This window comes from Pelmatolapia mariae, linkage group LG14 (genome assembly GCF_036321145.2).
Source record: "Pelmatolapia mariae isolate MD_Pm_ZW linkage group LG14, Pm_UMD_F_2, whole genome shotgun sequence".
Taxonomy (NCBI): Eukaryota; Metazoa; Chordata; class Actinopteri; order Cichliformes; family Cichlidae; genus Pelmatolapia; species Pelmatolapia mariae.
In genome coordinates this window covers 7,319,768-7,608,125 of record NC_086239.1, presented here as the reverse complement: position 1 = coordinate 7,608,125, position 288,358 = coordinate 7,319,768, and the positions used below count along the sequence as shown (strand labels likewise).

Here is a 288,358-nt window from a genome sequence, read left to right as displayed (position 1 = left end):
AGAACCAGACGGGGGTTTGCATCTGGGGGTTTAACTGGCACTGTACTCACGTAAAATATGAACAATTACTTTTGGCATCTAGTTTCTCTCTTGTCAATGAGGACAGTCAGCTGTTTCACATACAAACTGCTTTATCAGTACCAAAGTGGTAGCTGTGTCCAATAAATCAGTGTTGAATAAATGAAACTAAGCCTTGAACTGTGTAAGCTTAACCTTCGCTTTATTACCTTGTGGGCAAGTGCTAATTTATGCGCATAAATTATGATGCTCAAGTTATTTAAGAAAAAAAAGTCTGGCCAAGGGTTAACCAACAAGAGAGCAGTACGTAGCATCTGATATGCCAAAATTAATTAAGACCCTGCGTTAGGACCCTCTGGTACCGTGACAACGTGCTGGTGTGTTGGCTCAGAAGAAAGTTAACACCCCAGAGCGCCTCTCTTCGTTCTTGGAAAGTGCCTTGGAGCTCTGCTGGGCTCTGTCAGGCTCAATGGGAGTCAGCCGCTGATAAATTTTTCTCATTAATATGCCAGAGGCATCAGGCCCGCAGACTGATCACAGACCAGTGGCTATTGATCCGCTCTTGCTGCCTGAGGTGGAGCAACCTGCTTGTTAATTAACACCGCTTCTAGAGCTGAGGGGCCAGTGATAGGGGGATCTAATGACTCTCACAGGCACTCTGTGGTTATATTAGAAGCACACTTCGATAATAAAGGGAGCTTTAATCCAATGTCTGTATTTTCTTTTCTTTAATAGAGCTGTTTCTTTGCAAAGTTTTGGTAACAGAATGAAAACAAAAGACTGTCAACTCTCACCTTGATCCTCCATCGTTTTCTTTTTCTTTGTTTGAATATTTCCTGACGCTGATGACTCTTTCTGCATCCCTGTTGCCCCCGGTGTCCGATAACGTCTTGGCAAATTTCTTCATCTCACATTCCGCTTATAAAACCAACTCATGTGGTCCAAACGGGCGTCCGTCAGAAGTGGTGTGGAAGAGTTGGTTGGTCCTGCAGTAGTGATGGGGATGGGACTTCGATCCGCATGGGGAGATGGATGGGAGAATCCGAACTGCGTGTTTATCGAAGGTGTAGCAGGGTGGGATTTTTTTTTTGACTATGTTTTTTTTGTTTTTGTTTTTGTTTTTTTGGGAAGACAGGGGAGTGGGAAGGCTCCTCTGGAAGATCAAAGACATTCTCAGAAATGTCCTGAGGGCAACATAATACAGCGTTCTGGGAGAAAAAAACAGGCCAGAACAGAGCAAAAAACAAAAAAACCCAACACAAATAGCTCCTTAAAATAAACCCTCCCTGCACAGCCATCTTGACCCCCCCCCCCAAGAATCCAACCCCCAGCCTGTCAGAGATACACTGTTTATATCTGACGGCTAGGATTGTCCATTTTTTCTGGAAGATATCAAACAGTTCCAGCTGAGAGAGAGAACAATGGTGGCCGGGGCAGCCTCTGAGTCCCACAGAAACAATTCATGTACAATAAACACAGTCACAGAAAATCAAAAAAAAATGCTCTGTGGATTATTCCAGAGAGAAAGTTCCAGAAATAACACTCTCTGCAAAAGGAGGAAGAAAAGGTACGATCCCCCTCCCCCGCTTTTCATTCCAGACCATTAAAGGCACTCCAGATTGGCCTCTCGGAAGCACTTTTCCAGCCGTCCCCTCCATCTATCCATAAATGCTGCAGATAGAAGTGTCCCATTCTCCAAAAACAACTAAAAGGGCAAGGTAAAGGTATGATTTTTGAAAAAAAGGTGCCATTTGCAACACTTTTTCTCTTCTTCATCAATGTCTTCTTTTCTTTTAGATCCAATTTAAAGTGCATGGATGAGGTAAACTATTTCTTCATAGTTGATTTGTCTCTTTTTTTAATATTTAATCTTTTTTGTTATTTGTTTTTTTTTTCATAAGAAACAAAGTCGTTTTGCTTCCTTTTTTCTTTGTTTTAATCTTCTCAGACGGGAACCATTCTGCCTTGCATCTGTTGCATTTGGGATAGCATTCCCTGGACGCTGGTCAGGATCTTGTTCTGGTGCGCTGCGGAGGAGATGCCTATGCGCGCCATGTCCCTGAAAAGGATTGGGAGAAGAGGCCTTTTAGGACCGAGGACAACAATAACATGCACATGGAGGCCTGATCCATATGATGAATTTTACAGCCTACCAGTGGAAACTGGTCTGACAGTTTAACTGCTGTATAAGGAATTTCACTTGCCAACACGGCAACTCTAATCGTGTAATCTTAGCAGAAGAAAAATGTGGATATAATAAAGAAGTGACAAATTTAACTCATGTTTTCCTTTCTAAATGTGTCACAGAATACCTTAATAAGGGGATAACAGAAACTGTGTGCTAAAAATGAAGCAGAGACACCGGGGGAACCGCTTAACTTGACTAAAAACTTAAGCAGAGGGAAACAGCCAAAACCATGCTCCAATTACTTGAGGTAACTAGCTTAGCATAGCTTAGCTTATCCTTAACATCTGAAGCAAAGTTAAGTCGCTAGCAGTGTGCTCAAATTATTTGAGGTGACTGGATTAGATTAATTTAGTTTATTTTAGTTCATATATAACTGAAGCAGAGGTAACATAGTAGCTAAATTCCTTGAATTATTTTCGAAAACTAGCTTAGCTTATTTTAGCGTAAATTATAAAAGCACAGTTTGCCAGAATTATTTCAGGGAATTAGCTTATTTTTGCCTGACGTAAAACCGAGTGTTTGCGTATGAACACAACATGTTTCTAAGCTGTTACATTTGGAAACAGCAGGTTGGCTGTTTTCATGTCTTATGCTCAGCTTAGCTTTATATTTATGAAGGTGTTTTAATCGGTCTCTCTTTGAAAAGGTTTAATGAGAAAATGTGATTTCACCGTTTTGTCATAAAATAATAGATAAACACAGTTGTTACTAATCATGTCTCCTAAGATCTCTAGTAATGTCTAAATAGGATCCAAGTGACACCACTTGCCCCAGCCAGTTGGCAACTGTGTTCCCAAACAGCTTTGTAATGCTGCCCTAAAACCTCTTCACAGTTGTTTTGGTTGCGAGGATATTCCTGCGGTCACAGGTAGTTTGCGTGGAAATCACTGACTTGCCTGCAAACTCTCACCAACTACTTGCAAACTGGACGGCAAACTGAAAGGGGAGACCATTCATCTTAAAAGTAGATGTTTCATCTTTTGAAACAACTTTAACTTACTCTGTTTCCGGTTTGTGCCACACTTTTGCAGGTTTTTCTTCTGCTCTGTGGTAGATAAGTGGGTGTTTGCAAACAAGTCACCGTCTGCCATGGAAACTAAGAGCGACCTGTCGACCCACTAGTAACCAAAACAATCACAAGGAGGTGGTGCAGCACGCTCTTTGTAAACTGTTTGTAATGGTTTGTGTGAGCTATTAGAAAATTAATTATAGCGTAACAAGTTAAAAAAAATTCATAAAATTGCCTACTTTTACAAAAACTTTCCTATTTCACTGTGATTCTTGGCATTTCCTTTAGTTTTCTGTTTCATTCTTCTCATCCTTCAAAATCACTTGGAGCATGGTGAAAGTATGATTGTGGGCAAAGTGCTTACTCTTGCGTCATGTGGACCACGGCCTCTGGAGTTGTGTAGCCGGCGGCTGTGAAGTTGTCGCAGTATCTCTCCATGCCGATGGCCTGCAGCCAGTCCTCCACTGTGCCCACAGCCGCGGACACCTCGGGACTCCCTGGCTCAAGCAGGGTGGTAGTGGGCCTGTAATAGATGGAGAAAAGTGACGAGGTTATTTCACAAAATCAAACTTCTCGTTGTGTTTAAAGCTATTGCACTGTATGCAGCTGTTTGCATGTAGATGATAAAAGCCAGTTGTTTAAGTGCTTTTTACTTGAAGCATAATCATCTCCATCTTTGATTACCTCCGATTCACCTCAACTGCAGCAACGGCCACATTGCGGGAATTATTCCATAATTCTTAACTATGCTTCTGTGCTGTAGTGTCAAAAATGTGTGACAATTACAAGCTGTAAAAAGCACCGAGCTACACTTCTCCCTAGCTTGTCCTCCCTGATTGAAACAGCAAATGTGTCAGCTTAGCAATTTTGTATTTTTTTGTGTCTGTATTTTGTAGGCTGCACCCAAAAACTGAGCCAAGTCAAACACAGCTCCTCCTCTGGTGTCACCGATACAGTTAGTTAATCCTTATTTCACGGAAAACACACAACCTGGGCACACTTCGGTGAATTTTACAGTGTGCTTGGAGTCCCTCTTCACATTCAGATATTCATCAGCATATTTTTCCTCCCTCTTTTTTCCCTGCCTTTCTCCCTTTCTGTGGCAGCAGCCGTGAAACATTTACACGAGGCCGGTGAGTCTGAGTCACACTTGTCCCGCTTGGGTGAGTCTTGCGCTCTCGGCCTCTTTATCGTCTCTCCTTTTTAAAAAGGATGTCGAGTAGAGCTGTGAGAACTGGATGTCAGGCTCTTTATTAAGTCGTCACTTCTAAGTAGGTGGAAAAGATTATGCGCAGGGATACCTTCCCACACACACACATACTCTTCTTTCCTTTTTGTAACCATAGAGCTGCAGTTATAGGATTCAGCTCTGCTAATTACTCTACACAGACTCCACGCTTGGTCTCGCTGTATCCTATTAGGAGTGCGCGTCTGTGTGCGATCGCGCAACCCGCTCGCGTGCGCTCGCACACTCGTTAAACTCAAACAGACTCCCGTCGGCCTGCGTCGAGTCTGTAAACACACAAAGGTCATCCTTAACACGTTTGGCTGCTCGAGAGTAATGGTGTCGGAGATGTAGGGTCGTGTTTGTTTTTAACTCGGTGTAACGTTGTAATTCCTCCCCCTGTTAGAGCGCCTGGATTCCTGTGTGTAAAGCACCATTAAAGCTAGTTTGCAGAGAAAGCCATTATGGAGGTTGTTTGCGTTGTAAAGAGCCACACGGTGCTGGCAGATAATGTTTAATGGTGAATGTAAATAGCGGTGACAGAGTGGGACGCTGTGTGTGTGCGTGTCAGTACGTTGGTGTGGCTTCTCAAATACTATGTGTTATGGAAATTTTGATGCTCTCATACAGAACTGTATGTAGACGAGAAGCAGATGATGAAGAGTATAAAATACAGATGCATTAATTATGAATGTCAACGTGATATCGAGGTTGACAGGTGAACGCACGTGTTGCAGCAGGCAGTCACCTCACTCTCAGACTCTGCTCTCACACAGAGCATCCTAACTTGTCTCAGGCCCACTCTCAAAATACGTCTCTCATTTTCCTGCAGCTGGCCGGTCCTCGAGAACCATCATAGAGCCCAAACAGAAAATAACCCATTGAACGAATCCAAACAGTATTTGTATTACTTTTATACAATTTGCTGTACTTTGCAAATGTGGCAGTGAATGTGTGACTAGCACATTTCCAGGCTGTTTAATTAAACTAAATGGGAAATTCCTACAACACAATTGCCAATTTATTTTAAATTAAGTGTAATAAACCTATATAATTGTCATATTCCCTGATAATGTTAATTAGCTCATTCAGTGGATTCCAGAGCGATCTTACCTTAACAGCCACGAGGCAGCAAGCTGATTATTAGTAATGAATTCCTATTACGCAATCAGAGCAATCTTAGAAGTCTGACAAAGAAAACTGTTTTAAGATGTTGCTTATTATTTTATTTTATTTTCACTCTCCTGCTTTTATGCATATGGACTGATACTGTTTAAGCCAGAGACTGTGTGATCAATATTGGGACTGCTCATTGCTAAGATTAAAATATCCTCTGAAAACACACTCAACACTAACTCAACCATCACCTTATGATATTTCCTGTCATCGTTCATTTTCCAAAGCACAAACGGAACTGAAACCTCTTCCTCTTTTCAGCCCCTTGCGTCATTCTCCTCCCTCTCACCTGACGGTGGTCTCTCCCCCGGTCCTCTTCAGGGTGTTGGGGTTGCGGATCAGTTTGTCCAACATGTTGACTATTTGCCCAAACTTTGGCCGGTCGGCCCTCTCTCTCTGCCAGCAGTCTAGCATGAGTTGGTGGAGTGCCACAGGGCAGTCCATGGGCGGGGGCAGTCGATAGCCCTCATCAATGGCCTTGATCACCTGGATAGCAGATAAATGTGGCTGTAAGACTTTATGACTGAGCAGAAATGTTATAAAAACTTCAGGCAGTTTGATTACTTTGTCATTTTTATAACTTTTTTCTTAATTACTGTACTTTACACACCTACACAATACATTATCTTTTTTTTTTCCTTTTTCATAATTAGTGGAACCACATATGTGAGCTCACTGTGCAATAAGGAAGAGGAACGCTCTGCTGGTGTTTCATCAAAGCTGCAGGTAATTGTATAACTATGTTAAAATGATGAAGCATTCTTATAAAGTTGTTTGACATTACCCAGCCTTAATATCTCACAGTAATTCACCCTGTGCATTATTCATGACTATCTGCATATGATTATGTTGCTTCTGACTTACATCTTGGTTGCTCATGTCCCAGTATGGCCGCTCGCCGTATGACATCACCTCCCACATGACGATGCCGTAGCTCCACACGTCACTGGCCGAGGTGAACTTCCTATAAGCGATGGCCTCCGGGGCCGTCCAGCGGATGGGGATCTTTCCTCCCTGTAATTGAAAGCTGGGCTGATTAATGAAAGCCGACAAGTGAGGGTACAGACAGCCCGCTGACTCAGTCAGACAGATGCTCGCCAACACACAAACACGCTTGCACTCACCCTGGTAGTGTATGCGGCCTCGGGGTCGTCCTCCAGGACTCGGGACATGCCGAAGTCGGACACCTTGCACACCAGGTTGCTGTTAACCAGGATGTTGCGAGCGGCCAGGTCACGGTGGACGTAGCTCATGTCTGACAGGTACTTCATGCCGGAAGCGATGCCACGCAGAATGCCGACCAGCTGGATGACAGTGAACCGACCGTCGTTCTTCTGCGGGGAAAAAAGAGAAACGCTCATCCTTATTACTGTTAAATGTCCACACTGTGACAAACACGTCTGCTAAGTAAATACAGGGGACTTGTGAAGGGTCACTCCTAATAGCTCATTGATAAGTAATAGTCTTAAGGTTTAACTTTATTGCGTAAAGATCCGCAAGATTAGAAAAGACCTATAAAAAGTCCACTCTATTCCACATCTCCCTTTAACTAGCACTGTGCAACTGGTTAAGATGTATAGTGGACCTGTAGTGCTGTGAACCTGAGAAACAGCACTAAAGTTTCACCTGTTCCAACCTCATTGTCAGGAGAAAAGCGAGACGATAAATGGGAAGGACAAAGTGCGAATGTTTGTGAACCGACACTTGTAAATTTGGTGGATGACATTACAGAGATAAGATGGGATAAGCGTCGATGCACATACACGCATGAACACATGTGTGTGTGTGGAGACAGAAACGCATGACTGACCCTCAGGAACGCATCCAGGGATCCATTTTCCATGTACTCTGTGATAATCATCACCGGTTTACCTAGAAAGAGAGAGAGAGAGTGGGAATAAGAACGAGAAGGAAAGGCAGATGATTATAGAGGTAAACGACGCACATCACAGCTCAACGCAGCAGGAGGGGGTTCTCCAGGGAAAATGCATGTGTGTGTGTGTCTGTGAGGCCATCCATCTCCGTCCCATAGTGATTTAATTAGCTGTGTGTTACCGTTGCCCTGACGTCCCCCGTCTTTCCCTGAACGTGCAAAGGCATCTCCACTGAAACAAAACACCACACACACACACACACCATCTTGTGTTTATGCAAATATGATCTGACTCTGGGCGTATTATCCAAAGTCTCATCACAGTCACCCACCCAGAATCCCCCTAACTCGCTATTTCTGTCACTCACTGTCCCTTTGCCCTCTTTCTCCTCTGCCAACTTTCGACGCATCTGTCACTCTCCTGCTAGCTCATCTCTGTTGCTCTCTTTTTTCCCCCCACTCCTCCCTCGCTCATTCCCTCTCCTCGTTTTTATCCTCCGTGAACCCTGCCAATCCTCTCTGGCCTTTTTTCACCCCATCCCTCTCTGTCTCTCTTGGGGGAGCGTCTGCGTCTTTATCTGAGCCGGGGCAGGCGGCGGGGAGGGTGGACATTCCCTGATGGGTCTCTGTCTGTCTGTCTTTGTCTCTTAGGACGGAGGGAGGGAGGGGCATATCAGAGGAGAAGAGATAAAAAAGGGAAAGGAAGGGCGACCCGCTTGTTTTTGTCCCAAAACTGCAGCAAGCTGGTGCCTAACCAGCCACGGCAACAACACATGCTGAAAAGTGCTGCCACACATTCGCCTCCTAGAACAGCGTCGCTCTTTGTGTTCCATTTCGAGTGGCACAGTTAAGGTGGACTTAAAAGCTTACAGCCTTATAGAAAACTGCTGACTTAAAGCCTCCGCCTTAAGGGGAGCTTGTATGAAGCCTCTCGAGGGCTCCAGCAGAATGCCGAGAGCTGCCGGAGCCCGCTGAGAAGGTGAAGTTCCTCTGCTCTGCTGCGGGTCTCTGGCCGTGCCAAGAGGCCGTCAGTCACTGCCTTACCCGCTGCGTGATTGGCACTCCATTAATTACGGGGCACTCCGGCAATGCCCTAAAAAGAGGAAGTTCGGCTAAAGTTGTGTGAGAGCAGAGGGGGCCGTCTTTGTCAGCCATCTTTGTTCCCTTTGTTGCGTGCCTCTGCCCCAGGGCCGCCGGTGATTGACAGCTCCGCAATCAAGTCTGAGGAGAGTCTGACCTGCGACCTTAAACTCTCGCCTTCCCAGCCCCGCCCTCTTCCTTCCAGTCCATTTGCATGCTAATTCCTTGTTTACTGAATACGCCCTGCCGCCTTTGGCAATGAACTCTGGGCGAGGAACCCACCAGTGGGCCGATTATCACCTGCCAACAAAACAGGGAGATGGCAGAGGGGGAAAAAAACGCGTCGGGGGGACAATATTGGGGGAACATTGGGCAAATGTCCTCCGGAGGCCCTGGCGTTTGCAGCAAACAAAGATCTGGGTTTTAAAAGCGGACCTTTTTTTAAAAAAATCAGCACGCTCTTACTTCATGTAAATGCCCATTAAGCACATCACGTCTGATTTCAAGCTTTAATGGATGCTCGATTTTTAATTACACACCAACGCGATAGAAACATTAAATATAGCCTTCAAGATGGTGGACCACAGCCAGCAAGTCTTCAGCGAGAGATTTTTGCACATTTATGTATTTTAGTCCCTATTTGGAGTTCCTCCATAATTAATAAGCCTTAATTGGCTCTGTTGGACATGCCAGCAAACTGAGGCCAGATTGAGAATTCCTTTTAACTTGATTGTAATGGAGAGTGGGGCGCAATTCAAATAATGGATTTTTAATAGATTCCACTGACACACTCAAGTGTGAAGGACTAATTTGCCCAAACCTCGTGTCAAGCTCTCAAAAGTAAGAGTGGAAGGAGGTGGAGTGGGAGTTTTCGGACACCCTTTTGCATTTGGTTCGCCGTCCTTTCACGCCAGCTCTCTTGTCACCGCTGCGTCGCTCATTCCTCCCCCCGTCTTTTTGTTTTCAGCCTCCGGTTGAGTAGCTCGAGCACCCTCTGCTTTCCCTCTCTCTGCGTCGCCCTGTCTTTCCTCTCATCCATCAGCTCCTAACTGTCCGGCATCTCTATTTGCACCTTCCCTGGCAGCAGCTCGTCTCTGGTTTCTCTTCCTTCCTCCATCTGTCCGCCTTTTTTCTCTGTCGTTCTCGCGCCGCCGCTGCGAGGTCTGAGAGGTCATTCCCCGCCATGTGAGGTGTGATAGGTGATAAGCAATTCTGCCTGTGCTGCTGTTCACTTTCAGCTCCGGCTGGGCTGCATGTTTGTGTGTGGGTATATCTATACATATATATATGTGTGTGTGTGTGTGTGTGTGTGTGTAAAAGCGGTGTACACTACAGTTAGAATGGCAGTTTTATCTAGCACAGATAGAGCTGAGCAGTATCACGACACATTAAGGCACATGTAGCCGAGGCTACATGGTAACACTCAGGCACACATGCATGCAATCAAAGGTACCGGATGTTGGCATGTGCTGACAAGACACCCACACACACAGCGCACACCCACACCCGCACACACACATACCTATAGCCGAACAAATAACATCAGGGGAAGGTGTAAAAGAGGGGAAGAAACGGAGAGAGCGCTGAGGGCAGGAGGAGGGAGATTTGGCCAGTGTTTTGTGGCCATGCAGCAGCAGATAGAGGAGGGATAGGGTATCACTCCCTAACCCCAAACACATTTACAGCTGACACCATGATTAATGAGTCTGGTGCTGTGCTACAGGGCCTGTTCCTGGGCCCATTAGACTCCCACACCCACCCCTCTCCCAACTGCCCAGCTACCTCTACAACCACCTCCCCCTCCACAGCAATGCTGGACCCCTTCCATCTGGACAGAAACCCACCTGGGGATAAGCCAGGATGGGACGTCCGTTTGATGCTCAAAAATACGCATTTATTTGAGAATATTGTGAAAGCTTTGTAAAATGTCCGCACAGAAGCATTAGGATACACACTAGTGCGCAGGCGTGTGTGTAAAAACAGGCTTGTCCCTACGCTCACCTTTCTCCAAAGTCACCCAGAACTGCACTTTGTGATGATTTATTGTTACATTTTTCAAGGGAGACAGCAGAAATGACTGCCTTTTAGAATATAATAGTAATTGTATGTGTGTGAGCTAAGCATTATTGCAATTTCCAGAAGCAATTTCACCTGCGCAAAACACTTTCCTCCCCTCATTTGAAACACATTCTGTAAAAATGAATCCTTGACATACATTTGGTGACCACGCCCTCCAGGTGAATGATGTTGGGGTGGTCGAACTGGCCCATGATGCTGGCCTCGGACAGGAAGTCCCTCCTCTGCTTGTCCGTATAGCCGGCCTTCAGAGTCTTTATGGCCACGCAGATCTCCCTCTTGCCGGGCATCTTCAGGCGTCCACTGCAGACCTCTCCAAATTCCCCTGAAACAACAGCAACAACAGCAAAAAAAAACCCCACAGATGAAAATGTGAAGCGGTGATACATGAGCACTCTGATCCACAGACTATAAATCAAATCAAAAAGAGTGTGTGCCTACACATCTGTTTGTGTGTGTGTGTCTGTAGGTTAGAAAGGTTCCACTTTAAACATTGATCAGGGTCTCTAATCCTTTACTCCCCCTCCTCCCTTCACCCACTGGAGCAGAGAGAGGGGGAGATGGATATTGATTCTTTCTCTTTATTATTTTGTCATTGGATGACTTTTCTCTGGCCCAAGGAATAGCATGGACAACATATTTAGCCACTGTTGATTTTTTTTTTAACTTGTTGACCTCTCTAGAGCCAGAAGCCACATGTTAAAGTCTGGGAAACAATGGATTTTAATCTCAAAGAGGCCACAAAAAGTCCACATATCACAGAGAAAGGTGTGTTTGTATGAAACAAATACAAAATATGATCTTTTTCCAATATGTATTCATGCATGTAATGTAGGAAAAAAAATTCTCCTCACCAATACCAATCACTTTCTCAATCTTGATACAGGAGGCATCGATCTCTTTGGCGAACTCACGGACGGCCTGGTTGGGGTCCTCATAGGTAAAGGGGTCAACATATATTCTCACTCCTGGGGAAAGAAGTTTGCAAAAAAAGGAGGCAAAGAAAGAAGGAAGTTTAAAAAAAGCGAAGGTTAATTTATTCCGACTACTACTCTCCATCTGTTCTTTATTTCCATCGTGCTGCAGGCTACGCTGCCTTCCTCTATGGATCCTCTCCTCCTCCTCCTCCTTTCTTCTCTCCATACCTCGCTTCACACACTGACTCCAGCGCTTTTCATGTCACTATGGCTGACTCCGATGAAGATGGAGCTCATTAACTTGATATTTTTGTGGCACACAAATAACAATGCTGATGACTTGATAATGAGGTGTTTGGAGCATGTTGGGTTGCAAGTACATTAACTTCAAAACAGTTTGTTTTTCCTCCCATTTTATGGGCTTCATTTGTGGTTTAGAGCCCATGCACACGAGCATACCTGACAGCAATAATGTTTTACAATTATAAGGTCTGTAGGCGGAGTGTTAACTATGAGTTACCTTGATGTAAGTGCTTCTCTTCATCAGAGTCCTGCTTGGCTTTGCTGTATTTACTCCTTCTAGGGGGCAAAGAAAAGCAGAATGGTCACTCATGGCAGGGAATCAAGCTTCAAATCTCAGGAAGTTAGAACACAATTATATCTTATATATATAAGATGAGATATGGATATTCCTTTTTTAATATAATTAAACAATGCTCATCACAAAGATTTTAATTGTAGGTTCTCAATCATCCAGTTCATGTGTCTTTTTCCCCAAGTCCACTTGCCTTCTTTTTTCAAGCTCTCAAGAAAGATGATTTAAAATATCATGTTACGATAAAACCTTTAGAAATAGTTAAAACCTTTTGCAAGCTCATTTTCTTGTTTATGTGTGGCACATGTATGTCTGTAAAGTAAATATTTTGCCCCCAGTTGGCTGGAAAAAGGGGCGTGTGTGTGTTTTTGATTGGCTGCCCCTCACCAGGCTTCCTCAAACAAAAGACGTTACTTCTTAGCTCTTCCTCCATATTTCAGGGAAATTCATCTATAGCTCTCAGAATAAATCTATGGAGCCAACATGAACCTGTGTCCCCATTAAAGGAAGGGTTTCAGGTGACTAGTTACTAAAGAAATCCTCGTGAGGTGACAAAAACAATGCTGGAAACCAAACCCTAATCTTTATGTTCATATTGCACATGTGGACTACTTTTTCCATTTTCTGACCGTGTTACCTGAGATTTTGACCATGCTTAAAGATGATAATCCACAATTGTAGAAGTAAATATAGCAAAAATATGTACCGATACTCTTAATTAGTCTTAAATACAAAAGATAATTACAGCTCTGAGTTGTTATTATGCAAAAACTAAATGATTACTTCATACAATACATATCAGTGCAACAATAATAGTAATAATCCAAATAAATAATATAAGTGTCTTTGGTTTAGATGTTTGTTGATAACAGTTTTACTTCGATATATTTTTTGCATCAAGGTCAAGTGAGAAATCTTCCAACATTGAAGCTTTCTGAAGGGCACTGAGCATATAACAACAACATGGAGCAGAGAAGCTGGACGAATATAAAAGCTATAAATCAATTCTAGAGAAGATGCACTTAAATCCCTGCGAATCCCTCAGGCTGCCTGACACCTGTGCTTATATTGACGTGTTAAGGTCAGTGGTGGAAATGACCAGATGTGCGAGACATTGTCCTCTTCTACGGCTGTGTAATGATGGTAAACGGCTACGTGATTACAGTCCCTCCCCACAATCACAGGATGAACGCGGCAGCACAATGACAGTGGCCGTCACATGCATATAAAAAAGCCTGAGACAACCACCTGCTTGGCTGCAGAGAGAGGCAATCACATGGAAAAGAGAGCACACACACACACACACACAATCAACAGCCCCCTTCACTCCCTATCATTCACAGCACCAATACACACATGCAAATAGTGATTTGGTCAATTCAAGAATCAACACACAAGCCATTGACACCCCACTCCCCCCACTGCCACACCACACGCACACAAAACGTTATTTTTTTTCCACAGGATGTATTCACTCACACCCCTAACACATATGGAAGCACACACAAACACACACACATGCAGAGAGTGCGTGTGGTTTTACACCCTTAGGTGAGGCAGCCCCATCTGCATGTAATCCCATCTGTGTGACGGTGCTTTGTCCTGCTCGCTGGTTAACACCCTGAGATTGGGTCACTGCAAATCCACCTGATGCCTCTCTGCCTCGTCCTCGCTCTATTCTATCTCCCACTTTTTCCCGCTTATCTCATTGTCCACCCTCCCGTCGCTCTCCCTCTCGCTCTCTCATTCTCGTCGCGGCGGTCAGCAAGGTGCAGCAGGAGAAAATAACTAGCGGGCAGGATTACAGCCACTAGCTGAGAGATAGTGGGAGAGGGACGGGGTGGAGTGGAGGCGGGTGGGACTATGCGAAGGGAGCGGGCTGGATGCAGAGGACAGGGAGCGAGGGGTCGCTGATTGCATCTCCTCAGCTGTCGGAGCTGTCAATCACATCTCCGGTGTGGCGAGTCATCACTCATCCAATGTGAGCGAGTTGCACTAGCTGTCTGGGGGTGTTAGTGTGTGTGTATGTGTGTGCTCTTTTGAGTGACTTCCATTTCCTGACAGCTACTTTTCCCGGCACTAAGTAAGACATCCCTCATCTGTGTGCCGAGAAAGACAGAAAGCAGAAGGGACAGAGTTCGATGGAAGGGCGGGGGTGGGTAGTGAAGCTCACCGTCGGCTGATGACGAAAGCACTGATGAGGATGATGAGCAGAACCACGCTGCCCACCACTGACACCAGCAACACCGTGGAGTTGGCCCCGTCGCCGATAATGGGAGCTGGGACTATCGGAGAGAGGAGAGAAAAAAGGTTGGAGAGAAACAACAAAAAAAGAGCAAAGTCAAAGTAACTCGATACCCCTCATCCCTCCGCCTCCTCCTGTCCCCACGCAGTGTTTGCTCGCTCTCCCTCCATTTTACTATTCTGATCATAAAGTCCACTGTTTCGCATGCTTCATTGGGAGACAATGACAGCCCATTAGGATGTGTGCTTGACCGTGTCATTATCATGCGCTGCTGTCTCTATCTGCATTACAAAAGGGACACCTGGGCTTCTAGTGGATCTCTCTAGCCCTCTGTGTCATCAGTAACGGGAAACATTATGTGGAAATATATTCACTGGACTAAAAGCTGAATGCTAAGAAAATACAGAAAGCTGAGATTAGATTTAATAGGCCACATATTATTATTGGAGTGATGGTGCTGTTTACCACTACTTACAAGCTACTCGGGTGCATAACAACTGTTTTGTGTGTCACCCGTTGGGCACACAGACCATCATCTTAGAGGCCAAGTCCAGCATAAACAGAAGCTCTAGCAGGTGGACGGCTGGTTTATGTACCGTGCTGTTAGACTGGAGAGATTACTACTCAGTTATTTATCGTCACAAAGTATGTACGATATGTATTGTTATAGACGTGCCCAACTCGTGCCCCTTTCACCACCACAAATGCAGTCTGATGCCAAATTTTTGCTTCAGTGAGAAATCTGTGTCGTAACTTTAATCGGAGACCCTTTTTAACCCTGCACCAAAACCTTCAACGCCAATGAGAGTCGTTGCAGGCGGGTTGCGTGTAGTTACATTTCTCTGGAGGTGCATGTCAGGTTACGTAGAAGGTTGTGGCCTCAGGGTTACGAGGGGTTCCTGGTTATGCAGATTTCAAGTTGAAGCACAAGTCAGGCATTAGTCAGTAGTAAAATTCTTCCTGAAAAAACAGACTTTCATTTACATCTTGCACAGTTTTCCTCGTTCATTTCCCCTCAAAGGAGTTTTATAAGGTCATGTTATTCCACTCTGTCTTATAGCATTTGATTTATTTTGTAACAGATTTTTCCAAGTTTTGTTTTTGTCGCTACTCAGTATCAAATGGAAATCTTTGGAAACTGTGGGATCTCCACTAGAATTTCAAATAAACTTCTCGGGGTCTGAACAAGTTTTGGCTGCACTCTATATCACTGTAGTAAGTAACCCACTAGTGGGTTAGTGAGGTTTGAGAGACTAATCTGAAATTGTGATCAGAGTCCACCTACACAGGCGCTGTTGCTCCAGTTATCACAGGGTTTGTGTGCCTTAGACTCTGGCAGAGAAATGAATACATTTATTTTGGTTTGAAACTGATTCAATTAAAGAGTTCTGGCGAGCAGTGAGAAGTATCTAGCAGCAGCTTCTGACTGAAAACGCCACAAATGGTGCCATTCTTCAAAGCTTCATACAGTTTAAACATCAGCTGGCACGTCTACTGAGGCTGATACTCAGACGTGAATAATGGAAGATATTCAAGTTGCCAGTCAGGTGTCGGAGGACAATATCATTTATCTTTTATAGACAACAGCAATTTTGATTAATGACTCTCCAATGAAAGAGACAAACTCGTAAGAGATGCTATCATTGTAGGAATTTTTCAGACACTGCCATGGCGGAGCTGGAAGACAAAGATGAACAGGCAGTGTGACTTAACTCACCCGAGTTGGTCATGAACTCAAACGGGCCGCTGAATTCTCCGTAGCCGGCCGCTGTGCGAGCCCGCACATGGAAAACATAGGAGGTGAGGGGGGTGAGGCCCTTGATGTCGGTGCTCCTTGATGAGGTTTTTATGATGCGGTAGCTTCTTTCATTCTGGTCCTACAGCGGGACAGGGAAAAAAAAGAACACAATACAACTTATTCAGAGGCTGCTTTTGCTTTGACGGTTCAGCAGAAACGAAATATCTCACACTGTCCCTCACCTTCTCGTAGTACTTGACCTCATACTCCAGGATGACCCCGTTGGCTTTTTCCGGTGGCTGCCAGGCCAGGGAAATGGTGTGTCTCGTGATATCCTTGGCTTGGATGGAAGTCACTGGAGAGGGAGCTGGTGAGACGATCAAAGAAAGAGGAAACAGAAGAGAAAAAAATGTTTAGCTGTTGTTTTCACCCTTGGAGACATTGAGTCTGTTCTGTCCCACACTTTCTCCTGCTCCTGCTGAGAAAGTCAAACAAGCCACGAGGCAATCGCTTCCACTTCTCTTTGAACTTGGCTCTCATTCAGAATCAGGGGTCTTGCGAAACCGTGCGGCCACACAGCTGATTTGACAGAAGGAGCGTGAACTAAATGTTGGCGTCTATAAAACCGATACAAGCTCTCCCGTGACATGAGCATCTCAGGCACTTTTCTCAACCGCAAAGTATATGAATGAAATCAAATGGGCTCGACACCTTTGCATTTTTTTTGTCTTTAAGAGAGCAAATCAATTGGTTTTCATTAAAGCTCCAGAGAGCGATCTTATCTCGAGCCTTTTCTGCGGCAGCTGATAATGAGGCCATATTTCAAGCAGCCGTGTGTTCAGACGCCTTTAACACGTGAAGGTTAAAGCACAGATAATGGCTTACGCTCGCCCCCTCCCTCCAAGTGCGTCGCCGCTGCACAAATCAAACCTCTATCTCCGGGGAGTGTGACAACACGTAAATTGGGTCATACACGCTCGCGACTTTACGAAGAGAAAATCCATAGGTGTAGGAGAGACAGAGTTGTAAACAGAGGAACAACTCGTGTAAGGACTGAGTTTTGGGAGATATGGCAGTGCAGCCACGAGCTGATAGAATAAAGCTCCATAGATAAACACAGACAAAAAGACCAAAATAAAACCATGATGGATTTATAATCAGCAAAGTTCCTGTAACGCAGAGGGAAAAAATGCAAATACTTTGTGATACTTGTGTCAGTTAAAATGCTTGATTTTGGTTTTGGCCCCTGATTGCAAAAACCAAACGTCACATATTCTAATAGCACGGCGTTAAGGTTAGGACTCAGGGCACCGAGACCACAGAGGGTTAAATAATACTCCCAACAACCTCGCCCACAGAGCCAGAACAAAGCACCACATAGACAAACATTCCCACTAACGCCCAGGTAATACAGTTTTTTTTTATGGCATCTGCTCTTACGTCTCCAAACGGAGCAGATCTTTGACCTCTGCCCCTCGCTGATTACTGTAACCTTACTCGTTCCAGACCATCTGCCTTTTAAAAAATTACAGTGGGGATGATTAATGAGGGGTTCACAGTCCACCGATTATGATTGGATTATCTATGACATTATATACATTCTCATCACTTTGACCGGGGGCTCCAGGGAGCCTAGCCCACAAGCTAATGCTAACAAAACCCCGCTTTTAGCTGGGGGATTGAGTTCAAACGGGCCTGGAATTCAAGCACCAGCCAAGGGATTGAGTTTCATTGGGGTGAAGAAGCGACAGGGGGAGATGGGGGAGGGGAGGGGGAGGCAGAGGGCTTGCGACTGGTGGGGGTCGACTGTGATGGAGAGGGATGGGATTGCAGACATCTCTTAGTAAATAGATTAACCCAAGGTTGTGTCATCCTGTTGGCCTAATGTGTTGCGTCTCCCTTAAACAATTACATGGCGGCCATTTGTAGCCCTCCGATCAATCTTAGCCGGCAGCAAGAGCCAATTTGAAGGCCCTCCTGGGGCCGACTGAGGATGCTCCAACTCCGAAAGGAAAACCCCCGAGGAGGTCACGGGCCTTCATTCCCTGGAGGTAATCCACACATCCATCTTCCCCTCCGAAGATGACAGATATGGCGATTTAATCGTGTTCTGCTGCTCCTGTTGCGTTTTTATTTTCCTCTCGACTAATGTGAGGATAAAGATGACAGATTTTCTGAGTGTTCCCTTCTAATGGACACGACCAGGCAGCTCGGCTCACACACAGAAGAAGAGATCCATTAAGGTCTCTTTAAAAAAAACTACAAAAAAAACCCTGGTAAAATAAAAAACAAAACAAAACTGTGCACAAATGCATACAGACAAATCGTGCACAGCTAAACTTGAGATCCTAAAATTGAAACATTCACCTGAGGCACAGCGTGCTAGACTTGCTGGCACCTCTGTAGATGAATTTAAATATGTGGGACAGATCTGTAATTTCTTACCGCCCCCCTATGAACGCGTGGGCTAAACACGCCGGTGGAATAATAAGTGTTAGACGCAATGAATATTCAGATCTTATTTCAGAATTGTGCTCTCTCTCAAAAAAAAAAATGCTTTGCAACACACACAGACACACACACACAGACATACACATCCCGGCAACACAAAGGAACTCATTATACAAACAGAAAGATAGAAATTCACATAGAAAAACACACACCTAGCCCCATTATCTCACACAGCTCAGACAGCAAAAAAAAAAAACTCAATCACTGCGCACATACATAAATTATAATCGGTAAAAACCTGGCAGAGGCACACAGAGTTCAGGGTTTGGTTGAAAAATAACCTTCCCAGCAGAATAGCGGATTTTTATTTTTTATTTTCTTCTTTCTCCTTTTCCAGCTCGTTGAGCGAGCGTGCTCATCACGGAGTATTTGTGCAGCGAGGAGCATCTGCGGTGGAGCATTTGCGCGAATACGCGGCCGATTACAGTTTGACATTAAAACAGACAGGGGCTGCACATGTGGTTGCCAGATTGGAGCCTGGTTGCCAGATTTGAGTCACTCTTTTTTTCTTTTCTTTTTTTTCTTTGCCTTCGCCGCCAAGGAGAAATAGTCGAGGAGGGAGCCATTTTTCAGGGTGTTGGGAGAAAATGGCTCCTGCTTACAAGATTCCCTCCTCGCCCCCTCCACCTATCTAGAGTCAGCCTCCACCTCCCGAGAACACATTTCCACATGTATGCCGGCCCATTTGTTGCCAGAGCGATGGAAACTCACACACACGCACTGATGGAAGTGCTCACACACACGCACGCACACAATCCTTATGCATGAATTCACTTTTAGCCACCTGAAGTATTTTGTATCAGGACATAAATGCCCCCCCACCCCCTCCCTCTCTCACACACAAACACACATAGACATATAGAGCGCTTGATCTTATAAAAGGGGAAGAAAACATCCATTTACAGCCAGGGGTCAGTTCAAAGCTTGGACATCTCACCCTCCCCATCCCCGTTTCCCCTCGCTTTCCTCCTGTAGCCCGGGTGAAAGGGTTACACCCCGCCTGATTTACGACAGTGGAATTGTTCGTGGCGACACATGGAATCTGACCTTCTTGTACGCGCATAAATACATGCCTGAGCCACAGACACTCACACGCACATTAAGCGGCACTGCTCATTTTTATCTGACGGCATTCATTTTTCTCCACTGCACCTTTCTACACTTTCCTCTCGTGCCGAAAAAAAAAAAAAATCCAGATCCTTTCCAATCTGCCTACCTCACTTCTTCCTCCCTAGCCGAAATTTGAACTTTAATGGGGCGGGGAGGTGGCGGGGGTGTCTTTTCCACAGCACTTATAAATCCTAATAAATCTATCATAATAAATGTGTAATCCTCGGTGTCTGGATGAGGGGAGGCGATACAGAGAGAGGGACAGCCACAGATGACTGGCTGGATTACCAGCGGCTGAAACCAGAGCTTCTAAAGCCCCTACCGAGCATTAGCAGGAAGAAATCCAATCAGTCTGGAGCTATTCTCTTTTAACACACACACACACACAAATTATAAGAGAGACACGCACACACATGGATACACGCACAGACACACAGAGGACATTGTTTAAGAAGCAAATGTAGATCATCTGCATTCATGCAAGCATCTCTGCAAAACATTTTTTTACTTCTCACCATGCATGCAGTCAGTGTTGCATATGTGTAAGTACACACACACACACACACACTATAGTAGAGCTTCCAGCTGCAGCTTCATATAACTAATCCTGGCGAACATTTGTGAAACATGCACCAGTGACGAGCCAAAGGCAACATCATCTGTATCTTACAACTTCAAGTCAGCACATTAGCCTCCAGCAACCTTAGGGGGCTCTGTGTGTGTGTGTGTGTGTGTGTGTGTGTATGTACGCGTGTGTGTGTTTAGGACTGCATCTCTATAAGAAAAAAAAAATCTGCATTTTTTTGTGCAACTGTGCATCAGCATGGTCACGCTGACATGCTATTATGAGCCTTCAGCCCGGACTCCAGGGTGTGCTGCATTACAGCTCCCACATAGGCCTTTCTGGCAGTACTCGCAGCTCTCCCACAGGCAGTACATCCATTCATCTCTATCTTCCTGACCCCGGCTGATAAATCAAGCCACTGTGTCCTTAAATTGCCAGTCCAAGCCCTATTGAAGATATTCGCTTTTCCCAGGGATGGAAATTAGCGATAAAAGAAGACACAAAAAGGCACTTAGCTTGCCACCCAAGAGCAGAGCAGTAAAGCAGACCAAGGTAATGATCGTCTATAAGCGGAGGATAGACGGGAGGGATGAAGAGAAAAGACCCGGGTCGTAAAATCCATTTGCACAACAACTGGTCACAAAATGGCTAAATGACGAAACAACGGGAGGCTTTGAATACAGCATGGAAGCTGGAGGGCTCTTCTCCTGTTCAGAAGGGGAGCCTGTGGTTGTATTCTATGACAATAATTACACACACAGGCACCCAGGCACATGTAATCCAACAGAATTTGTAATGAATCCTCCCCAGATCAATACCACTCATCTAATTCATTAGTTTGGGTGCTAAATATAGCACGGTGCCCCCATCGTCAGCCCTGGCTTCTTATGCCTAATTATGCAAAACTCCAGTGAAATATTGCATAAAATCATTTCCCTCTGCTGAAAATCCATCATCATCCTCCTCAGTAATCACCCAACCTTCCCCCCAATTATTCACAACTTTAATAAACATGTTTTTGACATGCCCCCCAAAAAGTACTTTCAAGCATTCAGTCAAATGAACCCGTGCTCTGTATCATACATGAGCCAGCACACTCTCTGGTAACATAAACTCTCACACAGTGTGAGAGTGTATGTTTTGTGATCTCCTGCAAAACCATAAGACCCCCCTGAACTCACTAAAGTAAGCAAGCGTAAGGAGGGTTTGGAATATATGTTAATAAGTGATTAAACAGAAGTTTGATGATTATGGGGTCACAGGAAACCATGTTAGGATCAGCTGAATCAGCTCCCATCGTCTTACCGGCCTGGTTGGTGGTGACGGTCACTGACGTGGCCTGCTCAGGCCCTGGGCTCTGAGGTGAGACTCCATTCACCGCCCACACCTCAAAGGTGTAGTTGGTGTGGGCCTGTAGCTCGTTGATGGACACCCTGGTTCCCTTCAGGCTCAGCTGCTGTGGGCTGAAGTGGATTCCATTTCCGCAGGGTTGACAGCGCCGGCCATCAGAACCGCAGCGCTTACACACTACGTTGTATGTCAAGTCCTGGCGACCCCCAGAGCTCCGGGGTGGGCTCCACTCCAGGTTTACAGAGGTTTCGTTCACATTGGAGATGAGATGCACAGGCGCCGACGGAGGGCCTGCAGAGGGAGGGAGGAGAGCTGGCGTTGTAAAAAGCAGCATGCCAAATGCTAAAAAAGCACACAGATGCAATAACATTGACTTGTGGTTACTAAAATTGAGAAGAAATCCATAATACAAGCAGCCACGTTTTCACAATTCTGTCTTATCACTTTTACAGTAACTGAGCTGCTAAGCTGTTAGCTACTCATGTGTTAGCGGTGCTTTGTGGTGAAATATGCAGTTTAATTGAGCCTGAGTTTAGCCAGCTTTTATTTACAACATATTTTTGTAATGATTTAAACAGCAATCTGTAGGTTTAAGAAGCAGCTTCAGTAATGTGTGTAAGTAATTATAAGCTAATTAGCCGTGTGCTCATGTTGCTTATGCTAATAAGCTATCTAAAGTGGCGGTGGTTAGCGTATGGTTTAAAGCAGCAGGGTTTCTGCCAATTTATTGCAAGATGGACACAATTTCAAACCCAACCCCCACCCCCACTACTGACTCTTTTTAAAGACTGTTAAATGAGCTAAACGTAGCACATTCAGCTAGTGTTCCTGTTAACCATTTTTTGTTTTTACACATATAAACAGGCCTGTTCAGCCAGTGTTGCCAACTCCTCAGTAAGTAAAATCGCTATTGGCTGTCCTAAAAGTCGCTAGAAGTCACTAAATGATGTCATCGCCCAATTTACATAATTGGTCATGCCTATATAATTGTAACAGACCCTGTAGGAGAGAGAAATAACATTGTGGAAGAGACATAGTGAGTAAAAAAACACCCTAAAAGCATTTAGAATATATTTAGAACTAGAAATTAAATTTCTTTTAGCAATTATTGTTTTTTAATGTCACAATTCCAACCCTCCTCCTTTATCTGGACTTGGGACCGGCAAAAGTGACGTGAAATAGGCACTCTGGCAGAATTAGCTTGTGTGTGTGTGTCTTTTTAAGTCGTTTTAAACCTTGTGATCCATAAAAAGTAACAGTAAAAGAAGAACATTTTTAACCATTAACAATCAAAATGGACATAGCAAGCCTCACCAGACAGCTTCATTCAAAATTGGATGTACAAGATGGACTTAAGGCTCTGCAAGGACATTTCAAAGTTTGGGGGGTTCGCTTCGCTTATGCATTCGATTCATTTGCAGTTTGTACGCGTAGGGGTGAATATCTCCTGCTCTGACATCAGCTAGGGGATACTGCTGCGTGAGGACTACCTGCCGCCTGTGAGTGCTTTGGCATGGGCAAGGTGCTTGTTGAGAGTAAGAGCGATACGTGCTTTCACGTCAAAAAGTTGTCATAAGTCTCCAATAACACCAGAAAAAAGTAGCCAGATTTGTTGCTAGCCGCTTTTTAGAAAAAAAGTCGTTAAGGGGTTCTGAAAACTTGCTAAATATAGCGACAAAGTCACTAAGTTGGCAACACTGTGTTCAGCATCCATCTACTGATGTTCACGACACTAAAAAAAAGAATTCTTGGAACAACTTAATTATGCTATGTAATAATTATGTCAACTGGTAAAACATGATGAATTAACTTGAGTTAATAAGTCAGACTAAGCCTACAGATTTAAGCTACACACAATGCACAATAGGTGAAACTTAACTTGCAATGTTTTACTTCAGTAAAAATAACACATTAAAGGAACAGGCTGTCATCATATTCACCCCACCGCAAAAAAACATCAAGGTCTGAAATTAACTGCTGATCTGGACAGTTGTCACAATCCCCATGAATACCTGTGGCAATTAATCCTTTCTATACATAAGTTGTGAATTTGTAATTGACTGGGTTCTCCGTTTATTGGGAGCTGAGGCTTCTTGAGTTACCTTTTAATGTCCTGTCCATTACAGAATGGGAGGATCCAGTTTCACCTCAGTTAATTCAGAATGCTAACAGAAATCCAATAGGCCAACAGACTTTCTTTCAGATTCCTGTCGAATCAGCTGGAAAGTGGTGGGATGCCTGAGCCCACTGCTAACAGTGGGACATTAAGGCAGCCAGTGAATAACTTTAAACAAAGTTTGCTTTGGAGCCTGTTATTTAGTCCCTGCTTTGATATAAAAAGCCACACGCTGTAGTTTTATATGGAAGCAGCTCTGCAGCTATGTGACAAACTTCCTGGCACATCAATCCCAATTTACATGTCAGCTCCGTCGTAATTAATGTGTTTTTTGCGTTGCTTTCAAACATAAGCAGCGGTAATTGACTTAACTCTCACTTTCTCTCTCCCCATGTCTCTGTTTTCCCTGTCTCACTGCTCTCCACTCTCTCTCTCCCTCTGACTAATGAAGCGCACGCGAGCTGGCTGGGGGGATCGATGCAGGGTGAAATATGAAAGCTAGTCAGTCCGCAGACGAATCATTTCACAACGGAAATTAATTATCAGTGTTATTTTTGGAGGAGAATGGCAATGAATGATTTCACAGAGACACCAAGAGCAGCGGAGGGAGGACCGCGTGTGGGGCTGTGCACGCACGGTCGCCCGAGGAGGAAGAAGCGCGCTCTGAGTGTCAGCGTATTAATGGAGACGAGTAACTGTGCGCTAGGAAGGCGCTTGGCTGTGCGTGTATGGACACGACTCCAGCGTTATTCTGGCAGATAGCGGTAAACTCGCAAATGCTGAGGGGAGGCAGAGGCTGAGAGGACGGAGATGGAGAAGACAAACACCGTCTGTTCACCCAGAAAGCAAAAGAAAAAAAAACTGATTAGTATGTAAGGAGCAGGTCTGGAGGGTTGGATACAAGGAGGGAGGGCAAATAATGAGCGTGGCTGGTGAGGAGAGGTATCTGTTTAACTGCACAGTACACGAGCGTTGAGATGAAAGGATGCAGAATGGACTGTGCTAATAGCACCACCGCTCAGCCTCCCCTTACCAAGTGTAGCCCTCCATGAAAATCTATTAATACATTCCCATTAAAAATCATGATAAAGGACTCATCCACCATCCTTTGCCCCTGCCTTTTCATCTCCTCGCCCACTTTTCCTCATTTGCTTTTTCACCTTATTCCCCACGTCTGCGGCCCAGACAATGGGAACAAGTTACAGATGGGATTTCTAATTTAAGGTGCCCACCCAAAGGGTTATCACAATAGCGGCTTTGTCAGTGAGCTAGGTTTAACTCACACCTACTACCTTTACACCAATTCTTGACACACTATCTGAGATACTGGGCTCTTATCTGGACTTCAGGTGTCATAAACATAACAGGACAAAGGTGGCTGATCATTTGCACAGCAGTGCTACGCTGTTAAACTAATAATTGAAATGTTACGGAAACACAGACGCAGTTCCATTACCTCAAAACTCAAAACTATAAAACTAGACATCCTTATGTTAGCTGAGTTTTCTTTAGCTTTTAATATAAGAGTCAGCTAAAAAAAAAAACTCACAAGGAAAAAAAATTCCCTTGTGAACATATTGAACAATTACATATATTGTGCTGATGAAAGGGTGTTAGACAGAACTAATCCATCAAACATGATTCAAACCCCAAAATCATCTCCCTGGTAAAAATGTACAAACTGAGAAATATAGATCATATTATTATCCAAACTCATTTGTATTTGCTTTGCTTTTTTAAACAAATTTGTGGCATTTATTTTTTTCTAACCAAGCTGGATTTTTGAGATTTTTGAATGAAACAAACAGATCTGACCAATCAGACCACTGCATTTAGGAACAAGCGCACTCGCAGCATTGAATATCCAAATATTAAAATAATCCGGTTTACTTCAGACACACAATTAGACGCTGTTCCAGGTCAATCGACTCTCTGAAATGATTACTCTGTCTCCTCAGATGTGGTCCCAACTCTGCCAGCAAGAGCTCAAACTGTCCAACTGACATCCTGATATGTGTACAAAAGCAGTCGGGATACAGTTTCAACTCCTGGATCAAACAATAAAATTCTCCCTGCTGCTGCTTGCGTGGGAGAATTGGATGAATCCAGAATCTCTGTTTCTTCCTTTTCTTGTGTAGAAACATCAGTACCAGCTCATCATTGCTTGACGTCAACTCAATTTTTTTCGTAGTGCATTTTCATAGGACAAATTTTTCGAACAAATTCAGTTATCTTGGTGTGTACGTTATAAAACAAGCTTGCATCCAAAAAGTTTGGAATTTCAATTTTTCGAAAAGTAGCGATTTTTCACAGTGAGCTTGGTGTGTAAAGGTCTTTAGGGGGCAGGATGTCCATTGACAGGAGAATGTGTATAATCATCCCAGAAAGAATTTTTTGTTCTGCTAATACAAACCTAACAACTGCACTATGTAGCTTTGCTTTTATAAACAAATAAAAATAAAATCTAAATCTTAAATACCATATCAGTATTCTTCCTTGCATTCTACACAAAAACACACACACACACGCAAACTACATTTGCCTGTACCTGTCGCTCTCCCAGAAGGCACCATTGGGAACAAGGGAGCGTGGGAGAGCCGTCGGCTGTGACTGACACCCGGTAATTAATCCTGGGAGAAAGAACGGCAGGGGGAGACGGGAGCTCAACGCTCGCACAACCTTCATACAACGTTAGCTCAACATGGCCTCAAAATTCACACTCCTTATGGGAGGAATCCAGGGGGACACTTGGAAAGTTTCTCCTAAAGAAAGTTGGTGATTTCTTTTCCCTCCCTTTCTGTTCGTTTATGGCCTAGCAATTTGCTCAGAGCATTACTTCTTTATTTCCTGCTGCTCCTTCACTTCCATACTCCCCCCCTCCCCACCTTAATCTGTCTTTCTCATTTTTACTCCACTCCCATTCTCCATCTTTCCCCACAGCAAGCTCCCACCCTCTCCACCCCTATCTCTGTCTGTCTCTTTCTATCAGTAATTGTTAGCCTAGTGTAGCGCAGGACCGAGTTAAAGAGCCGGGCTAAATTGGCCAGAGCAACGACCCCGCTATTACCATCCGGCTGGGATTCATTCAATGCCCCCCTTGAGTCCTCCACAGTCTGCGTTCATTCCTTACTCCGTCCCTCCTTCTTCCTCCACAAAACCACCGCTAAGAAAACTGGGGAAAAATCTGAAAAACACATCAAGGGCCAACAGAAACCCCAAAATGGAGAACAACCCCTCCTTATAACCTGAACACAAGCAGAGCAAGGAGCTCCCACGGGTGTCTGTCGCTGGTCCTCATTACTGCTTTGTGTGTGGGTGTATTTATACCCACTCACATGGGTATTTTACCTAGTTTTAATATTGTAATCTAAATTGTGTTCGGTGATATCTTCTACCTGATTACTTTATTAAAAAAAATAATGAAGTGTATGCGTGTATGGATCTCAGTGCTCCAGCTGCAGAGCAAGATCATTTCTATAGAGGTGGCCAGGCTGAGACTATTAGACCCTATTACATAGACTGGGTGGTGCAGAAACTGAGGTCCAAATAACCAATTTTTTGGTCACTTTGATCTCTTTTATCATTTATTTATGAAGGTATGAGTGCTACATATCTCTATATATTATTATATAATATAATGCAATTAAATAATTATTCTTGTTTAAGGCTGTAAAGCCTGAAGCAAGAAATAATTGCCAGAAAATTCTGCTTGTTTGAAGCTGGAGTTGTTTTTTTTAATAAATAAACAAATTAAATAAATCAATTTGCATATATCAGTTTTAATTTGTATCACTTTTGCCAACATCTGGCATTTTTGTGCAATTAATTTAGGTTGTATCGCCCCCCCAAAATCTCACTAATGACATAGAGGTTGCAAAAGCTCACAAAAACCAATGTATCAAACATGATAAACTTGGCATTGCAGTGTTCTACTGCTGGCCACTACTATGGCCATTAGGGTGGCCAGTGCCCCCCCCCCCCCCCCCCCCCCGGCAAAACCTTGGTTGCACCCCTGCTGAGAACATAAAAATCTTTCCAAAAATAAAAATTAAAACAAAAGCACAGCTAAAACCTGTATCACAAACTATGAAAAAGACTAGAGCTGAAGGTTAATGGAACAAAAAAAGAAAGAAAAATGAAACCCCAGAATTCTCAAAAAAAATTGTTACATCACATAAAATCTCCTAAGATGACTATCTGACTAGTAACCAACGTTTCCATTCACATGCAGCATGCATTAATGGCTGGCCAAAAGAACAGCCCAATGAAAAAGGTGCGGGCACTGAGAGCTAGAATACAGCTGGAGTCGTGCAAATGATGAAACTATAACATCCAGTTTTAATCATGATGTTGCTTTGCTAGACTGCAAACTAAGAGAGAGGAAAAGTGTTTTCAATAACCCATACACGCACGCGCACACACACACACACACACACACACACACACACACACACACACACACACACACACAAAGACATGCTCCCCAATTACCAGAGATGCTGGCTCGTTCCCAGCCTGACCTTCAGCAAAGCAAACTAGGAAATGAATTTAAGAGGCTTTTTTTCTTCATCTGCTCTGTTCGTGACTCTGAGTGGGTTTTTAGAGAAACAGAGAGAGGGAGAGAGTGAAAACAAAATGTGGATGAGTAGGGATGTATGAGTGACAGCTGTAATTACAGAGTTCTAACATGTGGGTGAGATGTGCAAAAAACAAAAAAAAAATGTACGGGGAAGGAAAACAGCAGTCGACAGACAGGGTGAGAGTTCAAAGATCAAATGTTGACCGGCTGACGAGGCAGGGCAAAGGTTGCTGAGAGAGTCGGGCTAATGTTCAGTTCCTAACCGCCAAGTTAGGAATGTAGCTGGAATGACAAAGCAGGGTCCTATAAAATCAGTCGAGTAATGAGCTTCGACAGCTGTTACTTGCAGCAGCCATTGTGAAATGCCGTACTGACTAACGAGACAATGGGGATGACCTCCCTGCTCGTCCATTAAAAGACGGCTAGTAATGCAGTTTATATGAGATGTTGCTGAACAGTGAGGCAGGAGGGTGGATTAGCAGTCTGTTATTTTCATTTATGAATACTTGGGGATTTATCAATATTTGCACTGCAATTGAAAAAGAATTCAAATCAGGTGTAAGTGTATTAAAGAATAAACAGCAGGGAATCCTTTTTTTTTTTTTTTTAAATATGTTTTGCAGCACATATTCTTTGTTTTTGAACTATCTTGTTTTTTTTCAATGATTCATAATCAGCAGCACTGCACTTGTTTTTCTTCTTCTTGTTTTCAACTTTAATTTCTATTACAGGAAGCTGAACGCCCAGGTGGAGATTGTTTGCTGAAAACATTACATGTCCTCCTGCAGCATGAAAAGCATCCAAGCAGAATTCCTGGTAGAATATCAAGCTCTCAAACAGCCTAAAAAAAGCCTACAGCATAAGATTTTAAAAAATTATTTATTTTTCCAAAGGCCTTTATGCGTCAAGCTCATTGCCAAAAAAATGAAACAAAATTCAGATTTTTTTTATGCCAATTTGTCATGTAACGTATATACACACTGCAGGTGTTATGTTTTTTGCGAGTAATTTATCCTCACTACGAAAAAAATTAAGTCGACATGCGACAACAAGCTGGTACTGATGTTTTTGCCCAAGAAAAGGAAGTGGGGGAAAAAACCCGGAAAAATCGAGCTTGATCTGAAAAAAAAAAAAAAAAAAAGCTGCAAATTCGTCCAGCAGAATTACACAGTTGTGGATGACGTCAGTAACAGTAGATGAGTCCAAAAAATATTTTTACCGCATGAAATATTTCCACAGATTTTACATGTCCAGTAGACATTTAGACTTTACTAGAACAGCCTTGTATCATTCACAGTTCAAAATAACCATCATTTCTCTTATACTGGGGGCTTGGTGCACTTCATTCTCTATTTGAAACAAGCTGTTGCAAATGCTTGTAACTCCATATGTGTGTACTGCACGTCAGAATTTGCACACCTATCCTTAATGTGTGTATTAAGATGTCTTTCTTCTGATTGGCTGCTTCTCAGAATCAAAAATTAGCACGACAGGTGGGCGGAGCTTCTGTGCTGACAGCCATATTAGGGATATCTGCTCATGTGACATCATACAGAGCCCAGAGTAGAAACGGACCCTTTTGGAGCAGTTGAAGTCTGAGGTTTGGCTCAAGGGATTTATGTGTTTACAACGGCGAGCCGATTATTTGAAACCTCGGTCATGTTTAATGAGCATCCACCATTATAACAGTACGTGTACTTCAGAAAAAGAGGAAAGGCATAATAGGTCCCCTTTAATGGACTTTTTTGTTAAAGCTCTACATTGTTGTCTGTCCTTCAAATAAAATACCCATTTCACTCCTTTCTATTGCCACTTTATGTGACACATCCAGCCACTGCATAAAAGCTTTTGTACTCGCTGCTCTGAGTAAATACTTTCCTGCTTTCATGTTTAATGACAGTTGGAAAATACGTGTAAACTCTGTAGCACTTTCCAGCAAAGTCGAACATTTCCAATTTTACAAATTGCTCACAGTGGTGTATTGCTTTGGATCCTGTATAGATACTATGCTAGAGGGAAATAATTAGTTTGGGGATGGGGGGGTACTTCATCCACTCTGATTCAGTGAGCTGATTTGCTGAGTGATGACTCCTCAGGAACTTGACAGAAAGGCGAGCCAACTATGAGCTAAGCACCTTAACAGATGTTTTCGTTGTTAAAATTACTTGATGACACTAAAATTACTCATTCATAACACAAACGGCTCTCAAACGAACGTATCAATCTTATTATTTTCCCGTAAGATGGGAGTGCAGGGATTCGGGTGTTATGTGGCTTTTCCAGTTCTCTCCGTGTTTGTGTGCATTTCTGCCACTATGAACTCCCAGTTCTGTGACTCAGAGAGGGAACAAGGTCTAAAAAAAGGCAAGAGGTATCATTAGGCAGCAGGATTGTTGGCAATATTTGTTATCACAGACGTGGTGAGTCAGTGGGGTAGGCTTGGAAGGACCAGATTCACTAGCAGTTCACTCATACAACCGGAAGGAGGAAAGTGAAGACACACACAGATGAATTTACCACTGAACACCTTCCTCTAGCTTGATTCATTGCTGTCTTCTAGCTTTCTTCCCTTTATCCCCCTGGTCCCCATTGCTTTATTTTACATACGTCTTGCCCTTGTTTTCCTTTTTCATCACCTCCCCCAAACAGTTTCATTCCTGTTCACCGTCTGGAAGACTGAATCTGGGATGCAACGGTTTTTACCCTCATTAGTTCTATGTCACTGTGACCGATGACTAAGTACCACCTGAGATCAAAAGACGCCTATTACCAACAGGCGCCTTCTTTATGTTTGCACGATTTGCATGATTATCTGTCAGTGTGTGTATACGTGTACGTGTACATGTGTGTGTGGGTGTGAGGGCCTGGCAATGCATGTTTTAGAATCAATGCCCGTGTTTCAGTGGAGGCGGTCTCTCTCAGTGTGTGTGTCGGGGTTCCTTTCCAAAACAGTGTTCGGTTACAGCTATCTTTGGCTGTTTAGAAAATCACTGCAAACCACAGCCTGTCACGGCCTACTGGTAACATAACTGCGTGCTGTGTATCGTTATGCTACATGTGGGTGTACTTACGGGTGCAGGGCATGGATGCCGGGTCCGTTTCGGAGCGGAAGTATCCCTTGTCGCAGGCACAGGAGGTGGAGCCTTCTCTGACAGAGTAACTGTGAAGAGGACACTTGGAACAGGCGCCATCGGTGGCCAGAGCACGGTAGTAACCAATCTTACAAGCTGAAGATAGCAAAAACACAGAGAGGAAGTCGGGTTAGGGTTGCAAATCTGGACAATATGAAATACATGTTTATGACTCAAATGCTTTTGTACTAGAGGGGAAAGTTCTGGAAGAAGCTGGAAGGCTGTAGTTCCAAAGCAGCCCACTAATAAATTAGTGGTGGTTTTAGCTGTATGCTTCTGTCCTTGCACACAGAAATTGCAGCTAAAACTCATTGGAATGTCATTGGAGGGTTTTTGCTCACAAATCAAAGTATGGAACAAAAATTTAGATCTGATTACATAGATTAAGATTAAAAGTCAGCGAAACACCAAAGTTATTACAACAGTCCACAAAATCTTACCCACTGTATGGACTGCAATGGACCAAATACACTGCAGCAAATGCTATGGCAAGACATCCAATAGTTACTGAGATATTTTAGTCCAAACCAAAGAGGGTGAACACAGCAGAAACACCCACAGTTAATATATGCAGTTGCCTGGGGTTTGTACTCTCTGTAAACTGGAAACAAATGTGGAGAATCTGAAGGCAGTGGTCACGATTTTTAGAACTGGAAGGTTTCTGGTTGTGTAGCTACTTTGTAGTTTTTGATCACACTTGAAAAGGCTTTGGATACATGCAAGTAAACAGTCTGCACTCTGCCCAAAATGCTGACTTTAACTAATTTAATTACGTGCCACTTTTCCATGTAATTTTGTTACATAAGTACAGTGTAAAATTTTAACTGTAACATCTAATGGAATCTAGTCAAATGAAATGTACTTGATTGAAGCACATCTTCCTTAGTGATTAATTATTTGATTTTAGATATTAGTTGGAATTTACTCAAAATTATTGCATCACATTTATTGAGGCTGAAGAATCTTTTTTTTAGTGTGTGTGCCAAAAAGGAATTGAATTTGCTGAAATGCAATCTTGAAAACATCAGCAACATCTCTCTGTGTAGCTTTTTTAAAATTATGTCAGATTTATCTATATATTCATAAACGATGAATGGACTATTAGATATCACTTGGATACATTTAAAGCCCATAGAAATCGCCTCTTGTTCCCAAAGGCTAAATCAGTAGACTCGCCAGCGGGTCCCTCAACACAAGTTTCAGTGATAAGGATTATTACCTACTCACTGAACTTGAAATTTACCTGTATTTTATCCCTCTGAAGAGAAGAAGAGAGCAGTGTGGGCTTGACCAATTCCCCCCAATTAGCAACAGAGAACAACATGTTGCAGAGAGGCCCCTGTTCCTTTCACCAGTCCCCCCCTCCTCTCTCTCTTTGTCTTCGTTTTTCTACTTCAGCGCTTTCTCCCTTTTCACCTTTCTCACAAACCTGCGTTCCATTACCAGAAACAACAGAACTGGAGGAAAGGGTGCTATTTCCTCTGACCAAAAAAAAAAAAGGAGAAGATCAAATAACTACCTCTTGTCTCTCTCACAAATTTAGGCTATGCTCTGCTGGCAAGATGTGGAGCTGCAATGAAACCAGAGCCGATGGCATTTCAGACCATTTAACAAACAAATGCCACCACACTTGGCACACCGGGAGCTCTGTCACTCTCACAAGGCTGTGAGCCCGGGCCTAACACAGACACACAGACACACACACACCTCACAGCCTGGAATGGTAACCTAAGTGACACTTTTCCTACTTTTGGCGACATTGCTCGCCTTTCCTTTGAGTGACAGTTTGATTGGAGGGCTCGTCTTTCAAGGAGTTTCTCCTTCCTCTATCCATTTCTGTAATGGTCGGAGAAACCTAGCAGGGTTACGTTTCAGCCCCTGAGCGCTGAACCAGAAAGACGAGAACAATAGAACAATTCTCCGAGAGGTGCGGCGCAGACAGTCGCAACACCGATTGGACCGAATAACCTGTCAGTCAGTGAGGCAGCCGTGTGCTTGGCAGTGGGTCAACAAATGGTATGGAGGCCAGAGGGCTGTGGTTTGGGTTTTGTTAGAATGAAATACTTGAGTGTCTGTCTATATTGTTATGGTGTTAAAAAAAAGAACCCCAATGAAGACAGATGGGTAAACTCATACCCAATATAAGTCAGATAATTACACACTCACAGTCTGCAGGGGTAAAGCAATCTCCCCTTTTCTTCAAAAGCTCACGCACAACCCGGATCTCAAAGTACGTTTTGAAAGGCATATGGATTTCAACACCACAGTCATAAATACATCAAGGAAACCTGCATATAGTCGAATAAACAAACTTTTGCATGAGTTACCCACACCAGAAATCAAATCAGAGCCTGTCCACGTTCACCGCACCAAGAGGGAAGCCGGGTCTTCCAACGAAAACACATATTCCGCCACCCGGCCGACACACTCACACACACAAACAGCAGAGGAAATCCACAAACCCTCTAAAATACTGGGAAATCCCTGTCTTGGAGGCGCAATAAAGTCAGGCTATTTAGCCTGCAGACTCTCCTCCCTAGCTGCTGGATTAGCATAGCGTGGCGTTAACAGAGCCAAAGCTAGCTGCTACCTGCTGAGCCATTCTTTGCCCAGTCCCATTCCCTCAATCAGCTCTAAATCCCTGTCACTTTGCTCGCTAGCACTAAGCTAAGGGCCTCATTGACTGTAGCCCGCAGGGGTGCGTGAAGCCTCCATTTCTTTTTCTTCACAGTAGCAAAAAAAAAAAAAAAAAAAAGTGAGGAGATTAGTAGGGGGGTACTTTGTCTTATCTCCCTGTCTCTAAAGGAATCCTTCAGCGCCCGGTGTCATCATTAGAAACAGGAGGACACTAGGGTTTGTGGGTTTTGTTCGAGAGGTTGTGACCGCTTCAGGCGACAAAACACAAAGTCAGGGTTTGTACATGTGCGCTGACCAGGAAAGTGTCCGGAGCTGAGAGCGGGGTCAAGCAGCTGTTTGAGAAGGTGCCCCCCACCCAACCCCCGAATGCTAAAAGCTGGTGGGAGAGTTAATTGAGTCCCATGCTTCACAGCCTTTGGGTCTGAGCCTCTTAAAAGTCTAAAGACAGTCTAAGAGCAGCCTACCTCAAACTGTGCACGGTTGATGAGGTTTTTTTTTTTTTGCCCGTCAATTATTAAGCTGTCCCAAGCTGACCCTCACAGGCTGTCCCAGAATTCTTTGCAGAACTCCAAATCCCCCCGTTTTGCTGTAGACAGGCTCTGGCATCTTCATCTGTGGTTTGAAACTCAGGATTTCAGAACTTGTGTTTGAAAATGCGATGTCAACATATCAGGGCTTGTTTATAGCAGTGACTGCCCTGCAAAGGGAATGACTGGAAGAAAAGAGAGGTTGATATCCAAGTAAAGCTGGGGGAATTTGCTTCTTATTAGGAGCCTTCATGTGTGTGTGTGTGTGTGTGTGTGTGTGTGAGGAAAGAGACCACAATAGTGGGTGGTCCAAGAGACCGTGGCTTCAGAGAGGAATCTCCCTTAAGACTTGCTGGATTTATCACTGTCCGGACCAGCCGTGGCAAACCTATACAGACGCAAATAGAGGCGCACAGGAACACATGTGTATTGAGTTTTAATGGGATCTGAGCTGAGACGCCCTCGTCATATCCTCTCATGCAGCCCTCAAAAGTCTAACCCAATTTTTTCCCCCCACACCATCTTTTTTATATGTCTCTTTTTTCGCTCCCGATGCTCTCTAACTCTTTTTTCCCTTAATTTTTTTTTTACTCTTTCTGTCTCCTGCTCTCAGAGGATTTCTCTCAGCAAGCCTCCTTTCAGAGACAGAGAGGGGTTTGTCAGGTGCCAAATCCCTGAGCTGAGAGATCAAAGACAGACAAAGAGACTGGTGACTTACTGTTCTATTCTAGAAAGGCAAAAAATGGAATCCCTCATAGACTGGGGACATCACATTCTTCCCCTTTTCTACCCCAGCAGCTCTTTCACTCATTCAATCCTCCTCTCTAGCTTTAGTCTTTTTCCCCCTTTGTCACTCTTTCCCCTGCCCCATCCCTGTTGTCTCTGAGCTAAAGCACGTTTGGAGAAAAGGAGACTGGAGTGAGTTGCAAGAGTTAATGAGTAGTTTTGTCTGTGCAGTCGGGGACTCTGCTGGCTGATTTAGTTTAATGGAGAGGGGGGGAAATGGGACCATCGATGCGTCCATCTGTAAAAAATAGGAGCACAGAAAAAGCTAACGATACAATGATAGCTACCCACAGGCGAGCCAACTACAAAAAAACCCAGCTAAGTTTTCCTCCGAGTGGCAGCAACCCACACACCAGGCTTTGAACAGCGATAGATGCCGCCAAATAAATCCACATCTACCCACACACCCACCTACTGCAGCCCACCTTGAGTGACCCGCATGCTAAGCCTGATAGGCAAGCTATTCTGCAGCCTACACAACAAAGTAACCAATACACTAGGGAATGAAAGCATGAGAGCGAACTTGCACTACAATAAGCATCCGAAAACCCCGGGAATGTAACACCCAGCGCACGGCGCACAATAACCAGGCCTGCCCAGGCAGAACAATTGCCTCTCTTGTAATCAAAAAAAGGGAGAATTAAGTTCAAACTGCTGCCTTTCCCCCCGCTTTCAAAGCCGTGCTTTATCTTCTATGGGTGATGAAAACTCGGTCACTCTTTTTTAGTCATAACAGACAGTGAGTGCTCTTCAGAGGAGCGGTCGGAGGCATCCTCACAAAGCCGCTCTTTCAAAAAACCAAGCGATCGGCTTTCAGGACCTGAGGGCAAGGAGAGTCTCGCCTTCTCCTGCACCTTGAGGAGCCAACGATCTCTATTCAGACTGCCTTTCTGCCTTATCCCCCTGGCTTTGTGTGTTTTCAATCTCTTTTTTTTACCCTCTCTGTGGAAGGCAAGTTGCTCAGGTGAGACTCCTGCTAAAATGATTACGATTCCAATAATGTTTCTCTTTAGGCCCCTAGCTATGGAATATACACTCACAAGCTGAACGTATATTCCCCACACGAACATGAATGTATAGAACAAAATAGCCTCCATATCGGCACACCTGAGCCAGTGGCATATTATCAGGGCTAACTAGCTGCTGACCGTTAGCGTCTGTCACTGGAACAGCAGGAGAGTGGAGCAGGTTAACTCATTAATTCTGTCACTCCGGGTTATTAATTACCTCCAGCCCTGACAGCGACGCAGAGCCACACGGCCAGCGAAACACATCAGCGTGATGGATGAGGGACACACGGCCACCGAAACTGATCACCATGATTGATGACATACACTCGACACACATCTTGACCTTGACCTGGCAGGGGGAAAAAGGTCCTATATTAGCTGTAGCATCCTTTAAGATGCAAAAGTGAAAAAGTCTGGGAGCGACATCTGGGCCGACATCCTCACTGGTGTTAATGAAGGCTTCAAACAAAAGCCATCGAGGCTAACAACGTTAATAAGACTCGAGCCAACCTTGCTGACAATCACCGCCGCTTCGCTACCGGCGGCCGGTGCCAGCAAGCGCGAGGGTTGCCAGCAGTTTGTCTGTCAAAGGCCAGATGATTTATAACTGTATTTTCAGCCACACCAATCCATCACCCGAGAACCACCCAAGACGCTGCCCTAATTAAAATGTCTGTACCTGACATATAGGAGCACCGGCCAATGAACCAGATGAGCAAAGCGTGTTGTAAAAAAGGAGAATTATAACAAAAGAAGGCCCCGAGAACCGAGGTTACGCCCGTAAAACAAACTGTTCCCTCGTGCTGATGCCTTGGCCTTTCATCCAAATTCAACATCAGATCTGAAATGTTCTAACCTGCAGTGTTTCCACAAGTCAGTACTGAATTTTTGCAGACACTGTAAAAGACCTTTGACAGCACTGTTCACCCAAATATAGACTATACCGCAGACTGGATATGAAATATGGACGCAGCCACAGTGACGCCACCTATTGGTTTTGGACTCCGCAAAACCAGTGAAGCCTTGGTGAGTTTGGTTTTTTTGGAGCCAAAAGTGATGAAATTTGGAGCACATGGAGTGCTAAGTTACCAATTTCTGCTAGCTTTTGTCTGCTAATGAGTGCTAAATAACAGACTAATAAAATACGATTAAGTTTATCACTCACCAGAACTGAAGCACAAACTACTTGGACGGTCCTGTACCACACTGTACCACACTGTACCACACAGGTTAGGCCTAGCAACCAACAACAGCTCACTGTGTGCATATGTCAGACAGGAAGGGTTTTCATAGTATTTAACTGAATGAGGTATCCATCAGTTAACCCGATGTATAGTGGATATGAACGAAGAAACTAAACCAGTTGTGAACACAGGTACTTTCACTTTTGAAGCCAAGCTCAAGTGGTGACATGTTGTCTTCATTTTTCATCCCAAGGGGTTGCTGCTCAAATAGTACAAGAGACTAACAAACAGTTTCCTGCTTCATTATGAAGCCGTTTTTGCTAAGAGCGCAGTGTGGTGCCATATTGTAAAAAGAAATTGCAATATTGTTCTGAGGACTTCCTGTAGACCAAGGTCTCAGCGTTCTTATTGACACGTAGGCCCCAACTTCCTCCCTAATTCCTCTAAGTTCACCTTAAGAAGGAATATTAGTACAATGGTCATATCACAGAAATCTAAAGTATTCCACCCAGCCAACTTCACAACATACAATACAATTGCTTAAAGAATGAAAGTCCTGAAAGTAAATGTAAGGAAAAGAATGAGGCACTTCAAAACAAAAAAAAAACCTCAAGAGGGGAGGGTAGAGAGCAGAAATTGTTAGGACTTTGAAACGAATGGAGAAGAGCTACAGCTACAGGATGGAAAGATGAGGAAGAGGTGCAGGCAAACAGATCCATCTTTGTCTGGTGAAACACTATTTGACTTGGCTGCGTTAGGTGGGAGCCACTCAGATTCCACATTTGTGCCCATGCCAGGTCAGCAAGGGTGGCACCACCCAAAGCCGGGCGTCGTGCCAACTGACTAAGGACCTTTTGTGACCTGAGATTCACACAGCAGGTGGGTAATAGGCTATAATTCAAGGCAAACAAGACAAGTGAAACATACACAAACAGAGGCGTGCAAATTTCTGTGCACCTGCAGACCCTCAGGTATGAACACAAAAGCCCTTCAAACGCCCTCTGGACTATGCAGATTCACTTTGCAGAGCCATGCATGCATGCAAATACACACAAAGATGCACATATCAGCTGAACAGGCTTTGTGTAAGCAGGTTAAGCACGGTACGGCAGCACAGCAGGGACCAGGGGAGGTAAACAAACACAATCATGGCATTGTCTTGGTCCAATTTCCTCAGGTTCTTAGTGTCTCATGTTGGATATGTGTGTGTCTGCATGTGTGTGTGTTTAGCACACTTTCCTGACACTGTTTACAATGAAAAGAGCCGCATTTCAATTCAGTTATGACAAAAAAAATAAATAATAGGTAGATAGGTGGGAGGTGGGGTGGTATGCTAATGTTGTTGTGTGAGGGGACACTCGCAGGGGCGCACACGCTGCTAACAATTGGGGGAGTTTAACTATTCTGCTCGCGGTGAGTCAAGGAGAATGAGGCAGGAAAGGGGAGTATGTGTGAGGAGAACACACACTAAGAATAGGTGAAGAGGAAGAGGAAGCGATAGGGAAGCGGTCTCAATGGGGCCTCATAGCCAATTCTGTAAACAAGTGTAAACCACTTGTGACATTGCAGTACAAATACACAACAAATCACTGCACAGCCTCAAGGTGACACATGCTCAATGCACAGCTTGTTCACTCGCATATCCATTTTTTCTTGCACAGTGCACAATACGTCACACATACGTTCTGAAACTGGGAAATACATCAACATCACGAGCTTTCTGCGCAAAATGGGAGAAAATATCACGACAGCTAAACAAAGGACAATCTAGCTACGCATCAGCTAAATATATACATCACACACTAAGAAGCGAACTTGGTAAGATTAATGCAAGTAACAAACAAAAAATGTGCCTTTGTGATTAATGCACATGTATGATGATGTTGCTTTTTCTCTTGCAGGGTAACACTGACTGCTTGCTGCTGATTACCACTGAGGCTGGGAAGCAGGATTAACAAAAGCTAAACTAAAAACTAAAACTAGACGTGAAAAAATCTTTTTCAGTAGTTAGCTGGTTATTTAAAATAATAATAAAAAATTAGACTTTCACCAAAACAGGAAAACTAACTGAAACAATTGAATTAAAAAAAAAAATTAAAATAAAATGAAAGCATAGATAAAATATCCTTATTTCTAGTGTTTGTGAATAAATCCACAGACATATTAAAAGCTGGATGCTGAGGCTTTTATGGTCGTGTTTATTGAGACTTTGGATTACTATAAGACTGTGATCCGCTATTTTCAAAAGGTTCAGTGTTTTTATTCTAATACCTGGAATCATTTTCCTAAATCTTACCTCTGACACATGCCCTCCATACATTATTAATTAATAAAGACTAAAGCTAAGACTGAAACTAATAAAAACTAAACTAAAACTAAACATTTTCAAACAATAAACACTAAACTCAAACCAAAAAAAAAAATACTCTGCTAACTCACTGAAACTAGCCTAAATTAAAAGCAAAAAGTCAAAACGAAACAACCAAAAACTAATTACAAAATACAAAACTATAACAACTGCTGGGTAGTAGGGTGGCCCTGACACATAAGAAAACACCAACATATAGAAAAAAGGTTGCAAAAGCACAAAAAAAATTAATAAACAAAAGAAAAAAAAACAGAAGTGTTTCTGGGGACACATTAATGTGACAGACCAGCTGTGACAGAAGCGACAGAAACCAAAACATGTGACGAACTGCTGGAGGATTCACCGGCGCTGTGAGGGAGATGTAAGGTAATGTGTTTTTTAATTGCATCATTCATCTAATACTGTAGTTACATGTTTGCTATTAACCTTATCCTGTTAGCTTCTTACATTCCGTGGCTGGTTTGTCACCCTAAAAACACTTTTGTTGTGTTGGGTCAACTTTTGTGTGTTTTTTCTATTTCTGTTGTTCTGTTGCAGAAAGAACAGGTATTCACGAGAGTCTCAGTAATTATGAAAAGTGCTTCAAGATCTAGATATGAGTAGTTTTTCACTAACATAATAATGCCCTAGTTTTTGATCATTTTGCATCTCTAAATGTTCCTTCTATCTGCTAACTTGGTGTGGAACCAGCTGCAAAAGAAACTAACTCTAAGCAGCTGGTCTCAATAAATGAATTTAAGGTGATGTGGATTTGGATGAGCACTGTTTATTTTATGTATGTGTGTAAGACTAATATGTCTTCTTGTGGGTGTTGTTCTGGAACCACTGTTCACTCTCATGTCCATGGCACTTTTGCTGGGAAACTCAAACATCTTATGTCCAGGTTAAACAAAGCTTAAATTAAATTAATTAAAGTTTTTTTCAAAAAAAGCCCATAAATCCCCCCTCTCTGGCCTGGTTGCCACAGGTGTGTGACCTCAGGTGGAAACATTGCAGCTGGAAAATTGTTCAAATATGATGTAATTGCCACATTTCTGCAGATAGCTCAAAGCAAAAATAAACCTTAACCTCCATCACATGTATTGTGATATCCAGATAAACATGAAAGCAGAATGGCTAAACCACTGCCTGTAGCTGGGGATTTTCAACATTAATTTCAGTTGTCTTTTCAAACGGAACACATGGTTTATTTAATCTTTAGTTACAGCGGAAGAAAAAGGGCTCCGACTTACACTCGATCATTAAAAACGACTCCATAGTGACAAATTCACCACGTAAAATATTTACACCGAGCTTACATGTAAGTTTAGATGACTCCACCACGACCCCGTCGTAAATCAAACACGCTCCACCACACGCACACGGGACGTACAGTTTGTCAAATGAAAGTGCGCGCACATCTGTCAGCGCTTAAGCTCGCACATGCAAAAACTTAAATTGCTTCGTTGTCTGCGGTCTCGGGGGCGAGTTTAACATCAACCTTGACGGTTTCTCAGAAGCAGCTCGGTGCAGAGGTTGCAAAGGGTCGACTTATGGGTGAAAAAGGGAGGTATTTTTAGGCTGTTTGTTTAGGTAATCTACTTGTAGCTCCCAGACGACAGGCTGTCTGGGGCCTCAAAACACCTTCTATTGTGCATGTGTGTGCACATGAGGTGTGTGTGTGTGTATCGCTGGGAATGCTGCGCTGCCATTGTGTCTCTGCACTGGGGGACACGTTTTCGATGCGATTTTATGCTCTGGATGTGTGTGTATTTGTGAGTGCACACATACACACACACACACACGCACAGGTTACATAAAAACTGTCCCGGGTCACTGGCTCTTCAACAGCTCATGTCAGCCCAGTGACGGCCTGCTGGTCTCCACCGCGACTGTCCCTGCCCTGCCCTTTGACCTCGCCTGGTGTCACTCAGGCCTCACCCGCTCCAGACCACTTTCCCCCTCTCTCTGTCTCTCTCTCCTCTCGAAACAGAAACGAGGTCACTGCCATCATAGAAATGACACCTCCCATCCTGAGCCTCCCCCCAGTTTGAAACTGTGTCGACTCCTGTTCATGCTGCATGCCTTGACATGATGTGTGTACACTCTTAAGCTGGCAGCGTATATGTGTGTCCAAAAGCTGGATGCTACGCTACCTTGCCTAACCCCAGACTAGTTAAACCTAGCCTTGTGGGCAGAGTGGAGAGGGTGTGTGTGGGGTGAAGGGTGTGCAGGGTTTGTAACAGGAGCCTCGGGTTAATGGCTGCTGCTCTGACAAGGTTACTCTGCTAATGTGTTTTAGCCTTTAGCTTTGATGTGACAGCAGACACACATGCACAATGATGATATTGGGGGGGGGGGGAGCAAACAAAGGGATATGAGGTAAAATGCACAGCGTGCTTTGAAGTAAGTGTGTGGGCACCACCGCGGTCGAGTTTCTGTGTCGTGTTTTTCGCATTCCTCTAACTCTTTACATTCTTCCAACACAAGCATATCTACAGCTCTCTCTGCCTTTCCTTATCTCTTCTTATCGTTGCGATTTATCACCTCTTAAGTTGACGTTCCGCACTTATCAGCTTTGCTGACTGTGAAAGCAAAGAAAAGCGCTCATAACCTCCTTTATTCTCCCGCTTAATGTTGTCAATAATCAAGCTCCAACCTCCAGGACTGAAAATTAAAGCCAAGAAGAGTACGCGCCAAAACCTGCAATTCCTAATGCGGCCACTTGAGGCTGGTCCTGAAACTGAACCAATCCCCATAGGTGCCAATGGAAGAATGCTCTAAAAGAAAATCCCAACATGGTGGCAGCCGAAATGCTTAAGCTGAGGTTTCAAAAAGCAGAATCCAAAAATGAAGAAATGCCTTGGTGGCTTGATCTGTCTGTTACTATATACAGTCTATGATTTCAGCACACTAAAACCCAATACTAATGTAAAAACAACATATCAGGACATATAGCTTTGGTTTGAATTTTTCTTTCTTTTTTTTTTAAAAAAACACGGCAGAAGCTGGTTTTCTTTAACGAGGAGATTAGCTCTGGTGTCTTTCCATCTCAATGCACTCTTTAAAGGGTCAGTTCACTCATGCTCCCTGTAGGCCCAATGAAAACGGTTCAAGATCAGGTGAATCAGCTCTACAATACACACAGCTGATATTGACTGTAATATCTACCACAGCTGCCAGAGGTCATGACATGACTACACTACGCTTGTTCAAAGAGGGATCACCACCCATATCCCCTCCCCACTTCACCTTTCACATCTCCAGCCATTTATCAGGCCACTAGACAGGAATCAATTCATCTTGCTTTTTCTTTTGTTGTCTTAGACACACACACATTCCTGTCAAACAAAGTCACTTTTTTGGTGCCCTTGTTTGATTTCAATCGCTGTCTTTTCTCTTAAGCTTGATCCTATCTGTCCGTCTCGCTTTCTCTCCCTTCCTCTTTCTTTCTTCCTCACCCATACCCCAGCGATACCAGTCTTCAAGGGAACACGTTACTCTTTTTTTTTCTTTCCCCTTCTAGCAGTATTTGAAAACTCACTACATATCAGGAAGGATCAAGGTTTCTAATCCCAGAGATGTGCCCTGCCACGGACATACCTCCGCCTCTGGCTGGAGATCAGCAACTTTGGGTCCACCGGCGCAGCGAGAGCTCCACATCCCCAAATTACATTTCAGCTCTCCTGCACAGAGGTTACACCTCAGAGGCAACCCCACGGTGTGTTTGATACACATGTACGTTGCCATTTTTGTGTGCATACCCATCTCAGCAATGTGTCAGCCACCTGTTCTCAAAATTCTGAGGTGAAATCAAAACTCTAGACGGCAATAAACGTGTTAACAAAGGTAAGAAAGAAAGCTTTGCTTTTCTGGGAGAAATTGGTGTCACACATTGAATAGAAATATAAAGCTACAGCTAACAGACAGTAAGCTTTGCAGACCTTGAGGACACAGCACATGGGCTAATGTAGTTGTAGGCTGTTTTTTCACCAGAAGCATCAACTGTACAAAAATAACGGACATAGACATGACCGACTGGTTTGTGGACTAACAATCTGAAAGTTTTGTATTTGGTCAATGGTCTATATTTGGCCTATATTGTAAGGTAAAGACCTACAGAGAAATACAGAGAAAACCCCAACAAGATGGCAGACAGACACAGATACCTGCTAACAGAAACATATAAATTCCAAATTTTCTCACATTAACGAAAAAAAACCAAACAAACAAAAAAAACAGACTTCATTGACAGCCTGTTTACACAAATAACCACATAGTTTTTGGTTATTATCCCATATCCCATCTAATAACTATTACAACCCATGCACCAAAAAGCACCAACAGCACAAAAATTCTGTTCCGTTATTCAAACTAGTGAACGTGAGGTCAAGCAGAGAGCTCACAGCCACTTATGTCACCACCATTAATCTGGCATAACTTTGAGCATTCTTGTTTTTGTACCGAGTTGAAAACACGTTCATTTGCGGTGTAAAGATGGGTATTCTAACATGGGAAGCTTCCAACAATGACTTGCATTTTTAGCCAGCGTTGAGTGCCATTACAAGCATTTGACACTTGTGTATTTCTTCATTTTTCAGCCGGAGACCTTGCAGGGACTGACTGCAGTGTAAAGGCAAAGAGAATACTTGTTCATCATCTACAGTACAGATGTAGCTACGGTCCATTGGTGTGGCAATGTGGATAGCTCTAAATATGGCACTACATATGAGCTTTAACCATTATTAGAACAGAGGCGGTACTCGTTAGAGCAGTTTTACGTTTACTTCATGGTTCCAACAGGCAGGAAAACAACATGCTAGAGCTGAATTCTGTTAGAAGTGTCAATTTAAGCAGTCAAACATATGTTTTAAGTTTTAAAAAAATAAACTTTACTACTTATTGTTGGCCCTACATGTCTTAATTTCTGCACTTAAGCCTGTGTTGTAAATGCAACCTGTAAGTTGTAATCAGCTTCTCTGTTTAAGCTTTCTCTTTATCAAAAAACAAGCCATAACCTAATGCACCGACTCCTCCACTGACGCACCGATTCACACGCAGGCGAGCGTAATGTCAGTTTAGGCTTTTGAAGATCTCCAAACTCATCTTCCATTGTCTAAGATGAAGGAGGCTTTGGATGCCCAGAATACTTCCTCCCACTTCACATCTTTAATCTGTTTTCCTTGCAACAATCTGCATGTAGTCTTTTATTCTAATCACACATTCTAAGTGTGTGTGTGTGTTTTTCCAGGGAGAATGAAGCACTGTGCCACTTCCTCCTACGCTGTGATTAGAAAAGGGGGATCTCGGCTCATTAGAATGGGCACTGCATCCAGTCTCAGGGCCCATCAGATTACACAGCCGCCCTTTATTGCAAGGCTTTTTGTCATAACCCCTAACTGATTGCTACGGAGCTGCCTTTGATTTGGCCACTGAACTCTTTGCCCTCTGAGGGAAAAAAAGGATGATGACGAAAGAGAAGAAAAAGACCACCTAGATACTATTGGATGGTGCTGGATTGTGTGTGTGGGGGGAAGAGGGGGGATCTTAAGTTGGAAATCAGCAGGAGAAAGAGAGAGGGAGAGATAAAACATTTCAAGGTGTTTGCAATCAGCCTCCCATTGTCAGATACTGAAGGAGAGCCGGCCGTTCATCTGAGGGGCTGCTGAGCTGCTTTGTCTGCAGGCAGAGATCGCGCGCTGCGATTTGGGATGTTAATAGAAGTTTCTGATACAGCATGTGATACGGCCGCTGAGACAGATGCACTGAATAAACACGGGCCAGATAACGATTCAGACACACACACATTTACTCCGCGTCCGTCTGCGCTGGTGATCACTAACACACTGCCCCAGATCAAAGGGATTTCCGTGCGATGGTGAACCGACAGATGAAGTGCAAAAAAAAAAAAGAAAGGCAAGGTTGCCAGACTGGAACTAAATCTCTTTCCACTTCACTCCCTCCCATGTTTTTTGCCTCCTTTTCTCCCTCCCTGTCTCCTCATCTCGGATCTCCTCTGCCGTTCTTGGTGAGTGAGGTCTGCTCTGCCTCTCTTTCAGCACAAAGAAGGTGGCAGAGGCCCTCGTTCTCTTTCATAACCACTCTCTCTCTCTCCATCTCCAAAACAGTTCACCCATGCCCACTTGATGGCTGTCCACTTCTCCCTCTCCGTCGGCCTTTCTCTGCCTATACATCCATCCATCTCCCTCCACAAATGCCACCTCTTCTCTCCCTCTGCCTGCCAGCTCGGGGAGAAAACAGGGCTTTTTTTTAGGGGGGGTGGTAAGGAAAATCTGAAAAGTGAGCGAAGGAGAAAGAAAAGGGCAAAGGAGCAAGAGGGAGAGTGTGCAGGAAAAAAGGAGGGAGAAGAAGGGGAACAGCCTGAGGAATGGGGGAATGGCAGAGATGCATGGGGGGTGGAGGGGTGGGGGTGAAAGGACTGCAGGGTTGTGTTGGTAGAGAGCTGGGGTATTGATTCAGGGCCTTTTGACATGCTAATTTGCTTGCTGACTGCTTTAATCGCTCCCTCTTCCCATCGCGGGCTTCAAAGAGAGGATGCTTTTCAAAGAGGAGAGGAGAGGAGAGGAGAGGAGAGGAGAGGAGAGGAGAGGAGAGGAGAAATGTTATCATCCTCATGGCCCATATGTTGTTAATGCCAGCTGACAACCATGTAAGCTGCGCTGTTATAAACATAGTGTACTTAAGAAAAGTAGTGTGTCTTCACAATATCGAGTGTATTTCAATTAAATTTAAATGAGCTGAAGGCTTAAATGCTCCGTTATAGGTTGAAAAAGCAGATCATTACAAAAAAAGGATTATTCAAAAGTTTAAAGCAGGTCCAAGTTCATCAACAGTTGCTGTACAGTGTTAGAGATTTGTGGCCTTAATAGGGAAGCAACGGTATATTCTGTACTCTGTGGATCATTCGTTGCCACTGTGTACCACAGTGTCCAACCAAAAACAGAAGTCTCCAACTTTCCCTAACTAATTTAGCTAAAACAACACCTGTCATTTTTTCCAGTATGGCTAAACTACCTAATGAAAAACCTCAACAAAGCATCAAATGGAGCTGATTTGACACTTGGTGCTTTTTCAGTCAGACCAACTGTAATCAAAGAAAGATTTCCATCTGCAGTAACTTGTCTTTGGCAGGAGTGCTCTGTCATGGGAGAGCGGCAGCAAGACAAAAAGCACAGAACAGAGTGAGCCCTGACGATAACAGATATGACACTGATTGAAGCAGCATGACAGGAGGAAGTGGATTGTGAATCTGCTTGCAGATGTGCAGCAGGAGGCTAAAGCAGGATAAAGAGTGGGCTCGTAGAGAGTCTGGCCAAAGATATGTGTAGAATGTATTGAGCAATCAGCTGATGTGGGTTAGCACTGAGATCAGCAGATCTGCCCCCCTGGTAGCTACTTTCCTTTTGATAAAGCTTATAGTTGGGGCTGGATCAGGTGACCCTGAATCCTCCCTTAGTAATAGACTCCTGAGGGCTTCCCATAATGCAAATGAGTGTTTCTTCTTCTCTCAACTTTTTTCACCTTAGTGTAATATACACCGCTCTGTCCTCTCATACACTTTGACAGTTATTATGATCATTAGTTATTATTAATCTCTGGCTCTCTTCCACAGTGTGTCTTTGTCCTGTCTCCCTCCCCTCACGCTCACGTGGTCACAGCAGAAGTCCACCACTTTCCGGGAGATTTCTTGGTGACAGTGGGAAGGGAGTTTTTCCTTCCCACTGCCACCAAGTGCTTGCTCAAAGGGACTCAAGTGATTGTTGGGGTTTTCTCTGTATAATTGTAGGGTCTTTACTTACAGTATAAAGCCCTTGAGGTAAGTGTTGTTTTGATTTGGTACTATATAAATAAAACTGAATGGAGTTTGAATTGCTTGACCTAGTGCTGCGCTCGATTTAAATCTATTCAAAACACTTATATCAATCTGATTCCAATGACAACAATATTTAGTGCGCCTTTAAATAATTTTTTCAGAAAACAGTCTTGGTGATTTATTGAATCCTTTAGCTCATTTTAAATATAGTTACTAGATCTCTCTTTCAGCCGGTGTTAGAAACAGAAATGAGGCCCAACTGTAAATTGTGACAGAGGAGCTTAAGTTGCATAGAAAAAGAAAAAAAAGAAAGAAGGAAAAACATGGATAAACATGGATACTTGTAGCAGCATAGTCATACACCCTGAGGTGTAGCTGGCACTGTGGGAGTACTGCAGCTATCAACCCGGGTCATGCTCGATGACCGGTGGCTTCCCGCCTTAAACAGGGCACGACGAGAAGAAACAGAGAAGGGTGATGAGTGTCGAGCCATGAAGGGAACAAACACAGAGGCAGGACGGCCGCCTGAGCAGGAAAAGCATTTCAGCACCTCGACTAATGATGGCTGTATTACCACCAGCATCCCCTCCCCACCTCCCTCCTCTCCTTCCCATTCAAGTCGAGGGAAGATTTGTGTGAGCTGAGAGGACTGCTTCTTTTTTTTCTTTTTCTTTTTAATCAGAAGAAAACAACAGCAGAATATTTAAAAATCCCTTAAGCAATTATTTTAGCAGGAACGAGGAAGGAGGGAGGAGGAGGTGAAGGATTCCTCGTGAGACATTTTGTCCTCTCTTTCTGTATCTGTTGTTCTTTGCTGCTCTCCGTTGGTAATAGCCTCCGTTCCTCGTCTCTATTCAGCGGCACAAAATGAGCCTCTCTGGTGGCAGCGAGAGTGATGAGTACATTCACCTCCATTCTGCTGCGGGTCTGTGTGCGCACGAAAACAAAACTAAAGATTGTGAGTGCGCGTGTGCATGCGTCTCACTGCTTCGTCTATTTCCTTGCATTTGCCTGGATATATAGAGTTTGTTTGGACGAGCATACGTGTGGCAAATGTTTATACCAAGATGTAGATGACTGGGGTTTGTGCGCACGCTCTCGGGTGTCACTCGAGCATGTGTGTTCGCTGGGAGAGTGACGGGTGATGATGTTTGGTGTGCCGCCTCCCTCCCCACAGCGAAGGTAATCTCATTATTCAGCCCACTTCCTGCTGCTGCCACCAGAGACAGGCTGACAAACACTAACCACCTCGACGGCCGGAGCAGAGAGAAGAAAAGGGGGGGTAAAAGAAGAAGAGAAAAGGAGGAAAAAAAGACAGCGTGAATGGGTGAAAATTGCTTACAGAAACTCGGCAATAAAAATGGAGGGCTATGAAAGGAGAAAGAGACATATGAAAAGAGGAGGAACGCCTGTGAATAGTCGCTGAAGCAACAGGAAATCTGAAGAGACAGAAGACATGGAACAGAAAAAAAAAAAAAAGACAACCAAAAGGAAGATGCAAATGCTTAATTTGTGTATATGTAGAAGAGAAGGAAGAAAGGGAGCAAAACAGGGGTTGGAGGAGTGGTGGTGGGGGGAGAGAACAAGGGACTGAGTTTGTGGATTTAAAGTCATCGGGGACCGGCGGGCTAAATAGAATTACGTGGTGAATTTAGAATGATGCTCCCAAGCGCATATTTAACACTGTCAACAGAGGGAGGGATAGAATGGGAGACCTAGATACACACACACACACACACATATAATGAACGGAGCACAGGAGAGAAACTTCATCCGTAAAACCTCTTAATCCAATACCAATGAGAGTTTCCAGCTCAGCAAAGACTGCTGAGGCAAAAATGCTCCGATCGCACACTGGCATCACATTCAGGTCCTGAACACACACACGTGCACAAGCAGGATTTAAAGAGGACACAAATGCACAGATGGAATTTAAAGTGGACTTTACCATGCATTTGCTTATTTTCTGTCTTTTATATACTGTTACATTAGTGGATGCTCATAGTAAACATGGGACAAGTTTCGATTATTCAATTTGATCCAATTCAATTTGATTTACATAGCGCCAAATCACCACAGCAATCGCCCCAAGTTGCTTTATGTCGTATGGTAAAGACCCCATAATAATACTAAATGATGTGATCAGTGTTTCAGACAGTTTTTCCTACTTTTGGCTCTGTGTGATGTCACATGCAAGATGCGTCCAAGCAGGGTTTTGGGGTGATATTAAATTTTTGTATTTAAACCTAAATACAAAAAAATAAGGGGTTAGGGTCTTTGGAAAGTAGTGATTATGGTCAGAGTAAGCCTCAGTTCATATAATGTCCTCTCATACACTTTGACAGTTTAAAACATGCAAGGCAGGGCCTTCTGTCTGATCTGTGGGACAGACCAAACAGCTGATGAATCGGAATCACGTTAAAACTGGGTTTACAACAGAATTAGACTAAAGGTTGAACATTTAGTTTTGATAGTTAGGATTAGGATAAGGCTCTAGGGAAAGCTCACAAAGAAGTAGAAACTTGTTTGTGTTGTGATGAGAGGCGGTTATGGGTGACCGCTTCACAGCTCAACTATGTGCACGCATTCTGCAGTGTCAGAAGCATCTGTCAACTTCACACCTCAAACAAGCTACTCATCCCCAACAGACACACATGACAACAGAAGCAGCTTCGAGGGAAACAACTTAAAATGTGATTGTCATGAAAAAATAAGTCATGAAAAAACAACTGCCAAAAACTTTATTTCAATCAATCTTCTAATCAAGAAAAAAGCGGGCAATTATCATTTCTCCATGATGATATACATGATGGGCCAAAGTGCCCACCAATCTCTTCTTTGCATTACCTCAGAGACACTCCCGCACCTCCAACAGCAGGGACCCCCTCACCAGATGAGGAGTGAGACAACAAGCTGACCCCCGCGCCCTCCCCACAGAGTAGGCGAGATGGTTAACAGGGAACGAGATCCCAAACACAAACAGACAGTCCCCTCTCCTTAGATCAGGGGGCCCCTTGGCCCACAGTGCCCCGGTTGTCCCTCTTGCCTTGGCCCTGGCTATACACCCTAGTCACCCTAGGTCCACCTAAGGCACAGACACCCATACACACTCCCCCTACCACAGCTGTCAAAACCCTGACATCTTAATCAATCCTGGATCCCCAACCCTGTCATACACTGCAGTAAGATGGATGCGGAAGGGGATGACCCCTGACCTCTGCCAGGGGTAGAGAATACAAGTCCTACATCCCTGTCAGCTCCCCCTCTAAATCCTTCTCCCCCTCAAACATCACCAGTCTCAGACGGCTCCGCTGCTGCCCCAAACAATGATGGAGGGGAGCCCATTCATCCTGGGCTGGGAACCAGGGGCCAGGGTGCCCTTGTAACCCTGCACGTACACAGGACAAGCACACACACACACACACACACACACCACTCACACAACTGCACCAAAGAAAACCTTTTAAACAAAAACAGTTTGAACTTTATCAAACCACCTCATAGGCTGACACTCTCATACACATTTTCAAAACAGCAAAACAATACTGAAAAAAAAAATCACACCTAAACTCATGTTTCCTTTAATTTCACCCTCACCACAAAGAAACCCCAAACCTCTGCGTAAGTCTGTTTGTCAACACGGGCATAGAAAAGCGGAGGCCCTCCCCCCCCCAGAGCCTGTCACATGGGGAAATATTAACCAGCTCATCTGTGCACTTGAGGACCAGCACCTTTTAACCCACAAGTCCCTGACCCACAATCAAAATAAAGCCAACACATGTTATCCAGCTGAAAGTGAAATTTAGAAAGAGAGTAGAACTGTAGCTAAAAGTGAATAGAGTGGGCGTACTGGCACTGTAAACTTAAACAAGCTCAAGCAGATGCAGTGATATGGGGACTAAATGGATATATTGGCTTGAGCAACAGTGCTGGTGCCAAGCTGGCAAACACTACAATACTGCATTAGTCACATAAAATCAAAGCTTCCAAGTCCTTTATTGCCTTCTATGATGACTATAACAGCTATTTATCACAACGAGAATTAAAGGGAAGAGATAAGAAGTCATTTCCAATGATGCAACAAAATGGAAGTTATGGTATACAATATGAGATCAGGGTTCTCATACTGAGTCATAAGAGGTTGTTGTGGTAAACTGATTGCAGATTTCTCTCTCTCGGCTTCTCTAAAACTGACTGGATATAGAAACCTGGCTGGAGCCATCTGAACCCAGAGGAGGTGGCAACACTCCAGGAGAATTCTTACTGATCATACAGTGCGCTCAACAAATAAACTCTGAACTATACACACAAACCTCCATCTGTGACTACTTGAACCCCTTTGCCTTTCCCCCACCCCCGAGCAGCCAGTGGTAGCCCTAAATCACCAGACCTGTTTGTCATGCAATTAGTCCTCCGAGATAAAGGCTGCCTCGTAAATTAGGAGAGGTGTAGTAGTCCGTCCCCCTGTTAATCACCCGTGCCCAGCCTCTGACCCCTCACTGCTGCGGCCCACTGCTTTCTGTGCGATGTTGGTGGGTGGTGACGACCGGGGTTTACCAATAAACTTTCATGGCAGAACTGGCATCCGTTCATCTGGCCAGCTTACAAGTGTGCCCCCAGCTTGGCAAAAGACTGATCAACAAAACAGCTGCTGAATCCTACTAGATGTTATTAACATCACAGTACTGTATACCATAAGCCACAGACCACTGGGTGCAATGAAACAAGGGAGTTAAAGTGGGTCAGAGGCAATCAAAAATGCCATTTATGAAGAGCTTGGAAACTGACAGAAATTTGAAAGGATCTATTGGTGGGTTTTTGATTGGCATTCCTAGGATCATTTTAAATTCACCAACAGGCTTCAAGCTCTATCATGATTGTGATTTTAAAAAGTCTGAAGGGGGGAGCACTCTGCGCTGACCTTAAAACCTCATCAAACTGCCTGGTATAGGATCATGGCAAGCCAAGAGTAGAATAATTGTCCACAAAGGGCTATTCCTCTCCTACCAAATAGAACTATTTCAGCCCCATCTCCCAGCTGTGTATTTTTACTCCTCTCATACCTGCTTGGAATTATAAACCCTTTTCTCTCTCCTTCTCTTCCTCTAAAGCTGTCTATCTCTTTTCCACAGCTTGGGGCTCTATTGGGAATAAGAGTAAGAACAGTTGGGGGGGGGGGGGGTGAAAGACACAGCGTTAGTGCAAACCAGTTGGGGCACTAGTCTCCTCTCTCCGTGTCACCAATTCTCCTGGGATGCATCCCACTGCACAACACCTCCCAGTGGGCCCACTAATTACTCCATTTACAGTCATCTCCGCTTCTATCACCCAACTAAACACTGGAGAGAAGACTGTAGAGAGCTAGGGAGCAAGGAGATAAAAACATCCAACGGAGAGGGAAGAACAAAGAGAACAAAACACACGAGATAAAGACAAAGAGACAGAGACAGGATATTGTAAGGGTGGGATGGACTGGAGGAGAGGGGGGACGGTGGTCTATAAATCGAGAAAGGAGCCAAAAAAATGCCATAGACAAATATCAGTTCCTTACCTTGACATTCTGAATTGCGCTCCTCGTATCCAGGGTTGCAGAGACAGTTCCCAATGGGCACCAACCACTCGCCGTCTGCCCCGCAGTACATCTTGGGCACCTCCTTCTCCTCTGAGTTATCCACGCATGAACCACGAACTTCCACAAGCGAAGAAGTATCAGCTCCAGTGATGGTATCTGGAAACTGGGCCAAATTACGCACGGCTAAAGGACATTTCTTATAGAAGACCCTGACAGAAACAAGTGCAATGCAAGCCCCAACATCCTGGAAAGCCAAATAGAAACCCTTGCGGGTCAGGGCTCCCACATCCCGGACTTCTGTATTCAACTTCATGATACGATCGCCAATGTCCACCTGAGTGAAGCTCTCATCTGCGGCGATGGTATCGATCTTGCCAAACTGGTTCTCTCGAATGTAGCGTTCTTTGTCGTTGTTGGACTCATAGTAGTAAAGGTTGAAGGTTTCCTTGCAGGTTCCCATGACACCTGGGAGACTATTGCAGTCTCGGAGAGTGAACTTAATCTCAATGTAGACTCGCTGGGCACCTCCTCTGGGGATCCAGTCAGTGCGGAGCCAGTTGTTTTGATTGGGTTCCATGACATTGCACACCTGGTACGTCCGAATGGGGATGTTCTTTTCATCCATAATACTCACTTCCTCCCACTGGGGAAAGGAAACAAATAATAAAATGTTAAAATCAGAATCAGAGAGACTTTATTAATCCCAGAGGGAAATTCTTAAACTTTATTCATCGCCATCAGGTCACCAGTGACTGGTTTGGGGTTAGTTTCAAATCTACCCCTTTATATGGAATTTTCCTGTATGTAGCTTTCCCAAATGAAAAGTGTTCAACAGAGGACCAAATGCATAGAAGAGCTAATTGGAAAAGTTATATCTTCCAGTTTAAACTGTGCTTGTTCAGCAACCTAACCCTAAGTGGTTCCCTGATGACTGGGTGGATGTCGAGAGTTTAAACTTTAAATCTGCTTGTGAAAATGGTATTTTCCAAACAGCAGCTAAAAGGAACCTGTAAAGAAAATTTGTCCAACATTAAGAACATCTAGAAAATGCCAGACATAAAAGCTCTCCTAACTGCCAATGTGTAATATGTACCTAATTAAGCACCAAGTACATATTACACGGTGCCAGTTTGTGCCAAGCAATACAGCGCGAAAGAGCATTTTGTTATTTTAGCCAAGCAGCAGTTCATCGATGGCTTAAATTAATGCATATTTTATGAATGACACCTAATAGAGTTGTGCAAAGATATTAATATTTATTGCTTCTCCTCCACTATGAAGGAAATATGTGATTAGGTCTCTGGCTCAGCAATGCCTACAGTTCAATTACTTGGTGAGCTGTATACAAAATCTTCATCTCACACACACAAACACACACCTAGGCATTAGAAGATTGCTAATGATCTAATGTGCGCTTGCTTTACATCTGCATACATGATTGGCACTGATGTCAGTATGAGCTTGCGCACGGTGTGCACAGATTACCCGGTGTGGTCTGGCTTATTTTTTACCCAGGGAGAATGTTTGTTCAACTCGTAATAAAGTTCCTCTCTCTACACGGCACCGTTGAGGAAACGCAAGTATTTCTCGAGAGCCTCGGAGCAGCTCGCTGCCTCTGATTTTTTTTTTTACCGTGTGTTTTAAATAGAGCCTTTGACTGAGCTGGGCTGTAAACAAGAGCAGACAAGCTTTTGGCCGCTGTCGTTTCAGCCATTTAGAAAACTGCACAAAAAAGAAAAAAACATAACAGTCAAAGTGAAACATGTGAGTCAGGCTGCCAGATTTTACTTGATGCCTTATCATAAACAATCTGGATTAAAGCCTTATTTCCCCAAAGCAGAGTGGTGGGATAATGCTAAACATAGCTGTGGCTGTAGGATTTAGAAAAATGTCTATCATTTCCCTCCTGCTCTCTGGCTTCAGCCCCCCTTTTGTTGTGGAAATCAAGCACCGCTGAGATAACGCCGCACCTTTCCCCCCGCCGATAGCAAGAAAGAGGGAGAATAAGGCCAATTGGTCATAATGAGAGGGTGAATGCAGGCTTTGCGCGGCTGCCGGGACCCTGTCAATCACTTGTTTGTGATAAAATGGCTGAGGGGAGGACCGGAGCGCAGCACCGATCAAGTTCATTTAGAGAGGCCGACAACAGAGCCCGCAACAGATGCACAAGATGAGATCCTGCTCCCCTGGGTTCATATTCATTAGCTGACATGGCGGTTGCTAATTTGTATTCATTTTCATAAAACATTAAAAGGCTTAATTGTGGTTTTCATCACATTTGTGCAAGCAGGACAACTGGAAGAAGTGACTTCTGGCTGACGATCATTAACCCTCTGTCGTTTGAGTGACCCTGACCTCTAAGCTTTGACGATTTGTGATTTTAAAAATGTATTTATTTATTGGCCTTTGAAAATTGTTTTTTTTTCCAAGTTTGGACAATCAGAGGACAAAAAATGAATATTTTATCTAAAACATCAAAACCTACTTTTTTATTTATGAAAGGCTAGTTAGGGTGAGGGTTAGTTCCCAGCATGCATCTGAATACATATTTACCTGTTTCTATACAGTCACATTTAGGCTAGGTTAAGGCATTGCATGTGCCTTACGTTTAACTAAAATCTAACACTTGTGGCCATCGTGGGGCCCTCTGCGGCCCCTGTTCTTTCTCGTACCAGAGCCACTGTAGCCCAATTAGAACCACCAGAGATCACACATTTTGTCGATCCTATTCCCCGTTGCTTTGTAGCTGGTCATACTGCAGGCAAGAGCTGAACCCCACTGCACTTTCCCCCCTCATTCATCCATTCCAGAGGACCCTCTCTCAGCTGCCAAGTTCCTCTCCCTCTCCCTCTCGCTTTCGCTTCGACTCAATGGTGGAAAGGGATATAAAGTTTCTCCACAAAGGCCGATTCAATCCACGGTCTATTCAGGAAACCCGACGCCCGCTGGAGTATCGGTCCCCGCATCTGACCATTACAGAGTGGTTGGAGAGGAGGGGAGCAAAGCAGAAAGAGGAACAGGGCTTGTGAGGTTACTGGGGTGCTTACACACCCCATGGTTCTCAAAGCAGCTTCCTGAACCCGATGTGGGTCTTGAGGTGGGTTACAGGTGGCCTCTATATAAGATAAAAATGTGAATTTATTCATTTGTTTGTGAAATGATCTAATCCTGAGCCCAGATGCACACACACACACACACACACAATACAACAACAAAGATATTCCCATAAAATGCTCTCCAGGACAGAATCTTATCAAAGGGGGCTGTGTATCTATTTGGTGGATCACTCTATAGCTCCTGCCAACAATGGATATCATCTCTCTATTTTTTCCCAATAGGGGACCATGCGTCCTAACAAGGGGACACTTCTTTGCAGCACTTACCCCTCCTTCTGTCGGGTTGGAGACCCATCCCAGCTCCCCCTGTACAGCTCTGGAGTCCAATAACGTGACTGGAAAACAAGAATGAGAGAAGTGAGCATGCACTCTCAGACCGTCCACACAACATCAGCACTGGCATATAATCCAATTAGGCCTTACACTCTGAGGAAGAGAAATGGCTTCCTATTTTTTTTTAATGATTAAAGCAAACACACACGCGCGCGCGCACACACACACACAAAAAGCTTTAAAGCGATTTATGTAGTCGAGGAAATCTTCTCATGATGATGGTTCAGGAGTAAAAACTGTGGGCCAGCAAGTGTTACAAAAGATGTACATGTGAAGGCTTTGTTCTGCGTAATTCCCTGCTGTGCCTAAGGGACGTGGTTTGATTGATTTTCGTTAAGCAAAGGGATCTTCTATCAACGACAAACGCGTTTCCCCCGGAGCCTTTCACATCGTTCACATCGTGATTTTATCGGTTGCTCACCGTCGGCTTTACGCGTTTGACTGAATCCTCATGCGTAAACTTAAAATAAAAATAAAAAAAGAAAAGAAAAGCATTTTATAAAAGGGGAAAAAACACAGTGACAGACAGAAAACCGAACACAATATTTTCTCCAAAAAAGTAGAACATCACGCACAAGAAAAATTCACGCATATATTTATAATTTAAAAAGAGATCAAATTTACTTTATATTTGCGGTTCTTTTAAATTTTCTTTTAAATTCTCACTGAGAGGAAAAGGCTTAATCAGCTGCATGTGTTGTAAATAAATAAATAATTCAATAAAAAACCGAGCACGTAAGCACATGAAATACATGATCGTGCACACTGAAGACTGATTTTAAATTTGAATCTTTTGAGTCCCAACTAAACGGCGCTCGGGGTTTCCAACTGTGGACTTCTTTTGCCGGACAGCTTTGCTGTGCCGAGCAGAACAAACGCATACCAAACAGCCCGACAGAGAACAGACGTGCAACTAATGGGCTCGTCTTTAATAAAATAAAGTATTGATTTTAATAGTGTTTACAGTAGAAAGTGGGTTAGAGCCTCATCTGTAGCGGACCTAACACGCTGCGCTCCGGGACCCGAGCAGGCGACTGCAGCCCCGAAAACCTCCGAGCGCATGTTTTGGATGAGATACACCACACTTCATTTAAATAGTTCTCATTTTAACACTCGATCCTTTTTAAGTAAACGTGTATCTGACACATCATCGGCAAAAAATCTTGAATGAATCGACGACAAATGTTTTGTTGTGTCGGCGTCAATATAATGCGCCAGGCAGGAAAGCTAAACTTTTAGAATTTATTCGGATTTTTTCCCCCTAAATGACGAAGTGACAGCAGGAGACATCGCTGCGGATGCTTCTGAAAATTATGGATTAAGAGCTGCTTTGTCAGTCGGATGTGTGGTTTGCGAGTCTCCAAACTGACTCGTATATTCATTTCGTTTCTCTTTTTCGACACACGTTTGTGCGAAGTGCTTTTTTTAAATTGTATTTTTTTGGGGGGGGGCGGGGGGCAGATGTCTCCTTCACTGTCCTACAGAAAACAGCACGTATTGGTGGAGGGGAGAGGGGGCAAAAGTATCAGTACTCCCAGGCTTTCCGCAGCTGGCACGATCCAAGTCCGACTCCAAAACAACGGATGCGCGCTCGGTCAGGCACTTCTCACTCCAGTTTCGCTCGCATAAAAGCTCCGCAGAAGCCGCTGAGTGCGTAAAGGTGACCCAACTCGTCGGACTCCACGAGACTCGCAACTACTGGGGCTCGGCGAAGTGAGCCTCCGCGGCGCAAAAGCCGCACAGACGCGGGGGAGCGGGGATGAAGTCCCGCCGCAGTTCATTTTCCTCCCAGCGACCTTACCTTCATTTGGGGGATATATCCGTGAAGAAGAAACAGATGTAGAAATCCCAGAAATAAGAAAAGTGGCCGTGAACAAAATCCCTGCCATGAGTGCCATTTGTGTCGGTGCTGCGTTTTTTCCCCTCTCCTCTTTTTCTTTCGGTGCTCTTCTCTCAGGTCCTGCTGTCTCTCTCTCTCTCTCTCTCTCTCTCTCACACACACACTCTCACTCACTCCCTCGCTCTCTCTCCCAGTGGAATATGGGTCTGAAGCGGACAGAGGGGGAAGAGAAACGCACCGAGCGCTCCACAACCAGGAGGCGGGTCCACTCCGTGCGCTCTGACGCGGACTCCGTCAATCCATATAGGAAACGAGAAGAACTGGGGGTGGGGAGAGAAGAGAGGGGGGGAAATAATCATTAACTACCCCCCAACACACACACACACACTCACACACTCACACACACACGCATACACCTCTGCACACACCAAACAGTGGTCACTACAGTTCAGACGCATGAGACTGGGGATCATAGCGCACATTTGTCCAACTCACAGTGACTCTGAGCTACAAGATACAATCTGCCTGGTGTGTGTGTGTTTGGGGTTTAGAAAAAGCAACACCTTAACTAACTGCAGAAAGCGCTCCTGAACTCTCCAGCATGGGAGTGAAATGCACTGCGTCAGTCTCAGTCCTGCGCGCTCGCAGCACTCTCACTGTGCTGATCCTGCTTGTAGTTCGGCTCCAGGCAAGTCCGAGGTGAGCGAGCCGCACCGGACCAAGGTCGCCACCTAGCGGACAACTCGACGCCTGTTCTCCAAAAGAATAAAAGGGGGAAAAAATTGGATTAAAGAACAAGTATGAGCATGACCTCCCCTAACATTACACAGAATTGCACTTTGTGAAATTGACAATGCGCGTTTCAGGATGGGTGGCAAGCTTGTATTGGATTATTGTCACTTGCTGTTATTCTGATATTATCAGGGCTTTATGGGTATTTATGATGAAACCTATAGGCACAGTGCAGCGTGAGAGAGGCAGACCTGGTTGTCTGTTGAGCTCCTGCTGCTGCTGCAAAAAAGCAAAAAGCAAATGGTTGTTACCCCTGCAGTTTTTCTTCAAACAAAGGCGGCATTGTTCACATCTGAGAAAAGCCAGCTGTGTCCAGGTTTAAGATTTTGCCCAGGGTGCTCTCACTCATCTTTGTCCTCCTACACAGGTCTTTCTACTGCTCCCGTGAGATGCACCCGTTGCTGTGGCTGACAGGCGGCCTCTGAATGATCTGCAGAGGAGACTGTCACTGTGTGGGCAGATTAGGGCTTTCTGCATCACCACACACTGCGGCCGGTGACTGCAGCCAGGCTCCCGCAAACCACGACCGGCACCCTTTGAATGTTATGTCTCCTTTGGAGTGAAATGTGGCCTTTTCACAGATTACGAAGGCAGTGATTCAGCTGGGAAATATGCCCTCTGCCTTCATTGTCCTTGGGCTTGTCATTGTAACCCTATCAGTATGGCTGCCTGTTCTTTCTGGGGGTTGGAAAGTCAAAACAGAATTTTTCACGCAGATCAGAAAAGTATTCCAGCGCTGTGTGCAAACTGCTGTTTTAAAAATCCAAAACGCACCTGCACGCATTTTGGATTTAGGCTGCTTCATTCACAGCCCAGGTTGCAAAGGCGAGCCAGCAAGGGCAAGAGCCATAAGAAACTTTCCTCACTCTCAGCAGGTGTCTGAATGCCTTTTTTTCTGGTTGTTTGTTTTTTCTCGTTTCATACATATATGAATGTGTCTGTGTGGATATATTGCCAAGCGCACCAGCTCTTGTGTGCTTTTGTAGCTGTCACACCAAACTGAAGCTTCCAAACTGTGGCTATGACATGTTTATATGTGCCCATACAAGGAAACATCCAGGAGTTCCCTCACAGTGGTGATCTCATGGCAAATAGACTTGCCTTTGTCTTGAGTGATTCAACAGACATACTGTGGCTTTGTTTTCCCTCTTATAGATGCCAATAAAAAAAAAGAAAGATATATAGAGTGTTTTTGTGTCTCACATGCTCTGAAAGGGCAGCTCTTGAGTCCTGATCTTGGATTGCAAAAAATGAGGCTGATTTAAGAAAAAGATGGAGAGATGAGTGTGTGGGTTTATGTTGTTCTCGTCGGCCCTGGACACTCTGTCTCATTGTGGCTTTATGGTCTCCCTAGTTTGTCCAGTGTAATGATGCAGACAAAGCATCTGGTGTCCACTGAAATTGGTCAAACAACCCAAAATATAGATTATACCTCTTGTTCGTCAGTCAGATGTGGAGCCTGATCGGTGACTGGAGTGGTGCTTTTGATCTTCGTAGACCAACGGTGGCAAAAGTTTGAAGCAGTGACGAGGGGCAGCAGTGGTGGTCGGGACAGGCTGCTAGTGGGCGGGTGGTGTCTCTTGTCTCCCTTTATTTGAGCGGCTGTGTTTTTGATTGATTACACTCCCATCGTTTCCTTTATGCTCCTGTCAGACTGGTGGCTTTTCTTTTCTGGAGTTGAGGGAGGGTGGGTGGTGGTGGTGGTGAAAGGGGGGGGTAACTCCCCCCCCCCACACACACACACACTACCACCACCACCCCTCTTTTTTCCCTCCACCAGCCCACTCCGCTTTCTCCAGATGGCATCTGCTGCCCACACATCTGCATTGTGTGCCAATCATGCACACCAACTCCAAATCCTTTGCTTGAGTTTGCACACACACACACACACACACACACACACTGATATGCTACAAAGTCCAGCTTTAACATTGTGTAAGTTTTGATTTTTAAGTTAAGGTGTACAGAATTTATAGCATACAACAGTAATTAAATTAAGTGAACATCATACCTCATGCAGTAACTAAAAACCACCTGACAGACAATATTTCATGATTTAGTCCACAGGACTTACAGCTCGAGGACAATGAAGCTATCTTCCAGTAGTGGCTATATCATATCTCATCTCTATCTATACCTCATCCTGATGTGACACATACTGCAGCTTTGTCAGATGCCTGTGTGTCTCTCCATTATACACGATATGTCTATCGTCACCTAGAGGTCCACCATATGGGCCACAGAGAGTTAACAGTCCTACAAACTCTGTGTAAGGGTAGTGAGTACTAGAAAGACTGGCAGTAAAATGAGTTGTGTTTTGAACCCTCAAAGTTAGCGTTCTGGACACCACTAGTGAGACTTTTTATGAAGTCAGAAGTGGTCATATTTGGTTTAATGGGTAAAGTGCTGAGCTGTTAGCTAATGCTAGCAAGGTTGATTAGCAAGCTACATCCACCATCCATAAACTGCACTGCAATGCAATAGACGCAAATATGTGATAATGAGTGATATGTAACAGACGTATAAAACACTGGAACCTCACTGAACAAAACTGAAGTCCAAACACAGCTCAGAGGTCCAATTCAGTGATTCCAGCAGAGATGAGGCCTAGCAGACCGCTATCAGCTACAGCTGTCAGAACACCTGTCAGTCCAAGCAGCCACACTCATACCTTTAAGTCTCAACATCATCCAGATGGAGGAATTGGGTTTTTTGTTTGTTTGTTTGTTTGTTTTAATCCAAACCAGGTCTTTGTAGTAGGTTGTAAACCTGCTTTTTAATGCTGTTTAATTCCACAAGCTGAGCCTATGGTATATACTGTTTACTCCTGTTTGGAAGCAGCCTCAAGTGGCCACTCCGGGAACTGCAGCTTTTGTCACTTTGCTTTTAGCCTCATTTTTCAGCCTTAAAGCTTTACCTGCCTTTGTGCAAGATATCAAACCTGTGTATTGCTCACAAAGCATCACATGTGTGTTTGCGTGTGCCAATGGATAAATGCACCTTGTAGTTTTTTGATTGGTAGAAAAAAAATATAAAACCACTGTATAACTGCAGTCCATTTGACATTTCTGTTTTTATGAAATGTAAAATGATATCAGAGGATGCTAAAGTCTTGAAGCCTTGAAAACCAGAGACAAAAGTGAACTGAACTGTGCTGTAGATTACTGAATCTTCATTTCGCTGCCCGGTGTTTGGATGTTTCTCACCAAGTCCACTAATTTCAGATTAGGGAGGCATATATTTCATAACATAGCACATGATGGCAAAGACATTATGTTTTAGTCTTGAGTTCATTATAGCAGGAAAATGTTAAATAAAAATTACCAAAGCTAACCTTCAGAAAGTCTCCAAACAAACCCATCACACACTGAGCCAACAAACTTGCCCAATCTTCCACCTTTATAGGAGGTTTACCACATATTTATTGGCCCCCATTCCCCTTCCTTTTGTCCTCTTCTCCCACTCTCCCTACTACAGTTTGGTTCATTGTTCCATCTAAAGTCCCTCCTGCTGGCCTGCGACCCCCCCTCAGGCTAAAGGTGCAGCCCACCGCCTTCGGATCCCCAGCTTCATGCCGTGTTCCTCGAGACCACAGTCAGGAAGACAGTCCCCGGAGGTCAGAGCGAGTGGGAGTCGGAGAAGACAAGAAGAGAAAAAGGGGAGAGGAGATCAAAGAAGCAGCGGGAGAGAAGCTCTGAACCAGAATGTCAAAGATGAGATAAAATCCACTGGACTGGAAACATTGCTCACACAAACACATGGATACACTCTTACAAGCTCTATACTCTCTAAGCACATTTGTTTTGGGTTCAGTTCAACACATCTTTGCCTGTGATCATCCACATGTCCTAAGGCAATTACTCTGAAAACTCCATTAATTCTAAGCTTATGTCGCTATGATTTACTGGGCTCCACATTAAGACATTCCTTATATTAACCATTTTTATCATCCAGCATTTCTTTTCACTATCCCCATCAAGCGCTTGCTCTTAAAACATATTGTATGCCCCACTTCATGTCCATGTTTATCTTCCAAACAGATGCTCAAACAGTCATTTTCCTAGTTGTTTTACTTACATTTGAAGATGCTGTTACCTGAAGCAACTTGCAGACCTGTTCTAAATGGCAACATCTTTAGACGATTTTAACAGCTCATACAAATTTTAAGGGAGGGGCTTAAAAAGTAACCTGCGCCAAGTGGGATACTAGCTGTCTGCCAAGCTTTTCTCACATTTTTGTACTGGTTTATAAGTGTTTTACTTTTATATAATATTTATATTTTTATGCATTCTGCCTTACTTTTACAAGAGGAACATGTAAAGTAAACACAACCCTGACACAGTGGTCAAGTTTAGCTAGACTAGCTTCAAATTTGTCTCCCTCATTACAAGAAATGAAAGTTACTTTTTGCTGTGCAAAGTTACACCAGATAACTCTGCATGTAAAAAAAAAACTTTCATTATATGTGATCCCAATATGGCTATAAATATTAATATACTGATGAAATTTTATGTTTCTAATGACACCTGTAATCCCGACCTGAAAACAGTCTCTCAGTTAACAGCAGACCCTTGCCTTTGAAAAATACTGCTTTACTACTGTAGGCAACAGGATATGCTAACAGTTGTAGCATTAGCATGTGTGTCAGTTCAACCTTCTGACAAATTTACAAAAAATATATCTATTAATTTGAATATAGGCGCTTTAGTTAGTATCACAATTGCACCAAACATTTTTTGTTGTTTGTTTATTGCTTAAAAATGTATTGTAAATGTAGAAGACTCAAAACCTTCTATATTACATACAAAACCTGTATGTTTATGATACACTAGGTGTTAAAGGGTTAAGGTTTTACATGTGTAGTCCATACTGGTAAAGTCCTGCTAGTGTCACAACTGGGTGAACAGTTCACAGAGAAAGCCACACTTCTGCCTTGCCATGTTAACTCTGAACACCCTCCACAAGCACTCCACCATGCAGCATCCATCCGTGTGCTCCACGAAATGTTGACTGGCTGTTCTCTGACCTATTCACGCCCCTGCCACCCAGCTCTTTACCCCCCGACGGCAGTGTGTCAATCAATAAGCATCACGGCAGGTTTGGCAGTCGAGCCCAGCAGGCGCGAGCTCTCTCTGCTGTTGTGGAAAAGCAAGCGACCAGTTAGAGATCCTTTGTGTCGTTTCAGATTTACCTGGGGGTTTTCAGAGCTGGGCCGTTATTGTGTCTACCCTGTTGTTTACCACCCTTCATGTTGCAGTCCTGAGTTGTTGTTGTGGGAAATGCCACTGGTTTGAGAGTGAACAGCAGGCGGTATGTGCTCACACAGAGCGTTTCTCCACGCTCTGATATAACCTCTCTGATCAAGACATATCGAAGTCGCATGGCATTTTCTGGAAAGTCTGATATAAATACATACAAAGTATAACAGAATCTTTTATGGATACTTTTATTCTGAAGCTGTGACTAAAATGTGTGATTTACAAGTTGCTGTGTCTTGTTTTATGAGGCGTTAAGCCTGCGAAGTCATATCAAAGTCACAAATTATTCTTTGTAACCCCATGAAAACCTACTATGCTACTTTTTTGTTGTAGAGGCATCATTTTTGGTTGTTAGGGGGCTGGGTAACGATCCAGCGCATACTCAACTGGCTGCCAGATTAAACCGCTGCCGTTAGATACATTTAGATGTCTGTGGCAGTGCAATCGCTCAGTGCTTAAAGCGTCAACACAAGCTACAAATCACCTCCGATTCTAGGCAGCTTTCGAATTTGTATGTGAAAGATTACACGCGAAATACATTTGGCAGCCGCAAAAGGGAATAAGCACTGAAGGGGAGATGATTTAAGGTGTCTCTAAGTTATTTTATGGCATGGTGTCAGCTGCTCTGGAGCCTCAAAGACAAGGAGGTGGATTGGTGAGTTTATGCATGTGGAAGATAAGCTGTACAAATGCACACGTATAGCTCTTCACATGGATTTCTTTTCAGGCGCACATGTGTCAGTCACATTGCATCCATAAAAGCCATGTACAGACTTTCTCTCCCTCAGTCTGATCCATTGTTTTAATTGCGTAGTTAACAATTCGCAGATGCACACGTGCAGACACCATCGTCACAGTAACAAATGAACTGACACTTGGCTGACCGTCGGAGCTGGTGGCGTGATTTGGTGATGGAGTTCACGTTCCATCTCGCGTCGTCTCCCAACTTAGTGAGAATCAAGAAGCGGCACAGAAGGCGGTGGGAGTTTACGAGCGCACAATGAGCATTTGGCCCTTCAGCTGTTACTCTCAGACAAACTGGGACAAATGAAAGGTGCTATGTGAAGAACTGTGGTGCCTTCATAACAAGTCAGTTGACAGCCTTTATGGTGTGCTCTTGGCGTTACTGATGTTACAAGAAGGGGTTTACAAAATTGACACCGTATTTTCCAGTGGTTCCCCAGCCACAGTGATTGTTGCTAACCAAGCAAAGCCTCAGATCATCATGTGGTGTAAGGACAGCCCCTTCTTCCTGTTTCCAGCCATAAAACAATCACATTTTACTGCCAAATCCACCTCAGCCTCAAGACGAGCAAGCTGCAAAACCAGCAGAACAGGGCAGCAAATGAATAAGTGATTTACTAATGTTAAATGGTGACACATACTTCACTGCATTTAATTGACTGAATTCATAAATCTGCATATTCATTACATGGATTGGCATCGCTGATGGCATAAAAAATAAATCACGTATTTATGATGACAGACATGTGAGCAGTAGTCTGGCCTCGTCAGTTACAGTAAATGCTATCTATAAATATGATTTTAACAGGAAGTCCAGCTGAAATCAAAATCTCTAGAAGAGCCAAGATTGCAGAAGTACTGACTAACCCACTACCTGGGTCTGGGTGCAGTTTCCCCCTCCAGGGGCAAGGGTACCTAGACCTGGGGTATAGAGTACGCTTGGGGAGTGTGATTGTGTGTACAGTGTCTCTCTATGTCTGTCACCACGTTGGGTGAGTGCTGAGTAATTGCATATGAGAGCATGAGGGTGGGAATGGATGTTTGTATCTGTGTGTGCCTGTTTGTCTGTGTCTATATGTCAGGTCAGGTATCAGACGCCACCTCTCTAGGGACATCTCATGCCCTCCAAGGTATGGAGGTCTATCTCCCTCCACCACTCCCCCTGCCAGTGGCAGACGCCCTCAGACATCAGTGCATTGGTGGTTCTTTGTGTCTGGGGATGGGCGTCCAGGTACGCACCGGCTCACTCCTGGTGGCTGCTTGTCAGGGCCTGGAGCCTGGGGCTCGCTCGGGCCACTTCGGGGGTGGGGTGCCCTCGGCCTCTTGGCCTGGGGCTCAGTCACTCTGGCACAGCTGGCTGCCGGCGGAGCTCACGGGCATGTCACTGCATGTCCCCTATACGCAAGCAGTTAGCGACAGTGGGAAGGAAGAACTCGTGTTCAACAGGAAGAAACCTTCAGCTGAACCAGGCTCAGGGAGGGGCAGCAGGGGATGGAGAGAAAAAGGAGAGAAAAGCATTTAAAAACACAAGATATGTGTGTGTTTAAGATAATGAAGATGTTTTCGCCAGATCTGTCAGAACTGAAGGTACATTGGAAGCCAACTGTATTATTTCTGTATTGAAACTTTTATTTTTACTTCTTTTAACATGTTTATTTGTGATTTGCAGACACAAATAAGCCAATCTGTTTATCTATTTATGTCATTGAACAGAAATGGTCACGTCAGTAACAGAAATCTATTAAAAAATTATTTTAATAGGAAGCATATTTTGTGTCAGAGGAACATATTTTATCCAGACAAAGCATCACCATGGAAACCAGTAATATAAGGCCTTTAGAGTATTTTAAACCAATCCATGTCATTTTCTTAACCCAACTCAGTAGTTTGTAATGCCAAACCTTAACCAAGCTAATACAATACATCTGACCAAATATCATATTTACAATCAATTATGTATATTAAAAAAAACTATCCAAATGCTCTGTAAAAATATGTGCTGTAACCCTAGTGGGTTTTTTTTTTGCTTTTTTTTTAAAGGTTATGTCTATCTCACAGTGTGTTGTGAGACGACATTGGCTACTGTGTTGAGGAACTCTGAAAGTTTCTGTCGTCTTCTTCAGAATGTTTTAATTGCAGCTGCTTGTGTACCCGGCAGTGTTTTGTGTTACAGCAAACCAGTAACAGGATCAAAAATAGGTGAGGTGTTTTACTAGAGAACACAAACCTCCTTGGGTTTTGCAGTAAGATAAGTACATCATCCTGTCTTGTTTGACAGTAAAGAAAAGGGCTGGCGCATTTTACAGATATTGAATTTCACACCATGTCTGTATTGCAGCACAGCAAATTAAAGCTTAAGTCAAGTCATATCACATCGTACTAGGTGGGGTAATTCTTGGAAGAATTTTGCACACATCGAGAGAAATTTTCAGGTAATACCTTTAAAATAAGCCGACTTTAATCTTTAACTAAAATGTACATTGTCTACTTTAAGTAATGATTGACTTCTTATTGTTTTTATCACTTTGGTTCAAGGGTTCTATGCCTTGAACCATTTCAGCAGCCTGGCATCACAGAATAGTGTATGAATAACACAACAAGTCATTTGTGCATTACCACTAAGCATTTTGTGCTTTTTTTGCTGATAAAGTTTGCAGAACTGTGTATATTTTCCCCATTCCCAGGTAGTCCAAAGTCCACAGTCCAAAGACAGGTTAGGCATGATAGTTTAGCATGTTTTCTCTAATTATAAATGTGAGTGTGAATGGTTGTCTCTCTCAATATTCTAACTAAACTAAAATAAACTCACTCAACTAACTAAAATAAAAATCAAATCTAGACTTCCTAAAAACAACAAAACTCACTGAAATGAGTTTGTGAAGTTGGAAAAATAACTAAAATATGCAAAGTATAGCGCAAATACCCTTAGTCTTAGTCCCTGTTCATTTAATAAAATTTCTTACCACAACTTGCCCAATTAGGCTTTTTTATTGTATTAGCTGGACTAAGTTTCACTGACATACACCCTCCATCCAATAATAGTAAAGAAAACTAAAACCCACACTGAAGCAAATAAAAACTCAACTAAAAAGCACAAACCCACCAAACTCAATTAAAAACATGAAGTAAAAACAAAGGACTAACTAGAAAATACAAAAATACCCCCTATGATGACTGGTATAACCTCCAGTGTAACCCACCCAAGCTCAGTGGAAGAAAATGGATGGATCTGGTGTGCTGCTGAGCAACCATATATATTATTTTACAGAATACACCTCAGATCTTTGCATTAGGCTTTTGCAGCAAAGGATTGTTAGTAGCCTAATTACTGTCAGTTTTTGATCTTATCATCACAGCTGGTGAGAATGACAAAAAACAAATATCTTGATAAGCTAATTTTGTACAAATGCGGAGGTGAAATATTTTGTTTAGACCAGCAATTCTTTTCCTTTCCTGCCCAACCTCCTCCTCCTCCTCTCTTCCTTCTCCTCCTGGGGGTGGGATGTATTTGCACCATGGGTGTTGATGGAGGTGGATGAGGTTGGGCTGAGCATGGTAATCACCTAAAGGTGGGCTGGTTGCTATGGCGTCCCGCCACTGCACAGTGACAGCAGCATATTGAGTTGCACAGAGGAGGGGAGAAGTGTTGAGCTGTCGAGAGCACTGAGGATTACACACACAACACAGTTTGGCTTGCTATACCTGTGAAGTCCCTGTATTAGTATCATTAATCCTCCGACACAACTTTAGACTCTAAATAGAGCCTAAAACTAATCTTGCACTACCACTGAATTATTTCCTCTGAGAAAAAAAAAGGGTGCATGTTTTCCTGCAAAAAAAAACCTGCGAGTGTGCAAATGTAAAAGGTTCTCGTAAGGATGGAACACACATATGCACGCACAGACACACACACTCGGCAAAACAGACACATGCGGCTCACAGTCCCATCTTGCAACCATATCCTAACACAAAAACAAACTCATTCAAAACACACAGAAGCGCAGTCGTCCAGAGCAACTGACAGCTGCCCACATATTTGCTTGAAAAAAGCATGTTCAGACACACACACACACACACACACACACACACACACACACACACACACACACACACACACACACACACACACAAAGTAAAGCGAGGGAGGGCAGCAGTGAGATCCACTCACACCAACCATCTAAAACACACAGCAGCACACTTGCAGAATGGGACAATATGTGCTGATAACACATGCACCAGCCCAACACTAAATATCAAGCGGAGAAGCTGTGTAGCTGTGGGCTACAGAGGCAGCCTGCTGTTTCCCACTGGACCCAAACTAACACAAACAGTCATCTAGACATGTGCTGCAAATGAAAAAAAGAGAGAAGAAGAGGAAGAGGAAGAGCTTTATTCTGTCAGAAGCCGAGCATGCAAATATAGACACACACACAAATCCCTTACAAATTCACTACTCTTACTTTGATTCTTATTCAGATGCTGCTTCCTTACACCCACACACACACACACACAGAGTCATGCTTAAGCGCACACACAGGTAGCACCTCCATGCCAAAATAGCAATTACCCATCCTGTGCTGTGAGATAGGAGCCTCTGGCCCCCGGAGCAGCCGCTGTTATTACTTATGTAAATATCGCATGGCTGTGTCTCTATCCAATTTGAAAAAGAATGACAGTGTGTGAATGTGTGTGTGTGTGTGTTTGTGTGTGTCAGAATGGTTTATCTGCATAGGGATGAGGGTAGGAGCGAAGTGTGTGTTTGGGTGTTCACTGCACGCAGTTGAGAAAACAGAGATTTCAAGTCGTTGCAGTCTGGTGGGATTGGAAAAAGAGATCCACATATTTAGAATAGTGATAGCTTTGTTATTGAGTAAATAACAGAGTCTGAAACAAAAAAATCCTCACAATCACATCACAATATATAGCTTAAAAAAGAGAAAATGAAAGGAGAATTCTTTTGAAGATACATAAAAGAACCAAAACAATCTCAAACTGATCATTACTTTATGTTTTTTTTTTCAATCCTCAGATTTTCAGTGGGTACACTGAAGAAACACCACAAGAAAAAAGCTTTTTGTAGATAAAAACAAGAGACATCAAGTCAGAGGTTCTTTAGCAACAGCAACAACTATATATACTCACTCACTGGCCAAGTCATTATAGCCTCTTTTCCACAAGTACCTATTCTGGTTGGCTCAATTCAACTCGACTTTTTAGGGTTTTCCATTTTAGGGTTTGCCTGGTACCAGGTACTCTTTTTGGTACCTACTTGCCCAGGGTTCCAAGTGAGCTGAGTCAAAATGAAAACGTGACATCAACAGACTGCATGTCACTGATTGGCTAGGGAGTGATGTCACTGGATGAGTGACGTGAGCAACTCCTTCACAAGAATCAAACTCGCAATTGCTGGAAACAATCCTCCGATATTCTGATCCATATTGACATGACAGCATCACGTAGTAGCTGTCAGCTACCCTCTATGAATGAATCTCCCGTTCCACTACATCCCAAAGGTGCTTTACTGGGTTGAGATCTGGTGACTGTGGAGGCCATCTGAGTACAGCGAACTCTGTCATGTTCAAGAAACCAGTTTGAGATGAATTTGACATGATGTATTATCCTGCTGGAAGCAGCTGTCTGAAGATGTGCACACTGAGGTCATAAAGGGATGAACATGGCCATCAACAACACTCAGGTAGGCTGTGGTATTTAACTAAGGGCTACTAAGGGGCCTAAAGCGTACCAAATATCCCCCACACCATTACACCATTACAAGCAGCCTGAACCACTGGCACGAGGCAGTATGAATCCATGTTTTCACATGGACCCTACAATTTTGTAGCAAAAATCAAAACTCATCAGACCAGGCAACATTTTTCTATTTTCTGTTGTTCAATTTTGGAAAGTCTGTGTGAATCATAGCCTCAGTTTCCTGTTCTTAGCACCCAGTGTGATCTTCTGCTTCTGTAGGCCATTGTTCTGCACATTCAGAGATGCTCTTCTACAAACCTTGGTTGTCATGGGTAGTTATTTGTTTTACTGTTGCCTTCATATCAGTTGAAAGCAGTCTGGCCATTCTCCTCTGACCTCTGACATCAACAAGGCATTTTCATCCAGAGAACTGCCTGTTTTTATGACCATTTTTGGTAAGCCCTAAAGATGCTTGTGTGGGAAAATCCTATCAGATCAGCAGTGTTGTCAGCAGGTCATCTAGGCCATGTCTACATACCTAAATGTATTTAGTTATGTAAAAGTTGATGCCATGTGATTTACTGCTTAGATATTTGTATTAACAAGCGTCTGAACAGTTTTGACTAGTCAACTGAAGTGGCTGGTTCCAAATACTATATTATAAATAACTTAATTAATTAATATATTATTAATTGAAATGTATGTAAGTTTTAAGACAGGTGAAAATCTTTTTTATTTTCTTACTGGAGGCCTGTTAGCCTAGATAGATACATAATAAAAATACTTTGCAATACTGTCCCCATTGATTGCAACATCTTAGGAAGATAAAGCAGGAATTCCATGCTTTAAGCCTAAAAGGTTTCACAATCAGTTTCAAAATCCCAAATCATTTTGTAGAAATGTTTGAATTTATCAAATGTTTGCATCAACTTGTTTATTCTGCACTTTGGTCAAAAAGTACTTGGATATCTTATCGATGTGGCTTTTTGCCACAGTGGGTGTGTGGAGGGTAGAGCTGTGGACTAAGTAGAATGCAGGACACAGAGATTTAAAGCAGAGAATAAACAACAGATAACTGTCTCTGGAGCCTACCCTAAGCATGATAACATACATGTAACGCAAAAGAGACAGAAGAAACACAAGCAAACGCTGGGGAGGCTAGAATAACAAATAGAAGCCAAAATTCGGAAATCACTTTGAGAACTAAGATTCAAAATCACATAAACTAAAACTATGATTTAATGCCAAAGAAATCAAAAACCAGACAAAAAGATTTAGACCTTAGCCAGGTTTTTACTTAACCTCCTAAGTCCCGAACTCTTCCATGGCATGCATTTTTAATTTCTCTTTGATATTTGGGCTGATTGGGACCCGATGAATGTAAAAACAAAGAATTACCAGATTGTTTTTTTTTTTAACTTGATTTTTGTTTCTAAGAAAAATGAGGAAATATGAGGATATTCGTTTAAAATTTTGATAGAACAGTAGCAGTATAATGTCCTTGTAAGTGGATATCAGGCCCTTGTAGAGTAAAATTGAATATTTTGGCGTAAATAAGCCAAAATGTGATGTCCACATATGTGGACGCCAGGTCCTGGGAGGTTAAAACGAACAGAGGCGGGAAATAATGAGGTACAAATACTTCGTTACTATTCTTAAGTAAAGTTTTTAGGTATCTGCACTTTACTTGAATATTTTTTTTCTGAAAACTTTTCACTTTGACTCCCTACATGCTTACACAAATACCTGTACTTTTTACTGCTTACATTTTCAAAACAGGCTCATAAGCAGTCATTAAAGTGGGCAGCAGCGACTGCAGGTGTCTGGAAGTTGTGGCCTTGCTACTTTGTAGCATTTACTAGCTAGCTACAGAACAGCAGTGATCATGGAATAAGTTTTAAACTTTTGAAACTTTAAATGTCTAAACTTTTTTTTAACTGTCAGGGAACTACAAATTCAACGTTTCTATCAGCTCAACAACAGCAAACACACAAACTGTTTGTGTGCAGTCTGTAGCACAGTGTGTTGCTAGCTAAAGGTATACTTGTTTTTCACAGGGAGAGAAGGGTGAGAGATAACTGGAGAAAGATAAGAAAGACAGGCCAGGAGAAGAAGAAGCGAGGTTAGATTTAAAGGTAAGAACTGTTACCTGTAAGGATCTGTTTATGATGTGTTTTGATAAATTATTATTTGTGTATTATTTATTATTATTAGGATGTGGTTCCGAGATTATTATGTATAATTATGTATTATGTAAGTATCATATTGTGAAACGTAAACTAAGTATGCTAACTTTGTGTTATTCAAAAGTGGCATGAAAATACTGGGTTTGTATGGGATAAAGAGCTTAGCTTGCCATACTATGTTAAATTTATTGTCAATTTATTTATTTTGTCGATGGCTGTGGTCCTTATGGTCAGTGTAAGGTTACATGAAGTGTTGCAGAGTAATTTGCATTTAAGGTGGCATTGTTTAGATTCATTCGCTAAATTCCATCTCTATACCAGTTTTATACTGTATAGTATAATGACACTATACTGTTAGTGTAGGAAATGGAAATCAGCCAAGATGGCTCATGAAAATGCTCACATCTTCTCGAATTCAGTTTTGTAACTCCACAAAAACTGCAGGTCTGCTGATCAGAGCCTACTGGAGCTCTTAACAGAAATTATTGTGAGTTGTGATTCTTTTTCCCATGCTGAACCACTACACTACAATCTTGGGGTTATATGGCATATCTCACTGTAATCCCTGACTGTATTCATATCCTGTTTATGTGTGAAGCTAAAGTCACCACCTATAATGTAGGCAACAAAAAGGCTTACCTTTTAAATGATCTTTCACTGCTTGTGTCCTACACAGCAGATTCAAACTGAGTACATTCATTAGAATTAGAATTTAGATTTGTATTCTCACATACTACTATTATTTTATTATTATGATATTAGTGTAGGGCAAGTTTCAGTTAGCATTGCATAGAATTAGATGGTAGAATTTTCCTTCAAGGAGCTACTTTTTATTTTCTGTACTTTTACACTTATATGAGTAAAGAAGTTGAGTCAGTACTTAAGCTTTTACTTTTACTCATCTTTTACTGCACTTTTACTTAAGTACAACATGTGTGTACTTGTGCTACCTATGTTTATAACTGCCAAACTGAGAAACATGTAATCACATTGTTGTATACAATTAAGCTTCGTGACATTTTCAATTGTGAGGTGACAGGCATGTGTTTACTGTGGTAAAGATGCTGGTAATTTTACTTATGATTTTTATCCCCAACATGAATCAGCATGACATTTTCTCGGGTGCAGTTGTAGATTGAGCCATAGATGAAGCTGTACTTTCCTGAAACCTTGTTCACTCATAGAAGACGTTTTTTTTTTTTTTTCAACAATGTCAGTTGTGGTTCAGTCTCCATTCAGATAACTGCCTATTCATTTGTCCAGAAGTAACCACTAACAAGATGTTGTGAATCTCATGTGAATTTCGTATGAAGACTTGCACAATATAAGTAAAGCCTGAATAGAAATTCGGTTAGAACCGATCACACTAGCATACAAGCACAAAGGTGTAAAATGATTTTGTTACAATTCTAATTATTTATTATTAACGCCAATTACATTACTTACCGTGAAAGTGTGGCAATAAAATCTGATGAATTTGCAAGGCGTGAGTGTGACTAGTTGAATGGGCACAGTGCCTTAATTACATGAAATAATTAGATTTACTTAAAAGCTAGCAGTGTAGCGTATGTTTTTCAGGCCTGTGTAATCCTGTTGTCAGAGTTCAGCTTCACCTTTTTATCAATCACAGCACTTTACTTTCAGCAATCTTCATAGTTACTGTCAAATGATAACAAGTAACCAGTAGCTGGTTAATCACTGACATCCTGTTTGTCTTAGCTTAGACAGGGAGATGATAAAGTGTTATGACCCACCTCCTCTCTGACCAGCCTTGACCCAGCAACCTCTCTCACCTTTCTTACAACCACAAAGTTAAACACACATTTTATGCATCAACCAGCTGCTCTATTTCTACAGGAAATGTCATGTTTATTCACTGTGGTTAAAACAAAGGCAGTTCTCTTGAGATCTGAATAGTGGCTGTGATTGGTATAATTAAAGCTTATTTTATTGTCATAATTCTTTGAAAAGCTGCATGTACAGTGGTGACAGCTAACCCAATAATTAGCAGCTATAATATTATGTAAGTCAGAGATTATTGTATGTGAAAATCATAACTAATGTCACACTTTCAGCTGAAATTTAATTCAGAAAACACCATAAATGAAACACAAAAATTCAATATGGAATAGTGATACTGGTGGCATATTACAGGGGGGACAAACGTCTCAGCTTTAAAATGTTTGTGACAAGTCTGAAGAAAGCAATTTGTCCACAGTGACAGCAATTATGTACCCATCATTAAATTTACTTTGATTTATAAAATAGTCCGCTTGATTGAATACTAAATTATAAAGTTAAATAAATGAAATTTATAACATGAATAAAAAGGTACATTCTTGGTTGTTATCCTTCATCCTATGGCATAGTTACACTTTTATACACTTTTTTACATGTTGCCATCCATTTCTTCTGTTGAACACAGAAGAATCTTTAGATCTGAATGTGAAAATAGAAGAGATCACCCCACGTCTGATGGCTAGTCTGTCAGGGGAGCGTTCCATTCTTCAGATCATGAGTCTCAAATGGCAGACTAACTGATCTATTGTAAAATAAATACTCTCTGCACATGCTTCCATTATCCTCATCAGTCTAGTCTATAAGTCTAGAAATCAAAATGACCCAAGTTCTGCTCAGAAAATCTTTAAATCTGATATCGTTACTTATTTATAACAACTTTAACTTAACTCAACATATTAAGTCGACATAACATGAACTCACATGACAAAAACAAAAGTTCAGTAAATTAAACCTGTTTTCATGGAGTCCTGGCTTTAAGTGGAAACTACATCAATACGGATAATTTTCTGTTATTAGAAAAGATTTCAGTTGAATCTATGCAGTCTGGTTAAAAAAAAAAAAAAAAATTCTTAACTGTTATGGAATCGGTCTGGGAGTACTTACTGCTACCTTAGGAGTTAAGAGGTTAAGTAGCAGCCAGGTGCAGCTAATTAAATGCACTTGATTAACTAAGCCCCAGAAGTAAAAGCAGAGGTTTTGGCACTTTGGTTTGGAGCATTCAGGTGTGCCAAGTAGGAAAGATATCAACAATGATCTTAGAGAAGCAACTGCTGCTGCCCATCAATCTGGGGAGGGTTATAAGGCCAGTCTTCTCAGTAGTGAACATTCCAGCAAATTCAATGCTTGTCTGAGGTCTTCTTCTAATTGTAATGACAGTAAGATTAGAAAAACACTGACCAAGTATAATTTTGTTGAAACGAATGCCAGAACAAAGCCTCTTTCCTCTAAACAGAACATGGCAGAACAGCTTAGGTTTTTATAAAAAATATCCTCTGAACTGATGAGATTGAGAAAGAGATGTTTGGTCATGATGGACAGCACCACGCTTGGAGAAAAACAAACACAGCATATCAGCACAAACACCTCACATGAGCTGGCAAGCGCGATGGTAGAGGGGTAATGATATGAGCTTGTGTCACAGCTTTAGGACCCGGGGACTTTCCGGTCACTGAGTCGACCACAAACTCCCCTGTATATCAAAGTATTCTAGAGGCCATCTGTCCAACAGCTAAAGCTTGGTCCAAACTGGGTCATGCAACAGGACTATAATAATAATAATAATCCCAAGCACTGCAGCAAATCTATAACAGAATAGTGGAAAAAGAAAACACACAGGCATGGCCATGAGATTTATCAGCAGCACACAGAGAACAGTGGTGGTAGTGGTACATTGTTTCTACAGCTGTTAATAAAGTGTAAAGAACATTGGCGCACTATTAAAATTCTCATGGTAGGACTCTAGAAGAGCTCATCATGGTTCATATTATAAAGATGAAGTGTTTCCTCAGCTTTAAAGATTTATTCCTAAAAAAAGGGGGGCGGGGGGGTTATAATAACTAGCAACTTCTACTCCGTAATGTCTACTCATACAGTATGTTCTGACCAGTCCAGGTGTCCAGGTAGGCACACAGTATTTGGCACTTGACTCATGAGACTAGACCGTGTATTTCATTCTGTACAAAGTATGACTGTTTTTCTTGCTCCCAGCGTAAAGGAGAATCGGACCAGATCACCAACCGTTCTTGCTTTTGTTGTTATTCTCCAAAGAAAACCACAACAACTCTTTGTAGTCAAACCTGCCATTTCCTCACCTCTTAAGCCACTGTGATTAAACATGAAATATCCTGCCTCTGTAAGTTGTAATTTTGTGCATTGCTATCCATCAGTCCCGTTGCCTCTGTTCAGACATGTTCTCTGTTGATAGTGGAAATGTTACTGGTAACTTTCACGTAAAGGTGACCGTGGTGTTTATCCAAATATGAAACTGTTTTTAGCATCTTTGTGCTCATATATATACTGCTGCACAGCCCTACAAGGTGCAGCAGTAAGTAAGCCCTGCATTAAACCACTTCAACAGCACTGAATCCACTTACAGCTAAAAGCAGGTGGGCTTCCATCCATCCCACCACTATATGTACAGATATACCTTTGGAGTGGAGTCCCCTGTGTCCCTCGTAGCAACCTAACCTCCGCAATAAAACTCTCTGTCCTCCTCTCCAGTTCCCCCTCACAGGTTGCAGGTAAATGGGATAATCTCCTGGCCCATCACCCCCTCTCTCTGGATTGATGAAACTCAAGCCCCCCCCCCCCCATCATAGCATTTAGACCCCCACCCTGCCAGCTCCCAGTAAGGCCCACCTATTTCTCTCTTTCTCTGTCTTTCCCTCTCTCTCTCTCCCTCTACTCCTATCTAATCACAGTCCATTAGCCGCCCCATTAAAATTCTTTTGTCCAATTTGGGAGGAATGCTACCCTCGTGGAAAAACAGAATGAAGCCACAATAGGGCCTTTTCAAATCACGCTCGACTTTTATTACTGAGAGTCGCTGAGGAGTGCCACCCACCTCCAAGCACCACTGTGTCTTCCAGTCCACTGTTTGGTCTCCCTGTGTATGTGTGTGTGTCTCCAATGTAATACAATGTAATAATCCTGGGTTTGTCTTTTTATTCATTGGCATTACTTGAAGTGTATAAAAAGACAGTGTGTTTCATGCCGTTGATTGCAACAACTATTTGTCTAAATGTTTCTGTATAAAAGATAGTTTGTTTAAAACATAGTGATGCTAACCATTCCTATGTTTGGGATGCACAATAGTAAATCGAGGCTATGTATTGCAGGAATGTGCAAGTCATCTTTTTGCAGCTGACCGCCCCATATGTGCAATTCATGTTTACACCACTGTTGTAAATACAAACCGTGCTTTGACCACCACACCCATCATCCAAATGGACAGCTGTTTACATGCATTTGCTGGCACTGTCAAGAATTTGGAAGAGGCAGGGGTGATATTTTACTACCAGTAACAGTGTCCAAGGGTGTGATATTGTCAGGCTGCTAACATCGTCTCAAGAGATGAAAAGGATGATTTAGTTTATAATCAGAAGCAAGCAAGTAGTCAGCTTTGAAAGTGCAGCAGTGTTATTACATGTTATTTAATGAAGCTCTCGCTCCAACTAATTGAAGCAGGCTTCAGATGTAGAGAAACCAAGATCTTGTTCAGTTATTTGTTGTTATTGCTAGCCAAAAATTCATGGTTGGTGGTTTGTGATGTTGTTGATGTTGATGTAGAGTGTCTCAAACTGCTCTTGGGAGATTGTGCTTGCTGAAAGCATGTTATGTAACTAAGGGTTTTTCAAATGTCACCTCCAGACAGTGTCAGGAAAATCTGCCCTTTCATGTAGGAAACAGCATGAGCTAGTCAGCATCAATGGAAATACTCTTATTTCTGCCTGGGTATAATGTGTAGGAGGTGGGACATAGGATAGCCACTGGCTTGCTGTGAATGCTCTGGACCATTCACATGGACTTTGTACTTAAGGTGCTGACAGGTCAAACGCCACTTAATGTCGGATCTGATATTTACTTTCTCATATCGAGCATCACAAAGTTATACTGAAAAACAAATCAGGGTTGCAGAGTGCATTTGCGAAAACCGCTGTTGTGCAAGAACAGGTTATTGGGGAGTGAAAAAGATAGGCTTGTTACATATAAGGGCTACATCAAGTTTGCAGCTGTTATTAAAGGATAAAATATGCACAATGCTGCATCTCGTTCAGTATTGATCTTCTAACATTCACCAGGTCACTGATGACCCATCTACGTCTAGGTTTAGGGTTTAGGTTAAGGGTAGAGTTTCAGGCTGGTTAACGTCCACCGCCTTTTCAAAGGTTAAAGATTTAAATGTAGAAGCTGAAACCTAATGCCAAATTGTATGAGACATAACTCAGTAGTAATTCCTAGTTTTTGAAAATTTGCCTCGTTAGGATCATTGGCTCCCTGTTAAATCTAGAATCAAATTAAAAATCCTTCTCCTCACATACAAGGCCTTGAATAATCAGGCCCCATCTTATCTGTAAAGACCTTATAATACCGTATCACCCTAATAGAGCAGTTTGCTCTCAGACTGCTGGTTTACTTGTGGTTCCCAGGATATTTAAAAGTAGAATGGGAAGCAGAGTCTTCAGCTTTCAGGCCCAGGAGACAGACACCCTCTCTGCTTTTAAGATTAGGCTTAAAACTTTCGTCTTTGATTATGCTTATAGTTAGGGCAGGATCAGGTAACCCTGAATCCTCCCTTAGTTATGCTGCAACAGGCTGCTGTGGGCTTCCCATAATACAGTGTTTCTTCTTCACTCACCTTTTTCACTCTGTGTGTGTTTATACATCACTCTGCATTCATTTTTTAGTTATTATTGATCTCTGGATCCAGAAACACTTCCCTTGTGCTTTTGGAAATCTGTTTTTTCCTATTCCCGTTTTCGTTTTTCCTATTTCTGTTTTATTTTTTCCTTTTTCCTTTTTCCTATTTCCGTTGTGTTTTGTGTGCTTTTGCAGCGTTGTTCTTATTGCTGGTGTTTTCTTAAGTTGCAGTCCGTTTGGCCTCTCGGGGCCACCGTATGGACTAGCCAAACAAGAGTAAGATGAAAAAGAGTGGCCAACATAGAGAAGAAGACACATAACTAAAACAGAACGTTATCTGCTATTACGTGGTTTTAAGTCACACTTAAAAAAAAAAAACTCTAGAGACAGCTCTTCCACTTTTTATCTTCTTTTTTCAGTGAGTGAAGCTCTGGAGTTGTGGCCTCTTGAGCTCCTAAGAGCTTGTGTGTTTGAGAAAGGCCATGTTCCAAGTCAGTATCAGTGTATGACTTGTTTTCTCTAACTTCACCCTTATAACAAGTATCAGTTTAAATTGCCAGGCTTTATTTCATGCTCAGTTATGCCATTAAACGCAGCGCTAAACTGATGTTATGGTTTCGTGAGCGCCCTGTATCGCTGCTACAACTGTTTCTACAGCGTGACATCATACAGTGTGTCCTTTCGCTTGTATTCATAAGCGTGTTGTTGTGTTCATGTCCTTAGAGTAGTGTGGATGTCTATGTGGGTTAAAAAAATGTGCTGTCTCTGTGAAGTTGGCCATTTCAGTTGGGCCTAGTGGGACTAAGATTAACCCTGCAGAACGTGGGAAACTCTTAAAAGTGGGTGAGTGTGGGATGCGTGAAATGTTCGCTGACGCTAGCACGCATGCACATGCACGCACACACAAACACAGGCTTATCTTGTCAGCATTCTGGGACACAGGCTGCAGACGACAGGCAGGTATGACAGGCCAAGACATGCTGATAACAGATACGACTGGCCATTTGACAGATGGCACATATGTTTGTGTGTGTATGTGTGTGTGTGTATTTTTGATAGGCAGACTGACTAGAGGAACAATTCATGCTGTGTGTGTGTGTAACAGTGAGAATTAACAGGGGGAAAGTAGAGAACACATTTATATGTAGCTCTATATACTGATAAGTGTTTGAATGTGTGTGCTTGTCTGCATTCGTGTGTTGCTTAAGGGGTTAGGCTTCCATTACACCTTCCACACGGTAATTACTAAAATGAGGCCAGCACTTACAGAAGGGGCTTTCCATCAGGGTGCATGTGCCATGCGTGTGTGTGTGTGTGTGTGTATGCATGTATGTGAAAACCTATCATGGCTGTTCTGAATGGTGTGTTTTATGTTGCTAATGCTCAGTACTTTGGGTGTTTTGCTGGTTGTCCATTAACAACACTTGCAAACAGATTATAACAAGTAGGTATTAAGTGGGATGGGAAATAGCTTAGATGTCATAGCTTGTGCGTGCGCTTATGTGAGCATGAGTAGGTGCAGTCCCGCAGTTTCGGTAACCCCTGCATGAATGTGAGTAGGTGGGAAAGGTGAAAAGAATCAGGGTAAAGAGAGGCCAACACAGAGACAAAGTCTCAGCATCTATGTGTGCGTGTCCTAAGCCTAGATGTAATCCAGAGCAGGAAGCAGTACAGGGCATTACAGTAGGTGTTAAAGCTCCACTGCTTCCCTGAAACACTGCTGTTGACTGTTTCACTCAGTGCCTGCTAATATGGAGCCCCTATTGGGTTTCAGCATCGCAGCCCATTGAGCTCCTCCAACCATCATCGCTGCTGCCGAAACCAACCAACCGTAAATTCAAGGTCGCTCTGCGCTGAGACACGGCAAATAATACGAGCGGGCTCATTTATAAAAATGTGAGATTGTGTGCAGCATTGCAGAAAAGGCTAAATGATAGAGCAGCGTTTCTGCAAAGTGGCACAACTCTTGAAGAAATAATTTTATTGAAGCGCATGTTAGAAACAGGCACTTGAGGTTTTTTGCACCTATGCTAATTACAATATAAATCTTATCACTTCACTAACTCAAGTTATTATAACATGAAACCTCGTACAGTATATGCTTAAAGCTGGTGTTGGAGATCAGAGTTTGACTTCCATATGGTAACATTTTCCTTTGACATTTATCCCAGTTCTGTCCACTTTTGACAATTGGGAAATTACATGACATGCTATTTTCCCAACTCTGAGCCCAGTATTGCTGAATCAGTCTAAAAGAAGACAATGTGATACATCACAACATGTCAAGAACTTCCTGTAACACACTGTGGCAGCGGAAGAGATGCTCATTTGCTTCCTATAACAATGACCAGGACAGAGAGACACCCAGCTGTCTCTTCAAAGAACAAGACACGTCAACACTACTTCTCTGGCAGGCCTGTCAGACACAGTCTGGCCCATCGAGCAACTACCTGTCAACAAGACTTCAGTGCTTTATCACCCTCTCCTCCCTTTCCCAGACCACCCATCCGCTCTTCATTTGAAGATAACGACAGCAAGGGCAGTATATTCGTCGGGTGGTATGTAGGTGAGAGTGAGCCTGTTGGCCTGTTTCCTTGTCTCCTTGTGCTACACATGGACTCCCATTAGCATCTTCAAGGCCTGAACTAATTGATGGGTGCTTTCAGTTGAGTCAGGTTATTAAACTGACCTGAGAGCAGCTCTCCCTTCTCAACTTTGCCAAAACACTGAGTGATTCATCCATTTTCCAGCTAATTCTAATTCTTCTTTACTGGCTTTGAGTAATTCTGATATCATCATGGAAGGATTCACTTGATTTCCTTGAAAATTTGAACATATTCTTCCTGACTTTGTTGATACCCTGAATATTTCTGTTGCACTGCCACTCGGCTCACACTTACTGTAAAGTGTCTCCACATTTACCTGTCAACTCAGATCTTCACGGTTCACAGACACTGTGTTTTAAAGGACTTGCATGACTCTCTGATAGAGACTCTTGTGCCACTGTGAAGTTGACATTTCTGACCAGATGTGACCAACTAAATGCAATTTGGTGCATATATTGAGATTATTCTCAGGCTAATCAAAATATCTGCAGCAGATATGGTCTGCTGATGCTTTATCCACCACTAACATGCCAACATTTGCATTTATCCTGTGATCATGTTCACATTAGCTGTAAACCCAACTTTGTGTAAGAGTTTGTTTGCATATGCCAGCTGAGATGCTTGGATAATATAGTACTGCATAAACATTAGCATATTATTATTGCTATTATGAGTCATTATTATTATGCTAACAATTAGCTAATCTACATAGTGGCTCTATAGTGCATAGTGGACATATGGTACATTTGCATTGTACCGCCATTAAAAACCACAGAGGTCAGCACATTTCTATAGCTGTTTTGAAAGGTGCACATACCCTCTTTTCCACCAGTGCCTACTCGACTTGACTGGAGTCAAACTAAAAACCAGAGACCACATTGAGGTGCTACACAGTTGTAATGGAAAATGACCAAAACAGCGTTGAGCATAATCAAGTAGGTGCTAGCGGAAAAGAGGCTTTTGTAAACATTTAAACCCATAAACATGTAAATAGCAAATGGAAATATGCAAATGGTGAGCTCTGTAAACATTGTCATCACAGTTTTGTAAATTAACTCAAATGCGATTTCACCTCTAAACTTTTCCCTACCATAGACTACATTGTATATAGAAGGGAGCTGTAGCTTCTGGGTCTTAAAATTGTGAAAATTAATGCTCAACCTTAATTCTTTCTGATGACCAGCAGCAGGCAACCCTTCTGGTTTTGTAAAAGCTAAAACAACCTTTAAAAAATCACCTAAGAGGCACACAGAAGTAAAAGTATTGCTGTGTTGATGCTGGATCCAACTGCAAGTAGCCACCAGAAAATGTTTATTGGAGAGCGGATGGAGTCGGGGGTAGGTTTAGACAGAAGCTCCTGAAGATTAGCGATGACTAACGACTTGATAACAAGTCAAGGACTGGAGCTGGGGTAAAAGCAATGGTAGGGAGCACTAAGTCATTTAGGACCCAGCTGATGACAGCCTGTTTCTGTAGTAAAGTTGGCCTCATACCAGTTACCCCAAGGCAGTCCACCAGACAATAGTAAGAACAGAATCAGCACTTCTGTGGAAACACAATATGTACTCATCTTAGAATTTCACTTAATGACTGTTAAATCCAACCAAAGTGTTGTAGCAAGCATTTATTTGTTCTCTTTTCTCACACAGTATAACCTTCTCTTTCTTCTGAAATGACCCAGTTTACCCAGAGGTATCATTAAAGTTTTATCTTATCTTAACTGTTCCGAAAGTTGCTTTAAAAGCATAATATATTGCTCATTAATTTTCAAAGAAGATTCATGAGATTACATCTTTTCTGTAGAGGCTAGTGTAGGAGAGCCATTTTCCTTCAGAGTTAAGCGGATCCAGCTGACTGTTAGAGGAGACGTATGTTGGTCATTTGTGTTTCAGTTTCCACTCTGAAAATATTAGGCAGCATGACATCATAGCCATTTGTCTGTCCCCTGGAATGAGTACAGACAAATTGAGGAAATACATGAAGCAGCATGACAGCTTGACTTTTAAATTCTACTTGAGCACTACATTAAAAATTGATTTAACCCTCTGAGATCTAACTCATCTCAGGATTAGGGTTAAGTTAATAAGTACCTGGACAAAGACACAGTTCTTTGTGATTTTGCTCTCCACCACAGTGGACTTTAAATAAACCAATCAATATGTGATTGAAGTGCAGACTTTAGAGGTTAAACAAAACTATTGGATTAATTGTTTAGGAACTACATCCGTTTTTATAATGCCCCATTTTCAGAGGGTCAGAAGTAAATGGACAAACTAACATAATTTTGAATATGATGATTGTTTTATTACTTGGATGAAAATCCTTGCAGTCAATGATGGCACTTGCATCAACATTTCTTCTGACCTCATATTTAGAGGTCCAGTGAACAGCTATCAAGTTCTACACTGGGAGTCAACTGCAGATCTTTTTATTTGCTTAAACCTATGAGATACTAAAGGAATAGGCCTCACCTGGTTATGAAACTGCTTGTCGGTCAACCACTGAATTACTTTTGAGCTTCTGAAATTGGGGCACTATATCTAAAAATAATTCCTAAAAAGTTAACGCAATACGTTATTATTATTATTATTATTATTATTATTATTATTATTATTATTATTATTATTATTATTATTATTATTATTATTATTATTATTATTACTTTTGTTAAACTGCTTTAATTAAAGCAAAGAAAGTCTGGACTTTAATTACATATTGATTGTTTCATTTAAAATCCACTGTGGTATTTGTACAGAAGTAAAAGTACACAAATTATGTCATTGTCCAAAAGTGTACAGATCTAACTGTACGTCTAACCTTGAACCTACATGTTTTGGAATTTAAAGAAAAGTACTTTCGGGGAAAAAGATACAGATAGTAGTTTTTATATATAAAATAATGCAGTGGTAATAGTCACATTTGAACTAAAGAGTTCTAGACACTTCCTAAAGGTAAATGACCACTGGGAGCTCACTCAAGAATGACTGTATTTGAACTGTTACAACCACTATCTACTAGTGGAGACTATCTACTATCTAAGTAGGAGCCAAGAAAGATCCCAAAATTGTTCTATGAAGCTAGTCTCTTCAGTGTGGACTCACACAAAAAGGGACTTTCACCAAGAGTTAGAGGAATTATTAGGTTCTACAGATTGTCTGTATGAACCTCAGTTTTGAGAAGGTCCTTGTGCTGTGGACTTCCGGTGTGGTTCCAGTGCCAAAGACTGTAAATATATCATCACTCCCCCTGCAATTTATGTACACATAAAAAAAAGTCCTGGTGTATTTTAGTGTATATAGTAACCCTTTGCACATATTATAGTATTTTGTCTTTTTTATACACTATTTCTCGTATTTATTTACTTTTTTCTATTTTTATTTTTCTAATATATCTTTAATTCGTCTTTTCCTTCTGTCCCTTGTGCTGCTGTAACAAGTGAATTTCCTCACTGTGGGTTTAAATAAAGTCTATGTTTTTTAAAGTTTGTTAAATTTGTTGAGTTTGGTGTGTTTGTCAGGTCATAGAAGAGCATTTTAAAATAGTGTCCCCACTTGGTATCAATTCTACACACGTGGAACGGCTACCAGGTTTAAGGACAGGGTGGATTTCAGACACAGAACAAAGCACATAGATGCTTATAAAGCTCTGCCTCTTGCCATCATCATTTGACTCGGTGGCCTCAGTGAATCAGCAGATGCAAATGCTGAAGATATGCATGAAACATGAGCTCCCTTTGTTTGGTCTGCATCTGTGCATGACATCCTGCTTTAAATATGCAGAAATCTGTTGCAAAATAAAGACAAAACAAGGATCTAGCCAATTATTGTACACTCTTTTCTTACTGAAAGACTAAGAAGATGCTGCTTGGAATATAATATCTTAAAATACGTGATTAAAATTATTTTCACAGTATGTTTGTAGACATATGGAAAGGTAATGATTGCCACTCTCTTCTCTTTATCTTCTCTTAGTAATAATTACTGCATTAAAGTACCAAGAAACTGATTTTTCAGGATTGATTTGAACTGCTGTACACTAAGAAATCAGACTTTGAAAGTTCATCTGTTACCTTAAAAACAGCAACTGATTAAATCTCAGGACCTCAAGGGACATTTAGTAGCTATTGTGGTCATTTTAATCATTTGGGATCATCTTCAACAGCACACATATATGAAATCTTTAAAGTGCGTGAAAAAAGTCTTCCAAAAAGTAGAATTTTGAGCCCTTACAGTTCTGTAAAAGCCAAGCAAACTCCATCTGCTCTTGCAGGTTGGGTGACTGAAAGCTCCAGAGTATCATATCAAATGGACCTTGAAGTGAGTTTGTTTTGTCAACCGACTCGAAAAAGGAGTTTTGCATTTTTTCTACAATGACCTGTTACACAAATCTTTTACATAAACACACACCAAAAAAAAAGAGCTGGAGCTAGGATTATTTTCTCAATGTGTGTCTAGAAAGTTTAATTCCCCCACATTCGTCACTGACGTGCTAAAATTTTCAACAATCACTGGAAGCAGTTACAGAGTATAGGGCTCCGGCCCGTATAGCTACATATGAAGCATGAACCAGAGCCCTAGGCGGAGGATTTTCAAATCAGGCTTTGTTATTGCAAGAGGCCGGGAAGGAGAGCAGATGCGCCGCTCATTCAATCATGCATGTCACGAGGCGGTCGCTCTGCGGCTGCAGAGCTCAGCCTCTCTGTTGCCACCGCTCTGCAGCACTCCTGCTCACTTATTATGTGCTGCAGAAAAGACACATCTGGCATAAGGTGCTAGTCTAAGCCAGGTGGCGGAAGACCCCCATCACTGTTGTCATGAATGTGACAACAAACTGCCAGCAACCTCACACCCCACGCTGACCCCTCAGTGAGGAGGAAATGTGTGTGTTATCTTTTCTTCTGTGCATGTGTTGAAGTCAGGGAACCTTCTTTTCTTTTGTTAAGAAACATACCCAGAAAGAAAGAAAATTTTGGTTATTCTTGTGTTATTCGAGCGTAGCGTATAAGAGGTTTTGTGTGTATCTGTGTGTGTGTCCTTCATTTAACTATCCACAGAAGCCCACCCGTGACTTGGCACATTGGGACGATCGGGGTCCTGGTGGAGAGTGTCAGCGGGTGTCAGAGGGCTGTTTACCTACCATGACGGATGGGAGTGGGGTCGCCAGAGAGGCAAGTATTTTATCTAATGCCACCTTTGACCAGTACAGCATGCATGCACATCCACACGCGCATGCACACACACACACGCACACACACACACACACACACACACACACGTACACACACACACACACACACACACACACACACACACACACACACACACACACACACACACATATATACTGTGCCTGTTCAGTCTCTACTCAAACCATAAGCCAACTTAATTCATTTGTCATTTTCTTCCCTACTCGTTTACCCTATCTCTCTATTTAACGTATGCTTGAATGGGTTTATTATGAAGGAAAGCGTGCTTACTTTTCTCATCACTTACCTTAGTGAAGTCATTTCCAGTGATGGCTAGTGATTTTTCACCATATGGAGTTGGAAAAAGTCTGTATGGAATGACTAGAGGGCATCCATTAGGAAAGAAAACACTAAATAAACTAATTTAGTGGTTCATTTGCTAATGAACTTTAATTAAAATGCATAAAAAATACAAACTATTCACCCATTTAAAATACTTTATATTAACCATATAGTGAGTTTGCTGACTATGAATTACTCTTTGTGGCTAATTTGTGGCCCCATTAACCAAACACCCCTAATTATATTATTTAAAAAGTAGTTATATTGCTCATCCTCACATGTTTTTATATAAGATATTATTTTTACATGTGCAAAAATTGCCAAATAAATCATCATTTCCTTTCATTATTTTTACATTTGTCATAGGTTATAGAACATTTTTCATGGGCTGTCCATGTGACATAAAGCCTTTTGGTTTGTCATGTGTGGGACCTCTGATGAGGAAAGGAATATTAGGAGTAAAATGTTACATTTTTACGGTTTTCTAGAAGTAATTTATTACAGTTATTCTTATGCATCATCATCTAAATATACATTAAAGATGACAGTGTCACCTTTTCAGTTTGTTTGCTAGGCTAAACTAAACAGCCTTTTATGTATTTATACAGCCAATTGGTGTGGTGCAGCACCCATTTAATGTCATGTTTCTGTTCACCTGATGATCATAAGTTCATTCATCCTCCTTATTTGGCACAGTTTGGAGTTGGACTCAGTCGAAGTTCAGTCGAACAATTAGCTGATCAACTTTAGAAATTAGACCTTAGCCACATTGACTTGATTCAACATCATCTGTGAGCTATTACTCCAAGTAGGCTTTTTAGAAAATGGGCACATTTTACAGTTCAAAATGTGCAGGGCTCCACTCCACATATGAGAACTCACTTGTTAAGTTAAACCAGTAATGCTAATTTAACCTCCTAGGACCTGGCGTCCACATATGTGGACATCACATTTTGGGTTGTCTAGACCAAAATACTAAATTTTGCTCTACAAGGGCCTGATATCCACTTACGAGGACATTATACTGCCACTGTTCTATCGAAATTTAAAACCAATGTCCTCATTTGTGAATCTCATTTTTGTCAGGAACAAAAATCAGGTAAAAAAAAAAAAAAAAATCTGGTAATTCTTTGTTTTTACATTCGTCAGTTCCCAATATGCCCAAATATCAAAGAGAAATTAAAAATGCATGATATGGAAGAGTTTGGGTCTTAGGAGGTTAAACACAGTTATTATTCTTTAATGTCTTCAAGTCTCCTGTAGATTCTGACCATTTCTGGCTTTGATTTACTGGATGCTCTGATTTTTTGTTATTACAGTAATATATTTGAACATGAGAACACAAGATATGTGTTCTTTATAGCACAGCCACACTACACACATATGATTTAGTAGATTAGATTAAAGTACCTAACAGAGGTTTAAGGCTTCATATTACAGCCATTTTATTAGTTTTACTTGAAGTTAAATGTTTTCCTAGTGTGGTATTACTCCTGGACACTGTCAGTTAATGATAAATACTTTGATGATCACTATAGATGTATTTTGTAAAGTTAGCTTTCTTCTATAAAGTACATTATAGGTCAAATATAGGTGAATACTTGCAGAAGCTCTGCCTGGAGACAGGCAGCAGCAGTATGCTTTAATCTGGTTTAGTTTGTCTCATTGAGGAGTTAAACAGTGGAATTACTCATTAAGTTTGTTAGTGGTCAAGGGATTATGGGTATGTCATGGACTCTGCTTGACTTTCTGCAAAATTTACTAATCACCAATGATTTCTAATGTAACTCAGTGTTAGTGGTGGATTGATTAGAACTGTTACCCAAAAACATAAAGGTTCCTGGTTTGAATCCAGTGTGGAGCTTGCATGTTTTCCCTGTACCTGCATGGCTTTTCTCCAAGTGTTCTGGCTTCCTCCACTGTTCAGTGCATGTTAGGTTCATTGGTGATTATAAGTTGTGCATGTGGGGTGCTTGAAATGTACAGATTGAAGTGCTGTCTGAATGGATGAAATGTTATTTATAGTCTAAAGCACTTTGAGTTGCCAGTACGACTAGAAAAGTACTATATAAGTGTAGCTGTCTTTTACAATATGGCAGAGGTGTTAGTATTTGGTATAAAAATGGGTATTTGCCTTGGCAACACTAGATATTCCACTGAAGACTGAAAGCACAGTCTTTATATCCCTGATCACTGTGCAGGTTAGTGTTCACACACATGCAGTCGCAATAATTTAGCGCTGTCCTCTCCATCTCAGCGTATTCTATGAGAGTTATACTGAGAGGTGAAATGCTATTTCGGCATTTGGCCTTTGAGACAACAGAGTAATTAAAAGGGACCCTAAACCCTGTCACCTGCAGGGTTACAGTCACTTACAGTAGAGCCAGCATTAGTTTTCTTGTCTGGTAAGGTTAAACGCATAGGGAAGTCCTCTAAGCTACAAGGGACATATCAAAAAGGAGACAATGATTCATAAGTACAATAATTGTTTTGAAGTAAGATATTGATGATAAAATAATAAAGGAAGCTTGTTTTGTTGCAGAAATATGACAAGAATACTTTCTATGATTAAAAGAAGCAAAGACAGAAGAGAAAAGAAAGAACTTCCACATATAACCTCAGGCTCGGAGCCATTAAAGCTACTTTTGTAACTAACTAGGTACATGTCTTCATGGATTGTCTGTATAATAGCTGTAGTCACTTCAGTAGCTGTGTCACTACTGACAGAAAATTCCCCAGCCTGGAGTACTTAATTATATTATTTAAACAGAAACAATATCATACACTGCAGGTTCTTTTATTTTCTGTGTGTGTGTGTGTTTTCTTTTGAACTCCTGTGTTCCACTTCCGCTGTGACCGCCTGATCTCAGGCCCAGGGCTGGCTAACGCAAAAAGAAAACGATTCATAACTTTCTGCTCCTGATAATTTGTGAAGTGCTTATCATTTTAGGAAAGTGAACGAATGAATGAAGGAGCAATCTGAGGTGAAGCAATAGCATTAGGTTACATAACTCAGCGGCCCTCTTCCTGCTGGCGGCGGTTGTTCCTTTATCTGTGAACAAAACAGCTTCAATTCCAGTGCTGCTGCGCACACAAGTTTCTCTGCACTGGCGTCGGTAACAGTATCCAAGAAAAACAGTCCACTGTGAAACTCCCTGCAGCACAATGACTCAGTTTTGGTTGGCATGGTGGGCAGTGAATGCACAAAAAGCCCAGGCTCCCTGTCTGCAATGTCCCGGCTAACAGGGCTGCTGCGGTGGCAGCTAGCCAGGTAGGAGCGCACCGAGGCCCTGCTTGTGTCTTAGTCTGTCCCAGTTAGCTCTGATAACACAAAGTGGGCATATATTCTGTGATTGCTGGCTTCTGTTTGATGGCTGGTTGATGAAAATGTAGTTCTTAGCTTTGTTAGGTGGTTGAAAACAGCAGAAGTGCCTTCAGGTGGAGAAGGGAAAGCAAGACTTTTCTGAGCATCGGGATGACAGATTTATATTCAAACTCCCTTTGATAAAGTGTAAATGTAGAAGCCTTGTCTAATCTCACACTATTTTCTTTCCCAGAGTTTTGATTCGTTCTGTCAAAGTCAGTGGTCTCTGACATATACAGGCTATTACTCAGTAGTTATGTTAGCCGCTTCATGCTATTTGGTAAGTTTTACAACAGCAGCTTGTGTTGAAGTTTCTAAAGATCCAGGGCTTTTGTCTTAGCTTTAACTTTCAGTCCTCTCTTTGTTTTCAGATGTTCAAAGAGCAGCAGAACAGTTTACTTTTTAAGCTGTGTGGTAGATACATTTAAAAGTAAAGATGTAAAATGTCATTGGGGTGATTGTGATATTGGGAAAACTGTTCTGTTAAAAGGAAAATGTTAACTAGCAGGAAGGGGCCTTTTCTGCTTAGATCTGTGTTATGCTACTGCGCAACTTATTAAGTTACCTGGCATTCTGGCTTTGTCAGATTAGAAAGATTACATGGTTATTACACTAACTATGAGCATTGTTTATTTCATATGCCTATATTGCTGCACTCCTTTGCATTTTACAGAAACAGCCATGCCTTTTCACATTTTCACATCTGTCCATCTAGCCTTACTCAGATAAAAATAAATCAAATAGACTGAATACGCAGTAGCTTAAAAAAAAGTTACACCAAACTGTACTGGTTAGGATTATGGTGAGTTAATAGCATTCCAGTCATTTGCACTACATGCTCAAAAAAAGGACTCTCAAGACTGCTGAAGACAGTGAGGTCAGAGGTAAAACAAAGGATGTAGACAATATGTGACAAGTTTGAACTGGGACTTGTTGCACTATTGCTCTGATACGCCTAGGGACACCTTGTGTATGTATTCCAGACTGAGAATGGGCTCTCAATCTTTACACGTAATTTACATTTTATTACTTTTATGCTCGTGTGAATAACTGTACCAGAACATCACCACTACAAATCCCAAACTTGACCTTAAATAAGGACGTATTTTGTATAACCTTTATTAAATATGGTATTTTATAATACCTGCACACAGAGTACTGCTATTCCCAGTGCTGCTATTCCAGTATTCCAAGGTACTTTGCATTTTGTAATTATGATATATTGTTACTGCTATATACTCAGTTCAATTCATTTTTATATATTTAGCACCAAATCACAACAACAGTAACCTTGAGGGGCTTTATATTGTAAGGGGAAAACCCTACAATAATACAGAGAAAACCCCAACAATCAGTCAACCATGGTGTCAAGCAGTCAAAGAGGCACTTGGAAACCAAAAATTTGTTCTGTGAAGAGAAGAGTACTGAATTTAACCCAGATTTCAACCAAGATTATGTTAAAATATCTGATAAAGCAGTGAAGTCAAGGTATATGCTAAGGGAGTAGCAACACTCCATAATGTGCAGACATTGTGCACATTGTTCTTGATGTTGCAATTCAGCTTTCAAAATCGTTTTTTTTTTTTTATAGATTTTTAATATTTTACTGATCACTTTTAAAACAGCTGTGTGTGGTGTCTGCCTAAACAGCAGAAATCTTAACCCCATATGTGCTAGTAAATAGCTCTTAGCTGTTCCAGAGTCAGAGCTTAAATCTAAACGAGACCGTGCTTCTGCCATCAAGCTCAACCTGGCCGAGGAGATAAGGCTCAGTGATTTCCTGCACTCACTTCTAAAGCCAGATTTTTGTGAACTTGTTTTGATGTCATTTTATCATTTTGTTATTTTTAAACTGTTTATTTATATAGCACCTGAAAACAATACAGTTATTATTAAAAAATGCCATCCATTAGCCAGGCAAGACAAATGGCATATTTTGCAAAGATATGAATACAGGCATGCCATGAAATTTTGGCTCACCTTGTTGGTGCGTCTTGGACTTGCGAACCAGTTTACAAACCAGTACTGCACTGTGTCATGCCGGAACTCGAGCCTTTTCACTGAGCCTGACATTTCAGACATTCATAACCCCATCACTCCCAAGCTGCTGGAAATTTCATGCTTCCAAATATAAGATAAGATAAGCAATCTACACAAAAACTAGAGTTAAACAACAAAACAGTTTGCACACCAGCTGGTTTCATAACGTTGTATAAGATGTGCATTTAATGTTTGGCACTTATTGTAGGGGTCAGCATTAAGCCTGTACTGAGAAAACTTCCACCTTGAAGGACAACAATCTGAGCCTTCAGGTGGAAAGTGATTTAAAGTGTTAAAAGTGAGGAGCAGCAAAGGCGAGTGTTAAGGTGACTGGACTGGATTGCATTCTTCTCTGGCTCATTTCCCCAAAGAAAGTTCAAATTTTCCCCTTCTAATAGCCCAGGTGGTGTGACTGCTAACCCAAACCATCTACATTACATACACTATAAAGCAAACTAAACACAAATTCAACATAAAAAAATTTCAAGTTCAATATTCCATTCACCAGCATGTAAAACAAAAGCAAGAAAGAAAGAAAGTGAACTCATCTTCGTCAATTCTCTAATGTGTTCATCATAAAGAAATCATCACTTCATTTGCAGCAAGACTGTCAAATCTATCATCTGTTAATGAGAGCTTTGGAGCTGATGGCCAAACAGAGATGACAGCGTCTTTGTGTCTCTAAACTGCCTCCCAAACAAATCCGACCAACTCTCCATGAAATCTATTCATGGAGCCATTAACGCAATTGTGTCGTATGACATGTATGAAATCAACAACAATGCTGCACTGGCTTAGCCACTTTAGAAAGTGATGGACTGACAAACTGATTAGGCAACAGGACAGAGACATGGGCATGGGAGGAAAAGGAAGACAGCTGGGATGACAGAGGTTTGTGTGGAATAAAGACAGGTGGGCTAGACAAAGACAAAGGAAGGCTTTTTTAGTGCTTCTTTGATGAAGACAGGGGTTTTCTAACAATGCAAATGTGGAAAGAAATGTATTATTTTTTAACTAGACTGGCCTTAGTGGAAAATGACAGAGTCTACAGAGAGCTCTGTTTAGACCATGTTTAAAGCTGCATTTCTAAAGCTAAAATACAGATGTTTACAGGAAATAATATCCATTTTAATTTAGAGTGTTAGCTAACTGCACTAAATTTGATCATATTAGTCTATATGACAAAAGTAAAGCAAAACTATCATTACCACATCAGGAAAAAGTAAAGATCAGAACCTCTAACAATATTAGAGTTGCTTTAAAGCTGGATCTGAATACTTTTTCCATCAGTTTGATCAACAGCTGTTGAGACATCTCACTCTTAGACAGATTTGAACCTCTTGTACAACATAAAATGTTGAGAGATCTTATATAGTTAGTGCAGTTTATCCATGGTGCATGTCCAATCCATAGCTGACATATTTGAACCCATGCTTGTTCTCAAGTCATCAAATACTTTTGTTAGGTATTACAAGTATCTAACTTTGGTGTAAGTGCCTTAATGCATGGGTCAAGACAATAATCACATGTGCTTTACTCCCAGTACATAACATAAGGATCCTTGGTCAGGAACATTCAATGTTACCTTTGAATGTACTGCTTACACTTTAACATTTATTAGTGTTCAGGCTTAATTACATTTTTTCTTGTCATCAACTTTTCATTAACAAACCAAATGTTTGGTACCAAAACCTAGTGAGTGAAAAAAGGAGAAAAGAAAAAGTAAAGTGCAAAACATAGAGCTCTCAGGACAGGATACAAATTGCAGTCTCCTGCAGTGCAACATTGCTGCAGCTGGTGTGTCAAGGCACCAAAGCCAAAGGACACCTTGTTCATGTCACTATGAATACAGCAGCTTTGAAAAAATAATATATGTGATGACCCAGGAGGGAATTACAGGAATTAATAATATAGTAGCTACAATCTGAGCTACAAGGAACCATTTTCGAAAGGATTTTTATGGCATCAGACAAAGTGTATAGTTTGATGAATGTTATACAACCAGTTCATTGTTTATCTGACATCTGTGCTTTTGGTAAAGGATAGCTATCTAAAAATAGGGGTGGAATACAACCCAAGTCAACTCAAACTGACAAAGAGTCTTTGAGAAAGTGTGTGAATTTGTGTGCATGTGTGTCAGCATGTTTTCTCGGACTTGCACTCATGGACATCCTGAAACTCATGGACATACCTGGTGCATAAATCTAAGCAGCACAAAAATAAGGAAACCAGCCAGCCAAACAGCTGAGCTGCCAAACACAGCCTCTCTAAAGTAACACAAGGTCAAAACTGTAGAGAAGCGTCTCGTGTCCTTGTCACGTCTATGTCACGGGTTAGAGCTCTGACAGCAGCGCGACGGTGTTGCGCCTCTGTTAATGATAACCTAACTCTCTCCCAGGGTTAAAGTCATTTACTAGGCCAGTTCTCCTGCCTCATTCCCCAGTAACAAAACACAGCCTCCATCCCTCAATGGCACATAACCCAGAGTTGCAGAGACAGGTCATATTTATCACACAAAGCCAATAGTAAATGACTCAGGCCAGAACATACAGTACGAGCACAGTTTTTCAGTAAATAATCAGTGCAGGAATAGTGCTTGTAACATGTAAGACAGGAAATGGCTCACAGTGTATGCTGCTTTTTAAATAGAGTTTTTATTTCATCAGAGCTGTTGCAATAAATTGGCCCTGTTAAAAGCTAATTTTGCTGTTGAAATAACAACCTGCACCAGAAGTATGTCAGTGTGCTGCTTACACATCTGAAAAATGTATCATCCCACTCTAAAAAAAATATATATCTTTTTTCATTCGTGTAACTGTTTAAATTACAGACATCAATATTAGCCCTACTGTTTTTTATCTTGCTCTCTTATCTTGGGAGTGTTGTAATGTATCCCAGACTTTTGATTCATTTTTATTTGTTAAGTTAACGTTACAGTTTCATTCGCTTTGTTTCCTAGAGTTGTCACGGGTTGCCGGGGCAAGCCGTGTGTGAGTTATTAAGGACCCAAGATGCAGACTGCTTCAGAAGTGAGCGAGCTTTATTACATGAAGGGCGAACAAAACAGGAACGTGGTAGACAAAAGCAAAACCAAAGAGTAACCTAAACTGGGAAAAGCTAAGCAAAACAAACCTGAAATCTAGAGACATGAAACAGAGATGCAGGGAAACGTAGAAAACATAGGGAAACCACACAGGACGACGGAGGGAGATACGCAGACGAACCAGCAACGAAGACGAGGGAACACAGGGCTTAAATACACGCAGGGCAATCAGGGAATGGGAAACAGGAGGGAGGCACGGCTGGGAATAATATGACATAACGAGACAGGGGGAGTGAAACTAGAAACACTGACGAGAGACACGAACCTTCAAAATAAAACAGGAAACACACCGACTGAACACAACACACACAAACGTCACACAGACTGGGGGACACAGAACATAGGAACATGAAACGTGAAAAAGGAGAGTACAAAAACCCAGAATAAACAAAACCACAGAATAATAATAAACTAAAACATAAACAAGGAGTCACAGACTCCAGACCATGACAAGAGTAACATAAAATGACTTTATTTTGATAAATCAATGCATGCAGTGTATTTTATGGTGTATTGTTCAGGTAAGGGAGGGTGGGATAATTCCACAAAGACTGAAAGGGTGGGATAATTCTAAACTGAGACAACTAAAAATTAGCCCAACAATAAGAAAGGCTCTGCTTCAATTCATGTGTCATATACACATGGCAGTGAGCTATCACATTACTGGCAATGAGAGCCTTAAACTAAATGCAATGTCTAATGCATCAAAAGCTGACTTTCCTGTAACTTCAGTCTATGGTTTCCCAAGAGTAGTAAGACTGAATACTTTCTCAAACTGAATGTGCTTCAGACAAAATTTCAAGTTAGGTATCTCAAAATTTCGAGTTAATAAGCAGACATTTTCAGCAAATAAGTCAGAATTTTGAGTTATTTTCTAGAAAGAAGTTTTCAAAATTAGCAAGTTGAAATTTCATGTTAGCTCTGCCAATCAGAAGTCCCATGAACGACAGCATTGCTACCTGGAGGTAGATGGCACATACGCATGTGCACTCAAAATTGGGTAGCGATAGCAACAGTGAGTTGCCAATGTATAGCAAACGTGAGCAAACTTGTGGCAGGTTCTTCAGGTTCTTTGACTGCATTCTAGCGAATGATAACTGTATAAAAGGTATGCAATGTGTTCATGTCAAACTGTTGAACAGCTTCACAGAGCTTACTAACTGGCAGAGCCATCTCAAAAGTTCTAGTTATTTTCTCAGGATTTAGACTTATTTACTTGAAGTGCCAAATTATGGATGGCTCTTTTTTGTCAATGATGGGAACAAGCTTCCATACAATAGCTTTCTGAGTTTCCTCAACATTTGACCTCTGTTGTTAACTTTGCTAACATTTTCACATCGGGAGAAGAATTTTGGAAGTTTGAATGCTGTTGTTTAATCGGTGCCATGTTCCTATGAGTTTATAATCAACTTTTCGTAGTTCAACACAGATTTTTACATCAAACACCTTTCCTGACAAACCTCTACGCTTACTTGTGACCGCCCCACACAAGATTGGATCTGTGCATCATGCTAGTTGCAAATTGTGGTTCTTTGATGTGTCAGACAAACATGCTAACGCTTAAACTATCAAAATGCATTGAAAATTTCAAGGACATTTATGTTGTCTCTGCAGGATAAAGAATATACAAAATGAAAAAGACAAAGCTGAGAGTTAACTAAAGCATGATGTGTTTCTATAGTCAAGGGAATAATTCCTGGTTCACAATTGGTAAGAAACGCAATGCTAAACCGGTAAGGGGTCACGGGGTAGTGGATAACCCCTGCTGATCTAAAGCCTGGATAAATGAAAGGTTGCATGGTGTAAACATCTGTGCCAAATCAGATATGTGGCTCTATCTAGGTTTTTTTAAAAATACATACTACTTAAGGTAGATATTTTATTGTTAACATATCTTAAAACATAAAAATTCAAGCTGTTCTAAAAAAGTTTTTTTTTATTAGACATATTTGACAGTGGCCATTTTAATTAATTTACTAAATTCAGGTTTCATCAATGTGCTATAATTATTGGAAAAGGGAGTATGATATCATTAGCATTTTGAGTCCTGGTATCGGAGATTAGTTACAACTATTTATAATTAGCCACGCCTATTGTGGATTCTTTTTTCTTTTAAGCAATGATGCTTTGATTTTCCTGCTCCCGTCTGCTCTCATCAGCTATGTCCAATCACACTCCAGTGTAATTTCAAATGCTTTATCAGAATATTTTAAATCCACGCTGGCCTTGTTCTAATCTACAAGGGCTTCATCTCGACAAATCAGAGCCACTCTTCTAATCATCTAATCTAACGCAGATAGTGATATCTCTTAAAGCCAATCTGTTACTGTGTGTTTGCGCTCACTCGCTTTCACACACACAACAGACACATTACACCGTTTCCACAAGAACTGTCACTGACTTCCCATGAGGCTGTGTTACAGTCCTATATATCAGTGTTAACTGTGGCCATATGGCACTTCTTAGAGACTTGCCGTGGGTGTCGGATTCCAACCAGCCGTTGGGGACAGGGCCCACAGGCCACTGACAGATGACGATTACACGCCATTAAAAATCCATTGATAGAAGCAGAAAGAAAGAGACAGAGGCAATAACAGAATGATTCTTTAATTTTCAGGGGAAAACTATGGACAAATTTGTGCATTCTGTTTGCTACAAAAGTATGAAAGTGGATTCAAATTGAGTAAATACATGAAAAAGAGTGTGTCTCTGTAATTTTTTTCATAAGCATCAAGAACTTATATTTCATATATTTAAAAAATAGTTCCTCAGTGCATCAGTGTATTGATACCTCCCTGTGGTCCAGCCTTAGGCTATCAGAGAAACAAAAGCAGACGCATCTTTGTCATCAGAAGCCAAGCATTCCTTATTGACAACTTCCGCGTCTTCCTCCTTACTTGTCACCCCCTCCCCTCCCTCTTGCTCTGCATCTCCCAGCCTTATTTAACATCAGAAAGGCCCCCACGTCTTCGGTGCGTACCTTTAAATCTCAGGAGTCCTTCTCAGTCACTTACCAAACACTTAATCACGTTTTGGGATGTCGACCCTCTCCACCCGTATTACTAATCCTCCCCAAGCCACCTAGCTTTTGTCTTCAGCTAAGACTGAGACTTAAAGGGGCTTAGAGTCATCCTGAGAGGCGGAGGCCTCATCTCTTGGAGTCAGACTGAGCCTCTGTGAGGAGGAACATTTTCCCAATTACTGCACCACTATTTACTGGAGCACAGAATTGGCTTTTTTAGGACAAAACCCAGCTGTGTGTGTGTGTGTGTGTGTGTGTGTGTGTGTGTGTGTGTGTGTGTGTGTGTGTGTGTGTATTCGTATCTTTGTGGGGACCAAAAATTGGAAGTTTACTGTACTTGTGGGGACCAAAATTCTGGTCCCCACAAGTTTGAAGGCATTTTTGAGACTCAAAATGTGGTTTTAGTGACAGGGTTACAGTTGGGTTATAGTTAGGTGTAGGGTAAGGGTTAGGGATTCATTTTTCATGGTTAAGGGTAGTGAAAGGGGCTAGGGAAAGCATTATTTCAATTAGATTTCCCCACAAGATATGAATATCCGACATGTATGTGTGTGTGTGTACGGTATTGAGGGCTGTACATAAATATTCACATATCAGCACAGCCCTATAAACAGGCTCTGTGTGTGTGTGTAAGAGCAGAGCAGTGTGTAGCACCCAACATCATGGGGAAGGTAATCAGTCTTAATTGGCTCGGTCTGATTATTATTTATTATTATTTCCTCTAAAGCCTTTATTCAGCAAGCCTCTGGATACACACTCAGGAAACAGCTCCTAATTACTAATGGATGATGATTAAACACCAGGGTCAGCCAGGCTGTGTGCGCGTGTGTGTATCTGTGTGTGGGTGGGAGTACGTATGAGTGTGAGAGAGGGGAAAAAGAAACAAAGAAAGAGGGAAGAAAGTGTCTCTTTTACAATTTATCAACTAATTTCCTCCATATTATAATTTCTGCTGCATGTAAAAAAAAACAAAACACTGATCTGAAATATGTTCTGTTCAAATGTCAGAGTTAAACAAGCCAGATCTAAGAAATGAGACGCTCTGCTGCACTTCTTACCCCCGTGCTCTGACTTCTCCTGACCTAATTCCAATAAATGTAATTTTCAAACTGAGCCATTTGTGAAACCACAAAACTGCTTTTCGATGAATAAAAGAATGTGACGTTCAAGAAATATATTGACTTTGAAATCTGGGCTCTTAGATGCTGTAAACTAAAACATTAATTATTCTCAACAGGGAAGCTTCCTGTCTACAGCTGAGAAAAAAGGAATAAGAGTTTAACATGAAAAAATGACATTTAAAAATAATGCGATATACAGAAATATGAAAATGTTGAAATACTAAGTTAACACTGTAAGTTTATTTGGGCATTAATACAGTGCCCCAGTTATGCTCAGAGTTAATCTGACCTTCTTTCTATATACATGTATATAATACAACAAATAAATATAGATAGCATAATTTCATAGCTAAGAAAAGGAGTGATCTATGTTCAATGTTTAATAAAGACTTGAGAGGTCCAAAATCAAATCATAACCTTACAACTCAAAATACAACAATAAATGTGGAGGGAATTCTATAAAATATTAAAGACCTGCTTTTTGGCATAGCCAAGAACACCAATGTAGACACTTTGTTTACACTCCAAAAATGTATACCAGTGATTTGACATGGTGGAAGACAAAAACATTTTTGTCTCACTGTCTATGATTGCAATAGGTTATTTATGCCTAATTATATTGTAATAAATGCTCAAACTGAAAACAGAAGTAAGAGAAATTATTACATTAGGGAATGAAGCGTTTAGCTCCCTGCAGTGCTGCAGTGGACCCCTTAACAAAGCTCACAGCACAATTCAATCCAAGTAGGCAGAGTTACTAAAGGTTCTCTTCTTCTTTAATAAAACAGCTTTAATTAAAAAAAAAAAAAGCAGAAGTGCAGTCTGAATATATATATATAATTCATATTATTTTTTATTCATATTTTTATTCATTCTTTTTTTGTGTAAAATGCTACTCCCTGAAACAAAGACAAACCCTCATTCAGGGGGATGGTGATCTTTCACGTACACCCACGTGTGGCTTAAGGACACCCTGCCGCTCAGTCATTAAACACCCCCTACACGCTCTTTTCTCCCCAATAAAATAGGTTCCAGGCAGTTGGGCAGGCAGACCTGCTGAGGTGGGGTGTTCTAGTGGTTGAAGGATGGGGGATGATGATTGAGCATGTGTGTGGGTGTATGTTCACACCTAATTTCCCCCCTGCAGCTAGAGTACATAGTGCATACCCCCACATGCACATGTACAAAAAGTGACACTTGAAAACAGTCGAGAGCTGGTGTCTTACCCTAAAAGTATCCTGCACCCCTTTGACCAGTGGTGTTAAACTGCTCATTGATTTGTTCATGCTTCTCCTTCAATGCACACCTTAATTTTCTCTCTGTGGGTGTACGCATTCCTCTCACTGAAAGAGATAAGAGTGGCCTCCAGACACTCTTAATGCCCCCATGCCTTGCTCTTCTTTGACTCAAGCTAAAATCCATCCATCCCTTTGTTTCTGCTTCACATTCAGCTTCTTTGTCCTTTCTCTGTAGCAGCCAAAATACAATGTTGACTTCATTGGGATTTTTTTCCATTCTCAATTGTTGTGCCTCTCTTTGTTTCTTCATCAATTTACACCATATTACAGTCGCCTTGATCCTTTGGCCCTGGATAAACACCATTTATCACAGCAGACTGATGTTTGCACCTCTAATTCAAACAGGAAAGTCAGCGTCAGACTGAAAAATGGCATTCCTTATGGGAGAGAGGAGTGTGTGTGTACGCATGTGTGTGTTGGGAGACGGTTGTGGTGGTTATGTCACGATCCCATCGACCTTCTAGTGTCTCCTAGTTCTGACCTGTGACATAAAAACAATCACAAAGGAAGTCACACTTGGGTATACACCCATAATTCTGTAAAACAAATCAAAGTTTGCACTCTGTAATAGAGAAAATACACAATTTTCCCCTCACTTGTGAACTGATCCATACTCATCACACCTACGCACACAAATGTGTGAGTCCAGGTGCAGGGTCTCCCACTGATAAAAGCCCAACAGGTCAGAGGGAGTCTATAGACCTGCTGGCTCCTTCTAATGGATGTGCAAGTTAACATGGGAAGTAACATGGCTATACATCTAAACATTTACACTTGTGACCACAGAGGAGAGATTGATTGCTCCTCCTCTGTCTGCACTCTGCGCTTCTTATCACAGAGACTTAATTAGAGGCTGACAAGCTGAATGTGAGATGTGACATTGGGATAAATCTTTGGAATGGCATGGAAATGTTTCCCATAGAATAGATGAATGACATTGCAGTCAATCCAGCAAATGATGCCCTCATGGATACAAAACAGGAAACATTATATTAAAATATATTCTGACACCTTTTCATTAGATTGGAATTACAAAAATATGTTCCATGTTTGATCAGTTTATTTGGTTTTCATGATCTCTGAAGTTAAAATGTTTTATATACATATATGTGTGTGTGTGTGTGTGTGTGTGTGTGTGTGTGTGTGTGTGTGTGTGTGTGTGTGTGTGTGTGTGTGTGTGTGTGTGTGTGTGCGTGAAAGTGTTAAGTATTAGGAAAACAAAGCTTTTCATCTAGTGTAATATTTTGAACAGATCTGTTCTAATTATTATTTATTATTTATTTAATCCTAAATGATGTGGGGTGATTAGCTAACTCTGATATACACACAGTGTGCTTAAATTGAAATCAGACCGAGTTTTATTCTTGAGATCATTCTTCTTCTGCTGGTCTAACAGCACAGGTATACACGGAGGACAACAGCTAGCCTTCTCCAGCAACATTGCTCTAGTTCAACAACCAAATCTGATTGACAGTGGTAGTGCTGTGGGATACTAAACATTACATTTTGTTATTGATCCAATGCCAAGTAAATAAAGGGCTGTAATGATGATACTAATACTGATACTGATACTTTTAGCCAATAAAGGCAGCTTATGTAGGGGAGGTTTAGGAGAGATTCATAAATTCCACTCACATTCCAATCACATTTTCATGACCATTAAATCACTATGATTTTTAATTTCCACAATAATTCTTAATGAGCAGGCCAACAATGTCTTCTCCAGCATCATTGCTCTAGTTCAAGGCCCAAATCTGCATGAGATTAATGTCCTTTTTTTATCCATGTTTAAACTGAAATATCATCATGCAGTGTTATGCCTTTGGACCACTTTTCTATGAGTAATCATCATACTACAAAGATTTTATGTATGTGTGTTCCTTATTTACTCCTAGATGAGAAGACTGATCATGATGAAACTTTGCATACAGAAAATTAAATATCTCACTCACATATCAAAATATTTTATACAAATTCCACAATCATATGTGTACTTTTCACAGGTCTGCTGAGTATAGAATGGAATGGAACTGGAAATTTTCATCCTGGAGAAGCTGCGAAGGTTGGATCCAGATGCCCCCAACATTGTTAAATGGAACGGCTTTTTCCAAGACGGAGAGCGGGTTTGCTTAAATTTTGAACTCCTTTATCAATGCCTGTGGGACTACATACGTGGCCAGAATAACCAGGGTCTCCCCATAAGAGAATGCAGGCCAATATTACGTCAACTCACAAATGCTCTGTCCCACCTGGGTTCTCTGGGAATACTGCATGCTGACTCAAACCTGGAAACATCATGGTTGTGAACCGCCATGAGTCTCCCGTCAAAGTTAAACTTATTGACTTTGGCCTCGCATGTCCTGCATCTGCAGTGAATCCTAGTGACTGTGTGGGTACGGTTGGTTATAATGCACCTGAGGTTATGCTTGGCCTTCCATATAATGAAGCAATTGACATGTGGTCTCTGGGGCTGGTGGCTGTGGAGCTTGCTACAGGGGTGCCACTTTACCCTGGAAATAATGATTATGATGTATTGAAATTCATCATGCAGACTCAGGTTCAGCTCCCAGATTCTGTTCTTGACTTTAGCATCTACACTGATGACTATTTCATTGAAGACAGCTACAACCAACAGCGCTGGACATTTAAGACCGAAAGACAATTTAAATACAAGACAGAATATCAATCCCTGGAGACTTGATGTATTAAACTCAAGCGTCTTGATGACCTCGAACAGATAATGAAGGTTAGAAGAGGACCTGAAAATGGCCAACATTTATTTGTCACCCTTATTAAACAGATGATGGTCTTGGATGCAAACCAGCGGATAACACCCTTGGAGGTTCTCCAGCATCCCTTTTTCAACCCTGGCCTCTCTAAGAGGTTCCTGTGTATTGACACTGAAAGACCACACAGAAGCAATCTCCAGCATTGCTTCTTTCACCCTGGGCAAAAGTGACAAAAACACAAACTGAGGTTGGAAAAGGATATTAACAGCAAATTACACTACAAAAACTAATTAAGCTGTTCCAATAATGATCACTTTGGCTTTTGTTTTTATTTTCTCTCCCCCCACCCCAACCAGTCGCGGCAGATGGCTTCCCTTCCTGAGCCTGGTTCTGTTGAAGGTTCTTTCCTTTTAAAAGGGAGTTTTTCCTTCCCACTGTCGCTAAATGCTTGCTCATAGGGATCGTCTGATTGTTGGGATGGCCAAAACTCTAGTGGAACTAGCAATTCTTGTGAAAATTAAAAAAAAAAAACCTTAAAAAACACAATAACCAAAACAACAAAAGAATACGGTCTTGAACTTGAGCACAGTTTTGCTTAAAACCTGTGTCAAGTTCTTACCAATATTCAAAGCGGAACAGAAGATACCTTACCATCACATTAGTCCTTCAATCAGACCTAAAACACCATGTTAACGTAGATAAATTTGATACAAATTGGAAACCAATCAATAAATAAATTGAATAATAATTGTTGTTTGTAATTCTTTATAAATACAGTGCTACTGTTTAGCCTCCTAGTAGACATACCTGTGTTATAAATGTGGAACTCCTCTGATTTTCAGAAAAGTTGACCTCTGACTTTATAGTCAAGGTCACTGATATTTAAACCTAACAGAGAATTTCAGTAGATGCAACCTTGATATTGATTTGAAAATTCTACGCAATCACAAAGTGGAAAGATTAAAATGTGTTTTTTATAGTTTTTTCATAAAGATTACAACACACAAATAACAAAAATGGCAAAATTATTGTTATTTTTGACAATGCCATTTTGAGGTTATCTAATGTAGGGAAAAAAACAAGATCGAACAAACCCAGATATTAATAATTAAAATAAATAAGGTATATACTACATACTATATAAAATCTTCGTGGTCCACTATGGCGTCAATGAACAGAATGAAGGAAGCAAGTCATTTTTATATGACCAGCTACATAGCCATAGTGTGACAACATGCTTTTATGACAGCTGTGAGTCAAATGAATTTTAATGACCAGGAGAGCACAGGGAATAGGTATGGTAGTAGTAGTGCATGTGTTTGTGTGCACAGAGGGGAAAAAAAAGATTAAAAAATGTCAATCAAACATATTGTGAGAAAACTGATTATTTTGTACTGTGAAATAGTTTGGAACATTCCCGCAAAGAAATCTGCTCTACTAAAAATAAGCTTTTACTGACCATCAGTCATAACATTGGTTCAGGCAGGCTCAGCCACAATCATTGACAGCGAGCTAACCTCATTGCCTGTGCCAGCTGATACTCATCCAAATGGCAACTATTACATTGGGAAAGGCATTAATGCCGGTTTAGTCAGCCCACAGGTGCAGCAAACCTAAAAGCCACTTAGTAACCCACCTCCAGGAACTTAAGCATAATTTCCTGGTCATATCTTCTGTGCTGTGGTTTATGTGCTGCTCCTCCCACCTTAGTCTCTCCATGCATGCATGAGTGGAGAGGTCCCAGAATAGAGCCATGTCACCAAAAATATATTTTACTGCACATATATCACAAACTCAGTCCTTCTGCTATCATTGATAATCTACAGTTCAGTCAACAGTAAAGACTTATTTGAGATTAACTTCTCAAAAGAGCAGATCCTTCAGGCTGCCCCATGCCACTACAGTCCCAAACTTTTGATTTAATGTTGGAAAAGGCAAAAAAAAAAAAAAAAACAACCCAAAAACTGACAAATGCTAAATGCTTGTTCATAGGGAATTGTCTAATTGTTGGGGTGGCCAAAATTCTCGTGGAAATAGCAATTCTTGTGACCCCCCCCCCCCCAAAAAAAAAAAAAAAAAATAACAACAACAAAAACAACCAATGAATATGGTCTTGAACTTGGGCACAATTTTGCTTAAAATCCATTAAGTAATCTGTGTCAAGTTATTACTATTTTTCAAAATGGAGCCGCGGACACCTTACCATCACAGTAGTCCTTCAATCAGACCTAAAACACCATGTTAACACAGATAAATTTGATATAAATTGGAAATAAACTGGATATTAATTAAATAAACCGGCTTTAAGCATCAACTAATTGTTGTTTGTAATTCTTCATAAATACAGTGCTACCCTTCAGCCTCCTAATGTGAAAAAGCATTTGCTCCCTTTCTGATTCCCATTTTTTGTATGTTTGTCACACTTAAATGTTTCAGATCATCAAACAATTATTGTTTTTAATGTTATAAAGAAAAAACGTTTAACTGTCCAGTGTTCTCGATGTTATGATGCTTCTACCGCTGGTTTGTCATTATTAAATCAGACTCTGGTTGTCACGGTTTGCCATCGCAAACTCAAATGCTGGACTCTCGCGATGAAAGCTGCGTTTATTTACAGAGTAGTAAATAATCCACAACAATAAATCCCCCTGACTCCCGTGCCGTGTCTTCTTCCCAGTGTCCGTGCTCCATAACTCCGCTTCCAAGTGTCCGTGTACCCATGCTCGCTGCCCTCTCGTCTCCACACTCCTGCAGGGAAAACACAGAGGCAGCTGTTAGTACCTCACACTACAGGCTCACGCTCACTGACTTCTAGCTGGGAAACTGACTGGAAGTCTCACGCAACGATCCAGCATCGAGGAGAGCTCAGCCACACTGCTAAGTAGCTCCCCCGATGAGGCAGATCAGCTGCAGGTGTGCATCATCGTCCTTGGGTGTGGCCAGCAACCTGGCAGGGTACACTCACCAGGCCTGATGGTGCCTGTAAACCGGCCTACCGGATACACCAGCACACATGTGCACACACACACACACACACACACACACACACACACACACACCTGCAAGCAGGAAAACCAGGGACAGCATCACAATACACACTCATGCCATCACAAATAAATAAGTCCATAGACTGCTCATGAACCCTGGGTCCCTCAGGCCCAGGTACTTGACATTGGTTGCTGCAGCAGAAAAAAGACAAAGAGAAAATTTCATCACACAAATCAGTGGTGCAGATTTACACTTTACCTGAAACAGAGCAAAAGTGCTCTTTAAATAGCTTAATGAATATTAACTAATATAGTCTAGATATCTGAACATACTAGCTTCATCTGAGCCTTCTGAGTCATTCGTCCTATGGCTTATTGCTAGTTACCAGCCAAGGAGCTTGTGTACTTTATTATTTTAGGTTAAAGATTTTTGTTGTTATTCTGGTCACACTTGGCTTCATTATTTGTTTACAGCACAGCTACAGTTCCAGATGACTTCAAGTCAAAATGATGTTACATGTCATGGGCCAGCAGCAGCTTTTATTCTGTTTGAATATTGCTGTAAATTAATATGGATCAGTTTCTATTGGGTTGTAAATTTCGTCTCACTGTTACGTCCACAACTTTTAGAGCAGGATAACGACAAAAAGAAACAAAGGAGAGTGGATATGTAGTTATAAATCCAAAGTAGCTTCTGTTTTGCCCACACACGTTGATGATGATTTCACATCACTAAGCAGGGTTATCAAATGTGGACAGAATATTAGCAGAATCTTATCATTCTCATAAGATTCTGTTTTTGTGTCATTGAATACAATGTGTGTGTGTGTGACTGTCAGAGCAAAGAAGGAGTGAGGAGGATGTAGAAAGAAAGAGGACAGTAGATTGTAGAAAAGCAGAAAGAACCAGGTGATCAAATGTTGGCAGATAATTAAGCTCAGTGGAAAAACATGAATTATTTTTCACAAAATAAATAACATAGTGATATGAATCGTAGTATTTTATGGGATTCTAAAAATGGCTGCCATGACGGCTGCCACTACACTGATGTGACACACTACAAACTCTTTGAATTAGGGTACACAATGCTCTGTGCTGAGTCTGCATAATAAAAGAGTGTTTGTCCGAATTCAAAAACTTTAATAACAAAGCTGCTCTTTTAACAGTTTGCTTCTTGTCCAGGTATATGGAGGGGCAGTATGATGGTCCTCCATACACCTGTCTGTATGGAGTAATGCTGCTTTAAGTGCTTGATGATTTGGTCGACCGCCTCTACTGCATGTGGTTCAGGGACTGAAAAAGTGTCTGGTCAACATAGCTGCATAAATCTAAAGGTTTTGATTTAACTCCCTGTTTTAACTGAACATGGTTTTCTTCATTGTATTACTGATGATAAAGACACTTTGGTTTGGTGTCAGTCAATGCTAATGCAGAAAAGCATAATTTGCATTTCATACCATATTATGTGATATGCAACAACTAACACTGTTTCAAAGAACCAAGACAGAAGACAGTTTGGCTGCTGAATCCACACTGGAAGCAAGATTACAAGATTATCTGTTCTGAAAGAAATCTTTTGCTAGGCTGCTGCAAGGGCATTTGAAGTTAAAGGCACTATAACTTGTTTACTCATACAAGCGCTGATTTCTCATTTCTCATTGGAATTAATTCTGAGAAAGGAACAAAGAACGCTTCCATAGCAAATCCTCACTTTGCCATTGGTTTTGCCAGTTTTTATCTTACACTACTTGATAACAGCTCTTTTCTAATAACATTAAAGATGCCCTTTAACTGCTTTTCAGCAGTAGTGCCCTACTAATTTAAGACTTGTTACATATAGAGGAACTTTATTAATGTGTGTCACAAATGAACAACACAGTTGCTCTGATGACAGTAAGCTTTTCCGAAATGCCTGGCAGATCTTTATTGTAAGAAATGGGATACATGAAGGACTGCGTAAAGAAGTAAGCTGTGGCTAAGAGGAGAGGGCAGCTGTCGCTAGCTAAATCTATTTTCCCACAGCTTTATCAGTGTCAGTGTTGTGATGTGGAAGGAGAAATATCAAACCACACTCTCACCACACCTAATATCCTGAATTACCAGGAAGCATCACCTACCGGCCCAGTTGGTGTGTGTTTCATGGGAAAAAACAAGATAATGTGTGTTGTTTTGTTTCCAGCCTATGCTAGAATTGTTTTTCAAGGTTGGGACAGAGAAATATGTGAAATTCTTGCAATGACGGGCCCTTTTTTTCATTCTCCAACACTAAATCCTGAGAAACATTTCCAACTATGCGGCACTAAGTATGCTGCACTTAAACGTTCATTTAATATCATGTACACATACACACATAATGTCCCTCAAGCAGACGCTGAGAAGGAAAATAAAGAATAACATTGAGACTGTAACCTTGCCTTAAGTCATTGTAGATTTTGTGTCTTCACCCTGAGTCCATCCCCTGCCAAGCAGCACCTGTGATTCTGCGGCTGCTTGCTGATGAGGTGACAGATAAGTAAATCTTATCTTGGATCTTATCCCCTTCATCCTTACCCTATCACCTCTGCCTCCCACAGGACGCCAGCCTGCACTGACCAACTGGACAGCCCGGATTTGAGGCCAAAACGGCAATTTAATGGACCCCTGTGTGAATAAAGAGTGAAACAGAAGGAAGCATTGCTTTGGTTGTCAATAACAAAGGAGGCCTCTTTATTATCAGCCATTGATTATGTGCGAGCCATCATCTGAGACCTGAGCCAATGCTTGTTCCACTTGCATTAGCCCATTGCCCTGGATTGAATGATGAATTACAGATCAATACGAGCGGTTTGAAGAATATCCAATCAGAATGGCACAGAATGCAGATCCCCCCCCCTTAATTATTCTAATGTCATGGTAAGTATGGCTCTTTGCCCCCCCTTTCAGTCTTAGCGAAGCCGGGTATGAACCGTTAGAAAGCTAAAAACTGTAAAGCACTGCTGCTGATAAATAAATAATTACCAAAGCCCAGTAAGGCAGAAATGGTTGTAATATTTATGATGCTGGTAAAAACATGTGAAATATCACCATTTCACCATGTGCAGCAGTCAGTTCATTTGGTTAAGTGATCAGTTTGAGATGAAATATCATGGCATGGGCGTGGGAGTCAGAGCTCACCAGGCGCCGGTTTACCTACTGTTGCATTTAAGATGCCCTGTCCTTCTTTATGCTATAAACTCATGAACTAAAGGGCCAATTACAAAGATTAAAAGTCGTAAAAGCGCCCGGAACTGTCCTACCTCTCAAGGTTTAAGCAAAATTATGTTGACGGCGGTTGCAAAGGCCCTCATTAAAGCATGATAACATTAAGCTCCTGGATCCTTTCAAAACAGTTCAGGTGGCACTGCTCGTTTCCCTCCGTGCCCTCTCCTCCTCAAGGAGAGCCTCGGCCCCGAGCGTGTAAATGCAATTATCCAAATGACTGAGGTAACCTTTAACTCTTGCATAATCACGTTGTCGGTGTCCCATTTGTACAGTTTGTCGCTGTTAATTACATATTTAAATTCTGCACGCCCTTTGGATGCATAAAGCGACAGATACGGCCCTGATATCCACGTCTTTGTGTTTCAGAAGCAAACAAAAAATGGTTAAAGAGCTTCATCCAAAGCTTCTGTCCCTGCAGGCACAGTTTGAAACTGGTTCTTTCTCCTGCGGGTACACTCCAAAGAGAATAATTTCAATCTTTTATTCATGCTGTTTAATGTAACCCTTTAATCTGGGTGGAAGCCCAGGGGGCCTCTAATCCAGGGGTGCCAGCCACCATGTCTGTGTGAGTGTGTGTGCTGTATACCACTCTGAGTACATGAGCCCCTATTGTGGTGCCAATCAATCACACACTCATTACACCGGCGCTATAAATGCCAAGGCGTGCCAACAGTTATGCCCGAGGCCCCAGACAGCAGCTTTTCTTCTTCATGTTCCTGCCAGGCGTACCAGTGTGTGGGCATGATTGCCACCTTGCCAACTTGGCGATATGCTGTGTCTATATATGTCCTGAATGTGCCAATGCTGCATCATTTTGACACATGGGTGCTGTCTGATGCTGTCATACAGCAGTGCTTTTAGGCTCTAAGAGCCTGCTGGGAATCCCAGTCGATGTTCCAACCACTCGCAATTATCCTCTCTCATTCTGGTGCCAGTAAATTCCTTGCACGAAAGAAGAAATGCATAATGTCCGATGTGCATGATTGATGTTTTTATTGACAAAGGTTTGTTTCTGTAATTCAAAGGTAAAGGAAGGCCTCCAACATCAGAGGTGCCAGCACTTTTGTCTTAGCTGCACAGTTGTCACAGCTGGGATTTTCAAAGGGACATTTGCTTCATGGGCAAATTCAAAACCACTAAAACATTCTTTGCTCTTTGCAGTTTCTTCTTTATTGCAGTTGTTTTCAGATCCTCAGCAAAGTGCTAGGCACACATCACTGCAATTAACCTCCTCTGTCCTCGGTAGTACCAAGCTGCAAGCTGACCAGAGGCTGTTAGACAACAGGGTAGTGCAGGGAAGAGAGGAACAAAAGGCCAAATCACAGTAGAATTGTCTCTGTCAATGCAAAACACTCTGTTTAGTGATGACCTTTAACCTCTCCTCCTACTGTAAAGCAATCAGTGTACTGTACACAGATGATGTTAAGAAATAAGCTGGAGGGCTTTCAGGTAAAAACACATTTTTACTACCTTCCATAGGTAATTTTAAAGGGTCATTCTATGAAGTAATTTGCATTTTAGGGAGAAACAAAGAGGGATTTTTTGTTTTTTTCAAAATATTCACTAATAGATAATTGTCCTCCTCACGTGATGGTACATGTGCTTATATTATCGGCCTGGTTAGCCTTGTATTCATCCTTGTATTAATGAGGTTAACCAGACCATGAGTAAAAAAGCAAGATCAGACTGTTTAAAAATTCACTGAAAGCTGGACAAGAAACAGAGATCTTTACTTTATTTGAATGCATTTCACTGTTTAAAGAGGAAAAAAGGTTCAAAAATGAAAAGTGACATGTGATTTGGAGTATTATATTATTGGGTAATGTTAATGGGTCATTTTCTAATACTGATGGGAATTCTGGCTCTTTTTAGAGAACCGGCTCTTTCGGCTCCCAACCGGCTCTTCAGGTTGTTTTCTTGCTTTAATTAATTTATTATCAACAAACATATAAAATTATGCACAAAAAGAATTACTAATGTAAAAAAAAAAACATGGTTTTATTTATATATGTTTATACCGGTACATAAATATATACGGTGGCCCCTAGAAACAAAGCACGTACAAACTCCAAAGCATGTACAGAGCTACCTAGATCACTTAAATTACACAATTGAAAGCATATGTGTATTGTTTGTGTATTTATACACAAACACTCATATATATTCAAATAATTAAAAAAAAAAAAAAAGTTAATTTACCTGTTACTACCACGCACCAAATCAGGTCGTTGGTACTTCCTGGCTTGTGTAGCCACTAGGTAACAAGAGCTTAACACTAACCCTAGCATCCTGGAGCACTTCCGTTATGTTTTGGTAGTTTGTATGTGTTTTGGAGGTTTCACGTGCTTCGGAATTTGTATGTACTTTGGAATTTGTACGTACTTTGGAGTTTATACGTGCTTTGTCTCTGGGGGCCACCGTAAATATACTTTTATTTATTCACTCCACATAAAATGTAATAAATTAATTATAAAATACAAAAAACAACTTGCGTCGTTCACTTCAAAGAGTCGGCTCTAAGAGCCGTTTCGTTCGCAACCGACACATCACTATTTTCTAATAATATATGCAATAAATGTGAAAACATGGCACTTCTAGTAATTTATACAGAGTGTAAACTTAATGGGCAGCTGCTGTCATGCTACTGCAATAGTAAAACTGTGCCTAAAATATTCATATATGTTAATCAGGGGTCCAGCTACAGTTACAATAATCACTACCTTATTCATTACCTTAATTTTTTCAAGTTTCTGTGTAAAGCAATGTAGCGGTCACGAAGGATAGCGAAATTTCTTTAATATGTAGGAGTTACATCAGTTTAAGTGAACTGTAAAATGAATTCAGATATTTTAATTTACAGTTGACACACAGACATGTTTAAATACATGTTTAATGGAAACATCCACAGATTTTTTTTCATTTTTTCATTTATATTTTTACTCTCACATAATTTCCACCATCTTACTCAGTACCTCAACTGGTATCATTAACATGTAGCCTTTCAAAGAGAGTATCAGTAGTGTACCTTCAGAAAAGTAGATTAAATTAGTTTAATATAATTTTGCTGCTTGGCTTTGTCATTTTATACTGCTTGACCAAGCTCACTTGAACTGTTCTGTAATAAAGCAACAGCAGAGACGTTTTTCATAAGCTGCTATGCATGTAGGCTATATTGTGGCAGGTTTTAAGCTAGGTGAGCTAAAATTTAAAGCTAACATTGAAGTGGATAAATGCACTAATTAACCCATTTCTTGCTGTTTTTGACCTGTTTTATTAGCAGGGGTAGAAAGTAACAAAGTACAAATATTTCGAGACAAAAGAATGTGAGACAACTTCATTCAGAGATGAAGGGAGGTGTGGGAAGACAGAGAGGAAAGGAGAGAAAGAAGAGAGGTTAGATTCAAAGGTAAGAACTGCTCAGCGAAGCTTGATAAACTGCAAATTTATTTAAAGATTACATTCTATGTCATCATTTTATTCACATATTGCAGTACTGTGGTGAATTTACAGTAAAGCGCTGTGTTGGACTGGTGCACAGTGGTTGTGATGGTCAGTGTAGCAGAGAATTTGATTTTAAGCTGATGATGCTTTATACTGCGTAGTATAAAGATAGTACACACTATATTGTGCCAGTGCAGGCGATGGAAATTAGCCAGGAAAGCTCGTGAAACTACGTACATATGGTTGAATTCAGTGTGTAAATCAGCAAAGAGCTGATCACAGTCTGTACTCAAAGAAAACCTACTGAAGCTCAAATGCTGAATCCCACTGTAACCCTTGACTGTACTCATTTTACTGTTTAGGTGTGAATGTGTGCATGTGTCCTAGATAACAGATTCAAGCTGAGTACATTCGTTAGAGCTAAAATATAGATTTGAATCATGTTTGCATTCTTATGTACTAATATTGTTATATTAATATAGCTCAAGATTCAGTCGCCTTTGCACAAAAATGGTTAGTAGAATTATCCCATAAATAGATACGGTTAAGGAAAGATTTGTGTTTTTGTCCCCTAATGGTCATAAAAAATTATCAGTTGTATGGTTTGTGATATATGAAAATGGAATCACATTGAATTTCCTTTTAAATCTAAGTAAAAACAAAAACAGCAGCAGGTTTACTAGTGTTGAAACCATAAACCTCTCACTATATATATTGTTAAATAATTTTATCTGCTGAGGCATGAAATTGCATCACTGAACCACTCGATCTTTGTGCAATTTATCTGCCCGAACAATGTATTTCAGAAAAGGCTGCCTCAGTTTGTTTGCTGTTAATTGGACCGACACAGCTCCAAAGTAGAAAGTGGAAAGTTAGAGAATGTGCAGGTTTGTAATACATAAAGGCTTAATAGCTTTTACCTTGAATGTTCAGTTATGGCAGAGTAAATGGTGTACCTTGATGGCAGCGATTTAAATGAAATAGGAAGGAGTCCAACTGTGCATTTGGGAGATAAGATCAATGCTGGAAACAGAAAAAGACTGACAAAAACTTCCTTTAAAGCTACAATCAATACATACATTCCCATTAACACAATTTCCCTTTTTCCCCATTACAAGGTTGTGCTTCTTTCCTTTTTAGCCCCCAACCATGGAAAATGAGGTCAAGTCTGACTCATAATCTGCTATTTATTTTTTAATTTATTTTCTCTAAAGTTTATCCTCTTCCAGCTCTCCAAACCCAGCGGCAGCTGTTCAATTCCTTTTTATTTCCTTCCCTCTTCTTGTGAGCTGTAGCTTGTCACCCCCCGGAGGTGACTTTGGTCACCTCACGCACTCAGTGGTCAACTGTAAATCCCCCCCTTAGGAGTAGAAACACAATAAGCTTAAGAGGATTATTCTAACACTTTTGTCTAAAACTGTTAGTCCTTACAGCTGCTAATAGAGGCTTGATTAAAAAGTTATATCTTTTTTATGTACTGGTGAGAACAATACTCAGGCCTCAATTTCAGTGCTCTTCTTGAAGACTCAAAATAGAGACTCTATTTTGATTGTGGAACAGAATATGACCAAATGATGATTATGCATTTAGCGTATTTATGATGTCTGTGTAGAGTGCTGTCTGAGCATGTCAGTCCAAGGCTCACGAAAGGTTTCAGCTGGGATCTGGTAACTGTTAAGGACATTTATTGTTTTAATCATTTCAAAACACATCGTTTTCAAGGGAGCTGTTCTGATTTTAGACATTAAAATTTCTTCAGAGTGGTTGTGAAGTACTAGTCGACTACATATGTAAACAAAAAAAAGTTGTATGAACACTTTTGGCTTAATTAAGGTTATTTGAGTAAGCTTTGATAGAGAGTGAGGAAGTAAAAAAGAAAAAATAGTTCAAGGCAACATTGGCCTCTTCTAATGTAACTGCACTGTAGTCAAGCGGCAATATTTTTTGTAAAGAAAAAAAACTGTTTGTGGAATGAAAGATATCTTTTGTAATGAAATATTTATTCAATGTAATCTTTGCAAACATATGTGGTATAAAAACAAACTACACAAAAATTTCTGTTATTCCATTCCTGTTTGGAAAAATTGGGATGCAGTGTTAAACACATTTAACTTAAAGCTAAATGATTATTGCAGTATTTGCAATATGCTGCCTTTCAAAATAAGAGTTTGTAAAGAAAATAACTGCTTATTACAGCAAGACCATGTCAAACCACATGCAATCATTCCATAGCACAGAGGCACTGAAGTGCTCAGCAGCTTAAATCACATATCAAGCAATGATTTAAAAAAAAAAATCTTGTCACATTCAGGGGAGGGACTCAAGCGCAGAGCAGAGTTCAATACAAGGAATGACGTTTATTTGCACAATCACCAAGTGCAGATATATACAGTGGGGGAATTGCGGGGTTCCAAGGGTTCAAGGGAAAAATCCGGGAAGGGAATCTCATTCACACTCTCCTCTTCACTCATGTTCACACGGTGGGTAGGTCACGGGTCCAGGAAAACAGTACACAGGGAAAGGTCGGTTACTCAGAGGCAAAAAACACACAGGAGGGTCACAAAGCTAGAGATTCACTAGCGTGTCTCGCACAATCATCCAGCGATGAGACTATCTGCGTCCCGGCCTTAAATATCCAACACATAATTGCAGGCTGATGAGGAGCAGGTGTGTGAGCCAAGGGCGGGAGCCCGCAATGAGCTCCGCCCCGGCGGGGAGGTGAGAGGAGAGAGTAAACAGAAACACATGTGGCCTTGTGGAGCCGGCCGGGCAGACACGGGAACCATGACAAATCTTTTAAACCAGCAGTCCCCAACTTTTTCCACGGACCGGTTTAATGTCAGACAATATAAGATGTCGCAAATAAATACAACAAAATAAAATGATACGACCAAGACAAAAACTGTGGTATTTTGTAAATATTATAATACACGCGAATTCACTGTGTAATTGTGTAACTTTATTTGCAGTGTGATCCTGAAATGCCCCAACAACATTGAGCGTAACATCCTCCTCTCTGCCCCTTAATGCTCTCTGATCGCTATGGTAATGGTTAAATATTTCTTTCAAAATAACACACAAAACTACAACACAGGAAAAGACCCAGGGAAACTAAGTTAATAATAAAACCCCTGAAAACCATAAATTTCACACCCGAGCCTCAAATCTCGCTCCTCAGGCCTGGTGATGAACTAATCATTTGATTCAGGTGTGTTGACCCACGGAGATATCTAAAACCTGCAGGACACCGGCCCTTGAGGCCTGGAGCTGGACACCACTGGTGTTAGAGTGTTGCAAAACTAGCAAGTGCTGCAACACCTAAACAAGCCCATTCCCAACTATTGCATTTTAACAGTTCAACGATATAAATAGTCTACATCTTGCAAAATATTCATACATTTACATGCATGTTTATTTGTAAATTAACCTCTAACCTCTATAGAAACTAAAATTGTAACTAAGAGCAGAAAGAACAAGTGTCTTGGCATGATCAGACTTATGCACATGATCATGCCTAAAACCTGTTACAATGCAACAGTGACCACTCATGAGGTCAAGAACTTCTGACCCATAAACATTTAAAATTATTAACTGTAGAGGATTTTTCGGCATCTTTTATTGACACCTCTTTTATTAATGTACACGGACCAACCCGGGGATTATAAAGAAGACCATTTCCCTGCCTAACAGTGTCCCACTGACACCAGTGATTAGTGTATTTGTGTTGGTGACCAGCCCAGCATGGGCCTGAATGAACTACAGTGATCAGCAGAGATCAGCCAAAGAGCATGTGACTCAGCTAGCTATTAAAGCGAAGCAGCTGTTGACAAATAAAGTACTAACTAACCACAGCACAGACAGTTTAGCCTCAAAAACTCGAGGACCAGGTGATCTTCCCTGGAGTGCTTGTCATTTTGACCTTCCAACAGTCACAGAGATTGTTAGGATAAGCATGACTGCAGTGCTAAAAGGGATTCTGTAAGGCCATTTTGCTGTTGTGTTCCCCCCAGCACCCTGACACACAGGGACATTGTACAAGAATTCAATGACATTACTCTTTCCCCATTCAAGCCTTTAGGATCCTTCCTGATTGATGTTATTGTCTCTAAGAACACCAGCTGTAAGTGTTTTATCATTTCAATTTAGCTGTTTCACCTCTCGTATTGTGTTTAACTGCAGCTGGAAAAGTGTCTCGGCTTTGCCAGTGGAAAATCAGTTGAATTCCAATATTTCTATCATTCAGCACGAGACCGGCAAAACGGCTGAGGTATCAAGGGTACAGACAATGTCAGCGAAGTTGTATTGGCGGCATCCCGCACGCTTGCCAAGTCTTAGCCCAGCTTTAATGGCTTTTCGCTCAATAACAATGAAGCGACAGAGAGTACCATAAAGACAGAATCAGCCAATCCTTTCTGAATCTTAATAAGGATGGGCGCATTTTAATACAACCACGGGCCTGCTTTCCATGACGAGCTCTCACGCGCTGCCAATCAAACAAGTTGCAAGTCATTTACAGCCTGGAAAGAGTTTGGGGAAAATAGCCCAGAGGAGTTCCAGTTACAGTACGCTTTGCTGAATGAGCGAGGGAGCAGAAAGGCTTTTCTAATTACAGACGCTGAGCGGCAAAATGTAGCCCAAACAAGTCTCTGCTGTAATCAAACCCAGAGCAGCCACGCCCAGCCACACCATGCAAGAACAATCAAAACATTCATGTGATTTTTCATGCTTTAGATGACATATCAGGCCGTGGACAATCAATCACTCACTGTATATCAGTGGAAGCCGGTGTTCACAGAGGGGAGGGTGCGTGTGGCCCTTGTTACTCAAATTAAACTGTTCATACGTTATTAGAGCAGTTGAACATTAGAAACAGCTTGCGTGCAAACTTCAGCCAAAGCTTTTGCACTTTAGCGGACATGTGGCATGCGAGATACATGCGCACGTATATACATACATATATATATATAAATAGGATATGAAGAGAGTGCAGATATAGGCAAGCAGGTGCTGTGAGCAGAACAGCAGATGCCGCATTGCATGGCTCAGCCATGGGCCATTGGTATGGTATAAAATGGGTCAGTGGGTTGGAGGTTCACCCTGAAAGGAACCATATACTTTTTACACAGGCTAGCTGTTTGTATATATTTATTTATTATCTTCAGGCTCTAGAAGTTGAGTTAACTTCAACATCTAAGAGGTATTAAACATTCCCACACAACGATGGGAGGGCATTCAAGTCACAGAGCTAGAATTCAACTCTAGTTTCTGTGCTTTCCTTGGGGTAATATATAATGCTGTGGCAAAGCAACTCTTAAGAGAGGAATCAATTATCAGACACATACTGTATCCTTTTGGGAAAAGACTCATTTGTCTGGGGGTATGAATCTTTATTGAAAGTTTGCTTTGCCTGACGCATTTGTCGTTTCCAAGAGAAGAAATCACTCCTGACTCACTCTCAAATGATGCGACACTGTTTGGAAGCATCATTACAAAGAAATTATAAGCTGCAGCTTCCTATGCGTGCTTATGATTGACACAATATAAGCAGTAGGCAAAGGTTTCATTGAAAGTTTTCATGCCTACCAACATGATCAGGTTTCTGCTAAAAATGGTGCGGTGCATTGTATAGTAAACAGATAGAGTTTACCTCTGAGGATGGCTTTTCAATGCGCTCCGACTCCGGCAGTTAAGTTCCTAGTTCTCAGAAGCAGCCACACCTCCCATTCATAGCTCTGCACATCTTTGACTGCCCTGCAATCTGGTCTATAAAGATTCTGCTGTTGTGTTGATACCGCTTCTTCCTTTACAATGGACTGAGTGTATGTTGTCTAACAGTTGTTCATTTTAAGAGGGGGGAAAATGCCTGGGATTTTCAGCATTAGATTTTAATATTTAGCTGTGATGTCTGAACCAGATTAAATGTCTGTTGCCTCCAACAACAGTAATTTTGTATTTAAATTAATCTCGTCTACATGGACATGTTTGTGTCTCCCTGAACAACCTCTGTAGGATGGATGGTAGTAAATAATCTTAAAAAGACTATTAAATTAGACTAATTGGGGTGAGAATTTGATTTAAAGCATTGCTCCTGTACTCTCTTTGGTTTTAAAGCCAGCCCCCCAGCTTGTCCCTCTCAGCTGAATGCAGAGGGCAACAAATTGCGACCCATTTCCCCAGTGTTTGTGTTTCTGCAGCGAATTGCCTCATCTGTTAAAAATGGGTAGGTGATGCATCAAGAGGGATGAAACATTTATCGGAGGACGATTTTTCATTACGGCAAGGGGAATGCTTCCATCAATATTTCAATGGGCCTGCCCACAAGTGTGTGCAAGTGCTACCATGTGTGTTCCTGCACATTCTGTAGGCACAAACACCTTCACAAAGATGGGAAAAATTCTTATTTTCCTAAGAAAACCACTGCCAATAAACAAAAGCATGCGATTTTCCGAAACACACTGATATTTCCCTTTTATTTCTTCTGGGGTTGCTGATAATAGAGATGTCAGTGTCTCAGACTACCCTTTGCGGTGACTCAACCCGTGCCATGCTACTACACACTCACGTGCTCTCTTCTTCCTTATTCCTCCCTCTCTAAGATGTCTTTCGGAGTAGCAGCCCTCCCTTCATTTTGCTTCTAGATGGCTGTTGTAAGCTGTTCTCCTCCGAGCATTTTCAGCTGTCACACTTTTTCAGAGTTCACGACGCTGGTTTTAGTCCTTTGTATGAAATATTCATAGAGGAAGAGAGGCAGCTTTGCCACGTGCTTTTCTGCCCACCACCCATATGAATTACATCCCTCTCTTCAGATGCACCTTAAATCCTCTTGACTCATTTTTTTCTCTCCCTGTCCTGCTTGCCCTCTCCTGTTGTTGTCCCTGTTGATTTGATCTATGGGCACTCCTGAAAGCACAGATGTGGAAAAGAACAAAGACAAATTGCTAAATTATCCATATGTTCTACTGCAAAGTACAGAAAGTAATGCAAATACTAACTGTATGATTTTTTTTTTATCCTCGTTTGCATTATGCATTTGCCATGTTTCACTTATAGTAAAGCATTATTAACTATTTTAAGGCACATGCTGCTTCAGCACAAGCTCGAACCTATATCATTGCATTATGTTGGTATTGCAAATGTTGCAAACACCCAGCAACTACAACCCCAATTCCTTAAAAGTTGTAAAACTGTTAAATAAAAAATATATAAATTTTAAAAAAGATTTACAAATCTCATACAGCCATATATTGTTCATGACAGAACGTAGCAAACATATGCAGGGCATCCATATTTACGGCATTTCACTTGTTCCACAGTTTTTATGCATTTTTCCAAAATGGATTAAATTCATTTTTCATCTTAAATTTCGACACACAATACTCCAAAATGACAACGTGAACAAAGTTTACCTGAAATTCTTGCTAATTTATTGAAAATTGTACAAAAGTGTTCACCACCTTTTGCCACGACACTCACAACTGAGCTCAGCTGCTTCCTCTTTCCATCATCTGTCAGATGTTTCTAAGACCTGATTCAGTTGGACATGATTTGGAAAGGCACATACCTGCCTGTATAAGGTGCCATAGTTTAGAGAGTATGTTAAAGCACAGACAAAGCCGTAAAGTCCAAGAACTTGTCTGTAGACCTCTGAAACAAGATTTCATTGAGGGACAGAAACATTTCTGCAACATTGACGGTCCCAATGAGCACAGTTGCCTCCATTATTCATATAATAATAGAAGTTTGCAACCACCAATACTCTTCCTAGAGCTGCCCAGCTAATCTGAGCGAGTTTGTCATTATGGGGTGTTGTAATTTTGAAACAAAAATTAACTTTTAATTTCCATTTTGGAATAAAGCCTGTAAAATCAGTAAAATGTGAGACAAGTGAAGCGCTGCAACTCCTTTCGAGAAGCACTGTACATCTTATCTTACTACTAGGTTATTTAACATATTCCCTGTCCTGATTGCTTTTTGGTATTTAGATAAACTGAGAAAGTGCATGTTTTTCTACGGGTTAAACTGTATTGTTAAAAGTGAGGAAGGAGAAAAGACATGGAGAAGATATGTTTTAATTTAGCATGCTTCACTCCTACACTGCTGTTCTCAGATTTCAGCCTCCAGTATGATCCAGCAGTGCTGTTTTGTCCTCGCATGCATATCATGTGGCAGAGTGAGCATTTGTGCTGAACTGCTACTGTACCATAACCTACATCAGTAAAAAAAAATGAAACCAGGAACCACAAAGTGCTTCTACCTGATGTGTTAAATACATGCGAAGTTCCACCTATACTCTATACGTCTATCCTAACATGCACTATGCTGCTTTCTAGAAGGATATGTAACATTGCTCATATTGTCAGTCTGTTAAAGTGATGGTATTCTGTTGTTCACTTTTATGTGAATATTTTTCACGGCTTCATTTGAACATACCCATGACAGTGACAAGGAGAGCCACACCATATGTGCCTTATTTGCCATATGCACAAGATTGGACAGTACATTGTTAAGGTTTGCCAAGTCTCTCAGTCTCACGCTCTCATGCTGCCCAAACAAATCTCATGCCAAATAAGAGGAGGCCTCAAAGGCTCTTTATTAAAAAAAAATGTTTTATACAAGTGCAGACAGACAGAATCAAATCTGAACATTTTTTAGCATTTCACCACATTGGTTCATTAACACTGATGCAGACTATGACTTCAACATTTGACATGGTAGAAGTGTTCTCTCTGACTATGTCAAATACCTACAAAATGAGACACATTTGGTACAGCAGCAGTATAAGCTCATTATAAATCAGGCAGAATGACATTCGCCGTTCACTCCTTTCTTACAAAGTGAGTCTTCTTAACAGAGTGAAGCTAGTGAGTTAGGTCATGCAAGTGACTCAAGCTGAACTGCACTCCATACACCCATAACATGCCCCACACTCCTCACATACCATATGCCATATATCATACACCGAAGTCATTAAAGTTTTTTTATTTTCATTAAGTTTTGACTGCAGATCAGATTCACTTATACTTTCCAGACTGAGTTGTTCTCTTATTACTTTTAGAGTCATGTTTAATTGTTATTATAATGTGGTTGGTACAGTACACAGTACTGATATCTTAGTCGCAGCGATGTAGAGATCCCTGGCTCAGGAAGCATATGTGCCAAAGCATTTTGATGCTGACTGTGCTGACAAATTTGACCAAATCATGAAAAACTAAAACTAGGATGACTGATGTATATGTTTAGTCTGTTTCATTATTTTTGTAAGTATCAAATAGTTCATTTTTCTCTAAAGCCTGCTTAATACAAAAAATACACTTAGTTTAGTTTTTATTATAGTTTAAGTATCTCCCAGTCTATTTAATTAATATTGCTGCCAGGTTTCTCAACCCCTCCGCCACCCCAACATCCACCTGTAGACTCTTACCATCATAAGTACATACTTATGTAGTGTTAGTCCCCAGTGTATCATATTTGCAGGGGAGTATCAAATGTCCTTTGAGCCTAGATGCCAAACTTGTAAGTGTATTCTGCTGCTGTGATAAATCAGTCATTTCAAGTGCAAGTTGTCTCGGTGAACTCGGGCCATTTTTGCTGTTTCTGCTGTTCTCAAAAAAACTACCCAGGCACATGAGTGACATGCACATTCATAGCTGAGCATGTCGGTCTGATCATGTGACTACGTGCATTTCAGGCTCGTGTCATGCTGAAAGCGATACCTTACATAGGCTGCGAGTGATGTTGCTCATGAGCGTGTGAGCAGACTGAGGGATGTGGGAGTTCAAGTATGGAGATGGTGGAACATGTTTAGGGTGAAGGTTGGAAAAAAAATAAGGGTGACGGTGGAAAAGCTTGTGGGGGAGTTATGGAGCCCGAAGTGGCACGATGTGGGGGTTAAGCATACTGAGTAACGGAAAGATGAGGAGGGTGCATGAGAGATATGATAGGAGGGTGAATGAATATTTTAATTTATGGTGAGAGAGGTTTTGATGGGGATGGTAGGTGAAAGTCAGGGGCTGCTGGGCTGGAAGTTTTTCCTACGAGCATTGCTGCAATAATATTTACCTTAAACAAAGCACAGTGGGACAGCAGTGGCAGTGGGGAGCAGAGGAGAGACGTAAAGTCCTTCCATCTTCCCTCTCCCTCAGCCATTTCTTCCTCATTCGCTGCTTGTCAGATAAAGTGGGTCAGCATTACACATCAGCACAACCCGCTGGAGTGGAGGAAGGGGAGGATTTAAGAGACAGATGGGGGCGATGGGAACGAGGTAAGAGAGAGTGCAGAAAGGAAGACAGAGATGCTGCAAGCAGACAACGTTGACAAAGAGAGTAGCTGTAGGAAAGTGAGAGAGAGCAGGCATGGAGGAGGGGAGGAATGAAGAGATAAGCCAACAATTCATTTATCTTTATGTTTCAGTGGACCACTTGAAGCCCGGGTATGGTAGCTGCCAGCTTTAAGAAGCCCTTCACGATGGAGAGTCAGTCATCATCGTGTTTAAAGCACTGTTCTCATCCTCCTCCCCTCTTCTCACCCTGGCTCCTGATTTAGATCCTCGGGTTTATGTAGTTTTGTTTTTCAGTGTGGGAAATGATGCTGGAGAAGAGGAGGAGGAGGAGGTGAGCCAGGGGAGGGAGAGAGAGAGGGTGAGAGGTGCAGATGAAGAGACTGAGAGCAGGATTAGCTCAGCCATGTGTCAGCCTGTGCCTGTGAATGTATTTGCCCGTATCCAGTATCTCCAAACACATGTTTACCCACCTCGCAGGCATCCGAAAGCAACGACAGTAGACGTCTCTGCCTGCCTCACAGGCCAGCCTGACATCAGAGCAGGCCAGAATAGCCACTCACTGTTTGTTATTCTGGGCAGAGGAATCGCTGATCCAGATACGGGAGGGTGAAAACCCACCAGGGCATGCTTTGTACTGAAGCTAAATCCATATAACTCATCTTTTTATTAGAGGGAAAGAGAACAGGTACGGAGCTGGTTATATTAGTTTTAAACTGCCGCTTGACTTCAGAAAGAAATAGTTCTTTTGCATAATCCTCACAATTGAAACTAAGCACGTTTCACAGGGACTACTTTCTAGGAAATTGTGGACTTGAAGTATCGAGAGTAACAAGGACAGTGTTTATGAAAGAAGCAATTTACAGTCCTTAATTACAAAAATGTTAGCATATCCGGCACGCCGTGGAGTCGAGTTCTTGTAGGACCCACTATTTCAGATGCTTCAGCCTGCACACATTTGCTGCACATCTGCAAGCCACTTTGTAAATTTACGTCCAATTCACACTGCATCTGACTTTACCAATGCCTCATCTGTTGTCATCCATGCCTTTACTCTGGATATCCATTCAGAAGAGCAGAGAGTTTGGAGAACACAGTCTTGCCACAAAATATGGTGGATGTGGATGAAAATAAAACGTCTTCTTTATGTTTAGTGGTACTGACTGAAACAAGGTTGCCATTAGCTTAATTTTATTGATCTAAAGGTGTTTCAAGACATTCTGAGCTAGTAAATCTTGAAGAAATTACAGATAGCAAATAGACTATCCAATGTGAGTGCTGAATTTATAGTCACGTCAGGACGGCATGGTGGAATGGGGGTCAGCAGTGTCAAATCTACCATCCTAGATGGAGCCTTTCTGTGTGGAGTTTGTATGTTTTCCCTGTGTCTGTAGGTTCTCTCCAGGTATTTCAGCTCCCTAACAAAGCTCAAAGACATCCTGTTAGCTGGGTTAATTAGTTTTTCTAATTGTTAGGTGTGATTGGATGTCTGTCTCTCTGTGTTAGCCCTGTGACAGACTGGCAACCTGTCCATGGCACACAGTGAACAGTTTGATACACCTTCAATAAACAAGCTTAAAACAAGTTCACCACTATAATAAGAGTTTCAGACAGAGAATGAATTGAGAGGCTGCATAGACTAAAGAGGCATTAATTTAAACTAGTGAAACATGCAAAGTACCCCAAGTATAAAAACATGGAGTTTGAAAAACATTTAATAATTTTTGTGGTGTTGATTTTGTAAAATCCACTGAAACCCACCAAGAGGGACACATTTTGTACATTCTGTCTAGTTTCCCCTCCTCTCTGTTTTACGCCGCCTCACCTCTCCCACCCTCTGTTAAAGCATCTGCCAAGACAAGTGCGTCTCAGGCTGTCCAATCTGTGCAAACCTCAGTGAAGTACCTGTGACTCATGCCATCCAAACCCACCTTGGTCCCCTATGAGCCTGCCAGATGAAAACATTGAGAATTTTCTCAGGTTTTTCAAAAAATGGGGAAAAAAACCAACTACAAAGCAAAAAGGTCTTTTTGCTTTGTAGTTTGGCGGCAGTACACCTCGTCAAGATCCTCAATGACATCAAACGCTTGGCAGAGGGTTATCCAACCAGCTGGTGCAGATGGCTACACTCAAGCGGGACATTCTAATGAGGAGCAGGTAGAGCATTAGTAGTCTGGGCAGAGTGGCAGCGCCCAGGAGACAGCAGAAACACACATATACATGCAGCTCTAACCAGCAATATGCAGAGAGGAGGTGTGGAGGTTTTGCATGCTTTAAGCAGCTAGGAAGGGAAACTGTGGTGGACTCTTGACAACTTACTTCATCCCTCAGACATACTCACATATTTACAGACGTGCACATCCATACATAACTATCTCATAGTCTAGTCTGGCAGCACAGCATGTCAGAGTTGAAACAGCATGAGACAGGCTTATATCTCTGTTACAGTGCTGGGAGCTTGAGGATTCTCTTGCTCTGGGGTGGAAAGTGGGGGTTAATGGGTTCATCAACTGAAGTCAACAGCAGGCTACTACTGCCACCTAGTGGGATTATTGGATGACAATCTACCCTGCTTTGAGATAATGGGGGTATGTAAACAGAGGGGGTGCATTATCTGGTGGATACTGCGAGGTGAAGTAGTGTGAGAAAAATACGTTTTTTCTCATTTGGCGAATCAGTTCTGTTCATAACTCTTGTGGTGTTTGTAAGGCTTCGTGTTGGATGAGACATTCTTAAGGCTGGTATTCTATACAGTCTCACAGGATTAATTTTCCTTTATAAGATGCAGAGGCATTTTTAATATATACATTTTAAATAATAAAAGGCAAATCAGAAGAAAATGTATTACTATTTAAATGTTAATACTAATGTAAATTCTGTTAAGAGGTCAAAAATAGTATACCCTATTTGGTGTTTTCAAAAAATCTTTTTACTGGGGTTAGGGAATTTTTCATTAGGTGGTATTACCTGGCACCAGGTATTGTTTTAGTACCTACGCGGCCAGAATGCCAAGCAATCTGAGGCTCTTCTAAAATGAGATGTCAACAGACTGCATAGCACTTATTGGTTAGTCAGTGGCATGTTTTTAAATCAGATATTGGGTCTGTACATGTGACACTATGCTTTTTCATATTGTGAAACCTGCTGCAAAACAAACTGAGGTAGGCTAACTGTTTTTTAAAGGCTGCAAAATCCTCTGCAGGTTAGTGCAGGTTAAACAGGTTTTCTGCAGGAGTGGGTTTAAAATAAAGAACAGTGTGTGACTGGTGCACAGTGGCTGTGGTTTCATGGTCAGAGTTAGGTTACATCAAGTGTAGCAGAGACTCATACAAATTTTAGCTGATGATGCTTAGATCCATTCATCGAATTCCACCTTCATACCAACTGTATAGGGTACAATATAAAGACAGCATAAACAGGTACTGCCAGTGTAGGATGGAAATCACCCATGACAACCCGTGAAGCATCTGGTCACATCTGGTTGAATTCAGGTGTGTACATCCACAAAGAGCAGCAGGTCAGCTGATCACAGCCTGTACACTAAGAAATCTCCTGGAGCTCTCAATAGAAATTATTGTGAGTTATGATTCATTTTCCCCACGCTGAGCCATCACAACCAATTTTAGGGTTCCCCCACCTGCTGAATAAACTTTAACCCCTGACTGTACACATTTTCCTGTTTAGAGGCAAAGTCACCCTCTACAATGTAGGCAACAAAAAACAGATATATTTTTTTATTTTCCTTCTTTTTTTCAGATTCAAGCTGAATATAATTAGAATTTTAAAAAGTTAGACTAAAGCTTGTATTCCCACTCTTCTCTACTGATATTACTTTATCATTATGTTAATATAGCACAAGGCTTAGTTAGCTTTGCACAAAAACAGAAACGTCCTCCAAAGAGCTACTTTTTACTTCCCTTCTTTCAGTAGATTTCAGAGTTTGTACTTTTTTCCTTTATCTTGAGTAAAGAAGTTGAATCAGTAATTCAGCTTTATTTTTTAGCAGTAGTATTTGTACTTCTACTTAAGTACAGATTGTCTGTACTTTTGCCAACTCTGGTAGCCAATCCCAGGTCTCCTTGACATCTTTCTGTAATGTCCATTTCGTTCCTTCCGCTTGCTGTGCTGTGTATCTGCTCCCTTGATTGTGACCTCCCTCTTTTATACAGTGACTGAGCACTTGTTGATAATTTCCTTGATTAGGGAAATGTGAGTTTGAAGCGGTAACTTTTCAAAATAAAAGCATGCAAAAAAAATATAAAAACATTCAACCATAAATGCAAACTAATAAAACAAACAGAATAAAACATTAAAACTGCTTCCACAACATGACAAAAAGAAAAAAGAAAAACTCCAACAGAGCTGTATTTTAAAGTATCTGTTCCTGTCAGAATCCCTTAGAATATATCTGTGAACGTATCCATCGATCCATGTATTTTCCAAAATGCCCCTAGGGCCTGGAGCCTATCCCAGCTATCCAAGACAGAATGCAATGTATAGATACGTTCACCAGGGTGGATCTAATGTGGTGCCATGTGCCACCCTAAAATAACCTGTTGCCAACCTGAGCACTACCCTAGTTTTGCATAGTTTTGTTTATTAAAATAAGCTAGGATTGATGCTTTGAGCAAGTCTAGCTAGAACTAAAAATGAATATGAATTTTAAAACTGAATATATTACATTATCTCACCTGGCTTTGATTTTGTCAACCCATCTGATTTCCATGCCACCCTAAAAAAAGTATCTAGATCCACCCCTGATTGTGTGATGCTGCTGTGAATTCAAGTTGTTTTACATCGAGTGGCCAGCAGAGGTCAGTGTTGAGTAGTAAATGTAGTTTAGGAAGACGGCAGCAGCAGGCTTTGGATAATGCTGATGTCAAGTTTACAACTCAGTGGATGTGCTGCACAATCGAGTGTCTTCAGTTGTTTTTATTACAGATGCATTTCGTATTGCTGTCATTATGTTACGGTTGCCTCCTTACTTTAGACTTGAGTTAAAAGACCTGCCAAAAGAAGAATTATGAACAAATGCTAATCTGTTCTCCAGGGTGCTTGCATTTGTAAAATGAAACAGGGTGACTATTCACTCTTAACAACTTATTTATCAAAAACAAAATTTAAACTGCTTTCAATCATAATTTTTCTTTTCACAATTTTAACTTAAATCTAGGACATTGTTTTTGTTTGTTTGTTTTTTAATCAACCTAACTCAGTTTTTCTTGTTTGATTTATTAAATTTTTATTGCATTTATAGATAAATCACAAAAAACTCCAATTCTGTCCGCGTTGTTGCATCTGAAGGTGTTGCATGATTTCAGTTTTAGTCTTTGACACACTTTCTGTAGTTTTCTGTCTTGTAGGCTGAGCATGTGTTCAGCGTGGCTCACAGGTTGAGTTTTCTATCTGTTAATAATTACAGCCTTGTGTTCTGCCTTCACCAGGACTGGATTTATTGGCTAGCCGATACCACAAAAACCAAATCCTGCCACAGTAATCTGATCGATGTCGGTGCGGCAATATGTCAAAGCAGCTTATGATTAGCTGTCACTGTATGAAACCGTTGGCACAAGCCTGCGGATTTTTGTGAGGTCAGTGGATAAAATTATGGAAATGTTTCTGAACATGATCACAAGTGGCCTCAGATGTTTATGGAGCGATTATTTTTCTTCATATACAAACAGTGGTCAGTTTGGTTTGTGTGTTTTGTTTTGATATGTTGAATCTGAAGACCTCCCAGGGAAAATATTCTATTCAAGCACTCTCCAAATTAATGCAGTGTATAAAGATTTAAAATATATGCTGTGTACTTTACTGTTGTTTCCTTCTTTTTTATAAAAGAAGATTTCATTAAGATAGCCTTATAAAATAATGTTTTTTTTACTTGTGTTTAAACTATGGAAGTTTTCACTCTTAACCCATTTTTTGGTACAGAATAAAAATCAATGTAAATTATTTAATGAACATTTAAATTATGTTAAGAAAAAGACTTAAGGGAAATCCATCACATAAAACTGAATAATGATCTTAGTCGCTAAACTGTGGCTTTTTATCCTCGACCCATCTCTTCTGTGGCCCATAAATTGGGTTGAGCTCAGTTACTGTCTGTCTAAGTTAAGTCAGCCAGAGAGAGCTGATGGGCTTTAGGAAACCATTCATTGTAGCAAACGTACACTTTTCAGGCCCCATTGAAAGAGTGACCTGCTGAAATGATCTGAGGGCAGAGGATCTTCTCTACTTACAGCTCTATGGTTATGCTTACCCCACCTTTTAAATTTAATTGAATGTGGAGTTTTTTAAAACTCCACTTGAAGTTTGTTTCTTTTAAGTAATTGTGTGTCTGGTTGAATAAAATCTCTGTTTAAAAAATGAGCACTTAAAGTCATACATGTTAGCTATAACTTTATGGCTCTCTGCTAGCAGCGTTTAGCAGGAACAGCATATGGTGCACATAGAAATACATACATTATCAATTTGATAAGTGAGAATATAGCAACTGTTTCTGGGTCCAAGCCTCCACAGCACTGGATGAGACTCTTACCTACATGGTGTAATGCTTTGTCCCTTGTTTTTTGAATAGCTATCAAAAACTATTCAGTTGCCATTTGAGGACTCTACAGCCTTTATAAGCACTTTAATGTGTAGCAAGCCTTTAAGGTACATTTTTAAAAGGCCATTCTAGACAGTGTTTCTGTTCTGATAGTGTAAAAACCACTGCCCATTAGGATTTCAGTGTGGACTGCAACCATCCATCTATTTTCTTTCAATCAGTTTTTTTTCACGTTGTCCAAATTATACAATAATAACTTCATATTATGGATAGGATCAGAACTTTCCGTAACTTTTAAAAAAAATATCTGTCATTTGTAATTTAACCCTACATCTTCTCTATGCAACTGTTTTTAATAGGCTAACCATAGTTTTGTAGCTAGCCACGACACAGCATGTCATTTAATGTTAACTAGCACAGTTTCGCTAACCTTACAAACTTCAGTGTTCATGAAAACACTTCACATACGTTTCCCTTTCTATCAATATCTTCAAACTCAAAGATGGAATGGAAATAACAAAAGAAGTTATCTTTTACTTGAAATTGTGCGTGATCTAAATTTTTGAATCTAATAAAATTACACAAGTTAGTTAAGTGATGCTATTTGCATTAGCTGGCTAAAAAAATAAAACCGCTGTTATCAGAATGCATTTTTATCAGAAAACTAGTATTGATATGTGTAGCTAATGTTTTTATGTATTTTTGGACAAACTGTTTATTTCTGCTTTTTAGCAGTTTTGTGGCAGTTCCATACAATTTAGTAATTACTTGCATATATATGCATATATGGCTATGAATCAATTATATAAAACCCTGTATACATGGGCACTTTAGCCTGCTTTTCTGCATCAGTATCTGCAGCGAGCACAAGGGGCCGTTTGTTCCTATCCTGCTCGGTGTGTGTGTTTGTGTGTTCCTTCATCCTGTCCAGCGTCGAGCCAAGGGCCCATCTGGCTCCAGTGAGGGCCACTTCTTCACGGTGCCTCAGCCTGATTCATGGGCAATGGACAGCTTCAGCTGCTATCCCACTTCCACCGTTTTGCAAAAAAACAAAATATATAGTCTGCATACCTCCCAGCTCCCACTGCTCTCCCACTGACAGACAAACTCTGCAGAGATCCAATATTTCTTTGAGTAAGTAGAATCCTTCAAAAAAAAAGTGTTGGCCAACATTTACATCTGCTTCTGTCCATCTGCTTTGCAAAATCCCCGCTTGTTCTTGACCTGGGAGTTCCAATCCATGGCCACCCTTGCCTTTTCCTCTCCTTTGCTTGCCCTCAAGGATTTCCAGTTTTACCTCCGTTGTCATAAAACCATTGTACAACGCCCTTATGGAAGAAAGCGTGTGCAAATTACAGCCAACTTTCCTCTCTGTGTTGTTTTTTCTTTCTCCCTTTCTTAATTCACCCTGCATCTTAATCGCTCGCTCTCTTTCTCTTGTCTTTTCAGCTTTCACACTCGTCAACATGACATAACCACAAATGCAAGATTGCTAGTTTGTCCTCAGACTACTGGCCAAACCTCACGGTATGGACTGTGTAGTTCGCGGGCGATTCTGTTGCACAATCCAGAGCCATGAGGCACTCGTAGTCTCAGATATGCACTCATAGGAACTCCCCTGTCAATCACATCACAAGACCACAGAGTCCATGAAAAGACAAAAGGCAAAGAAATTGCATGAATTATGAATGGATATTGACGGCTAGATTGGATTCATATTCTCTGCTGATGTGGCAGTATGGTAACATATGACCTCTAACATGCTGCACAGGGAGATGCATTACCTCTGCATATAGCTTTACTACATACAGTAAAAATTTGTCTGCTGTTAACCAAACACCCCAGGACAGATTTTTGCATTATTTTGACTGCAGTTTAGCATAATAATTTCCTGGTTACTTGCCTGGTAGTGTTCTTATGAATTTGAGGTTGAGGTATAAAACATATACAGTACTTTATCAGGGTTCATAATTGCTGACATTCTATGAACAAGTCAAGTTACTGATTTACTTTAAGGCGAATTTAACATTAAACTGAAAATAAACAACTCTTTTCAAATAAAAAAAAGCTCTTTTTTAAATTCAACATGTTACAATGTTATATTAAATAAACTGTACTATTTTCTTATGAGCTCGGTGTAATTAGATCAATTGTCATGTCATTCCAGGTCAACTAATGGCTGAAGTCATGAGTTGAGTATTAAGGTGGGTAAACACCCTACAAATTTTTCTCCTGTTCCTAATATTGTCTATTAATACCCATAATGCACTTCATTAGTATTTAAACGTATCCAGAAAACCTGATTTCAGCTTCACATAAGAGCTTTGTTGTATGTCTCAGATGAGTCACATGAACTTGTCTCATAACATTACAATGATGCAAGTGTAGTGGTATCAACTTCAAATGCTCCACATACTCTACTGGTTTGCCAGTGGCTGCAGGCAATCTAGAACTAATTAAGAAGATCAAATGCACATTTTAAGTGCTTAAATGGTGCATATTTACCACCCCACTTCTGAAAAAAGGTAGCACATTATGTGAAATGTCATTAAAAACAGAATACACTTTTTTTTAGTTTGCCCCCTTGAATGTTTTTAACTATGATAATCTTAGTTGTGATATTTAAAAAGTAAAATAGTTATATTAAGTGAATATTAGAAATCCACAAGCAAACATTTTGTATAATTAAAAACTTACAAGGACATGTTCAGTGGACAGCACAGTTCTCTGAGGTGTAAGTCATCATAGGTGATGCTATATGTTGGAGAAAGGCTAAACAGGGATATGATTTCCCACCCTCCCAATTCTTTGGATTTCTTGCCAAAGCACTTGCTCACAGGGTGACATATGATTGTTCGGGTTTTCTCTGATTTCTTTGTAGGGTCTCTGAGGGTTAAACCACAGTAGATATGAATTCTCTCATACAGTACACATTAACTCTCCGTCACCTGCTTCCACTAGTTTTTCTTCAGCTGACCCTGTATGGATAGCAGATGTTAGGCCTTGTATCTTCTTTATCAGTACATCTGGTTACCCTTTCAGTATCAGTTAACCCTCTGAGGTCTAAGCCATCACAGTTGTTAACTTTACCCTAATCTTATATTTTAGAGAAGGGCAAAACTGAATTTTCTCTGGAGAAAAACATGCCGACAAAAGTTTTTAATGTGTTAGAGTGTGTGTTAGAGTGTTGTTTTTCTTTGTTTACTGATTCGGGACTTGGAAGAAGAATCGGAATTTAGAGTTGGATAAGGGAAAATAGGTATCCTGTTGCCACGATTCTGGCTCCAGTAATTTGGCAATGGGGGTTTGGTTGCTGTCGCCATATCCGACACTCCACCTGGGCAGGGAGCTTTAGCTGAGGCTCACCCCCTCCTCTACAGAAAGGATGTAAGTTAAAAGGGCAAAAGGTGAATATATAAATACTTAAATAATTGAAATAATAAATAATACATTTAAATATATATATATATATATATGTTAAAAAATCAAAAATAATCAAAAAGACATACATAGAGAGAATATATCAATCAACCTAATGAAATTCTATGATAAAGAAAAACTGGGGGAAGGGAATAATTTTTTTTTTATCATGCATTATAAAATAATTACCCCACAAAGAAAAGAAAATAATCTTTTTAGAACTTTAGAGCTGAATAACTTCCTCTTTCTTGTTTTCACAGGTTTGACTCTGCAGAGATTTCCCTTATATACTCGGGCAAGAGACAAATTCAGCTCATTCTATTATTTTCCTAATTCATATGCATATCACAAAACTGCTGCTACTGTGAAGGATTTTCACCATGGTAAGGATGCTGTGAAAACCTGCTGTTGTGACAGGCCTAATGTCCATCACACATCTTCAAGAGAAAATTGAAACCACCCTTTGCTTGCCTCTGTAACTGGACAGAATTCCCTTGTTGGCTTATGATGTGACTGTTAAAGGTTTATAGTTTGCTCTTCGTATTGAGCGGGTCATGGCTGTTAGTTTTATGAAGGGAAAATGTTCTTAGAAAATGTGTGCAGTGGCCACAGGTTTTTCTCTTGTGAAGCCTGCATACTTAATTTAGTTTTTCTACAGGTATCCTAAGGCAATACTCAGTAGTAAGTAACAAGACAATAGGTGCAGTTTACTGGCTTATGGTTAACAGGAAGACTGTTGAATTTTCTGTGTTTCTGTCATCTTTATTGCAGTCAGTGTGGAGAATATTGGCTGGCAGAGCTCGTTGCTGTGTGCAGATTCTTGCCTTGCATTTGCCAAGCCACTAAATAAGAGTCCCTCTGTGCTTTTAAAATTTTCTACTTTTTCCTCATAACTGTATTTCCTCACCTGCTGTGAGCATCGTGTTGTCAGACGGCACTTCAGTCTGGCTTACTGCATGGCTTTGTTTGCTATAGCAACCAGATTACTACACGGTTTAGCACAAGCGATGTTTACAAGTGTAGTTGGGATTTTTATGAGCCAGGACATCATTCAAACTCCTTGGCAAGGTGGAGCCCAGCAAGAGAGCTACAGCAATGTATGAGGGTGTAGGGAGCAGACAAGTCTAAAAGTATTGAGAATATAAGTTAACCATCCTAATGTGTGGTGAGTTGACTGCTGAGGTGGCAAAAGTACAGACATTATGTACTTAAGTAGAAGTACAGATACAAGTGTAAAAGAATACTCCAGTAAATGTTGAAGTACAGATTCAACTTCTTTACTCAAGTAAAAGTGAAAAAGTACTGGTTCTGAAGTAAGAAAGTAAAAAGGAGCTCCTTGAAGGACAATTCTACCACCTATTTTTATTAATGTAGTAATAAAATAATATTAGTAAATAGGAATACTGACTTTATTTAAGTCTAAATTTTAATTCTAATAAAGGTACTAAGCTTGAATCAGTTAGGCAAAAAATGAGCAGAGAAGAAAAGGAAAATTAAAAAAAGCCCTATTTTCTGTTGCCTGCATTGCTTCTAAACAGGGAAACGAGTAGGGAAGAGGTGAAAGTGAGATTCAGGAGGTGGGGGGAACAATACTTTCTATTGAGAGCGCCCGCAGACTTTCTAAATGTACAGGCTGTGATCAGCTGACCTGCTGCTCTTTGTGGATATACACAACTGAATTAAACAAGATGTGAGCAGTTGTTTCATAAGTTGTCATGGGTGATTTCCTTCTTCTACAGTGGCAGTACCTGTTTATGCTGTCTTTTTTCTAGATAGTATGAAGTTGGTATGAATGTGGAATTTGGTCAGTGGATCTAAGCGTCATCACCAGCTGGCGGTCATGCAGCTGGAGCAGGCGGCCATGCTTCGCTGCCGGTGGGAAGAACTGCAGGACTGATCCAAGCGCCAGGTGCAGCTGATCGTGAGTCTGGCAGCTCGGGTCAGTTCCTGGCCTACACTGCCGCCACTCCCACCCGCGACCCTCGACTGCACAGGAACTGCGGTCCAGACTGGTCCAGCGCCCATGCCGGCCCCCAGGGTGAGGCCAGCCAGGACGCAGCCTGCCCGGCAGGGGCCTTCACCCATTCCTGCTCCCTGGAAGAGGGCCGCTGAGCAACCGCTGGGCCCACCACCTGCTCACACACCTCACCAGCCATAGGTGGACGACAAGGCACGCGAGGGACCTCATAAGCCGGAGACAGAACTCGAGGGGCGCGAGGGTCCTGCCAAGCCTAAGTCGGCATGCTGGCCAGACCAGCCTCCCCTCCACTGCCAAGCCACCTGAGAGTCACTGCTGCGCCACTGCCGGTTGACACACGGGTGGCCCCCAGACACACCTCATCACCACCCTCAGTGGATCCGCGGGCGGCCCCCTGAACCAACACGTCCCTGCTGGGGATGCCAACGGTCGGCGCTGATTCCCTCTCCTGCTCAAGGGATCTGCAATTGCACCTAAAATCTGTATTAGGTCCTGAGATTGTGTTGCTGTTGGCGTGTATGTTTGGCTGGCGACTGGAAAGCCTCAGGCGCATGTGAACAGCAACCAGTGAATAAAAGCAAGATGCTGAAAAGCATGAATGTGTGGACGGGTCTGCCGTGTGTTCATTACACTATGTCACACAGTTTTTTCCTCTTTCATCTCTTTTTGTGCCACATATCCTGGTTTTTAATAATTGAATAGGACTGCCTTCCATGTGTTACTGTTCAGGCTCAAATTGGTTTGATATTTGAAGGTATGCAGTGATGAAATAATAATTCCATTCAAATCAGCTAAACCAAAATTAACTAGCCTTTTTTGAAAATGTAAGGAGTGCAAAGTAGAGATCTTTGTTTAAACTTGTAGGGAGTAAAAGTAAAAAGTTGTGAGAAAAAAAGTACAGATACCTGAAAGTATCAGTAATGAAGTATTTGTACTTCAGTACTTCCCACCTCTGGTTCACTGACCTACCTCTGCACCTACAAAAGGTGCCTTGTTTGCTTTGCCCCCTTTTTGTTGCACTTTTATAACTGTGAGTGTTGTGAGTACTATGCATGTATGGTTGTAATTATGTGAGTGAAAAGCGACTTGAGCCAAATGCCCCTGTCAAAGTTGGTTCCCCATCCAGTTCGTACGGTTTGCTACCAACACAGCTTTTAGCTTATAGCAATTACCCAGTAGCCACATTAGCTGTCTGTGAAGTTGTCAGTAGGGTTGTGGCTGGCAGCTATGGATAATATTAAAATAATAATGTTAATGTGCTCGAGCTAGGGAACTTTATGAGTCCTGCCCATCTGTAATGTTAATAGACAATGTTATTTTGATAGGAGAACACAATTACTTGTCTCTAAAAAGTGTTGCATTTCTCAAGTACCCAAATTAAAAGTGAGAAAAGTCTACCAGCAACAGACAGAAACAGCATCAGCCTACCTTACCCCCGAGAAATATGGTGCCAGGTCACCAGAGGCACAGTGCTACTGTCTTTTTTGGGTTTTCCTTTTGCACTACCTGAGAGAATCTTAAAAAATTACTCAGATACGTACCAGTATGTCAGTGCTATTGAGCATCAAGTATTTCCCTGGGTATTGGTGTCATAAGTTTGAAATTCTAGTGTTGTGACAACTCTAGATATATAAAAGAGGAAGGAAATAACCCAAAACAAAATGTACCAATATGTGTGGCAGATGCAAAATAATTTCATCCATTCAGCTAATTTACACAAAATGTTGTAACTAGTTTTTAGAAAGATACTAATTTTATATTTTTCACGACAAACTATTTTTCTTTCAAACAATAAAACAAATAAAACCACCAAAGGGTTCTTCTAAAACTTATTATCAAATTTGTTATAACCGTTTTAACTTTTATTTTGAAATCAAAATGAAACAATAGGAATTTCTCATTTAACAGAGCTTATATGGTCTAAAGAACAACTTCAAAAAGTAATGCTTTTTTCAGTTTTTATGTTAGGCTAAGCTAGTCTGCTGCTCGGTTTATCATCATTTTTAGCATGTACGTAGCTTCCAGGTTGGAAAGAGTAAGCCAATGCAGAAGTCCTTTTAATCCTTATTCTACCTAAAGGCCGCCAGACAGTGATAGATGGTTGACCTCTGATAACACTTTCCTGATGATTTCATGGTCTCAGTCAGTCACCAGTCCATTTGCCAAAATAGTTTTATTCACGGTATCAACTTGTTATTGACAAATTATAAACTAATGACCAACTGGTTTAACACTCAGACCACCACCTCCTTGTCATATCACATGTCATATCTTTTTGTTTTTCTAAACCAAGAGGGCAATGGTGAAAAGGTTGATCTCCAGACTCTAGAAAGATGAAAGTTTTTCTTTCTCCAACTTAGTTTTTATGCCATTATTTTAATTTTCTTCCATCTGTTTCCTAGATGTTTTCTTTTTCCTCAGGATTGACCTAACAACTGACAAACGGGTAAGGAGAGGATATTGTCCGTGAGAAATCCATTCGAAAAAAATGATGAACAGCTTTTAAGATGAGTAAAATAAGAAAGTCCACATGAGGACAGGGTTTGCCAACACAGATGTCTTCCTTGTAGTCCAGATGACTGTCAAGAGAGATTAGACAGAAATAAGTCCTGCCAGAGAGCCCATATTAACTTCTAGTGTTTTTAGAGCTTGAATGTTTGTGCTTCCAACGAGTGCTAAATAACATTATCTAGCTGCACTAAAATCGTTTGTGGCATGTTATTATATTATGATATTAACGCTCTCTCTGACACAGAATAGATCTTCACGTTACTGCCCAGTTTCCAACAGCTTCTTCATCCAAAACAATACACACACACACACACACACAGAAGACATGTGACATTTTCTCTGGGCAAAGCAAGGCCCTAAAAGCAGCGCTAGTGCATAGCTAAAGAGTAGAACAGCACCATTATTGATGCAGTCACGTTGATCTTGTTTTGCTAGCCGTCATTTCCTAGAAATTCCTGCCTGACTTCATTCCCCTAGCTCTTCCTCTTTGATTTGTGTCTGCCAGTTGTCTTTTGCTTTTACAGAGAAACACATGTAAGCTACAGCGCACATACTGCACCTAGCTTCCACTGACACACAAGCCTCCACTCTCTCTTTCCCCAACGTAATTTCTATCTCATTATGTGGTTCTATAAACGGGTCAATACAGTCCCACTTTTTGCTGTTCTCCCTCACTATCAAAACAGTCTCTTGGCTGCTGTAGCAGGTGATGCTGCACACAAAACGGGTCATTTGGGTGTCCAACACTCACCAGCTGTTGTCTTAAAAAGTAGCTGTTAAAGGTTTATAGTTTCATCCTCTGCATTAAACAACAGTTATTAACCAAATGGGGCACATGGGCAAAGGGAATTTGGCTTCAAGGCAGTCTGACATGTAGTTAATTTTGCTAAAGGGTCTACTTTAACCCTAACCAAAGCCATTTTTCTAAACTCCTCCAAGTAGCTTTGGTGCCTAAACCCTATGAAACTCGTGATTGCAAGCAAGCCTTTCTGGCGGAAAGCCCTGAAGGCAAACTTTCCCACTACTGCAATGCAGTCATGCCAGCTCATTCAAACAGTGGCAAACTATTGAAACAGTGTATACAGTTTTTACAGACTCTTAAAGTCTTCTCATCTCTATCCTTTAACCTCTTTTATTTGGGTTTTATATGCCCTTTTGGGTTTATTCTCTATTCACTCATTAACATGGTTTATACCAAAAGCAGCTTAAAGCTACAAAAGCCCTTGAAGGCAACTGTACATTATTTTTCTTAAACTTCAAGTAGGATTAGCAATAAGTGGGTTAGCTTATTAGCATTTGGCAGGTGAAAGGCACCATAATTTTGTTGTACATGTACAATGACAATAAAGGGCTATTCTGTTCTATGCTATTTCCTAAGAGTTAGAAGTTAAACAGCAGGCAGCCTGCAAGGTTTCTAAATTGGTGTAAGAACACATATATATAAATGAACAGTAAAAGAACACTCGCCCAGCTTGGATGGGCACAGTAAAAATGGTAGTGGTCCAATTTTTCTCACAGAGAAACATCCTCCTTCTGTTTTCTCTTATCTTTAGGTGATGATGGATCTGTTTGCCACATGCACATTCGTTTTAAAGAAGCTAGACAGGTGACAGGTGTCATCATAATGCAGAAATTCTCCAATAACGTCATAGCAAGGGAGATGAGATTTAATATGAAGCTAGTATAATTAAAAACATTTGAAAGGAAACAAGCTAAATACCACCTTGACTGTCAAGTTACTGGCTCACTCTGACCTTCCCCCGAGATTACCGTCCATCAGCACAACCCTAATGGCGCTTTCGAACATGTGGTGCATGTAACAGAGGGTGTCTTTAACACAAGCCATGATTGGTTTAACCCTTACCAAGTAAGATCTGTGACTAAAATAACTAGCAATTGTTAAACTAGGGATTCTGACTTTGGACAGTTTCATTAACAAAGTCAGCCATTAAGAAAATCAATAGTCAACTGTTAAAGATGAAGGAAACGGAGTGGATTGTTTAACAGAGGCTTACACATGTTTTCCAACACTGGCACTTTGTGTTTTGCTGAAAAATCAAAGAACATTCTGACTTTAAAAAGTAATAATTATAGAAACTTAGTTAATTCACACAAATAAGATTCTCACTGTGCAATGATTGGATTTGCAAGTACTCAACAAACCAAACCAACAGATGCACAATTTTAGATGTGTTGGATATTTTACATAGGAAATGAGACAGACCGAGGAAATAAAATTTGTACCATCATGTCAGCTTTTTCAAGTGTAAAAACTGCTGTTTATGGCTTTCTTTTCTTTTCAACTCTTGGGTTTTGAAAAGTGCTCCAAAGTCCTGGAGTCATACAGTGAGCCCAAGATAGCCAGGCAAGATTAAGTAGTTACATTCAATAGGAACAAGGATGCAAAAAAAGGGGGTGGAGACAACATTCGATAAATAATAATCTGCACACACGATGATCTTTCATCCTCCTATTCCCGTCATCTCCTCCTCCTCCTCCTTCTCCGATGCCTTCCTTCTCCTGTGTCGATGTGTTTTTCTATCCGGAGGTTCATAGGTTAAGTTGTCCCCAGCATGTGTTAGCGCTCGGGTCAGCAACAGTCAAAACCTGTGATGACAGAGTGTGTGAACGCTGGGGAGTGTCAGGGGTTAAGTGTGTGTACAGGTTGCATGGCGAGCTGGGGTATACACCCCAAAATACTTCTTTTCACCTGGTGTTCAGACAGGACATCGTTGATAACAGGCTTTAACGAGTTTACATATGAACAAAATCAAAATAGAAGTTAAGAATGATCTAATTAGAGGATTTGAGATACCTGATTTTTCCTGACTTCTGGAATTCCAGACAATTTACAACCTTTCATGTAGATTTAATGTCAGTTTGTAATTTCTGTTAGTCCACTGCAGCTAACCTAATCTGTGGCATAATTCATATTTTGGCTAACTGTAGTGTGGATTCTGAGTGTTTCCCTTCAAATATAATATTTATATTGTACAAATACTATAAGCATGTACATGTATTTATAGTATAAATAGACTGATGCCCTTTTAGTGCAACAGCCAAGAATACAGCAAGGCTTTACTGATGAAATTTATCATATTGAATGTATAATCACACTTCCAAAAAAGTTGTAAGACTGTGTAGAATGTAAATAAAAACAGAAAGCAATGATTTGCAAATCTCCTAAAAACATATTTTATTCACAAAACAACATAGAAGAGAAGGGGAAAACAACTGAATTTAACAGCAGTGACATCTTAAAAAACGTCTTAAAAAAAGTTGGGACAGAATCATGTTTACCACTGTGTAGCATTTCCTCGTATTTTAACAACAGTCAATAAATGTCTGGGAAGTGAGTAGACTGTTGGAAGAGGAATGTTGTTCAACTGTTTTCAGGTATTGCATAGTAGCTGCTCAATATTCTGGGGTCCTCTTTTTAATTGTAAACTGCAAGCAGGCCAATTCAGCAACTACACTCTGCTCACACATGCTGTTATAATAGATACAGCATGCAGTTTACTCCTGTCTTGCTGAAATATGCAAGCCCTACCTTGAAAAAGTCATCCTGGATGGCACATATCCATGCAATCAGAGATGCAGGCCTTTGAACTGAGTGCAGATAACAAGCCGGATACTCCCTATCCTCTTTAGTCCAGAGGATGTGGTCTCCATGTTGTCCAATAATTTTTCCAATTTGCCTCAGTCCATTTTAAATGAGCTCAATGGCTCAATAAACATTTTAAAGAAGCTCAATGGCTCATTCAAAATGGACTCCAAAAATGGTGTTTCTGGATCATGTTGGCTTCATTTTTGCATGAGACAGCATTTGTGGATGAAAATAGTGAACTTTGTTCACAGACAGTGATTTATCTAAGTGTTCCTGAGCCCATGCAGTGATTTCCACAACAGAATCATGACTGTTTTCAATTACAGGCATCCAGTATTGATTTTCAGCGGCCCGGGTTCGAGTGCGACCCAGCCACATGTTTTCCCCCTCTGTCTCTCACTCCTTTCCTGTCACTATCAAATAAATGCAAAAATGCCAAATAAATAAATAAATAATTTCTACTTTGAGCAATAAACTCGCAATCTTGTTGCCTTTGCAAGATTAAATGGGGTCAAGTTGGCAATTACTTGCAATCAGTTTGTAAGAATAGATTAACTGCAATAAATATATTAAAATCCCAAATCTGTTGTTATAACTCATATAAATCACATTGAGAGAGTCTCACAGTAGCTATATACATTCAGAGTGCAGCCAGAACCTCATAGATATGAAACAGAAATTCAGTCCTCCACAAATAATTGTGTAGTTACTTTAAAAAAAGCAATTTACCTGTGAAATGACATACATGTAACAACCTTGATTTTATATAACAGTATAACCATAATACAACCAGATGAGTTGGGTCGCCTTTTGTAAAGAGACACACACACAAGTTGTGCTTCTCAGTGCAGACTGACTCCGACTGATTGCAACATGTTGCCAATCAGTCTGCACTTATGAATTAGACAACGATTATTTGGAAACAATTGTTTGGAAACCATTTGGGTCCCACCAGGTGACCTGTGCAATTGCTTAGCATTGGCCATCCTTCGGGTGCTGAGCATGCAACATCCTCAACCTCTGGGAAATCACCAAGTACTTAGAATTTTTCACCAAATGCAAAAACAAATAAAAAATTTTAAAAAAATCATTGCAATCACTGAACAATCACAGATTTTTCCTTAAACGAAGAATGTCGTCCTGGTTTTACTCTAGTGTGACTGATACATTTCTAAATGGCTTTGAACAGACACCCTTACCACATTACCAGAGCCAGTTTTAAATAAAATAATATGTGTCTTTACTATCTACGCTATTGCCTCTCTGCCACTTAACATCAGCATTATAAAGCTCTTCACAGGGGAGATATGCCTCTGCGGGAAATCTACACTGTAGGTACAACATAACCACACACCATAACCTGACGTGCACGCCGGGACACGACCACACGTTTAACTTAAAGGTAATGCACCGGCACAAATATAAATGCTGTCCACTTGCATAGGTTACATCATAGACTCCACAAAGTTTCACTCTAGAAGTCTAAATCAGCCATAGCTGTATGGTCACCTAGCGACTGATAATGTAATCCATAAAGGAAAATATCAAACAATTCACAAATAAAAGCACCACCAAGAAACTGTTAATCAATGTCAAAATGTGTTTGTTTGCCTTGTCACAATCACTTACAAAGGAAGCTGAAGGTCTAATGTTACTGACAGCTGCTCATATGTTTGCTAAGCAAGAGTTTCATTGATGTTTCAGACAAAATACAAGTGCCAGTGTGATTAGTTCAGTTACCACTTGAAAAAGCAAAAACATTAAATCGTTACAGTAAAAGACTGGCCGAGATTGTTGTAGCTAAAAGAACTCTCAATGTCTAGATAAAACAATGTGTACAAAGTCTACACTGCCTGTTTTTGACGAATATCAGAGGGAGACAGAGGGTTACTGTCTGCGGCAGATATGAGGACTTGTTCCCAGCACTAATGAACTGCATTGTTAACTGGTGCTTCCCCCCCTCCCCACAAATATTACTATTAATTTCATTTTCTATTATTATTACTAGCAATTCTTATTATTTTTTCAAGGCCATTGGGTCTTGCACTTTTAATAAAACATATATGTATTGCTCTTGTTGTTTTCAAGCTCAGTTGTGTTCTGAACATTTATTTACAGATATGCATGACGACACATTTCAGTGATACACTGCACTAAAAATGTTATTTACAAACAGCAACATACACATAATACAGGCAATGTCGATAGCGTACACGTTATATAACATGCCATTCATTCTTAGATCAGATACATATAAAATATATAACTTGTAAGGATTTGAGTGTTGTAAATATAATTCCCAGAAGTTTTATGGATGTTGTATATATGATTCTGATACCATAGACAGTTTATATAGGAAGTTTCGTTCAGATTGATCAACAGATCAACGTGTCTAAGAGGAGTTAGAGAACAGATAAGCTGCAAGAGTGTTATCATTATACTTGAATTGACTGATTTTTTTGTAGTGGTGTCTTTTTGTAACTGATGAATTCTTCCAGAAGGCACTTTTTTGGCTGGGCAAACAAAGTCTTCATTTACCCAGAATTCATTGGTTAATCTGCCTTGTGCCACTGATTAATTTATACATCTATCGAAAGTTTGACTGTTTGTTTTACCTAAGCCATAGTCAAAGTCTTTCTGTGTGAAACTGGCCTCAGTACATCTGGACTAAACCCACACAGACAGAGGGAGACCATGCTAACACCAGCCAGCTGGTGATCACATTCAAACCAAAACCCCTCTGTGCTAACCACTGAGCTAGTGTGCCAGCAGCTTTCTCTTTGACTATATGATCCTTTAAAAGTTACTCAAGAACCACGAAACACATGGTAGAGACAATCAGAAAGTGTCCACACACCAACACGCACACACACACACGCTTAACATAGTGAGAATGACAGAAGCAGCTGCTGGCATGATCTGGAGGTCATGTTAGATCACAACACTGAGGTAAAAAACAAATTCTTTAACCCGGGGGGGTTGTCTCAGATCTGAGTTACTGGATCACATGGTGATACAACGCTGCAAGTGTTTGCCTCAGTTTGTGGGTCTCTTTGAGAGTAACAACGAAAGAGAGTGTGTGTGTGTGATTGGGTTTAGTAAAAAGTTTTATCTGAAGGACGGCACCAGGAAAGATTTTAGCACTATAGATAACTGTGCTGCAACCAAGAGAAAACAATCCAGGCCAGGAGTCAGTGAGAACAATAAGAGAATCATAAAATTATTCTGTGGTACGATAAATACACTTGCAGCACTAACCAGTTTCATGCTGTGGAAAAGAAAGGAGCATTAAAAAGAAGAAGGAAAATAATAATAATTTGAGGGGAAAAATCAGGTTATTTCATTTGGATTTCTTTGAATACGGCAGCTTGTGTCGAGCAAAAAAGACCCGTCCAGAAATTTATCATTATCTGGCAGTATGAAATGTCATTAAAATAGTTCCATGTAACTACACTCTGGGGTGTATTAAAGAAATAATAGCCTTTTCAGAGCAGGGGGCAGCAGTTCATTAATAAAAGTAATGTCTTAGTTTAGGAACTGTGCAGGTGTGATTTGTCTTCATCTTTAATGGTACGCACTGATTAAGAAAGCAAACAGTGTGTGCGTGTGAGAGAGAGTCCAAATGTGGCTACACGCATGCACGCGCATCTGTGTGTACCCGCAGTAGTGTTGGTGCGTGCCGCAGGTGATTAGACCACCGCTGCTTGCACTTTTCCAGAATATGTGTGCATGGTTGTGTGTGTGTGTGGGTCTCAGTGTGTTGGCAAACAGAGCTGACAAGACTATGAGTGATCCTTAACGTTGTTATTGACTCAGACTTTATTTATAGAGTGTGTGGTCCTGCTGCATGAGCTGCACACAGCGCCACCCCTCCGAGGCCCGCGAGCAGACACGATTAATCAGAAGAATGTTATAATTAGGGTTAATACCCTCAGGCTGCATGAAAACACACGCACACACTCGCACACACAGAAACAACACTATAAGTGAACATGAACATAATGTATGAATGCATGTGGTCCACAAACACACACATATACACACGCACACATACACAGAGGGGGCCCTGTGTATGTAAGCAGGGCGGATGGGTTGCAGAGGTTTTCGGAGCGGCTGGGCCGGCGTGCTGTTTGTCCAGAAACGCTTTAAGGCTTGTTCTCTTCATCGGAGAGGTTGTTAAACAAAAGTGAGTTTGTTACAGTAGCGGGGGGCCAGCGGGGGGTATTAATACACACCAATGCAGATGTCTGAGCATTTACAGCCATCCGTGAGAAAGCCTGTTGTGTTCAGTGTCAAATCCAATGTCTGGTGATCCCCATTTGGCCGGGCCTATTTTGGTTGGAGGGTTCACATGAGCCCCCTTGAAAAGTACACATTTGTCTCCGAGTGCGCTAGTATTCTTCCGCCAGTGAATTACAGTCACTCTCTTTTTTTTTATAGCTGTGGCAAAAAATAAACACAAAGACTCCCATTTAGCAGAACAACAAAAAAGAGACGAAAACAAGCAGCTATTTTTGGAAGTTTTATTTCATTATAAATAGGAGTGATAATGCGCTCGTACACATGACATTATGTCATATCGCTTTGTCAAATAATACAAAAAAATATATCAAATGAATGAAAGGACTGCTTCATTCTAATATAGACAGAAGGACAAAGCAGGAGTGCTCGTGACGACACTCTGCTATTCACAATTTCACGGATAGAGGATTTTAGTTCTTTTGCTTTTTTTTTAATGACGTTGCTGACACACAGGACGCTCGTGACAATAAATATGTCTGGAATGCATCGGAAAACTAATCAGCATTTCCTGCTTTTGTAAGACGGAAGTTTAAAAAAAACGTTTCAAACAATACAAAGTAATAAAAAAATACAATTTTGGCTTTGTCATTCCTTCGTTTGCTCTATATACTGGCTTTCCCTTCACTCAGTCCTTTCAAGGCCCTGAATCCCTAACAAATGTGGTCCCCTCAGAGTGCTCTTTTAGCTATATTAGCAGTGTTTCCTATTTGTTTTGGACCCGAAAGCCTTCAAAGGCACATGTGTTGCTCCTTTGCAGAGTCCCAAACTCGATCCAGAGAATGACTTCAAGAGGCACATTTGATTTTCTTATTGTTTTAATGCTGAGGTTGACTCTAAGTTATGTGATATTGCACTTCTGGTCAGCTGGGAGAGTGGCTGTCTTTAGTCTAAACTCTTTTGCTTTCTTGCTTTCTCAAGTGTCTCCTGGTCATGACTTGTGACCCGCTGGATTTTTCTTGCCAGGAGAAGATCTTTAGAGGGGTTTTTTTAACACTGTGATCGATCTAGCTTGTCGTCCCCCCTCCCATTCTGCACGCCCTTTTTTTAAAGCCACTTCTCTGCCACCCTCTTCTACTGCGCTCTCATCTGTCACTTTCCTTAAAGTCACCCTTTGACCTCTTTAAAGTTCCTCTTTAAAACGACAAAAGGCCTCACCGTCTGAGACATCAATGAGACAGAAAGGAGGGAGAAGGCAGAGGGGGAGGGAGGCGGGAGGAATGTTTGAATTAACTTTCTCTGCCGTACAGCTGTGGTGTACATTAGACTTTCTGACACAATAAAAACCCACGGATTCGTTAGTTCGAGTTTGTTTTCCTTCTCTCTGGAATTTCTCTCCATGTGTGGGATGCTGAGATGTCAAATAAATGCAACAAAATCAACAAAGCCATTTTCTTCCCCCATACAATTTAAGGATTAATTTGGGAATCTTCTAAGCGCTCATGTGGTGCAGAGATACGTAAACATGTCCCTTCGAGGCTCAAAGGTAGTCTGTGATGATAGGTCGGGGTTCTCTGTCCTTACAGGCAGAGCTGGCCGTACAACTTCATCCTCATGACACAGCAAATGGTCCAAACTCAACGACAGCAAGCACTGGAGGCTCCGCCGTTCATCTAAAATAGCAATGTTTGTGGTTCATAAAGAGTTTTTGCTCCCGTATTCTTTCTTGTGGTCCCTTCTTTTTGTTTTTTTTGTCCATTTTTCCTCCAAAGAGAATTAAGTAACATCCTGTAGTAGACAGTAAATGGTAAAACAAATTTGGTCCAGATATTCAAATATTTCTGTCACTACGTACACACTCTCTCTCTCTCTCTCTCACACACACACACACACACACACACAATCTTGTGGGGCCTTCAGTGAATCTGGAAGCTGCTCATCAGGTGATTTCAGGCCTCAGATAAGGAAGGGTACCTGTAAAAAAAAAGAAAAGAATCAAAGGATGAAACAGTTGTTGAATTATTACCTGGAAAAAGTGAATTTAAAAAAGAAAATTAAGTGGAAATACAATAAAAGAGATATATGGCTGCAATAAATTTTGGGCATGTGTTTTTACGTCCAGTTCTGCCAACATATGGCTGTTGTTAGCATCGCATGTGACAACAGTGGTTTTGGGTGTTGGGTCAGCGCAGAGAGATGTGAGAAGTGTAGGTATGTGCAGAGGGAAACTAAACTATAAACTAATAAACTAATTATTAAAGTGAAATTTAATGGAAGGATTTAGATGTAGGTCATGTATTTAAACACCAATAATAATAATAATAATAATAATACTAATAATAATAATAATAATAACATGCTGGTTTAAATTCTTCTCCCGACTCCCAGAAACTACATTTTGTAATTTTTTTTTATTTGTGTTGCACTTATTTATTGAGTGTGATGTACAAACAGGGCAGAGAATCCCAGAGCACCTCGCAATAATGTTACAATATGTGGTTATAAATGTATCATGATACAGAGACGTTGTAATACTCAATACACTACAAGACTGTTATTAAATATATAGCCCACTATCTTAGAAACTACAAAAAAGGCCTTAGAAAGGTCACTTTAATGTGTCTTTAATTTTGTATACACACATAAACCAAATGGTCCAGTTCCATTTATTAGCTCTCAGATTATTTTTCCAGTGCTCTGATCTTTTTAGTAGTTTTTTTTTTTTCTTTTGTAAGCCTGTCAACTGTCCTTGGCATTCACTCACACTCACTCATCGGACAAGCGTGCCCACAGAGAATCATAAAGTAGTGATTCTGATAAGTCGAATTGTTTGGAGGCTATTTAGAGCCGCTGCAAGTTTCATTGAAAACACTGATATGTGCCACCAGCGGAATCAGGTGGCTATGTTGCAATACCAATATTTCAGTATTATATGTATCTATATGAAAATCAAAAATGTCTAATTGGCAGCAGCTTTTTGTTATAATAGAATTTTATCATTAATTTTTGTCATTGATTAGCACGTGTGTGTACAGGGTCCTCTATAACCGAGTTTTGTATGTATGCTAAAAACCAAATGCTAAGGAACAAACTGGCTTTGTATTTTTGAGGGCCGATTACATATGAAAGATATAATGGAAATAAGACTTAATGAACAGAGCACAGAAAACAGTAGCTCTGAAGATTTTTGAGAAATGTCATCGGTTCAACAAACAAAGACGTTTTTATGGGTCGATGAGCTCCCTGGGTCTCCGTGACTTGTCTGTTATGGAACGGTTTTCAGACTAATTCTGATTGGAGGCCTTTCCCAATACACAGGAAGAGATGTGTTTATGTGAGATGTGTCCATTTTTTCCCAAAGTACTCGACGTGAGCTGTAACTGGCACCACAGCCTTACAGGTAAAGAAAATGACAGGTGACCTTTGCAAAAAGCACCACAGAAATGTCTGCTTAGCAACAGAGACATTACATAAATAAAACCAAACAAGTGCTTCATGGATTACCGCTGTAATTTCCGTGAGGCGGTCCAGTGAGAGCTAACGTGTTGTCAAAATGTGCAACAGTGTGTGGACCGGTTTTTTCATACTGCTCTGGAACCTGGAGCAGCACTGTTCAACACTGCTTCCCCAGCTGACCTCAGTCCTAGCACCTGTTTCTAATAGCCGCCCTGCCAGAGGCTATTAGGATCCGTCCACCCCCAGAAAGGACCTTTCCTCTGCAGATCCAAACCCAACCACACACCGGCTATCCAGTCACACTGATTAATCACATCAAGATGGACTGCTCAGCCTTGTATCGCTGCCGAGGTGCGTGTGTGTGTGTGTGTGGGGCTGCATTTGGAGGTCTGTGTGTATGTAACCGCACAGAGCTACATGTTAGCGGTTCATCATGTGTGTCGCACTAATTCTTTATTCTGTCCGCTTTAAGATATCAGACCGAGATATTTCATTAGACATTTGCTGCTATCGGATATTAAGTTAGATATTCATTTGATACCCGCCGCCCCACAGAGCTACACAGAGTCAGACTTGTTGGACCGTTGCCATGCTCTTTGAAGGACCCAGTTGTATTGAGGTTGCCACAAGGTCAATGGATGAATCTGATTGGTCAACCCCCTGTGGAGCAAAATTGGAAACGGCGGCCGCTGTAATCACGCTGTGACGGAAAATGATGTTGCCTTCCAAAGTTAGAGGGAGATGTGTTTGAAGTTGATTTTAACCCTTCAGGTAACAGTAATGTGAAGTGAAAAGACCCTCACTCCAGGTATTCTCTGAGGACAAACAGTCTGAGGAGGGCTGCGCTGCTGCTGTCCTTTACCCTGATGCAAGCTGACTCTGCAGTGTACTTCACCGCAGAGTTCAGTCTCAGCACCGGCCCAATCTCCTCTTAGATGGAATCAGATCTGCACAATTAACCCCAACACTTGAAACTGCATAACTGGACCCGCAAAATGTTAACAAGCAGTGCTACAGCTACCTGCGTCCTGTATGTACAAGAGCGGTTTTTTTTTCCATTTGTGGAAGGAAAGGAACCAATCTGTGGTTACAGGGTAGACCTGAGACCACTGGACTACCAGCGTGCTCGATAATCATACACTGTAACGCCTGATTTGGCTCAAATGTTTTCATGTGTAAGTAAAAGGCCACAATAAAACCAGTCAGCAGTTTGGACAAGAAAACTGGAGAGTTACTGAAAGCCATACGCTAGATTCAAAATAAACACAACTCTGTGGTTTTTGTTGTTCTTTAGTTACATGATCTCAAAGTCCTAAGAAAAGCACAGACATGAAAATGCACCATATTTTACTGCAGGATAATGTATTTTTCATTCCTCTGTATTTATTTATTCATACTTTTCTGACTCTGCATGTTTTAATGCTGTACACACGAAACACAAAATCACTTTAAGAAAATACAACTAATTTCTAAGATTTTACAAAGTATTTAAAGTCTGATCTGTCAATGTATACATCTATAATCTTAAAATACTGCTTACTTTTACGCCTTTATTAGACAGTTAAGCAGGGAAGAAAAGACTGCTTACCTACTGAGCTACACCGGTGCTCACAATCATGGTTTTTGAAATACAGGCTTTTTACTTGTAATAGAGTCAAGACTGAATACTTTTTCCATAACACATAAGTGTTTCTGTCTTTGTGTTATTGTTATCTTTTTGTTTTTACACAATTGCATTTAAAAAACTGCAAAAACAGGAACCATGTCTAAATAATGGCATTTTAATGCATTATTAACTAAAAGGTAGGAATAAAAAAGGTGAAGTTTATTGACCTTACTTTGTCCGTACTGGCTGTACTGGTATGATGCCACGTGGTCGACGGTGTAGCCCGGTGAGCTGTAGGATGGGGGGCAGTAGGACTGGGAGCTTGGCAGTGAGGGCAGAGCTGACATGGAGGGAACGCTGGTGAGACCCTCCAAGCCCTTGATGTGATCCATCCGCTGGCTGCAGCTGGCAGCCATGCCAGCCGGCGGCTCAAGGCCGCCTGTCAGTGGGGAGATGGCGTAGTCACTTTGGGGCTGATGCGGCACACCGCCTGGGTTCAGAAGACCCATCACCTGATTAGAAAAATGCAAAGAAGAGGGGAGAAATGAAAATCGGATTAGTTATGTGTTCTTTTTTAAATACGAGTACTGAGACCGCCTCTAATGTTGGTAGGATCTGAACTCAATTCAATTCAATTTTATTTATATAGCGCCAAATCACAACAACAGTCATCTCAAGGCGCTTTATATTGGAAGGTAGACCCTACAATAATACATACAGAGAAAAACCCAACAATCATATGACCCCCTACGAGCATGCACTTTGGCGACATTGGGAAAGAAAAACTCCCTTTTAACAGGAAGAAACCTCCGGCAGAACCAGGCTCAGGGAGGGGCGGCCATAATGACATCTGAATAATGTTAGTGTGGCAGATTATTCATCTTGGTAATAAGCGGAAGACCATATATGTGTCACCTCCCAGTGGTTTGCTCAGATAGGTGTAATCATTGGAACATAATGCGTTATCAGTAAGGCAAACTTTAAAATTTCAAAGTGATTTTCAAAATTTCACTGATTAGCACCTTAACCCCTATTTTCTAATACCAAAGGGGTGGAAGACATGTTTCCTTTTTCTTTTATTGTTTCTGATAAACCACTATAATAGCTTAAATATCTGTAGTTTCTCGAGTACAAAACACCACAGACACTAAGACCAACACCAACCCTAAGTAAGGAAATCCCCCTGTCGCATACATCAAAAGGCTGCCAGCGAGCCTGTCCCATACTGAGATAGCACCAGAAAGGAAGAATTAAGCAATTTGTTTCTGATCCTTGGCTCTACTTATTCTAAAATTCCTTTTTGACACTGCTCCAAAACCCATGGCACAAGATAACAACTTATCTCCAAGAGAGATATGCTGACAAAGACAACACAAAAGAAAGGTCTGTGTGAGCTCAGCTCCGTTCAAACCCTCCGAATAGATTTCCAGGTTCAGATCTCCGTTAGCTCTTGACCTGGTCTTTATTAGCAACCAGATAATCAAATTTGGGGGGAATAGTCCTTGGCCAGCAAAGAATGGAAAAGAGCTGCGGGGCGAAGTGTTTCAGCTGGCTTCAAAACAGACCTGATATCACGACTCTCTTCGCTCACTCTTTGAATTTACCTGTTTGTTAACAAAATCCATGGTAAACCATAAATAAGGAATAGACTGACCTTATCACTTATGAAATTAACTCTAACTGAACCTGCTACCTCTAAATGTATCATATCCCACCTCCTTCTTAACCACGCAAAGGCCTCAAGGCTCTTCCAGTTGTCCTAATCAGAAGCAGGTACACCACTCTGCGTCCTCCTGGTCCTCTAAGTGACATATTATTCTACATTCACATACACACATGGTCCTGCTTAAATCATTTCCCAAGTAGGGGAGGTGAGTGGAGGAGTCCAAGTTGATTTTGAGAGGGGAGTTGTGTTTCCTCCTGTGCCTGGTAACATTTTCCTAAAGAATTAACCTGCATTTGAAAAGTTCGATTTAAAAACACAGAGATCGGGGAGACAACACGGCCGAAACAAACCACAACGAGCAGGAATACCTGCCCCGTGAGTGAATGAATTCTGCTCTGATGACTTTCATGCTTTTGCTGTTTTAACCAAACTTCTAGCTACCATCCATCCCCTTTCTCCCTACCTCACGAGGGGGCTGCCCCATCCAGGGTGTTTTATTTTGGAGCGCTGCCGTTGCCAGCGGCCTAAATCAGGGTTTAGCAGGGAAGAATGTCAGGATGGGGGAAATGTCTAAGATGGGGCATTCCTTCCCGTCCGTACGAAATATATACAAATAAAATTAGAACCTTTGCTTTCGCGTGGAAGAATGTTGAAGCAAACATTTTAAGAATGCAATCATGAGAAGGTTTCCTTGCAGCTGTAGTTTAAGGTTCGGTGCGTGCACATGCACACATGACCACGCTGTCTACGTGTGCACAGTATTTTATTTTGTGCACGTCTTATCTACGCAGGAGAACGGCTAAACATCTAAAAGTATGTGTGATGTATGTAAAACTAAAAGCTCTTCCACATGCTCCCTCAGTTTACCTGCATATATTCAGATCATTTTACTATCACTGCTGAGATCAGCCAACTATTAGCACTGATCTATTTACTGATGTCAGTGGCTGATATTTCTTTACTATATCGCATCCTTCTTGTTCTGGCTAAATGTTAAAATATATTAGAATCAAGAGCTAAAAGTTTTAAAAAGTTCAGTATTCTTTAACGGTTGACGTGTCTTTGTTTCCTTGGCACGGAGCTGGAAATTATAATAATAAGAAATATAAACTAAACTAAAAGATAAAATAACGACCAAATGATTATTTTGAACATAGGTATCCGTGTCAGCCCAGAATTACATAATTTGTGCATTCCTAGCAAAATTACTGTGAGTCATTTGTGAATAAATTGGCTTTAGTTCCTTGCATGATGTATTTGAAAATCCTAAAAAATGCAGTAATAAATCCTCCAATCTAAACACAAGATTGAAGAGTTAACTTAGACATGCCGCTTGACCGTGACATGTAATATTTGTGTAAAAGATGTTGCAAAATCCTTAAGTGATCCTCTGAATGTTATGGAGTTGATCAATTATCTACACTGTGTGTGTGTGTGTGTGTGTGTGTGTGTGTGTGTGTGTGTGTGTGTGTGTGTGTGTGTGTGTGTGTGTAATTATGTGAATCTGCGTGTATATCTTTGCGAGTGTCTCCGTCTTCACACTGCTGTGGCCTGTTCTCTGAGGAGTCAGCCTCCACCAGGCTAAAATCTCATTTTCTGCCTGTTAGGCTCTCTGACTCCTCTGTCTCCTCTGCTGCGCCCTCTGTCTAGATGCAGAGACCTTGGGACTTCATGCCCGATAATTGACTGTAATTGTCTTTTCACTTCTCATTTGTCACACGTTCACTTGTCCTCTGTGCTTCTAGAGTCTTCGTACTTATCTCCTTCAACAGCAAGTGGCCCATCAGCCACTGAGCGGAGAGCCTTGAAGCTATGGTGCAAACTGGAATCAGAAAGAAGTAACGCTGTTTTTTTTATGTTTTGGCGACTTGGTTGAGACTTTTAAAGCTCACATCACATGCTTCTCAACTTGAGTTCAACTCTTTGAAGTCATGTTCAGATTTAATTCTCCCCAGATACAGTATGTAACACGATCTCCATCTCCCAACCTAAAAACATCAAGTCAGAAGAAGCACCTTCTTAATTATGCTGTTTCCCTTGAACTAACCCATGACAGCGCAGACCCATTTTTACTGTCAGGAAAACTATGGGAGGGTCAATGTTCAAACTTTAACAGGAACTTTTTTCAATGTGTAAAGGGGCGGTGACACCGTGGGTTCTTATGGGTTAATTTAATCCCAAACTAAATGTCACTATGTGTAATTTAATATTAGAGTCAAGGTTTTTATTTTCCCTAAATACGATAAAGTATAATGAGCACGAGTGAAGCAGTCTTACCTCAGTGATTAGTTTGTTCCTTATTCTCTAAAAACAAAATCAAGAATCCAAGAACGTCGGTGCTTTTTACACTGCTTGATATAAGTTCCTGTTTAATGTCAGTAATTAATCACCACGCATACCTCCAAATATTTCTACCTTGTGTCTCACCTGTGGAGAGAGCCCATTCCCTATGGAAGGGTTCATGGGATTGGTTGGTGCTCCAGGGCTCACAAAGCTGTCTGAGTAGCCTGAAAAGGAGTGGCGTCCGGAGGCGAGGCAGTAAGCGGAGCCTCCTTCTCCCTGTCCGCCGCCACCGGAGGCCTGGTGGCCCGAGGAGGGAGGCAGAGGCTGGGGGCGATGCACCGTGCTGGGTGGCTCTGACACTATTGGAAGCAGGAAAGATGGAGTTAGAGTTAACATTGTTTGGAAGAACATTTGGGAGAAGTGATTTGGATGCCTGAAAATGAAATTAAAACTATAACATATCCTCCAGGCAGACTTCAGAGATCTATACTGAAGTTTCACTTAAGTAAAAGCAAAACTGATGCTGTCAATATAACCTTCCACGTGAAAAATGCCAGAATAAAAGATATTAAAAGTATGTTTTTAATACCAAAATATTATATAGGAATTTTGGAAAACAAAAATGTTTTAAATTAATTTGAAAAAAAAAAACCAACCCACTAACATGATACCAAGAGTACTGCATTCACAATTTAACCCTACCTTGGGCTATGGATGAGGGGGGGTAGCTACTGTCAGAGAGCTGGTAGGGCGGGATGCTGGACATGGCTGACGGTGGGAAACCCCCTGGAATGAGGTGATTAAATGCCATCAGTTGATTGGCTCCAGCTTGCTTCCTCCATCTTGCTCGCCTATTGCTGAACCACACCTAGAAGACATCACAATGATGATGTTCAGTCAGTGTGTGTGTGTGTGTGTGTGTGTGTGTATGTGTGTGTGTGTGTGTGTGTGTGTGTGTGTGTGTGTTTCCCTAATGATTGCAGTTTGGTATTTAGCCCTGCAATCTTACACAACCCATCTACTACAGTAGAATCTACCTTATAAAGGTAATAATGTCACACATTTACAAGCTGTGGTGACAATTACAAATATTTTGAATGGTACAAACACAAACACATTCACAAATACACAGAGAAACATTTTCAGGGTGTGAAGTTGAAAACGAAGGTGGGAAGCAATGTGAGAGAAAAAGTCTGTGTGTGCGTGTATAACACGGCTGGTTGAGTTGACATACTGTGCCCATATGGACGGAGCTCATGCTGGGAGTGTTTACACTTCACATATGGAGCCCATGGAGGAGAATTTACTGGACTTCACATTAGAAATAGGAAAGTACAGATTGGGCCCCTGGGAGCAGAGGGTAAGTTTGTGCTATTGTATGGAGCAAAGAGAGATCAGCAGGTTGCCTTTAAATGGTTAGAGTGTGTATAAAGCCACAAAGTTTACGTCTGTTTCAGAGGGATGTTTAATGTATGGCGATGTTAGGTCGTGGCTTTCATGGTTCTGTAGGGTTGAAAAGCTGAAAAAGAGAGAAAAAAAAACATTTTGTAGATCCTGACCGTGCACGCATGTGCCTGCTCATACCTGCACCCTGGCCTCCGTGAGCTTGGCCCTCTGAGCGAGCTCCTCTCTGGTGTAGATGTCAGGGTAGTGTGTTCTTTCAAAGGCCCGCTCCAGCTCTTCCAGTTGCTCTGCAGTGAAGGTGGTTCGACTGCGCCGCTGCTTCCTTTTCAGCGGCAGATCAGGCTCTGACTCTACATCTGAACCCTCATCTGAGTGACTGGCTGCTCAGACATAGGAGAAAGTAAAAGAAGACAGCCTTAAGAACAGGTCCATTAGTCTTTCCTTATGACACATTGAAAGCCGAATTATGGTCTCTCTAGAAAACATAAAGTGAACACCTGAATTCCTGTTGCTGCACAAACCAACTGAGCTTAAAGTCTAAAAACCTTTATTTATGATAAGGAAGAGATATCACTATCAGCAGGATTGGGAAATGCTTACTTATTTGCCATCTGTTGTCCTTTGTTTATGTTGCTTATAGAAGATGTGTGTGTGTGTGTGTGTTGGGGGGGTTCTTTACACACCCACACAATCACACACACAAACAGCCAAACAGACCTCCATTCAGAAGGAATATTCCAAGCCTAAGGAATAATCCCATCGGACATGATTCCCAGAGCACCACAGGGGGACCGGTGTACTAAAAGCCACACAAAAGGCTAATTTGGATCCAGGGGCCATTCTTCGAGTGTGTGAGGGTGTGAGTGTATGGACAGTAGCCTGAATGGCCAGAAGCAAGCTGACTCGATGAAAGGCAAACTGTCTTTTCAGTCAGGTGATTGCCGCTTTATGATCCAAAGGGACGCTATGCAGCAACGGCTGTTAACAATGTCTCCTTTTTCCTGTCAGTCGACATGCACAAAACTACAATTCCACAAGTCCCTCAGATACAAGTCAGTGAAGTGCCTGCTGTAAACTAGGCTGTGTGATTTTATAATGGTGACAAAACATTGGATGACATGTGTTGATATGATTAAAACTAACCCATAAAAAGACTTATAATTAGAACAGGGCTGAATATAGCACTTATAACACTGATATTGGAAGGAAAATGTGAATGTGTATCATGCCTGGTTGTGTGACGTAATTCACTGAACAACAGATAGATTACTCACTGACTCATTCAATGAATAATCTGCCTGTTTGAAATGTATTATTGCAAAAGCATCCCCAGATTTATTCAGTAAAAGCTTCATGACTGCAAAGTCAAAATGGATGAGAAACATTAAGAGAATCCAGTTTTCATCGGTCAAAAGTAACAATTTTATGAATGAAAAGAGAAGAGTGAGCATATATAACAATGACCGTGTGAGTCATAATCTATCGAAGTTAATGCAGTTGGAAATGAAGCACGATAAATCTAACATCAGTTTTACTCATTGTAGTAGCAGGTGTCTTATTAAGTGAACATGCCAAGCTTGGCAACCTGTGAAAAATGGGACCAGATACTTTTTTTTATAAATAAATTTACTCTTTGACTAAACATGTTGGAGAACTTTTTCAAAATAAATAATTTACTTTAAATATACTATCACATTTACTTGTTATTTTTGTTGTGACAAAAAGACTATAGACTGTGTGGAAGTATTTCTGTCTTCATCTGAATCTTGGTCCGCAGCTGGAAACTAGTTAAATGTATCCAATCATACAGTTGTGTCAGTCAGGTCAGCCAGTGAGAGAGCAGAGAAGATGGGCTTCACACCGTCAAAGTATTCAGATTACTTTGTGATAATAATATTGTTAGTTGCTAAATTAGCTCTACTTCATATTCTTTAGCAGAGAAGCAGAGTCCTGGAAGTACAACAGGTAGCTTTTAGCTAAAGCTCTCATGCTGGGATCGAGGAGACGCTACCAAAATGGACTCAATATGGAATTAGATAAAATCAATAAACTCAGAGGTAAATCGACAACAGGGTGCACGTTCTTTGGACAAAACTGAATGCAAAGGGTTACTTTCCTCAATATGAAATATTAAAGCATAATGGATTACTTTTTAACAAAATCATTGAATTCAACAGGTGTTTTTAGTTGTTGTTCTTTTTTAAGTAATACTGCCCAGCACTGTTGATCGAAAACTAACATTAAACCTTATGAACTGCAAATCCTCCCATTAGAGAAGCTCTGACCACTGAACTGTTTGCCATTCCTGTTTAATATGTTACACAATTTTATTTTTTAAAATTTACGCAAATTTTAGCTTTTCACCCAGTGTAATCTTCAGGCTGACTGAGCCTGGTGATATCATGTGTCTTGACAGCTTTTGTGTGTTTTTACTTTTCCTCACTGTCTCAGATTAGTATTAATTCCATTGTGAGCTGCGCTCTATAAGCCAGCAGTTTGGGTTTTTTTAACACACTTACTTCAAACACTTCATTGGCTCCCTTCTAAGTTCACCAAGGCCAAAGCGCCCACTTTTTGTGTTACACTTAATTAATTCCCCCTCAGCACAGGGGAAGTTTTGTGTGCAACACTGTATTAGTTCCCCCCTCAGAAGCAACAATAAAATACAAGAGAATCCAAATAGCTCAGGGCCCCTCATGTGAAACTGATCCTCTCTGCCCCCCTTTGGCGATTTTCTCTTCACAACACCAATAGCAGTGGGAGTCAACTTAACATGCATTAGGAGCAAATTGGTAAAGAAACATTCAAGCATGAGGGAGGCAATAAGTAAAATATTTTCAAAGAGGCAGCAAGAGAAATGGAGACATTGCCTTAAGCTGCTGCTGAATATTTCTGCAATTTTGTTCTCAATGATTTCCAGCTCTTCTTCAGTCTCCCTGTGAGTTTAGAAATTCGCCATCGTAAAAAGACTGCAGCGCTTCTCAAAGACACGATCTTTCGAAACTGCAGCAACTGTGGTTTCAGATAACAGCCGTTTTTGGAACTTCTTACATTTGCTCGTCACAGTTTTGGAGGCGAAACCTCTCTGGATTTGAGGGCCAACTTTTTTATATGACTAGAGGACTTTGTGCTTCAGATGGCGAGGAAGGAATTCGGGGTGTGGGGTATGTGGCACTTTGGAGTTTTTTTGGACAGGATGGCTGAAAAACAAGAGACGAGGCCTTCTTATAGCCTCCCCCCTCCAGTTCTTGCGTGGAGGAGGGCCACAAGGAATGCCCCCACCACCTCCCCCACTCCACCCCAGCATGCACGTTCCTCGGCATTTCACAGGGATTTGGGTTTTGGGAAAGCTGAGGCAGCCCGGGAAAATCCTTAATCACTTTGGAATTACCTATCGGTTATGAGCGCTACCGGGGTTTCAAGAACTTTTCAAAAGAAGCGACAGTGTGGCACCTCTTAAGTCTCGGGAATCTAGTCGAGATACAATCCTGCAGAGAGGACCAAAGCTGGCTCGTTTCATTTCGATTCGTTGGATTGTAGTATCAGTTGATCTTAAGATCCAACGAGATAACTGTGTTGGTCAGTGCAACAAAACAATAGCAGCACCATGTAGTGACAGGTGAAACGGGCGAGAAAAAGTGCTGAGAAAACATCAGACTTGAGCATTTTTCACAGCAGCGTAACACACACTTTCTCGGACCTCCTTAAACAAGCACCACCTTCTCCTCCCTCTTCTCTCTCAGTCGCTCTCCCTCCTTCTCACCCTCTCTCGCACCCTCTCTTTGTCTCCCATCTCTCTCTCTCTCTGTCTTTTCCACCCATATTTCTCCCTCTGACTCTCGGGCTCTTTGTTGCTCCACAGAGTTGAGGTCTTTGCCGGCAATTTCCACGCTCCATCTGTGGAATCCGTCATGGCTCCCTCAGCCCTTCACAGTGGAGGGCTGTCACCTGCCCCACGGGGGAGCTTGGAAAGGGCTGGGGAGGGGCATGAAAAGGCTTCTCAGAGGGCTGGAGGGGTTGGGGTGGGATAGATGGGGGTATAGCCGGGGGCATTCTAACCCCCCACCCCCCAAAAAACACCCCTTCTTCCAGAGGGAACTGTAAGAGCACCTGAGGGGGTGAGAAGGGAAGTGGAGGCAACAGGGGCTGTTGCTGTGCTTGTAAATGTACCCATGGGGATAGTCTGTCTGGGCATCTGTGTTTGCTTGGTTGTTGTTGGTAGACGCAAAGTACATCCACAGTTTTGTCTTTTAATACAGTGTGCCCTTTCCAACAATTCCCCAGATTTTATTTTTATGTGCTCTAAAAGATCCAAACCTCTTCTGTCTCTTCCCACAGGTCTCCTTTGTTTTAAGCAACAGTGCAGCTGGTTGTAAAATGTCATTTGAAATCAAAATGGAGCCTCTCTCTCAAGTTGGAAATCAACTGTGTGAGGTTTGTTTATGACATGTCTTTGGAAAAGACTTTAAACTGAGTTTACTGTGAATGTTAGTGGTGAAAAACAACAATGTGAACACATTTGGGAGAAGACACTCATGGCATATTCATGGCACAACTCATTCAAGCATTTATGTACAACTTTGTGATAAAAACATTAATAAATTGTCATTGTGAACTTAAACTTTACTTGATTGCTGTTTCTTTCACAATAACATTATATGTATAAATGTTTTCTGACTGGTAAATAAATGGTTTGCATTGTCTGGATGGTTATTGTCAAGTTAAAACAGATTTTTTTTGTAAACAAACATTAAACATTAGATATCTATTTACAGTAAAATGTCAGTTATGGCCGCTCTACTGTCATTGTAACTGTTATTTATTTATGTATTTAATCATTTTGGTCAGGTTGGGGTGTTAAAAAGCCCATTCCAAACTCTGCAGACTAAAAAATTACAAGGACACTCATCATATTAAAATATGACACCAAGGGTTCCTGCTGCACTTACATATGAGGATTTAAGCCTAAGACTGGCCCCATTAAAACACCATCAGGTAGTATTAGATGCACAGGGAAAGAGGACAGGCTCACTGACCAGTAATGAATCCTTTATAACAAAACTACAACATTTGGTAATAATTAACAGTGACGGTATAGTGTATCTAAAATATTATGTTTGCCGATGTCATCAGAATGTAATTATTCTTGATGCGTATCATCTGTGATAAAATTCATAAAGCAAATTTTTTTCACACACTAATGACATCTGACAATGACATAATTACTACAGTTTGTAAACTTTGCTATGTTTTGTTAGCAATAAAATTTGCATTAACGTTATAAATTTAATGAACGATAGTCAGTGCCTTTTATACTGTTATTTGGAATGGTTAGTGCAAATCAACTTTTGTGTCTAGAAATAAAGTCTTTGTGGCAATCAATTATTACAAATGTTTTGCATGTAAATATATATTTACAACAATAATTTAAAGAATCAGAAGTCAGTATTACATTATCTTTTAGTGTGCATTCAAATAATTAAAACGTGTTCCAAAAACAGATTTGAATTCCTGCATTTTTGTTTTTTACTTAAGGTATACTTCATGTTAAATATACCCATTCTATAATTGTCATAAAACCCACAACACCTAGGTGATAAAAGGTGACCGTGAGAGACGTGTTCGTCATAAAAGAAAGAAAAAATCTCAAATTTTAAATGTATTTCTTGGCACTTTTTACGACCTGAAATCAAACACATCCCTTAAATGCTAAAAATGTAATGTCATGCAAATTAAAGTGGCAGGTGATGGCAGTTCATGTGTTGTGTAGGCAGAGCTGTGCCAAGAACGATGCCAGTCACCCAACCACCACTAAAGCTCTCTACACCCTGCAGCTCAGTTAAAGAGCTCTTAAACACACACACACACACACACCATGTACGCTCCTCATTCTAAGCTTTTAAAGCTACGTTAATCAAGCTTGTCAGCCCTGAGGCGTCCCTAATTCAGTGTCCAGTATTACTCTCCCTTCTCACATGGCTTAAAAGAGCCGATCAAGCCCACCATGATCTTTATAATGACAAAATAAAATACCAGAGCAACATCAGTACATAGTGTACCCTACCTTTCCTACTCACAGAGGAAGCAAGGAAAGGTTAGATGGTGAGAAACCTTTCCCCTGCTTCCCGGATCTTTTCCAACCTTGTAAACCTGTGGTTTTGGAGTGCCCCATTTGCCGTCATCGCCTCGCTATCCCTAAGATCTGATCATATCGCTTTGGCACCGTCAAATAGCCTTAGCCAATCAAATTATCCACTCTAACTCTCATATCACTCCCTGCACATATGCATATGCTATATCTTAAAATGCAGTATTTATAGCCCCTGTAAACACTTGACTTCTCTCTGTATACTTTTGCTCCACCTCGGCTTAAAGGCTACAGGCACGCGGTCCCAGCTCTTGTCAGTTCATCAAAATCGGAGAAAATACGAGCCTTAAAAGGGTAAAATTATCTGAGCAGTAGAAGGCCTGGAAAAGTAGCCTCTGCGAGCTTGTCCGGGAGCTGGGGAGCATTAAGCCGCAAAATAAGAGAGGAGCAGTTGGAGTGGGAGGGAGTGTGGGTGGGAAGGGGTTAGAGGAGAAAAGAAAACTGTTTAATTTAACCAAACTGAAGCCCTGAGAGGCACACGGGGCACAGCACTCCGGGCCAAAACAACTTTTTCAGAGCCAAAAAAAGAACGAAAAAACCCCCCAAAATGGCTCCCATCGTGCAACGCCATCCCAGAGAAGAGGAGAAAAAGGAGGAGAAGAGAGGGATTTAGCTGAAACACACTATTGGAAAGACTTCAGCATTGCTGGATTTCTAGGAGGGAGGGGGGATAGTCAGATGGGGACACAAAGGCTTAAATATGTCCACAGAGACATCACACAGTACACACTGAGCATGTACGCCTGTGTGCGTGAGAGACGGAGAGAGAAGGAGCTGATGGGGATGTGTCCAATGTGGATTTTGGGACTTGGGGGAATTGACTGACCATATGTGGGCTATTTACACCCCTCTTTGGACATCCCAATAGCTCTTCTGTGGCTTTGGTTAACAGTGAGGGTAAATTGAGCTTCTGACACATTGCACCCCCCACCCATCACCCTCACCAAAAAAAAAAAAAAACCCCACAAAACAAAAGGCAGAGGAGACAAACGCAGCATTTATTTGGGCGGGCCGACCATGCTGCTCCTATTCAGCGGCAGGGGGACTAAGTGACTGGCCGACTGCATTAAACAGTATATAGAAGTCAAGGCAGGCAGATGCTGGGATGGATAATGGCTTTACTGACAGCTTATGGACCCATCTGCGACTCTTTCTGATGGGTTGAGAAAAACTGTGCGTGTGTGCATGTGTGTATTTTTTGTATGCGGGTAGTCAAGAGGGAGGGGTGGCAGGAGAATGATCTCACTTGACTTGCTAAGAGGAGGTTTCAACCTTCACAGATGCCCTGTAAATGAGCCAGAGCTGTGTGTGTGTGTGTGTGTGTGTGTGTGTGTGTGTGTGTGTGTGTGTGTGTGTGTGTGTGTGTGTGTGTGTGTGTTGGCTAAAATGTGAATATACAGAAAAATGGCACACGAGGACAAACAGTCATCAATCACTGCCTTGTTATGTGCAGAAAAATGGAATAAAGGGAGATGCTGTCAGTCAACACTTACGGGAGCTGTTGTGGATGTCAAGGGGGGGATCAGGAAGTGGCTACCTGTCATTTATGGCTAAATGTGTTTCTAACCCCGTTTCCTGTGTAACGTTAGGGGGGAGCGACCCTCCACAGCCCGCTGACCCTGCAGTTCCTTCTCTGTCTTTTAACTTTTGAAAATGTCTCTCAGCTCCAGTCAATGGGAAGGTAAGCTGGCCTCACAGCCATATGCAAATTTTTTTTTTAACTAATTTATTTTTTTGCTGACAAGGAAGGATCTTCATCGCTGCACAAGCAGACGACGGGAACTATTTTTCTTCTACAGAAATTAAGGTCAATTTCACAGGCAAAGAAACAATCCATGGACATGCGTTACTGCTGTTTTTGTATTTTAATTCAAGTATGAAATGCATGAATAATAAAATCTGTGAGATTATGGATTAGAAGTAACAGGCTGCATAATGGTGCACTGATTCATTTTTTTATGGGAGAATGTGGACATGAGTTTCCAACTTTTTACCTCAGATAGTAAATATTACAGAGGAACTCTGGGTTTGGCAGTGAATCCCTGTGTGAACAAGGACATACCTGTAATCGGGTTCTACACAGTGGTACATTCACTCAGACAGCTTACATATAGTTAATTTTTTTCATCATAAATGTCGCTCACATGCAACTTGTGTTGGAAATGCACTGATATTTTCATATTTAAAACCAGTACTGGCCAGTATCAGCCTTGTTAGATGATGTCTTATCATCTGGTCTATCGGTAGATTAGATAGTGCTGAATTTGTGCTCAAAGAGTATCTGCCAGTGTTTTACAAGTTGTTTTTTTTAAATTAAGAAAAAGTTACAGCCGTTCAGTTAGCTAGTGTACCTTACTGAACTATTGTCTCTCACATAAACAACAACAGGAATAAAGACCCAGATAAATGTTATGACTTCTGTTTGACCAGTTTAGCTGACATCACTTATGTCCACTAATTAAGGTAGGCTAATTCATTCACGGCTGTACGTGAACAAGGGTTAAGTAAATGTATTTACTAGAGATGGACCGATCCGATATTAAGTATCGGTATCGGTCCGATACTGACCTAAATTACTGGATCGGATATCGGCGAGAAATTAAAAAATGTAATCCGATCCATTAAATATCAAAAAAGCACCTCACAAAACTTGTGACACGACGTAACTCGGCTTGTAACCGTAGCACGTCGAAGCAGTGTGCTCACGTGATAGAGCGGCTGTGTTTATTTGTAGCCTCGCTAGCAATCCAGCATTTCATCTCCGTGGAAGTTATCCCAGAGAGAAGTAAAGCAAGTGTGTAAGTTCATCTCTGAATGTTTGTAAAGCGTACCTACGTTAAGCTTAACAACCGATATATGGAGCCTCTTCTCTCTCCCTCTCTTGCTGCTACTTCAATCGTGAAACTGCTTAATGATCAGCTGATCGGCTTTTCTGTCGCGAGTCCGTCTCTCTTCTTTGTTTTTGGCCCACTTTGCACCAGAAAGAGGAAACCAGCGGCTGAACAACAGCAGCACGTTTAAGCTTGATAAGCTGTTGTTAGAATTTATTTAATATTACTTTCTAGACCAGGATCCTTTTCTACGTAGCTGACGGCTGGTAACTGTGCAGGGGCGGATCTAGCAAAGTTTAGCCAGGGGGGCCGATAGGGCATTAACAGGGAAAAGGGGGCACAAAGACATACTTATCTTATTCTCATTTAAAATGTCTAGCTTTTAATAAATAATTATCTGAATCTTACACCCAAAGTTTTAATCTGATGTAAAATGTATAGAAGTCCATTACTGTATATAGTAACTGTTAAGTCTAATATACCCTAGTAAGCTATAGTACTTTTTCCTTTGGGAAAGTACCATCTGTGCAGTCTGCAATTCTGTAGAAGAAAGATGTTGAATATATTTAATTATTCTTGAAAAATAATTTATTTCTGTGCATTTTTTTCACACTGCATCAAATTAAAGTTGATTACGTCGATTAAGCATCATGAGGTGGAGGGTGGGGGTGGTTCCCTTTTTTTTTTTTTTGCTGGGAGTTTGCAACCCTATTAGTTAGGTTGCTTAATATTTCTGCTAAGTACTTTTTAAAATACCAGAATAGGAAGGATGGAGTAGGTTTAAGTTTATTAGATTGATCAGTATTGCTGAACTATGAAATATTTTGGGTGCAGTGTATTTTTTACATACAGGTATAACAGAATAGCTTTAGTGTTGTTGTTTATTTAAACTTGAGTATGAACTTATACAAAATGCAGCAAGATATTTAAAAAAAAACAGTTTTATTGATTAAAAAACACACTATATCGGATTAATATCGGTATCGGCAGATATCCAAATTTATGATATCGGTATCGGACATAAAAAAGTGGTATCGTGCCATCTCTAGTATTTACACATCTTCTCTTCGTGCTGGAAAGGACAAATAAAACCTCTTTTATCTCTCTGTGTCTCCCTCTAAGCCTGACACGCCCCGCTGCCCTATCTGAGCCACCACACAGTTAGCAATGTGTGTGATAGAGGGTAAATAAGATAAATAAGATAGAGTGTTAAATAAATTATGTCTCTCATGCTGGTTACCACTGCCGGGTCTAACAACTTTGCTTCCAGAAACCCTGAATAGTGTCATGAAGAGCTAAACAAAAAGAAAAAAGAGTTTAAAAGTTTTTGCTCAATTAAGTTAATTTTCAGAAATAACATTGGCATCTGATACAGAGCGAAAATGTGTTTTTTCTTTGGCTATAGCCCAAGAATTTAAAAGTTATCATAAACACAGAATTCTATAGTCAAAATAGCTTTTTAGGAAAATACTGATTATGAAATTCTACACTGATATTAATGTTTAAAATGAAAACGTAGTTATTTTTTAACCCATTTGAATCAAGAAAATAACAAAATCTTGATTCTACATAAATAACTGAAGTGTTTTAAAGCCTTCCTCATACTCTTTGAACAGGCAAAGATTCAAAGATACAAAGTGATGAAACTAAATCCCTGACAGGCCCGAAGCAGGCCACAGGGCGTATACGAGACAATACTGATAAATCTGTTCAACGATTCTGTGTCGAGTTGTTGCCTTCAAGTTTAAGAGTTATTCTAAAACATATTCTCACAGGGCACGACCGCAGCCTTAACACACTTTTAAAGCCTCTTTTCCAACACAAACACAAAAGCTCATGGGCTAATTAGTTAACAAAGCTGTGAAGAAGAAGTCAAGCTTCATCAGTCAGGTGATTGACAGCTGCCTGTCCCTCCATCAGCAGCATATACTGGCCTCTGCCATCTTTGACACTCAACCCTTAACCCTATAACGCGCACATGCACAGACTCACACACATTAAAAAACATCCAATCTCCCAAACAGACAGATATACATATGAGAGGGACAGACATGCACTCACATTCCTCCTTATTTTCTCAGAGATGCACACTAACACACTCATGCACATTAAAAAACAACCTCTCTACCCCTTTCACCCCCCCAGCTGTTGTGCCTATAGTGCATACTTGCAGCAGATAAAGAGGGGCCTTATTCTAAGGCGAGCCATTCTACTTGACCTTCGCTGGGCCTTTTCACTCTTTCACTCCCTTCAAATCGTCTTTGGGGCTTGCTCACTCTCAGCTCAATGTGGCTAGTCCATCACGGGTGAAGGCTGGGGCGCTACCGCGGATCTTGAAGGGGGAATACCCCAAATACACCCCACCACACACCACTGCCCCTTCCCCCTTATACACATACATGCGCACACACTCAAAAGCCCCGCCCTTTTAAGAAATCACCCTGACTTCAAAGTTGGTGTGCATTCATTAATTGCCCTTTGAATTGATATCAGAGTGTCACAATAAGAGTGTGAAAGGAAAAAGAGGCTTTAATGAAGCATAGAGCGGCCATTCATTTGCAGATAACTATGTTTTCATGCTTGGATAGTCATCATGCATGGGCTTATTAGAAAAAACTCACGAGAGAGGGAGGAGTACGGGGCGAGGAGAAGAGAGGGGACAGAGAGACAGAGAGAGCCCCGGGGCAGAAGAGAGTGATTTGGTGCTCGACCACTTGGCCCTCGTGCCCCCCTTTGCCCTCGTGCCCAGGGACTCACTGAGTGACACATTCATTCTTTCAGTGGACAGACAGAGCCCTCTTCACCAGACACTTGGCTCAGGCCACTAACAGCTAATAGCTACAGGATCTATCGAGATCATATTGGTTCTGTGTTTGTCAGATCTGATGACAAAACAGCAACTGGTAAGTTATTAGGGCAGTTACTTTAATTACGATTTCATTTACTGATTATTTCACAGTTATGATTAATGACTTTGGTCTGTGAAATATCAGAACATGTGCGTTACAAATTTTAGAAAAATCCAAGGTCACATCTGTCTTATTTGTATCTATACCCAGACACCCAAATATGTTTAATATACAGTTAAACAAAATAGAGGAAAGCATCAGACGTTCATATCGGTGAAGCTAAAAAGAGAGAATCTGAGGTATGTTTACAGACTGACTGGCTTATTGTTTCAGCTTAACAGCTTAGTGAAAAGTACAATAAGTTTTCAACTTTGAGATTTTATTTGACCCTTTTTGTAACAGCCAGAAATAAGAAAGAAATTATTCTATTACGTAAGGTAGCACACACCCACTGCCTTAAGTGTTCTGATGTGCATAGGCATGAACTGAAATAGATAGTTTAACTAATCTTTAGATAATAACTATAGTTTATATACAAAAGTTCAAGTTAAAAGTCTGCCTGAGCGAAAGCCTTAGGCTTATGTCCTCTCGACCCATCCTCTGCCTCCCCTTCAGCTCCTTCACTTTTTTCCTTCACTCCTTCCCCCTCGATCTGTTGTTTTCTCCAGCCATGGCATTGGTCCAGGGTCTGCCCATGTATCACATTTGCAGCACGCCATCTTCACCCCAAGTGGCAGAGAAACCCCGAGTCCCTCCTTCACCCGCATTATTTACACAAACAAAGTCCTGCTCCGTTTCTGTGACAAAGCCAGCTAAATCTTTATGGCTCTTTCATGTATTGTCTGCTCACGGTTCTCTTTTGTCCCTCGGCCATTGGCCCAGGCCACGGATACAATGAGGCCGGCAGAATGGAGGCAGATTGAAGGAATGCGCCTCAATAAACCTAATTATGACATGATGACTGCGCTCACCATGGTAGGGGTTTTTCAAAGATCCCGGGCTTATTCAATTAGCCCTTTCCAGGATCCCCTTTCACCAAATAAAGTTATCCCTTTGACTGTTTGCATTGCAGAGTGGAATGTGTGTGTATGCATGCATGTTGTGTACGCGCACACACGGCCAGCCTAAATGGAAATGTATTGGCCCTCAACAAGGCTCCACTGTATTATCTGGCTAATTTCACCTAACTAAGTATGGACTCCAAAAGATATACTGTGAAAATGTGCAGCAGGGGAGGGAGGAGGTGGGGGCACTGTGACTGTTTTAATCATTAACTTTGTCTCCCGGGTTAATTACTGTGAGGCTGAGAGGTTGGTGCAGCCCAGTGACAGGTCTGCATGGCCAACTTTACTATCAAGGATGTATTTATTCTGAAAGAGAAGAGGCATTATGATTTCGGGGAACCTTTCTTTTAGTTTCAATTTCCTTGTTGCATGGGGATTTGGAAGAAAATGTTTACCTGTAAATCAAAAGGTGAGCTTTTAGGCATTTCTTAGTGTTTAAGCCCTTATATAATTAGTTTAGAACCAGGCTGCTTATATATTTCACCTTTTAAAATTAGGTCTAAATCCTTCATTGTGGCTATGACTACCAATAGGGGATTAACGCAATAAAGCTACCTTTTTCAACAAATGTGACTTTTTGTTGAAACATGGGGGTTTTTTAAAGGACAAAACGCGGTTGGCGCTTTATGTCAGTTCATTGAGATCGAAGACACTATGTGCTGCTCCAGTTTAAACAGCTGGGCAGCCGCGACATTTACAAATGGGAACTTTTAAAATCAGGCTTGAAATTGCAATAAATCCATACACAATCACCCCACAAACGGTTAATACAGAGCTTGATTAGAAAACTTTAGAGAGTGGACTGACTTTCCTTTGTGCGCTCCGGAGGATGCGGCTCAGATATGAAACGAGCTCAGCGCCGCGGGCTGAGGGACAGAGACAGAGAGAAGGAGTAGGAAACAGAGGGAGAGGGGCGGTGTTGCTCTCCAGATGAAAGTGAGATGAAATAAAAGGGTCGATTTAATCTGCTTGAAGAGATTTGGGGAGCAAGTGGGGGTAGAAGAGGAGGTGGGGGCGGTGGGGAGTGGGGTGCGGAGGGTTTTCGGAGCTGTGCGCAGCGCAGAACGGGTGGCCGGGGGGTGCACCATTGTGAAGCTGCGCTCCGGGCCAGATCGGGGTTCTCCGGGGAGAACATTGGTCCCCATTCACCGCAAACACTCTTTAATACACTCCCTCCATCATTAAATGTGACATAGCACAATATCGACATCATTTAGAAGACATTATTGATGTTCCAGGGGGCAAGGCCGGCACTCCTCAAAGAATCGATAATGGATGGCGTATTACAGGCTGGACACGGCGCGGAATTCATGTGTCGAGGAGGAGAAGGCCACTTTGTACTGTTGACCAATTACATTCTGAACATTATGACAAACGCGGTAATTACGCTTCATCAAATGCTGCTTAATGGGACAATATTGCTTTAAGCGCGTGGGGTTGCACGCGCAGCACAGCAAGAAACTTCTTCAAAGTTTACTGCAGTCAGACAAAAAAAATACAGAAAAGTTTAAAGAAATAATTAAAACACAAAAATTGTAACTAAGCATCATAACGTCTTCATTTTTAATGCGCTTTTATTTTCTTGATCACAGTTTTACCAGCTCCATCTTGCTGCGTGCCACTTGTTAGCTTACTTTCAAAGTGGCTAACCGACTGTAAATGTTTAATGTACACTTTCAGCGCACACGCGAGCGGCAGCGTGCGCGCGCGGGTTCTGGGAGCGAGCGCGCAACTTCGGGCGATACGTGAGCGGATTTCAGAGGCCTCAATTGTCATTCTGAATGGCAGCCGGCTCCTTTTAGCCGACCCCAAAAGGAAACATTTTGTAGGTGAAAACGGCCATTTTCTCTCGGTGAACGGGCCCTCTTACCGCGCCGGAGCGCTCCCTGAATAATTCATCCTTCATTGCGGTCTCATAATGTGCGTCGTTGGGCTTTTCTGTGCAGAAGCTCTCCTCTCTCCCCCCACATTTTTTTTCTTTCTCTGGCTGAATTATAAGCAGGTTGCCTTCTTCTTCTTTTGCGCCGGCCAAAGCTGTTTCCAAGCTGGCCTTTTGTCCTCGTGCAGCCCAAGCGTGAGCCCCAAATAGACTCTCACGCCTTTGTCTCCCAAGTTCATCCCTGAGCGTCCCGTTGTGCGCGCGAGGCGTGCCTTTGTGAGGAGATGGAAACCGTTGAACAAATGTTTGATCAACTCATCTGGGGGACATTTTGTCTCCTCAAACCAGAGACCTTTATCTGTCCTCCCCCGACGCAGACAGCCAGCGAGTGCTTAGAGGGAAACAGTGGGTTAAATGTTGACATTTGGCGGCTTAAACTGATTTAATAAGTGGTAGGAAAGGCAATGGAAACTGTCGTACTCTTGTAATAACCAACGCATTCTAGCATTTGGTGCCAAACGGCTGATAGATAGTAATAGCTTGATTATGAAAGCAGCCGGTAAATAAAGGTTTCGTTATAATGCCGCCAGTTCTATAGAAAGATGGGGATAAATGGAGCGGACATCCATCATTCGTAGTGTTTCTCTCCTGAATTATATGCCTCGTTTCAATTTAACCGACCCTCTGAGCTATAGTTAAAATTATAATGAACTTTTCCAGGAAGAAAATGTTTAAAGTGATTTCACCGAGTAAAGGCTGACACGCACATTACCACATTACAGGCCTTTTTAGGAGTGAAGCTGCATATGCGCAGTAATAGTTGGGAAGGTACCAAATAAAACGAATTTCCACTCTAATGACGCAGCTTAAAGGTAAAGTGATGACATTGCAAATGAGGTAGTTAACTGGACCTTATGCAGCTATGAAGTAATGATACCCCAAACCTCAAACGTCACTAATCTCCAATTAGGCTTCTGTCTGAGTGCGACTGCAGGCAGGGGAATATGCCATGTTTCATTCACTTAACAACTACTTAAAAAAAAAAATTAAAAAAAGGTAATAAAAGTAATGAACTTCCAATTTTAAAAAAAAAACTATCTATGTCATATTAATTATTTTCATAAAACTCGGATTTCTCCGCAGATTGTGAAACTTTTCCAACAGGTGCTTACTTTTCTTCTTTATTTATTTAATTTTTATAGTCGACAGTATTTTGCAGCACCAGTAAAAATCGATTTGTTACATTATTAAAAAAAAGATCAAACTATTGCATAACGCCAATTATGTTTCTATAATGCATGAAGACACTGCTCGTACAAGTGCTGCGTGGATTTATGACGCTCCACAAGTACACAGGAGTTTTTGAAATATGTGCATAATAATATGCAGTTACTGTAACACGGCTATTGAGCCCCACATTGCTTTTAAACCACACACACACACACACACACACACACACACACACACACACACACACACACACACACACACACACACATTCTTACTTTTTTCCCGCACAGAGCCATCACCTGCTGTTTGATTTACGGTATGGCCTCATGGGAAAAGCATTAGCGAAGAGATATGGTCGATAAAGAATTCCTAACAAAGCTCCACACACACACTTTCTCCACCCACACACACAGCAACTTTACAGCACGCAGCAGCTTCACAGACAAGGCCAGTGCACCACCAAATGAAGCAATGTTTTTTTACACTCAGCTCAACAGGTTGGAGGTGTGGAGGCTGTTGTGCTGATCATGATAGCGTATGCCCCCTTTAATTACAACAAGACAGAATATAGGCGGGTGTTTCCACTTTCACTACACTGATAGGCAACTTCCCATCTTGAAATGACTGCAGCAAACTGAGACCATATCTGATCAAACGGGATTTTGCTGAGCTCCAATGTTTCTAATCAAACTCACTGATATGAAAAAAGATAAGTCGTTTCACTTATTTTCTTTCGCAAGAACAAAAACAACAACAGCTGGGAGAGTTCACTCACATCTGTCTCCTAAGATGCCTTCAATGCTGTGTTTGGCCCTCCGCTCGTTGTCCTCCAACTCTTTCTTCTCAATTTCATCTTCATCCTCTTCTTCGTCGCCTTTTCCCCCAAACTTACTCCGCATTATGCGACTGATGGCGCTCACTGTGAAAGTACGTTAAGATAAAGGAAAGTAGTTAGTAAAAATAAATAAATAATTAAAGTAAATATTTTTAAGTCTGAATGTAAAATTAATGTATTACATGAATTGTTTTAAGAAGTGGAATAAATGAACAACTAACAGTTAAAGTATCAAAAACAACAATCTGAAATAAATTGGTTTGTCAGAAATCTTAAAAAGTAGAAAAGTTGCAGTTTATTTATTGTTTTATTTTCCAAATTCAAAATATTTTTATCAGGATGTAGATTTAGTAATTAAATACTGGGAAAAAATACAAATAAAAACAACGGATAATAATAAAGTTAAATTTAAAAAAAATAAAGTGTAGCTAGTAGGCACACTCTGTTCTTTTCTGACTTTTTTTTTTATTTTTTACCTGACGGAACGTTGTTGCGGTCACAAATCCCATCCTTCAGTAATTTATCCCGAATCTCCCAGCTAAACATACCCGGGTTTTCCCGCTTGTATTCTTCTATTCTCCTCTCTACGTCTGGCGATGTCCCCTGCTTCAAAGGTCAGAAAGTTCGCTGTGTTTATTCACTTGTTGTGGCCCTTGGGGCACAAGGCACATGACTCTATTATCACTAAAAATCAACAGGTTACTAAAATGAATCGACGTCAAACACCTTTACATGAATTTGGATCAAAGAGACTCCGGTCCCTACCTTGGGTTTGCTCCCTCCGATGGCCCCGGGTCTGATGGAGCCGGTCTCCTGGTACCGGCACAGGATTTTGGACACGCAGCCGTGGGAGACACGGAGCTGTCGGGAGATGACACACGGCCTGATTCCATGGTGGGCCATCTCCACGATCTTATGGCGGATGTGGTTGGGCAAAGGTCTGCCATTTATGAAAACCCCTCCGAGCTGGTTGACTCGGCCTTGACCCAGCGGTGTAGACACTGGATTGAATCAAAATATTACGAGAACTGGTCACCACGGAGAGGGCAAGTTTAGCAAAGACGCAAAATAATATATAATATAGCATTAATTATATAGGCTATAATCAGCAAAAAAGGGAGGCGACAAATGCTCCACTTGACAAAGAACAGAGCTGATTATGTTATCGGAAGTGAAAATTAAAATGGCCCAAAGTTTTTTAAAGGATAAATTTGAACAAAAAAGTACAAAAATTTGAAAACAGTGTTAAAAATAATTAATAAAACCTAATAAAATGTTAAATATCTGTCAATTGAGATGTAGGGCTATTTTATAGGTATATAACCTCTAATTCCTGTCACTGTGACCTAACAAAGTTAGTCTTGGAGCTGAGCTTTGGGACATGACTGTATAAAAACAATAGTGCCTTTTTGCTAACTAGCTCTCAAACGCAGAAAATCTTAAGCCACTAAAGCGTCCTTTTACCTTCCAGAGGGAAGCCGCTGCGGGGATAGTTCTGGGTCAGCGAGGGTCGCATCATCCTGGGTATTGACCCCGCCAACGCAGTCATACCACCGACACCCCAACGACTGCAGGAACCTCCTCCTCCAGCTGCTCTAGTACCGACCGAGCGGCAGGAGGACGTTGTTACAAAGGTTTCCCCGTCGACTGTGAGAATTTCACCCGAAAATTATCCTGTGTAGCTTCGGAGAAAAGTTAGCCGTGCTCGTGCTAAAGCCAAGCACCGTCCCGGGACAGCCACGAGTCTCTGAGGAGGCAAATTTGACGAGGAAAAAAAGGCAGAGCGTGATTTGGGGGTCGTTAAAAGAGTATGTTTCTCATTCTGTTGGTTTTAATCGCCGGTATTGAGGTTTTCTGAGAAACGCGGGTGCTAAGGCGGTGTAGCCCGGAGAAATATGTTGTTGTTGTTTGTTGACACCGGTTCAAAGTGAGAGCAGCCCGTCAAAAGTAGCGGAGCTCTTCTGTCTCCGCTAGTCAGCGCTCCCGGCTTTGATTGGTAGAGCGTCTGCACTCAGTAGGCAGCGAGGCGCGCGGATTGGCTGAGACTGAAAACTTTCGTCCTATCACAGACTGTCACAATTCCACTCGGACCGGACAGGACAGGGCTTCAATTCACCAAATCCAAAGCTACGGCAGAAACATCTCCAGATCCTCTCGTGTGTTGAGTGAACTGCTGAGTGAAAAGTGAGGCAACAAAAGATGACTGACGAGGAATAATTATTTTGTTAAAATTAGAAGGTCACAGAACTATTTTTCACAGAACTACACAGTCGTCCTGAAAAAAGCGCGTCTATTAATTTTTTTGCCTTGTCAAGTAAAAGTTATCCAAACACTATTTTAATGCCAAAAATTTATAATAAAGACTTGATATGCAGACTAAAAACTGCATATGATATGCAGACTAAAAACTGCAAGACTATATTTAGGATTGCACTAAAATCATAAGGCCCTCCACTGCAGCTTATCCCGTTGAATCTCAGATATGTGTAAGTTTTTCTTGTGAAACATTTGCGTCCTAACGATTACTCCACAAATTCCTGACGGCCTGATGTGTTGCATTGTAGAAAGATTCTTGTGATTTAACTGGTTTGGCACCAAAAACATAATAATTATTATTTATTTTTATTTTCTCGGCCCAGTTTTAATGATAAATAACAGGGTCTATATACTGGGTCTGTCCAGACACACATTTTTCTGTCATCTCTGTTTTTGACTACATTTTATGGTGAATTTTGCTTCAGAAAAAGCTTCAGTCTGACGCAAAACATATGAGTTCAGCGTTTTCAGAACTTTGAGCACCAGTTATAAAAAGCAAAGCTACAAGACAACTGTGCGTAATATCGTCTCCAGTGTGTTTTACGCACGTTATGGCTCATGACCTCCAATTTGTTCCCACCCCATGCCCTCACATATGACTCAAATGGTGCTAAAAAAGTGTGCACCTCTAGGAATTTACTGTGGTTTTCAGACTGCAGCACCGACCAGCAGAGAACAGTCTGAAGGGGGACGTGCGCCACAGCAGGATACGACGCCAGGGCGGCCGTAAAGCTAGTCTAGCTCTGAGGCACTTTAGAGCCGTATACCCCCCCCCCCCCCCCCCCCCCCAAAGGTTATTGTCCAATATTGTCCACCACTCAGTAAAGACGATGGGGGGAGACGAGTTGACTCTGTAAATATTCAGCATCCTTTCTCCTTTTTCAGGGTGTCGTGGGCCATAGCATCCTTTAGCCTGTGATCAGTCACTGAAGGCAGAGACTCAATTGTGAGCGAAGGTTCGCTTTCCTTCACTGTCTAGGTGAAGAAAGTCGATGCCATCATCACCTAAGTGACAATCAAAGTGGATATTCGGTCTGGTGCATCAGCGGAACTTATCAATATTTGACTTTGGAAAATATCATAAATGCAGTTTGCGGTTAAAATTCACTGACTTTTTAGTGGCACTGATGCATTTCTCATTAATACTATTACATCCTTGATTTTGGACCAAATCAAAGCCCACATTTTCTTGTGGGCTTTGCTGTGATCATACAAAAAACATTTGTATCATAAAATATGAGTGGTGGGCCTACATCGATGAATACGCCAGGTGAAGATGTACACTGTTTAAAGCCTGGACCGAAAGTCCTGAAATCTTCGTGTGACTCGCGCAAAACTAAAACTGAAAAGCCCCGCAGCACCTGATCATCTCTTTAACGTCTCAGTCCACTCACCTATGGGCTTTCCACTGAGCAATAGGGGCTTCGACAGAGGGGGTCACTGTCATTCACCTTCATGTACGCAGGGAAGAGATACCCCACAGGCTTAGTAGGTTTCAATTAACACTCGCATTTAAAAAAAAAGGGGGGGGGGGGGGGGGCTTCAAATGTTGTCCTTACTGTCAAAAACGAAGCTGGCTTTAAAATAAGCAGGACTAACGGGGGTCTTTCACCTGCTAATGAGGGTGTCATTATCTGCGGGCTGAAGCTTATTATCATCAGCCAATGAATCCTGCAGGTTTTCATAAGGCGGCTTCAAAGAGAGGAGAAAACTGTTTATTTTCCACCGAAAACGCGTAAAGAGTGATTTCATTTCTACGCTGTGGCAGAGCTTTACGTCAGCCATTCAAGCCAAATTAAACATGAGTAGTAAGGTCAGGGATTTTTCAGGTTGTAGGGAAATCCAAATGAACAGTGTTAATATGCAAATGAATGTTTTACCCCATCTGAGTAGTACAATAAAGTGTAGAAGAAGCTGGGAGTTAAACTGCGTTGTGTTTTCGTTTCTTCTAAAGTTTGAACCATCACTCTTTTCGATGACGGATGTGACGATTTGGGATAGATCCCGTTGAAATTGGATATTATAGAATTTAAAAAAAAAGCCATAGAGGGGCAAATGGAAAACAGAAAGTGAGGCATGATGCATACCTCGACCCTTTTCTTTTAAAGCGACATCGAATCTCCGTGTCCAATCCATTACCGGGGGATGAGATTCAAAGTCAGAAATCTTTCCCGATGAGAAATAAATTACTTGCATCATGCGTGGACGGCATTCACAAACACGTATATTTGTCACATCAATCAGGACACTTTCCATCAGTGTATTAGAGGAGCGGGCTAATTATTTGATTTGAGATAGGATTGAGTGTTTCAGGTGAAAGAAAGTTCAACTTCACGAAGCTCGGTGCTTTACACAAACCACACACAACTGTATGAAAGTTGTTCAAAATAAATTAAAACATCAATAGTGACAATACATTAACACACACCATAAATAGTAATATTTTATATTTGGCCTTGTTACATGTTGACTGTAGGGTCCTTTTATTTCTTCAAGTTTATTAGGCCGGCTATTTTTAGTAGGCTAAAGTTGTGGACCACTTTTTAAGTTAAACTGTGTGATTGTTTCTTTTGCTGACATATTTTTACCACTATAGCCTGTATATTTTAATGGCAACATAATTCATTAAAATATAAAGCAACATTTTCTCCGTTGTTGAGATATTGCCTAATAACTTTATAGACCACTCTTTTACTTCTTACACTAACATTTCTCACTCATGTTTCACTAAAGTTGCCTACCGTCTTTGATTCAGCTGACGTTTTGTTTTAGTTTTTCTGTTTACTGTAGTTTTATTTTTAAATTTATTCGTCCATCTCTGTATCCATCACTTTTAAGAGCAACACACACACACACAAGAAAGTGTATAATTATACAATAAGGCTTTATACAATAAACCCTTATTGTATAATTTGCTGCTTTTTTGTTATTTAAAAGTTGTTGCTTCAATGTTTTATGGAACCATACCATTTACGATGTAGCTATGGTTTAATTGTTTAATTGTGTATCTGTATTTATCTTTACTTCTACTCGACTGCATGGGTTTTATATATATATAAGACCCATGCAAACCCATATATATATATATATATATATATATAGAGAGAGAGAGAGAGAGAGAGAGAGAGAGAGAATTTATTTTATTTGTTTTAGTGTTAGAAATTGTAGTCCAGTTTTTCTGCATTTACCTTGCTGTTGCCAGACACTTTAATTTTCGATTAGTGTTTGATAGCATCCTATTCTATATTTTATTGTTCAATGAGAACTAAATGAAGAAACATAGGATGTCACTGTGCTCTGCCAAAATGATGTTTTGTCTACAATGACTAATGGAAACAAAGAACATGTAAGCTGGTCTTTATTTTAAGCTAATAAAACTAGTAAACTGGGCGTGCTAAGCTGCATTATATATGTATATTATACTGTAGGGCAATGGGTGGAAACTTGTAATTATTAAACTAAAGATAAATAAAAACAAACGATGTAAAGCGACATACATGCAAAGATTAAATTTCGTAAGGTTAGCATTGCTAAAAGAACATGTCGTTTGTAAATGTTTGTAAATGTGCCTCAAACTATTTACCAGAAATCTCTGTAACTGCACTTGGGGGGCCGGTGCACACTCAAACTGGTGAACCGGGGCTCGTTTACATGCTGCTCTAATGATAATAAAAGAGGTGCGTATTCCTCGAAGAAATCCGCTGTGTAAGAACATCAGTTTATGGGGTATGGAACTTCTGGTTAACACGTGATCGGAAGAATGCACGAGCTGAATCGTAACCAGCAATTAGACGGTGAACAGTCAACACTGTTGTTGTTTTTATTTTTAATCTGTTCTGCTGGGTTTATGTTATAAGGGAAAAAATCTTGATGCTCAATGGCTTAATTTATGTGAACTAAAAGGAAGCCTTGTATGAGTAGGTAAACACGCATGACAAATCTCAGGCTGTGATATTAACGCGCACATCAGCATCCAACTCATACTTCAAAAATGTATTTACTTTTAATCAGCGTTTAGCCGCTGAACGTTTGCATAACTAGACCTACATGAGAAGTGCAACCATGTTGACACTAAGGGATGGAATTTGTACTCTTTTTTTTCTTTATTGCGTGTAGCATCCTTTGTCCAGCAGGGGGCATGTTTGACGCACAGCAGGGAGCTAAATGTGTCAAGTTGGATCATACAGCATTCAGTGCATGACCACTCATTATGTAAGCGAGAAGAAGAGACCATTGTCTTCAGCCTAGTGAGGAAAATGAAAAATGGAGCAGATACTCATGTTTCCTTTATTACTGAAATGTGTTTATGTATGTAAAACAGCACATAAAGAACATTTCTCTGTGCAAATACATTTGGTACTTCAACAACAACCACAGAATCTCAGAAAAAAAAAAGAAAAACGTTTTTCTAGGTCCTCTGAAGTAAATACAATGTGCGTACATCTGTCAAAGGTAAACCCCTTTACTTGTGTCAAATAAGAGGGTGAAAGTGCATCAAATACAAGTTGGGAAAAGGTCAAGCAGGACGATTGAAAGCGACATCAGATTGAGAAGGGGAGGAGGGGGGGTTTGTTTAATAGTCAGGTTAAATTGCTTTGCTCTTTCCCCCTGCAGTGAGGTAGGGATACCAAGGGCCAGAAGTGCTTATATGTTTTTTAAAAAAGAAAGGAAAAAAACACTTTGGTGTCCAGATTGAATTCAAATTCTATATTAAATGCTGTCACGGAGTTAGAAGATATCACATTATTCAAATTCGCATGTGTCGTGGAGCACATTTGGCAGTGTAAAGGTCTCACACTGCACCCCTAATAAATAACCGGTTAGATTATAGCAACAGCAACATTCACAGGCTTTACCACTGACTCATGATAAAGCCTGTGAGCTTCAGCCTCTTTCATCCTAGTACATTACATGCAGACCCACAATGCCTTTCAGAGCTATAAATTACATCATCTAAATTATATTATGCTTTAGTTTACTCCAGGCACCGGAATAGCACAAACCCTCTCAGACCATATTGTACTGTTTTTCTATCTTGAATGCCTCTTCCTAATCCCAGCCACACACAGCTCACGGGGATCTTTAAGTATCCAGAGGTAATTATGACTCACAGGATGTCTCAGGAGCCAGAATGACACCAAATGTATCCTTTTAGGAGTTTTCCTTTATAGTTTTAAAGATGTATCACTGGCTTTTCACACATGGCTTTGAAGGAAGAAAACGGGCGGGTTTGGAAGCAGCTGGGAGTGGAGCCTGGATCATTTAGCAAACGAGGGCAGGTTGCTTCCTTCTTCAAAACCACACATTTTTCATGAGCAAGTATGCTAAACATTGGAAACCCTGTTTCTCATTGATGTGACGGGAGGGGGAAATCCCTTCCAGCACCCACAGCTGGGTGCTGTCTGCAGCAGGAGGCCCGTGCAAGATTTCCATTATTATAACAGTGACGTTTTGCTTCATTCAGCAACAAGGTGAGGCACACGAGTCAGAAGACGCACCGTCTCTTCCAATTAAAAAGAAAAAAAATAAAATAAACCTATTAAAAAAAAGCCTTGACCTTTCAGTAGCCAAACATGCACAAATGTAGCAAAACACAGGTTCAAAATCACAAGCTTTGCAGTTTTCCTGCAGTGGTACCCTGCAGGGCGAGGTTAAAGCACAAGGTTCATGAAGTGTCCTCAAGAAAGGCTGATCACTCCCACACCTCTGCACCTGTCGACTATTTACAAGGTTAGATTGTGGATGCATCTTCTACTGTACCTGCATTGGCATCTTAGAGGCTCTCCACGCAAACATATACAAGCAACCCTTCATAAGAACCAGCATGGAAACTCAGTTAATTTCATAACTGAGATGAGATATCAGCAAATATCAGTACAATACAATAGTGCTTTGTTGAGATATGAGTGAACGATCGTGGACAGTTATCATACAGTGATTGGCATAGTGGGATATGCATATTATTCAGCAGGGTAAGGTGGTGAGGGTGTCAAACCTTGGAAATAAGCACTTCAACATTCAGCCATATACAAACCAAATACAGACTTAGGCCCAGGCAGAGGGTCTAAGACTTGGAGTTCACTCATGGAGATACCCAGACTGCAAATTCAAGTGCATAACTTAAGGGAAGAAAAAACAACATATCAAGGATCATGTCGGCCTATTGCTCCAACAACATGAAGGCCTTCGGGTGTTTGCTATACTCATAAAAGGCCATTTTGGGCAAGATTTATTCCTAGAAAAGTAAAGGGAGCAGGAGTTGCCAGTACTATGTACATCACCACCCACACACCCACAGCAGCCTGCAACATCTCCATCGAAAGTCAGAGGCGGCAGCCTATCAGGCGTTTCTCCGGGAGTTACTGGTGGCGGATGAGCGGCCTGTCTCATGGTCCGGTCTGTATTTGAGCCAGCAGATGAGCCATGTGACGACCACCGAGAACATGGCTAAGATGCTGGCTACCGATAGGCAAATGGGTCCCGCCGGCGAGGGAGGAATGCTGTGGCTGTGCACAAAGATCAGGCCCATGAACAGCAGCACCAGCATGGAGAGGAAGGAGAAGATCACGCACACGCAGCCGGTGGTCAGCGCCACCCTCTTGCAGCTCTGACAGCTGTCGTAGCGCACCGAGTCCTGGGAGAGGGTTGTGGCCGCGGACACGGTGGTGGACGGGGTCGCCTGACTGGCGCTGGACGCCCCCGACGCCTCCTCCCGGCGGAGGGCGACCAGAGCCGGGTGCAGCGGGGGAGGGTACGGCGGCAAAGCGTCCTGAGGCAGGGGGTCCGAGTCGATGTAGAGCGGGAAATCCTCCGTCACCTTCGTGTTGTTGGGGAGGTTCTGTATCCGATAATCCGGAACCGGGGTCCGGTGGCGACAGACGGGGCAGCTGATGCGCCATGGCCGCTCCTCCCGAAGGTGAAGCGTGTTCAGGCACTCCTCGCAAAACGTGTGCAGGCACTCTAGGATCTTAGGAGCCCGGCGGTCAAGGTCGAAATAATTGTAGCAGATTTTGCACTCGTACTCCTCGTAGGGAAACGCCGAGGAGGCCTCGCCGGGGGGTTCCGCTCCACTCGATGCCAGATCTACCTCTGCCATGTCATCTTTCGCCATTCACATTCTCCGGTGAACACAAAGGGAGCTGGCGGACAGATGCTGATGACGGTGCACGTCTCTCCTCCTCTGCCCCCTCCTCTCCTCTCCCCTTTCATTGAAACGCCATCATCCGTGTGCAGACATCACCGCTCGTGTGTTTTCTTTTTTTATTGTTGTTCTTGGTTCTTTTCTTTTCTTTTTTCTTTTTTCTTTTTTTAATAATCCTCCCTCTGCGTCCTTTTCATGTGGAGCCGCCCGGACTCAGTTCGGGATCCCGGTAAAATATTTCAAAAGAAGCCCTCGTTTCGTGTTCGCCTGTCTGGGAATAGATGATGTAATGGTGGTGACTCCGGTGGGAAGGTGGGGGGGGGGTGAGGAGGGGGGCTCATCCATCCAGAGAGTCCGAGCATCCCACAAAACAGAGAGAGAGAGAGAGAGAGAGAGAGAGGACTCTGCGTCTTAGAGTCCTGTTAGAGAGCTGCTGTTGCTGTTCCCGCTGTGGTCGTGCAGCAGGCTGCCTATGATGACAGCCATGCTGGCTGGGAATTACGTAGACCCTGGCTCACAATAGGATGCGCTTATTTGGTCAACTGGGGGCGTCAGTCTCTGTTTCCTGTAACACAAAACATCAAAACTCACACGGTGTTCTGTCAGACAGTGACAGTGTTCTGTCTGTGTGTCACAGTGACCATCAACAAGTTTCACGTGAACCAAGGAGGAGGCTCTTCAGAATCATTTACACCTGTAGTCTGAAAAATACATAGCTGGTGTAGGCTGTAGATGGAGGACAGACAACAATCATGGTCATAGTCTTTTCAAACTTCATACCTGCCTCCAGAGGAAGTGAGGGACTAAAGCTGAAGCATAACATCTGAACATTTAGGGCAAATCTAATTAGCCGTTGGGTTATCAAATTAAACTCTAAAGTATGAACATGAGCTCTCAAATGAGAACCCTTTGGAGAGGTATTTTAAAGAATGAGCGGAATTGAAATCATCTGAGACACACATTTGGTTTGACCTAAGGCCAGGGTTCTCAACATGCAGCGTCAGGCCAGTGACGGCCCCTCTCTAGAATCTTATGTGGATTAACTGCTGCCCAGATCAACTGAAAAGAGTCGGAACAATAAGCAGTGAAAAACACAGCAAAGAACACCCTCGGACTGTTAAGAAGCCAACCTCCTATTATATGATCGAGTAAGATGGAAATATTTTTATTCCAAAACTACGGCAACTGACCTCCTGAGTTCCCAAAAACCTGCAATATCAGTGATGTCAGCACAAGCACAAAGAAGAGGTGATGCAACACAGTAATAAGCACTGTGTTATCATATTTAAAATGGGCAAATATTTGAACATGTCAGTTTTCATTGTACCCTTTCCATCTGAAGAGGTTAAATGATGTCTGAATCACTGCATTCTGTTTGTAATCACAATTTACTTTGCACTCTAACAGAATTGTATAACCGATTTTTGTATTAGGTCCCAAGTAACCACGGGTAAGTTAGTTTACTGTTTGGTTATTCAATGATATGAGAAAATGAGCACCAACAATGAGTTTAGATTTTGCACATATGAAAGTGAACATGATAATGTCTACAGAATGGTCACAACTGACCTGTATCCACGTCAGAGCTATTCCCAATCAAAGCTCACTGCTATATTTAAACTGTACAGTTAAGTCTCTGCTGTGGTGAAAATCACAGGCAGATTAATTTTGTGGATAACCACCTCATGACCATAAAATGTTGATTTAAGTAATAAGCATTTTTTGAGGTTGAATTGAACATGTGCACTTGGGCTTCGTGGAATAATGTTTATTATTATTTTAAATCAATGATCAATTAATTATTGATAGAAAAACAAATAGTTATTATTAAGAAAATACCTATAGCCTGCAGAATATGATGGAGAAATGTGACCCTGGCAAAGGTTTCCACTTAGTGACCTGACACATGACACAAAAAAAAACAAAGCATTGAAATCAAACACAACTTTACAATAATTTAGCTCAATGAAAAACATAAAGGAAATCTTAAGCTTAAAAGACCAGAAAAATTTGAAATAAATTGAATACTATAGACTGAAGTCTTATTGGGGTAAATCCTGCCTGTATTTTAAGCTCGGGAGAAAAGACAAGTCATTACAAGAAAACATAAAGTTTCAGAAAAGCCTGTTAAACCTCTTAGAGCATGCGTGTGGTCTGAGCCTGTGGGAGAAGCACATCACTGAATCTGATATCTACGAAATAAACCAATTATTGGAAAAGGGAAATTTGTGTTTTGAGACAAATGCTCACAGTTATGGCGGTTTACTGCAAAAAGCCACACAGTTTGACTCTTCAGACACTCCTTAGTAATAACTCAGTAATAATCCCCCTGACATGCTGATTTAACTTAAAACCTTCTATGAGCGCAGCCTTGGACCACTGAACTTCTGTTGTGCGGTTGTCAGCAACATGAAGATACAGCCCCGTCAAAAGCCCTGCTATCATGGACATGCCATAAATCTTCCTCGTGCTTGCTATAAATACTTGATGATAACACCTGAACCAGCCCGGTATAAAGGTCGTACTAACTTTTAGCTACTGGTGAGCAACTAAAGACTACCGGGTCAGCCCCCTTATGTAGTTAGCCCCGCCTCGCTTCGCACACCTGTGACGCACGGCGAGCCGCACCTGTCCGCCCTTCTACACCCTGCCCCCTGGGATGCGCCCCTGCTTGGGCTCATATCACTTTCCACTACTCGTCCTGTCCGGAACATCCTCATCACCTACTTCCTCTCCTTAGTTTGTGCGTGTGTGTGTGTGCGTCTTTGTGTGAGTGTGTATGTCGGTTCACCTGTCGCGCTGCATGGAGCTCCTGACTTACCTCCACGATTCAGAGCTCGTGGCCCGGTTCCAGCGGCGATGCGGACTCTTCCTCGTCGAAAGCGCGCATCTCAAGCCCGAGAGACCACGTGGGCAGCTGGTGAGGGACAGACTGGACCACCAGGACAGCAATTCCAACTATAAATACAAGGAGAATGGATACGCTTCACGTGTAAGGTTTCTCCTTTAGTTCAATCAAAGCACCGGGGTGAAAGTGTTCATTTTTATTTATTTATTTATTTAAGTCCTGCTGTGTGGCATTAAATTCAGTAGGATAAAGCACAGTTGGTGTCGAATCTCTGAGAATTCACTTTCGGGTTCATTAGATTTATTTGAGATTATGCAAAACAAGCTGTCTGGCTTTTCCCGTTTGACTGGCTGCTTCTGGCAGCCAGCAGATCGCCATGTGCACTATAACAAGTTGGGTCACACACTAACATGTAACAGTGGCCTTGTTGTTTTTCTAAGTAATGTCACTGAGTGAAGATGTAGTCAGGTTACATTCTGACTTAAGTATGAAAGATTTCTTGATAAACGGATCAGCACAAAGCGATATGGATGTTTTTAAAGGCTAGGAAGCCTCAGTAACTGCAGTATATCTCCTTCTATGAGACTTATATACCGACAGAAAAGGCTGTGATGTCCTCTGTGACTCTGGAGGACCTTTGCCAGGTTAATTTTCCCCCATTATGCCACAGTGATGTTGTAAGTGTGTCTTGGAAATGTTTATAACATAAAGTGTGAGTAACAAAGTGGAAGTGCCGGGTTTGAAAGCAGTGGGGATTTACTAGACAATGTGAGGTTTAATAGGAGAGGCTAAGCCAGGGGTGGGCAATCTCAGTCCACGAGGGCCGGTGTCCCTGCAGGTTTTAGATCTCACCTTGGGTCAACACACCTGAATCACATGATTAGTTCGTTACCAGGCCTCTGGAGAACTTCAGGACATGTTGAGGAGCTAATTTAGCCATTTAAATCAGCTGTGTTGGTTCGAGGACACATCTAAAACCTGCAGGGACACCGGCCCTCGTGGACTGAGATTGCCCACCCCTGGGCTAAGCAGTTGCATTATGGGAGATGTTGGACCCATGAGATTAAAACTGCAATTTAGGTGTCTCTGTGAATCCACTGGTTTCATGATAGTCATGCTTGAGTAAAGGAATCCTATAGGTTTCAAACTGCCTGCTTTTTAAATAAGGAAGCTTAAAAGAAAAGTGATATGCCACAAACAAAAAGTGTGTCTGGTCTGGTCTGATCTGATCTGACAGACAGCCAGGCGTTATCTGTAGGCAGCTTGTTCCATGATGTTTGCATTTTATGTGCAGGACTGCGGTAGGCCTCGTTACGAGGTGAGGAACTGGCCGTTGCACTTCCTCTTCCTGCTGTCGGCCAGCCTCGGGCATGAAATCTTCTACATCACCTGTCTGCCCAACATACATTGGAGCGTGGACCCTTTCCTGTGCCGCCGCCTTCTCAACACGTGGGCCGTAAGTCACAGCTGGAGAGAGTGTGTCTTTGTGTGTGAGTGTGTGTGTATATGTCAGTCAGACTGCATTAGCGTGCACAAGCCTCCAGTCTGATGTCTTTTTCCTTCACAATGCCACATCTCTTCTCTATGCTTCTCTGCCTTCTTCTCTTCACCTTTCAACCTCCTTTCATCCTTGCCCCCCCCCCCTCCCCCCCCCCTTCCAGTGACCTGTCTCTGACACCATCATGTGCATATATCCCCAGGCCTTGGGGTGGGGGGGCACAGGGGCCAGCCTGACCAGGACCCCTGACATGGTGAAAGGCCACACATGAGGACACATCAGTGGGAAAGTACTGTTAGGAGCTCCCCTTCAGACGTGTATTCTGGCAGAATCGAGCGCATGATGACCCTGAAAACATGTCAAACCCCAGAAGGAGTCTAGATGTAGACACACACAGACGGCCTCACTCTTTGCAGTGTGTGTGATGGGCAGTGTGTTTTCATGCCCTTTGTGTCCCTGCCCCGAATGCTGGGTGGATGCCCTGTATCTGAACTCCGTGTTTTTTGGGGGCGGGGTGGATTGCATATCATTCTTCTGGAATCCTGGCTGCACCATGCCCCTGTGTGAACTTTCAAACACACGCATAAACAGCTACACACACACACACACACACTCGCAGTCCCCATCTCACTTGCTAAACACACTCATTGCCCTCCCTCTAGTTAGACATTACCAGCGTTACTGTGTGCTCTCCTCCCCCTGCTCTACCAGCAGAGTGTTTTATTGGCCTCGTCGGTGCATTTGAGCGTTCTCTCTCTCTGGACCTGCCATTTGGTCTGTCAGCCCTCGGGGCGTGTCAGCCCGCACCTCTAACTTCTCACAGCGCCCCGCCATTGTGTCGGTGGAGTTATCTGAGGTTCATGGAGGGCTTTGCACCCCCCGTCCTCTCTTCTGTCGTGCACATAAACAGCAAATCTTCGCGCCGGCAGCACGGATGCCACATGCACCCTTGTGTCCTTCACTGCTCGCTCTTGGCTTTACTTAAACAATGACTTTGGTTGACTTAGAAAACAGTTACTGTGCCTCACCATATGGTCATGAATTACACAGGTGTCATTGTAACATAGCGTTATGCAAATCACATGTGCTGTTTAGAATATCAAAACTTTCAGGTTTACATCCGCACAATTGCATAGTTTTTGTTTTTTTAACCACATGAGGTGTTCTAATATGATGTTCCTACATAGTGATAAAAAGTAATTTTATTCCCAGAAAAAGCCACTTCTAACAAAATGTTAGAACAAACCATTTGATACAAATAAGATTATTCTCAAATGGAAAAGTAAAGGCCCACTCAGCAAAGACAATTCTGTAGAAACTTACAAAGGAGCACCGGAGGATCGTACTCTAAATCATAAAAGTTAAAAGAACTGCTTAAAACTGTGCCCAGAAGAATAACAGTTTCCACTTCCTTATTAAAGCTATTGCAGTAAATTGCAGAAACCATGCTGTGGGGACCTGGCATATTGGCTCCACAGCCATATTACGGAGGAACGTGACTCCCAGAATGCCCATTGTACAAACCCAGCCCCTATTATTTGTAGTTAAGGAGTCGTGAAGTCAGGAAAGTTAAACTTTTCAAGGCTTTATTGTAAAAGGAATCATGTGATGTTCAATCTGAACAGAATGGGGTTTTTTTTTCCTGGACTCTACTAGAGGAGCAAAGTGATCTAAGTAATAGGTGGGTGGGGACTTTGTTTGTGATGACCATTTTATATGACATCATGTAGAGCCAACACTATATAAAAACTGTCAGACTCCGAGCAGTCAGAGCTGGATCAGAGAGATTATCTGTACATACACTGACCTTTGAAACTTTGGTCATGTTTAATAGTGGCAGCCACTATGAGAGAAAATAAAATAAAGAATGATAGGTACACTTTAAAAAGACAAAATAATAATGTAAATTCAAACATAAAATTATCCAAAAAGTTATTATTATAGGAAAAAGGCACCGCACAGTGTTTTAATGATTCTACATGTTATCTGAACATTATGTTGGTGTATAAGCTCAGTTTTAAGGAAATCCATGATAGAACCTCTTGAAGCTGTGATATCGGTGGTTATATTCACTGATACTTCACTTTGTTGTGTACATTCATTAACAGGGTTAGGGTCCTACCATGATTTATCACAATAATTCTGATGACACATGTATTTTACAGCACCTTGGAGGTCATATATTAGAAAAATATATGAGCTAGCCACCCAGTTTTGAGCTAAGCTAAGCTAAGCTAAGCCCGCTTAGCATGTCACCATGAACTAACATTCTTGTGTTTTTGACTTATAAACAGTAGCCTGTGGGACAGCCAATCTCCTCCACACATACACACACATACACACACACACACACACACACACACACACACACACACACACACACACACACACACACACACTCATTTTCATATCTTAGTGAGGATATCTAACTGACATAATGCTTCTCCTAGCCGCTTACACTAACCCTAACAATCAAAAATGAATGCCTAACCCAAACCCTTAGGCTAAATCTAACCATAGCCTAATTGTAACAATGACACTAAACCACATTTTGAGCCTCAAAAATGCCTTTAAACTTGTGGGGATGGGTATTTTGTCCCCATAAGTGACTGTTGGTCCCCACAAGTCTAGTGACATGCCAATTTTCTGTCCTCACAAAGATGTCTAAACCAGTACTCACAGCGACACATACATATGGACGCACGCTTGCACAGAGTCTCATCTACATGTTGACAGATCAAAGTCCAAAGCTGCTCTGGCCTCGATCAATATACTTATTCACAGGATCACTCAGAGCATGTGTGAGCTATCTTTAACTCTTCCCCTAATGTGGCCAGACTGTCCCTGGGTCAGCCCGTTTGATGTGACCGTTACAATGAGACACTGGGGTGACAGCTTCACTGGAGGCAGCTGAATGTGATGTTTGTGTGGATGGTGAGTTCAGAGGGTGGTGGGGGGGTATCATATCATGCAAGCACTTGAACTGGTATGCAGATCCATTGTGTGAAGGCAGACGGTGGGGGTGCACACTAGTATGGATTATTGCTTGAATACACAGATGTGACGTACGAAAGGGGTCGGGTTTGCCATTGTCTGACCTCAGTTTATTGTTCACCTCCTGGAGCCAATTATTCTGTCTGTCTCAGTTTGTGTGGGTACAGTCAGTGTAGACGCAAATATTGCAATAACACACTTCATATTCAGTCATGACCAGAGGATAGGGAGAGAAGGGACAGTGTAGTTTTGGATGAGGAAAACAAAGAGGTTTGTGAGCTCTGGTTTACCACCAGAGCTCACAGTGAGAGATACTGTCCATATCCAATGCAATTCTCCATTGCAGAAGTGCCTTAAATCTGCATTCTTTCTTCTGGCCTTTAAGGGGTTTATATAAAAGTCTAGGAGAAAAGGTCTCTATTAATCACTTGATTTGTGATGTCAGTACACACTTACCTAATTCCCCAGTCCCAATTTCTAGGAACTGGTTGGTTTGGCAGTTAAGTACAATGTGTACCTTGAAGGCGGACTTTCTTCATTTCTGGTTTCCATTTGCCTTTCCCAAGTTTCACTGCCACTCAAAGTTAGTTAGTGAGTGTTTGCAGACACATTGACTATGGGTGACTGCTATAATGTTTAAGTGACCAGCACTATCTTTGCAACCAATTTTACCTAGCAACAGCCCCCAGCAACCACTGCGCAACTGGTTGCAGAATAAGACTGGATGTTCCCAGAGGGGTCCCAAACTGGCCTCTAGGCCTGTGCGACAGAGGCCTAATAGGTTTGTTCTTTATTCAATACTTTTCGCTAAGTCAAACTTAACACTATGATTTAAAAAAAAAAAAAAAAAAAAAATATATATATATATATATATATATATATATATATATATATATATATATATATATATATATATAAGACAGAAATGACAGTATCAATCATCTCATCTAACTCTCGGTTAAAGTGTGCATGTGTTAATTCTAGTCTGTGTAGCAATGATGAACCAGACAATGATGGGCTATCTCTCTAGGAAAGACTCTTTCTATCCCACCTATGAACACAGCAACCCTCAAGAAGAGGTTTTATCAGTCCGAGCTCTGACTTCAGCCTCATCCAGCATATTAATTTATATTGTTTAAGATTGAGACGGATGTTCAGTGTCCTCACACAGTTGGTCCTATCATTTTTCTCAATGTCTATCTGCATCTGTTTCTCTAAATAGTTGCTGCACTAACAGCGGGTCAGAAGATGTGCTCTTATATCATTTGCCATGGTAACAAGCGTTTCCTGATTACAGTGTCAGTGGAGACGGTAATAACAACCTCTCTATTCTCTCCCTTAAACACACACATTAGTATCCTATCTCCCTCTCCATGAACTAGCCTCCCTGCTTCTTGCTAAGACAGCCATTCATTAAATATACAAGGCAGAGCTTTAAATAAACCCGGAGCTGGAGCAGGCTGCCCCATCGAGGGCCACTGGGGATCTCATGAAAAAGAATAGGCAGCACATTTGGCAGGACACACACATTGGTACACCCCCCCCCCCCCAGCACGCGTGCACACCTCGCGCCGACTGTGTCATTGTGTCAGAACCCCTCTGTCTCACCATACCAGCTGGAGACGCTGCATCAGCAAACTCTACTTTCTTCAGTTCCTTGTAGTAGATTTTGTTACCATACTACTGCAGCATCTGCACTTTATACAAGTGTGAGTCTCTGCTCTTGGGCAGTTTTTCTTTTTTGAGTGGGGACGATGATTACTTATTTATGAGATTGTGTGATTAGCTTTAAAGTGGGATCCTTGCTTCCTCTTTGCGTTATTTTATCATCTAATTTCTGCTTTTGTGGCCAGCATACTTTAGTACACTTCTGCAGCATTTCTTATTGCTTTATTGTAATAATACACCATAGTGGAAGGGATGGCAGATATATACCATTTGAAGCTAACAACACGGTACCATAATGCACTACTAAAGCTGTGCTTTTCTATCGTTTGCAGTTAGTGATGTACGTCGGCCAGGTGATGAAGGACCTCCTGAAGCTGCCTCGCCCTTTCTCTCCCCCTGTTGTCAAGCTGGAGACGCGTGTAGACGCAGAATACGGACTGCCCTCCACCCACGCTATGGCAGCAACTGCCATCTCCTTCACACTTTTACTAAGCGCCACCTCCAGAATACAGGTGAGCATTCAGGAGAAACATGAAACACAGCAAGCAAGCTTAATGATATCTGTTCCAAACTGGCTCAGATTCACTTTCCGGAGTTTTCAACATCATTCCAGAATTTCCACCAGCAAATGAAGCTGGCTTACATCCAAAATGAGTCACAGCAACAGTAAGGAAAAAGCTATCAACCAGTAAATTTCACCCTCGTTATCACACTATAAGCATTATGGGGAGCATAATTACAAAATAATGTCATGTTCTGTTCAATAAGTGTTCAAACCTGCAATTAAGCCATGTTTTTATATAGACTTGTATACAACAGGTCTTCATTTTGCAACCACACCAGTTGTACCCTCCTTGCAAGAAAGCCAGTTTAGCTTCACTTGTCAGACCCCAAAGTCACTACAGTCAGTGCACATTACACTTCAGCCATGTCCATTTGGAACTTCATTACAATGTCTGTCTGTATAAAACTGAAGTACGTCACATACAATTTGTTGGGTTTCCATGACACTGCAGCTTTAAGGGGAATGTATCAAAATCTGCTGGATGGATTGCCATAAAATTTGCTGCCTAAAATTACACTATTTAGACAAAAGGATTGAACTACTACACATTACACCTACAGGAGCTGCTCGGTCATAGATATCCATGCCATGAAGCTCCCAGCACACAGTTTTTGTGCTGGTATTAACAGCAGAGGAGGTTTGGAGCTCTGAAGTTGCAGTTATCCTGCTAGCAGTTGATTGAGGAATATCTAGGAGAGCAGAAATTTCACAAACTGACTTGTTTTAATGCTGGTATCCTATTACAGTTCATGCTTGAATTCAGTGAGCTCTTTAGAACGACCCATTTTTTTCACAAATGTGTCAGTGAGACTAAACACCTGAATTCAGAGATAAGACTTTAGCCAATACAGTGTATGTCTGTGATAAACTGTAACTTAAACTTCGATATTTCCATCACTGGTTTAATTTAACCAAGGCGTATCTACCACTATGATGGTGAACCTGTTCCACACAACATTGAGCCGTAAAGTCAAATTTCAGAACTTGCCTGTTTTTATAATTTGGCTTCAGTGAGAGCTGTAGATAGGTCATTTAGGATCAGTAATAACTGACATTAAATTGCCATTTTTTTAAAAAAAAATTCCACTGTAAAAATGTCAGGTGGACATATTTATAAACTCTGAATATTCAAACTGTTAGCATAATAATGTCAGCATTAAGCTCAGTGTGGCTTAACATTAGGAATATAAACAAATCATAATCAGCTTCATGGCTGACATGATTTGGACTTTTTCTAAATATTTCTTCTATTTCAGTTCAATTCAATTTTATTTATATACCACACAATTATAACAACAGTTGCCTCAAGTGCTTTATATTATAAGATACAGATAAGACCCAAACAATCAGAGGATTAAGCAAGCATTTGGCAACAGTGGAAAGAAAAAAAACCTTTCTTTTAATGGGAAGAAACTACCAGCCGAACGATGGGAGGGGCGGCCATCTGTGACAGGTGGGGTTGAGGGGAGGGAGACAGGATAAAACACACGATGTGGAAGAGAGCCAGAGATTAATAATAACTAAAGATTAAGAATGATGTGGCAATTGATACCAAGTGATGTGTAAACACGTAGAAAGGGAAAAAGGTGAGTGAAGAAGAAACACTCAGTGGATCATGGTAAGCCCCCAGCAACCTAGGCGTATTGCAGTATAATTAAGGGAGGATTCAGGGTCACCTGATCCAGCTCTAAATATATGCTTTATTAAAAAGGACATCTTTAAGCCGAATCTTAAAAGAAAAGAGCTTGTCTGTCTCTAGAATGCAAACTGGGAGCTGGTTCCACAGAAGTGGAGCCGAAAAGCTGAAGGCTTTGCCTCCCGTTCTACTTTTAAATATCCTGGGCACCACAAATAAACCTGCAGTCTAAGCGCGAAGTGTTCTAATGGAGTGATACAGGACTATGAGGTCTGTGTGGCCTGATTATTCAAGGCCTTGTACATGTGGACTTATGAGAAAGAGGAAAATGAAACAGCATTTACAGCACTTACTCTGCAATGCTGAAAAGCCTGACAAATACCAACTTAAATAACTTCAGGCTCTAACATTTATCTCTTTTCTTAAATGTTTATCAAGCTTGGGGTCACAGGCTACGCGCCTGACAGGGCATCCCAGGGCTAACACAATAAGATGATCAGGATATAACATCAATCAGACATTTTCCATGTGGTTCTACAAACTGTTTCTTGATTTGCTACTGAGATAATATTACTGAAACTGAATAGTCATGGTTCATTACCATTGCCTACCACAGATGATGTATTTCATCTGCTATTAGAGCTGGGAAGTGTTGGCTAAGTGGATGTTGAACTGTAATTCAGACACTAGGTTTCTAATTAGATGTGCTATTAAACTGCCATTGGATTTTATGGACCGCAGTAAGATTGGGTGTTGAGTTATCCCAGCTAAATGATCGTTTTCTCTCAGATCCAAGTGTCGTCACTGGGATCCTGAGGATGGCGGTTTGGGATGAAGGGAGTGGCCCAGCTGTCCATCACAGAGTCGTGCCTGAGCTGTTGGACAATGGGTGGGGAAGGGCGGGGCCAGCAGTCACCATCAGTCACCATCAGCCACACCCGTCGAGCTGCTGTTTGGTCTTCTGATGGACTCCGCTGAGTCAATGACTGTCAGTCCACGTCTCCACCTCCCTCCTCCTCCTGAGTCTTCCTCTCTTTATCTTTCCCACTCCTCTGTCGAGTCAATAAAACAATCAGGGGCTCAATCATAGACTGTCTTAGTCACGCAGTGTGTTTGACTGAGGAGCTGAATGAATGCTAAACCCTTCAGTTTAGTGGTTTACAGTCTCCGGAGCTGTCAGACTGATTTGCGGTTGGATCGTTTAGGCTAGCTCTGTGTCACACTTTGTTGCAGTGGCTGTTCTCAGGGTCAGAGAAATCAGATCAGCACCCCAGGGACATGCATGTACAGTAGAGCCCTTAAACGTGTCCCGAAATTCCTCAAGGAATGCCCTGAAAGAAAAGAGCATGTATCACTATAGATGAGTAGCAGGCTGTTGCAGAGGCCACTGAATAGCCACAAGGCCTTGGGGCAACTTCTCCCCAAGCAGGTCAGAGGTCACGACAGTCAATCACAGAGTGACTCTTTCCCCCCTCCTTTCTCTGACATCCTTTGTGGCCATTCATAAAAAAAACTCTCTTCATGAACTAGCAGTGAATAGGCTTCCAGCTGCAGAGGACAGGAACAGACACAGGAAAAAAGGCAGAGGGCAGGATAAGAGGGGGCTCAGGAGAGGAGGGAGGCCTCTCTTCTCACTGTTATTGAAATGGATGAAGGAAACAAAACCTGCCACTATAGGTAAAAGATGGAGAGACAGTAGAGCAGGGTTGTCAAACATAAGGCCTGGGGGTCAGAATCGGCCTGGCAAAGACTCCAATTTGGCCCACTGGACGGCTTTGAAGAAGGATGGAGATTTTGGACTTTAAACTGTACTCTCATAAGTGCCACAGCTTTTTCTACTGATAAAGACCTCCTCCATGCCTATTTACACTACACCAAAGTAATTTTAAGCTCAAACAGTCATGCTGAGAGGCCTTCGTTTTCTACACCAGGATTTCGTTATCGTGTGTAAAAAGTGAGAAGTGCTGTTGCAATTGCACTTCTTTTTCTTGTATTAAAATATCTCAAGAATTAATTGTGCAGTAACAACTTCTTTTCATTGACAGACAGGGAAGCTTCGCCCATCCAGCCCACTGAAGATTAAAGTGAGCTGTATGTGGCCCACAATGTAAAATGAGTTTGACATCCCTGCTGTAGAGGAATAAAGGAGCAGCGACAGGCAGTACATCAACTAGGCAGGCTATATAACTGGCAGAGACGAGCTAAACGCCCAAATGAGGAGCATTGATGAATGGATGATTTGATGGCAAAGTGGAAAGAAAAAAAGCACCAAATAAAAACAATTCTTGGGTTTTTTCCTTGAAAGATGACTGCACAAGGAAGAATTGTAGACATGCCTCATCCTGCTGATGGATTTAATCTTTTATCATGTAATCAGGGAGTGCTTTTTGCTCTACGGTCGCTGTGATGTCTGCTGATAACGTGGGTATTTTTGTGCCTCAGTTCCAGTTCGAGGTGGGCCTGACCATCGCAGTGACGCTGCCGACCTTGGTGTCTCTGAGCCGCCTCTACACTGGCATGCACTCGGTTTTGGTGAGCTATTCTCTCAACTCGCGCACACACACACATGCACACATACTACAGTATAAAACATTAAAGCTCAACACGGGATTCATTATTCATTGTGTCTGCTTAAGTTGTCTGGCTGAGGCTTTGATCCAAGACTCAATATTCAGCAGGCACTTCATGCTGCCTTCTTTTAAATGGGAAGCATCAGCACTTATGACTCATGCAGTTATTTTTTTATCACGTTTATTAAGACCATAGCCATTTAAAATGTGGGATTACGGGAAATATGCTCATCTGCTTTCTTGCTTGCGAGAAAATTCCCAAAACATCTGACTCTAATATCCAGTCATGCTGAGACTGAATGGTAGTTGACGTCTTTCATGGTTTCAAGTGGCGTATGTCACGCTGGTCAGTCACACAGAGGCCACACTATTCAGATTTGTGCACAGCACCATAGTAAAATTTGATCTTTATTTACAGTGGAGTACAAAAAGGTTAAACTACCCATCGTCCACTGTTACAACACCATACCTCCTCATAAATGCACCTTGTAAATCATAAATAATATATACGCCTGGTCAGGTTTTATATGATCTAACCTATGCCTGCAATCCATAAATCTTTAATAATTCCTTTGCAACTCTTTGCAGGGTATAGCACACACTTTCACTTTCTGCCCAAACACATCTCATTCCAGACATTCCTTAATGAAAAAGCATCGGTGTGCACACAGTCAGATTTACTCTGAGTCAGACCTGTCTCCACAATTCTGTCCTCTGAAATATCACAGAGGACACAAACAGAGGTTTACTTGCTTAGGTTGTAAGAAGTGTACATAAAGTCTTGAATGAGAGGTTATGAATGAGACTCATAGCCCATAGCAGAACAAATCACAGGATTCAACAAATATTAACACACATGAGAGGACAAAAGGTGCCTTCATTTGATATTAAAGTCTATTATTAATTACCAGGTCAGATCAGGAAGAACTGGTGTATTACAGTGTGTATTTTTCTCCACCTCAGACAGACGAGTTGTTATACAGGAGCTTTTCTCAGACTGAGACCTGGACTCCTTTAAAGCTGTCAGACATGTTGATTTTAGTGTTGGTAAAAGTCTGTGTTCACTAAAGTTTGGATTTTCCTGTCATTTTTCTGCATAAATTCAAAGTAAATATTGTTATATTGTATCACTGTAGTGCACGTGAATGGCTACAGTAAATCAACATAAACAGATTTTTATCCAAAATGACCAAAACCGGCCTGTAGTGGTACATTGTTAAGTCCTATTGTGTTCCTGTTTGAAACACATCGGGAGAGCTAACTGAGCGCTAACAATGGGCTCATATTTTCAGAGTAGACACAAAGGTGATAAGTCTTCTTATCTGAGTTTTGTCAAGATAAAAAATACCTGTACCTTTCTATTTTATTCCTGATGCATTCGTTGTACAACGCCACAACTTAAAAAAAAAATTGGTGGAACACTGTGTAAAATGTAAATACAAACATGCAATGATTTACAGACCTCATGAACTCATATTTCCTTCACAATAGAACGCAAAAAGCATTTCAAATGTTTAAACTGAGGAAAATGTGAAAAATAGTGGTTCACTTTGAATTTAATGGCACCAAGACATTTCAAGTTAGGGCAGGGACTGTGTTTGCATAGTGCATTCTAGCTGCGCAACAGTCCTGGGTTGCATTTCTCATTTCATATGGATTGATGCCAAATGTTACAGGCAAGTCAATTATGCACACACACTCTAAAACAAAGCCATGCTGTTATAATAGATGCACCATATGATTTATCATTGTCTTGCTGAAATATGCAAGACCCTTCCTGAAAAACCATTGTCTGGATGGGAGGATGCGCTGCTCTAAAACCTGCATTTACCTTTGAAGACTGATGGTGCCTTTCCAGACATGCAAGCTGCCACTTCTGTAGGCAGTAATGCACATCCATCCGATCAGAGCTTTTTAACTGAGTGCTGATAACGAGCCAGATGATCCTGTGTTTTCCAAAAAAGAATATCACATTTCAATTTCTCTGACCACAGAGCAGTTTTCCTCTTTGCCTCAGTCTATTTTAAATAATGTTTTCGTCCAGAGAAGACTTGTGTTCCAGAGCGCATGCATTGATTTTTATGACAGAATCTTGACTGTTTTTAGTGCAGTGCTGTGTGAGGATGATGCATACCTGATGAAAACAGGCAGCCAATATTGATTTTCCACCTTGTCCCTTGCACACAGAGATTTCTCCAGAATCTTTTGATGATTTTATGAACTGTAAATGATGAGATATTTAAAGTCTGATGAACAGTATTCTGAAATTTGTACAGTTTTCTGCAGATTGGTGAAACTCTGTCTCTCTAAGCCGCTCTTCTTATAACCAATCGTGTTACTGAGCAGTTTCCAAGTAACCTAATTAGTTGCAAAATGTTCCTACAGCTGTTTCATTTTATCCCCAATTTTTCAGAAACATGTTGCTGCTATCAAATTCAACATGAGCTAGTATTTTCTTGAAATAGTGAAATGTCACAGTTCAAACATTTGATATGTTTCCTATGGTCTTTTGTGAATAAAATGCGGGTAGATGACATATGGAGATGCATTGCAGCATCCCATTTTTTTAGGAATTTGGTTTATAAGTGATTCTTCTTTTTCCGCCTCCAGGATGTTATCTGTGGGATCTTGATCTCTGCCGTGCTGTTAGGGGGCACCTATCCCTACTGGGAAACAATGGACCACTTCCAGCTCAACAGCCCCATCTCCCCCATTGTAGTGCTGGTACTGTTCTACTTCCTCTGCTACATATACCCAGAGCTGGACCATTACAGCACCACACGGGCGGATACGACCACCATTCTGGGAACGTGTGCCGGGGCCTCAGCGGGGTACTGGGTGAATCAGCAGCTGGGGCAGACGTTTGAGCCTGAGGGGATGTTGCCTGTACCTTTGCCCACGCTGACAGCGAGCGCACTGGCGTTAGGCACTGGCCGCTTCTTGGTGGGGGCTGTAATACTGCTGGCAACTCGGCAGATAGCGAAAACGGTGAGCCTGCACGTGTTGTATTCATGGTACAAAGTACCAAAAAGTGACAACAATGCCAGGAGGAGGAAAGAGATTGAAGTGCCTTCTAAGTTTGCCACATATGCATCTGTTGGGCTGGTTAATTCTATACTGGCCAACAGAATTTTCCTTTTTTTGGGACTGTTATGACCTGACTGATCAATATGATCTGAACAAAACTGAACCTCATATTTATCTCAATGTTCTTAAAATGATCATTTTTTTTGTAATACGTTGCAAGATTTTCAGAAAAAGTCCTCAGAGGGAATGATTCACAACTGTGTACTTGTGACTGACCTGTAACTGAGTTGAAAGAAAATAAAACATTTTGCTTAAATAAAATTTTGTGTTTAAAAGCTTGGTTTCACATTCTGAACACGTCGTTTCCATTTCAGAGCACACAGGTCCAAGTTTCTTGTTACTTTTGCAAATGGGAGAACCACACCTTAAACCTGATTAGCTCATACCAAATCCAGTATAACTGAATCCTGACAAGTTAATTTCAGCCGAACCCGCCTTTGTCCTCTCAGCAGGTTAGAGCATGCAATCTGTTACACCATGCTGGCCTGGTTAGTGCAGAAGATTCTGGTCTAGTGCAGGAATGAAGCAGTTAAGCTCCCTTTGCTACAGTAGAGTTTAAAGGAATGTGAGAGCACCTGTCAGACTTCATTTACAGTGCAGATTGATGTCTGCGTGACTTGTTTTCTTACAGGAGTCCACTGGCTTCACAAATTTCTCTTTCATTTGCTAGTAATGTATAAACAGGTGCAGATGATATGTGGAAAAAACAAAAATTCAGAGCACTCAAGTCACAAGTTTGAATGGCTTTAATTGTGTCTGAAGGAAAAACCCTTTTGGACTTGTATCAAAGGATAAAGAAACGAAGCACCTGAGCATTAGCCGTTTTAATACAGTGATGCTGGAATATTAACTGAACATTGCATTTATCACCTAGCTTACACCAAGTCCACAAAATCTCAGATGGCACCGTTCTGTCTCAGTGATTCAGATCTTATTGAAAGCAGCCACATCCACAGACTGAACATATTCCTCGAAGGCGGTGATGGCTTCCTCCAACATATCAGTGCCCACTTTATCGTCCTCCACCACACATCCTATCTGGAGCTTCTTGATGCCGTAACCCACTGGCAATAGCTTGGACTGCCCCCACAGCAGCCCGTCCATGCTGACGCTGCGGACGCACTCCTCCAGTTTGGACATGTCCGTCTCGTCGTCCCAGGGCTTGACGTCAAGCAGGATGGAGGACTTGGCAATGAGAGCTGGCTTCTTGGATTTCTTGGCGGCATACTCGGCAAGACGCTGCTCCTTGATTCTGGCCACTTCTGCGCTCTCTGCCTCATCGTCCGACCCAAAAAGGTCGATGTCTTCCTCGTCGCTGGCATCATTTGGCGTGGCCGGGGGAGTAGCTGGGAGGACATACCGACTCTTGGCTGATGGAAGACGAGCTCTGTCTGTCTGGAAAGAGTTTATGTGGTTGTACCAGCGCCAGAGGTGGCAGAGCGTCGGTGGGGGAGGAGAGGGGATGGCGTCAAACACGATCATGTCAGCTTGGGATGCCACAAAGCCCTCGATGTAGCTTTTGTCAGCCAGAAAATCACTGAGAGCTTCGAGGCCCACTTGTGTGCTCACGTCACCAAACACAGTTTTTGTGGAAGTCGGGCGGGACTGGGAGCTCTGCTGGGATTCATCTCGTGTGGGGAACCTGTGCTTGACGACTTCTTTCATGGGAACGTCGTGTGTGAGGGGAGTTTCAGCGGTGTGGCCACTGGAAGAACCAAGGCAACAGAGCAACAGGTAATGAGTCACTCAGTTTAATTACCATGCACTAACCCCAAGGCACAAATAGGCTAAATTAAGATCAGGCATGCATGCACAAGCCCACACACAGACGCACAAACACATGCTACAAACACAATGGAGTCTTGTTAATTTTTAATTATTCTGACTTCAGTAAAAACAGCCCTGTTACTCTTATATAAAACAATGTTTCCACACAGTCCCGCACAGTATTGTCTCCTGATTAACCAACTAAAACGATCATCGGCAGCACACCTCCGTAACATACACCAAACAAACAGCTATATATGATTTTAGGTTTAGGAAGGGGAAATCACAGGAAGGGTTCGATATCCATCTCCAGGGCGGAGCAGGGCATTGTCAGCTCGAAGCGATTGATGACATCTGGATGAAGCACTCCGAGACGCCCGACGTTCTTTCCACGGACGAAGATATCAGCACAGCGACCGGGGAAAAAGGTGGAATCTGAAAGGGGGAAAAAATAAATAAACTTAACAGTTTGGCCCCACTTCCTTCTTGTTAAAGCCATTTTAGAAAAAAAACATTGCAACAGTTATCTTTTTCTTTTAGAAATTAAGGAGCTCCAGGCAGCTTTTTCCTAATAAAAACCAACGGACTGATTCTAACAGTCAGACCACGTGTTCAATACAGACAATGGCCCTCATTCGCCATCATGAATATACATGTGTTCTTTAGTAATGGCCAATTTTGTTCATAATACAGTGTGAATGTACATTCATGACACAGTAATTTTGAATTATAGCTGCTAAAGTAAAAAGCAGGAGAATTTCCACATGAGGAAACTTTAAGAATAATGGTCAGAGTTTAGGCCAGAATGGCTACCTCGTCTCTTAAGATGTGACAATGGTTAAAAATGTGAGGCCTGGGTGGCAGCAGTTAAGCAGGATTGTGTCTAATGACAAAAAAAACAGAAGCAAAAAAGACTTGAAGCAGAAAAATGAAGCATATGGAGCATCTAATCTTTTAGCCCAAGACAACGAACCGGCTACAATTACTGAAACATCCTAAAGGGCAGGGGTGGCCAACTAATCTACCCAAGGGGCCACAACTGGGACTGTTGTGGAGGGCGGTACCAAGCAGCTTATAAAGAAAGCTCATCAGTGTGGCCCTCCACCTAGTCCCAGTCTCTCACTGGTTTTACCCTTGGGTAAATTTTTTAAAGATGGTCAAACTTTTTCCTTTCTTCTGTCTCGTCTTTGTATTTTTGAAACACTGTAGGGTTGTTACATTACAATATATAAAATGATTGAAGTGGGGTTAGATAAATAAAACTGATTTGAAGGTCCATTCAAATCCTGATTGGATTCTGCTCACAAATAAAACAGCTTAAATTAGACTTCCAGGTCTTGGCTGCTAACACCTACACCTGGCACCAACTTATACTCTTGCCACAGTCCAGACTGTTGAGCTCCCGTGAGAGCAACTTCTTTTGTTGGACAATTATCACCTCCACAAGCTTTTTGTACCTTACTGTGAAGCACATTTTTTGTTGTTGTTTTTTTGTTTGTCCCCCCACCCGTGTTACTATCTAAACACCCAACTGTGATGATTTAGGTGTTTCTTGGATCCTGTTTGTGCCATAGTTGCAACATCTCCAAATGAGGCGTTTTGCCAGCTCCTTGGACATGCTTGGTGTTTCTCCTGCTTTACATCACAATGATCATGAGTCAAGTGTAGCATGTGGGCAACACTGTGCAGCTTTTCTTGTTCCTTGATCATAATTTGTTCACCCACGTTCATTATCACTGGTTAGCTGATAAGAACAAAGCCAAAACCTCGAAAGGCTTTACTTCCTGTGCATCTTTTTCTTCTCAAGGAAGAAAAAAAAACAAAAACACTTCAAAAACTAAAAAAAACAGCCCTCTGGACTGAGTATGAGCTTGACTTTTACCGTTTATTACTGATCAATGATAGAGCACAGAAAGGAACACCATTTATGTGAAAATGTCATGGGTCATTACTCTGAAACAACCACCACTGGAGGCCATTTGACCATAATTGGCTTAGTCTCCCTCAGACATGATCCGGTAAGTGTGTCAGCATCTGGACTAACCAAAAAAAAAAAAAAAGGTCACTTTGCTCCAGATGGGAAGAAAAATTCGCCATCGACACAAATATGAAAACACTTTTGTTTGTGTGAGAGGCGTTTGCTCACTTCGTTCAAAAAAAAAACTGACTGAAAGACGGACTTGTCAGGAGATAACAAGATACAGGGGTTGCTATGACTACAGCCCCACACACTCTCACACAGACACGGCATTCTCCCATCGTGCACCGCTTCTTCCCACGCTGCCTTGCTAATGGGTTCCAGAGCCCACTGCTTAGATCTTCCATCACTGCTGTGGACGAAGGCTTACGAGAGAAATGCATGAGCTTTCAAACATGTGTTGGGCTGCTAGAGCAGAAAACGTCGAGCAGTTATTTCAGTGCCTGTTAAATTGGTGGAATGTGCTTGCGTCAGTTCACACGTCATCTACTTGCACCGTGAGCAGGATGCCATGGCAACTATATAAATAGCTCGGGTACATCTTAAATAACCAATCAGTCAATGAAAACCCTACACTTGAGCCCCGCCACTTTCCGCCCCCTCTCCTCCAACTTGCAGTGGAGCTTTCAGCGGAAGCTGCGGTTAGATCGGAGCATCATCAACAAGTCCAACTGGACAATTTATCACCATTATTTTATTTAGAGAGAATTCATACAAGTTCTTAATCAATTTAATGAGCAGCAAACTGCAATGAATGCCTCACTGTGTGAGCAGGTGCACATCTGAAATTAGTACCAATATAACTGACTTTCATCAAATGAATTTCAGCAATGACTTTTATTTTTTTTAGGCTTTTCCCTGCTTTTAATTCTACATTTTAGGAGAACTTGTGAATGAGTTAAAAAATTCACCAAATCTTATTCCAGGTCTTGCTTTTATAGCTTCAGCCATCATTTCTGCTAATTATGATAAACAGTGTGTATTCCTGAGATATGATATTATAGTTCTACCCTTAAAACGAATTCAATCTAGGTAAGAGCAGAAGTTGTCAGTCAAGACTCCTTAGTTACAGCTGGGGATGGTCTACAGTTTTATTATCACCATTAAAACTAATGTCAATACCAGATGCATAATGTGTTTTGCTCATGCCAATGACAAATCTCTACAGCACAGAGGGAAAATATTAGGCTGTGTATGTATAGACAGAAGCCTGGTTTGTAAAATGTTGCACATTTACAACAGCTTACTTGGTTATTTTTAGTACTGCTCACTGTCCCCCCCCCCCCCAAGTAATTTTGTATAATGTATTGCTTTATATAAAACAGACTTGATCACTTGTTTCTGTGTTGGAACACCGAGTTACGTCACCTAAATCTCAGGACCTTTGTAAGAGGTGTCATTACCACATACAAACAGGAACAATAACCAAAGGACAGATTGAAAATAAGTCATTTAGTGTCATTAAACTGAGCCTTCATCCTGTGAACAATTTAAAAAGCACACACACACAGACTGATTGCTCTAGGTGAGAAAGCGAACAAACATAGAAGACATGATACTAACAAATGGGCCGAGACCTCGCATTGGACACAGTTGTTAAGTGAAACGTGGGCATCTGTCATTTAAGTGTTTTCTGCTCTGCCTCTGTTCCCCTGACTCGTCATTTCATCTCCTTTCTGCACTGAGTGGTGGAAACACGACTGACATGTATTCCTGGGGAGCGATGCTGAGGGAGCAGCAGAGCTGCTGATGGACACATCCTGAGGACATGTGTCTGCATCAGGTGGGCTATGAGACTGGGTCACGACCTTGTAATGGGTTTAAGGACATGCTGACATGTGTGGGGCTAATGGTGCATAGAGACTAAAGGAAAAAACAAATGGAGAAGGTAGAGTGAGTGGGAGTGTGTGTTCCAGTATGTTGTGCATGAGAGCAAACTGTGAGGATGTCCATTTCAGCTCCTGTTTGAAGTATGTGTGTTACTTTGTGCTTGTCAGATGGCCAGTCTAAGCACCCGTGGGTGGGTGCTGTATGTGCCAGTCTGTCTCGTTGTTCGGCACTGCAGTGGGTGACGTGACTCCTGTGCTCCTCTCCACACTGCAGCCTATACACGCTCTCATACCTAGCTTCTTTCATCTGCCCCCCACCCCCAAGTTTTTATCTGTACCCTGTAGTTTTCCGCCCCCCATTGTTCCTCTCCTATGTCTGCCTTCAATCCTCCCCACTCCTCTCTCTGCACTCATCTCTCATTCACCGATACTTGAGCCCATTGATTTGCAGTCTGAATGGGCCAGTACAGGCAGATATCCTACAGCGTGACCTTGCAAAGCCCAAAGGAGAGGTGGGGCGGAAGTGGTGGGTGGAGAGGTAAATAGGTAGGAAAATATGGGTCTGGGGGTGGGGGAAATGGAAAGAGGCGAGGAATCTAAAACTGAAATGAATGGATGAGAATCCCTCTGGGAAACTTGGGGCAGCTCAAATGCATACAGATTGGCCCGCAGTCGAACATTGCTGATTAACAATCTCATAGGAACAGAGCAACTGCATCAGAAACTGAGTCACACATGCCATTCAAACTTAGCTTTACAGTAAATTTGACAAAGCTGGTCACGTGTCACCACATGTTAATATCAGCGGACTGTGAAGGAGAAAATGCATTCGCAGTGTACAGTTTACAGCTTTCAAGTTCTCGGTGATTAAAAGAGCCTTTCAGAATAAAAGGTCAGCAGATTTCTCAACAGGCTCCAAGTGCTGATGCAATATGACTAATTTCATTCACAGTGACCTAAGAAAGAATCCCTATGAAAATGTGCTCAGATGCATTTCATCATTAGAGTGAAGTGAAGTGGTGTTCAGGGTCCATGACCCCGAAACACCAACGCTGATGTGACACCTTTTATTTTTATTGAGCAAAGAGATGAAAGGAACAGTTTAATGCCATCTGTATATGAATGTAAGAGAAAGAGGGTTAGACTGATTTATTAGGGTGATGGGATGTGATTGCTGGATTTGCAGGTAGACGAAGGAACGTAATATAACACGTGTTAAAAATCAGGGTGTCACAAAAACTGACACTGATGACACGTTATGAGTTCCCACTAAAATGGTATCTTTTATTTTCCAGGTGTTAGAGACACTGGATGACACCAACAAGTCAAATGTTGGCATCAAGTGTAGATGCATTGGCAGCACCGTGGCTTTAACATCCTGGTGGATTTGAGCCAGGTCTGGATGGTGTGCATTAGGATGATTTACATGCAGTCAACTTCAAAAGTGATATCCTTAACAAAGAATCGTTTATAAAGAAATATTTTTGGCATGTTTTAGTCATACCATTAATTATGAGGCACAGATTAAAAAGTGAAGCTGTGGTGTATTAGATCCATCTCTGCACACACAAGGAGAGAGATACTGAATCCTTCCCTGATGATTTCATTTGATTTTTTCACATTTGATGCAACACACCTCCACCTCTGGGTGACTGCACAGGAGGCCAGGTGGAAGGCCACCTGTCTGCAAACAATTGCGGACTGACTCAGACCGACTGCAGTCGCTCTCAGACAGTTTGGCAAAGGTTTGCAAATAACTGCTGTCCAATTTATAAATACAGAGGAGCACCACCCATCTGCAGTGTTTCTATAATACAGACAATAGGGGACTCGACTCAAGTGATTCCACTCCTGTATAAAAGCAAGGCTGTCGATCATGATGTCATTTTGCAGTTACATTGTTGTCCTGTAACAACTACCTCATCATTGTGGATGGTTACTTTTACATATCTTAAACACATATTACACATGTAGAGTTAAACACACAAGGCAAAAGTAGGTTAATGAGATGCATTAGCCAACTTAACAGTTGTAGTTTCGCACAAACAGCAGGCCACTGGGCTTGTAAGACTTTGGATCTGGAGAAAACTAATTGTGAGGGTGAGTTAATTCAACAATTGACCCTTAATATTACCATATTGTTAAAATGTTACTGTTATCATTGGCTAAATGTGCTGTAGTGCTGCTCTTCACAATGTTAGCCAAGTCCTGCTCACTAAATAGTCTCAGGGCTCGCAAAATTTCAAAATCCCTGGTAGCCCTTCGGGCAGGCACTCGTCAGTTTTTGGTAGCCCAAAATAAATTTAAGTAGCCCGAATAAAAAAAAGAGGACAATTTTTTGATTGATGTTTTGTTTCCTTTACAATATTATACTTTAATGTATAATATTGTAAAGGAAACAAAACATCAGTCTAAAAATATTTAAAACACAAATTACAACAACAAATTACAATCATCAACTCAAATATTTGGTTCTAATTGAACAGAAATTTCTATGAACTTGCAAGAACTGTGTAGAACATGAATCAGTCTGTGTCAGATCCTGAATTTGAAATTTCCACTGAAATCACGGGTAAGAGGCAAGTGGAACCAAGATCTAGGACATTTGCTTTTTGAAGTTTGCAAAGACTGCTAAATTTTGCCAGTGGTAGTTCACTCTTTGCAACATAGTACGCTGTTCTAAACAGATTTTTCAGGACTTCTTGTTATGCTTGGTTTATTTTTAGTATGTTTTTTGCAATTGGTGTTTGTTCTGGGAAAGATACTGCAGACTGAGCAATAATTTCTTGCATTTCTCATGGGTTCTGATGGGGTCTTTCTTAAAATGACTGGTCCCAGTAACAAAGGCGCTTGTCGACTCAGAAATCGAGGGAAACTCACAACACACCCGGCAGAACATTATGTTATTTAGCTCGTCATATTCCAGCCACATAAATTCTTTTGTCCATGAAACCAAAAAAGCTGCGCTTTCCTTTTGCCTCATAGTCTGATTTGTCATAACTTTTCCGTTTTGTGGTAGGCTTTTCTTTGGCTGCCCCTTCTTCACCCTGACCTGTCTTGTTTGGCTCTGCAGAACTAAAATACCTGCGTAAATCCATCTGCTTTTACACACGTACTTACATAACGATCAGCAATTCTCTGCGCAGTCAACCTCTATCACATGTTTAAGCTTGCTGCAGGAGATTTCACTTGTCATGTTTGATAGTAAGCTAACGATTGATAAGACGATGCCAGAGGAATTGGTGCGCAATTAATCTGTGACTTACCAATCAGTGCTGCTGCTCTCTATACACAGTTTGCGCGATCGCAAAGTGAAAGTGAAAGCAAAAAACAAGCGCAAGTTCAAACGCGATTTCAATGTGTCACATATTGACAGTGGCTCATCGATGCCGATGACATAATTACTCAGCTACATTTGCGAAAGAATGCAAAAGCATTGGCATATCTTTCCTTCCTATGATAGCCCGACGGGCAGGGCTGAAATGGATTTTGGTAGCCCGACTGGAAAAATCGCTAGCCCCGGGACGTCGGGCTAGCGATTTTGCGAGCCCTGAGTCTACTATCAATAACAGAGCTCAAATAACATAGAATTTCTAAACATAAAAATATCTGATGATTATCGGTCACTGTTCATATTTTCAGCTGTAGCAGAATGTTTAAGTGAAGAAGCTCTAAAATCCTTCCCACACATCTTTCAGATTTTTGGATGAGTGAGGTCTGCAACTCACTCTGCAGCTTTCTAAAACAGACAATAAAACATAAGTCATAACCTCTTCTTACAGGAATTGGTGAGCAATCTGGAGGTGAGGAAGGAAGCGGGGGTTGACCTTCACTCCAGTTCTTTATGTCCCAAAATAAATAAATGTAAAAAAAAAAAGAAAAAGAAAATAGAAGCCAGTCAGTCTATTCCAGAAGAGACTGAAAATATAAGCTACTGTAGCAACTGTCCACGTTCAGTCCTACCCAGACCAGAGGGGAAACCTGGGTCATGCTCTCCATTAACTTTTTATTGAGCGAAGGTGGCTACTTGACAATTTTGTCTGCTAGCAAAAGAAAAAAAAGTGTGTGGTCAGTTTTACACACACACAAAGACCTGTTCTTCCTGCTCAGGCACTACAGCATGAAGAATGGGGAAAATAAAGGATCCTAACCCTGTCTGACTGCATGTGTAGCAACCATGTTGTCAATGATAACTCAAAGATCTAAATGTTAGTTTTGGGCCACGACCTCCAAGTAAGCAGATGGTGTGCTCAAAAATGCAGTACCATACAACATAAGATAAAAATAGACAGACACTACAATGTGCTGAAGTTACAGCATAACTTCTGATTTATTACTCCGTGGTTATCCGTCTATGATTGCAACCCCTGACGTGTTTTTTGATTTAAACAGCCCCAGCAACTACCGATTATTCATTTTTGTTTTGTAGGATTGAGTTAACAATCCATAACTCTAACTTTAAAAAAAAAAAGAAGCCATCAATCCATTTTCATATCCATGCCAATCACTACATCACCTCTCTGTATACATACACAAGCTTCTGTATATCCTTCCTGTGGAGTTACCCTCACCACTGATGATGCAAGCCAGTGTGGAGTTGAAACAGAACTGTGTAGCTCACTGCGATGATAAATGTTTCCTCACAATAAAGCATGTACATGCTGCTCTCATAGCAAACACAACAATGCAGTTGCTGCTAGTCAAAGAGTGGATTTACATAATGTCAACAAAACCTGCCTTTTATCATCACGAGGTGGATTAATTCATTCAACAGCTTGTACAGAAACAAAAGATCACGTGGTTTGAAATCTGTGGCTGGGATTTTCTCTGCCTTCTACAAATCCGGTCTTCAGTTATTTACCAACAAAGCTAGGCAGTACATACATTCCTATAGGCCCACATCCCCCTTCATCTCCACGCTTCTTACCATCTGCAGTCTGGATGTGGTAGCCTTCTCCATGGGCTGGCTTCACCTCCAACAGCTGCATGGTTCGGTCCAGTAGACCGTGGATGACCTCAAAACCCGGACTCTTGTTGTAGTAAACAGCACAGAAACGTCGGCTGTTTCTCGCCCCAACATCTGGGTGGAAGGATGAGAGACATAAGTAACAGTTTCTACAGTAAAGCTAATACACACAATTCAGTATGCCACATTTTAGTTTTTTTTTAATCCTTTATATTTATTAAAACATTCATCAATCCTTCTTTAAGTAAATCTATCAACTTCAACCACGATTCCACTTTAAGTTTATCTAATTTGTAATGTTTAGGAAAGTTTTCACCTTTCCAAAACTGTACAACTCTACATGTAATAAAAATGTCTCCATCACTTCAGATATGCTGACACCTACCTTTGGTCTCATCCTTTAGCACCACGTCTGATATCTCAAACAGTTTGAGGGGAAGTGGCATCTTCCTGTTGGCTGCTATGGTTTTCAACAGGCCTGGCAGCAAGGTGGTGCGCGCCACCTGGTGGTGGAAAAAAACAAACAAACAAAAAAAAAAACAACGGGTCAAGCTGGAAACAGGCCTGCAGTTCCTTATGGAGGAAGATTGCGCCCTCTTATGGAACAATCAAAGTACAACATTGTGCTTCTGATTAGTTCTCAACTTCACAAAATCATTCCAGCATTAAACATCTTTATCTTCTTCATTTTAAACTTAAGGAGATAAATTTTAAAATGCACCTATAAACATTATTTGGAGTTGAAACATTTGCACAGTACATTACACAGACAGTGAAATGAACACCTGCAGATGACATGCTGAACATTTCCGAATTTCACTGCAGCCTGTTGTTTGCAGATTACTGTACAGTGTAAATATCCAATCACATAATAATCTAAAAAGACCAATTAATGCTCAAACAAAAAAAATCTACTCTTTAAGTCACTTTGAGGATAAAAATGTGACTCTCTCTTGTCTTTTTTAAAGGCCCAAAACACTTCACCATTTCATTTTTGTCTCTCTGTTTGACTGTATATTACCTGGAACTCAGCAGTCTTGGGGTTGGAGATATGAACTGCCCTCATCTCCGAGATCTTCTTCCCAAGCTTGTCTGCAATATCTTCTTGAGAACACTAAAGAAAGAGAAGATGAAAACATTTGAGGATTTTTTTTAAAGAGTGACAAAAAAACACCCTGAACAAACAAAAAAAAAACCCAAACCAAGACAAAAGTTAAATGATTTTTTTTTTTACCAGGGCAAAGTTGAGGGCCTCTGTAAATCCAGCAGCTGCCAGGTCTTGCCTCAGCAGCTCTGTCAGTTTATTAAGTGGGAACTGTGAACAAATACATAAGAATGCACACACTTGATTGTTTAATTAACTCAGCATTTGCTTACAGTAATGCACCATGTATAGAAAGCAAAGTCAGCTACCTGGTTGGCTACAGTGTAGGTGCGTGGGGTGGTGCGGGTAATGTTGTTGAAACCGTAGGCAATGGCGGCATCCTCCATGATATCGCAGGCGTGGATGACGTCCGAGCGAGTGGGTGGGATCTCGACCTCAATCTCATCACCGACGCCGGTAGCCTGGGAGAGCAGGCACATCCTGGTCAGCAGCTGAGCAATTTTCTCTGTCGATTCACTGTCAGGAGAGGCGAAAAAAAAGTGAGCCTTTACATGTTACTGAACGTCAGCTGACACCAAGCATGAAATGCTTTAGTACCAAGAATCAAATGCAGAGTGTGAGTATCATTTTAAGAACATATACTAATAAACTGATCTGAAACTTTTCAATGGAAAGTAAAAAAGTGGCTACAGACAGTTCTCACTGGGCCCAACATGGATTTATAGTCTGACAGAGTGGGAAAAATCTGTTCATCTATAGTTAAACATATGTTTGAAATTTGGTACGATGTGATAAATCACTGATAAGATCTTTGAACTCAGCCCCACAAGGGTTAACCAACTTATCATACCAGGAAAGGGAGATGCTACATTTGAGCTTTGGTCATGAAAATTTTCCAAATCGGTCTCCTTCAAACACTGATCTTAGCATCTTCTGAGGCATTAAACTACTTTAAAATTCAAATCAAACTTATCCTGAGTAAAAAAATACAAAACACACTGAATATACAGCTCAGATTAACACACTGTACTTGGTTAATGTGAACATATGTAAAGCTGCCAAGTTAAGTAAGTAAGTTTCGGTTACTGTTTGATTATAATTTTACATAAAAGTACTCAATCTGTTGTTGTTGTTGTTGTTGACCGAAAAATAAATTTAATTTCATTTTCATTTCATTTTCAAACCATTGTAATAAATGTACACCAGACATATTTACTAAATGGACAAGGGCTACAGGAACACCGCCTCGCTGTATTAAACATTTTAGCGTTCAGAGTGACATGTCAGACAATTTTTAATTTTTATTAAATCTATTAAACCTAAAAATTACAGTATTTAAACTTTGGAAAGTGGCTCAAAGATGAGTTACCTAAAACAGACCAATCAGCAGCTATTTTTCAGTTTTAGGTAACTCTGCTCTCCATATATCAGTTAAAAATATACAGTGCTGTGAAAAAGTGTTTGCATGAACAGGTCTGGCAGTAATCGGGCCTCGGTGTGACTACTGAAATTGAACTAAACTTTTGTGATTTAACAAGGTAGGTTTGGAAAGCTTTTTTCTCCCACTTAAGGAAATCATCACTTTAAAAACTGTTTCACATTTTCTCAGATCATCGTTGTTTAATATTAAGATTTATTTGATAATATGAAACATGCAAGTGTGAAAAGAATTTTAAAGAGGGGGTTCTTTCTGTTTATCTGTACCGGCCTATATTGGCCGTAAAGGTCGAGAACTGAATGTAAATTCAGATTATCATTGTCTTACGTAAATTTTTGTTAATCTGAAACAAGTAAGCGTGATATTTATTTTAAAGCTTTATTATTAATTTTAAAGAAGGCATTTTTTTTCTTTTTTTAAAAAGCATTTTATCCATGTGTTTCATATGCATCTCAAACTTTGATAATTACACTGATACATAAATGACTTACTTGATGCCAACTTTTTGGTTAATGAATTTACTAGACAGCTTCTCCTTCCTGTAAGCCAGCTCCTAAAGTGTAAACCAAAAATCAAGAGACAAGAATTAAGAGCCATTCCAAGAAATTAGTGTCACATGTGTCACATTTAGGATAACTGTGGGTGATACAGTACTGGGTATATGCAGGTCTTGCCATCTGGGTACACCACTTCAGCCTCCTCCACCCTGAGGGAGAAAGAAGAAAACATCACACTAATTGTAATATTCAGTGAAGTCAAAGCCAGGCTGAATTTAACAACACAGACAGACAGGAAGTCGGTGAAATAAAGTACAGCTTGTAGACGGGCTTTTAAAATGATATCCAGTAAACATGTGACAGCTGATGGCAAACAGCTGCTGTCACATCACACAGCAGAGCATGATAAAAAGTGAAAATATGACTCACTGCTAATGTAAACCTCTACAACACTATACTACACAGTCAACAACATGTCCATCTTCAATCCTGAACAAGCATAAGTGACCTGACATCCCATTTATTGTCTGCCTGCAAACAGGAAAGCCAGCATTTCAGAAAGATCTGACATACGTGAAAGGCTGAGCACAATACTCGCTGAACATGGTCACCATCATGTCCAACACAGTCTTCGCCTGTAGGAAACGTGATCAAGTTAAAGTCAGTTTCTCATGACAGTGGTGATAAGTGACAGATTTATTGTTTTCTTCTCTCAACTGTACCTTGGTCTGGTCTGTCGCTGTGCACTCAATGAAGACATTTTTAGTCTTCAGGGAGATTTTTGAATGGTCCCCTGAAACAAACGGCACTTCATTTTACTGGAAACATTTCAAGAAGCGTTACTGCTTTCCTATTTTAATCTTCTCTAACTACAGACCCTGAGCATTTATGAACTAAATATATTAATTGTATACTGTGTAATCTAATCTAACACAAATTCTTGAATAAAAAAAAAGAAAATGAAAGCAGAATGAGGTCACAGCGCTTACCGTTGATAATAGGAGGCATAGACAGAACAACGCCGTTGCTGTCGTAGATGATGGGGTACACAGGTTTGTCTTCAATAATGTGAAGATAATGCCTCAAGTGGCTGTCCGTCTGTAGGAACCAGCAGAACATCAGTGGGTTAGCTAAAACTACAAACTGCCTGTGTGACCCACACTGAGTCATTCACCTGCTCACCTTATAGAGGCTCATGAGCTGGGTGGCCGTGTACTCTTTGGTCTGATTGAGGGGCTTGAAGGAGATGTCTCCTGGAGGTTTGGCTGTGTACGTGAAAGGACCAGAGATGGTGTCCAGGTCATGGGTCCCAATCGCCACCAGGCTCCTCTTTCTGCACAAACATAATAAATGGTATTAAATAGGGATGGACCAATCCGATATTACGTATCGGTCCGATACTGTGATTTGATTTGATACTGACCTAAATTACTGGATCGGATATTGGAGAGAAATTAGAAATGTAATCCAATCCATTAAATATCATAAAATCACCTCACAAAACTTGCGACATGGTGTAACCCAGCTCATGACCGTAGCACGTCGGAGCCGTATGCGTCATGTGATAGAGCGGCTGTGTTGTGCGAGAGCTGTCGGCTGTCTGGTGGAGCATTTGGAGCCTCGCTATGTGCTTCCAAACTGGCATTTCATCTCCAAGAAAGCTATCCCAGAGAAGTAAAGCAAGTGTGTAAGTTCATCTTTGAATGCTTGTAAAGCATTCTCACGTTAAGCTTAACAACCGATATATGGAGCAACTGCCTCTTCTTCTCTCTCCTTCCCTCTCCTGTTGCTACTTGAAATCACAAAACTGATCAATGATCGGCTGACTGGCCTTTCTATCACGAGTCCCGTCTCTCTTGTTGGTTTATCGCCCACTTTGCGCCAGAAAGAGGAAATGAGCAGATAAACAACAGCAGCACGTTTAAGCTTGATAAGCTGTTGTTAGAATTTATTTAATATTACTTTCTACATCAGGATCCTTTTTTACATAGCTGAGAGCTGGTAACTGTGCAGGGGCGGGTCTAGCAAAAATTTGTTAGGGGGGCCAGGTAAGGCATTAACAGAGAAAGGGGGGCACAAAGAAATACTTTTCTTTCTTATTCTCATTTAAAATATCTAGCTTTTAATAAATCATTATCTGAATCTTACAACCAAAGTTTTCATCTGATGTAAAATGCATAAAGCCCATTATTGTATATAGTAACTATTAAGTCTAATAGTTAGTAGGTTATAGTACAGGGTGGGCCATTTATATGGATTCACCGTAATAAAATGGGAATGGTTGGTGATATTAAAGTCCTGTTTGTGGCACATTAGTATATATGAGGGGGCAAACTCCTCAAGATGGGTGGTGACCATGGTGGCCATTTAGAAGTCGGCCATCTTGGATACAACTTTTGTTTTTTCAATAGGAAGAGGGCCATTTGACACATCAAACTTATTGGTAATGTCACAAGAAAAACAATGGTGTGCTTGGTTTCAACGCAACTTTTTTCTTTCATGAGTTATTTACAAGTTTCTCTTTGTTCACAGCCATTGACATGTCGAAGAGGTTAACACTCGCCGCATGTCACTGGAGAGTGGCATTAGTTGAACATCCCTTCGGCGGATATTAGCTACTCACAAATGGCACCCTTACAAACTCCAGCTACTGCAGCATCTCAACGAGGATGACCCAGATCGGCGCACAGAATTTGCAGAATGGGCAAAACAAAAATTGGAACAGGACCCTCAGTTCACGCAGAAGATTTTGTTCAGTGATGAGGCAAACTTTTGTGTGAATGGTGAAGTTAACAAACAAAACCACCGCTATTGGTCTGACACTAACCCACATTGGATGGATCCCTCCAAGACTGTTGGAACAACAAAAGTGATGGTTTGGTGTGGTATATGGGGTACAACGATAGTGGGTCCATTCTTCATCAATGGAAACCTCAAGGCCACTGGATATTTGAAATTGCTACATGATGATGTGTTTCCCTCTTTATGCACTGAAGCTGGCACGTTCCCTGAGTTTTTCCAGCAAGATGGTGCACCACCACATTATGGGTGCCAGGTCCGAGCATTCCTAGACGAACAGTTTCCTGGAAAGTGGATTGGTTGCCGTGGGCCAGTTGAATGGCCCCCAAGGTCTCCCGATCTGACCCCCTTAGACTTTGGGGTCATCTGGAGGCAATTGTCTATGGTGTGAAGATGCGAGATGCGCAGCACCTGAAACTACGGATACTGGATGCCTATGCTGGCATTTCTCCTGCGGTGTTGCTATCAGTGTGTGAAGAGTGGGAGAAGAGGGTTGCATTGACAATCCAACACAATGGGCAGCACATTGAACACATTTTATAAGTGGTCAGAAACTTGTAAATAACTCATGAAAGAATAAAGTTACGTTGAAACCAAGCACACCATTGTTTTTCTTGTGACATTACCAATAAGTTTGATGTGTCACATGGCCCTCTTCCTATTGTAAAAACAAAAGTTGTATCCAAGATGGCCGACTTCTGAATGGCCACCATGGTCACCACCCATCTTGAGGAGTTTGCCCCCTCACATATACTAGTGTGCCACAAACAGGACTTTAATATCACCAACCATTCCCATTTTATTTATCCATATAAATGGCCCACCCTGTACTTTTTCCTTTAGGAAGGCACCATCTGTGCAGTCTGCAATTCTGTTGAAGAAAGATGTTGAATTTATTTAATTATTGTAGAAAAATAATTGATTTCTGTGCAGTTTTTTTTTTGTTTGTTTTTTTGTTTGTTTTTTTTACATGTGCATTAAATTAAAGTCGATTACGTCGATTAAGCATCATGAGGCAGAGGGTGGGCGGTGGTTCCCTATGGTTTTTGCTGGGAGTTGGCAACCCTATTAGTTAGGGGAAATATTAAACAACCTAAGTACTCTTTAAAATAGGGAGGAATAGGGAGGATGATGTAGGTTTAAGTTTATTAGATTGATCAGTATTGCTGAACTATGAAATATTTTGTGTGCAGTATATTTTTTGCATACAGGTATAACAGAATAGCTTTAATGTTTTGCTTTTTAATACTTGAGTATGAACTTTTACAAAATGCAGCAAAATATTTAAAAAAACAGTTTTATTGATGATAAAATACACAATCGGATTCATATCGGTATCGGCAGACATCCAAATTTATGATATTGGTATCGGACATAAAAAAGTGATATTGTGCCATCTCTAGTATTAAACAACAACAAATGGCCCCGAGACAACACTTTCATTTGTTTCAATAACTACTAGGCAGTAGAGATCCACAGCCCAGGACAAGATAGGATATTAAAAAACTAGTATTAAACTGATACCTGAGCTGAGTTGGTATTTATGTAACATTTATTAATTTATTAACACTACCAATTAGAGCTGGGCGATATATCGAGTTTTTTAAAAATATCAATATATTATCATACGAGATATAAGATGTGACAATATCGTTTATATCGATATAGTCTATGTTACGTTATAATTATACTTGTGGAGCCGCAAGTTTGCCTCTCTTTCGTCCATTTTTGTCTCTACCCTGCGTTACTGGGCCTCGCCTCTCCTTCACTGAACACAACTTCCCCTCCCCCATAGCTTCACCTGCAGGCAACGACAAGATGAACACGGCAAATCTCCGTTAACGAGTTACCGCGGATCGCCCCGTGCGTGGGGCTGGACGGCGTCAACGTGTTAGCGAGCTAACCGCGCTAACGACCTAAAATCCTTTCATTTTCTCAAAAATCGACAGTGCACCTTACGTATGAATTCTGGTTGTGCTTACTGACCACGAACTGTTTTTATGTGGTACACGGCGCTCAGCAATCTCTCAAAAAATGTTTTAGTACGACTTTGGTAAGCTACGGAGCCGCACCGCTTGATGGATTGTCGGAGCATTACGGCTACCGTAGTGGAGCCTCGCGGAGTGATACGTACTGTGCTTCAACGTAATATTACCGTATTGTGTGTGTATAAGGACCATAAATGGCACCTGTTAAGAGACACGGTTACAAAGAGGATTTCAAACTCAAGGCTGTCAGTCACGCAGTAGAACTTGGGAATAGAGCAGCTGTGAAATCTGTCTGTCTTTGTTATTATGCTCAGCGTCTTTTAGTTTACATTTTGACTGCACAATTGTGAGCTTTTTGTTATGCACAAAAACAACATTGTGTTCTTTTATTTATGGAGCATTATTATTTAATAAATGCTGATAATTTATTTTTGAGTAATTTCTTCATGTACATCTACGCTGTATGTTAATAAAAGTGCCTGAGTGACATCTGGGACACAGCTTTGACTAAACTCTCTTTTTGTTCTTACCTTATGGCTTTAAAAAAAAAATATCGAGATCTATATCGTATATCGCCATCCAGCTAAAAAATATCAAGATATAAATTTTGGGTCATATCGCCCAGCTCTACTACCAATGTTTTCAAATGTTCTGATTGTGAAAGGATTTTGCTCTCATTTGCAATCAAAAGCTGATGTGATGTGAAATGTAACACATGGTTAGGAATACATGTTAAAAAGAAAAAAAAAGAAAAAAAAAACCCTAGGCATCAAAGGAGCCTCTATTTTCATCTCCAACAAAAAGGCTGAAAATCAGTTGGGTGGATGTCCACGCAGCATGTTCAAGACAACCAGGATGAGTTAGATCAGTGTTTCCCTACCAACTATGTGCCGTGAGAAATGATCAGGTGTGCCGTGGAAGATTATCTGGCTCAACCTGATTAGTATTCCAAGCGATCAGTGTGAGTAACAGGCAGAACAATTCCATTCTCTTCCACTAGAGGGCAGTATAACTACTCTGCTCTAATTAAATGGGTTGAAGAAAGTACATAATAGTCATGCTTTGAGTGAGACAACGCAGCACGTAATAGCAATAGATAAATATTTGAAAAGAAAAAGTAGTCAATCTAACCTGGGTCCTGGAGAAAATTCCAGCCCAGATGAAGGCCCTAGCATGAAGTAGTGGTCAGAAGAGAGCAAAAATGGTATATTGGGGACAAACTGAGCCAATCCCGGTATACCTGGTGCGCGGAGAAAAGTTATCGATATGCTTTTTATGACATTTTTGTTTCGTGGTGTGCAGTGTGATTTTTCTAATGTGAAATATGTGCCGTGACTCCGAAAGCTTGGTAAACACTGAGTTAGATTCTGTGTGTGTGTGTCTGCGTATGCTTGTGAATAACTGTGTGTGTCTCTAAGCCTTTATAGGAGCATGTGGTGGCTGCAATGAAGAAAACAGAGCATATCAGTATTCTATGAAATGTTTTCTGTTATGATGGTGTAGATGTTAATAATGTGAATAATTAACTCCGCCATAGGTCAGTGGCTCAGTTTTACTATTTTTACTAAAATGCAAAAAAAAAAACAACAACCCTAGTTTATTTTTAAAGGTTAATACAATTTTATTATTACAATATGGTATTCATATTTTAGATTAATCTACATCTGCAAAATAAAATGTCACAAAAGCCTTTAAATAAATGTAGCCTTGTACCCTTTAGGCTCACTCCTGCTTGCTGCAGGTATCACTGTGACAGCCCTCAGTGAGCTGCTTGATTAAAACATGGTATCAGACAAGGTTAACAGCTCTGCATATTTTATTTGAACTTCTGTAGCTTTCTGCCGGGTTTTGCTGTATATAAAACAAATTGCGACGAAATGGGAGCAGCTACAAAATTAGCTTTATTTCATGTTGGGAGATTGGTAATCAGGTGGTTTGATGAATGACTCCTGCCAACTTTTTCACAGTAAAGGGGTTTAATAGTGGTTACCGTAATAAATCTATTTGAGCTCACCATCTCATTAACAGCACCGCCTTTTCACTCTTTCCTGTATGTGTACAGAAAAGCTCCACGTTAAATTATGACAGCAAATTTGTCACTGTTGTTGTTGTGTTATCGGTCTTTTTCTTGAAAACTGGGGGCTCCCTGGGCTTAATGTTGTCACACTTTTTATTGACACGCTTGCTCCTAGATATGTTTTTGCTCAAGGTGCCGTTTCACTGGCAAATGTATGTGGACCACTTGCCATGAAAGCTACAGAACGCCACAGCATTGTTTTGTAAATAAAGCATCAAAGTAAAAAAAATTGCATCCAGGATTTTTTGTCATATCTAGTTACTTGATGAATCATCAAGTAAATTTTACACAAAATAAGGAGTAGTATCAATAAAAAGTAAACAATTAAGTTCTTACAAAACTCATCCTTAGGCATGTGCAAAATCAATCTTAGGCAACATAGGCCCTGATGATTTTTGGCTCTGCAGTGAGTTTCATAAGAGTAAAACTATCATCACAAAACATAAGTGTTGTTCTGCAAGATTTATTACTGGGTCTTATCAAAAACATTCTTAGTACTTTTAAATAAGTATATTATGTCTTTAGTTACCTAACTAGGTGACTTAGGATAGTAACAAGTGTCAGAGGTAATGGCAGCATCATGTTGGTCTTTTCATTGTAAATAAAGCTGCAGCTAGCCATTTAGACTCAAATTTTTAAAGGAAACACATTCATGTTATATATAGTAGGTGGTTGGTGTGCTCTCACCTGCAAATGTTCTGATGTAGTTTCTCCTGCAGCTCAATGAAACTGTCATAGCGCTCCTGTGTGAAAGTGATGTTCCTCAAGACTGCTGCCACAGCATGAGGTCGCACTGCTTCCGTCTGAGGGGAGTGAAGCGCCGTTAACATAGGGTCAACAGGCAAATTGCACTGATACTTGTTCTAGGTTACAAACTGTTTTTTTCTTGTTAAACATTTTTCAATTGTGAACATCTCCACACACCTCCTTAGTGATGATCAGCTTCTGAGGCTCCCCACTCAGTGGGCTAACACGTTTGTATCGGGGCGCCTCCAACCTAAAACAAAAACACAATCTCTGCGGTTAGAGGGAAGAATAGTTTTAACTCTCAGTGATGCCGCAGTGTTCGTTTGACTTTGGGACCTGAAGTGGACAGAGTTTTGGACCTAGATTACTCCGCCAGGCTCCTGACTACGGTAGCTGTAATGCTCCAACAATCCATCCGACAATCCATCAAGCGGTGCGGCTTCGTAGCTTACCAAGGTCGTACTAAAACATTTTTTTTTACAGATTTATGAGCGCCATGTACCACATAAAATTGGTTCAAGGTTAGTAAGCAAACCAGAATTCATACATAAGGCGCACTGTTGATTTTTGAGAAAATTAAAGGATTTTAAGTGCGCCTTATGGTGCGGAAAATACGGTACACAAAAACAAAAAAACAAAGTGCTGGTCAATCACGGCAACAAAACTTGATGTATAAATAAATCTCTTATCATTTATTTCAGGTTAAGCCTGTTAAAAATTGCAGAAACAGAAGACGCTTGCATATTCTGAAACTCACTTATTCTTGAAGACCTGCAGTCCACGAACCAGTCCTTCCAGACATAGCAGATCATAGCGGTTAGCTGGTACATCGATCTTATACAGGATCACATCAGATGCTCCTGAGGCCTTAGTATCACCCTGCTCTCTGCTGATTATCTCTTTCTCAGAGGTCTGTAAAGCAGATGGGGAGGAGGAACTTCAGCATGCCAGAATTCAGACACAAATGTAGACAAATCAAAGAACTGTACTTACATCTCCGCAATAACAGATCATTACTGTATTACTTTATTAACCACAAATAGCGAGCTGTTTGTATTTGATGTCACGTACTTACAATTTCATCCAGCTCCAGCCCAAACTCAAAGCAAAGCTCGTCAAACTCCTCATCAGCTAAAACAAAAGGCAGACAGACATTATTAGAAGATATTTACTGGCACATGTTAGAGCAGCCTGCTCACATTTAACCCTCTGGGCTCTATGCTGGCCATTTGTGTACACTTCACTTTCTTGTCTAAGGAGCTTGGAAAGAAAAGCGTCTGGACTTCTTAAAGTTGCTTGAAGACGTTTCACCTCTCATCCGAGAAGCTTCTTCAGTTCTAAGGTCAAATGGCCGAGAGTCCCAGATTTTGACCTTAGAACTGAAGAAGCTTCTCGGATGAGAGGTGAAACGTCTTCAAGCAACTTTAAGAAGTCCAGACGCTTTTCTTTCCAAGCTCCTTAGACTACGATGACCTGGATGACTGAGAACCTTCACAGACACTTCACTTTCTTCAATTTTTCACTATTTTTTTAATTTTCAACTTCAGCTCCTTAATTATATCAATAATATACACTATACATCCAATTGTTTCTCTTGGCTCTATGGTGGCCACTTTTGGCCAACTGAAACCCATTTTTTAATTCCTTGTTACCAGTGTTGGGACTAACGCGTTATTAAGTAACGCGTTACAGTAACTACGTTATTATTGTGGTAATGAGCACGGTAACTAGTTATTATACCAAAACCAGGAACGCGTTACTCGTTACTGGGATTTAGATAGGCTCGTTATTCGTTACTTCGTGTGGTGGATATCGCGGAGCTTCCACAGATTCAGTAACATTAGCAAGTGGTGGAAGCCAGCAGGTGGATGAAGGAAAAGGGAGGCAAGAGGAGAGACCCGAAGCGGCCGCCGGTCCGCGTGTCAGGTGAACTGAACTTCAGGTAAGAAGTTATGACCTGCAGTCTATCGGAGTCAGATATAAACCAAGTTTAGGTGTAGTTTATTTTCGGTATGCTGATATTTTCGTACTGCGTGCTAGCTAGCATGACGGAGTTTCTATACAGCTGGGTGGGTGCTATGTTACTGATGTTGAACTTTATTTTGTTCATACGGTTAATTATTAGAGTTGCCAACCGTCCCCTAAAAAACAGAATCGTCTGGTATTCAGAGAAAATATTACGCGTTTCGTATTGAGGTGAAAAGGAACACAGTTTGTCCCGGACTTCAGCTACAATGAAAAAGACACAAAGCTGGAGCTGCACAGCTGCCTCTTCTTCTCTCATTCTCTCCCGTTTCTACTTCAATCACGAAACTGATCAATGATCAGCTGATCGGCTTTTCTCTCTTGTTTATTTATCTCCCACTTTGCGCCAGAAAGAGGAAACCAGCGGATGTTGTGCTAAACAACAGCAGCACGTTTAAGCTTGATCAGCTGTTGTTAGAATTTATTTAATATTCATTTCTAGTATCAGCTGATGTTTGCTGGAGCCACAGCTGTAAAACTGCTGGTCATGATGTCGGTTTGGATATGTGGTGAGAGGGAAACATGAAGATGAAACCAGGAGATGTCCTTCCTGAATCATCAGAGCTGAACAGGTGATGGAGAAACAGGTTTACCTTTTAGGTGACATTAGGGCTGCTCAATTAATCGAATTTTAATCGTGATTACGATCTGGGCTTTCAACGATCATTAAAAATGAATAAGCCGATTATTAGCTCCTCCTCTCGCGCTGCTCCGTGTGGCAAATCGAGCGCACCTCTCTGCGTTTCGAACACACGTCACAACAATTAAGAGGACCTGAGGGAAGCTCGAAAGCTAAGCAGAAGTTATTTGGTGAGGAGAGGATAATGGCTGCTGAAGAAAGAATGCCGTTGGTTGAAAAGAGAGGTAAAATGACTTCAGTGGTGTGGAAACATTTTGGGTTCGCGGAGTCAGACGTGGATCAAGTAGACATAGTGTGGAAACTTTGCTACGGTGTCGTAGCTGCACCACAGAGCAACACTACAAATTTATTCAATCATTTGAAGACCGCTCACAAAGTGACATACGATCAAACAATGAAGGAACATAGAGAAAAAACTCTTGACAACACCTGCTTCATCCTCACAGACCTCCATTCACGCTACCCTGTACAACGCGAATAAATATCCCACCAGCTCCCAGAGACACAAGGAGATAACAAACGCGGTAACGTTTTCCTCGGCAAAGACCACTGCTCAATTAACACAGTGAACAACCAGTATTATGCAGTATTTTGAAGTTCACTAAACATAGATGTTTACATTTTTCATTTATCTTTTTTATATTGCAAACATTTGCACTGTTATCAGTATTTGCACACTATTTTATATTATTTTTTGACATATTTAAAGCCATTATTCAATACATTGTTATTATTAAATAAATATCGTCAAATAATCGAGATCTCAATTTCAGTGAAAATAATCGTGATTATCATTTTTGCCATAATCGAGCAGCCCTAGGTGACATGAATGAGTTGAAGGGAAGTTATGAACTGTTTCTGAGAGACAAATAACACCAGCATCCTTTTCTACATAGCTGACAGCTGGTAACTGTGCAGGGGCGGGTCTAGCAAAGTTTTGCCAGGGGGCCAGGTAGGGCATTAACAGGGAAAGGGGGGGACAAGGAAATACTTTTCTTTATTATTCTCATTTAAAATGTCTCGCTTTTAAAAAAATAATTATCTGAGTCTTACAGCAAACAATTGATAGATTGATACATATATACCATCAGAACAGTGTACATCACTGTCACAACAGTGTTTGTTTTCATTCAAAGGCTTTATGATTTTTCCTATAATGGTGGGCCGGTCTCTAGTCAAAATGCCCGGGACGATTTTTTTGTCCCAGTCCAGCTCATCTGCAGTCTGGTGTTACCTACATCTTCCTATTCAGAAGGCAGAATTTCCAAGTTCTGAGTACAATCGAAAGCACCACGACTGCAGTTTTTGTGTTGGATGTAAAAAGCACACATGACGCTGTGACATAGGCTAGAATCATGGTGGCGGTCAACGACGGTCCAGGCGTGGGATTTCTCTCGTGGAAATGTGCACATTATTTTTTCCTTTCTATTGGTAGGTGGCACAGTGCACTTGTGGCAAGTAAGCTAGCTAGAAGACTGGCAATCTTGCTGGGTATCCAGTTACAGAAGCAACACATTAACAAGAGAATTCTGAGTAAAACCAAAGTTACTTTCCCTAGTAACTAGTTACTTTGAAAGTAACGAGTAACTTGAAGTAACTGAGTTACTTTTTAGAGAAGTAACTAGTAATGTAACTAAGTTACTAATTTAAAGTAACTTACCCAACACTGCTTGTTACTGACAGTACTAAATCATGTAATTTAGGTAAAATTCCTTTCATTCTAAGCTCAACACATGAAAATTGTAGTTTTTAATGTTTTTTTACTAAGTTACGTCATTTACCCATTTTTAGTCAAACAAGCAATTTCATGTAATATTCTTAGTTTCCAATAGGGGCGTATGATGGCTTACCAGACTCCAATGGACCAAAAAAAAAAGACACAATTTTGACACAGGTTTGATCTTTAGGATGTCAGATAATAGTTTGTGTTTGTGCATGACATTGCAGCAGAAATATGTATTTGCAAGACAGACTGAAAGAAATTATGATGCATCAAACATTACATAAGCTGAAGTGAATTTATGTTGATGCAGGCTATTGAGCTTTTAGTTTCCCCAGCAAACTTAACTTTGAAGCAAATGCTAAAAGCACCTTTACTCTTGTACTTTTCATTAAAAACAAATACCATACCCAAAATATTAACTCTCAACATAATAATAATTATAATAATAATCACAGGACATTTTGGAGAGTTCACAGCTAAAGCTGCAGCACAATCAACAGCAAACACTGTTTGTAAATCTGTCCTTAAGTTTATGCAGGTGCAGTCCGTGCTACTGCTATAAGTAAGCCTAACAGCTTCCAGATCATTTTTTTCTGGTAAGATGGCAAGAAGGGCATCACTGCTTCAAGCAGTGTCTATACAATCTGGTCAGAGAGCAAGGATAGCAAGGAGTCTTCTGCTCTTGAAGAAAAGACATCTACCCAAGATGAAGAAACTTCCACTCCAGAAGATGAGGAGACAATCTCCAAATAGGCTGAGTGCATGATGACGAGTTCTAGCCAGTGCCTGACTCCTCTTCTTCAGGGGGATTGGGTTATGTGGGGGTTCCTTGCAGACACAGCGGTGGAGGCCGAGCACCTGATGGCAAAGAACGTAGGAGCACTTTCGGAGAACGAGGAGCCGATGACTGAGTGGATGCCTCGTGAAGAGAAAACCATGTGGGTCCCACTACTGAAGAGAAACGGCTCTACAATCCAATGCCCATTGGAAAGCAACATGTGACATGTTGGATGACAAGACTGGAAGTTCCCAAGAAGTGAAAAAGGGAAAGGGGTTCCGATTCCAACTGACAGAGGAGCTCCAAGGACACAATGACAACATCTTTACTTCGTTCACCCAGGCAAAGGAACTCCACAGATTAAAAACTGGCTCTGGTTGGCAAAATCAGGGGAAACAACCCAGAGCTACCTCCAGTTGCAACAGAGGAAGATTTTGTTGTCTGTCTTTGCCTTCACCAAAACTACCATGGCGGTATCCCAAGTAAGAGAGGAATGTGCTTCTTTTGAGCACAATACACAGGGAACCAGCAGTCAGTGATGGGGAAAAGAGGAAGCCTGGAAGCAAGAAGCAATCAGTAGGCACAAGTACAGCATGGATGACCTAGACAGGATGTTGGGATCTCGAGCTGTTGAAGGAAAACTAGCTGATGGCTGCTGACTCTTTTCTACAATCTCCTGGATGTCTTGGAATACAGTGCCTTTGTCCCGTGGAAACCACTTCACAGGAGTGGTAGTCTACTAAAACCTACAAATGAAGAGTGATCCTGGAAGAGCTGGGGCACTGCTGGTGACTTCAACAATTGCAAGACGGCCTTCTCCCCGATGCTCATCAGCCGCTTCTGCCATTGATCCCAAGATACCGTAGTCTGAACCAGAGTGTGACCCCACCAACAAAATGAGAAGGTGGTGCAACAGGTGCACCTGCAAGATTAGACCAGCAACCACTTGCTCCAGCTGCAGAAAGTGTGCCTACAAAGACCTCTCTACTGTCGTTAGCACTAGGGCTGTGCGATATGGCAAAATGTATCAGTTGACGAAATTAAAACATCTATTGCTTCAAATTATACGCTATTGTTGGTTTCGTGGTGTTGCAAAATACACTGTTTATGACAATATTTTTTTTATCGTCATTTAACTTCCTGCTGACTTCGAACTCTGTCAAATTTAATAAATTCTGCTTTCATGGATGCCTGGATGTTAAACTTAATTGTTAGACCTGGTAAAGCAGCAACACTGATCATTTTATTAAAGATGAAAGAATTTAGATGGTTTTTAACTCTCAGTGATGCCACAGTGTTCGTTTGACTTTGGGACCTGAAGCGGAGAGAGTTTTGGACTCAGATTACTCCGCGAGGCTCCTGACTACATTAGCCGTAATGCTCCGACAATCCATCAAGCGGTGCGGCTTCGTAGCTTACCAAAAATCGTACTAAAACATTTTTTGACAGATTTATGAGCGCTGTGTACCACATAAAATCGGTTCAAGGTTAGTAAGCACAACCAGAATTCATGCATAAGGCGCACCGGATTATAAGGCGCACTGTTGATTTTTGAGAAAATTAAAGGATTTTAAGTGCGCCTTATAGTGTGGAAAATACGGCAAGTTACTGAAAAAGTGCTTGTGCTTAAAGTGCTTTGGCACTCTTTGGCAATTTCGTAGGTAACGTTAAATTTAATCATCCTCCTCTGACGACCTGTTTGCTGCTGCCTGCCGCTGAAAGGCAGCGGGGAGAGAGGACACTTGAGCAGTGCATTTATCGCGGCATATAATGTTTTTTCTGGATACACTGTGCTTTTTCAGTATTTCAATTTAAAACGTATTAGTACCAGTCACAAATGCAGTATTGCCGGCCATGGTCCTTCCACACTCACAACAGTAAATGCAGTGCATCATGATGTCAACTTTACTGTATCTTAGCAAGAGAAACTGGTCAAGCCACTCTCTTTGAAATACTTTGTATACACTTTCCCCCTTTTACTTTCAGTGGCTCTGGCTCGGAGTCGATCGTATGAGGCTCATTATCTGATGCCGTCTCCGGACCAATGTTACACATAACCTGAGAGGTTGATGGCTCCGTGTCAGAGCACTAGCTATGAATTTCAGATGGCTCAGGCCTTAATGAAAAAGTTATTAAACGTTCTTTTCATCTTTTCTCATTACCCACAGCTACATCCACTTCTGTCGGGCCTAGGCTACTCACTAGAGCTGGGTATCTTCACTGATTTCTATAATCGATTCGATTCCGATTCACAAAGTCTTGATTCAATTCAATTCAATTTTGACTCAGACAATCAGAAATATTATAATTCTGATCAGTACTGACACTTGTGAGACTTCATCAGAGGTGTAAGCATCACAGCAGATGCCTTTGTATTGAAGTAACTGGGGATAAAACACAGAAAAACACAAAGGAGATTTTCCTGGCCTGGCTTTTTATAACAGATAACTGCCTTAAAAATATTCTGCAGTAGATCAAAAACTGAAGAAAACCACGAACATTACCCGATGCTGCTGAAGTGAAGCACAGCGAAGTTAGATGTTTTATTAGAGACACAGCCAAGCATTTTGAGATTTGGCATAATTTTAAAAAGTTTAAATTCCTGCGGTATTAAACAGAAGAAATTATGCTTTCTTGTCGGAGGTCATTTTTGGAAAAACAAAAACAAAAACAGCAGCCGGCAGCACTGTACATGACTTGTGCGTAATAAGCGAATAATAAACAAATAAAGCGAATAATGCAGAAAACAGGTTTGAGATACTGGTCATGAAGTACACTGAGAGAGAGCTGTGCAGGAAGTGTGATTTAATCGTGGTGGAAGCAAAACAGCAAAAGTAAGAGGGATGGCAATGTTTATCTAATCGATTACATGTCCCAGACTCTACCATTAACAATACAAGAAAATCAAGCAGCACTCCAAATATATGAAACGGTAATTTTTGATGTTGTCGTCCAACATGTGCGTTGTACAAACAAACGTAATGACTATTATAAAAAAAAAAAAGATAAAAACTGATGTTAAATACTTTATGCAGTAAAAATAGCAACAAAACATAAAAATAATAAAAATTACAGACATAATCTGTTGGTGGACACTTTCGGCAACGAAAAAGCTGACAGGAATGTGATTCTGAACAAACCCAGAGGCTTAAATGACAGGAGGAAGCGGAGGAAATGATGCAATCACGCTGTCAGTCAACAGGCAGATAGAAATGAACTAGTACTATTTTCTCATCGCAAAAAATACATAAATTAATAAATAAACCGAAATAAACTCGCCATCAAATAAGTGGTATTTTCTTTAAAAAAATTAGAAATTAAGGCAGTTAAAATTAGCTGTACAGTTCATGAGCAGCTGCTAAATTGCTAACAATCAGACAGTGAGTTCACAATGTACTGACCTAACTCTGTTGTTTATAAACAAAAAACAGAGAAAAAAGACGAGCAAATTACCGGTTACCGGAAGATACAGTAAATATGACTTACTGTAACTTCTACCCAAAGCTTTGAACAGAAGATCCCGTTTAACTCCGACAGTCGGCATGTTTGCTGCTAATCGTCACCAGCTACGTGGGAAAAAGGACCCTCACTAGCCGGTTGTAGTTGTCTGCAGAGGTGCCTGAGTGACTATTCATTTTTTTACTCTCACAAAACTTTATTTAGAACTTAACATAGGCCGTTATGTTCATTCTTAACATAAGGAAAACGTTTAGATATATATTTGTTCAATTTTTGCAATGCAGCATTTGAGCTCTGGGACACAGAACTACAAAAAGGTTAAGCTATTTATTTACAGCTTTTTAGCTATTTAATCTTATTTCAAACAATCTGTAACACATTGTTGCGTGCTGGAGAAATAATCATGGAGAAATAATAAAAAAATCATCATCATCATAATAACTAGAGAAAGCGTTCCCTGAAGAAAATGCAGTGCGAAATACGCGAATATTTCGCTGATACGCGAATATTTTTTAGCTGAAATCCTGTAATTGCTGAAATATTTGGGAAACTTGTTAAATTTAACTAAAATACACCGAATCATTCACCTGAAAGCTGAAGTTCACACAGAAAAGAAGTTTCAAGGCTGGAAAGTAGCTGAACATCTTCAAAATACACATTAGTAAGTTAAATGTATTTGCCAAAGACACTGAGTAAATCGAATTTACGCCTGACCCGATGGACCCCGACATACACTTTGGAACGCATACTTTTATACTTCAGTTCTGTCCAAATAGGTTTTGAAGCTTTAGAGTAGCTTTTCAGAAATTAAAAGTACAGTAATTACACTGTAATTACTGTATCTTACACACTGTATTACAGTGTGTAAGATATTAACCCTAGAACACTATCGCTATAAATAGTAACACAATCACTAACGCCGGGTGATTTTTACCCGATATAATATGACCAACTAAAAGTACTTGTCATCAAAAAAATATCAAACACATGACAAATCAGAGTGGTCAGCTTTTACTTTCAACTGTGCCATGTCTAACAAAATGAAAAAAAGTGTCATGGGGGATGCTAAAATAATGCTCCAAAATTACAGAAAAATCTGGAATTCAAGAAAAAAAATTCCTAAAAAAAAAAAAAAAAAAAAAAAAAAAAAAAAGACGCTGGAAAGCTGGTCTTTGATACACCCATTCCTGGGACATTTGAGACTTCCCTGGTGAAGGCACAATCTCATTTGCTCGGGTGAAAATCACCCAGCGATAGTGTTCTATGGTTAAAACAAACGAACAAACAAACAAACAAAACCCGAAGCTCCTTTAAGCTGAAGGTCAAAACCTCTATATTTATTTTTATTTAAATATTATACAGACTGCGTGTGCTGACCGAACAGCCTTGGGCTGAAGCGATGCAGCACCTAACCTATTTTCAAGTATCATTACTTAAAGGGGGCTCAAGCAGGAAGCCCCCTGGCACCACTCCGGTGGAGCGGACACCGCCGTTGCAGTCGACTAGCCCGTTTCCCTCCACTCTGCCTCCGTATTGAGGTTAAAAGGAACGCGATTAGTCCCGTACTTCAGCTAGAATTAAAAGAAAAACACAAAGCTTAAGAAAATCTCTTCTTCTTCTTCTTCCCCTATGCCTCCCCCCCCACCCCCACCACCACCACCACTTCAATCATAAAACTGATCACTGTTCAGCTGATCGGCTTTTCTGTCGCAAGTCCCGTTTCTCTTGTGTGTTTATCGCCCACTTTGCGATAAACAGTTTAGAATTATAATATTTCTGACTATCTGAAATATTACACTGATCACAACAGGTGATCTACACCTGTTGTGTAAATCACTGAAGCTAATAAATAAGCCCCAGGCAACTAAATTGCATACATTTTTTAGAAGAGCTTGATCTTTCTTAGCCCCTTAAGTTATATGTCTTGTTAATAAAACCTCACTTTTAATGATTTTCATGATCCCCCTTATCTCCTTTGTTTTTGTTCCTTGCTCACACACACACACACACACACACACACACACACACACACACACACACACACACGTATTTTTCATCTATTGTGGCCCAATATCAGACAGAATTGTGAACTCCACTGTAGAGTGGGCAGTCGTAATGAAGCCGTTCATTTTATTTTGTAGTTTAAGCTGCTCTTCATATTTTTGGCCACCAGATGTCACCAGATTGCACTGTGTTGAAAAGCTTCCAGTAATGAACCGTTTTTCAACGCAAACTTCAATTTTACGGAAGAGGATTAAAGCTACCATAAAAAGAAATAAAAGTAGACACGTGTTTTTCTTTTCTTTTCCAGAACTCTGGGGAAAAAGTCAGAATTCTGAGATTAAAGTCAGAATTCAGGCTTTTTTGTCAGCATTATGGAAAATCAAATAAATAACTTGCCCATTTTTTTTTCATGGCCCTGGAGTCCGTTCTTCGTACCTCGCTTACTACATCCAAGATCAAATGACACATCCAAGATCAAATCATCGCGCTAACTTTGAGCTCGCTAATCCGGTTCTCCGAACACACCTGTTGTTGACGATTTGTATAGCTGGATGAAGTAATCTGAGATCACTGGGTGGCTTAAAAGGGGCTACGCATCGATAGTAGAAACATTGATCGGCAACCCTGTGATTGGTCGGCGAAGATGTCGAAGGAGCGCGCTCAGTATTTTACGGCAGCAGAGCAAGAACTCTTGATTGAAGGATTTCAGGAGTTTCAGAGTTTAATTAAAACGCAGGGGAACACTGCAAAGGCTGCAAAAGCAAGGAGAGAGGGCTGGCAGAAAGTTGCTGACAAATTAAACTCGTAAGTGATCCATGATATTACATTATATCATGTGATATTATATTATACCACATTATATTATATTACATCATATCCTCTTTCACATTAGAGCCACAACAGGACCCACTAGAACATGGGAACAAGTAAAAGTGAAATATAAGAATATTCCACAGAATGGTAATATTTATCACTTATATTGCTTTTAGTCTCTTGAAAAGAGACCCTGCAATAATCTGTTTGTTTGTTTATAACAGCAACCAAGAAAAGGGCAGAGCAAATAAAGACAGGTGGTGGTCCTGCACCCCCTCGTCACACCCCGGCTGTTTGTACCGTGACATTTATTGACATTGTGGGTTTTTTTGTGTGTAGTTTTACATAACACTCCATCACTTTTACCTGTTCCCATGCAAGGGGTGACTGAAGCATGCACAGTAAGTTGGGAGAGAGAGAGAGAGAGAGAGAGAGAGAGAGAGAGAGAGAGTTAAGTAAATAACAAAAAAAGCGATATCTCTCTATGAGCACACTGTCGCGCTGAGCTAAAGGATCCTGTCTATCCCGCAATATACGCTGAATTCTGAAGACTATCCTTATCAATCTTGCACCTTCCGCAATGGGTTGCTCGCGTACAAACGGACAGGACATGGCTGCGACAGACTTCCCAAATCCACCTTCGCTTTTATAGTCGTGGTCTCTCATCTTGATTACACGAAGTAATTTACTATTACTACTCTAAAATATGAATTACATCTGAAATAATCAAATACATGACATAGAATGATTAATAGTACATTTCCCTTTTTTTAGGAAATGACCTGTATGTATCTGTATGACATCAATAAAAGAATCAAATACTGCATTATCTTTAGTTACATTGATAATATTTATTTATGGAAAAACAGTGGAGAAATATCACTGTTGCTTTCGTATAACTGAAGCGGACATACCTGAGTGGCCGCGATCTAATCCTGTTTACATAAAGTAAGCCTGCTCCCAAGCAGGTTTACGCTTACGGATCTGTTGCTATGACAGCAAGTCCCGGATGAGCTTCGGAGAACCGAATGATCCAAGATCACGCGAAATCGTCAACAATCAAATCCGGCTAACTTACTTAGCGAGGTACGAAGAACGGACCCCTGATCCTCTTCCATAGTAAACAGCAGCATAGAAAAATCCAGGTAGCCAGGCTGTTTTTGTCCAACCAATCAGAGAACTCCTTACATCCCACGGTGTGGCTAATTTGCATTGCAGCAGGATTTTTAAAATGAAGTCGCTAATCGCGGAGTTCATCCAATAGTTAACCTGTGAGCTAATCTGTGAGCAAACAGGAAAGGGAAATGGATTTTATAGTAAGGAATGGAATTATCATTTTAAATTGTGTTTTAAAAAACATTTTTAAAATCAGTTTTTTAATTTGGAATTCAAAAATGTTTTTTGAAAAGAGGTTTTTATTGAGGCTTTAATTATTTTGTGAAATTCATTTTCGATTTAAAACATTTATTGGTGGATTAATAATTAATTTTGAAAAATGTATTTAAAAATAGTCTTTAAACAAAGTGATTTAAAAAATGAATTCGAAAATGAATTTACAAATGGAGAATTTATTCTACAATTCATTATTTTATAACAGAATTCTTTATTTCGATGTGTGCGGCTCTTGTGGTTCTCCATAAGTGCCAGGGAGGCTGAGGGGGCAGGTGGAAGTCATTTGCCTAACGAATACTCTTCCTTTCTTTAGTGACGCCGGGGAGTTAAGAGAGAGGAGTGACACCTGAGGTCCGCTGGAAAGCTGGCCTAACTGAGAATGGATCCCGAACCAAAGACCATTGTGTGCAGTAGAGCAAAAGTAAACAATCACCCGAGCATTGTGTGGGGTCTGGATCATTCGCAATCAGTAACTAAGACTGACTTAATTATTTAGGGTATTATTATTATTATCATTATTATTGTGTTTTAGACTCTACAGATTATACAGAGGTCTCTCCCTCTGGGCTGTTTTAATATAATATATACCACATGCTGTCAGGCTTCAAATTTATGCATTAGCCCCCTCCACAGTCCAGTGTTTTACATCTACAGAAGGAAAATGGAGATAAGCAGGCAAATAATATGAAAGGACATGATGATGCTGCAGGCTTTTTTTCTGATTCACCAGCTTTTATGCATCTTTTCACAGGAGTGACCTTAGGACAGCTGCAGCCTACACTTATTTACTTATATGATACTGTAAATAAAGTTTAGTGTAATGTAGCGCAAAATAGCATTTTCTTATAATTTAATAACCTGAAACCTGTATCAAGTGTTTCCATATTGACCGTTCTAGAATTCCGCATTCGTATATCTGCAACAGACTTTAAGAACAGCTCATCTGCACAAGAGAAACCATCGAGTTCAGAGTTTTACATTACGCAATTTTTGGAGAGTATTTGACAGTTTTTGTTCCCGACTGTGATACAACAGCAACATTTACATGGAAGCAAGTAGAGGAATGTACAAACCCATCAGGGTATGTTACAGTTTTTATTTTTACTGCATTTCAACAGTTTAAAGAATTTGATGTAGTTTTAAAAGCTGAGAAACTGAGAATCAGCTGAAGTAAGAATGAGTAACTTCTTATTTCTTTGGCAGGTGTTGTTCAACACGCCCATTTACAACACAGCTTTGAAGATCTGCTGGCATCTTCCGGGCTACAGGGCTTATGTGAGACCACACCCATCTAAACCAAAACTGACATGAGTGACTGATATGAGATCATTTCTGAGGACCTGAGAGTGGTGGTGGTTTAAATGTCTCCTTTTTTTATTTAGATTGCAATGATGATGGAGTTCCTTAGACTTCAAAAGGAAAACAAAATCCTATCACACATCACTGCTGAAGATTTGGGGGAGTTTTTGGTGGAGAAGAGCAAACAGACACTCAGAGAGCAGTAAGTTACTGTGACACCTACAGACCATCCACCTCACACCTGAAACTCTGTTTGTGATGAAGTGTAAATGCTAAGAGAAAACCTCTGTTTTTTCTTTTGAAGGCTTCGGGACTTGGAGGATTTTGAGGAAAAAGAAGCCAAACCACTTCTGAAAATGGTAAGACTAGAAAATTAAAAAAAAAAAAAAAAAAAAAAAAAAAACATGTTCTAGGTTTTCGTCCAAAATTGACTGGTATTTGGAACTATTCATTTCACCTTGACTAAAGACCTAGTTCCAGCTGAAGACAAGCAACCCCAAACCACGATATTGCCTCCACCATGCTTCACCAAGGGTATGGTGCTCTTTTGGTGATGTAAACTGTTTATGCAACTTATTATGAACTTATGCAGTTTATGCAGGTTTATTCTACAATGGCAGATGGCTGCGTCTCCCTGAGCCTGGTTCTCCTGGAGGTTTTATCCTGCACTTAACCTTTTGATATAAAGCACCCTCAGGTGGCTGCTGTTGTGATTTGGTTCCACATAAATAGAATTTAATTGAAAAATCCAATTCAATTGGTCACATTAAAGACGGGAAAACTTTTAAAATTATTTATTGTGGTCTCATTAATGTAAAATCACAAATATCTGGCATTTCAACAGAGGTCAATTTCATTCATTTTTAGCCTGAATTATAAATATAACTTACTTGCGTTGTATAAATTTGATGTCTGTTGTTCATATTTTTTTTCACATTTGTCACAAATATTATGAGTTGTTTTAATGAGAGAAAGTAATATTATACTTTAAAGAAGATAATGTAATTAAAAATGAATGCTATTTACATAGTAAATAGTACTTTTCTTCATTTTCTGTCTTAACATATATGAAACATTTAAAAAAGCACCACTGACAGGACAGATAGCATAGCAAATAAGAGTCAAGTTCTCTCATAGAAAACAAAATGCACTACTATTTGTAACACTGAGGAGAAAACTGTTTGTCGGAGCCCAAGGCGAAAGTCAGATTAAATAATTTCAGAGAAGAAAAATGTATTGAAAAAGAGTAGTAGTATGTGAACTAGTTCAAAATAATGAATTCAAATGTCAAAAAGGACAGAGAACCCTTTGAGGGCTGACTGAAAACACTACAGTAAAGGGATGAGTGTGAAGAAACATTTGACTAGTAGTGATGCACTCCCATCACGCAGGGTGGGGTGGGTGTGGGATTCTGGAGTCTATCCCAGCTACCACAGGTAGCAGGCAGGGTATGCCCTGGACAGGCCCAGGACCAATGAACCTAACCTCACTAATTGCATGTCTTTGGACCTGCGAGGAACCTGGGAGGAACCTTGAGTACCCGGAGAGAACTGAAGCAAACACATGATCATATATTTGCTGCTTGCAAACATATTCAGTCTGTGTCTAATCAAATCAACAGAGAACGCATTGCAATGATACTTTCAAAAGCAATCTAAGTTGGATGACCTGAAGCTCGCACACAAGAATTTCACTCACATGTACTGTACCAGTGTACCTGCACATGTGACGTGACAATAAAAGTGATTTGATTTGATTTGATATTTTCAAGTCTAAGAATGATTCAGAATGAAAGATTACAGTTTTCCATATAGAAATGTCCACTCTAAAGTGTTTAAGTGTCGACTCTTTAGTCATCAAACCTGATTCGATTTTTTGACGAACATTGTTCAAAGTAAGTAAAGAATAACTTGTTGCAAAGTAGATATGATGAGAAACATGTACAATGTTGTTTCAGTCTCCTAATCACATAAAGTCAGTCAATTTTACTTTACGTGATTAAAATAGCATTATTCAGTACAGACATAACAATCGCACTGCCATTCCATACACCTGGACAAAAAGCAAATAGGTAATAGAGTTGATTTTCAGTTTTCGGATTCATACAAATCTACCTGAAGTTGAAGTATTTATTATTTTATCTGTTCCCTGTTATCTTGCAATGCTTCAACCACAGCAGCAGAAAGAGACAGGTTTGTGTCTGATCGTAGAGAATGAGCGTTGCTCTCTTAGTGGAATTGTTGCATGGAGGATGTAACATCTATGCAAAGCACTGAGATCTGTCGCTTGGTCAGGATTAAGTCCTCTCTCAGCTTCCAGGTTAGGAAAAGTGTCACTGGAGATATTCAAATACATCCCTCCACAGATGTTCATGAATTCTACAAAAATAAAAAAAACAGGTTGTTAAAAACACTTGAACTTCACCACTCATTCTATGAAATATCGTAGTATACAGTACAATGAAATGTCAGATTAGCATTGTGTGTCATATCATAGGCAAGTTTAGACCCTTTAATAATAGTAATAATAGCTTTTAAAAATATTATTTTCTGGAATTGTCTATCTTTTTCTAACTTATCTATTGACGACAGTACAGGATAGAATGAAAACAGATTTTAAGTCCAGTGTTGTTGATGTCATGATGTTACAGTGCGCTCACACAGAGGGAGGTTTGTCATTAATAGGCTCAATAAGACTTTCATTGTTGTGGTAAAAAAGAAGATGCAGAGATTTAAAGCACACTTTAACTGAAACATTAAAAAATTTCAAATTTTTCTGATGATGCCAGGGTAAAACCTTACTGTTTAACAGTGTGTACTTTTTCTGAAGTATTACCCAGAGGTTGATTTTAAACCGCTGTCTGTGTGGTTTTACACATAAAAATAACTACGTTTATACGAACACTATTTTGCATGAGCTAATGATTATATACAAAAAACTCAGGCAAGAATCTCCCATCACCGAGGAGCTCGACACCGCGCGTTGTCATGGCGACAAGCATCCAATCTTAAATTTGTCTATAAAGGTGAATTCGGGGTTCGCTCACTGGTTTGTGAGCGGGTGTCGTGCTCGTGACATCTTGCTCTTTTGTGACCGTCAGTAACCCATGCGGTCATGTCGAGCCTTCCTTCCATGTCGGCCGGCCCCTAGCACGCGCCACCTCCGCGAGTCCAATCATAACTCAAAGAATCCCCATCCTCTCCCTCCCAACCCGCCATCCAAGTCGTCCCCGTACAACAACACAGCGCGCGTGTCACTTCCGGACCGTGCAGCGCACAGCATCAGCAGGCAGAGTGAGAGCCGATGGATGAACATATGAACGGAGCCGTCACAGACAGAGCCTGAGCACAGACACACTGAAGACGTGTCGGCGATAAACTAACAGAAACATTTACCGGTAAGTTTCCCCGTCGTTTTGTGACGAGCACACAGGATGCTGTGGCACCGTCAAGCTACACTAAAAAATGAAGACTACTCTGGAAGTAACAAACTTTATGCGTCTAAAAACAAAAACAGGTCTAAGGGGTTTATTAAATGATGTTGAATGTCACATGTTCTAAATATTTGGTTCTAACTTAGAGGCCTGCCAAATAAAAGAGCCAGTGACTGGGGGGATTTTATGTACTAAGTATTTTAAATAGCAGTTTTGCTATTAGCTTCCTGACTTGTTTCGTTGCAGGTAAAGATAAATAATGCCCATAATTATTGTTTTTATTGTTGTTGTTTTTTAATTTTTCTTCTTAAATGAAATGTGGGCATTACCACCAAAGTGTTTTACTTTAGAATTTGAAACCGGAAGTGTAACTGACGGTAACTGGTTTGTGTTGAATGTTGCAGCTGGAACATCTGTGGCTCACTGCTGAGCCCACTGAACTGATAAAGTCATTGAAATTACACAACATGTCTTTGGCCTCACTCTTAAGCCTTAATAAGGAATGATTCATGCTCCTTAAAATAATTTTGTAACATTTCTTCATGAGCTAATATTGGTCAGCTTATTACAGTCTTAATTTTTTTTGACGTGGAAACTTTTATAAATGTCCCTTTTCCATCTCTCCTTTGGTATTCACATTTACCCAATTATGAAAAGCAGACAAGTGGAGCACATTTTAAAAGAACATTTGTTGTACTCAAAGGCCCAGAGCGGAAAGTGTGTCAACCTCACCACAATCCTTGCTCTAACACGTACAATCCCAACCTGCTGGCCGCTTTTAGTTTCTATTTACACAGCTGAGGGGAACTGGCCTGTGGTGGCAGTTATCAAATGATGCAGGTCCTTTAGAGTGCTCCTGTACCTAGAGACAGAGACGCTGTTGTCTTGCAGGGGATGGTCCGATGTGATCAGCAAACCCACAGACACACAGACACAAACACATACATACACACACACACACTCCTTCCTGCAAGCCAAGACACTAGTCTACTTCATTGTGCTGTTATAAAACACATCTAAAGCTGGGTACGGAGGGGAAACAAGGATTTTTATTTAAATTTACTGTGATTTTTCTGCTTAACTGTGAACACCCTCTAAGCTCATATCGGAGAAAGAAATAAGTTGTTGATTGGCATTCATGCCAATAGTTTGTGTCACCAGCAGAGTAAAGCTGCAGTCTGAGCCGCATAATCCAAGCAATTGTGTTTTGTGCTTTCACTCTTGTTGAAATCACACTTCATTTGTTTTGATTGTGTCATTATTTTAAATCTGGGCCCTCAAACCAAACACAAACATACGAACGAACCTCATATCCTATTTCTTTTTACACACACACACACACACACACACACACACACACACACACACACACACACACACACACACACAACCCCGTTCAGCTATCTTAGTGAGGACCTTCATTGACATAATGGTTTCCCTAGCCCCTTTACCATTAAAAATGAATGCCTAACCCTTACCCTAAACCTAACCATGACCTAATTGTAACCCTGACACTAAAACCACATTTTGAGCCTCAAAAATGCCTTTAAATGCCTTCAAATTTGTGAGGACCGGTTTGTGTGTCCTCACAAGTGACTGTTGGTTCTCACAAGTATAGTACAATGCAGATTTCGGTCCTCACAAAGATAGCTAGACAGGAACACACACACACACACACAGAGTGTGACCCTCTAGCCTTGAGGTGCCCCATTTCAGAGTCGATTGACCCACACAGCAAACGGCTCAAGGATTATATTTGCTAACCCTGACCCCGATTGTTTCCGTTCGGTGCATTGTTTCGCCACAATGTCCTTGTTAAAGTTTCTGCAAGGTTTCGAGGCCGCCTGCTTAGCCGAGTGGGTGTAAGCACTGTGACGTGTGCACACAAAAGACCCCATTCACGCCATCTCCTGAGGAAGCAAAGATTCCCTCACGCACACACAGGCGCACACACATGCCGACTCACCCCACCACTACGTAGACCGTACCACTATATTACTCAATTAATCCAGTGATTAACTCAGTGAGTGGAGACTGCCTGCAAAGCTCTCGCTGTTGCATAAAGCTAACTATTCAGTAACCATTAGTCTACATGTTATGTATACCCATTCTTGAATGCAGGAGATTAGAGCCAGCCTTGTTATTGGTTGCAGTTTCGCAGTTTAGACTCTTGATCCTTCTTTTTTTTTTGCAAAGACATAGTGGAGCTGGTGTGTAAATTAGGCTGCATGTGGTTGTAACTTTTGAAAAGCCTCTTCTAAACTATCAGTAGGTCAGGATGCTGTCTTATGGTCAGCAAATGGCTATTTAGGGCAGTTAGTGATGTAGAACCAGGACCATCAATCTTTTCTTTATGCTAACTTGAGTATATTTAATGTAGCCAAGTGAAATCTGACCTTCATAATATGAGTTATGAAGCCTATAAGCACATAGGTTTGGGGTGCAACTTGGTACTTTTTAAACTGCCTTATTTTTTCCAACATTTTTTAGCCTGTATGTGTCCATGAAGATATCTTACGTTCAATTTTGAGGGCTGAAAAATTGAATTACATTTTATTTATGTAGCGCCAAATCACAGCAACAGTTGCCTCGACACATTTGGGCAGTGCGAAAAATGCAGTGGGCAAGTGGCTGGACCTAAACAAGTATTTCAAAGGTACATTTTGATACCAGGCTCATCTTCATCCTTCTGTTTCAAAATAAAATTTGTATTGTGTAATGTTTTTAATGGCTTCGTTTAATACGCTAAAGCTATCATATAAAAAATTAACTGATTCTGAAGGCGTCAAGTGGAACTCACTGGTTTTTTTGGAAATGTAGTGAAGTTATCAGGTCCTTTCTCTGCCCTTGCGCAAACTAACTAATGGTACCTGGTAACACACACAATAGCACTAACCACTGTTAAGTTTTAAATATTGTTCAAGATGCAACAATGCTGGATATTGTATGTTTTTTAGCCTTCAAAATGGGAGTATTACTCCTCTGTAAAGGTTTGTGAGGGTCTGCAAATGTAGGATGCAGAGGGATGTTAAATCGCAAAAGATGAACCTTTAATAGCTGAGATACACAAAGTCCAAAGGGCTTCAAAACCACAGCAGGATTCTAAAAAACAGAGAGCAAAAGAGGAACAAGTAAAGAGCAAATGGAGAACTGATAAGGTAAACAAAGGTGAAAATGATCAGGCACAGGGGAATCTTATGAGCGCTAAGCAGATGTCCACAAAGAAGCAAGGAAAATCTGTATAAACAAACAGAGACTTTTTATAACCCCTCCCCCCATCACCCCCCCCCCCAAACAGGAAGAACAGTGCTGTAAAATAGTATCACCCCTTCACGATTTCTTTTTTTTTTTTTTTCATAATTTTCACACATACATGTTTCAGACACTAGAAAAAAAGCAGAAATGTGAGAACAAACAACAGCTATGAAACGTGCTTTGTAGGGCATAGTATGCAAACTTTCATGGTCACACTCTCACAATTTCTTTCCTCTACTGACACTGTGTGTGTGAGAGAGAGAAGGGAAGAGATAAGCCAACAAGAAAAGCTTCCCAACAAATATTTATTGCTCCTATTTTAGTGACAGAAAGATGCCAACTGACCTCAAAGTCCTGACCAAAGCCAAAGCAGCTGAACTCTGATACTAACTAGAGCTGTGAAGTTTAAAAGATGTTACTGTTTAGCAGTAAGGGATCTCTAAAGACATGACGGGGTGACATTGTGTTTTCTGGAGTAAAATTCAGTACGTCTAGGTCTATCCTGCTAAACTTTCTCAATTTTTTTTAATCTCTTTGTTAAATGTTCTCAATTTTTAAAAAATCCACTACAATAAAAGCACTGTATCATTAGAACTAAACTAAATTAAAACATAAATCACTGGGCCTTTAACCTCTGCCATGGTATAAAATGTGTCAAACCCTCTGAATGAGTTGAAGCAAAGTGAAGGACAGAGTCATTGAGTTCAGAAGAAAAACAGATTTTAACTTTATTGCTTAATGGAAGTCAGGAGTCATTTTTAACAACTAGCAGAAGATAGTGGAAATTATTTGATATTTTACAGGAGATCTAAGCCATCTGTTCCTTGTTGACACTGAGCAGCAGTGGAAGAAGTTGTAGTCTGCCAGCACCATGCCTTCCTAAATCTTTTTCCTCTTGTTTAATAGGTTGTTTAGCACAGTGCTGCTCATCCATTGTCTGTATTTCCTTGAGCTCAGCTTTGAGCAAAAGAAAAATGACAAATGGGACAGTGGGGCCAACAAACGAACACTGAAGAGTGATGGGGTAAAACTTGTGTTCCACCAAGGTACAGTTTTGGTAAGCTTTAGCATCCTGTGATGAAGCAGGGCGTCCTTGCTGGGTAACGAGACACCAGGAAGAACCACAGAGCTGCAGAGAAAGGAGTCCATGTCCTGCAGGGAACAGATGGTAGTTTTGGAGAGCAGCGCTGGTAAAATCTTTGATTTATTTATGAGTCTCAAAGGGACACTTGTGGGATGGGTGTGTACAGGAGGAAGGTGGGCACAGTGTGTGTGTTTTTCAGCGGGCAATTTTTTTGAGAGGTGGGGGAACAATGTGAAGCGGCAAGATGAGCCTCTTCCTCCTATGAATAATAAATTACTGCTGCTAAAACGGACTGTTGTAGAGTGCGAATGTGCGCGCACACACACACACACAAGCTGTTTTGACAGACGGTGTTATTTTAGCTGCGCAGCTGCAAAGACGGCCGATGGCCTGAATAGAAACATCAATATACATTATGGTTATTTGTCATAGTGGTGCCCGTAAATAATACCTTAAGAACCTTATTAACCCAGAAACTAAGAGATGTGTAATAACAAAATAATACATAATATAGCACAGAGCTGAGTAGCGAAAACAGCTTATCAAAAAGTGTTAACTAGCCTAAAACCAAAGAGGGGGCTGATTCTCTGATCGTATAGTGTATGGTTACAGTCTATGAAAATAGCTCACTTAAACTGTTGTACTTTACTGATAGGGTTATAGTCTCCATCACTAGTTTAATGCCTTGGTAAATATAACATCATGCTCATATTGTATCAACAAGTGGTTAAGTGGTTGCCAGTAGTGATGACAGTTTTAAGATAAGCATTTTTCCAGCTCAGTCACCACACCTAACAGCCAGATCGTCATATTATTCAGCTGTTGGGTGTGGGTATCCTAGTAATCCACAGTAATCGTGATCTGGTGTCTGTGGTGTCTCAGAGTCAATGGGACATTCTTCTACAGCTTGGCATGACATTTAATTTACTTGAATCACTGTAATTATTAATAGAGATGAAGACATTTTAACTGCTTGGTTATACTGGGAACTAGTTTTATTTACCATTCCTGTTTTCTCACCCCAAATTTGAAATCATTGTTTCTCTCATTACACACACTAAAAAGTCCAACTGTGAGAAAGTCAATGTATAGTCAATGTATGTACAGTAGAAACACGGGCGTATGTAACACTGACAAAAGAAACTGTTTAATGTGACTCATCCTCAACATTCTGTACTAAAACCAGTCAGTGCACTCCTAATTCTGTGCCTCTTTGATGGCAAATTTACATTTAGTTTTCGGTATATAGAGTGATGGTAAACATTAAAGTAAGCTCTCTTTAAATTCTGAGGTTTTGTGTATCAGGACATTAAAAAAATCTGGTCTTAAACTCAGATGAATGAAAACACGTCCTGATTTCTTCTACAACTACATGCTTCAGATAATTTAAAAAATCCCATTGATAGGATAATGTAAGATTTCAGTCAACGTAGGCTTTTTAAATTGCAAAATAATCTCAACTCAAAATTCACTTAATGTTTTGCTTTTTCCTTCATGGTATGAAATAAACATTCATGCTGAACCTATTATTTTTTAGGTCATTGACCAGGTTCTGTATCTGCCTCGAAAATTAGATATCGGCACTTTATACTGTACCTAACTGGTACCTATTGCTAAGGCGCCTTTATATTGACATAATAATGTTGCCTAATTGCCTTCATGGGTTATAGGGAACTACACTTACCAGGAAGTCTGTAAGATAACCTTAACGCTAATCTCTGTTCAGGACTCTGGATAGCTCCCAAACTCATCTTCTGTAGGTTACAGTCTCCGTCACCAAGTGCATATCTGTTCTGTGTGTGTCTGAAGAAGGATGAGGTGAAATTTCAAAGATACGCACACATAATACAGCCACCTTTTACCCAGTGAAGTAGATGTGAGGTAGTCCCTCTGCGCAAACCTCATCACATTCTCTCTAAATTTTACATCATGGAGTTTAACGGGTGGATTCTTGAGCTATAGCTTGTTCCCTGTTCTTATCTGCTCCTGACTTGGCTGTCTCCTTCTGTTGAGTTGCTTGAATCCTGTCACACAGCCCACATGTAGACTTTCAGAAACCTCACACTTAGTGTAGTTTATGTCTGTTATAGCTGACCTTTTTACTTTTTTCACTTCTTCCTACATGTCCCCATCCTTTTTGATTTGTTTCTCCTTATATTTCCTCTCTGGTCTCCTTCCTCACCCCTTCATCTGTCTGTGTTGTTTTGCTGTCTTCGACACTAACAGTGACTGACATTGACTGATGTGCTCTCTTCTTTGGCGTGAGTGCACCGGACACAGGAGTTGCAGGGCGGGGAAGGAATATTTGAGTAAGAGAGTCGGTGTGTAACACCATCTCTTGCCAATAACATAATAACAAGCTTCTGCTTTACTATCAGTGAGAACATGTGAGACAGTGCTTTGTTTCAGTTTCAGAATGAATCTCTTGGAAAACCACAGGAGTGTTGTAGACATAAGCATAATTTTGAAACTAGTTTAAAAAATTCCTCTAATGCCATGTTATGAATATGTTTTTTAGGAGTATTGCAGAGCTGTGGGCATAGCATTAGCAGAAAGGGAGAATTGAGAAGGCAACAGAAGAAACAAGGGAGCAACTGAACCAGCACGAGCAGGCACTTCTTCCCCGCTCTCTCCTCTCTGCTTGTCACAGCTTTGTCAAGATGAAGCTGAAAGAGGACCTGAACCCCATGCTGCTGCTCCTCTTCCACCTCATGGTGTGGATCTACACCGTCATCACCTTTCTACCTTCCTACCTCCTTAGCTGGGTGTCCAGACCTGACGGGAGTTTCTACGGCTCAGAGGAGGAGAGAGCCAAGAGAGCCAAAGCTCGTTCGGTCCTGGGACAACCAGAGGGACCATACCGAGCAGTGAGCTCAATGAAGAAGCTGGTCACATCTCTACATCCGGGAGTGGACACACTGGATAAGATGTTCGAGTACGCAGCCATGAGGTTCCCCCACAGAGACTGCCTTGGGACAAGAGAGGTGATTAGCGAGGAAGATGAGCGACAAAGCAACGGGAAGGTGTTCAAGAAGGTAAAAAATGATACGGAAGTGAGGCAGTAAATGTTGTGTTGTAGTAGCAGTGTAGCTAAAAAGGGGCTATCCAACATTCTATTACAGGTACTTAAAGGACTACACACGTTTATCTGTCCCTTAAGTATGCAGCTGCAAACAGCATTTAAAGTTAAGAAGTATGTCTGCTTACAAATGGGGTAATAGAAATAGCATAAGAAGGTGCACAGAGAGTGATATTAGAAGTGGGACTGAAACTGAAAGACTCACTATGCAGTTGCAAGGTGCGGGGTTGGAAGTTGCATCTAGAGCCGGGAGAACGGTGGAAAAAGGAAGGATTGCATTCGTTGAATCATACAAAGCTGCTCTAGAGTGCAAGAATAAAAATATTGATTTTGAAATAAGTAAAATGGGTACAATTTCAGGATTTGTCAGGAAATGTGAGACATAATAGTCTTATGAAAGGTACCGTATATATAAAACACAAGTTTTATATATATCCAACGGATGAATATTTACCATTTTTATTAATTTCTTTCCCATGTGGGATAGCATAGAAGATATTAAATTACAACCCATAAACACCTTTGTGTGTAGCTCCATGTAGGAAAAGTGCATCGACAGTAGTTCAGTTATAATTCATATTTTCATAATGACTGTGGTATGGATCTGTGAACTGCATTAATACCCAGCGTGCAAACCTTTGATCTCATTTAAAGCTTGTTTAAACAAGCTTTGCCTCATTTCTTTATCTAGTGTGAGTTATGTTAGCAACGTGCCTGTTAAAGCAAAGCATTGAAATACATGGCACCTTTTCTTTAAATCTAACAGGCCCAGCTCTCAGCCCCCAACCTCACATTTAAAAAAACATCTTTTATGTATTTAGGACGAATACCTGAAAACCAGCTATGCAGTGTAGCTTTTAATAAAAGTTACTCACTCTAGACTAAAAAGAGCTTTTGTTGTGAACTATTTTCATCTGCAGATTACTGTTTATTATTGAAGGATCCTGTTATTCAAGTGCAACGCTGTGCAACGCTGTGGCTCAATCGTGTATTTGTAAGACAATAGTTTTAGAGAGTTATCACTCAATGTGTGGATTTCTATGGTGTGATATGAAAACATCACATCCATTGGATAATAAGCAAGAGATTGCATAGCCATATTGGACAGGGTGTCAGTCAGTGTAAGGAAGCCTCTGATAGGGACTGGGCAAAGAGCAGAAGAATTCTGAGATGTCAATCGATAGGCAAGCAGAAACTAATGAGGAAAAGAGGAGGCTAGACATTTTTCATATTCTAAAAAATAAAGTTTGTAAAATTCCAAATGTCTTCAAAATGTTCCTCTGTGACTTCTCTTGGCCTGCTGTCTAGACAAACCTCTTGTTAATGTTTAAAATGTTCAAAATCCACTTCCAGATGCTGCTACTCTTTCAGCTGACAGCTTGTTTGTCTACTAGACCACTTATTTCCTTCAACCTTGCAAATGTTAGGACAGAGGATAGAGTATGAATACGAAGTAGCAAAATCAAAACAGTAAAAAAAAAGTATTTGTCATCAATCCAGAATTAGTGTAAATTGGAGCAGAAAGAAAGGAAGAAGACTTCTGCTTTCAAGATTTTTGGCTATATGTTTTCTTCTTCAGTGTGCCTGCACAGTTAGGTGTTTATGTTACTTGTGAATTACCTCATTAAACCCAGTGGCCTGATCCCTGTAATCCATTGAATCCCCACTGTTGAAACACTTATTGCTGCAATAGTGCATAATTAGGCTGTTTAGCTAGCTATTGTTCCCAACCAGTGGAAAACAGCACCGTGTAGTCACTGTGGCTCTGTGTCCTTCTGCGTGCTTATGTGCACTGACATTTATTAACCATTAGGAGCCGGTATAAGCTCACTAATACATGTGCAGGAAGCTCTCTGATCATAATGTGTGAGTGGTGAAGAGAATATCCAGAAGCCTATGCTTATCTTTCTCTCGTGCAGCTGACGATCGTGACATGCAGCAGCATGAGAATGACAGCAAGAGGAAGTACTTCTGTTTGGCAACAGTGGACAGTTGCTCCCTTTCCTGTGACTTCTTAATAAGGAACAGGCCAAGCATGTGACTGTGGGATGGGACACAGGAGCAGGGCTTTGCAACAGTTCAGTGGCTTTTTTTAAGGAGATAATAGATTTGCATCATTCCATCTTTCAGTTTCTTACTATTCATCTTTTTCCTTGCTCTGTTCCTTTAATAAAACCCTGTATATTTGACAAAATGATAATAAAACCCAGTAACACTTATACTTTGTCTTCATTGAGACTGGAAACAGTTTTCTCTTACTTGACAGCAAGATGTTTATGCGTCTTTCTCCGGCCTCCCCTCTTTCCAACACCCCTGCAGGTAATTCTGGGCGAGTACCACTGGCTCTCCTACAAGGACACCCTCACTGCAGCCTCCCATCTGGGCAGCGGTCTGGCGGCGTTGGGGCAGCGGCCTAAAACCAACATCGCTATCTTCTGTGAGACACGAGCAGAGTGGATAATAGCTGCCCAGGCTTGTTTCACATACAACTTCGCATGTAAGTTCAGGTTTCTCTGAGGACTTAAACATGCGGTGAACATTGCATACATAATGCTAACACAAGGACAGAAACATCGATCTCTCTATGCTACTATGCATCTTTTTGTTTCATATGGACTTTCCATTTGCCCTCCTTTACACTACAGTGGTCCCTCCTTTATCGCAGGTGTTACGTTCTAAAAAATAACCCCCAATAGGTGAAGTCCACAAAGTAGCGAACTTTATTTTTTACAATTATTATAGATGTTGTAAGGCTGTAAAATCCCTCACTACACACTTTATATACTTTTCTCAGACAGGCATCGACATTTTCAACACATTTCTCTCTTGTTTAAACACTCTCAAAGTTCTCTCAAAGAAAAATACATCCAGTATTATAGAATGAAACCAAAGATCAAACTCTGTTTTCAGGCCCAGACCCTGGGAATAGAGCAGCTGCGAGAGAATACAACATTAATGAATCAATGGTACGGAAGTAGAGGAAGCAAGAAGAATGAGTTGAGTAAAGTTTGACTTATCTGACTGTTTGGTTTTGCTTAATGCGCCTTACTCCTTTGACGTCGACACTGTTGTTTTTGTTTTCTTCTGCTAGCGAAGATTTAAATTTGACGAGCTGGATGCATTCTGTACTGTACAGGAGACACGGCACAAGACTGAATGAAAATGGTCTACAGCCGATCAGGACGCAGAACACAATGCGCTGTAAAAAAACAAACAAAAAAACCCCATGCAAAATTGCACCAAAAAAAATCAGCGAAACAGCGAGGCCGTGAAAAGTGAACCACGATATAGCGAGGGACCACTGTATACAGATGTGTAATGGAGAGGAGTGTGTGCCTGTGTGTGTTGTGTGTTATTTTGGGTCCTGTTGCCAGTGCAGCCCGAGCTGCTGTCAGGTACTGTTAGTTTTTCTTGGTGTTAAATGTGACAAATGCTAACTGACATTCAGCCTACAATCCACCCTTATAGCAGTATGTCCAGAGCTGAAGTTAAGGCCTCCTCAGTTCAGTGTTACTTCAGAAGTAGACGAGCCCAGATGTGGGACACAGGAGGCATCAGCTTAAAATTACAAACCCAGTCAGGTACATAAAAACACAGGGAAGAGGTTATAGATGAGAATCACCAGACACCGAATGATACAATATTATCACAATACTTAACTCACGATAAGCTGAGTATTTCAGTAATATATATTGTGATTAATCATGTTTTCTCACTTCAGTTATTTTTTTGCTGAAAAATAAGATATCCAGGTGTACCAACACTGTCACTAAAACTGCAATACATGTTCCCATAAAATGGAATCCATCTGCTAACGGTCTTATATTACTCACATATCTGTCTGCAATTGTATGGGGTCAATTTATGACAATTATATCCTATTTATTTCTGATAATACAACAATTAACTGCAATAAAGCATCAAAAATCACATATCTGTTGCTCTCTACACAGACAGAAATTTGCATTTAATATTTACATTTGCACTCTGAAACATTTGTATTCTACTGGGTGGGCCATTTATATGGATACACCGTAATAACATGGGAATGGTTGGTGATATTAAAGTCCCGTTTGTGGCACATTAGTATATGTGAGGGGGCAAACTCCTCAAGATGGGTGGTGACCATGGTGGCCATTTAGAAGTCGGCCATCTTGGATACAACTTTTGTTTTTTCAATAGGAAGAGGGCCATGTGACACATCAAACTTATTGGTAATGTCACAAGAAAAACAATGGTGTGTTTGGTTTCAACGTAACTTTATTCTTTCATGAGTTATTTACAAGTTTCTGACCACTTATAAAATGTGTTCAATGTGCTGCCCATTGTGTTGGATTGTCAATGCAACCCTCTTCTCCCACTCTTCACACACTGATAGCAACACCGCAGGAGAAATGTCAGCACAGGCATCCAGTATCCGTAGTTTCAGGTGCTGCACATCTCGTATCTTCACACCATAGACAATTGCCTTCAGATGACCCCAAAGATAAAAGTCTAAGGGGGTCAGATCGGGAGACCTTGGGGGCCATTCAACTGGCCCACGGCAACCAATCCACTTTCCAGGAAACTGTTCATCTAGGAATGCTCGGACCTGGCACCCATAATGTGGTGGTGCACCATCTTGCTGGAAAAACTCAGGGAACGTGCCAGCTTCAGTGCATAAAGAGGGAAACACATCATCATGTAGCAATTTCAAATATCCAGTGGCCTCGAGGTTTCCATTGATGAAGAATGGACCCACTATCGTTGTACCCCATATACCACACCAAACCATCACTTTTGTTGGTCCAACAGTCTTGGAGGGATCCATCCAATGTGGGTTAGTGTCAGACCAATAGCGGTGGTTTTGTTTGTTAACTTCACCATTCACACAAAAGTTTGCCTCATCACTGAACAAAATCTTTTGCATGAACTGAGGGTCCTGTTCCACTTTTTGTTTTGCCCATTCTGCAAATTCTGTGCGCCGATCTGGGTTATCCTCGTTGAGATGCTGCAGTAGCTGGAGTTTGTAAGGGTGCCATTTGTGAGTAGCTAATATCCGCCGAAGGGATGTTCGACTAATACCACTCTCCAGTGACATGCGGCGAGTGCTACGCTGTGGGCTCTTGCTGAATGAAGCTAGGACAGCCGCTGATGTTTCTTCATTAGTGACAGTTTTCTTGCGTCCACATTTTGGCAAATCCAACACTGAACCAGTTTCATGAAACTTAGCAAGCAGTTTGCTAACTGTAGCATGGGAGATGGGTGGTCTCGTAGGGTGTCTTGCATTGAAATCTGCTGCAATGACCCGGTTACTGCGTTCACCAGATATCAACACGATTTCGATCCGCTCCTCACGTGTTAACCTCTTCGACATGTCAATGGCTGTGAACAAAGAGAAACTTGTAAATAACTCATGAAAGAATAAGGTTACATTACCAATAAGTTTGATGTGTCACATGGCCCTCTTCCTATCGAAAAAACAAAAGTTGTATCCAAGATGGCCGACTTCTAAATGGCCACCATGGTCACCACCCATCTTGAGGAGTTTGCCCCCTCACATATACTAATGTGCCACAAACACACTGTTAAAAAAAAATCCTAGAAAAACAGTAATATTCCAGCAGCTGGGGCGCCAAAATAATACCATCAAATAACAGAAAATAACTTTCTCATAAAAATACGGTTATTTTCAGTAATGACAATACATTTTAATGTGATTAAACAATGAAATTACCTATAAACAAGGTCAATGAATGTGGCAATATGAATAATAATACTTAAATGTACAGAAATATACAGTTAACAGTTGGTTTAAATAATAATGGATTGCATGCCCTGGGACAGAGGCGAGGCTGCCATATCGCACCATCGGCCCCTCTGGCCATTACCAGTAGGTGAAGTGTCTTGACCAAGGACACAATGACCGAGAGTGTCCAAGCCGGGGCTCGAACCGGCAACCTTCTGATTACAAGGCGATCTGCCAACTCTTGAGCCACGATCGCCCTAAATAGCAATAATAGTAATAATTATTTGATGTTAAAAAAGTTTATAAGAATCATGTCATATATTTGTCCATAGCAGTACATTTGAATTTAACAGTTCAATCTTTCAAATAACGGACAGATATTTGTGAAATCATGATACATTTGTGAATGTATTTTAACAATCTAAATATGCATATGTACAGACAAATACATTTAAAAAACAAGAAAAATTATGTTTTATTACATTACAGTGATTTTACGTTAATTTACATTTGAAATGTGAAATCACAGTCTATTTATGTAAATGTAATGATATTCTAGAAGAACAGAACAAAACTGTAAAATACACAGTAAAATACTTTTATATTAGGACTTTTTCTTACAGTGCAGGACTTTAATATCACCAACCATTCCCATTTTATTACGGTGTATCCATATAAATGCCCCACCCTGTACAGAAACATAACAACAATACAACCAGCTGGCAGCCAGTTGAGTTGAGTCCACTTGAGTTGTGCTCGGGTGCAGTCACTTTGTGATCATAAGCGGCCATGAGTGTGCAACAGCCTCAACTCTGGGCAACCATTTAACCATCACAAGTAGAGCTGGGCGATATGACCCAAAATTCATATCTCGATATTTTTTAGCTGGATGGCGATATAAGATATATATCTCGATATTTTTTTAAAGCCATAAAGTAAGAACAAAAAGAGAGTTCTTAGTCAAAGCTTTGTCCCAGATGTCACACAGGCACTTTTATTAACATACAGCATAGATGTACATGAAAAAAACTACTCAAAAATAAATTATGAGCATTTATTAAATAATGATGCTCTATAAATAAAAGAAAACTATGTTGTTTTGTGCATAACAAAGAGCTCACAATTGTGCAGTCAAAATGTAAACTAAAAGACGCTGAGCATAATAACAGACAGATTTCACAGCTGCTCTGTTCCCAACTTCTACTGCGTGACTGACAGCCTGGAGTTTGAAATCCGCTTCGTAACCATGTCTCTGAACAGGTGCCATTTATGGTCCTTATACACACACAGTACCGTAATATTACGTTGAAGCACAGTACGTATTACTCCGCGAGGCTCCTCGGTAGCCGTAATGCTCCGACAATCCATCAAGCAGTGCAGCTCCCTAGCTTACCAAAGTCGAACTAAAACATTTTTTGAGAGATTGCTGAGCGCCGCGTACCACATAAAATCGGTTCGCGGTCATCAAGCACAACCAGAATTCATACAAAAGGCGCGCAGTCAACTTTTGAGAAAATGAAAGGATTTCAGGCTGTGCATGGCGTTAGCGTGGCTAGCTCGTTAACACGTTGACGCCGTCCAGCCCCACGCACGGGGCGATGCGCAGTAACTTGTTAACGGAGATTTGCCATGTCCATCTTGTCGCTGCCTGCAGGTGAAGTGATGGGGGAGGAGGGGGAGTTGTGTTCAGTGAAGGAGAGGCGAGGTCGAGTAACGTTGCGTAAAGACAAAAGTGGACGAAAGAGAGGCAAACTTGCGGCTCCACAACTATAATTATAACGTAACATAGACTATATCGATATAAAGGATATTGTCACATCTTATATCTCGTATAAAAATATATCGATATTTTAAAAAACTCGATATATCGCCCAGCTCTAATCACAAGTCATAATTAGTCACAGAATGTGGAAAAAAAAGCAGCCACCAATTAGTTTTTTTGGATATGAAAGTCGGTCACTGTCCTATTTTACTTGTGTGACTGAGCTCTTAGGAGGAAGATTTGTTTCCAGTGTTTCCAGTGTTGATGTTTCAAGTTTTCTTAGATAATGTTAGTGTGGTGAAGGGGATGAGCTCTCTCGATTGTAGTATTTTTTTTTAGAGTAGTTGAAAATATTGATATTCGGTGTCCCTGTATGGATACAATATTGCCACACAAAATTTTGCAATACTCTGCTGTATGGATTTTTTTCCATCACTCCTACAGTTTTTTTTAAATCCAGGAACAAAAGAAAGAAGCAATAAATAAACTAGGCCCAATACAGAATGGTATGAAAGCAATAAACAGACTCGTGACGTGGGAAACTGCTGGACCACGTTCACATGAGGGACTGATTGGCTCTTAATAGACATCCCAGTATCAATAAACATGCACCAGAGGCACTCAGACACAAATTGTAACACATCCTGGATAATTTTATTAGTGAACTTAAATGTTTTATTTTAGATAATATACCAACCTTGTTCCTACAACAATTCCAACTACACTTATAAATTGACTTGTATAGCTTTTCTACTATAAACTTCATTCACACATGCAGCACTTTTATTTTATGCCTTTAGATGCTTTGTTATCACCATTATCAAATTTTGGCCCATAGACTGGATGAGCCAGAAATTGAACCCTTAAACCTTTCATTTAGTATCTGACCCACTCTACACTTGTAAGCCACAGCTACCTGCCATGTAACTTTGTAATTCCCCAAGTAAAAGGTGTTTGATGTTTTCCCACAGGTGTTACAGTAAAAAGTCCTAATGAAGAGTATCTTTTGAAAAGTAAGAGTTCCTACAGTAAAACAGGCTGACAAATGGATCTGCTTTTTTCACGGACATACAGATAATTTGTACATTATCATGTGCTTTCAGTTTTGGCTATATGGTTTGTATTCTCTGTATTCTCTTCTATTTGGTCTTTCCCACTGAGTAGCTCTAAATAAGTCTGGATGTGGCAGATTTATAGCCATTTCATGTGTGTGTGTGTTTGAAAATGTGTTTGTGTGTGTTTGCATCTTAGTGGTTTCATGTTAGCGGACAACTTGTAACATGGAGGGCCCAGCTGAGACAGAAGAAGGTCAATTTGTCCCTTCTGCTTCGGCGTTATATAAGTGTCCCATTTCTCCTCCTTTGGTGCTTTCTCTTTTCCCCAATCGTTTTTCCGAGTTCTTGTTAGGAAAAGATGCTCAAACGCTGACAAGAGTACATTTTTGAAATAAAAATTATACACGAATGGTGTTTGTACTTGTACGGCACTCATACACTTAGCAAAAACGTGTCTTGTGTAATGGAAAGTGGTTCGTTTGGTGTAGTTTTTCATTTCTTCCACTGAATGAATCATTCAGTGTTAGGCAAAGCTGATTTAGCTTCTTAATGTGTGTTTCTGGGAATGTCAAGAATCACGACAATAAAAGCCAGCGAGGATTACTTGGAAGAAAGAAAAGCAAAGCAAAGATCTTCTCTCGCTCTGAATAAAAACATTAATAATCAGAGAGAGCAAAGCAGCTGTGGGCTTCAGCATGATTTACTCTTTAATATGTTCCATAGCAGAGACTGCAGCACCTTTTACTCATCACAAGCTTCCATGGCAGTTCGTTAAATCTTTTTGATTACCCATAAAGGACCCTTTTGTTTGGGCTATCCACTTTAATTTAAGCTCCATTAAACTGTCATTCTCATAAAAGACACAGCCATGCAAGCCAAGAAAGCATCTTTATATTTCATCTTCCTCCGTTGCAAACACAAACAGTGGGAGAGTGGAAAAGCCAGGGGCAGTGGACAGCACACAGAGGCCTTAAAGGTTGGAAAGAGCAGCAGAGGAAGAAACAGAGGGGAGGAAGGAGAACAAGACAAGTGAGGGCCGATGGCGTCAGAAGGGGGGGTGAGAGAGTCTACGTGAGCATCTGATGTTGACAGAGGCATCAAGGAGTCAGCCAAAGGCCCCCAGTGAACTCACATACTTAGTGTGTGTGAATGAGTGTTCATTGTACTTCATATTCACTGTAAATTGGCTCAGAAGGCCAACTTTTGTGAGCTGTCTACTCTACCGTATATAAGTTACATAAAAGGTGTATCACAAGCATCAGCTGCACAGCAGAGCTCCCCCTCGCAGAGTCAAGGACAGGCTTCTCTTTCAAGATGTCATTTGTTGTATCAAACCAAAAAAAAAAAGAGTCCAGACTCCACTTTGTTGCTACTTAGTGGAATCTGGATGTTTGCTAAGCTTCCTGTACTGACATCTAGTGTGTGACAGTGTGTGTATGTGTTAAGCTTGGGCCACATTGAATGTTTAGATCTCAAGGCTGGAGGTGTCATGGCTCTCCCTCTCACACACATGGTCACCCACACACAGCAGCAGCGCAGGAAGTGTTGGAGCTCCATGACGCAAGATTTTGATGTCACAAAGCCCTGTCCCATAAACCCCTGTGTCTGTGTCAGATGCAGGGATGCAGACTATGTTATTCTGTGCTAGCCTGCTTCTGTTGCTGTCAGTGTATCTACTGTTGTTTCCTCTTGTTACTGTTTTCTCCTTCTTTCCTTCCTCTGTTTTTTTGTCTCCTGCTCTCATCTTTTAAAACAAACACATTCTTCAGCTGAGCGCTAATTATATTATGTTTTTTTCAGTCTTTCTGTGTAAATGTGCATGTCTGCAGCACATTCATATACATATCATAGTAGAGGCACTTTCCAAGAAAATACATCCTGTCTAATGTGAGGAAGAAATAATTGCGGTTTTTATAAAATGTATTAAGTTTCAGGGAATCAGTCACAACAAGGACATGCAGCAAAAGCTTTTTTCAAATCATAAGAATGAAGAAAATTTGAGGCAAACAATTAAGTCAATCACAATTATGTTAGTACCCATTAAGTACTTCAGTGAGACACCAGGCTGAATAATAATCACAAGCCGGACATGAAGCAAAATCAGTACTGTTAGTGTTTTTAACAACTTGAGGTGGGGGGGGGGGGGGGGGGGGGGGGGGGGGGGGGTGGGGGGGGGGGGGTGGGGGGTGGGGGGGAACAAATTCTGCAACATGTGGTGTCAACAGGTAAAATAACCATTAGTGACACAATGCAAGCGAGTCCCACGATAACATTGAGTCAAGCAATTGAATTTATATAAAATTAAATCACAACAGCAGTCACCTTAATAACATAAGGAAAAGACTATAACATTAGAGAATTTGCCAATAGTCATGAGCAAACACTAGGTGATAGCAGGAAACCTCTAAGAGGTCCAAGCTCAGGGAGGGGCAGCCATCTGCTGTCACGAGATGGGGGTGAGGGGAAAGAGAAGGGGAAAAAGGAGAGCATATAATTGAAGTGACTAGTAATGAAACCATAGGATACCAATGAATTTGGAATATCTGCTTATGCATGCAGCGCTTTATATCTTTTAGCCAAGTAAAAGAAAAACAATTGTAGGAATCATATGGATAGTGAAGTCAGGTTTTATTGTCTGTATTTTAGTTGTGGAGGATTAAAATGTCTTTTAATGGGCCTGTGGTCCTGTTTTCTAAAAATGCATGGTATTCGTCGTTGGCTACAGGTAAAAGTTTATGGTCTAAAAATTGACAGAGTGGAAAAAATGCAAAGGAAGAAAAAGACCATGCATATGGTGAACATTTGGTATGATGTGAACATATAACACACACAGCCAATCAAACATGCATAAGAAGATTGAAGGGAAATAGTCCAAATTTAAATAAGGGTTTTTTTAATGTTGTGATTTTTAACCCTTTTTGATTATACTTCTCTAGGGAAACCATGTTTTTTTGCCCCAAGTAGAGAAGAGAAAACCTTTTTTTAACTTTCTTCTGCTGAGAAGTTTTGTAAAAGCACATAAACATAATTCACTTAAAAACTTTATGATCTGCGTTTGGGAATTTAAACTACATACTCAGTTGTGCTTATGATCTGGGGCTATTTTTGTCATGTTTTGAGTCCCTTTGATCCTTTTTATTCCCTTCGAGGCAAATCATAATGCTGAAACATCCAGTGATATTTTAGAAAATCAAAAGCTTCTAAATTTGTGGCACTAAATCAGGCTAATGCCGTTTCCTGTTTAAACATGACATGACCCTTCATGCACACGCAGATAGCACAAAGAACGTGAAGAACGTCTGTACAGAGTCAACATAGTCGACCCCATACAAACACCTCTGGTTCCAAAATGCAGTTTTATAAAGATGTTAAACAAGCGCATATAGGTGCATCATTTGGGTGTTCAGAGTTTGATCAGTCTTCAGATCAAGTCTTCCCAAAGAAGCACAATGTTGTGTAACCAAAGTAGATCATATCCATAACATATGAGCCATGAGACAAGAGTCAATATCTGGTTTTAAACGACGGCTTGAAACGCTAACCCTGCTTTGCTGAGTGCATGCATTCATGCAACCACACAGTGCTTCATTAGACATATGCACTTAGTCAAAACAGTAAACCCTCTCAAATATCAGTACTTGTTTATATCCCCCAAAGAGTACTTATCATGCAACGAGAGCCGTTTGGCTCGGAAGCTTTAGCAGCAGCCTCTGGAGGTGCCTGAAGAGCTCATCTGAGTGAGAGGGGCCTAAATCAGGGACACTGAGGATTGTAGACAGTCAGCACGTACATGGTCCATCTTCACATGTCTGCGCGGTCACTGTGTTCACACACAGACAGGCTTGTCTTGAATTAACGCAGTTTAGATAAACAGCCCATCCTGCCTCTTGCACATCACATTAAGTCCACCTTTGCCTCACGCTTCATAGTGGCAGACAAGTACATTTGGATGTGGGTTCTGTACGTCCTCTCTGTATGCATGTATATATTTTGTTGGACTACTATGTGGAAAGCAAATTTGCCTGTGGGGCCATTAATGTTTTAGTCTATTAAACTCTAATGCGCCTTTTCTGTGTCCCTGTGGGTTGCAGTGGTCACCATTTACTCCACATTGGGAGGTCCCGCCATTGCCCACGGGCTGAATGAGACTCAGGTGACCCACATCATCACCAGCAGGGAGCTTCTGGAGACCAGACTCAAGGTTAGAATACACAGAGTAAATTCTCTCTGCAAATCTTTTTTCACAGGAAATTTATTTTTCATCACAAAGTATGAGAAACTACTAGACAGAGCCATATAAAGCAGCGAACATTACAGTGACAAACATCATTGTGTGGACAAATATCTCATATATCTGATCTTCTGAGGAAACGTCGGAGCCAAAGTTTTCAATCAGATAGAACACAATGTTCAGCGCTGACAGAACAGAGAACTTGCAGCGTCCCATAACAGAGTTGTAAATGTTAGAAGACACGTGCCGACTGCTTTGGCCTGTTTTGGCCAGGTTCAGTGCCAAGACTGCATTTCATCTTTCCATTTTTATTGAGGCGGCATAAACAGAATGTTCCTTTGTTCACTTGTTCACAGATAAACCCACTCTTTATCTTTTGTCAATATAGAAACAACATATATCAAGATGCCATGTTTGTTGTGTGTGTGTGTGTGCGCGCGCGCGTGTGTGTGTGTGTGTGTGCGTGCGTGTGTGTGTGTGTGTGTGTCAGGCCATCCTAACAGACGTTCCAAGGCTGCAGCACATCATTGTAGTGGACAACACACCGACCGCATGGCCCGGCTATCCACGTGGCATCAGCATCCACAACATGGCTGCGGTTCAGAAGCTGGGAGCCAGGCACGAGAATGGTAGGTTTTGTCTGTGTGTCTGTTCATTGATTTATGTGAAGTTTGCTTTCAAGAGTTCATGACTCACAGAATTAGGATTTCTCCGTTTTAAAACATTAAAAAAGTATTTTAGCTGCTTGCCCATTAAGAAAAAGGTTTTCTCTACAGTTTAGTGTATCATGGTGAGTCACAGTGACAATTAAAGTCACCACACTCCACTTGAGATAAAGCACTTTCTTGCAGGACATTAACAGTGTAAACAGAACTGAGTCGTGCAGAGTGATCTATGTAGTGTTTAATATTTTCCACGTTGCTTCACTATGGCAAAATGCCATTTTCCAATGAAGGATTTTGGAGCTCTAAGGAGGCATTTTGATCTAAAATTGTGGCCTTAACTACAATTTGACAAAAAAAACAAACTCTTAACAGCCTTTAGAAGTACAGTGTGAATATTTTTTAACAGAAATAAATAAAAGACACAAAATATGAGAAGAACAACAGTCATACACTAAATCAAATAAAATACAATAAAGTCATAAAGTTTCATAAGGTGTCATTGAAGAGAAGAAGAGATTGAAAGAAGAGCTTTAAAAATCAGACAGAGGCCGGTCTAATGTGCAAAGGCAGATCATTCCACATTCTGGGAGCCACAACAGTTTTAAGCACACTCAAGAGCAGTTCATCAGACGAGAACGGGTGGGTGCAAAAGAATGCAGGAGCTCAGAGAGTTGCGGAAGGGCAAGACCAATGAGGCCTTTAAAAGGAAAGAAAAGACATTTAAAATGAATCCTAAAATGTTAGGGCAGACAGTGGAGTGAGGCTACAATGATTTCAGAATCAGCCTGGAAACAGTTGGCTTTGTTTTGGCCAGCTGCCTCAATTGGAAAAAGCTTGATTTAACCACTGCCCTGATCTGACTGTTAAGCTGAATGGTCAGTAGCACACAACACACCATATTATTTGTCAGATAATTCCACTGTAAAAGCTCCAAAAGGCTCCAGCAGCAGAAACACAGCTGAAGGGTCCAGTTCAGTGACTTCAATCAGTGTTCATGAGGCCTAGCAGAGATCAGTCAGATGTAGCTGCCACTGTCCACACCTGTCAGTCCAAGCATCCACCACTCGTGTGGCTGTTTTGAAGAGGAAACTATCCTTACACTCCAGTATCAGGCTCTAAACATACTTTTTATTACAGTTAGTTTTTTAACACGCGGGCATACAGGGACTGACTGTCTTTTTTGATGCAGCCTGACTAGAAGAACTGCAGAACTGCCGCTTCATTTTTGTTATCCTCTGAGGTTACAGCCAAGCTCAAGTCCAAAGAGAGATACACCTACACCACACAGCTGTCCTAACTTTGCTAGTGTGGTTTCTGTGACTAAGCAGCGCTCTGTTAATGGATCTGGCAGCATTTCTGGTGGAAACCAAACTTTACATTCCTCTCTGTGCCACTTGGGACACAGACAGCAGCTTGCAGTGCTCCTGTTTTCCCATGGATACAGATTTTCAAAACCGAATGTCTATTGCTTTTATTCAGTTATATATACACATTTAATTATTTTTCTTTTAAAAGTGTATTCATCAACATCATCAACTAATAAAATGACAGTTGGCCACTTGGGGGCAGCAGAAGCAACCTACAACACACAATTGCCTTGTTACAAGCTTAAAGTGAATAAAAGCAAATGAAACAAATCTATTAGCAGGCAGTGCTGTTATCATTTATAAAAGACAAAAAAACAAACAAACAGCAGAGCGCCTTGAAGAGAAGCAACTTTCCAACTAAGAGGTCCTAAAACACTACTGTTCACAGCACATGTGTTTTAATCTGCCAGGCTTTTTGACGTAGCCATCTCTTCCTCTCAAATAAATGAAATAGTCAGGGCTTGTTTCTTGGGGGTATGGAGTGGGGGCAGATTGGTATCTGGCCCATTAGGTCATGTGAAGAAGGAAGTGCTAACATCTGTGTCAGATTAAGGTTGATACCGTGCATGCTCAGTTAGCGCACAGATAAGGAAGGGGCCATCACCCATCTTCACTTTTTATTGAGGCCCCTTGAACTGACTGACCCAAAACATGTCTAGCTGGTAGAGTCATGTGCAGATAAAGGGAGAAGGAAGTAGGAAGGGAGGATAGAGCGCTGGGATATAGGCGAGGGTCATGTTTACACATGGCGCTATTAACTTCACATGACATCAGCTTTCAGAGTGCACACGCCTCGTATCCGCGTCTCGGGAGGGAGAGAAGCGATGTCTGCCCTTGTGACTGTGATGCACTTTACTTCATCCTTTGGTTTGTCAGTGCCTGCTGAGCTTGAGCCTCTTAGATCTGTTTTTGTTCTCGACAGAAAGCGAAAAACAAAAACCAAAATCTCTTGTTTCCCAACTGGTTCTGTTCCCGCTGGAAACTGACTTGCTCTTTACTTATTTATTCAGACCGTAGGAGTCCAAGAGAGGGATCAGAAGGCAAGAGATTCATCATATTGTGCTCTGCTGTCTAGACATGTGAATGTCTTTTTCACTGCCTTTATCTGCTGTGTTCTTTGATGTAAAGAAACATTCACCGCAGCTTTTCTTGTTCTTGATCACATGTCTTGATTGTTAACCTTACCTGCTGGGAGGCAGTGATGAAAACAGACTGCAGCTGAAATCATGGGTGGAAAGGGAAGCTGTGTTAGGCCGCATTCAGCCTGACTGTCTGTTAAAGAAAAATATGCATAAAAAAAGTCATGCACAACTTTTGCTACAGTGCAATATCAAGAAATATACCAACTTTTTGCAGTAGCCAGTAAAACACATGCAGTTGTACAGTTCTTGGTAAAAGTTGTAAACCAGCAAGTTCTATAGTTTATGGAAAATTATCCTACTTCTTAATTCCTTTATGTCCTCATCAAATCATTTCCTAATCATTTTACAGATTCAATCACTAGTTTTAAATCCTATTGAATACAGAATGATGTTTCTGTATTCAAAAAAGGATTTAAAAAAAAGCCTGGTTTCTTTGGGCAGGTCAACACTGTGATTGACAGGTCACTACAATATATAACCGTACAATGTTTGTCTTAGCCAGTGCTAATCGCATCTGGTGTCAAATCATCAAGATGAACATAAATACTTGACTAACTGATGTGTAATGTCTGTTACTCAGCGATGTTTTTTTGAGGACCGATACGTGAAAATCTGAAATTTATGCCAACATTCACCCTCAGCCTTGTGCACGCCACGTGACCGCTAGAAAATCATTCTCACACAAATATGTTGGCCTGAAAGAAGATTTGGACCTGCACACAGTTTTTAAAGTCTGCACACACCATACTGTTAACATACTTGTTATCAAATGGACACAGCTCAAATAGTTTAAAAAAAAGGGGCAACCATGATTAAAGAGGAACAACCGAGCATAAGGAAGAGTGTAAGGAGGGAGAAAAGAATAGATAAGAAAGGACAGACAGCAGCAAACGACATGAGAAAGAGAAAAGATGAATGAACAGGTGAAAATTGTGTTTTTGGCGAACGCACTTATTTAAACTCTGCATTGTGCCACATGTGTTACCTGATTAATTGAAATTAGGTTATTTAATTTCTGAGATAACCATTTAACCTTTCTGTGTGTTTGACGCTTAAGTCATGAGGTTTTTCCTACATACAAAAAGACTTTTTTAGCCAGCGCACACACAACAAATGAACCGTGTTTCTGGGGATTGTTTAAAAATTGGTTCATTGTTGTGCTATAAACCATTAATCCAGTTCTGCCACATTGAGTGTGTATGTTTTGGGGCTTTCTCTGTTGACATTCCAGCAACACGTGAGCGCAAGGCCCCGCTGCCCTCGGACATTGCAGTCATCATGTACACCAGCGGATCCACAGGCATTCCAAAGGGCGTTATGATCTCCCACAGCAACATCATCGCTGGGATTACAGGAATGGCCGAGAGGATTCCCAACCTGTGGTAAAGACCTCAAACGTACTTGTTATATTACACCCCGGGGTATGGTCTCAGAGTTTTTGGTTTTAAATGTGATGATTTTTGACTCATCTGTTTGTAAAATATGGAGGCAGTATTGCAGGGAAATTCACTTTCCAAAGCAGCTCATCTCCTCTGCTACACGTCCAAGCAGAATCACCAGCCAGCAAACATACAGATTAGAACATGCCATTTTAGGTTTGTTCATTACCAGAAGAGTGTGATGCACTGGATTACTGGAAGCAGAAGAAATAGTCGGGAAGTCTGTAATCAAAACTAAGCTGAGGTCAATGTTCAAATTTCTCTCTTCTGCATGTTTCAAAGGAATATTTTAACTAACATTATGGGAAATATGCTTGTTCAGCTGGTATCATCATGCAGCTCAATTGCTTATATTAAAAGAGAAACTGACCCGTCTCCGGGGATTAAGATGGGAGTGAGAGGAAACAGAAAAGGGAGGGAGCTTAGTATGAGTAGAGGAACAATGTGGGAGAAAAGGAGTCAGGGTGAGATGGATGGAGGTTAAAGGGGTTTAGTAGTGACAGTCTCAGTCGATCTTATGAAAATGTTGGCTTTCCTTTGTGGATTAAGTAACACGGCTATGTAAACCTCCCCCTCATTCATGGCTTGAATGTGCAACATGTTCACTAAAATGGAAATTTCCCCAAAATTTGGTTGTTACTTGTGTTGAGATGAATATGTTTTGCAATAGTTATTAATAGTCTGATTAATTTCACTAAAGGGTCATTCTGTCTCAAATCAGCCAACTAAATTCGAAGTGAATATACAAACTGTAATGATTGCTGTTAATTTCAGCTTTTTTTAACAAATACCTTTTTAAATATTTTTTTCCAAACGCCCGTTGACCCACTTTCCTGCAGTTTGTCTTGCACATTGAAATCTGTGGCAATGTTTGAACAATACAAAAAATACATATATCGATATATATATCTTGAAAAGTATTTGATATATGATATATGAAGCTAAAATTTTTACGCAAATTGGGAAAGGTCATGCAGGAAGCCTTCTAAAAATTGTCTGACTTGAGATGGGATGACCCTAAGACCTTCATGTTTGCGGTAGTCTCAAACATTTAATAGCCCACATCAAATCCGGGTTTTTGAAGTTTGCGTGTGTTTTTAGTGAAGAAGACACCTATATCGGCTACCTGCCTCTTGCCCATGTACTGGAGCTCAGTGCAGAGCTCGTATGTGTGTCTCATGGCTGTAGGATTGGCTATTCATCACCTCAGACTCTTGCTGACCAGGTAATAAAACCTCTCATCTGTATCATCTGAAGTGCATTCTGGTTTTAGGGTTACCTTTCATGTATTTTATATTCAATATATAGTGGTGAAAAAGAAAGTACACCCTTTGTCTGTTCTAAGATTTTATATATCAGGACATCTTTACCATGTTCTGAAATTATTTAAACACCACATCAGATGAATAAGAACACACGACATTACACTGTCTCATTATTCATTCAACAAAAAACTAAGCCAACATGTAGAAGCATTGTGTGAAAAACTAAGGATACATCATGATTCAGCAGCTTGTAGAACCTCGTTTAGCAACAGTAACTTCCTGACTTTATCAGTCTCTCACATCATTGTGGAGGAATTTTGGCCCACTCTTCTTTACAATCGTGCTTCAGCTCATTGAGGTTTGTGATACCTTTATGCGCCGGTCTCTTAGCCATAGCATTTCAGTCAGGCTGAGGTCTGGACTTTGACTGGACCAATGCAGCACCTTGATTTCTTCCTCTTTTCAGCCATTTTTTGTAGATTTGCTGCTAAAATTAGGATCATTATCCTTTTGCATGATCCAATTTCAGCCAAGCTTTAATTGTTGAACAGATGGCCTCACACAGGGCTGTAGAATACTTTGGTATCCAAGGAGTGCCCAGGTCATGTGGCTTAAAAACAAGCTCAAATCATGAAACCTTATACAGTTGGTATACAGTTAATATAAGGTGATTGTGATGTGTATGGCCAGACATCTCCACTTTGGTCTCATCTGTCCAAAGGACATTGTTGCGGAAGTTTAGTTGCGAGGCTTTCTTCGGACAACCCTTCCAAATAAAAAATACTTCTCTTTCTAATTATACTGACCTGAAGTTTAAGGGTTAAAGGCCTGTAGAGTCTGAGATTTAGCTCTTGGTTTTTTTGCAGTTTCTCTGAGGATTGCTCTGTCTGACCTTGGGGTGAATTTGCTGGGACGTCCACTCCTGGGAAGATGGACAGCTGTCTTGAATGTTTTCCACTTGTGAATAATCTTTCTCGCTGCAGAATGATGGAGTTCAAATAGTTTGGAGATGACCTGATAACCCTTCCCAGACTGATGAGCACTAACAATTACTCTTCTAAGATCATTTCTGATGTCTTTCCTCCACTGCATCTGTCAACACTCATGTGGGTACTCGAGACCAGCAAACTGCTAAAACTTCTGGTTTTATAGAGGTGCTCATACTTGCAGATGATCAGTTCTAAACATGCGTTTGATTTGCAGGACATGCTTGCTATTTACCCTCTGAATTCCTGTGGAAACAGCGGGGGCATACTTTTTGTTAAATAAATAATGAACCAATATAACATATTCATCTGAGGTTGTATTTAAATAATTTTAGATCCTGCTAAACATCAGATTATTTTTCTGTTATGTACTGATACAAAAACAAGCTTAAAGTGGACAGAGGGGATACTTTTACTTTTTCATGACTGTATATTACTGGAGCTAGTAGATTTTTAGACATCATTTCAGTCCAAATATGTGCAAAACAAACCCAAAAATGAGGTAACAGCTAATTACAAATGTAATAATTTAAATTATCAATTGATGTTCCTTTCTCCCACTCTAAGTCAACAAAGATCAAGAAAGGAAGCAAAGGAGACACCAGTATGCTCCAGCCCACTCTGATGGCAGCTGTCCCGGTATGTTATAATGCACTGTCCAGTATAATGTTAGAGAACCATTACCATTAACAATAACAGTATCACTCACTCGACTTGAGTCTGTGTGTCAAACAATGCTGCTGGCTTGCGTTTGAGGCCTGTGCACAAGGTTTACTCATAGAATAGCAGTGATAGAGTCCAGCAGTCTTGGATCTGCTGGATCTTGGTCTGACGTAATATACATCCTACCAATGGTCAATGCTGCTTTTAATCACCAGACAATGTTTGATTTCTAGGGGTCTAAGTTGAATATTTGTGGTTGCCTAGTGCTGCTTGTCTTTGAAGTAAATTTTACTAATTAATCAATTTCAGCAGTAAGGACTCCGAGATGGGCTTTGCTTAAAAATTTTTACAGTTTGTTTATTAAAGAACACCCCAAGATAGTCAGAATATGTCAGAATTTAAGCTGCTGTAATCACGAGGACATTTTTAACATTTTACACAGTTAATGCAAATAAAAACTTTAATGTGAAATTAGGTCATTTGTAGCTACAAGTTGTTTGTTTCAGAGTCTTTTCACTTTCCTTTTACAGCACACAGCTTTTGGTCTGGTAGAAATGCTGCAGATGGCTGTTTTAAGTGAAAGAGTCCCCCCCCCCCCCCCCCCCCCATTTGCTCTAAACCAAAAACCACATTTAGCAGCTACTTGGTAGATGTATGATGTGTATGAAGTGATTATTATTAAAAGGGGGGGGAAATGATAGTATATGATGGACTAACATTCAGACTGTGGCCTGAAACATGACTTCAAATGAATCCAAGTGTTCACGCTTTTGAAGGTTCTTCTGGTTGTAATTTTATTGTGCTTTGCTGCAGAGAGATATTCATACAAATACTCAGAGTCAACAAAATTTAGCACTCTGTTCAGTCGTGATGGAGAAACAGGGTGTCTACAGGTCCAAAAGAAGTCTTAATTATATTATATTTTACTGTTAAAGTGTCTTTTAGTTTGCATTTTCCAGCTTGCAGTATCTTAATTTTCCCCCATTCTACACCCACGTCCTTATTCACAAGGAGTTGTCACAGCGGGTAGCGCCACATACTTGATTTGGAAGAGTTTTATGCTGGATGCTCATCCTGACACAACTCCAAAAGGATATGTGTCTCTTCCCGGGACATTCTACAAAATTCATACACTGAAATTGTGTTTTGGAGGCTGTAGTATTTTTGGAATACTTTAAAGTCCAATCCATGCTTCAATTCAGAAAGCTATAACAGCTATATCTACAGCCATAGTAGTTCTGACCACAGTTGTGGTCAGAGGTTTACATCTACTCAACATGGGCATAAAGGTCGTGGTAATTTGGGGGCTTTTAATTATTTCTTCATTGTTCTTTTTCTAGGAAGGAAACTTGTACAACATGTTCCCAAATGTCTTCACTCACACATCCAAATCATTGAATTCAGATATTCTAGTCACAGGTGAATAAAATCAAGCACTTATGCAGTGGTATAAGGCATGCCGCCACTGTTGTCTGGAGTGACGAATTACGCCTCTCGGTCTCTCAATCCGATGAACGAGTCTGGGTTTGGTGGTTGCCAGGAGAACGGTAAAGTGTAAAGTTTGGTGGAAGGGGGATTATGGTGTGGGGTTGTTTTTCAGAAGTTGAGCTTCTCACTGAAAACCTCACCTTTACTCCTCCACATATCTCTTATCATTGTGGCCACATAGCCAAGTCTTTATCTCGTCTCACCATAAAACTTCTCTCCAGAAGGCATCTAATCAGAATCAGAACTTGATCCCAGAGGGAAATGAGTGAGTGAAAGAGTGTTATGAAATAAATTATTTTTATGCTAGCAAAGAGAAACTGCGTGTTGCAATTATACATGGACAGCAATCTATGTAATCTTTTGATTCTGTGTAGAGAATTTGAGAAAAACCAAGAGAAATTCAAACTTGTGCAGCCAATTCTTCTTTTTTTTTTCTTTGCCTCATTAAAGATGTCTGGAAAAAGAACAGAAAAAAAGAAAGCATTAAAAGCTCCAAATTAATATGACATTCCATAATGAGCAAATTTGTGTACATTGTGGCCTCAAAGTTCTTTTCCTTTTTTATAAAACTTTACCAGTTTGATGCACAAGTTCAGACTGTATTTGCATGTATAAAAACACATATTGTTTTAACTGTATTATTAGGCTAAAAAGTTACATTTGCTAACCTACCAGTTGTTCAAAAGTGAACAGACTGCAGATGTTTGACTGTGACCATTGCCAATACTGATGACGCCTGAAAATGAATGTCATCTAACGAGCTAGTTGTATTCAATACAGGATGCACTCTTCTCTCCCTCTCACTCACATGGAGACACACACACACTCTCCCAGTGGTCGTAGTGTAAAGGCCAGAGGGCCCCAGTTTCTGGAACCATTCACAGCTGTAAACAGAACGTGAGAAAGCCCCATGTGGTTATCCCCACGACACGCACACACATACAAATTGTTTGCTGTGATATGACAACAGACGGCTGCATGGATCCTGTGTCGACTTCCTCTCTCACTGCTTCATGCACACACGTACACACACATGCACAAACCCACCGGGACCAGCTGGTTTTTATTGTTTTTTTGGTGGGAGGGGGGTTTGTTTGTGCCCTTTCCCCCATTTCACCATGTCCAGCCTTTTGTCGACACCGATGTAGATGATGAAGTGCTCTTGATCTGTGGGTTTCTGTTCTCTGCACCACAGTCCCTTTGGTAATACAAATTGATACCACTTCCCATGATTGACTTTCCTCTTCCTTGTACCGTCATGTTCCTAGCACCACTTCACCCTGTTCTTAGCCAAGAAGATATTTGTTGTGAATGTTGGGCTAAGGCATTTGGGGCATTTTACAGAAGATAGTTTGAGTTGGTATGGCCGACAGTGGCTTAGTTATCCAGCATTAACAGAAAAACATGTGCATTCATTAGGGCCTCCAAGTTTCTGGCCACCAGGCAGATTGAAATGTGATACTTCCTTTTTTTTACTCTGTTCTTGGACTCCTGTGGAAAAATATCTGCATCCTCTGCTGCTTAACGTTCACCAGCTCGTTTCTAACTGAGTCTGTCTGCTGTTTGATGCTCTGAAAGTACTTGAGATGAAACTTAGTGTAAATCAGAATAGAGATGAATACAGGTGCTCATTCTGGTGATAATTCTCCTGTAATGTATCAGTGAAAGCTGTTCCAAGGAAGTCCCAAATGTTGTGCTTTGTTGCTTATCTCGCATATTGTTATACTTTAAACAAAGGAGCTCAGAAGGAGCTGCATTAGCTCACCTGGTTGAGCTGCTGCCACTGCAGGGGCCTGGGTTTGAGTCTGCTCCAATCCTTTCCTGTGTGTTGTCCCCCTACCGTGTTTCCGTACTTTCCTATCCAACAAAGGCTAAATGTCAAAAAATAAATATAAAAAAATCCAATCTGATGTTTAGGGCCACAGTTAGTAGTGGGTTTACCACATGGTTTTGTTTATTCCAAAGAGAGATTCCCTCTTCTGGTTTGCTTTTGTTTTGTTTTTTTTTAGTTTTGTAGGTCACATAGAAATTAGAAACACATTAGATATCCATTGGGGAACCTTATAGTTATGAAACCAGATTTGAGGAGCACACTTGCATGTGTGCTTGTGTTGATCTTTTTTTTTGTTTTATACAGTTGCTTAAATATGAGATTTGGGGGTTTTGAACACATTAGTGTTGGAGGTATTTAAACATTAGTCTTGTTTAAATACCTCCAAAGCAGGGACCATATGTCTGAGCCCACCCAACATGAAGGTTAACTCCTATTGTCGTCCTGTGACAGGGATATTGCTATCAGTGTATATGTTGGTTTAGATGTCAAACATTATTTCTGCACATTAATGTTGAAAAACATGCTTAGGGTAACATTAGAACCAGTGTCATCGCATAGTCTGTCCAGCAGAGCGTGCTCCAACTTACAATGGCTGGATTCTTTTCCGTGCTTTCAAAAAAACTTTAATAAACTCTCACTGATTTATTTACCAAATGATTCTAAGAAAAAAATATTGGCTTAGATATTTATATTGGGATCTTTTTGCACCATATAAACTTGCACTGGTCTGTAAAATCCAGCATTGCTCAGGTTCTGCTTCAGGCCAGAGATATATCTTTTCTTTTCTGACTCCAGTATAATCACCTTTAATCACAGCTGTAAGTTCACTTATAGGTTAAATATAAAAATTACATTTCTTAACCATCATTTTAGTCTTTTCTCTGTATCTGTATCAGTCTTAATTGTTGCTCTTATTGTTACCTTTTACATAATAATGCTCTTTTTCTTTTCACCCTGTTCCGCCTCCTGACTTCAGGAGATCATGGACCGTATCTATAAGAACGTGATGACCAAGGTCGAGGAGATGAACTGTGTTCAGCGAACACTCTTCATTCTGGCATACAACTACAAACTGGAGCAGCTCGCCAAAGGATACAGCACACCACTGTGTGACAGGTATGGAGACAAGGTGTTACTGTTGCATTTGCAGCTTGGACTCTCAAGGAATATTTAAAAGTCATAATTTCTTCATGTCTTTCCTCCTTTGTTCATCCAGACTGGTGTTCAGGAAAGTCCGCTCTCTGCTAGGAGGACGGACACGGGTGTTGCTTTCAGGTGGAGCGCCACTCTCAGCAGCCACGCAGCGTTTCATGAATGTGTGTTTCTGCTGCCCAGTGGGTCAAGGATACGGCCTGACGGAGACCTGTGGAGCTGGAACCATTAGCGAGCGTGAGCATGAATGGAAATCTTACAGTAGGCATGCAGTTAGCATGCAGGCAGTATATGTAAAATTTCAAACCACTCACAAATTAGAAAAACGAAAACATTTTATGTCATTAATTTTTACCCCTCAGCCCTAAAAGGCTGATGACGTATTGTCATCACCCCACCGAGTGAGCGGACGGGATGGACACCCAAGTTGATGAATATGAAAATTGATCAATCGAGAGCGAGCGGATGTAATTTTTCAAACTTATACCAAAGGTGCATCTGTTAAAAATCTCAGATGAGTTCAAATCTCTGTGATCTCAACCCATGTCAAGGTCAGAGTAGGACTGGGCGATATGACCCAAAATTCATATCTCGATATTTTTTAGCTGGATGGCGATATACGATATATATCTCGATATTTTTTTTTAAAGCCATAAGGTAAGAACAAAAAGAGTTCTTAGTCAAAGCTGTGTCCCAGATGTCACACAGGCGCTTTTATTAACATACAGCGTAGATGTACATGAAGAAATTACTCAAAAATAAATTATCAGCATTTATTAAATAATAATGCTCCATAAATAAAAGAAAACAATGTTGTTTTTGTGCATAACAAAAAGCTCACAATTGTGCAGTCAAAATGTAAACTAAAAGATGCTGAGCATAATAACAAAGACAGACAGATTTCACAGCTGCTCTGTTCCCAAGTTCTACTGCGTGACTGACAGCCTTGAGTTTGAAATCCGCTTCGTAACCATGTCTCTTAACAGGTGTCATTTGTCGTCCTTATACACACACAATACGGTAATATTACGTTGAAGCAGAGTACGTATTACTCCACTAAGCTCCAGACTACGGTAGCCGTAATGCGCCGACAATCCATCAAGCGGTGCAGCTCCGTAGCTTACCAAAGTCGTACTAAAACATTTTTTTGACAGATTGCTGAGCGCCGTGTACCACATAAAATCGGTTCGCAGTCAGTAAGCACAACCAGAATTCATACATAAGGCGCACTGTCGATTTTTGAGAAAATGAAAGGATTTTAGGCCATGCAGCCCCTGCATGTCGTTAGTGCGGTTAGCTCGCTAACACGTTGACGCCATCCAGCCTCATGCACGGGGCGATCCGCGGTAACTCGTTAACGGAGATTTGCCGTGTCCATCTTGTCGTTGCCTGCAGGTGAAGCTATGGGGGAGGGGGAGTTGTGTTCAGTGAAGGAGAGGTGAGGCCGAGTAACGTTGCGTAGAGACAAAAGTGGACGAAAGAGAGGCAAACGTGCGGCTCCACAAGTATAATTATAACGTAACATATACTATATCGATATAAACGATATTGTCACATCTTATATCTCGTATAAAAATATATCGATATTTTTAAAAAACTCGATATATCGCCCAGTCCTAGGTCAGAGGTCAAGTTTTCTGAAAATCACCAAGGACTTTAATATTCATACCACAGGTGTAGCTACTCCGAGTCTGAGTGTTAGCACTGCCGGTCATCAGTATTTCTAATGTGAGCTGAACCCATTCAGTGTAAAATTCCTGTATCCTATTTGGCAACAATCAGTCAGTAGATCACAGTTCCCATCTGTCCTGTGCAAATGAAAAAAATACACTCACTTGTCAGTTTATTAGCTTCAACCAGTTTAACTAATTCAGTTCAGTAAAGTCCTGTTTTTTTTAACTGTTTTACACATGCTTTGATTCAGCTGTATGATCACCGATTGCATCGGTATCATTGTGACACACTCACAGTTGTGTCTATTATTCTGCTGACCCTATTTTTATAAACGAGGCTAGACTAAACAAGGGAAATGCCTCACTACAATGGTACTAGACTGTAGTAGCTACTGCTAAGTGTACCTAAAAATCTCAGCATAGCTAAAGCTACAGACCTCCTTTAGTGATCATAGAGGGAGAAATAATTTTAAGGTCACATTTTACCATTGTGCTTTGTGGATACCGAAATGGGCAGCGCTACTGCAGGTTACCCTGTAAATCTGCAGGCATTTAATAAAGTCACAGACAGGACCCCCGCTTCATAAACAGCTGGAAGCAACACTCCAAACCACTGTTACGTTATGCTTAGTCTGTGTGCAGTGGAAGAAAGACAAACAGAGGGACAGAAACTGTTTATGTACAGTATTACACTGAATTGCTGATTTTATCATGATATGTAAGAATAAAAATGGGATATTGCCAATATTTTAGGCATCCTTGGAATTTCACAAATCACATTTTCTCAGGCAAAATTGCTAGCTTGTTGTGTTTATTTGTTTATTTAACAGGGATATTCCATATTACTGGATATCAGTGTGAATATATAAGATGCAAACATGCTGGGTTTTAGTAAAGCTGCTAATTTACATCTATAGAGCCCAGGCACGTAACATAAAAATATACTTACTACCAGTTTTTCCTCAATTTCCCATATTTTTCCAATCAAGTCCTGGCACCCTCCTATTTTGTGGTTTTTCCCCATGAAATTCCCGTCAGCTTTGACAGCCTGAAAGCAGAGATAAAAACAGGGGGAGAACACAAAGAGGGAAAGAGGCCTTATAGCCAGGATGGGAAAATGGATGAGAGGAAAATAATTAGTAGATATACAGTGCGTGGGTTGCAGTAAACAAAAAAAGGGAGTATATTATCTGTTTTCAGCAGAGTGGTGTGGAAAAATCAACATTAGCAATAAGTCACGCTACACTGAGACCCTATCAAGTTTCAAAAAAAGGAAAAAGAAAAAGCAATGAATGTGAAATTTTATGAGTTTTGTAAAAGAAAACAAAAGAGACACAAGTGAGAGTCTCCATTCCCTCATAAACATGAAGACCAAGAATGTTTCACATAACTACGGTGCCAATGTCTGTCCCAATAATCAGATATGAATTAATCTATCTGTTCCACTGCCAAAGCGTTTGCGAAATGTAAGAAACCCTATCAGCCTTTCCCAGGCAGACCAGACCAACAGACCCATCAAATCCACTGTGGTCATCTGAGTCAGGAAAACACTAAGTTGCGAACGCTCCTTAGGGATGGGGTTTCCATGGTGAGGGAGCAAGTCAGGTCGTGTTGCTATGGCAATAAATGTTGTGCCTTGATGCTAGTGTGCTTCCTGATATGTGCGTGTATCTATGTGTTATCTGTTCTAGTGTGGGATTACAGCACTGGGAGAGTGGGAGGACCGCTGGTGTGCTGTGAGATCAAGCTTAAAGACTGGGTGGAGGGTGAGTGAGACTGGGAGAGGCACTACGCACATACACACGCACATTTTATGATGATATAAACACGGTCATTTGCATTCATATTCAAAAAAACATCAGTCTGCATGTTTTGTTTCTTTATGGGTCATCTTTTACACACATACGCACTTGATCCAACACTTTCTTTCACATTTCCCTGCATGGTGGGACTTTGAGCATTGCTCTGTAACCTTGTAAGGACAGCACTGGTCTCTCCACTTTTTACGTAAGGAATCATAACTCACTTTCATTGCACTCTGTTGAAGTTTTGATACTTATCAAGTTGAGTTTACTCCTTGCAGAGTAAAAATAGAATTTTAAGTAAACATACCATCTGATTTTTGGGTTTTTTTGTTTCTCAGCAGTGTTATGATGTAGCAGATTCAGTCCAATAAAAGTTTTTTCATTTCTAATCCGCTAATGCTTTTAGGTGGATACCGTAGCACTGACAAGCCTCATCCCAGGGGAGAGATTCTGATTGGTGGGCCCAACGTAACCATGGGATACTACAAGAAGGATGCAAAAAACCAAGAGGACTTCTTTGTAGACGAGAACGGCCAGCGTTGGTTCAGTACAGGCGACATTGGAGAGTTTCAGGAAGACGGCTGTCTCAAGATCATTGGTGAGGAGGCATGAGGAGGTGTGTGTGTGGGTGGAGTGTGTAGAATGAGAAGGTCTTATCCTGGTTTTTATCGCCACTAAGTCTGAAGTTCACATTCTCAAAGTTGTGACTCTCATGCTTGGTCTTGTTCCAGACAACCTTTCATCTCCACTTGCCATTTATCAGTGTGTCAGAAAAGCTTTTAACAAATCACGTTTTACTTCACATCCTAGGATGATTTCACGTTTCTGTTTACTTCAGTGAGCCAGCCCCAGCCCCCAACTTTCCTCTTTTATCAAGATGATTTTGTTCAGATGCACACAGCTGAGTAGAAAATCCTTCTATCTCACTTCCTCCTTTCTTTTTAAGATATGGCCACATCTATGCATGGACATACACACTTTTTACAGGCTGCTCCCTTTGCTGTGTTTCCAGATCGTAAGAAAGACTTGGTGAAGCTGCAGGCAGGAGAGTACGTTTCCCTGGGAAAGGTGGAGGCCATGCTGAAGAACTGCCCTCTGATCGATAACATCTGTGCCTATGCCAACAGGTGTGTGAGGAGTGGGGCAGTGAAATATACATAAGAGTAGTTTACAGATCCACTGAAACCTTTATTATCTCTGTGGATCCTGTTCTTTTAGATCGTCGTATTGGTTTGACTTTTAATTATAAAATAGACCTCTCGCATTAGCTTCTTTTCCATAATCTATAATTGTAAACATACCACGGCAGACCTAATGACATTTTCATGCTTTTCAGCATTAACTTTTTATTAACTCACACGGTTCCTTTTTACACACTGTTTGGCTGAAGCTTTGCAACTCCCAGCCACACACACTAACAACAACAGCAACACCTGACAGGACCCAGTACGGACTCTTTATACCAGCAAGGCGTGATTGCGGATGCCACTCAGGTGCGTCCGCCTCCCCTGCAGTGGCACCGCAGACCACGCCCCGCCACATACCCCCATGACCCGATTGAGGCCAGGGAGCCATCTGGCTGAACCTACTCCCCCCACACAAGCGCGAGAGGCAATCAGCCCGGACTGTCGGCGCCCCCAGCCCCTAGCCCAGCGACAGGGAGGTGTGAGTTCAGGTGGCCGCCCGCGTATCCAGTGGCACTGGTGACGAGATGGGCCCAGGGGCACGTGTCCAGCAGCGGCCTCGGAGCTGGTCTGGGGGCCACCCCAGGTCAGTGGCGGCACCGCAGCAGGCGTGGATGTGAGCCGGGGCTCACAGACGGCTGGACAGGTGGCCAGCATGCAGGACCGCACAGTGCGAGGCCATTCCAGACAGCACACCAACCTCGGGCTGGGCATGTCCCTTGCGCGCAATGACCTCCGGCACCGGCGGGGAAGGACCCTCAAGCGCTGTGACCTCCGACTGTGCAGGCCCCTCATGCGCCCGACCTTCCTGGGCAGGTCCCTCTCCTGCCTGCTTCCGTGTTTGCTTCCAGCTTGGCCACAATTTCAGCCCAGTCCTTAGTCTGCCGTGCCCCCATCCTGGGTTTCAGCACCACTGTAAACAAACCACGGCAGACCAGGCGACATGTTCATGAACATGCTTTTCAGCATCTTTTCATTAACTCCAGTTGCTGCTATAAACTCACTATAAACACTCAGTCAGCTGCAGCTTTCCAGCTCACAGCCCGACTCACATCATCAACAACAACCACTCTCAGGACCCTCTGGCACAGATACAGATGGGGACAGAATTATTAGTCCCCCTATGAAAGTTTCTTTTTAAAAATCTTTAACTTTAACAAACGGTTGCCCCTCCTTTGGTCTTCCTTGGTCTCTTGTGCTCTGAGGGCCTCTGGATGTCTGGAGCCTGGAGCTCCTCCATACCTGCTTCATGCCCTGGAGGACGGGGCTATGGCTCCCCACACCCTCTAGCAGATCATTACATGAAGGAACCTTTTAAATACAAGCGCGCTCATGCTCACAGGTGTACACACGGGTGCTCACACACACAAACTACACCCTTTTTGGCTCCTACCTCAAAGCACACTGTGCGCTGTCGATTCTACGTGCTGCACAATAATATTCAATATTTAGTATTTACTGTTATATTCACATAGATCATCGCGATGATGTTGTTTATTATATTGCTTTTTTTTTTTTTTTTGCTTGTTTTCTCTTTTTTCTTTCTCAACAGGTGATCCAGGTGATTGATATATGTATTTTTTGTCTGTTTGTTTTGTTGGTTTTTGTTTTTTGCCCTTTATCACCGTTCCTCTTCCCCATTGTTTTTCTTTCCCTCTTTCTTTCTCCCTTGTCTTTCCCCCAGTCATGTCTGTCCCGTGTGTAGCAAATGAAAATAAATAAAATAAACAATAAAAGCAAAGGTGAATCAAACAGACCATCTTTCTTTGCCTTTAGACAATAATTCTGATGGCAAAAGAACCAAACGGGACAGGCAAAAAAAAAACCAAAAAACCAGCAGATGTGCCAAAAAAATCCATTCTGTTGAAGCTGCAGTCCACAGGACACCCACAGGCCCACATCTGTGGCCGAAAGGCTCTAAATTGGTTGTAAGGTATAAGTGTGAGCATGAGTGTCTGTGTTAGCTATGTGATGGACAAATAACTAGCAAATGACAAGCAGAAGAAGATGAATGGACCGTTTATTAAAGTTTTGGCTGTCTGACGATCTGCGGTGCAATATTTTTCTGATTAAGCTCCATGTATCTGCCCTGCACAAGATAACCAACAGGCAGAGTTGACATCTCTATAGTGAATTAAGCTCAGCTAACAACAAAGGGCTCTGATCTGTTTTTCATTATTCGGTAGGAATAAAAACCTTCATTTTGTACCCTAAAAGTGGCAGGCCCTCCTGCTCTGTGTGTTTCCACAGATTCACGAAAACATTTTGTTTTTCTGATTCAGAACCTGGATCTGTTTCTGCAGCCTGAAATATTTATTCAGTTCTGGGTCACAGTGCAGCTGTTTGTCAAGAGATTTGGAGCATGCAATCTGTTCACACTCTCTCAAGCATGTAGTTTTTCCATCTCCTTACAAGGCTAAATATGCCACTCACTGACGAAAAGATTGCAAAGATTGCTCACTCTGGTGCTCCATCACCTTATTCGGCCCAGCGTCCTCATCCTGAAGACCAGTTTAAGCTAATAACTGTTCTGTTTTTCTTTCTCTTTGACTCGTCTTCCTGCTCTGCAGTGACGAGACGTACGTGATTGGCTTTGTGGTGCCCAATCAGAAGCACCTGTTGGCTCTGGTTGACCAGTACAGTATCCGAGGGTCATGGGAGGAGCTGTGCAACAGCAAAGCCGTGGAGGAGGTCGTCCTCAGGGTCATTACTGAGGCCGCACTGGCAGGTGAGAAAGTCAGAGAAGGGGTTAAGCTTCATCTCAGAGCTGCAGACACAAGCTAGTTTTTACCAAGCTCGTGTTTCTTCTTCCTTTGCAGCCCAGCTAGAACGCTTTGAGATCCCCCGCAAGATCCGGCTGAGCCCAGAACCGTGGACACCCGAGACAGGATTAGTGACTGATGCGTTCAAGCTCAAACGCAAGGAGCTGAAAACACATTACCAGGATGACATAGAGAGAATGTACGGTGGAAAATGACAGCCAGGACCAGCACAGACCCGAGACCAGAACAATACTTAACTCTGAAACACTCCCACACCCCCAACCCCCATTCCTTTAGTCTGCAGTGAAAGCCACAGCAACATAAATCTGTGATAAATCTTGTTGTTTCAAGGACCCCACAGAAACACAGATAAACCAGTTTTACAGAGGAAGCAGATTTTACTTGAATTTGTTTCAAAAGACGGGCTGAGAAGGTCTTTGTAAGAAAACATCCCTTGTGCCCTTTTTTTCCATCCAGGTGTGTGACCCTATTCCAGAGGTCTTTATTGTTCCAGATGTGAGTTATGAAACAGAGCATGCGTAAGCTGGTGTTGTCTGTTGAACTCTTGTCTGAGTTGCCACAGCAGAAGCTCAGGTCGCTTGTAGCCTCGGTGCTTTTTGCTCGCCTGTGTCGAATTATGTGTCGAAATCAGTTCATTTTGATCTTCTTCTAAAACTTTAACTTCAAATTTCTAATTTCCTGCAGGTCAGGAGACAGTTAATTTTCTTTTCTTGTCTTTAACTTGTTTGGTGTTCTGTCAGTGGTTTATTTTGCCTCCCTCCCACAGTCAGACTGTGACTCCCACGCTCGTGGGGCGTCCCTCCCATCAGCACACTATGAAACTTAAAGCACAAAGTCATTTGAGGGCAATGAAACAGGTTGGTAATCAAAGATAAATCCTTTTATGTGATCTGATGATTTTTATCTTTTAACAATGATTCTAGTTTTGGAAAATTACCAAATTGTGACTAATAGGCCTTTTAAAACACTGAAGAAAAAGAACCAAAAGTGCATGTTTAGACATTCCCTGCAGCGATACAATACACTTTTCAGTGGGTACTCCTTGTATTACAGATGAAATGACTGTGTAATCATTGTAGTATTGATAAATCATAATGCAATATGAAAATAGATTGCATCTGCTCGAGTAAGGCAGTTGATTACAGACAGGATCTAAATAAAACTTTATCAGTGTGTGTGTGTGTGTGTGTGTGTGTGTGTGTGTGTGTGTGGGCTGGAGAACAAGCACATTTATGGAAGTCTGACTTTGTCTACCTTGCAGTCATTCTCTTTAAAGTTGTGTCATACGTGTCGTCTTTTGCATGGGAATGACCAAGTGTGTAGCTTCACATACACAACCCTCGCAGCCTTTTGCCTTTTTTGTCAATCTTGGCTGATCGGATGTTCCTCCTTATTCACACATTTCCATCACTGAAGCAAATGTGTAGGCTGTGTTTAAACTGAAGTTATATGATCAAAAACAGGTTTGTAACTCACTGCACTCCTTTGCTGCAGTGAGAACCTGCCTTGGAGAATGACACAATTGGATGAATGCACCAAATACACGTGAGCTAATCTGATGATGCAATGGCTCTGTTGTGCAAACACAATATTTCCCTTTATGGAAACAGAAGGGATGTTGTAGGGCTGTTTTAGGTTATTTTCTATTCTACTCTTAGAATAGTTGCCTTGTATAATTTTGGGTAACACCTCTTCATGTTTTAATTCACATGTTTTCAGTCCCATTGGCACAGTTGGATAAAATCAAGCACCTAGCCATGCAGTCTGCTTTTACAAGCATCTGTGGGAAAATGGGCCATTCTGAAGAGTTCACTGGAGTCCAGCCGAGATATTCCAGAATCAGCTGTAAGTGGTATTACTACAGAGTGGAAGCATTTAGGCAGGACAGGAACCTAAGCCTTCTGTGGCATTAACATCAGCACAAAAACTGTGAGCTTCATGGTGTGTATGTGGTCCTCTACTTTGCCTATATTGTGTACATCATTTGAATATCTTTGTTAAAGTATTCCCTTAGGTTCCAGTCTCCTCTTTCATCCCCTCAGTTTATATTTTACAAGAACAGTACCAACATTTAGCGAGAGACTTTGGATCCAGCATTCAAAATCTTAAAAGATTATGCCTACCTTTTCCCTAAAGTGAAGTGTTTGTTTTTGTGTGTGTTTTGGAGCTCAGGGCCACTGGACCTTGAGAAGCCTGCTAAATAATCAACCTGTCAGGTGCAATTTAAAGTGTGTGCTAGAACGGGAACTAGTTGAGGCATCATGTGTCTTCCCACCTTTATTCCAAAATCATGTTAGAGAACTAGGCCAAACCTTTTATGTAGGGCTTTGTTGTCTGTTGTTGTCTTTCTATACCGAGGTTGCAAGTGTAAGAATATGTCATTTTTATTATTCCTTCTTTTATTATTCTATAACAAAGTCTTCCGTGATTGCATTTGGTGAAAAGGGCACACGGGGCAGTGAGCCACACTACCTCCTGCATGTGCTGTACGCCCACCTACATGAATATTTGTGATTCAGTGGTTTGCCTGAACTGTAACACATCGCCCAGCCTAGTGATGAAAATTATTTATTCATAATTTGCCTTCTCCAATGAAGTAAATAAAGATTGCTTTTGGTCTCCTTGTAAGTGCGTTTTATTTCCGCTGTGGTCACCAAGTCTGACTAATTAAATTGAAAGTATTAAGCACTATCATTCTTTTGTAATGAGCACATTAGCCTTACTGGGTGTGGGGGTGATGCCTGTGTCACCAGACAACAGAGAAATGATGACATTTATTTGTGCCTGAACGTCAGCTACAGAGTGAAATCAGCCTCCACTGATTCAATAATGCTAATGGTTAATTGGAACTAAATTCAATTCAATCATTAATGCTCAGCAGTCATTGGAGTTTTGAGGAGTCACTTTGGAGTGTTTGCAAACTGATCCTTGGCTGTGTCTGGTGAAATCTCCTTTGGATGCCACGTTTTTAAAACAAATGGAGGCGCCCTTAAAATGAAATGACACAAACAGTCAGCAGGTCAGTCACATCACATGGAAGATAAAACTGCAAGGGGACCTTCATGATCTTTAACATCTATGTTAGCTTTGCTTTCTGGAGGGTCAGCCCTTTTATCTGAGCCCTATTTATTTTTGTTACTTTGAACATAGTAGTTTTAATAGAATTTTACAGAAAGTGAGTTAAGCAGAATAAACTCTACTGTGTGAAAGAGTCTCCCTCCATTTCTTCATGTTTTGCCAGATGTGCTTAGAATTTTTTTTTTTTTTTAAAAAGGTCTTGAGCAAAAGTTCTCCAGCTTTCTGAGAGACCAAAGAGCCAGTCAGTATTAGAGTTACACTAACAAAGTAATCAAATGCAAAACTCCAAACTAACAGTTCTATTGCTGCATACTGCAATAACTGCTGAAGGTGTAAAAATAGTGCTTTGCTAATACACTGATATTTTATACTTATAGTCTGCTTCTACTACATAAAAACTGTCATTGCACGTGAGTATTAATTTTTTAAGTTACATTTCCTTTTTAATACATTTAAGAAAGTGATATTGCACTTTATTTTTTGACATATATGTTTAAGGTTACTACTGAATTTTGAAAAGAACATTTAATATCTAAAACAACAGACAGAAAATGTGTTGGTCTTCTGAAGTACATTTACATTTCAACCCTCTATCAGAGGCTAAAATGATTTTTGTTCTCAGCCTCTCTGATTATCTCATTTTAAACCAGGTCCAACAGGTGGAAATTATGCTAGAACAACAACAGAAGAAGAGAACAAAGTCTGCAGCAGAACTTTGCTCCATGAGGTGAACCACTAGATTAAAATCAGTTAGCGGCTCCTTTAACAGCTAGGACACTAAAATACTTCTGATTGTAAGACTGTCATAATGCTAACAGCACTGATACACTTTTATTTGGGACAGATTTTGTTGTTTGTTTGTTTTATATTGTTACACTGATACTTCTGCTGGAGATTCAAAAGACCACCATCAGACTAGAGTTCTCAGAATATTTGTCAGCACAGATATGTTGGAAATGAAGTCCCTACATTATTCAAACACATCTTTAAGATTTTATCCATAGACTTCAGGGTCATTTGCAAGGAAATGGAAAACTGTTTTTGCCTCGGAATCGTCCAGAAGATTGATGGAAAAATAGAGTGGTCCGATAAGATATGGACTCTAATAGACTTTGACAGCAGAGAGTGTGAGCTGTGACTCCAGGATTAATTCACTTTTCATCAGCTGCTTCTAAACAGTTAGCAGTCTAAAAGTATTTTTCCATTACACCCTCCCAGGGGCCACTTTCTCCTGGACTCTGGAGATGTGATGTAATTCTTCATAAGATCTAAAGTACTCATGAGCATGTGGTAGTTTCATAAGAATCCTCCAGAGGTGTGAAGAATATTCAGAGATGTACTTTACTTCATTTTTTTTTAAACACAAGATTCTCCTTCAAGGGTTCCATATACAGAGGGCTCATCTTACAATCAGTCCCCGTCATGTGACTCACAATGACGCTCCAGGGAAAGGGTATAAATAACTTCTAACTTTTAGTAGTTCTGCCAAACTCCAGAAGAGCTGCAAGAAGACACAAGTGGTAAAAAGGTCCACATGAGACACCGCTCTTCAGTTTGGTGAGTTGACAAATCCTGACACTCTTCTTAATGTTTACAGACTGTAGGTTTAGTTTGAGACTAAATCTGTTTTTGACTGCTGGTAACTTTTTCTCAACTTTAGGGAAATGCACAAAAACCTTAATTAAAATATAGTAAATGAGCAAAATTTTGAAAGCAAGCAAACAAAAAACCCTCAAAACTATATTTTTAAGCAATCAGTGCATGAATAGAAGAGGGTAAGAATTAGCGTTTTCTAAATCGCCTATAGATGTGAATGATTATCAGTCTCTCAGTGTTGGCTCCGGGTCAGACTGGCGACCTGTATCGGTACCTCGCCTTTTGCCCCAGGACAATGGATTTAAAAAAAAAAAAAAAAAAAAAAGGATAGATAGAATTTCATCAACAGTTACATGTGTTAAAGATAGAGATAAACTCGTGAAAAATATTTTAATTGTAAAATTTTAAAAACTATTTATGGGGGGGGCACTCTTTAGAAACTTTGCCTTGTGCGTAAAACGCGCGCGTATGGCGTGCGTAAAGGGTACAGAAAGTCTTATATTTATGGATGGAAATCTTTTTTTTTTTTTTTTAGGTCCCCTACACAAAAGTTGCACTTAAAAATGGAGCACTTGGAAAACTCCACAGCTTCACCAAAACGCCTCGTCCTGCACGCGCAGAACACCGGAGAAGACAAAAGCGACGGGAACGCGTACCTGTACATACTGATAGTCATGTCTTTCTACGGAGTCTTCCTCTGTGGTATAATGCTGGGCTACTTCCGCTCCAAGAGGAGGGAGAAAAGGAGGGTGAACATATTCACGCGCCTGGTGCACGAGGAGGAACAGCGGGAGTGGGGTGCACTGCCAAAGAAGCACAGCCTGAGCTGCCCCGCTGCGGCCTCGGGACTGAGCTCGGTATCCCTGCCTTTCTACAACATCCACGGCTGCCACTTTGGGAATCTCCATTATGAAAGCGCGCTGGCTTGCGCGCTGTGCACGGAGCAGAGCAGCATCAGTTCCCTGTGCTCCTCCGCGGACACGCGCCTCACCATAGAAGAGGAGTCCGACAGCGGCACGGCGGAGGGACCGGCGGAGGGACCGGAGGAGAGCGCGAAGCCAGGAACCGAGAACAGCGGGGATGATTCAGGCTGAACCTCCCCCATTCCAAAAGAGAAGAAACATCGCCATGAGAGAAGATCAGGATGTCTTCTGACGTCTTACTATCAGAGGGGCCTTAAACAGCCCAACATCAACTTCCCAAGCCACCATTATTTATGATATGAGTTCCATGAAGGGACTGGGAACTGTCAAAGAAGCCTGAGTGTGAAATGTTTTAGATTTTGCTCTCAGACCACTTAGAGGGTGTCACGGTTATGACTGAGTGCCCAGCGGCAGCATGAAACCACACACAGACACCACGTTAGGCCACATATTTAAATGTATATCTGCTTTTATTTAAAACTACAAGATGAGATTCAGATGTCATTTTATATGTTATATGTTGGAAGAACTTCCAAATGGTGAATTCTGTTCATGTCAAACTCAGATATCCTCAATAGAAGTAAATCAGAGTATTTGCTTATATATTCTATGATTTTACTGTATATTCATGATTTTTTTTTTTTTTTTTGCTTCACTCTGTGGTGACGCCTCCCTGCTGGAGCTCCCCACCCTCTCTTCTGACGCCACACTGAGCTCCACTGCACTGGTTTGGGCTGATGACTCACCCTGCTGCAGGGGGATGAGTGGAAGACAGATGACTTTTCTTGTGGGGAAAATATTTTGTCTGAAACTGAACCTGGCCTCTTTCTGGCCCACCCAACCCTAAGTTTTGGGGGGTTTTGTTTTGTTTTTTGAGTATACCTGGAACCCACTTGAAAAATAGTGTAAACTCTGATGTAATTGTAGCATTGTACACAATTTTTGAGTTAGGTTTACTTGATGACACCACTGCACTGTACATATGGTTTGCATTTGTCACACTGTAAGGCTTAATTTAAAGTTGAATCTTTGTAGTGATACAGAAAGAATAAATGCTTTTGAATCCAACACAAGCTTCAGGTCTTTTTTTTCTTGCACTGTAATGGTTCACCAATGGAGGGCAGTGTTGTAGTTGTTGCTCCTAACAAATAAGGACGATGGAGATGAAATGAGGAGAAATACTCACTATTTTTAGAAAGCCTTGATTAATATTAGAATAATGCAAAATAGGGCTGATAATAAGTGTATCGTTGCCTCTGAAGCTCATCTCCTTTGCACATATCCTTAGTTAAACCTCCACAGTTCTGAAAAAAACACAGCAGGGGTTATCACAGTAAACACAATTCTGCTTCTTAGTTTAAACACAGACCATGCCCAAACCTTTACCGTCAGCTAACTAACAAGCCTTAACCCATTTGTTTCCTTATTTATTGTTAATATTTTAATTGGTGTGGGGGTTTAAGGTCACAGCAGACCACCTGAGGGATCGCAGACAGCATCTGTAGACCCATCAGCCTCCATTATCGTGTGGTGATTTGACACGGAGCACTAGCAGACAGCAGCAATGATTCACCAAGGTTTTCCTCTGAAGGGGAAAAGATGTCAAGTTTTTAGTTCGCTCTTATGTGAGTGTGTATGTGTGTGTGTCTTTCTTTTCCTCCACCGCATCATCAACCCTGTCCACCAGCATAACACACGCACACAAACATGGGCTATCAGCAGCACTGCAGGCTCTGAGTCCCACAGCTGCAATGACAACTCATCACACCAACATTAGCACCAACAAAGGCCACGGGGAATACAAGTAAAGACTTTATGACGTATTTGTATTGACACCGTATCAGCCCTGATAGGCCCACAAGGTGTCTGGCAAGGGTCTGGGTCTCTCTTCTTTGTTTATCAGGCATGCTCAATATAACACCATTGTAAATACATTTCAGTGAACTGAAAGGCAGGAAGTCAGCTACACTAAATATTTGGTTTTATGGATTTATGAGTTTTTATGGTCTTCAGCCTCATCCCGGGAGATTAGACATTTAGTTCTTATCAAGAGAAGTACCCACTCCCCTGAAAGTTCTCATGTGAATCAAAGCAGACCCAATGTGAATGTCAATGTGATCCAAGTTTATTACTAACATAAAAACTGAAACACTTGACTTCATAAGTATTCAGCACCACCAACACTGTTTAGTGAATGCTTATGCTTAGGACCTAAACATGATATTTAGACTACTGGCACAGAGCCTTGAGCTTCTGCTTTGACCTTCTTTTATAAAACCCCAACCAGCGAAGCACCCACAGTGTATCCAGTCTCAGCCTGGTCAGGAATTGTTTCAAATTTATGTTTTGGTAGTGTGGCTTTCTTTTGTTTTGTTTGTTTTAAATTATTTTTGTCTGGCACAGTAATTTGTATTTAGCCACAGTATCAGCACAAATAAAGCCCATATGGATGATTAACACTTTCAGTGTTTCCTCAACATTGAACAGCTTGATTCTCATAAGAAATTTATGCTTGCTTGAGGATGTAGATATGCTTATAGCTACCTGTATTATTTACTTTAAGCCAAACATATAATAACAAACATCAGGGTTTTTTTTTTGGGGGGGGGGTTGCATTTTCACTGTGACCAAGTTAGCATGCTGACTTAGCTCAGTATGTTAACTTGGCTCAGCTCAGTTATTAGCCTCATATTAGCATGATGTTTTAGCATTTATCTCAAAGCACCACTCTGGCGTAGCTCAGCAGCTAGCTTGGCTGTGTACAGTGTGCTCTTTTATTCACAATTTAGCTGGGCTTAAAGAAAGACTCTGACCCATAGCACACCTAAATTCACTTGTGCTGTCATATGGCTACAAAAGTCTAGGCAGGCTTATTATTTAAATGACTTCACTTTAGGGTAACTCACCTGGAAAGTGGAACTTATGGTGCATTGGAATGGTGACATGAAGACATAGGTAAGGGAAAGTCTGGTGTCAAAGATAAGGTGACCAACCGTCCTCTTTTCCCCGGACATGTCCTCTTTTCACGTTCTGTCCGGGGCGTCCGGGGGGATTTTCGAGATTGATAAAAATGTCCGGGTATTCTGACAGAGGACCCATGTGTGTGACGTCATCCCCAAACTGCTGCTTTGTGAGCGCTTGTTCTGCGCTCACAGACAGGACAGACAGCGCGCAGCAACGTGCCTAATGATGTTTAAAAGATCCCAAAGCGTAAGTCCATCTTTCAGACGAACTGCAAAAGAAATTTCCCTCGTACCGACCATAGCTGGACTGACCATCGGGCATACCGGGCATTTGCCCGGTGGGCCGATGGTGACTTTTCGTTTTTATGGGCCGATGGTTTTTGTTTGTTTGTTTTGTAACGGTATAAACAATGAAAGGTGGTGGATTGGCCAGATGCTGGCCGATGTGTCAAAATAACTCAGTTGTTTGGTGTTGGCTGTGGCGGAGCTTCCACAAAGGCCAGCAGGTGGATGAGGGAAAGGGGAGGCAGGAGGAGGAGAGACCCGAGGAGGCCGCCGATCCGAGTGTCAGGTGAACTGAACTTCAGGTGAGAAGTTATGACCTGCAGTCTATCTGGGTCAGATATAAACCAAGTTTAGGTGTAGTTTATTTTCGTTATGCTGAAAAGGAACACAGTTTGTCCCGTACTTCAGCTAGAATGGAAAGAGACAAAGCTGGAGTTATTCTGTGTCTTTACGCTGCAGCTGCC

General features: G+C 41.2%; 7 protein-coding genes across 9 annotated transcripts; 3 read left to right on the top strand and 4 right to left on the bottom strand.

The window, feature by feature from the left end:
• Nucleotides 1-1,833: 1,833 nt before the first annotated feature.
• Nucleotides 1,834-58,882, bottom strand: epha4l (eph receptor A4, like). The gene is made up of 17 exons (XM_063492695.1): nucleotides 58,650-58,882; nucleotides 56,783-56,850; nucleotides 53,379-54,042; nucleotides 31,443-31,598; nucleotides 21,632-21,967; nucleotides 16,383-16,507; nucleotides 16,120-16,279; nucleotides 14,331-14,442; nucleotides 12,083-12,141; nucleotides 11,500-11,613; nucleotides 10,785-10,970; nucleotides 7,427-7,488; nucleotides 6,741-6,950; nucleotides 6,481-6,630; nucleotides 5,906-6,102; nucleotides 3,580-3,738; nucleotides 1,834-2,077 (listed from the first exon to the last, which is right to left on the bottom strand). Exons 1-17 carry the CDS (start codon nucleotides 58,744-58,746, stop codon nucleotides 1,963-1,965), a joined length of 2,970 nt encoding a protein of 989 aa, XP_063348765.1. The 5' UTR covers nucleotides 58,747-58,882; the 3' UTR covers nucleotides 1,834-1,962.
• An 88,507-nt stretch (nucleotides 58,883-147,389) lies between these two features.
• pax3b (paired box 3b) lies at nucleotides 147,390-175,995 on the bottom strand. Of its 2 annotated transcripts, none has more exons than XM_063492796.1 (9): nucleotides 175,794-175,995; nucleotides 175,095-175,330; nucleotides 174,806-174,935; nucleotides 174,270-174,413; nucleotides 157,674-157,873; nucleotides 156,792-156,957; nucleotides 156,234-156,448; nucleotides 152,368-152,652; nucleotides 147,390-149,052 (listed from the first exon to the last, which is right to left on the bottom strand). In XM_063492796.1, the coding sequence occupies exons 1-9, from the start codon at nucleotides 175,876-175,878 to the stop codon at nucleotides 149,035-149,037; spliced, it is 1,479 nt and encodes a 492-aa protein (XP_063348866.1). In that variant the 5' UTR covers nucleotides 175,879-175,995; the 3' UTR covers nucleotides 147,390-149,034. The 2 variants fall into 2 exon arrangements, with proteins under 2 accessions (XP_063348866.1, XP_063348867.1); XM_063492797.1 differs by having other exon boundaries at nucleotides 152,373-152,652.
• Nucleotides 175,996-180,926: 4,931 nt separating this feature from the next.
• On the bottom strand, nucleotides 180,927-184,262 carry LOC134641660 (E3 ubiquitin-protein ligase rnf152-B). The gene has a single exon (XM_063494154.1). It carries the CDS (start codon nucleotides 183,754-183,756, stop codon nucleotides 182,986-182,988), a length of 771 nt encoding a protein of 256 aa, XP_063350224.1. The 5' UTR covers nucleotides 183,757-184,262; the 3' UTR covers nucleotides 180,927-182,985.
• Nucleotides 184,263-186,492: 2,230 nt separating this feature from the next.
• Nucleotides 186,493-200,750, top strand: sgpp2 (sphingosine-1-phosphate phosphatase 2). 2 transcript variants are annotated; one of them, XM_063494097.1, is made up of 6 exons: nucleotides 186,493-186,672; nucleotides 187,366-187,371; nucleotides 187,940-188,090; nucleotides 193,127-193,306; nucleotides 197,438-197,527; nucleotides 200,176-200,750. In XM_063494097.1, the coding sequence occupies exons 1-6, from the start codon at nucleotides 186,566-186,568 to the stop codon at nucleotides 200,719-200,721; spliced, it is 1,080 nt and encodes a 359-aa protein (XP_063350167.1). In that variant the 5' UTR covers nucleotides 186,493-186,565; the 3' UTR covers nucleotides 200,722-200,750. The 2 variants fall into 2 exon arrangements, with proteins under 2 accessions (XP_063350167.1, XP_063350166.1); XM_063494096.1 differs by lacking the exon at nucleotides 187,366-187,371 and having other exon boundaries at nucleotides 186,493-186,778; nucleotides 187,929-188,090.
• Nucleotides 200,751-201,397: 647 nt separating this feature from the next.
• farsb (phenylalanyl-tRNA synthetase subunit beta) lies at nucleotides 201,398-230,605 on the bottom strand. The gene is made up of 18 exons (XM_063493899.1): nucleotides 230,496-230,605; nucleotides 222,919-222,974; nucleotides 222,601-222,755; nucleotides 222,021-222,093; nucleotides 221,784-221,899; nucleotides 215,415-215,565; nucleotides 215,222-215,330; nucleotides 214,955-215,025; nucleotides 214,806-214,867; nucleotides 214,390-214,441; nucleotides 214,227-214,288; nucleotides 212,606-212,813; nucleotides 212,427-212,507; nucleotides 212,214-212,306; nucleotides 211,578-211,695; nucleotides 211,154-211,306; nucleotides 202,707-202,854; nucleotides 201,398-202,357 (listed from the first exon to the last, which is right to left on the bottom strand). Exons 1-18 carry the CDS (start codon nucleotides 230,551-230,553, stop codon nucleotides 201,577-201,579), a joined length of 2,547 nt encoding a protein of 848 aa, XP_063349969.1. The 5' UTR covers nucleotides 230,554-230,605; the 3' UTR covers nucleotides 201,398-201,576.
• Nucleotides 230,606-239,240: 8,635 nt separating this feature from the next.
• On the top strand, nucleotides 239,241-282,231 carry acsl3a (acyl-CoA synthetase long chain family member 3a). Its single transcript, XM_063493670.1, has 15 exons — nucleotides 239,241-239,373; nucleotides 246,267-246,783; nucleotides 249,147-249,324; nucleotides 259,464-259,573; nucleotides 260,094-260,232; nucleotides 264,009-264,159; nucleotides 265,318-265,441; nucleotides 267,035-267,106; nucleotides 271,429-271,568; nucleotides 271,669-271,841; nucleotides 274,969-275,043; nucleotides 275,489-275,680; nucleotides 276,095-276,209; nucleotides 278,837-278,994; nucleotides 279,086-282,231. The coding sequence occupies exons 2-15, from the start codon at nucleotides 246,409-246,411 to the stop codon at nucleotides 279,241-279,243; spliced, it is 2,160 nt and encodes a 719-aa protein (XP_063349740.1). The 5' UTR covers nucleotides 239,241-239,373; nucleotides 246,267-246,408; the 3' UTR covers nucleotides 279,244-282,231.
• A 1,393-nt stretch (nucleotides 282,232-283,624) lies between these two features.
• kcne4 (potassium voltage-gated channel, Isk-related family, member 4) lies at nucleotides 283,625-285,704 on the top strand. Its single transcript, XM_063493649.1, has 2 exons — nucleotides 283,625-283,684; nucleotides 284,259-285,704. Exons 1-2 carry the CDS (start codon nucleotides 283,662-283,664, stop codon nucleotides 284,815-284,817), a joined length of 582 nt encoding a protein of 193 aa, XP_063349719.1. The 5' UTR covers nucleotides 283,625-283,661; the 3' UTR covers nucleotides 284,818-285,704.
• The last annotated feature ends 2,654 nt before the right edge of the window (nucleotides 285,705-288,358 follow it).

Coding starts and splice junctions, on each gene's coding strand:
- farsb (XM_063493899.1), bottom strand. CDS start 230,553: ATGCCGACTGTCGGAGTTAAACGGGATCTTCTGTTCAAAGCTTTGGGT. Junction 222,975..230,495: donor AGCTTTGGGTAGAAGTTACA/GTAAGTCATATT, acceptor CTTTTGTTTTAG/CTGATGAGGAGTTTGACGAG. Junction 222,756..222,918: donor GGCTGGAGCTGGATGAAATT/GTAAGTACGTGA, acceptor TCTGCTTTACAG/ACCTCTGAGAAAGAGATAAT.
- LOC134641660 (XM_063494154.1), bottom strand. CDS start 183,756: ATGGCGAAAGATGACATGGCAGAGGTAGATCTGGCATCGAGTGGAGCG.
- acsl3a (XM_063493670.1), top strand. CDS start 246,409: ATGAAGCTGAAAGAGGACCTGAACCCCATGCTGCTGCTCCTCTTCCAC. Junction 264,160..265,317: donor GAGAGGATTCCCAACCTGTG/GTAAAGACCTCA, acceptor GTGTGTTTTTAG/TGAAGAAGACACCTATATCG. Junction 278,995..279,085: donor TACTGAGGCCGCACTGGCAG/GTGAGAAAGTCA, acceptor CTTCCTTTGCAG/CCCAGCTAGAACGCTTTGAG.
- epha4l (XM_063492695.1), bottom strand. CDS start 58,746: ATGGCACTCATGGCAGGGATTTTGTTCACGGCCACTTTTCTTATTTCT. Junction 31,599..53,378: donor GCGCAATTCAGAATGTCAAG/GTAAGGAACTGA, acceptor TGCTATCTTCAG/CTTGTAAGATTGGTTACTAC. Junction 21,968..31,442: donor GGCATCCATGCCCTGCACCC/GTAAGTACACCC, acceptor CTCCCTCTGCAG/GCCCTCCGTCGGCGCCTGTG.
- kcne4 (XM_063493649.1), top strand. CDS start 283,662: ATGAGACACCGCTCTTCAGTTTG. Junction 283,685..284,258: donor AGACACCGCTCTTCAGTTTG/GTGAGTTGACAA, acceptor TTTTTTTTTTAG/GTCCCCTACACAAAAGTTGC.
- sgpp2 (XM_063494096.1), top strand. CDS start 186,566: ATGTCGGTTCACCTGTCGCGCTGCATGGAGCTCCTGACTTACCTCCAC. Junction 186,779..187,928: donor AGAATGGATACGCTTCACGT/GTAAGGTTTCTC, acceptor TTTTATGTGCAG/GACTGCGGTAGGCCTCGTTA. Junction 188,091..193,126: donor GCCTTCTCAACACGTGGGCC/GTAAGTCACAGC, acceptor TATCGTTTGCAG/TTAGTGATGTACGTCGGCCA.
- pax3b (XM_063492797.1), bottom strand. CDS start 175,878: ATGACTGCGTTGGCGGGGTCAATACCCAGGATGATGCGACCCTCGCTG. Junction 152,653..156,233: donor GGAATGGGCTCTCTCCACAG/GTGAGACACAAG, acceptor TTTTCTAATCAG/GTGATGGGTCTTCTGAACCC. Junction 149,053..152,372: donor GTACAGCCAGTACGGACAAA/GTAAGGTCAATA, acceptor TTTTTTTTACAG/GTACCCTTCCTTATCTGAGG.